The sequence below is a fragment of the Asterias amurensis genome, chromosome 1 (genome assembly GCF_032118995.1).
Source record: "Asterias amurensis chromosome 1, ASM3211899v1".
In the NCBI taxonomy this organism is placed as follows: Eukaryota; Metazoa; Echinodermata; class Asteroidea; order Forcipulatida; family Asteriidae; genus Asterias; species Asterias amurensis.
The window spans coordinates 12,429,541-12,717,898 of NC_092648.1; the positions used below are offsets into that span (position 1 = coordinate 12,429,541).

General features: G+C 38.9%; 12 protein-coding genes and 1 non-coding gene across 18 annotated transcripts in view; 9 read left to right on the plus strand and 4 right to left on the minus strand.

The window, feature by feature from the left end:
• The first annotated feature begins 19,682 nt into the window (after nucleotides 1–19,682).
• Nucleotides 19,683–29,817, plus strand: LOC139945946 (uncharacterized). Its single transcript, XM_071943487.1, has 8 exons — nucleotides 19,683–19,881; nucleotides 21,633–21,732; nucleotides 22,289–22,364; nucleotides 23,729–23,789; nucleotides 24,638–24,681; nucleotides 25,136–25,194; nucleotides 26,994–27,068; nucleotides 28,298–29,817. Exons 1-8 carry the CDS (start codon nucleotides 19,796–19,798, stop codon nucleotides 28,346–28,348), a joined length of 552 nt encoding a protein of 183 aa, XP_071799588.1. The 5' UTR covers nucleotides 19,683–19,795; the 3' UTR covers nucleotides 28,349–29,817.
• Nucleotides 28,884–38,584, minus strand: LOC139945938 (probable inactive tRNA-specific adenosine deaminase-like protein 3). Its single transcript, XM_071943476.1, has 9 exons — nucleotides 38,429–38,584; nucleotides 37,602–37,700; nucleotides 36,269–36,323; nucleotides 35,827–35,915; nucleotides 34,910–35,129; nucleotides 33,878–33,989; nucleotides 32,984–33,143; nucleotides 32,153–32,633; nucleotides 28,884–31,486 (listed from the first exon to the last, which is right to left on the minus strand). The coding sequence occupies exons 1-9, from the start codon at nucleotides 38,469–38,471 to the stop codon at nucleotides 31,303–31,305; spliced, it is 1,443 nt and encodes a 480-aa protein (XP_071799577.1). The 5' UTR covers nucleotides 38,472–38,584; the 3' UTR covers nucleotides 28,884–31,302.
• Nucleotides 37,133–101,385, plus strand: LOC139945917 (lysosomal-trafficking regulator-like). Of its 4 annotated transcripts, none has more exons than XM_071943444.1 (52): nucleotides 37,133–37,260; nucleotides 43,351–43,536; nucleotides 47,277–47,368; nucleotides 49,067–49,256; nucleotides 49,791–49,878; nucleotides 50,623–53,528; nucleotides 54,229–54,393; nucleotides 55,863–56,013; nucleotides 57,021–57,281; nucleotides 57,917–58,026; nucleotides 58,381–58,807; nucleotides 59,442–59,589; nucleotides 60,815–60,953; nucleotides 61,823–62,018; nucleotides 62,857–63,050; nucleotides 64,127–64,381; nucleotides 64,870–65,043; nucleotides 65,490–65,771; nucleotides 66,742–66,940; nucleotides 67,375–67,509; nucleotides 68,091–68,362; nucleotides 68,927–69,096; nucleotides 70,020–70,149; nucleotides 70,765–71,423; nucleotides 72,381–72,460; nucleotides 73,158–73,313; nucleotides 74,035–74,094; nucleotides 75,417–75,548; nucleotides 76,472–76,630; nucleotides 77,248–77,387; nucleotides 78,081–78,293; nucleotides 79,078–79,260; nucleotides 79,639–79,779; nucleotides 81,733–81,857; nucleotides 82,182–82,430; nucleotides 83,553–83,614; nucleotides 84,157–84,212; nucleotides 84,336–84,488; nucleotides 84,931–85,175; nucleotides 85,802–85,868; nucleotides 86,510–86,672; nucleotides 87,234–87,374; nucleotides 87,568–87,785; nucleotides 88,381–88,620; nucleotides 89,268–89,457; nucleotides 90,373–90,656; nucleotides 91,272–91,370; nucleotides 93,270–93,412; nucleotides 93,856–93,968; nucleotides 94,561–94,717; nucleotides 95,921–95,989; nucleotides 96,489–101,385. In XM_071943444.1, the coding sequence occupies exons 2-52, from the start codon at nucleotides 43,411–43,413 to the stop codon at nucleotides 96,655–96,657; spliced, it is 11,676 nt and encodes a 3,891-aa protein (XP_071799545.1). In that variant the 5' UTR covers nucleotides 37,133–37,260; nucleotides 43,351–43,410; the 3' UTR covers nucleotides 96,658–101,385. The 4 variants fall into 4 exon arrangements, with proteins under 4 accessions (XP_071799545.1, XP_071799537.1, XP_071799553.1 ...); XM_071943436.1 differs by lacking the exon at nucleotides 37,133–37,260 and adding an exon at nucleotides 38,802–38,870; XM_071943452.1 differs by lacking the exon at nucleotides 37,133–37,260 and adding an exon at nucleotides 38,802–38,870 and having other exon boundaries at nucleotides 90,520–90,656.
• On the minus strand, nucleotides 100,143–100,215 carry Trnan-auu (transfer RNA asparagine (anticodon AUU)). The gene has a single exon. It is a non-coding gene; the product is annotated as a tRNA-Asn (tRNA).
• A 1,665-nt stretch (nucleotides 101,386–103,050) lies between the features above and the next one.
• Nucleotides 103,051–118,238, minus strand: LOC139945956 (stress-induced-phosphoprotein 1-like). Its single transcript, XM_071943500.1, has 13 exons — nucleotides 118,123–118,238; nucleotides 115,910–116,119; nucleotides 114,778–114,919; nucleotides 114,103–114,256; nucleotides 113,255–113,459; nucleotides 112,222–112,348; nucleotides 111,552–111,654; nucleotides 110,988–111,108; nucleotides 110,620–110,716; nucleotides 109,800–109,961; nucleotides 109,085–109,188; nucleotides 108,123–108,301; nucleotides 103,051–107,438 (listed from the first exon to the last, which is right to left on the minus strand). Exons 1-13 carry the CDS (start codon nucleotides 118,138–118,140, stop codon nucleotides 107,366–107,368), a joined length of 1,695 nt encoding a protein of 564 aa, XP_071799601.1. The 5' UTR covers nucleotides 118,141–118,238; the 3' UTR covers nucleotides 103,051–107,365.
• A 1,069-nt stretch (nucleotides 118,239–119,307) lies between these two features.
• LOC139945965 (2-oxoisovalerate dehydrogenase subunit alpha, mitochondrial-like) lies at nucleotides 119,308–134,352 on the plus strand. The gene is made up of 9 exons (XM_071943512.1): nucleotides 119,308–119,450; nucleotides 122,784–123,047; nucleotides 124,148–124,256; nucleotides 124,958–125,119; nucleotides 126,279–126,423; nucleotides 127,246–127,307; nucleotides 128,048–128,189; nucleotides 128,844–129,015; nucleotides 130,841–134,352. Exons 1-9 carry the CDS (start codon nucleotides 119,337–119,339, stop codon nucleotides 131,012–131,014), a joined length of 1,344 nt encoding a protein of 447 aa, XP_071799613.1. The 5' UTR covers nucleotides 119,308–119,336; the 3' UTR covers nucleotides 131,015–134,352.
• A 959-nt stretch (nucleotides 134,353–135,311) lies between these two features.
• On the plus strand, nucleotides 135,312–147,843 carry LOC139945970 (galectin-4-like). 3 transcript variants are annotated; one of them, XR_011787192.1, is made up of 10 exons: nucleotides 135,312–135,716; nucleotides 137,241–137,282; nucleotides 137,694–137,782; nucleotides 139,802–140,006; nucleotides 140,493–140,654; nucleotides 141,117–141,245; nucleotides 142,108–142,199; nucleotides 144,800–144,980; nucleotides 145,661–145,865; nucleotides 145,900–147,843. XR_011787192.1 is itself a non-coding variant. In XM_071943539.1 (10 exons), exons 2-10 carry the CDS (start codon nucleotides 137,256–137,258, stop codon nucleotides 145,805–145,807), a joined length of 999 nt encoding a protein of 332 aa, XP_071799640.1. In that variant the 5' UTR covers nucleotides 135,315–135,716; nucleotides 137,241–137,255; the 3' UTR covers nucleotides 145,808–147,843. The 3 variants fall into 3 exon arrangements, 2 of the variants coding, with proteins under 2 accessions (XP_071799626.1, XP_071799640.1); XM_071943539.1 differs by having other exon boundaries at nucleotides 135,315–135,716; nucleotides 141,117–141,130; nucleotides 141,164–141,245; nucleotides 145,661–147,843; XM_071943525.1 differs by having other exon boundaries at nucleotides 135,314–135,716; nucleotides 145,661–147,843.
• A 428-nt stretch (nucleotides 147,844–148,271) lies between these two features.
• Nucleotides 148,272–171,440, plus strand: LOC139943993 (uncharacterized). Its single transcript, XM_071940922.1, has 21 exons — nucleotides 148,272–148,361; nucleotides 149,401–149,438; nucleotides 150,528–150,616; nucleotides 151,278–151,500; nucleotides 152,024–152,149; nucleotides 153,018–153,044; nucleotides 153,386–153,412; nucleotides 154,056–154,144; nucleotides 154,350–154,530; nucleotides 155,326–155,468; nucleotides 159,291–159,350; nucleotides 160,118–160,290; nucleotides 160,459–160,496; nucleotides 160,676–160,764; nucleotides 162,678–162,900; nucleotides 163,885–164,010; nucleotides 165,029–165,070; nucleotides 165,901–165,924; nucleotides 166,717–166,805; nucleotides 168,432–168,612; nucleotides 169,037–171,440. The coding sequence occupies exons 2-21, from the start codon at nucleotides 149,415–149,417 to the stop codon at nucleotides 169,181–169,183; spliced, it is 2,121 nt and encodes a 706-aa protein (XP_071797023.1). The 5' UTR covers nucleotides 148,272–148,361; nucleotides 149,401–149,414; the 3' UTR covers nucleotides 169,184–171,440.
• A 17,236-nt stretch (nucleotides 171,441–188,676) lies between these two features.
• Nucleotides 188,677–190,615, plus strand: LOC139944035 (galanin receptor type 1-like). Its single transcript, XM_071940983.1, has 2 exons — nucleotides 188,677–189,355; nucleotides 190,263–190,615. The coding sequence occupies exons 1-2, from the start codon at nucleotides 188,677–188,679 to the stop codon at nucleotides 190,613–190,615; spliced, it is 1,032 nt and encodes a 343-aa protein (XP_071797084.1).
• Nucleotides 190,616–204,698: 14,083 nt separating this feature from the next.
• LOC139945984 (poly [ADP-ribose] polymerase 1-like) lies at nucleotides 204,699–279,570 on the plus strand. The gene is made up of 23 exons (XM_071943552.1): nucleotides 204,699–204,912; nucleotides 208,164–208,254; nucleotides 209,066–209,259; nucleotides 210,579–210,790; nucleotides 211,921–212,008; nucleotides 213,060–213,176; nucleotides 214,712–214,917; nucleotides 216,061–216,135; nucleotides 217,249–217,415; nucleotides 218,866–219,014; nucleotides 219,671–219,749; nucleotides 221,080–221,166; nucleotides 262,825–262,966; nucleotides 266,752–266,953; nucleotides 267,929–268,048; nucleotides 269,364–269,447; nucleotides 270,477–270,602; nucleotides 271,437–271,568; nucleotides 273,049–273,147; nucleotides 273,802–273,954; nucleotides 274,661–274,850; nucleotides 275,537–275,654; nucleotides 276,494–279,570. Exons 1-23 carry the CDS (start codon nucleotides 204,790–204,792, stop codon nucleotides 276,561–276,563), a joined length of 3,024 nt encoding a protein of 1,007 aa, XP_071799653.1. The 5' UTR covers nucleotides 204,699–204,789; the 3' UTR covers nucleotides 276,564–279,570.
• LOC139945988 (melatonin receptor type 1A-A-like) lies at nucleotides 233,305–234,500 on the minus strand. The gene has a single exon (XM_071943564.1). The coding sequence runs from the start codon at nucleotides 234,498–234,500 to the stop codon at nucleotides 233,379–233,381; it is 1,122 nt and encodes a 373-aa protein (XP_071799665.1). The 3' UTR covers nucleotides 233,305–233,378.
• A 1,497-nt stretch (nucleotides 279,571–281,067) lies between the features above and the next one.
• LOC139939479 (sterile alpha motif domain-containing protein 15-like) lies at nucleotides 281,068–282,722 on the plus strand. Its single transcript, XM_071935436.1, has 3 exons — nucleotides 281,068–281,184; nucleotides 281,634–281,732; nucleotides 282,088–282,722. The coding sequence occupies exons 1-3, from the start codon at nucleotides 281,077–281,079 to the stop codon at nucleotides 282,289–282,291; spliced, it is 411 nt and encodes a 136-aa protein (XP_071791537.1). The 5' UTR covers nucleotides 281,068–281,076; the 3' UTR covers nucleotides 282,292–282,722.
• Nucleotides 282,723–284,144: 1,422 nt separating this feature from the next.
• The window catches only part of LOC139946002 (Golgi resident protein GCP60-like), a 33,656-nt gene continuing 29,442 nt past the window's right edge, over nucleotides 284,145–288,358 (plus strand). Inside the window, exon 1 of the mRNA XM_071943586.1 lies at nucleotides 284,145–284,369. Within this exon, the coding sequence (XP_071799687.1) occupies nucleotides 284,204–284,369 (166 nt within the window). The 5' untranslated portion in view covers nucleotides 284,145–284,203. The remainder of the gene's footprint in view (nucleotides 284,370–288,358) is intronic.

Sequence of the window (288,358 nt, forward strand, 5' to 3'; positions counted from 1 at the left end):
TAGCCGCCTACTTTTAATTTTCGGTATCAAGAAGTCTGGAAGACGCTCTAAAACTTTGAAATTTGAATTAAGGGACATGTCAGGATGACGCAGATACAAACTGCGTCTCTCTATCGTTTTTAGTTCCAGAATTATTCAAAAGCATAGCTGAAAGTTTTTATAAGTCCGGGCTTTTTTTCAACGCATAGTATTTGTTTTCTCCAATAATCACCACATGCCGTGTATATCATGCATTAAATGTCCCAAGTTTATGGGGTGTGTCGTGTCTACTCCCTGGCCTCTAGCGTCGCTTTGAAAATCCCCATAGCGCTAATTTTTGTACGAGAGGAAAGCCCTTGAAAGTGTCCATCCAATGGTGCTAAACTTGTCTAGATTGAGCAATGATTTGGGGTCAAAGTGACCCGTTGTACTTTTGATTTTCTCTGTGCACAAAAATCCCGTAGGGAGGCTTGTTGAATTCGTTTCGGAGCATAGCCGCCTACTTTTAATTTTCGGTATCAAGAAGTCTGGAAGCCGCTCTAAGACTTTGAAATTTGAATTTAGGGACATGTCAGGATGACGCAGAAACAAACTGCGTCTCTCTATCGTTTTTAGTTCCAGAATTATTCAAAAGCATAGCTGAAAGTTTTTATAAGTCCGGGCTTTTTTTCAACGCATAGTATTTGTTTTCTCCAATAATCACCACATGCCGTGTATATCATGCAGTAAATGTCTCAAGTTTATGGGGTGTGTCGCGTCTACTCCCTGGCCTCTAGCGTCGCTTTGAAAATCCCCATAGCGCTAATTTTTGTACGAGAGGAAAGCCCTTGAAATTGTCCATCCAATGGTGCTAAACTTGTTCAAATTGAGCAATGATTTTGGGTAAAATTGACCCGTTGTTCTATTGATTTTCTCTGTGCACAAAAATCCCGTAGGGAGGCTTGTTGAGTTCGTTTCGGAGCATAGCCGCCTACTTTTAATTTTCGGTATCAAGAAGTCTGGAAGACGCTTTAAAACTTTGAAATTTGAATTAAGGGACATGTCAGGATGACGCAGATACAAACTGCGTCTCTCTATCGTTTTTAGTTCCAGAATTATTCAAAAGCATAGCTGAAAGTTTTTATAAGTCCGGGCTTTTTTTCAACGCATAGTATTTGTTTTCTCCATTAATCACCACATGCCGTGTATATCATGCATTAAATGTCCCAAGTTTATGGGGTGTGTCGTGTCTACTCCCTGGCCTCTAGCGTCGCTTTGAAAATCCCCATAGCGCTAATTTTTGTACGAGAGGAAAGCCCTTGAAATTGTCCATCCAATGGTGCTAAACTTGTTCAAATTGAGCAATGATTTTGGGTAAAATTGACCCGTTGTTCTATTGATTTTCTCTGTGCACAAAAATCCCGTAGGGAGGCTTGTTGAGTTCGTTTCGGAGCATAGCCGCCTACTTTTAATTTTCGGTATCAAGAAGTCTGGAAGACGCTTTAAAACTTTGAAATTTGAATTAAGGGACATGTCAGGATGACGCAGATACAAACTGCGTCTCTCTATCGTTTTTAGTTCCAGAATTATTCAAAAGCATAGCTGAAAGTTTTTATAAGTCCGGGCTTTTTTTCAACGCATAGTATTTGTTTTCTCCAATAATCACCACATGCCGTGTATATCATGCATTAAATGTCCCAAGTTTATGGGGTGTGTCGTGTCTACTCCCTGGCGTCTAGCGTCGCTTTGAAAATCCCCATAGCGCTAATTTTTGTACGAGAGGAAAGCCCTTGAAATTGTTCATCCAATGGTGCTAAACTTGTTTAGATTGAGCAATGATTTGGGGTCAAAGTGACCCGTTGTACTTTTGATTTTCTCTGTGCACAAAAATCCCGTAGGGGAGGCTTGTTGAGATCGTTTCGGAGCATAGCCGCCTACTTTTAATTTTCGGTATCAAGCAGTCTGGAAGCCGCTCTAAAACTTTGAAATTTGAATTTAGGGACATGTCAGGATGACGCAGATACAAACTGCGTCTCTCTATCGTTTTTAGTTCCAGAATTATTCAAAAGCATATCTGAAAGTTTTTATAAGTCCGGGCTTTTTTTCAACGCATGGTATTTGTTTTCTCCAATAATCACCTATGCCGTGTATATCATGCATTAAATGTCCCAAGTTTATGGGGTGTGTCGCGTCTACTCCCTGGCGTCTAGCGTCGCTTTGAAAATCCCCATAGCGCTAATTTTTGTACGAGAGGAAAGCCCTTGAAATTGTTCATCCAATGGTGCTAAACTTGTTTAGATTGAGCAATGATTTGGGGTCAAAGTGACCCGTTGTACTTTTGATTTTCTCTGTGCACAAAAATCCCGTAGGGAGGCTTGTTGAATTCGTTTCGGAGCACAGCCGCCTACTTTTAATTTTCGGTATCAAGAAGTCTGGAAGCCGCTCTAAATCTTTGAAATTTGAATTTAGGGACATGTCAGGATGACGCAGATACAAACTGCGTTTCTCTATCGTTTTTAGTTCCAGAATTATTCAAAAGCATAGCTGAAAGTTTTTATAAGTCCGGGCTTTTTTTCAACGCATAGTATTTGTTTTCTCCAATAATCACCACATGCCGTGTATATCATGCATTAAATGTCTCAAGTTTATGGGGTGTGTCGCGTCTACTCCCTGGCGTCTAGCGTCGCTTTGAAAATCCCCATAGCGCTAATTTTTGTAAGAGAGGAAAGCCCTTGAAATTGTTCATCCAATGGTGCTAAACTTGTTTAGATTGAGCAATGATTTGGGGTCAAAGTGACCCGTTGTACTTTTGATTTTCTCTGTGCACAAAAATCCCGTAGGGAGGCTTGTTGAATTCGTTTCGGAGCATAGCCGCCTACTTTTAATTTTCGGTATCAAGAAGTCTGGAAGCCGCTCTAAATTTTTGAAATTTGAATTTAGGGACATGTCAGGATGACGCAGTTACAAACTGCGTTTCTCTATCGTTTTTAGTTCCAGAATTATTCAAAAGCATAGCTGAAAGTTTTTATAAGTCCGGGCTTTTTTTCAACGCATAGTATTTGTTTTCTCCAATAATCACCACATGCCGTGTATATCATGCAGTAAATGTCTCAAGTTTATGGGGTGTGTCGCGTCTACTCCCTGGCGTCTAGCGTCGCTTTGAAAATCCCCATAGCGCTAATTTTTGTACGAGAGGAAAGCCCTTGAAATTGTCCATCCAATGGTGCTAAACTTGTTTAAATTGAGCAATGATTTGGGGTAAAATTGACCCGTTGTTCTATTGATTTTCTCTGTGCACAAAAATCCCGTAGGGAGACTTGTTGAGTTCGTTTCGGAGCATAGCCGCCTACTTTTAATTTTCGGTATCAAGAAGTCTGGAAGCCGCTCTAAAACTTTGAAATTTGAATTAAGGGACATGTCAGGATGACGCAGATACAAACTGCGTCTCTCTATCGTTTTTAGTTCCAGAATTATTCAAAAGCATAGCTGAAAGTTTTTATAAGTCCGGGCTTTTTTTCAACGCATAGTATTTGTTTTCTCAAATAATCACCACATGCCGTGTATATCATGCATTAAATGTCCCAAGTTTATGGGGTGTGTCGTGTCTACTCCCTGGCGTCTAGCGTCGCTTTGAAAATCCCCATAGCGCTAATTTTAGTACGAGAGGAAAGCCCTTGAAATTGTCCATCCAATGGTGCTAAACTTGTTTAGATTGAGCAATGATTTGGGGTCAAAGTGACCCGTTGTACTCCCTGACCTCTAGCGTCGCTTTGAAAATCCCCATAGCGCTAATTTATGTACGAGAGGAAAGCCCTTGAAAGTGTCCATCCAATGGTGCTAAACTTGTCTAGATTGAGCAATGATTTGGGGTCAAAGTGACCCGTTGTACTTTTGATTTTCTCTGTGCACAAAAATCCCGTAGGGAGGCTTGTTGAATTCGTTTCGGAGCATAGCCGCCTACTTTTAATTTTCGGTATCAAGAAGTCTGGAAGCCGCTCTAAAACTTTGAAATTTGAATTAAGGGACATGTCAGGATGACACAGATACAAACTGCGTCTCTCTATCCTTTTTAGTTCCAGAATTATTCAAAAGCATAGTTGAAAGTTTTTATAAGTCCGGGCTTTTTTTCAACGCATAGTATTTGTTTTCTCCAATAATCACCACATGCCGTGTATATCATGCATTAAATGTCCCAAGTTTATGGGGTGTGTTGTGTCTACTCCCTGGCGTCTAGCGTCGCTTTGAAAATCCCCATAGCGCTAATTTTTGTACGAGAGGAAAGCCCTTGAAATTGTTCATCCAATGGTGCTAAACTTGTTTAGATTGAGCAATGATTTGGGGTCAAAGTGACCCGTTGTACTTTTGATTTTCTCTGTGCACAAAAATCCCGTAGGGAGGCTTGTTGAGATCGTTTCGGAGCATAGCCGCCTACTTTTAATTTTCGGTATCAAGCAGTCTGGAAGCCGCTCTAAAACTTTGAAATTTGAATTTAGGGACATGTCAGGATGACGCAGATACAAACTGCGTCTCTCTATCGTTTTTAGTTTCAGAATTATTCAAAAGCATATCTGAAAGTTTGTATAAGTCCGGGCTTTTTTTCAACGCATAGTATTTGTTTTCTCCAATAATCACCTATGCCGTGTATATCATGCATTAAATGTCCCAAGTTTATGGGGTGTGTCGTGTCTACTAAAATCTCGTAGGGAGGCTTGTTGAATTCGTTTCGGAGCACAGCCGCCTACTTTTAATTTTCGGTATCAAGAAGTCTGGAAGCCGCTCTAAAACTTTGAAATTTGAATTAAGGGACATGTCAGGATGACATAGATACAAACTGCGTCTCTCTATCCTTTTTAGTTCCAGAATTATTCAAAAGCATAGCTGAAAGTTTTTATAAGTCCGGGCTTTTTTTCAACGCATAGTATTTGTTTTCTCCAATAATCACCACATGCCGTGTATATCATGCAGTAAATGTCTCAAGTTTATGGGGTGTGTCGCGTCTACTCCCTGGCGTCTAGCGTCGCTTTGAAAATCCCCATAGCGCTAATTTTTGTACGAGAGGAAAGCCCTTGAAATTGTCCATCCAATGGTGCTAAACTTGTTCAAATTGAGCAATGATTTTGGGTAAAATTGACCCGTTGTTCTATTGATTTTCTCTGTGCACAAAAATCCCGTAGGGAGGCTTGTTGAGTTCGTTTCTGAGCATAGCCGCCTACTTTTAATTTTCGGTATCAAGAAGTCTGGAAGACGCTCTTAAACTTTGAAATTTGAATTAAGGGACATGTCAGGATGACGCAGATACAAACTGCGTCTCTCTATCGTTTTTAGTTCCAGAATTATTCAAAAGCATAGCTGAAAGTTTTTATAAGTCCGGGCTTTTTTTCAACGCATAGTATTTGTTTTCTCCAATAATCACCACATGCCGTGTATATCATGCAGTAAATGTCTCAAGTTTATGGGGTGTGTCGCGTCTACTCCCTGGCGTCTAGTGTCGCTTTGAAAATCCCCATAGCGCTAATTTTTGTACGAGAGGAAAGCCCTTGAAATTGTTCATCCAATGGTGCTAAACTTGTTTAGATTGAGCAATGATTTGGGGTCAAAGTGACCCGTTGTACTTTTGATTTTCTCTGTGCACAAAAATCCCGTAGGGAGGCTTGTTGAGTTCGTTTAGGAGCATAGCCGCCTACTTTTAATTTTCGGTATCAAGCAGTCTGGAAGCCGCTCTAAAACTTTGAAATTTGAATTTAGGGACATGTCAGGATGACGCAGATACAAACTGCGTCTCTCTATCGTTTTTAGTTCCAGAATTATTCAAAAGCATATCTGAAAGTTTGTATAAGTCCGGGCTTTTTTCAACGCATAGTATTTGTTTTCTCCAATAATCACCTATGCCGTGTATATCATGCATTAAATGTCCCAAGTTTATGGGGTGTGTCGTGTCTACTAAAATCTCGTATGGAGGCTTGTTGAATTCGTTTCGGAGCACAGCCGCCTACTTTTAATTTTCGGTATCAAGAAGTCTGGAAGCCGCTCTAAAACTTTGAAATTTGAATTAAGGGACATGTCAGGATGACACAGATACAAACTGCGTCTCTCTATCGTTTTTAGTTCCAGAATTATTCAAAAGCATATCTGAAAGTTTTTATAAGTCCGGGCTTTTTTTCAACGCATAGTATTTGTTTTCTCCAATAATCACCTATGCCGTGTATATCATGCATTAAATGTCCCAAGTTTATGGGGTGTGTCGTGTCTACTCCCTGGCGTCTAGCGTCGCTTTGAAAATCCCCATAGCGCTAATTTTTGTACGAGAGGAAAGCCCTTGAAATTGTCCATCCAATGGTGCTAAACTTGTTTAAATTGAGCAATGATTTTGGGTAAAATTGACCCGTTGTTCTATTGATTTTCTCTGTGCACAAAAATCCCGTAGGGAGGCTCGCTGAGTTCGTTTCGGAGCATAGCCGCCTACTTTTAATTTTCGGTATCAAGAAGTCTGATAGCCGCTCTAAAACTTTAAAATTTGAATTAAGGGACATGTCAGGATGACGCAGATACAAACTGCGTCTCTCTATCGTTTTTAGTTCCAGAATTATTCAAAAGCATAGCTGAAAGTTTTTATAAGTCCGGGCTTTTTTTCAACGCATAGTATTTGTTTTCTCCAATAATCACCACATGCCGTGTATATCATGCATTAAATGTCTCAAGTTTATGGGGTGTGTCGCGTCTACTCCCTGGCGTCTAGCGTCGCTTTGAAAATCCCCATAGCGCTAATTTTTGTACGAGAGGAAAGCCCTTGAAATTGTCCATCCAATGGTGCTAAACTTGTTTAAATTGAGCAATGATTTGGGGTAAAATTGACCCGTTGTTCTATTGATTTTCTCTGTGCACAAAAATCCCGTAGGGAGGCTTGTTGAGTTCGTTTCGGAGCATAGCCGCCTACTTTTAATTTTCGGTATCAAGAAGTCTGGAAGCCGCTCTAAAACTTTGAAATTTGAATTAAGGGACATGTCAGGATGACGCAGATACAAACTGCGTCTCTCTATCGTTTTTAGTTCCAGAATTATTCAAAAGCATAGCTGAAAGTTTTTATAAGTCCGGGCTTTTTTAACGCATAGTATTTGTTTTCTCCAATAATCACCACATGCCGTGTATATCATGCATTAAATGTCCCAAGTTTATGGGGTGTGTCGTGTCTGCTCCCTGGCGTCTAGCGTCGCTTTGAAAATCCCCATAGCGCTAATTTTTGTACGAGAGGAAAGCCCTTGAAATTGTCCCTACAATGGTGCTAAACTTGTTTAGATTGAGCAATAATTTGGGGTCAAAGTGACCCGTTGTACTTTTGATTTTCTCTGTGCACAAAAATCCCGTATGGAGGCTTGTTGAATTCGTTTCGGAGCACAGCCGCCTACTTTTAATTTTCGGTATCAAGAAGTCTGGAAGCCGCTCTAAAACTTTGAAATTTGAATTAAGGGACATGTCAGGATGACACAGATACAAACTGCGTCTCTCTATCCTTTTTAGTTCCAGAATTATTCAAAAGCATAGCTGAAAGTTTTTATAAGTCCGGGCTTTTTTTCAACGCATAGTATTTGTTTTCTCCAATAATCACCACATGCCGTGTATATCATGCATTAAATGTCCCAAGTTTATGGGGTGTGTCGTGTCTACTCCCTGGCGTCTAGCGTCGCTTTGAAAATCCCCATAGCGCTAATTTTTGTACGAGAGGAAAGCCCTTGAAATTGTCCATCCAATGGTGCTAAACTTGTTTAAATTGAGCAATGATTTGGGGTAAAATTGACCCGTTGTTCTATTGATTTTCTCTGTGCACAAAAATCCCGTAGGGAGGCTCGTTGAGTTAGTTTCGGAGCATAGCCGCCTACTTTTAATTTTCGGTATCAAGAAGTCTGGAAGCCGCTCTAAAACTTTGAAATTTGAATTAAGGGACATGTCAGGATGACGCAGATACAAACTGCGTCTCTCTATCGTTTTTAGTTCCAGAATTATTCAAAAGCATAGCTGAAAGTTTTTATAAGTCCGGGCTTTTTTTCAACGCATAGTATTTGTTTTCTCCAATAATCACCACATGCCGTGTATATCATGCATTAAATGTCCCAAGTTTATGGGGTGTGTCGTGTCTGCTCCCTGGCGTCTAGCGTCGCTTTGAAAATCCCCATAGCGCTAATTTTTGTACGAGAGGAAAGCCCTTGAAATTGTCCCTACAATGGTGCTAAACTTGTTTAGATTGAGCAATAATTTGGGGTCAAAGTGACCCGTTGTACTTTTGATTTTCTCTGTGCACAAAAATCCCGTATGGAGGCTTGTTGAATTCGTTTCGGAGCACAGCCGCCTACTTTTAATTTTCGGTATCAAGAAGTCTGGAAGCCGCTCTAAAACTTTGAAATTTGAATTAAGGGACATGTCAGGATGACACAGATACAAACTGCGTCTCTCTATCGTTTTTAGTTCCAGAATTATTCAAAAGCATATCTGAAAGTTTTTATAAGTCCGGGCTTTTTTTCAACGCATAGTATTTGTTTTCTCCAATAATCACCTATGCCGTGTATATCATGCATTAAATGTCCCAAGTTTATGGGGTGTGTCGCGTCTACTCCCTGGCCTCTAGCGTCGCTTTGAAAATCCCCATAGCGCTAATTTTTGTACGAGAGGAAAGCCCTTGAAATTGTCCCTACAATGGTGCTAAACTTGTTTAGATTGAGCAATAATTTGGGGTCAAAGTGACCCGTTGTACTTTTGATTTTCTCTGTGCACAAAAATCCCGTATGGAGGCTTGTTGAATTCGTTTCGGAGCACAGCCGCCTACTTTTAATTTTCGGTATCAAGAAGTCTGGAAGCCGCTCTAAAACTTTGAAATTTGAATTAAGGGACATGTCAGGATGACACAGATACAAACTGCGTCTCTCTATCGTTTTTAGTTCCAGAATTATTCAAAAGCATATCTGAAAGTTTTTATAAGTCCGGGCTTTTTTTCAACGCATAGTATTTGTTTTCTCCAATAATCACCTATGCTGTGTATATCATGCATTAAATGTCCCAAGTTTATGGGGTGTGTCGCGTCTACTCCCTGGCCTCTAGCGTCGCTTTGAAAATCCCCATAGCGCTAATTTTTGTACGAGAGGAAAGCCCTTGAAATTGTCCATCCAATGGTGCTAAACTTGTTTAAATTGAGCAATGGTTTTGGGTAAAATTGACCCGTTGTTCTATTGATTTTCTCTGTGCACAAAAATCCCGTAGGGAGGCTCGCTGAGTTCGTTTCGGAGCATAGCCGCCTACTTTTAATTTTCGGTATCAAGAAGTCTGATAGCCGCTCTAAAACTTTAAAATTTGAATTAAGGGACATGTCAGGATGACGCAGATACAAACTGCGTCTCTCTATCGTTTTTAGTTCCAGAATTATTCAAAAGCATAGCTGAAAGTTTTTATAAGTCCGGGCTTTTTTTCAACGCATAGTATTTGTTTTCTCCAATAATCACCACATGCCGTGTATATCATGCATTAAATGTCCCAAGTTTATGGGGTGTGTCGTATCTGCTCCCTGGCGTCTAGCGTCGCTTTGAAAATCCCCATAGCGCTAATTTTTGTACGAGAGGAAAGCCCTTGAAATTGTCCCTACAATGGTGCTAAACTTGTTTAGATTGAGCAATAATTTGGGGTCAAAGTGACCCGTTGTACTTTTGATTTTCTCTGTGCACAAAAATCCCATATGGAGGCTTGTTGAATTCGTTTCGGAGCACAGCCGCCTACTTTTAATTTTCGGTATCAAGAAGTCTGGAAGCCGCTCTAAAACTTTGAAATTTGACTTAAGGGACATGTCAGGATGACACAGATACAAACTGCGTCTCTCTATCCTTTTTAGTTCCAGAATTATTCAAAAGCATAGCTGAAAGTTTTTATAAGTCCGGGCTTTTTTTCAACGCATAGTATTTGTTTTCTCCAATAATCACCTATGCCGTGTATATCATGCATTAAATGTCCCAAGTTTATGGGGTGTGTCGTGTCTACTCCCTGGCGTTTAGCGTCGCTTTGAAAATCACCATAGCGCTAATTTTTGTACGAGAGGAAAGCCCTTGAAATTGTTCATCCAATGGTGCTAAACTTGTTTAGATTGAGCAATGATTTGGGGTCAAAGTGACCCGTTGTACTTTTGATTTTCTCTGTGCACAAAAATCCCGTAGGGAGGCTTGTTGAGTTCGTTTCGGAGCATAGCCGCCTACTTTTAATTTTCGGTATCAAGCAGTCTGGAAGCCGCTCTAAAACTTTGAAATTTGAATTTAGGGACATGTCAGGATGACACAGATACAAACTGCGTCTCTCTATCGTTTTTAGTTCCAGAATTATTCAAAAGCATATCTGAAAGTTTTTATAAGTCCGGGCTTTTTTTCAACGCATAGTATTTGTTTTCTCCAATAATCACCTATGCCGTGTATATCATGCATTAAATGTCCCAAGTTTATGGGGTGTGTCGTGTCTACTCCCTGGCGTCTAGCGTCGCTTTGAAAATCACCATAGCGCTAATTTTTGTACGAGAGGAAAGCCCTTGAAATTGTTCATCCAATGGTGCTAAACTTGTTTAGATTGAGCAATGATTTGGGGTCAAAGTGACCCGTTGTACTTTTGATTTTCTCTGTGCACAAAAATCCCGTAGGGAGGCTTGTTGAGTTCGTTTCGGAGCATAGCCGCCTACTTTTAATTTTCGGTATCAAGCAGTCTGGAAGCCGCTCTAAAACTTTGAAATTTGAATTTAGGGACATGTCAGGATGACACAGATACAAACTGCGTCTCTCTATCGTTTTTAGTTCCAGAATTATTCAAAAGCATATCTGAAAGTTTTTATAAGTCCGGGCATTTTTTCAACGCATAGTGTTTGTTTTCTCCAATAATCACCTATGCCGTGTATATCATGCATTAAATGTCCCAAGTTTATGGGGTGTGTCGCGTCTACTCCCTGGCCTCTAGCGTCGCTTTGAAAATCCCCATAGCGCTAATTTTTGTACGAGAGGAAAGCCCTTGAAAGTGTCCATCCAATGGTGCTAAACTTGTCTAGATTGAGCAATGATTTTGGGTCAAAGTGACCCGTTGTACTTTTGATTTTCTCTGTGCACAAAAATCCCGTAGGGAGGCTTGTTGAATTCGTTTCGGAGCACAGCCGCCTACTTTTAATTTTCGGTATCAAGAAGTCTGGAAGCCGCTCTAAAACTTTGCAATTTGAATTAAGGGACATGTCAGGATGACACAGATACAAACTGCGTCTCTCTATCGTTTTTAGTTCCAGAATTATTCAAAAGCATAGCTGAAAGTTTTTATAAGTCCGGGCTTTTTTTCAACGCATAGTATTTGTTTTCTCCAATAATCACCACATGCCGTGTATATCATGCATTAAATGTCCCAAGTTTATGGGGTGTGTCGTGTCTACTCCCTGGCCTCTAGCGTCGCTTTGAAAATCCCCATAGCGCTAATTTTTGTACTAGAGGAAAGCTCTTGAAATTGTCCATCCAATGGTGCTAAACCTGTCTAGATTGAGCAATGATGCGGGGTCCAAGTGACCCGTTGTACTTTTGATTTTCTCTGTGCACAAAAATCCCGTAGGGAGGCTTGTTGAATTCGTTTCGGAGCACAGCCGCCTACTTTTAATTTTTGGTATCAAGAAGTCTGGAAGCCGCTCTAAAACTCTGAAATTTGAGTTTAGGGACATGTCAGGATGACGCAGATACAAACTGCGTCTCTCTATCGTTTTTAGTTCCAGAATTATTCAAAAGCATAGCTGAAAGTTTTTATAAGTCCGGGCTTTTTTTTTCAACGCATACATTTGTTTTCTCCAATAATCACCACATGCCGTGTTTATCATGCATTGAATGTCCCAAATTCATGGGGTGTGTCGGGTCTACTCCCTGGCCTCTAGCGTGTGGTTTTACATTGCCCTCATTGCAATGATTTTGCTGCCAATATTTTCAAAAGAAAATCTCATTTGAAGCTGCAAATCCCTTTATTTTCACCCTCAACATATTTGATTAGAAGGGGTCTGTCAGCTATGAGTCGGACAACTTCCCAGTCTCCCTTATCGCAACCCACACTTCACACCGTGCACAACGCAAAATTCACGGCACGTGAGCTCGTTCAAACCTCAGTAATATTACGTAATCTAACCATATATTCAAAAGAAACCTCCTTTGTAGTAGAATACTGGGGACATCAAACAGCAAATGTAATATAAATCAATGTCACAATATTCAACTTTATAAAAAGGGCTCCGTTTTTAGTTAAAAGTGTTATTTATCGAAAATACAGCCGATTCTGGTCCATCGCTACGAGTATAAGATGTCTTAATACTGTGTAGCTGTGTATTTCTGTACCACTATAGGTCACGTGATCACATGTAAACATTGGTAGCGCAATCGGTCTATTCCACATACCAAGGGGGCGCACCCAACTAAATGGGGAGAAAACGTTCAAAGGCACTGGACACTATTGGTAATCACTCAAAATAGTTGTCAGTACAAAAAATTACTTGGTAATGAACAATGGAGAGCTGATGATAGTATAAAACATTGTGAGAAACGGCTCCCTCTAAAGTAACGTGTTTTTTTCGTGTGTTTTTTAGAAAGAAGTAATTTCTCAGTAAAATATTTGACTTTATTTCGAGACCTCACACGTAAAAACCACATCGAGAATTGTAGAGACTCTTGCAGATTTTCCCAATCTGAGTTTTATTCCCGTCTTCATTAATAAAAAACATTCAAAATTGAAACACAACAAATGTTGGAACATGCATCCAGGTAAAAACAGCGGCCATTTAGTTTTTGGACAAAAAATGCACTTTCTCCGGGTCAAAATTTGATACACCATCTTGATCCATGATCAACATGTCTAACCGCACCTGTTCATGTAAAACTATCCGGATGTGAATTTTTCCCATATATTTTGTTCATTAAAGTTTACTCTAAACTGTGTTTCTGAGCAAATTTGCCGTAAAGGCAGTGGACACTATTGGTAATCACTCAAAATAATTATTAGCACAAAACCTTACTTGGTAAACCTGGTCGACTATTTGCCCTAAAATTAGCAGTAAGACCTACAATTGGCAATAATCTGAAGTTTTACCATTACCAACCTCCAAAGAGATCGTTTCGTCTGAAATACTTTAAAAGAAAAATCACAGCCTTGATATCATTACGCTATTGTGATATGAAAAGCAGCACCTATTATATATCGTTCAAATTAAGCGCTCATGACGCCATACAATATTTAACCTTCATAACCTTCAACGAACACATTCGATTCCTGGCAAAACGTATATAGGTCAACAGTTATGTGTTTTTATAACATCCCTTGCAAGTATTCTGCCTACTCATTGGTTTAGAGCGCGTCACATGACATGTCTTAGTTTTGCTAGACGACGGCCGTGTGATAGTGCGTCGGTTTGCCATGCGCTAGTCCGAAGACTAGCACATGGCGCCGTGCGCTAGTCCGACAGACTAGCACACGGCGTGCAGTACCCAGACGTCCGTTGCGTGTACGAGGATGATAAATTAATAGTCTGTAACCATTTCGGATTGCGCTACACTACATGCAACACAGTAAGTAAAAGTGTTTGCAATCTGTATTCGCGTCGTCCGTGGATTGTAGTATTCAGGTCTGTAACTTAATACTAATAGTACAGTATTTAGAAATGTTTGGGGTGTTATACAACAAATATTGACTGCTTTTTCGTTGTTTTTTGTTCATTTTGTTAAACTATCAACAGCTCTCCAGTGTTCGTTACCAAGTAAGTTTTTGTGCTAACAAATATTTTGAGTAATTACCAATAGCGTCCAGTGCCTTTTAACGTTTTCTCCCCATTTACTTGGGCGCTTCTATACAAATATTGACTGCTTCGAGTGCTATGGTTAAAACTATGACTCCCGAGGTGATCAACGGAGCGTTCTAATTTCCCGAGGCGAAGCCGAGGGAAAATAGAACGCTCCGGGGATCACCAAGGGAGTCATAGTTTGTAACCATTGCACGAGTAAAAGCAGTCAACATTTGTTTTATAACATCCCAAACATTTCTAAATACTGTACTGTTATTGTTAAGTTACAGACCTGAATGCTACAATCCACGGACGACGCGAATACAGATTGCAAACACTTTTACTTACTGTGTTGCATGTAGTGTCGTGCAATCCGAAGTGGTTACAGACTATTAAATTATCATCCCAGTATACGCAACGGACGTCTGGGTACTGCACGGACGTCTGGGTCTGTTGGACTAGCGCATGGCAAACCGATGCTCTATCACACGGCCGTCGTCTGGCAAAACTAAGACATGTCATGTGACGCGCTCTAAACCAATGAGCAGGCAGAAAACTTGCAAGGGGTGTTATAAACCTCAATATGTGGGATAGACCGATTGCGCTATCAATGTTCACATGTGTTCAAGTGACCTATATAGTGGGTATTGAAAATCACAGCTACAAAATAAAGACATGAGAAAACTTGTACTAAAAACGAAGCCCTTTTCTAAAGTTGAATGTTGTTATATTGATTTAAATCCCATTTTGCTGTTTGATATTTTAAGTATTGTACTACAAACAAAAGATTTATTTTGAGAGTATCGTTAGACTACGTAAATGAGGTTTGAGCGAGCTCACGCGCCGTGGATTTTACGCTGTGTGCACGGAGTGAAGTCGGGCTGGGCCTAGTGAGACCGCACTCTAGCTGACAGCTATACCCCTTCTAATCAAACAATTTCAGGGTGAAAATAAATCAAATTTGCAGCTTCTTCAGGAGTTTTATTTTTTAATATGGCAAAAATATCGTCACATTGAGTGCTATTTAAAACCACACTTTCCGTGCACAAACACATGACATCCTGTGAACATTCTCGTGGAATTTCCTAGTTGGTGGACTGTTGGTTTTTATGGAGGACGAAAAGTGGACATCTGCTTTTCGGGTATCACAATCACAGAAAAGCAGATTTTATGGGTTTTTTATATCAACTTTTCTCCTTTCTTCTTTTCTGGTACCTGAAAAGCAGATTGAACGTTTTGTGAAAATGCATTTTCTACTTTCCTACTTCTCTGTTACCAGAAAAGCAGGTTTTACTCTCCATATGCTGGCGGACGAAAAGTGGTCATTTGCTTTTCTGCTATCAGAATAGTAGAAAAGCAGGTTTAACGTTTTGTGAATATGCAATTTTCTATTTCTCTGCTTTTCCGCCACCTAAAAAGCAGATTTTAACTTGGGCGGCCGAAAAGTGGCCATCTCCTTTTCTCCTTCCGGATACCGGAAAATCATACTTTACCTAGGTGGCCGAAAAGTGGCCATTTGCCTTTTTTGCGTTTTTCTGAAGAAGTGTTTTTGTGATGACCGCACATGCGGCGCGGCATCTCAAAGGAAATACGCCAGTGGAGGTTTCAAAAACCGGTGACACGTTTGGACTTGTTCAATAAATCGAAACGTTGCGGGGCGGTCCTTTGAACGCAAAAAAAGGCAAAGGGTCACTTTTCAGCCACCTAGGTAATTAATATGATTTTCCGGTATCTGAAAGCCCGAGTAACATCTGCTTTTCAGGTGGCGGAAAAGCAGAGAAATAGAAAATTGCAGATGTCCACTTGTCGTCCTCCATAGGTCATCACAAAAACACTTCTTCAGAAAAACGCAAAAAAGGCAAATGGCCACTTTTCGGCCACCTAGGTAAAGTATGATTTTCCGGTATCCGGAAGGAGAAAAGGAGATGGCCACTTTTCGGCCGCCCAAGTTAAAATCTGCTTTTTAGGTGGCGGAAAAGCAGAGAAATAGAAAATTGCATATTCACAAAACGTTAAATTTGTTTTTCTACTATTCTAATAGCAGAAAAGCAAACGGCCACCTTTCGTCCGTCAGCATATGGAGAAAAAGTAAAACCTGCTTTTCTGGTAACAGAAAAGTAGAAAAGGCATTTTCACAAATTGTTCAATCTGCTTTGCATGTGGCAGAAAAGAAGAAAAGGAGAAAAATTGATATAAAAAAAAACATAAAATCTGCTTTTCTGTAATTCTGATACCAGAAAAGCAGATGTCCACTTTTCGTCTTCCATAAATTAGAGTAAATAGTTAACAGAAACACAAAGCAACCGCAGCTTAATCATCTTATAACAGTAACCATGTCTTCTTAACGCACGTTTATATGCAGTACGCCGTGTTTGTTTACATTTTACCCACTATAGGTCACGTGAGGCACGGAGTGCAATCGGTCTATTGATTATGACAATGAAAACACCAGTTTTTAAGCACCAACACATTAGCGCAGTGCGTTAAGGGTGCTGGGACTGTCTCAGTAACTCAGATCATCCGGTCCGGGTTCGAATACCGTCTGTCTCTAATATAGATTCAAGGCTTTTTGCTGCCCCTGATGGGACAGTGTGATTGGGATCTGCCTTGCTTTCTCCCCTAAAGGGACAGGGCCCGCGTGGTGGCTAGGGTTCGAGGCAGGGGGGGATGTGCTCTGGGTCGGATGCAAGTCCTGAAGGGTTCTATATGGCAATGGGGAGGGGCCAGTGTGTGCCATTAACTGAACCGGCGCCTGAATGCCTGACACTTCCGGAGCGTAACCTTTTGTGATTTTCCACCAGTTTAAATTTAAAATTGTTTTAATAAATGGCTTCATTTGTCAATTTGTTTGTGTTCAAACTTCTCTTATATCTCGCGGTACCCGCTGCCAAAAGATAGGATTCGAACTGCCTCTAGCTACCGGGCAACCTCGGTAGTCTAGTTGGTAAGACTTTGCTCTAGAATTGCAAGGGTCGTGGGTTCGAATCCAACCCGAGTAACGTGCATGTGGGTTTTTTTTTTTCAGAGGACTCGGGAAAGTACTGAGTATACAGTGCTAACACACATCGGTGTATGGGTAAAAAACAAAATAAATTTGCTCTTTATATTTATTTTTTTATTTATTTATTTATAGTCTAAGCTCCACAGTGCCAAAAATGCTTTCAAACATTTTTTGGTCAAACTGGAAAATGGCCGCCGTTTTTCCCCTGGAACCATATAACAAAACTCCCATTGACATAACTAGAAGATTAAGAGACCGATTAAGCCCAAATCTGGCTGAAAGTTAAAGGTTTGTACATTTTACATTTTAATATTTAAAAATTCAATATGGCCGCCATTTTGCTTAAACAAATTTGGAAAAAAAAGACATTTTTTTTTTGGGGGGGGGGGGAAATTTTAAGGTAAATTTGGTCAGGATCAAAATTAAATATAGTTTTGGTTGAACAAAATAATGTTGTGAAAAATACTCTTCCTAATATTTGTTCATAAAAATGTGTGGTAAGACATGAATCAAGATGGTGTAGAAAACTTTGACTAGGCGAAAGTGCATGTTTGGGTCAAAAAACAAAATGGCCGCCATTTTGCCCCTGAGTTTATTTAAAGCTCCAATATTGTCATGAACTACAAATTTATGGGTCCGATTCAGCCGAAATTTAGCTGAAAGTATTAGGTTTGACCATTTAATCTTTTAAATATTTCAAAATTCAATTGCGTAAATCCGAACATATTGAGTAATGACGTCATACAAACATTCACTTGATGCGAGAGAGCAATTTATGAAGAAGCGTTGCCATGGCCAAACCAGTTGAACAGGAAACCCCAAGGACTTTTTTCTCTTCGCTAATTAACAAAAATTTAAATTAAACCCCTTAAAGGCAGTGGACACTATTGGTAATTACTCAAAATATTTGTTAACATAAAACCTTTCTTGGTGACGAGTAATGGGGAGAGGTTGATAGTATAAAACATTGTGAGAAACGGCTCCCTCTGAAGTGCCATAGTTTTCGAGAAAGAAGTAATTTTCCACGAATTTGATTTCGAGACCTCAGGTTTAGAACTTGAGGTCTCGAAATCAACCATCTAAACGCACACAACTTCGTGTGACAAGGGTTTTTTTCTTTCATTATTATCTCGCAAGTTCGATGACCGATTGAGCTCAAATTTTCAAAGGTTTGTTATTTTATGCACATGTTGAGATACATAAACTGTGAAGGCTAGTCTTTGACAATTACCAATAGTGTCCACTGCCTTTAATGGAGCGAATAATGTCCACACAAAAAGAATAATCACAAGTGCGTTCTAATAAAAGTGTATTAAGACCACCCTACCGATTCATGAACAACATGTCTAACCGCACATTTTCATGTAAAAATCTCGCGGGGAGCAAATAGTGTAAGGTAAAAATGTTTTAAAGCATTTTTTGGCACTGTTGAGCTTAGAATAGTAGTGGTGAAAGGTCAACTAGAATCACTCATGTAATCTCACATAAATAAACAACGTTTCCAAGTGTTGATTAAAACCCATCTTGATAAAACAATTTCACAACTAATTAGTGGGAAGAGAAGTGTGTACATCAAATAAAAAACCACGTCTAGAGTGCGTCTTGCGAGAGCGATCACGAAATCAAGCATCTGAAAGTACATAACTTCGAGTATTTTTATTTTAATTTTTTTGTATTTAGTTGTTATTTAATAACCTTTGTGGGCCAATTTATTTGTTCTCCATAGACTATCGGGTATACTTAATTGCATGTAATAACAAATCTATCATGATGCGTAAAACCTTTACATCAAAACAAATTACCGAAGAAATAACCTCATCGAAATCAGACGGGTGTTTGTACACACCTTAACATGTGCAACATGCGAGGGATCTTAGAACAACAATTTCGTCATCGTCAAACCCTTTTATTTTATAGAAGGGAAAACTATAATTAAATTTGAATAAATTTACTTTACCCTTGATTTCTGCAAACTACCTGCACACCTAACTACGTACCCGAAATACCACCTAGCCAATTTTCGGTAAATGTCAATAATTTTACAACAAAATAATATTGTGACCAACGGCCCAGAGAAAGACACACTGATAAGAAATTGCTGAAAATATATCAGCCCCGGGGAGCCATGAAACATAAAGTGGGTCTGTACAAAAGCTAAAGACAGGTGAACAACTCTGATAACAACATGATGTTACTCTGGAAACGTTGTCTCTTTTGCTTGTCAAGACGCCCGCCTTCATAATAACACAGAAAAAGCATAATGCATAAACGCTTTTTTTTTCCTTTGGTGCTTCACTACAGCAAAACGAAATAATTTTGGAACTTGGGGCACTCGGCAGTAATTGAAGTATATAATTTCCTTCTTTGTATTAAAGTTTAATTGAATTCTGACATGAAACTTCACCGATCATCACTTAATAAGATCACCTCTCATTCAGTCTTGTAAAACGGTCGTTTTGCTCTCCGTTGCACACAGATTATGCCTATAGATCATGAATAAGTCAACAAACGAATTGTGATAATATTGACAGGCGAATATTTATGCGCTTACTGCCAAACATTTTCTCCCAACCAAAGGGATTTATAACAACATTTATGAATAGACCTTCTACCGCAACTTCACAGCCCTAGTTTTGTTTGCAAACACCAGCAGTGTGGAAAGCCAAAAATGCCCAATAACAGATTGCCACTGAATTTGTAACAATGCTATACAAAAATAGTGAGAATTCATTGAAAACAAGGCCACTCATGTGAGCTATCCTAAATAGGTTTGCACAAATTATGTGCAATTTCGTCAGAATATTCTGACAAGTAGCCTTCAGCAGCGTAATACATTCACAGGCCCCACCCATAGGCTAAGCCCCGCCCACCCACATTATTTATGTGGGTTATCAACTCTTGAGGGCGGTACATACGGCTCTTCAAAATCGGTGGTGTTGTTTGAAATTCGTGATGGTGGTTTCGTTGTTTGTTATTAAAACTCATCGTTGTAGAACTGTGTGAACCACCTGGGTAGGGTTAGGCAGAAGATCGAGAAAATGAGTCGATTGGCGAAAGGACCAAGCACAGTGTGCCGAACTAAAACTCTTCCAGGCAGAAATTTTGATAAACCGAAAACTTTGAGGTAAATACCTCCATGATAAAACTCATTCTCCTATCCTAATCCTATCTATTAATTATATTCTACTTTCTAGTGAGATCATGAGATTAAGAATAAAGAATAAAATTGTTCTGTCCTGCTTTTGAAATTAACCATAAACATAACCCTGAGTCTTCCATATGAAAGCTTAATTCCTTGAACTAAAACTTAGTCAAGCTCCCCCGTGCAAACATCTGTATACTAGGTTTGACATGATTGGGTACAAATGTGTATGTAGGTTGTTGATAGGATTTATATCAGAGGCCCCAAGACCGATCCCTGGGGGACATCGCTCACAACATCTGCCTTAGCGGAGGATGAATTTCTGACCAAAACTGTCTGTGTTCTTCCTATAAAGAACCCCTTTATCCAGGCTAGAACTTTCTCTTCACTACCGTTCGTATAGCCTTGATCAAGGCTGTGTAGACAATTACTCTAGCTAAAACCATAGAGCAAGGATAAACCTCAGTCGCCCAAATGCGATACAACCAGTCCCCCGACTGAAAGAATAGCATACTGCACTCTCACGCACACACACAGCGCCTGTACATGCCGTTAGGCTCACGGAACAGGAGTTGCATTGCATTCGGGCGTTGCATTCGTGCAGCTGTGGTTATGCAGATTTTTTTTGTCTTAAAGTCAGCAAACTATTACACAGCCTTGATCAAGGCTACTGTACGCCTTTAGCTTATTGAGGAGTCTCAGGTGTGGGACCAGTCCCAAACAAATTTAAAGTTGGGGTGTCCCAACTACATAATTGAGACAGTCATGACAGTAAGGCAGGGTACCAGCGCGCTGCCATGGAGCCAGTAACGAAGCCTTGTGCGTGTATCTTGTGCTATTTTTGAATCTGCTTGTTGTTACATTTTCATATTTGGTTCATAAAACTTGTGTGAGCAATGCAATTTCTTCTTTTGAAGATCAATAAGGTTTTCTTATGTCTTATGTCTTAAGCTCTATCATCTACGTGATACACCTCTATGGGGAACCAACTTAAACATTCAATCAAGTTGGGACCAGTCCCAACTTTAGTAGGGATGTACAATGTATATATCATTATTATTTTCAGTTGCACAAATCGTAAGGGTTTTCCTGCAGCTATTTGTGAAATGCTTTCAAGATTGAAGCCTTTCATTAAAGGCAGTGGACACTATTGGTAATTGTCAAAAACCAGTCTTCTCACTTGGTTTATCTCAACATATGCATAAAATAAAAAAACTTGTGAAAATTCAAGCTCAATTGGTCATCAAAGTTGCGAGATAACTATGAAAGAAAAAACACCCTTGTCACTTAAAGTTGTGTGCTTTCAGATGCTTGATTTCAAGACCTCAAATTCTAAATCTGAGGTCTTGAAATAAACTTCTTGGAAAGTTACTTCTTTCTCAAAAACTACATTTCTTCAGAGGGAGTCGTTTCTCACAACCTCTCCCCATTACTTTTGAGTAATACCAATAGTGTCCAGTCCACTACCTTTAAAGCCATTATACACTTTCGGCACAGAAAAAGAAACCGTTATTTTCTCCCGACTCCGATGACCGATTGAGCCTAAATTTTCACAGGTTTGTTATTTTATATAGAAGTTGTGATACACGAAGTGTGGGCCTTTGGACAATACTGTTTACCGAAAGTGTCCAATGGCTTTAATTAGTTTATCATGACCATGCCAGACACTGAACAAGAACTAAATTCTCATTTCCTTTCATCATCTTATAATTCTTTTATTTTTTCCCCTATAGTTACACACAGCTGAAAGAAGAAAACTCCTCACTTCAAAAACGAAATTCTGAGCTGGAGCATAAATTCTCCAAGTTGAACAATGCGTTGAATGTATCACAGGTAATTCAGATATCCAGCCTCTTTCCCACATACTGCTATGATTTACCTTAATTTTCTGCAAGGAAATTAACGTGACATCATTAATAATCTTGTTGACCTACCTTGAAGTTCTTACCCTCTGATCAGTAGATCAATAGATTTTTACTCTTCAGATTGTTTTGTACATGTCGTTTGTTCATTTGTTTGGACTCCTGTTTAATTTTCCTGTTGTAATTTTTTATTTTTTGGGGTAATTATTTTGTTATGCACTTATGTACATTTTATGGGATGGGCGCAATATAAATGAATAAGTTATTTATTTATTTATTTACATGTAGATGTGATAACAACAGCTAGAAGGAATTTGCCCCAATGTTTCTGCCATGTTGTTTGACTGCAGATCGGACAACACCACCATTAACAGTTTAAGTTCTGCATACTTGTCTTAAAAATATTTAGTGTTTTTAGAACTCACAGAAGCCTGTCGAATGTGATGACGCACTTTACAAACTGTGTTTTATTATCATTTAAAGTTCAAAATCGGACATGTAGGTTTTTTTTTCATCTATTTCAACAGAGGAATGCTAAGGAGTTTGACAAGGAGAATAAATCCCTTAAAGAAGAGCTTAAAGATGAACAAGAGAAGCATACAGGTGAGTGTGTACTTTGAACACAGTAATGGAACTGTACACTAGATAGAACTGTACACAGCCGTCGACTTCAACCAAACTCTTCCTAACTTAGGAAACAATCTTAAGACTTTAGGACGTGTTGAGTTCCTTATCCATAGATGTTATAACGTGTTGAATCCATCCTAAGTTAGGACGAGTTAGGACGAGTTGCTCGTCCTAACTGGAGAAAGGATTTACTCTAGCGTTTCGTGAAATCAGCTGCTCGACTCTTAAAGACACAAGACACTATTGGTAATTGTCAAAGACCAGTCTTCTCACTTGGTGTATCTCAACATATGCATAAAATAACAAATCTGTGAAAATTTGAACTCAACTGGTGGTCGAGGTTACAAGATAATAATGGAAATAATCGAAACCAAATTTGTGGAAAATTACTTCTTTCTCGAAAACTACGTTACTTCAGAGGAAGCCGTTTCTCACAATGTTTTATACTACCAACCTCTCCCCATTACTCGTCACCAAGTAAGGTTATATGCTAATAATTATTTTGAGTAATTACCAATAGTATCCACTGCCTTTAAGTGGAACTGTACAATAGAACTTTAGCCTACTTGCAGAACTGTAAAACAGCTGTAAACAGAGCTGGTAAACAAATTCTACAAAATAACTGTACAAAATAAACTATTATGACAGAACTGTACAATAGAACTGTAAACAGATCTGTAAACAGATAATTGTAAACAGATCTGTTAACAGTATGAAACCGAACTGTACAACAGATCTGTAAACTTTTAAACTGACGTATACGATAGAAATGTGCAACAGAAATGTACAACAGAAATGTACAACAGAAATGTACAACAGAAATGTACAAAAGAAATGTACAACGGAAATGTACAGCACCACTTTAAACCAAACAGTACAACATAACTGTGGAACAGAACCCAACAGAAATGCCTAACAGAACTGTGCAAAAGAACTGTAAACCAAACAGTATAACAGAACTGAATTACTAAACCATACAAGAGAATTTCACTACACAGACACTGACAGCACTGTGGAAGAGAAATGTGGAACCGAAGTGTACAACAGATATGTGGAACAGAAGTGTACAACCGAACTGTAAACAGAACTGTAAATGGAACTGTAAATAACTGTACAAAAGAACTGTACACTAAACTGTAAAACAGAACTAGACCTGTATGTACTACAACAGAACCGAACAACAGAACTGTTGAACAGAACTGCACAACACACTGTACAACAGAGCAGTGGAACAGAACTTTGGAACAAAATTGCGCTGTTGTACAGTTAGGCCTATATTCCAAAGTTTGTAACTTACTGCCCCATGAAACTTGTGTCAATATTTCATTCTATTGTTACAGATTATGTAGACAGTGTGACCAGAGAGTGGACCTCCGAGAAACAGATGCTAAATGACAAGCTGTAAGTTTATAATTATAAGTTCAATCAATTTGCCACCAGCAGCTCATGAACAGTTTTCACGACTACACTCATAGTTGGCGCTACTCGGTCTGAATGTGGCTCGAGACGTTGTGACCACGGGTTTTTGCAATGTTAGAAAATGTTTGCGCCATCCAGGCCGATCCTGGGCAGCACGGACAGCCTGATCATATTGTAGGCTGATGACGTAAGGTCGTCTATAACCTGTGACATGTAGGTGCTGCGGAGGCTTCCACCTTGTTGAAAGGGTTCAGATGGTCAGTTTTGTGGATTTAAGAAGGCAGTGAGAGGTACCTCGGGACTTTGAACAGCATGGCCAAATTAAACTCACAGCTCAAGTCTCATCTTATAAAAATGGTAACGGACAAAACATTTGCATGGTTCTTCTTTTATTTTTTTGTTCAATTTTGTTGTTGATTGCGAGGCGCTGTTGAACTTTCTAGAGCACCATATAAATGCTCTGTATCATTAAATAAGTCCAGCCTTATTTTATAGACCATGTGAACTTTGTTTACAATAAGTGTGACCCTGAACATTCTTTGGCCAGTCTGGCAGGCAAGATACTGCACCGGTCATATATTGTGAAAATTTACATTTTGTGTCATAATTTCCACATAAATCCAAGAGTTATGAAAGTAAAAGCTGGACAAGTTTTGAGACCTTTCATCATATCAAAAGTTGATAAGAATTGGACAATGCAATCTCATTAAAATACACAAAACAAAAATTGTTTTCTGCCAGTGGCTCTTTTGTAAACATGTAATGTCACAGGTCACATCGTCTATATTCATAAAATGTGTTGCCAATTGCTATTCTTTTTGTTTTCATAGATCACGATGTGAAGTTAAGCTTGAAGATCTAGGGGTAGACCCAGGTAAGCAAAGTTGATTGATTAAATACATACAATCATGTTGTGGTCAATGCCCAAACTAAAGGATAATTTTAGGGGGTACAAGGGGTCTATCTTTTTTTGTTCCACCAGACTTTTCCTGTCTTGAGTTTACTTGCCCTACACTGAAATCACTGGCCTCGAGCCAATGGGCCAGTGTAAAATTAGAGCCCAGTGGTTTTAATGCGCTGTGTACGGTATGCACCTAACAAATTAATGTGGAAGTGTTGTGGCCGAGCGGTTAAGAGCACCGAATTCAAACTCTGGTGTTTCTTATCAGCAGAGTGTGGGTTCTAATCCCCAGCCGTGACACTCAGTGACTTAAGTGCCTTGTTGGTAGGTACGTGCGCTACATAAGATTTCAATATTATTTATTATTATACTACTAAAAAGTATTAGAATAATCTTCATTATGAATCATTGTATATTTATTATTCAGTGGCATTGAATGACTTCCCCATTACTGATTATGATGATGCAACACGGCGAGAGACATTGGTGAGTAGCTAAGTTTGTTTTTATCCATTTAATAACTGCATGAGGCTTTATGCTACCTATAAGGATCTGAACAAGTTTGAGGAATGTTCTAAAAATTGTGAGTACAAAACTAGCAAAAAAAACAACTTTTTGATTGGTGTCACGCTAGGAAAAAACTTAAAAGTTTCACACAGAGTCCCCAAGCTTCTGAGGAATTTAAATAGCACTGTGGGTGGTGTCACACTAAGGACTCAATTCAAACAATTAGACAACGGAGAATGTTCAAACAATTAGACAACGGAGAATGTATAATAGCGATGAAGATAAACCTTTAGTTACCCAGTCTTAAAGGAACACGTTGCCTTGGATCGGCCGAGTTGGTCTTTGAAAAGCGCTTGTAGCCGTTTTTTTTATAAAATGCATGGGTAGAAAGATGTTGTAAAAGTAGATTACAATGATCCACACAAACATGCCTCGAAATTGCACGGTTTTCCTTTTACCTCGTCGACTAACACAATCGGCCATTTATGGGAGTCAAACTTTTGACTCCCATAAATGGCCGATTGTGTTAGTTCGCACAGTAAAAGGAAAACCACGCCATTTTAAGGCAAACTTGTGTGGATCATTGTATTCTATTTTTAAAACATCTTTCCAACCATATGCATTTTATAAAAAACGGTTACAAACGCTTTTTATAGACCAACTCAACCGATCCAAGGCAACGTGTTCCTTTAAGTGTGGTGTAATGGTTTTCTGAGAATTTAGTTCCTTTGCGAATGATGCGGCTAGCTGGCCAGAGATGCGGTTGTACCCTCGGTCACCTCGCTAAACGTGGTTGGATTCAACAGTTGTTTGCTATTTATCAACAAGTAGACACTGTAATCAGCTGAAACTTTACACCATGTGACTGTTAATGTATATCGTTGATCAGCCTTGTATGCTTTGTATTTGAAAGGGCAATGGCACTAAGGCATTTTCTCCTTGGTAAAGGGCACCCTATTGACCCATTTCACCTGACGTCATCGTCAGAAAAATCTTGAATGCGCCATACTTGTGGGCAATTTCACTGTGTGTTTTTATATATAACTCTATGCTGTGCGTTATGCAGTGAAGTGCGCATTTTAGGCGACGCGGCGTTAATACACGTAAACCTAACTTGCCCACCAACATGGTGAGCGTGGCATCAGTCGCCGCGTGTGACCGCGTGCAAGGGGTCAATAGGGAAAATGTAAAATTCTACTGGAGCATTTCAAGGGCACGAAGGCAAAGACTAGGGGGCATGCAAGCATTGCCTTCATTGCCTCTATGAAGTAACAAGCCTGTTTGATAATTCTGCCAATAAATCAGCATTTCTTTGACAAAAACAAATCTATAATCTTACCTTGACACACTAGACCACCAAGCTGGCCTGGCAACAAGACCCTAATTCGAATCTTGCTTTTCTCATATCACGGCCGAGCGGTTAAGAGCACCGGATTCAAGCTCTGCTGTTTAATCAGCAGAGTGTGGGTTCGAATCCCGGTCGTGACACTTGCTACATGAAATTGGGGAGGTAGTGCTTTCTGCTCTACCGGCCAGGCTTCGGATTGATGATACCCAAGCCTACATCCGTATGGACTGTTAAGGGCGTAACCCTGTTTCAGCCCTAGGAGTAGGTGACAACGGCCTCTGGACAAAAATAATTGTAGCCCACACCTTGAAGTGGCCTTCAGGCCTCGTGTGTCTGGCGACTTGCATAAAAAAAATATATATAAAAAATTGCGGATTGGTATTCCAATTGTAATCATGTTGTTTTATTGTCTGTCTTTGTCTTTCTTTAGGCCAGAGTAGAGATTCTGCAGGAGAGGTTAACAGAGAATATTACAACAAATCAGGAGTTCCTAAATAGAATCAAAGTGAGTTTTCATTTATACTTTGACATATCCAGGCCTGGAACTACACAAGTTGCACTGGTCATGGCCCTGGTGCCCCTTTACAAGTGTTCAATAGACTTTAAGATTTTCCTATGGACATGATGGAAGTGCCCTTTGCAAAATTAAAATGGCCTTGCCCTCTCAAAGATAGAATTTCAGGCCTGCACATTCAACAGCACAATAAGTGCCAACAACAGGATGAATAGAAAACAAGAAGTGGCCCCTGTGATTGTATCACAGTGTGTGAATTGAATAGTGGAATATGAAAAGTACGCAAATAGAACTTAAAGTGCTGGAGATGATTGCTTGCGGATTTCCAACACACAAGAGTTGATCATTCACCGCCAGCCACCCAGTAATTGTTGAAATTGAAATTGATTAAAATAAGGCAAATCAAGCAAGTTTCCAAGGCATTTTTCACTTGTAAAAAGCAGGCACGCTTGGAATTTTCCAGCAGGGCCCAATTTCATGGCTCTACTGTAAACAAGGAATTGGTGGTTGCTGAAGCAGGGAATTCTGCATTAACGTCAAGCCTATTTCATGGGTTAGCAGGGAACTTTTGCTTGTGTCCATGTTATATTACAAGGCATTCTTTGCTTACACAGCTAGCACAGAAATTCGGCACTTGCAAAGTAAGCGCAGAATGGTGATCGTAAGTGCAGAATTCGGCAGTTTAGCAGGGCCCAGCTGATTTCCTCATATTGGGTTTCTCAACTGCCATTAAAGATTTACCCATAACAGTTCACCAGGCTATTAATTTTGGTTTTTACCCATACACCGATGTGTGTTAGCACTGTATACTCAGTACTTTCCCGAGCCCTGTGAAAAAATATCACAGGCATGTTACTCGGGTGGGATCCGAACCCAGGACCCTTGCAATTCTAGAGCAGTGTCTTACCAACTAGACTACCGAGGTTGCCCGGTACACCAGGCCTGAATCTTCACATACATGTATGCCCCCTGGTCATTATCTTGGTGCCCTTGAGAAATGCTCCAGTAAAAATTTACAATATCCTCATAGGGCGCCCTTTACCAAGGAGAAAATACCTTGGTGCCCTTTCAAAAACGAAGCATACAGACCCGAGTTCACTGTCGTGCTGTGTGCTTGGCACTTTCCTCTATTTATGACAAACTGCAACTGCATGCCTGGAAACAGGATCAGAAAGTGCAAGGTATCCATTTTACTTATCATGTTTAATCTTTTTCCTCAGGATATCTCATCACAAAGCATACAGGCACTGGAACAGTTGGATGCAGAATGAGTGCCGACGTGTGTATTATAATGGAGGAATGAAACTCATAAGAAGCTCATATCACTGCTCTGGCAGGACCTCACCCCTTCTTCAACATGTGCTTGGATGAAAGACCTGACATAGCTTGCCAAGCATCACTGGTCCCAATGTCATAGAGCTGCTTATAAAAGCACAAAGGTACCGAAGTACAACAAAATTAGGCTTACCAGAATAGGGTTAATATATATTTGGTTTGCGGTAACACTATGTGTGTATCTACTTCCCAGGTAGAGTTTGTTCTTAGAGAACTTTCTTTCTTTATTCTACTACCGGGGAGTAGATTGTTCAAGTGCTCGGGAGACTTAACCGGGCAGATGGTACAGAAAATAGGCTGGGACTACTACTTAAGCTTATAGGATCATAGTTAACTGTATTACCGCGGAGTCAGTGCTTAAATTGGTCTCAACGTATAGGGTTACCATCCAAAATTCAAAATTCCATGTCACGAACAAATTGTGACTAGTATCCTGCTCATCTAAAGTATTTTTTTGCTCCATGAAATTGACTCCAGGTTACACGCAAGGTTTTTTTTCTACCAGAATTTGTACTTAAGGAGGTCCAGACTTGTTGTGGATTGAAATTAGAGCATCCAATTTGCACTTAACTTTTTTTAATGTAAATAAATGACAAACTGATCAGCAATTGAAGTAAGTTTCAAGATTACCTTAATACCTTTAAATTCATTGGACACGTTTGATCATCGTCAAAGACCATTATTCTCACTGACTTGGTGTATCCCAAACAACAAATCTGTGAAAATTTGGACCCAATTGTGGTCATCGAAGTTTCAAGAAAATAGTGAAAGAATAAAAAAAAATTGTTTGCTTTCAGATGCCTGAGAAAAGCTTTCTCATACTCAAATATATCAGTGAGAAATTATCCCTTTTGCAAAAACTATGTTACTTCAGAGGAAGTTGTTTCTCACAATGTTTTATACACTATCAACAGCTTTGCTCTCCATGGCTTGTTACCAAGTTACATGTAGGTTTTTATGCTTATGTATTGTGAGTGATTACCAAATGTGTTCAGTGCCTTTAAAGTTTTTTTAGAACCTAAAAGAGGGGCTCTTTAGTCAAAGTCAATTACACACAGGAATTTTTAGTGAGCCAAAAGATTAAAACCAATGTCAATTACATTTAATATCATTAAAATTCAGATGCTTGAATTCGGGGGACCTCTAAATCTAATTCTGAGGTCTCGAAATCAAGTTCAAATATTTTAGTGGAAAATTACTTCTTTGTCAAAAACTACGTTACTTCAGAGGGAGCCGTTTCTCACAATAATTTATACTATCAACAGCTGTCCAGTGCCTTAAACTCAAATATTTATTTGTGACTTTTGTTTTATTTTAAATTGTAAGGCACTAGCGCTGCCCTAGGCCAGCATACAGTTTAAAGGCATCAATATTAAAAATAATAATAATAACAATAGTCACTTGAGTAATGCTTGTGAACTTGTTTACTTTCTCCAAAACTGTCTCCAGGGATCAGACTGTATGATTGCATAACTCCTGAAATTTGATAACAGTTCCTCTCAGTGTTCTAGGATGGGAAGTTTATAGTGGCTTCTTAAATATGGCACTCATATCCAGGCTCCCATTGGAAGCAGTGACGGCACCATTAGTCAAGGTTTTTCAGACAGTGTCCCCTTCCGGAAGTGAGAGACATGCGCCCCACCACCACCCATCAACAGCTTTAAAGGCAGTGGACACTATTGGTAATTACTCAAAATATTTATTAGCATAAAACCTTTCTTTGTGAAGAGTAATGGGGAGAGGTTGATAATATAAAACATTGTGAAAAACGGCTCCCTCTGAAGTGCCATAGTTTTCGAGAAAGAAGTAATTTTCCACTGATTTGATTTCGAGCCCTCAGGTTTAGAACTTGAGGTCTCGAAATCAACCATCTAAACGCACACAACTTCGTGTGACAAGGGTGTTTTTTTTTCTTTCATTATTATCTCTCAAGTTCGATGACCGATTGAGCTCAAATTTTCACAGGTTAGTTATTTTATGCATATGTTGAGATACACCAACTGTGAAGGATACTCTTTGACAATTACCAATAGTGTCCACTGCCTTTAAGATGATGAGGATGTTTTTACTCGCACCTTGTAAAATACTGCACTTTCACGACCACACAACACGAGCACCCCTATACCACACCTTGGACAAGCAGTTATCTAGGTGGTTATTCATCAAGCCATCAAGCACTCGGTGACGCTCAACGCGCTTCGGTATTCAGTATTTTCCTGCAAGGTATGAGGGACTACAGGTTTGGATTACGAGACCAACTCCTTTTACATACCACCATGTAATGGTTTACAAGGAGCTGTGGTCTAATATGCAGCGAGGAACACAGTGGACCAAAGAATTTGTTACAACACTGAATGAAAATGAGGAGAACATGGTCCCATGTGTTGTGTAACGCATGTTAAAGAACCCAGTGCACTTATCGAAAAGAGAAGGGGTTCGCCCCGGTGTTCCTGGCTGTGGCTGCTGTATGCGCCGTAGCACCTTGTAAACCCTTATAAGGTGCTACATAATTGGGTCTCAGAATCCATCACTGCATCAACCTATCTTTCTGAAAATTTGTATATACTCAGTGCCTTGAGTACCTTGTTTGGTAGATACATGCGCTATATAAGACTTCGATATTATTATTATTATTTTATCTACACAGTTTCACATTTAAGCTGTTTTTGGAACAAGCACTAACTGAAAACTTATCTCATAATCTCTTATGGGTATAACTTACTCAATGGAATTGAAAGATATTTTGTATTTATCAGTTTATTCAACAACACAAGACTACTGGACTTGAACGGTCCTAAGTTTACTGGCCCAACACTAAAATCACTTGAGCCCTGCAAATACACTACTACTGGATTGGTCAATTTGTAGATTAAATGGGAATGATTTGGTGTCAGCTTCGGTCGTCGTTCATTAAAGTTTGGCATTCCTGCTGAAGAACGCCTTTGAATACGTCAAAATGATGATTAAGACCCTTTTGTTCGTGGATCATATACTTGGAACCCAACGCTCCATCTGGGTATGCGGTACCGTAGAATACACGCCGGATCCTACTATGCACCAAGGCCATAGCGCACCTGTAAAAAAAATGTTTGAGAGGAAAAAAACTAGTTGAAAGAGAAATTTTTGCGTTTCAAACAACGGAGTACACACAGAAATTTAAATGGTTATACATTTGTGTAGGTATCAAATAATGTAGTTTTTACACTGTGCTCTAATTTGAATGTAGGTTTTCAAAACAAAATGTAAAATAAAACTGTGATTAGACTTTTATAAAAGTACACACAGTGTTCATGTATGTAGTCAGGATTTTTTCCAAATTTCAAGCCTTCCCTCTCCGCCTCTTAATTTCCATGAAAGAGGTGCAGTTACAACCAAGGTGAGAGACCCTATGGATTGTCAACTTCATCAGTTTGCATTTTGTTATGGAGGCATTATGTAAATGTTAAGTGGGGCAAAATCTAGGTCAAAGGGACACCCAATTTCACAACCAATCTGCAGGACATCAGGCATGGAGTTACCTGCTTCTATTGCCCTGGTCTTGGCCTTGGTGCCCCTTCAAAAGTTTCCCATAGACTTAAAGACTTTCCTATGGAAGTGCCCTTTGCAAAATGAAAATGGCCTCGCCCATTTAAAGTTGAAATTCCAGGCCCTGGGACATTTGTTGTTTAATGGCACCCTTGCATACAGCCTTCCTGATTTGCTAACAATGAGCAGGGGAGCAATTATGGTTATTCACTTACATAACACAGGGTTCCTGGGTGACGTAGAGATCATACCCTGTGCATAGATAAGGCCCCTGTGGCTTCGCCGACCCTCCATCCTGATCGCCAGTCTCCAATGACTTTGATGTTGTAGCGCCGAGTGTGACGTTACTATCCTCTGATGTAACAATGTCACTATCCTTCGATGTAACAATGTCACTATCGTGTGATGCAACAACGTCACACACACTTGACTGATGACACTTATCAGAGCATTGATAGTCCGATTGTTTGCACTCCAGACATCTATCACAATTGGTCCTTGCAGCTTTTAGAGATTCTGAATCTTTATCTGAAGTGTTTGTTGGCAATGGACTTGTTGCGGCTAACCCCTCGGTCCTGAGAGGGTGAGTACATAAATCATTGCTGTCCTTACACAACTCGGAAGATGTCTGTAAGACGCTGTGTTGATCCTCATTATTTGTCTTGGGTTGTGTCCATGCATGCTCAAGATCACTCCCTAAAGTTGATTAATGACATAGGATGAAAATTCTTATATAACGATACGACCAATGATATCTTAACCAAAGATATTAAACAAGATAATAAAAAAATAGGGATATCGCCAACATAGGGCTAGTAGATGGCTCACATGGTAGAGCACCGGCACGATAATCCGGAGGTTGTTTGTTTAAATCCCGCTCTAGCAAATCTGTCTTGGTTCAATCCCAAATCATTAAAAATTCCAGTTCCCGATGGCTTTTATTTACGCTTTACACCAAAGCTAGGAGCTTTGTCAGGTCATTTAAAAAAAATGTTTAAGCACTTTCGTTTTGAAATTTTAGCCATGCAATTTATCAATCTTCTGACCTTTGACCTGCCATGCTCCTCCACCTTGACCTTTGGCTACAAGGTCAATACACACCATGACAGCATGCTGCAGAGGGTTGATTCCAAGATTACGAAGGTCATGACATGATGCCAACACCTTCTCATTTGCAGGATCGATTATCACTGCGCCAATTGGTACCTGAGGGTACATAATAATGAAAGTAATAATTATTATTATAATACAAGCATTTATAATGTGCGTTTTTCCAATGGTTACAGTGCAATGAGGCAGTAATTGCACAGAGGAAACAATTTGACCAGTAAGATACAATTTGAGTTTATGTTTGAATTGATGAATAGAGCTGCAAGTGTGAATGTTGAAAGGTAGAATCTGGGTCCAACTATGAATTATTCAGTAACTCGCCGAGTGGAGGCCACTTCGGGTGGGCATGCTCAGATCAAATGAGTCTGTTATGTCTCCTGACGATGACTAGAGCAAACTTAAGTTGCAATTCCTTCATAGATGTGCCTTTTACCAGCTGAGTCATAGATCTGCCCTTTACCAGGTGGAGGTGTGACTCCCTTTAAATATAACTTCCAATCATAGAAATAGAATCTGGAGAACGCTGAGCTCGGCCGCCCTCTATGTCGTCTGTGGACGCGGCGTATTGTTACCACGTGATAGGCGTGTATGGCCAAATGATCATCGCGTGACACGCGTGTATGGCAAAATGAGCATCATGTGACAAGCGTGTTTGGCAAGATGTCAGCACACATAGACCGTTTCTAGTGTGTTCATTGGTCAATGATGACGTCACTGTAAAAATGGCATACGTGCGTCCATAAAAATGGTCTCACAACGAAACCGCACGCACAATGAGACACTCAGCGTTCTGCGGGTTCTATTTCTATGCTTCCAATAGATTAGCTTACCATTCCTTTCCGATGTCCAGCTCTCGCTGCCTGTACAGCAAGCATCATGTAGCTGGCGATTCTCTCTCGGTCTCTGTCAGTAAAGAGTTGACCACTAGCAACCTGGTTCATTCTGGAGTTAGAGTAACAAGATGATTTGGTTTTTAAAGGCAGTGGACACTATTGGTAATTACTCAAAATAATTCTTAGCATAAAACCTTTTTGGTGACGAGTAATGGGGAGAGGTTGATGGTATAAAACATTGTGAGAAACGACTCCCTCTGAAGTGCCACAGTTTTCCAGAAAGAAGTAATTTTCCATGAATTTGATTTTGAGACCTCAGACCTCAGAAATCAACCATCTAAACGCACACAACTACGTGTGACAAGGGTGTTTTTTTCTTTCATTATTATCTCGCAACTTCGATGACCGATTGAGCTCAAATTTTCACAGGTTTGTTATTTTATGCATACGTTGAGATACACCAAGTGAGAAGACTTGTCTTTGACAATTACCAATAGTGTCCACTGCCTTTAAAGGCAAAGTATACCTTTAGTTTTTTGGAATTGTTTTAAAGACTCTGAACACTATTGGTAATTTTCAAACACCAGTCTTCTCACTTAGTGTATCTCATCATACATGTATGCATAAAATAACAAACCTGTAAAAATTTGAGCTCAATTGGGCATCGAAGTTGCAAGATAATAATAAAAGAAAAAATACCCTTGTCACACAAAGTTGTGTGCTTCCAGATGCTTGATTTCGAGACCTCAAATTCTCAATCTGAGGCCCTGAAATCAAATTCGTGGAAAATTACTTCTTTCTCAAAAACTATGTTACTTCAGAGGAAGCCGTTTCTTACAATGTTTTATCCTATCAACCTCTCCTCATTACTCGTTACCAGGTAAGGTTTTATGCCAATAATTATTTTGAGTAGTTACCAATAGTGTCCACTGCCTTCAACAGAAAGATCATCTTAACAAACAAACGAGCCAAAAATACCCAACATTCCTTCCCTGAACACTAAAAAAAAAACTGATATCGCTTCCTTACTGTATATTTTGATGAAATATCACCGGCCAGTGCTCCATGGCTTTCTCAAACTGTTGTCTGGTGATGGGAGCCATCTTGGATACCATAGCAACAAAGGGCGCCCCCAACATCCCATGGCAGAGGTTGGGTTTGTCCTTGAAGATTTCCAACAACGATGGAGACGAGGACACTGAATTTACCTCCTCATCAACTAGGCACAAGATAATATCAAGGCCACATCCTGAAAAACATGATACAATCAATGAAACTTTTAAGGCAAGGCATACATTTGTTAATCACTGTTAAAGGCACTGGTTATTCTCACTCAAATATTAAAAGACTTCAGACCTGAAGCCTTTTATTAGGCATCTGAATGCACACAAATTTATGCAACAAGGTTGTTTTTTCTTTCATTTTTCTCTTGCAACTTTGATGACCAATTGAGTCCAAGTTTTCACCAATTTTTATTTTATGCATATAAAATGTTGGGATACACCAAGTAAGAAAACTGGTCTTTGACAATTACCAAAAGTGTCTAGCCGTCGATTTCACAAAATTGTTCCTAACTTAAGACTATTCTTAGGACTTAGGACGAGTCCCAACCCTGCGCTGTAGCATGCAGACCTTAAGATTAATCCTAAGTTAGGACGAGACTCGTCCTAACTCGAGATAAGACGAGTCCTAACTCTTTGTGAAATCGACGGCAGTGTCTGCGGTTGGAAGCCTACAGCAGCTTGTGATAGTATAAAGCATTTTGAGATTCATTTCACTTAGAAGTAATGGGGTTAAGTAAAATATGCTTAAATTTGCCGATTCAAAATATCTCATATTAAAAATTATCTTTCTCAGGTGCTCATTGTGCCATCTTTGTTCCCCCCCCCCCAAAAAAAGGAATTGCCAGTTTTACATATTTTTTTCTAAGATTAAGCTGTTGTTACCTCTTTCTTTGTCGTCGATGTTTTTGGTGTTTCTCCGAACACGTTTGACATGTGACAAGGTTGTCAATGGAAGAGCATTCTGAAGTTCTCTTTGTAAAAAACATGAATAAAAGAAACAAGAAAATATTAATTTCAATTTAAAAAAAAAAAAAAAAATCTAAAATAACTTAAAATTTTAGATGCCAACCTGGGCCCAATTTCATAAAGCTGCTTAAGCAAAAAATTCTGCTTAAGCAAAATAATCAATGCTTAGTAAAATCAGAATACCGGCCAAGACTCCACTCAATTGTTATGCTAAGTAAACAATAGCTCAATACCAGTCACAAGCAATGTATATGGCATGACATTTTGGCCAATGACCTGTGTAAAATTAGCAAGCTATTTTCGTGCTTATCCAAGATTTTTGCTTAAGCAGCTCTATGAAATTGGCCCCTGTACTTACTTGATGACTTTAGAGGTAGTCTTTGCATTTAGTATTGGTGCTGCATAAACCTGCACTGGAAACCCAAAATAAAAACAAACAATACATACATTGATGTTACTTTTGATTTCAGAACAATAACAAAAGAAATTGTTAAAATTTGTTGTAATTGAATTATAATTGTTATATTTATTTCTTTTTATTGATTTATTTATGGGTGTCTGCAGGATTTCAGGCCTGTATACGATCCCAGCATAAATGAGCAAACCAATATAAATGTCAATTAGGGCCTAATCATGGAGGTAGAATTATGTACTGATGACAAAATTGATTTACCAAGCAAACAAACATGAAGTGTGTACTGCAATTAACTATCTCTGGTTTGCTCACCTCTATATGCCTAATTGGTTCCCAGAAATAAATACTTCATCCAACAAAACCAATGGGTCAGTTTTTGTTCCCTATTTGTCAACAGATGACATACAATGTAGAATGCATACATAATGGGTCTCACTGCCCTCATGGGCTCACACATTCTTATTGTTGTTCACTTTAGAGGAGTTGAATAGGGGGGGGGGGGGCGCTGCTCCATTCCTTACAAAAAGCACACTTGCTATTTTATCAAAAGAACATTCAAGCTATATGCATATGGAGCACCAGAAAGTATGCAGTGTCTTTATACTGTCACTGTGACATTTACATGTTTAGCAAAGTTATTTAAATGGGAATGAGGGGTACTGTGTATAGTTAGTAAGAAGTGGTTGGAGTGTAAGGCCGAGTTTGGTTTGCACCATTGATCTTCACACACTCATTCTGAACATCAGTGTCATGGATGAGGTTGATTGCATCTGCTCTGATTAGCTGATGACTCTATATTGGGCTAGTAAGACCAGGCCCTCCTAGCATGATGCAAGACTCTTTCACACTGCCAATTTATGGATTCTTAATTTGTCAAGGGACATGACAACTTTATAATTGCTGCTGTGGATGAAGTGCTCATGCAAGAAAATAAGGTATTGTTCTGTTCAGTAACTGTTTCATAAATATCTCCAGATTCATGTAATGTCTTAGAACAAAAATGTAATAAAATTTGTTTAATATTAATTGAATGAGATTTTGTATTTATTTTGCACGCCATACTAGCTTCTGAATATTCAATAAGATACCAACCAATGATAGTGTTGAAAACATATGACATTGCTCAAATGTTGTGCATGCATTAGCTCTTTAAATGGCGGACTATCTCTCGCAACATAGATGAAGTGCAAGTGTCATTGTAAAAAAGTTGGATAGATGCTTTAAAAAAAATCATTTTGCCTGTTATCCTACTGAAAACCCATTGTTTTCTTCATACCCAATTTGACTTCTTTGAGGTCCCTTGATAAAACTGGTACCGGAGAGCACATCATCAGAGGATCATCAAAGCTCGAAGAACCACTCGTAGCTGTAGGATCTGTAGCAGATACGAATTTCACATATTGGATTACAGTTCTGATTATCAATATGTGCTACACTGCCATAATTCAAATCACACCTAATTAGTATTAAAACAATACAAGGCTTTATCAATATTTGTCTTGTTTCACAACAAAAATATATGACTAATATATCTGACTGAGAGATTAAAGGATAATTGTCAATGTCAGGTTAAACAGATTTGGAGGCCAAAATCAAACAAACAATTAATAACAATAAATTGTAATAAAACAAAATTGAAATCTTGTGACACACGAGTAATGAGTTGACATAGGCACAGACCACAGTTTATAATTTTCTTCCTCCATGGTTTGACCCTTTGATTTATTATTTTTATAATGTTTACAATAATGATTTAATTATTAACAGCATGGAAATCAATGTGCGATATCACAACATACAGTTGTCCATGAACTGTAAAAGTTAAGGGTTATGCAATCGATAAATTTCAATGTCAATCAAGCAACTTTTCGGGTCAGCTGATCAGAGCTCGCTGTCATGTCTGGTGGTGCACTAGACCCAGTGACTGGGGCGCTAGAGTCCTTTTTTCGAAATTTTGACATTATCGGTCATCACAAAATTTCGAAAAATTGAATCTAGCGCCCTAAGCCACTGCAGTTTTGCACCAAAGCATGAATTTCATGATGAAAAAATAGCAAACAACATCGCCAAAGGAAGAAGCCCCATATTATTAATAATACTTACAACTTTGATGGTCATCAACTTTGAGCTTTTTAAAAACCTCCATAACGTAGACAAGGAAATTTACAATCCTTTTGTTTTGATCATTTCGTGAATGTGAAAGTATTTTTTGAACGTTTCCTGAGAAACCCCGGAGGAGGAGAAACGGACCCCACGGCACGGGCAGGGGAATTACCTTGGCCACTCAAGCGGAAAACGCAAACAAAGGGGGCATAGCCTGGTGCTCTGTATTAGGGTAGTCTGTAAAATGTGCGTGAAGTCTGGTTTTCAGATACAATCTGGTTCCCAGTTTCTTCCCATTAAAACTAATGTTTTCTTGTTCCTGGTCTGGTAGCTATTGCGGAGCTAGCTATGACGGGTTCATTATTGCATGATCGTGGTGGTGGGAACGGTCGACAGATTTTAGGTCTTCATTTGTGGAGCGAAAAGTCCAGTCAAATTAAGGGTAATGTTCACATTATTTCTTTTTAATGGTACAACACACTTAATGTTTCATTTGTAGTTGTTATTGAGGTCTGAACACTGATGACACACGTGTTTGTGTGCCAAAAAGTGACCACAAAAACTGTTCACCCTTTTTTCTAGTTTTCTGTGTAGAGGGTAGTACAGCGCGTTCCTACACACTAAACACTGTCCCGCTGCTTGGAAGTTGGATACCTCAAAATATGATTAACAGTTTTTAATTAATAATTCAATTATTGTATTTTGTTTTTTAGCTATTGTTTTAAAGAAACACTAACAGTAACACTAACAGCAGTTAAATAAAAACATTTCAAGTAAAATTGTAACTTGAAAGTAAACTTGAATGAATGAATAAACTTAACTATTAAACGAAAGTTCAAACCACATAAAAATTGTTTTAATTATTCACTACTTAATGAAAACTACCATGACAATGAAATTGTATGATGAAGGTGGGCGCAATCTTTCAATTTTTGGGTGGTTTTTTTTTACGACACAAACTTTGTTCCTTTGCCTGATTTTAAATTTGCGCAGGGCAGCTTAGGCGCAAACCTTGAACTCTGTACAATTTTTGTCATTAAATTCAACCATCAATTCACTTACTTATCAATTATACTCTAAAGGAGTTTAACATCCTAGGTTAAAAAGGGTGGTGTTTTGCTGGATCTTAACATTCTGTCTTGGAAGTGATAATTTTGTTTAAAAGCTTTGGAAGAAGAAATAGGTCTGCTCACGAACTGTTTGTGTTTTTAGTTCAAAGCCTGGGACAATCGAGCTGGCAGTTTCCTTTGTGTCAAATAAACTGCGCTACAACTTGTTAATCAGCTTTCTATTAAAATAGAAAAACAAGTTTGCCAAATCTTTTGAAAATACATCCTCTTTTTTCTCCAGTCTGGCGATGACACCAACTTGCCAACAATCTTAAACCGCCTCTGTTTGTCTAAGAAAGTTATGCATGCAATCTGCATAGTTTGTGTAAACTTTGTGCCTCGGCTGCGCAATTTTATATTGTGTGGGCAGACTCCAGTCAATTTTTTTTTTGGGGGGGGTGGGGGGCTTGCACAAATTTAAGAGTTTAAGGGATTCTCCCAATAATCTTTATTATTTTTTTTTTATGATTATGTAAAGGGCGCCTTCAATATTGTTTGATACACTATGACTTTTAAATAAAACTTATTGCCAATGCAGGCATACTTTCAAACTAAAATGGAGTGCAGTTTTAGTGTCTTAAAATTTTTTGGGGAAAGGTTTCCATATGGAGCCACCACTTTTTCATTCTATATGAAATAATATAGTATTTAATTTACCTCAATGAGACGTCCCTTTTTGTAAAAATGAGTGAAAAAGTGGTGGTGCCATACGGAAATTTATCCTTTTTTGGTAGTCGGTAATTAAATGCCTAGAATCTTAAATCGCTACAAATATATCTCTGTTCTGCTGTCTGTTGGGTCAAGACAGCACAGTTGTTTCAAAACAAAAAGCTTATCAAAATCCAAAATGAGAGATAGTCCTACATAAAGTTTTTTTTTTAAGAAGTTCCCAAACAAAACTACTGGTTTGTGCCAAAATTGAAGGATTTAGGAAATTCAACAATCCAATTTTCTTCCAATCAAAGTTAAAAGAGCAGGGATGAACTCAATTAATGGTTTCACACTTTAAATGGCACAATCATCATACAAAGTTTGTTGGGAGGAGGGAGCATCTTTAAGATGCTAAATATTGCAATTTGGTTTGAAGGAAATACATGTAGTTTTCAAAAACTAACCAATTTTCCACCAAAGTCAACAACAGTCTCAAACGAAATCAGTAATTATTATTATTACATGTACATGTACATAGACAGGAAGGCCGTCTCCAATTTAAACTTGGTTTTAATTCGACTGCTCCGTACTATACCTTGCCCAAACTTGAAAGGTTAGTTTCCAAATTAAGGTAATCCAAAATCCTTATTTAAAAAACAAATGTGTTCATATCATTTTTATTTTCTTGAATCAGTTGAATGTTTCAAACTTTGGTTAATATTTAAGTTTACATTTTTAGGGCAAAAAAGGTCATTTATGACTTAACAAATTTGTTTTTTTTTCCACCGGTTTTCTTTTCCACAACAACCCCTACTTAGGCTACATGTAGCTGCACATGGCATGCGCAGCTAGTAGGGGCTGTTAAAAGTTACCCCTGCAAGTATGAACTTTTAATCATTATTGAAATCTAATCAGGTACTTGGAGTCTGTCAAAATTGCTGGCATTCGACACTCCAAATACATGTATTCTACGTTGATTTAGGTGAAAGGCGCCAGCGGTCAATATTGTGCTTGATAACAATGTCAGGTTCGGCCTTGTACGCATGTTGTTCATTTTATAAATAAACTAACTTTATGTAGCCATCACTAATAAAAACATCTGGTCTGAGTTTTAGGCTTTCGAATGATCTACTAATCTGTCGAGTGGGAGGCAGATTTGTTCTTGATCAAGGTTATAATGCTCTGGGTTATCGAATGGTGTTTGTCAACAAAATATTTATAATATTAAGCAAAATTATCAAGAAAGACAATAAAAGTCACATGTGAAAGTTTCATTTGAATACAATTTTTTCAACCATTTACAATGTACTTGTTGAAAAGAAAAAAAAATTGTTGAAATTTTTTTAATGTTTACTACATCATTTTACCATACCATCTTTTCATTATGCTTTAAAAACAACAAGCTTTAAAATAAAAATTATCACAGTTTCTCTTCATGGACATTGCGAAAGTATCACCCTATTGGATCTTTAAAGGAGTACCTCTTTGATAAAAACTTAATTTTCCAAAGGCACTTTTAAAGGACCATGGAGGTAATGACCAGGTCTTTTGTGGTCTCAAAGTACCAGGCCTAAGTGTTTATGTTCTTGCATTTCCATTTTTTTTTTTTTTTTTTTTGACAAAAATATTCATTAATTGCCCCCCTTCATTTCACAGTAAAAAATGTCACTTTAATGCTGATGATCATAACCAATTCAGTATCATACCCTTAGAATGAAAACGCAAACAATTATTCCTAATGTTTGTTCACCATTTTGTACCCATGATGGCTTTTAACATACAGCTTTCCTTTGGTTTGATTTTGTTCTTCTTTTGTTACTGACATCCGATGCTTTGTATCAATAATGTGTGGAGCACAGTGAAATTAATCTGACACATCACGTACACACGTATATTTAATCCCACAGTGTCCACACTTTGCTGGTGGACTGATAATACAGTAAATACTTTTAAAACGATAGGCCTACAGCAGCATTTGTTCATATCTTGTGTACGTTGTACATGCTGTACTATGAACTCTATCTATTACAAAATCTACAACTAGTACAAGAGGTCATGACAAAAAGGCAAACAAACATGATTTGGTGATGATCAAAAGTCAAGGTTTATTTTCAATGTCGGTTAAATTGCGATAATGGGTCATTCATTAAAAGTTTGGGCTCCTGTATTACAAGGTGTGGTACACAGTTCAGATGAAAACCTGCATGGTTTGTGTGTATAGTGTTTCTGGTGTATATTTCATCAAATGTAGCAAAGTATTTCTAACCACAAGATATTTGGGCTGGTAAGCAGTTTGTTACAGATATTTCTTTTCCTTTTTATTTCCTTCTCTATTTCATTTGTAATTTAATATCAGGCATGCAACTGTTCACCTGATTAGTTTAAACTTTGCAGGGTCGCAGCTCTTTTCTTTGCCACTCTAAATTTTGTTAAAATACACATGGTATTTAACTTTGAAGCTTGTTCCAGTTGACTGCACCAAAGCACTGGGATTGTGTGTATGTGTCCGGGGGGGGTGGATTTCACAAGAGTTGGGACCAGTCCTATGAGATAGTAAAAACTTAAGGCTAGTCCTAAGCTCAGGGTTAGACTACTCTTAACTCTTTGTGAAATCCACCCCTGATATAATGTTTAGGTAGATTAATTTTTATTACAGTTCTAGTTTAACAGTCATAAATGTTGTGATTTTAAATTTAAAGAAGCGTTTGGAAGTGTGTGGGAAGTTGTTGATTGAAGAATTTGTACTAGGGCAATTTATTACTAGTTGACAAAAAAGATAGTTGACCAAAAAGATAACTTTTTGGCATTTGTGCGAGTGAGACAAAAGTAACTATTTTATGACTTGAGTCTTTTCCTGTACATTCCAAAGCTGTCTACTTCAAACTGCATGAACCATTTCCCTTACCTTCCAATCCTGTAGTCACGGAAGTTGTATTCACAGACACTACATGTACATTGTTAGTATTTTCTTTACACCTCTGCCTCTTTCAGGAAAATCCCCCTACTGTGTCTCTACCTAACAAAACAGGTTTACATAAATAAAACTGGCACCAAGTGTAGTTCATGAAGGTGTGTCATAGGTGTATGTAACAAAAGTCAATTTGTTATAAATATAAATGTGCATGGAAGTCATGTTTGATATTTTTCATGGTTTTTGTGAAGGTCGTTGGATTCAGATGTGATCGAACTGTTGAGTGGAAGATGTTGCATCACTAGTATTGTATGAAACGCCCTGCGTGTATTGGAGCAGTAATGGAGGAGTGTAGCCAGATGGGGCGGAATCTGCGGGGCAGGTGGGAGGCGTTTATCTGCCTCCCTCAAGGAGAGATGACAGAGGCACTTCAAAGGGTAAGAAATTTTATCCAGTCGTAACACCTCATAATGCATACATGTAGTATGTCCTCAAATTAACCCACGGCACCGCCAGCAATTGCCGTGGTGCCCTATGCTTTTGCTATGGTGCCCTAAGTGCAAGGTTTCAATGCAAATTTACATTTTCCTCATAGAACATGTAGAGGTACCTCACCATAGGAAAATTGCTGTGCCCCCTTCAATAAGTTTAAGGCCTGCATAGTTTTGATTTTCGATGCTGAGAGCAGGTCACGTGATGCATTTGTCCAACCAGCAATTCAGGAAGAGTAAGACTATGGACCTTTCAAAAAACAAGGCTTTGGATTTGGCTCAGGCTAGCGGTTGTTTTGACAACTGAGCGTGCTTTGCGTTTACGCTCTGGGGCTTCAGACGAGAGAACGGAGCCTGAAGCCGAATCCAAAGCCGTGGTTTCAAAAAGGGCCATAAATACTCAAAGTGAATTTACATGTTATGCGCAGGGCCTAATTTCATAGAGCTGCTTCTTAAAGCGCAGAAAGTAGCTCAGCACAAACAGAATAATGTGTACCAGAATAAGGTTACTGGCAAAACTACCATGTCACAAGTACAATATGTGACTTGTACTCTGCTCATGTCTGCTTAGCAGAAAATTGTCTGCCTATCATATTTCTTTGCAAAGTTCTCTGCTTTAAGAGGATGGTGAAATTTGGCTCAGGTCACACGATGCATTGGTCCAACCAGCAATTCTGGCAGAAAAAGACTTTCCTCATAGAAGTTTCTGTAGATTAGCAACTCACAGCTTTTTTTTATTTTGGCATGCATGGAAAACTTAATCATGCAATGCACTACTCTGTGCCTTTGTTAATCTTGTTGGTTTGAGTCATTATAGAGGGGTCATGCATTCAGAGATTTAAGCATACCATGGCAGATTAAAAATGCATTGCCAGTTTTTGTATGAAAGGATTCACAAGTCATTTTCACATAATGCCTAATTAGAAAAGTTACATGTTGGAAAACAAAAATTTGATTTCTTATGGGAGGAATAGACTTGTGTTTAATTAAGTGTTTGTGTTCATACCAGGGTTCTCACTGGCTGGTCGACCAGTAAAATCTGTATCGCAGATACATAGTTTAAATCTTCTCACTTCGTTTCAAGACTTTATCCAGACTATAGACGATGTGACCTATGTTTACATTCAAACCACTCTCTGTTGACAAAACACTGTATACGTCTTGTTCGTCGGGCAAAAATACGTGTAGTCATGGTAAGATTGTGTGTACTTTCTAGCTGGCTGCCAAAACACAAAGTTTTTACCGGCGGTATGCGCGCAAACCATATTATTGTTTTCGATTGATGTCAGAGGTCACATCGTCTATTGTATCTTATCTTCTGCATCTCGTTGTTCTTCTGGCCTTACTGACGCAAACTACAGTTTCCACTAAATTGTATGGTCAACGAGCCTTCATCTTCATTTGCACCTTTAAAGACAGTGGACACTATTGGTAATTGTTAAAGACTAGCCTTTACTGTTGGTGTATCTCAACTTATGCATAAAATAATTAACCTGTGAAAATTTGAACTCAATCGGGCATCGAAGTTGCGAGATAATAACGAAAGAAAAAAACACCCTTGTAACATGCAGTTGTGTGCGTTTACATGTAGATGGTTGATTTCGAAACCTTAATTTCTATATCTGAGGTCTCGAAATCAAATTCGTGGAAAATTTCTTCTTTCTCGAAAACTACGTATGGCACTCAGTGGGAGCCGTTTCTCACAATGTTTTATACCATCAACCTCTCCCCGTTACTCGTCACCAAGAAAGGTTGTATGCTAATAATTATTTTGAGTAATTACCAATAGTGTCCACTGCCTTTAAAGAAACACTAACTAATGAAACCAAAAAGCTTGCAAAGCAATGTTCAAGAAATTGACACTACATGTACAGCACATAGTTTAATAAGTGTCCTTCTGGCCACCTGGCATGTGACCCTGAAGTGAAGGGTAATAATGAGCAGTAGACAGACATGCCAGCAGACACTCCCAGGATCTAATTGACTTTTAATAAAGAGGAGTTGATGGTTCCTCAAAAGCAATATTACATTTGATTCTTTTCGTGACATGCATGTAAGCTACAAGCTTATATAGCCAAGCTGACTCTGTTCTGATTTTCTGTGGACTTCTAAAGACTCACTTGATTAAAATCTACATTGCTTTACAAATTGCTTGGGTCGAAAAATCAGGCTGTTAAAGGAACACGTTGCCTTGGATCGGACGAGTTGGTCTAAATAATGCATTTGTAACCCTTTTTTATAAAATGCATATGGTTGGAAAGATGTTTTAAAAGTAGAATACAACGATCCACACAAGTTTGCCTCGAAATTGCATGGTTTTCCTTTTACTGTGCGAACTAACACGGTCGGCCATTTATGGGAGTCAAAAATTTGGCTCCCATAAATGGCCGACCGTGTTAGTCGACGAGGTGAAAGGAAAACCGTGCAATTTCGAGGCATGTTTGTGTGAATCATTGTATTCTACTTTTACATCATCTTTCTACCCATATGCATTTTATACAAAACGGTTACAAACGCTTTTCAAAGACCAACTTGACCGATCCAAGGCAACGTGTTCCTTTAACTATTACAAATTGTTTCATTATTGTCATTTTTTTATGTTTTTTGTTGCATATTAGGGGCCTATATGTAAATGTATTTTATATATGTTATAGTAAATACACCTTTAGAACCATTGACCCAGTCAGACACAAACCAACCTGTCACCAAGTTGAATGCATTGAATGGGTGGTTTACATTACATATTAAATTGAAAATCACAGGACAAGTCAGTTTTGTATTACCCTGAAACTAATTGCAAAAACAGATGATACATACGTACATTCGTTCATTACTGATGCAGACATTTTACATAATGTATAGCCACCTTGACATAGTGCTTAGAGGCAAAGTTAACTATTGGTTATTGGAACTTTTTGTTGAAAAAAAAATCTTAAATACCAATTTAGATGTCATACAATCAAACTAATACTCGTAATAGAATCACAGAATCAGAGAAGCGTTACTGTTGGGCATAGCAAGTGAGATCTGCTTACATGACCACATAACTTCTAAGTAAAATGTTTTTTCAAAATCCTTTGTACCATCGAAAAGCTGCCGTAGGCTTCTTACCAATGCTTTTATTTGCATTAATTTTAAGAGGTGATTAAACATAAACCATCCCTTTAAAGGGAAAGTGTTTGGATTTGAAAGTGTAAATTAACACGCATCCAGTGGCTTTCAATAACGTCACCATTCCTGCCAGCTACAATATTGGATTCACTTCGTTTGTCGCTGGTGAAAACATTGAAAAGCGGTTAACTGGATTATGTGCAGCACAGTCATATCATATTTAATTGGTTGAGGCAATCTATGTATTAATGGGTTTTTCAGATGCTGTTTCCTTGACTTTATTAAATTTAGAGGCATACATTAAGAAATGTTACTACATGTATGATGTATGATAATCGGTGAGCTGTTGTACTTGGTAAAATAATTTTGGGGAAATTCTTTAACTCGTCTTTCAAAAACTAAAGTACCTCAGTAACTAATGTTTCCAGGGAAACTTTCTACTGTCATTATCTTTACGCCATGGAAGTTAAAATGTAAAGCTGTGGAGGTTTGTGTTTTGTGTCGTACAAAAGGTATGCAAATACTTTAAAGAAGAGAATATCTCTGTAAAGTTTACTCCTTTTTTTCCGATACAGGAAAAACATTTGCTGCTGGAGGATTTTCTTCGCGCCTTTCTAGTCATGTCAGCAAATCCTGCCATCGACAAAGAAGATCTGGTGAACTTCTGGTGAGTCTGGGTTTGTTTTGTTTTCATGAATCAGGAAATGTTATGGAAATACATGTATGTTACCATGGAGTGAAACCAAGCGGAAATCAAACATGGAAAGTGGAGGTTACTAAAGCATGAGTTGTGTAAACTTGAACTGTCCCTTTCCTGTTGACAAATTAGGTTGGTCAAAGGCACGGGACACTATTGGTAAATGCTGAAAAAATTTGTAAAATTAACTTACTTGGTAACGAGCAATGGAGAGCCATTGATACATTGTAATATAAAATGTTTTGTGAGAAACAGCTCCCTCTGAGGTAACATACATTGTAGTTTTTCGGAAAGAGGTCATGTAATTTTTCACTCATTTGAGAGGTATCGCAAAGATATAAAAGGATGCAAAGAAATCAACAGATGTTTTACTTGGAAAATTAATGTTTCTTTTGGCAAAATAAATGCTCTGTATCTATTAAGCAGGAGCTCCAAAATATGCATTAAGCATTTTTATGAAATCCATGTAGAGAAATTAAGCAGAAATCAAACCTGGAAATGGGCAGGAAATAAGCATGAGTTGAACTATCCCTTTCCTGTTGACCAATTAGGTTTGTGAAGGACAAGGGATGTTTTTTTTCCATCATTGATGGGTTTGGCTTCCGAAATATTACAACATTTGTAATAATATTACGCTGCCTATTGAAATCCTTCAGAGACCATAACGGCCACAAGCTGTTGGTACCAAAATGCCTAAAGCGGCCATCAAGCTGGAAGGCGGAGGGTGTATTAATAAGCATGAAATGTGTGAAAGTTGGCTATCCCTTTCTCATTGACAAATCAGGTGTGTGAAGGACAGGGGAAGTGTTTTTTCCATCATTGATAGGCTTGGCTTCCAAAGGGTTACTATTTTACGCCAGCTCAAAGAATTTTGAAAGAAAGAAATCAAAATCAGCAGAATGTTTTATTCGGAAAATGAATGACATGATGCAAAAAAAATTTTCTGAAATCCATGCAAATTACAATCATGACCTTATAGTCCTAAGCAGATGATTTGTAATAAAAAATATTAATAGTGCTTTGTTACTTGCTTCTAAAAGTGCTTATAAATACATGTAGTGTTTACAGACTGTATAGGCCCAAGTCACAAGCGGCTTTTACCGATATGCCTGTACCGATCGCAACAACCGCAAGATTTGACCTACTTTCATTCACACCAAGAGACATGTGGTAGTGTCGTTGCCGAGGGGTGTACAGCACCAAATTCAGACTCTGGTGTTTCCGATCAGCAGAGTGTGGGTTTGAATCCCCAGCCGAAGCAAGACACTTAACCATTTAGTTGGATCTTCATTGATAATATTTCATTGGTTGTGTTTTATGTTTTCTTTAATTGTCAACATGGTGGAAAAAAAACACTTTCGCATATTTGCATGATTCTCAAAACATTTTTTTTTTTGGAAACAATAACCCTCAAACTTTTGGTTGTCTTGTATCGTGTATTGCAGAGTTCATGGTTTTTGTGCTAGGAGTGTCATCATTGGCAGACATGGCGCACTAGATATGTTCATTATTATTATTGTTTGTTGAAGAAAAATAAGAAACTTTTTGCTAAATCAAGACTTGATGACACAATGAATCATATGTAGTTTTGTGTTTTTCACATTTGTTGTCCGTTTTTTGTTAACATTATTTCATTTTCTTTTCTTCCCTTTCCATTTATAATTCCAGCAATGACATTCACAGCGTCTTCAACATACTTGTGCGGCAATTTATGTCGGACGTTCAAGAGCTGGCCCCAAGCCACCAGAACCCTCCTGCCCTCCAGGAGCCACCCCTAGCCAAGAGCCCCTTGATGGAGTTCCTGATGCATGGACGGGGCTGGCTAATCCTTAATGCTTTGTGTAATCTCTCCAGCCAGGTATATCCTTTATTCAGATTAATTAAACTCGATAATGGTTTGTTAAAAAAACAAGACAGGCGGTTAAAAACTGAATTGCACCAGTGAACAAGAATTAGTATTACTGTTTTCGCTCATATACGTCACTCAGTGACACTCAAGGTGCTTCAACATTCAGTATTTTCCTTTAAGGTATTGTGAAACTACGATTTTTGAAGTTTGAGACTTAACATAGCACCATGTAATAATTTACAGTATGCTGCCCATCAAACTAGAAACAAACCAGTGGTCAAGCACATTGGTTTTTCTGATGAGCAGAGTGCAGGTTCGGGCCAAGTCCTGACACTTGTGTCCTTATTAAACGAGACACTTAAAACCACTAACCACATCACTTAAAGTGACGTTTTTCTCATATACATGTCCTGTACTTAGTACTATCAAAAACTAGTGTAGGCTTCTAACCCAAAATTGTTCTTGCCGTTAATTTCGCGAGTGATAACCAAATGTGTACCTTCCCTTACACAACTTTCGACACTTTTTTTGTTTCTTGTACAGGCCCTTGACTTCAGTCCTGACTTTGTGTGCCTCCTTGTCCAGTTCATTGAGGAAGCTCTAAATTTGCCCATCGGTGATAAGGATAAAGGTAAGGTCTCTTTTCATTTTTTTTGCAAAATTGTTTGTGTTTTTTTTAAGCAGACTGCACTCCTGATGTTAATACAATTAGCTTAGAAATTACAAACCGTGCTACCACAAGCTGAATAATACATTGATACCTCATTACGCAAAGCTTTAAAATTCATCCTTCTTATACATGTAGGCCTACTGACCGCATTTAAGGCAGTGGACACTATCGGTAATTACTCAAAATAATTATTAGCATTAAACCTTACTTGATAACAAGTAATGAAAGAGTAATAAGCAGTTTTGAAGCTCAGTATACAATGCGCTACTAAAACTGTAAACTTCAGCGCTTAAGTTTAAAATAATTGCACACAAGCTTCAAACTGAAGGTGGTCAAAATATAAGACCTACTAAATTTAATTAGGCTGTGAAATTATAATGCTGTGTGCTACCATCTGATAGCGCCCTCTTTTGACTAAATTTCTTAGGCTATGTTTAAATACTCTTCACTGCGCCATATGTATATTGCAAGTTTAAACATAGCCACATGATCTCCTCTCAACCAATCAGAGTAGATAAACTATTTCAGTTGTCTATAAATAATACATTAAAAAGATAAAATATTTAATGATGCATTAGAAGTATTGTCCTGTATGTGAGCATTTTATAAAAAGAAATTATCAATTATGAGTAGCAGTTATCTGTAAAACAAATAGTGTTCTTTTCTGTTCAGTTCACTTTCATTTTCCCTCTCCTCTTGATACAGATCGGACTGTCAAGATCCCCAAGCTGGAATCTTGCCTTCAGAAGAAGAAGTTCTCCAAGAAGACCCTGATGTCGATAGGGTTTGCCAATTCCCGCCGGCCCGTTCTGAGGAGTCACCCTGCCTCTAACCCACCTTCACCATCACGGCTCCCCTCCAAGGGAAACAGTCCCCATTTCTGGCGCAAGACCGGTGGCAGTAGAGACCACATGTCTAACCATTCCTCGGATTCCGACACCGGGGAACAGAGATCCTCCAGGAGTTCACTGAAGGAATCCAAGCATGTGTATCCTAGACAAGCCCCTCTGCCGAAAGTAGCTATTCTAGGGGAGGTCCCCATCGTGGACTGGAAACCTAGCGTCGACTACCATCAGTGTAAAGGCCAGGGAGAGGTTGTGGATGCCTTTGATCTTTGCCTGGTTCTGTTGTCCTTGTTGGAAAGACTCTGCGGCAGTGAGGTCATGCAGTCGATCAAGAGGAATGCTCTGGCTCTCTTCCTTGCCCCGAAACTCACCGATGTACTGACCAATTTGAACAATCGGACCGCTGGAATCACAACGTCGAGTGACGAATCCACTTCAGCGCACATCAGCAACCGCTGGACCCTGGATCTGATTGGAACATTGCAGAAGCTTGTATTACGCATAGTCGTCAGCCTGTGTATGTACAGCTGCACTCAGCATTACGAAGCACCCAAACTAGCTTCCAGTGGAATCCTCTTCACATTGTTACAGATTGCCAAGTGTGTTGGACAGAACCTCAACACACAACCAGAAACAGTTTCCTTAGGACACAAAGACACATTAAGCACAGATGCGGTGAACAATAGTAACAAACCAACTGAAGGTGGCGAGGCCAAGCTCCAACAGGAGGTTAAAGAATCCTTTGCTTGTGACTCTTGGAAGGACGTACCACACTGCCATGTGCATTACATCAACGAGATACTCCATGGAGTTATCCTATTACTCATGGGCGTGATGCACAGTTGTTGTGACAACCAGATTGTGGTCACACATGCCATGGCTCTACTGAACGAGTTTGCAATGAACGGCGGCTACACCTTCACAGAGTCTCTCCTGGAGTTCTTGGACCAGGAGATCAGACGTCTAGGGGAGGACTCACCCGAATCGCAGATTCTCAAGGAGTGTATCGTGAACCTTCTAAGTAGTATGTCAAAACTTCTCATCGCAACCAAAAGAGCAAAGCTAGAGTATGTACATAAGTTTCAGTGTCTGAAGCGGACTCACAACACCTGTGATTATACTCATTACACACATCACCACCACAGCATGTTTGGCATTGCGTACAGCACCTATGAGGACTTGAAACAGACACGTGTGAAAAGCCTTCCACTGGAAGGAACCAACAACCCCCTGTTCAGAGCACGGCAATCCAAATGCTGCATTGCCGTCATCATCGAGATGATGTTGGGCCTTCTGATGAAGGTACAGTACAAAGGTTTGACAATAAGAATCCTCTTTGCCCTTGAGCAAGGAGGCATCTGCTGCTGCCTCCCGCCAAAACTCATCGTCTCTGTCTTCTTGAGAAGCCTCCAGAGGCAACCAGCAGCCTTGAGGAGTTACCTTCTCAGCGTCCTCGGCAAGCTGATCCTTGAACAGCTCGGTGGCAGTGAGCGCTCCGAAGGAGCCATCCGTGGAATTTGTGAGGAGTGTGCAAACCTAGAAGTCCAGCATCCACATGTTACAGCAAAGGATATGAAACAAATGGACCATTACATGTCTAGCGATAGTGCGATCTGTAGTGACGGGAGCCAGCATGAGGAAGATGAACGCTCTAGCAGATGGAAGGTGATCGATCTCTACACTCCACTACTAATGAGTGAGGATGACGTTCTAAGCCAACAAATATCAGTCCACTTATTGAACCTTGTCAGACACAGTAACAAGGTTATCAAGGAGGAACTGTACTTCAATGTCTTCTTATCGTGCTTCAGATATGGAAGCTGCGATACCATAGACGGACCCCCCAAGCTCCCTTGTGTTACTTCACCCACAGTGCTTGGACATATCTTCTGTTCGCTGCCTCTGCTTCTGAATACTTTGTCAGCACAGATGCAGTTCCTTGTCGAAGGAGGATTGACGCAGCTGGTGAAACTCTTGGATCTTCCATCGACACGATTGCATGTCCTCAGGGTGTTCGAGGTTCTTATCCTATCCGAGGAGAGCCAGGGTGCCTTAATTAAGAATCATGCTCGATCAGACACTACAGATAGTGGTGGTTCCAAAGACGAGAACAGGGATACATTCAGCGTTGTCCAAGCTTTCCTAGAGGTTCTCTGCAATGTGCTTCCGTGTAAACCGCAAACGCAAAAAAAGATCATAAGCCATCCAAATGAAAAAGAGTCCCATGAAGATTGGTTTTTATCCTGCGAAGTAATTGAGGATCCTGTTGAACCAGACGTATACAGAGCCACACAAAATAGCACCCTTCTTGAAGAAGGTAAAGTTGCCTTTGCTGCAAGTTTAAACACACTGCAGGAAGTTGAGGATGGCAAAGAGATGGAAGACTCCTTTGAGGCGTTGCTGGGGAAGCCAGATCACCTGAGTAAGATGAGCGAGGCGACGCTCTCCAAAGCCGCCGATGTTTGGCGAGTCGCTGGGAACATCCTCCTTCACAGCAGCAGCTTCCAAGACCAGTTCGTCCTCCAAGGAGTTGACGTCTTGGCCAGTGACCTCTTCCTGGAGGCCCTGGTGGGCATGACCAGGATGTGGAAGATGTGCGAAGACCTCCCGGTGACCTGGTCACCATACGTCGCTGATAAAGAAAGGCTGAGGACGATATCGGAGTTTAGACCTGTCCCGCTTAACCTCTTCCAGATTTTACTGGATATCGTCGGATCACTGCTCAGGATCTGCCTGACGCTGCAAGGACATGCAGAAAATGAACAGGTAAGCTTACAGACTTATTTATAAAAATCCATGTAGTAACCCCATTCTGCAGCTTGTTAAATTTTGTTAACTTGTTTACCTTTCTTATGTTTTCTTTTGCTTTTCTTGTTGCACTATTTTTGTATCTTTGAATTTTTGAGTTTTTGTTCCGGTTTTACTACAGTCTTCTAGGACACCAGCACCAATGCGTTTTAGAAACATAGTATCAAGCTCTGTATAAATATATGTTATTATTATTATTAAATTTTGAGTAAGGTCCAATATCCGAAAGTTGTTTTGCAGAAGATACTGTTAAGCAAATTGGCTAAGCAAAATATTAGTGGGGCACCAGTCCCATGAATGTAAACTTATGGAATGTTTTTTTTCAAATAAATATAAACCTTAGTTATTGTTTATGTTTTCAAATGTTGAACTTATCATGCAAGTCTGATGGGTGGGTATTCAAATATATTCAAAACTCAGTTTGCACTTTTTCAATCAAATGCGTTTATCAGTTTATTGCATTGCTGAAAACTGATTGTTAACTGATTGCTTTTTCTTTTGATTGTGACTGGTTTTCATAGTTCAGAGATGCTCTAAATATCCACTTTTTGCTCCCGCTGTTCACTAGATTCACCTGTGTCCTTCCTTGCGCCGTGAGCATCACTTGTTAGTTGTTGTTATTGTTATTATTATTATTATTATTATTATTTTCTTTTAGAAATGGTCACTCCTTCAGGTACTTTCAAACTGCAAGGGAATCTTGAAGCAGTCTAAGGTACTGCATTCAGCCCTTGGCAGACTTGTGGCTGAAATGCTCCTTAAAGTTGCCCAAATGCAGATATACCTCCATCCCGGAACCTTCTGTGGCAGTACAACTGAATGTGTAAGTTGGCCATAAAAAAAACCTAAAAAAACGTGCTGAATAGCTCTGCCCAGTTGATAAATCTGTTTAAATACACATGGCATTATTGGTAATTTTCAAAGACTTGTCATCACAGTTGGTGTATCTCAACGTACGCATAAAATAACAAACCTGTGAAAATTTGAGCTCAATCGGTCGTCAAAGTTGCGAGATATTATTGAAAGAAAAAACTTTCTTGTCGCACCATGGTCACACAAAATTGTGTGCTTTCAGATGCTTGATTTTGAGACCTCAAATTCTAAATCTAAGGTCTCGAAATCTACGTCGATTCAGAAGGATCTATTTTTACACTGTTTATACTATCAACCTCTCCCCATTACTCGTAATCAAGAAAGGTTTTATGATAATAATTATTTGGAGTAATTACCAAAAGTGTCCACTGCCTTTCAAGGTCTGCCCAACTGTTGAAGCTTTTTAAGGAGAAAAAAAATGCCTGAAAGTTTTAATTCTGGCCTTAAATTAGTTGGGTACCAGTTATAAGCGTTGCACAATATTTATCATTTGAGTTAGCCTTGCTCAAGGCAGTCGCATTATTCGCTCCGAAAAGACGCAGCTGTAAACCCACCCGCCGTATACCCTGTGCATGGTGTGTGCGATCACACCGAATGACCAACACGTATACACACTGTCACATCGCACGAATACTGTTCACACGAGTCATCGCACTCGTACACCACTAACCGCATGCGGAGGCCGTCAGGCCGACAGCCTTGTCGGATCTGTATCTTCCCGTTTTAATGTGTTGTATTGAAAAAATTCCAATAGTGGACGAAATTGGGGGGGCTCGAGGATATGCTAGTATGCAGCTCATGAATATGTATATCGTTCGTCAGACCTATCAGACAACACAGGATGCGAGGCAAATGAATTATTCATTTTGACGTCCAATCACGCACTTCCCTTATCACGACCTTTGGACCCTATCATGCGTCTGTGGTGGTGGTGTGTGAGGTAAACATGTCTCGTCTTTCGCGGGCATTATGGTAATGAGCTGACCGTGGGAACTCTTCGCTTATTATAGTAATGAGGTCAGTGGCTTCAACACAGATCCTACAAGGCTGTCGGCCTGACGGCCTCCGCATGCGGATAGTGTACGGGGGCATCGTGTCGTGCGATGTTACGCACAGTGAATACGGGTGGGTTTTACGCACTGTGGATACGGGTGGGTTTATATACAGCGGCGGTCTTTTTTCGGAGTGAATAATTCGACTGCCTTGAGCAAGGCTATATTTGAGTGAGAAATTACCTCTTTCCCCAAAACTTCAGAGGGAGCCAATTCTCACAATGTTTCATACTATCAACCGCTCTCCATTGCTTATTACCAAGTAAGTTTTTTTTACTAACAATTGTTTTTGAGTAATTACCAATAGTGTCCAGTGCCTTTAATTGTGTTCATTGTTTTAATTCCTTATTTCCATTTTTCTAAGCAGGATGTGAATGGGGATGGCATGCTACACTGGGATCTCGATGAATTACAGGAGGCCATATCCAGTGACAGTCAGAGTGACGTCGGGGAATCATTGAGTGCTGAGGAGGGCTATGAAGCTGATAGTGAGAGGGAGAAAGAAGGAACTATCTCAGGTGGGTTGACTTAAAGGCAGTGGAAACTATTGGTAATTTCTCAAAATAATATTAGCATAAAATCTTACTTGGTGTTGAGTAATGGGGAGAGGTTGGTAGTTAAAAAACATTGTGAGAAACGGCTCTCTCTGAAGTGACATAGTTTTCGAGAAAGAAGTAATTTTCCACGAATTTGATTTCGAGACCTCAGATTTAGAACTCGAAATCAACCATCTAAACACACAACTTCGTGTGACAAGGGTGTTTTTTCTTTCATTATTATCTCGCTACTTCGATGACCGATTGAGCTCAAATTTTCACAGGTTTGTTATTTTATGCATATATGTTGAGATACACCGAGTGAGAATACTGGTCTTTGACAATTACCAATAGTGTCTTTAAGAGTTTGTGCTTCCAGTTTCAACTTGAGCAAAAGAAGAGTGTTATTATAGTTTAGGTTAAGGACACAACCTGAACCAGAACCCTAACGCACACTTGTATGTATACAACTCTGTGTTTCATACCCCTCTGTGGACAATCATGCAAATAGGGCTCAAATTTTACACTCTACAACCGGCTGGAGTCCATTGGTTTTAGTGTTGGTTCTCACTGACATATAATTTGACCAGAAAACAAATCATGTTCAAGTGTTGACTTTGAGTCTCATTGGAGAAAAGATACTTAATACCCAAAAAGACGTATGAGATCAATCTTGTCAAATACAGAGGTCTTAGCGTATTACTCCTTTAGCACCATGTAATGGTTTACAAGGTGCTGTGGCACAATATGCTGCCAATTAATCCAGGAACACCTGGTTGAACCCCCTTCTCTTTTTGATAAGTGCACTGGGTTTACATTGGACCACTGGCTTTACGTCCCATCCGACGGACGAAGCATCATGTTTAATTGCTTGCTTAAGGACACGACTGGGACTCGAACCCCCCACTCTGCTGATCAGAAACACCAGAGTTTGCTTTTAACCGCTAGGCCATGACATGACATGATTATGATCAATTTATTTCTCGCAGGAGACTGTCGAGGTGAAGTGAACATGGACAAGGTAGAGGTTGTTCTCAGTCAGCGCACCCTGCTACATCCCCAGGTGTGCCTCCTCCTTCTAGACCTCGTGGAGAGCTCTGAAGGTGTCGTCCTTCCTGCTGAGGTAGCTTGTTATACGATCAAGCAGATTACTGCCATCGCTAGGAGCTGTCAGACCAGCCAGGATAGTCTGTACCAGTCTGGTCTGCCCAAGACTGTCTTACGGAACTATCGGAGTACAACATCGTTAAGTAAGTTTGGTTTTGTATGCATTAAGCCTGGTTCATACTTCTGAGAATGCAATTTGAATTTTGACGTCACAAATTATCAATGACTTATTCGCATCAGTTGACTAGTGCTCATCTCCTGCGAAACATTCACTGCGAAAACAGCCCTGTGACGTAAAAATTCACTTTGCACTCGCATTGGCAGGAAATATTATATGAGATGTTTAACGGGTAAACTGTTTAAAAGCAAAGTACACCTTCGGTTTTCAGAACAGTTTGATTGTTTTCAACTTATATAAATAAGATGTGAACTATGAAAGTAACATGCGCAAATGTCATTTAAAGTGGTGGTTTTTGGTTTTTTTGTATGTTAACCCCTTTCAGGTCAGGTATTCCTTTTAGGGATTATTCTTCCTGCGTGGACATGCTCTGGATTTTTGGCGATATCTGAAAAACGCGACCATTTTCAGATGTTATTTTTTTGTATACATTTACATTTAATAGGATAAAACCATCAAACAGTTCCAAAAACCAAAGGTATACTTTGCCTTCAATGTCAGAATTAATGGTTGCGATCGACAAATCATGCCCCTGTGTGTGATCAGTGTTATTGTGTTCTTATAATTTCTCATCTCAATGTTTATTAATTTTGTTCATAGCTGAACAAGTTTTGCTGTTGGAGCTGTTTGCTGTGCTAGTGCAGCAGAGTTTGTCAACAGAAGAGCTCAGAGACTTCCTGCAACTTTTCCAGACCGACACACAGGTTGTGGTATGTATTTTGTGTTTCCGCATTTCACTTATTTTTGTGTTAGATACGATGATCCATTAATCTTTGAGAAATGCGCACAGATGAAAATGACTGGTTAAATACATACAAATTTTACAAGAAGATTGTGTGTGACAAGGTCGTTGTAAAAACGTATTTCAGAGTTGGCAGTATAAATTTTAGTTTTCCATCGGGGATAAAGAATGTGTGTATTAAGCACTGTGTACTCAGTACTTTCCTAAGTTCAGTAAAAAAAAGCAAGTTTGATGTGAGTGGCTATCAGTAAGGAATTCAAGCCCAGCACTACAGTAGATCAGATTTAAAGTAAATAACTGAAAACTTATCACTTTGTTTCAGAATGAGGCCCTTCTTTCCACGTTACTCACCATCGTTAAGAATACAACCTCTCAGCCTTCCCACGTTCTCAGATTTCCCGCCGTGAAACCATTCTCAGGAACCCCTCTCAGAAGTGGTTCTAATTCAAGCGGTTCTCCTGGCTTTGTTGATATAAACGTCCCCCCTGATGATTCAACCACAGAGGAAACATCCTCGGGGCCGATCCAAATCCAGCAGGGCTTGAATAAATCCCCATGGAACATTGCACCAGTCCAGCTGCCGATAAGTAGCAACTTTCCCTGGCCACCCACTGGAAAGGGATTTTTCATAACGGCTTGGGTGAAAGTGGATGAGCTGCGAATATTGGGTCGGCTCGGTGGTTCGCCTGGGATGAGACGGAAAGTGAAGGTTTTTCGGCAGACATCAGTGAAGTTGAATGAGACTCCAAGTAAGTTTTAAACCCCCTGTAAAGCCATGATTTTGTTTTTAACAGTCTGTTTGTATAAACATCTGGTTTACCTCACCCCAAAGTTTTTTTTTTAAAGACCCCGTCGATTTCACAAAACTCTTCCTAACTTAAGACTAATCTTAAGACTTAGGACGAGTCCCAACCCTACACTGTAGCATGCAGACCTTAAGATTAATCCTAAGTTAAGATGAGTTACTCGTCCTAACTCGAGATAAGACGAGTCCTAACTCTTTGTGAAATCGACGGCTGCCAAATAGCATATAAAAAAGTTTATCCCTTTTTTCTTCAATACTCCATGAATGACCTCCTGTTTACAAATCGTAGAAAATCTTTTAGTATTGGGCTTATGTAATAGCCACTCCTGGTTTTAATCAACCATACCTTTGCCAGATGGCTTTCAGATGGCTTGATAAGTTGGAATTTGTTTTGAGTATATTGGCTCTTATCTGATGTCTTAGACCATTTGAAAAGAATTATGCTCATCCAAAATCAGGAGATGCAATCATAAGACAAAGCACTGACTTTTGGTTGTGATGAAACAACACAGACAATCTTAGGCGTACATTGATCTAGGCATTGCCATCCACTGTGTTTTTGAATTTCTTATTTCCAGCAAGTGAGAAGAGAACCGTCCAACGTAAAGAATCATCCTCTAAAACACCCTCCCTCCTTCGCAATGGGCTTCATTTCTTCTCTGTTGGGAACCAAGACTTGATGGTACAGGTCTGGGTTGAGGCTAGAACGTGCAGACTGACAATAAGGTATGTACACTGTACAATTTTAAATTGATATAATAATTGTAATGGGACAGAGACTTTTTAGTAAGTTTTACCCTTAATGCTATGTCATACATGAGGAAACTTTGACAGGCAACTTGGAGGCAACCAAATGCACTGAATGAACAAGGAACACTTTGGCAGGAAAAGAGACGTTGTATATTTGGTTTGCGGTAACACCATGTGTGTATCTAATTGCCAGGTAGAGTTTGTTCTTAGAGAACTGTCTTGCTATATTCTACTGCCGCGGAGTAGATAATCGGAGGTTCGGGAGACTTCTCAGTTCTGAAAAGAACTGTCCTGCTTTTTAACTTTTACCAGGGCGGATGGTATAGAAAATAGTCTGGACTACTACTTTAGCTTATAGGATGGTAATTATCTACTCTAGAATATAGCAAGACAGTTCTCTAAGAACAAACTCTACCTGGCAAGTAGATACACACATGGTGTTACCGCAAACCAAATATACATTGATACCTCACCATGCAATGCCTCAAATCCTATGAAAGAGACGTTCTTGTAACTTTAATTCACTAAAAACTTATATTGGATTATATTTCCTTATAGACCGTGTTGAATAACCCCTTTGCTGCTATGAAAGTCGCCATCTTGTAGGTCAAATCGTATGCGCGTCTACACGCATACATCAAAGAAACACCCAGCACGCAGCGTTCCCGGTTTGATTTCTACAGCACAAGCACGCACACACACACGCACATGCTCGCAGACGCCATCTTTTAGGGCAAATATAGTAACGGTGACGTCATATTCAATACGGTCTATTGGAGATTGCTTGAATGGTTGCCTGTAAATTTCCTCATGTAAAATGGCCTTTCTTCAGACATGCTGTCACTCTTAAAATTAATGGTAATAGCAACCTTTGGTTAGAAGCCTACATCAGTTTTTGATCAAATAAAGAATTTTGAGAAACATTTCACTTTGAAGTAATTTGGTTATGTAAAAAGATAACAGTTTTTATGCCCCAAAATGTTAATCTGAGACAAATCATGTATTCCTCTTTAGGATTATTCTTCCTGTGTGGACATTTTTTCTCCTGGTTTTTGGCGATATCTCAAAAAGGAGAGCACCTTTTGAAATGATGTTAGTTTTCATTTATAAATTTATATAGGATTAACACAATCGAGTGGTTAAAAAACCGAAGGTATACATTGTCTTCAGTACCTGTTAGTATCTTGTTTTGAATTGACAGACTATCGCGGTTTACATCGCGGGATGACCAAGTCGTCCTTATAGAGAAGTCATGCTCCAACTTGCTGACTCTGAGCACATGGCAGCATCTTGCATTGGGTTATGCAGAGAAAGCTGAAGGACTGACACGCACTGGAACGGTAAGTTTCATTCAATTTAAATCAATTCAATTCAATCATTATTGATTTCCATGTTGGTGGAAAAAGGGTCATAATAAACAAATAAAGTACAATTATTTATTGGTCAAAGACAGGCAAGAACAGGTCAAGAAAATAGTTAATGAAAACTGAAATGATGTATGGGGCAATTCATTGTTGTAGTCTCGTATGGCATCATAAGAATTCATTACAATCCAAGATGCCTCAAAGAGAACCTTAGCTGGTTGCACTGAAGACCAATGGAGACTCTGATCTTCATCAGACATCATTGCCTGATTGAAACATACTCAATACATGATCTCAAATTGCAGGCTGGCATAGCTCATCTCTATTTTCTCAAAATAAGAGTTTTTTTCTCATTTCAAGAATACAATTTTTAGCAGTGCAGTGGATGAGTTTGAACAGTCCGACAGTAGTCCGACTTGTGTCTCTGAGCAAGACACTTAACTATATTTGCTTCTCTCCACCCAGGGGTAAATGGGTACCTGAGAGGGCAGAGGTGGTTCTTGTGATTGATTTAGCCGAGTAGCGCATATTAATGTTGCACAGGCTGCATACTCCCCACCAGGGAGCTGAGATGGTTTAAGGAGTGGTTTAAGGCCCAGTGACCAGGGGTGATAATGTGAAGCGCTTTGGGACGCCCTCCGGGTGTGAAAAGCGCTACATAAAAACGGGTTATTATTATTATTATTATTATTAGTAGGGTTGACCTCGACTGGTTGTTCACCACATGCGATCAGTTTATTACATTTTATATAATTTTGTTTCTATGGCGAGGCGTATTCCTAGAAAAGCACTTTCTAAATGACTTGGATTATAAATATTGTGAATACATATCTTCCCCATTCCAGATTTCTTTGATTATCAACGGTCATATCCAGAGAGAGATCGTAACAGAGTACACCGCATCACCAAGCAGTAACAGTCAGCCCAAGACTGCCCAGCCCCAAGTGCCACACTGCCTGCTTGGACACTGTGTGCAAGAAGGCTCAGAGGATACTTTACCTAATGGGTCGTGGCAGCTCGGGAACGTACTACTGTTCAATGGTGAGAGGTTCTTATTGATTCATAATCTATGAACTAATTTCGTAGATCTCCTTAAGTAGAAAATATTGCTAAAAAATTTCTGCTCAGCGGAAATGAGTAGGATGCCAGTCACAAATTGTACATGTGACATGGTATTTTGGCTGGTAACCTTATTCTGGTAAGCATAAGTTTGTTGTGCTTAGCTACTTTTTGTGCCTAAGCAGCTCTATGAAATTGAGCCCAATCGCATTTCCACTGTAAGCCATGCACACTTCGCACAAAATGGCTCCAACGATTCCCAGAAGCCCATTAGGAAATGTCTTGAGCTAGTCTTTCTTTTGGGGGTTTACATGTTTGTATAAAAACATCGAATTTCCATCTAAATTTTAGGTTTTTTAAATATTGAAGGGCTTTTACCAGAGATTCCATATGGAATATGTTTCTATTTTTTTTTCATCCAGATTGCTTCAATGTTCCACTGGTGTATGGAGAAATTGTTTCTCTAAAAGAGCTTTAAAGTTGCATTGATCTGACTGCTGCCTGTGGGAAGAGCCTGATCATTTTACTCTCACAAAATCCTGAAAAAATGTTTGAATATTATATAAATGAAATAATCTCTGGTCAAGACCTAATTATTGTGTTGACAAAGGAAACACAGCATTCATTTGGCCTTAGGAAAAAGTCTGTACTTCTTCATGTAACTGAAATAACTTTAACTTAGTAATTTTTTCTTTGGTGTTACAGTAAACATTTCCATATCGTATTTCCACCATGCAAAGTTTCAAATCCTACTATTCTTTTCTGTATTCAACCCCAAATCATTTGAAATAACTTTTTATTGGGATATTTTACTCTTCAGATGCGCACGTCTTGACTCAGGAAGTTGCGTTCCACCTGTACACCATGGGCACTGACTGCGTAACGATAAGCTCCTGCGAGGGCAGCAAACAGAGTACACTGTATAGCCAGTACATCTCGCAGGACATTCTCAACTCTGCGCTGAGTGTGGAGATCCTGACGGGGAATAGAGAAGTTGACCTGAAACCGGCAAGGGTAAGTGGCTACAGCTAGACTCTTGCATCACAATTTGCCAGGTCCTGCCTTTCATCTGACAAACACTTTACCCTAAACTAGACAAACAGCATCAGGGCCCAATTTCATAAAGCATGAAAACTTGCTAAGTACAGAGAAGTGTTGCTAAGCAGTTAAGAGCACCGAATTCAAACTCTGGTGTTTCTGATCAGCAGAGTGTGGGTTCGAATCCCCAGCCGTGACACTTGTGTCCTTAAGCAAGACACTTCACCATTGCTTCGTCCTTCGGATGGGATGTAAAGCCGTTGGTCCCATGTGTTACGTAGCGCGTTCAAGAACCCAGTGCACTTATCGAAAAGAGAAGGGGTTTGCCCCGGTGTTCCTGGTCCTATCGGCAGCAAATTGCACCACAGCACCTTGAAAACGTTACATGGTGCTATCAGAATTACTTCTCATAATTCAAACGAAGTCCCGCATCTTGCGGGAAATACTGTATGTTACAGCGCCAGGAGCGTCACTGAGTGACGGATATAAGAAGCCACAATTATTATTATTAAACAGAAACAGGTTACCAGCCAAGATCACATGAAGTTTACAGTGATGTTGGATGTGTAATCAAATTAGGAAACTGCTGTTTGTGGGCTATTCAAGTATTTTTACAAAAGATTTCTTCTCTCCCATTATATGGCATGGCTCTCTTTTAAAGCCAGTCCAGCTCCTATGTCATCAGCCATTTGCTTTAGCCCTGCTAGTTTTTACATATTTCTCCAATAGCTACCCAGTCTGTTTTCTGTAAATGTTTTCTTGTTACCCGTCTGTCTTGTTTCCTTGTTTGTAGTTTGTCTGTCTAGGTTGTCTTCTACAGGCCTTGGGATTAATCTGACAGCCGTTCTCTCTTCATTTGGTTTACAAAGACTAACTTATTGCCCTCTATCCTCTGTTCTTATTATTTTGCTTATCTACATGTACATGTATGTAATATTTTGTACACGATATATCTTTAAAAAAGAGTAGTATGAAATAAGTGTTGCCTTGAATTGAATTGAACAAACAAATTAAATATATGTTTCTTTTGCTTGTTTGAAAATTTCACGTAGGAGTCGTTGGTAGTTAGCTACTCACCAAGCAATACGGACATCTTCAGTCACTACGAGGCAATAACACAGTCCAGTAGTACCCTCGGACGGGTGCTCGGAGGCTCCTTGCGGAGTGTCAGTAATGCCCTCTTGCAGACTCCTTCCTCCATGGAGTCGATTCTACTCTGCCCAGTGACAACCCAAGCACACAGGGGGCTGCAGAATGCGATCTATGAGAGTGGAGGTATAGGGGTTTTTGTCTTCCTGTTTGCAAAGGTAAGTGCTGGACTGAAGATTTGTTGAGCTGACAAATTTATTTACAATCCTTATGCAATGCTTTTCATTCTATATTGACCCAATTCACTGTAGCTGTATGTATACAAAAAAACTAATTTCTGAAAAAATGCATTTTTAGATGTCGCTGATAATCCGGAGCGAATATGCAGGATGAGTAATCCCTAATAGGAATACACAATCTGAATATAAAAACTATTTGTACATAACCGCATTAAGCTTGGTTCATACTTCCTGCGAATGCGAATGCGAATGCGATACGAATGTTGACGTCACAAATTCGCAACGAAAAATTCGCAGCAGCTCAACTCTGCTCAACTCACTTATGAATATCGCTGCGAAAGGATGGTTATGGCGTCAAATTCACGTCAAATTCACTTCGCATTCGCATGAAGTATGAACCGGGCTTTACTTCGAAGTGAAGTATGCTTAATGATTCTTAATCATTTATTCCTTCGTCCCACCACTAGGTCTTTGAGAACTGCAACAGCAAAGCAATGCAAGCCAAAGCACTGAAACTGCTGACAAACCTACAGGGCTGCAGCAGGACTCTAGCAGCAGAGTTCAACGACATGATGGCAGCTTCCATGATCGCTAAGGTCTTAGTTACTGCTAGAAGTATCGTTGGCTTTGAGATGCTCAAGGTATGTACATTTTTTTTTTTTTTTTTTTTTTTTTTTTTTTTTTATAAATATATATAAAATATAAAATAAAATAAAAATGTACAGCAGTTTCTGCGTAACAAATCCTTCTGGAATCAGTGATCTCTTTTGAGTAGTGTTAGTTCCGAAAAGAACCCTTGGTTGACAACTCAAGGCTACGATCAGTTTACTCTGAAGACGATCAGAGCATACAGAGCATACAAAACAATAAGGTGTCAACCACAAGGGCCCAATTTCATAAAGCCTGTAAGCACAAAAATTTGCTTAGCATGGAATTTCTTCCTTAATAAAAACAGAATACCAACCAAATTTCCACGTGATTTTCAGGATAAGCAAACAACAGCTGAATGCCAGTAACAAGCAATATGCAACAAACGGAAACTCCAATCTCATTCCCGTTAAGTGGTAGTATTTTTTTCCCTCAATAGGTGATGTTGGACGCCTGTCTAAGCAAACCCATCATCTACCACTGCTGTCTGTCCAAGCTCTATCGAGTCCACAGTGACACCCATGCCATCATACAAGACACACGTCTGGTATCTGGCCTCCTGCTAGATTGGCGTGTGTGGGAAAAGGCTGAGCCTGGTGTCCTGCAGATGCTGTTCCAGTGCATTGAGACGCTCATTGAGGCCGAGAATCCATTCCAGGCTTTTAACATCACCCAACTGCTGAGTATCCGCTGTGTGAATAGACTGCTGATGATCTGCAAGGTAAACATGCTTATCAGTTCAAATGCAAACATTAAACATTTCCAAAGATACATACAGAGATTATGGCAGTGGACACTATTGGTAATTACTCAAAATAATTATGAGCGTACAACCTTTCTTGGTGACGAGTAATGGGGAGAAGTTGATATTATAAAGCATTGTGAAAAACACCTCTCTCTGAAGTAATGTAGTTTTCGAGAAAGAAGTAGTTTTCCACGAACTTGATTTCGTGACCTGAGATTTAGAATTTGAGGTCTTGAAATCAAGCATGTGAAAGCACACAACTTCGTGTGACAAGGGTGTTTTTTCTTTCATTATTATCTCGCAATTTTGACGACTGATTGGGCTCAAATTTTCACAGGTTAGTTGTTTTATTGATATGTTGAGACACACCAACTGTGAAGACTGGTCTTTGACAATTACCAATAGTGTCCAGTGTCTTTAAAACTTCTGTCACGGGAAAAGCAAACGTGAGCTTGAACTTTTCCGGAACTGACCTCAAATCAAAGGAAGACCTGTTATTGGCTGAAGGGTTTGCGTGGCAAATCTATGTAGGGTGTGTTCGATTAGCTTCTCCGTGTGTATCGGGGGTTTACACTTGTGGTAGCCACAAAACGAGGCTAATTAATACGCTACAGTGTTTTTGCTTGCTAATTTCCGTGTACACAGACTGCTAAATTGGAGAAGGGTTATTTATCATTAAAAATATTTGGGCAAGATCAAGAACACTTGGAAAGAAAATACAAACCAAAGCAGTAAGTACAGTGAAGGTGTCACTTTACTGCACTAAAGAAGCCACAGGTAAGATCCAATAAAATGTAGAAGACATGATCTTCACCTGAATCGTTATATTAAATAAACCATGCACATGTAGATTTGTTTATTTTCAATTGTGTCCAATCGGATTACCCATACATCATCATATGACCTAGACAGCTAATATGATTGGCTCATTCATTATTTTCCTTAGGAGCGTCACCATGAAGACCTGCCCTGTATGGCGCCCCATACCTGCAGCTCCATTGTGTCCATCATTAAGGGTCTGATGGGGCAGCCACCGGACGTAAACCTCTTAGCCGAAGTCTGTGACTTTCTTCTGGCCATCCATCCGGCCGTCAACACTTTTGTCTGTCATGCTCAGTCCAGCTTCTACTTCTCGCACCATTCATGTAAGTGGGAGGTCTTTCATTCCTCTCCTAAACTCACCCCCCCCCCCTCTTTTTGGCGTGTCCTGACCATGTGGTTTACTTCACTGAACCCAAGCTGTGGTGTTGTCAGCGACTGTGGGTCTGAATCTCGTTCAGGACACATGTACCCTTGAGCAAGGCACTCTAACCATAGTTGCTTCATAAAAAGTTGGGAAGGTAGGGCCTTCTGCTCTACCAGCCAGGCTCCTAGTGGAGGATACCCTTGCCCATACCTACATCCTTACAGACTACATTCTTGCAGTAGGTGGCAAGTCGCCTCTGGTGACTGTTGATTTGGTCGACAGCCCAAATAAATTAAGTTAGCACTCACCTCCGGCTTTGTGGTGTTAGGTGATATCTCTTTATTTTATTTTATTGTGTTGTATGTTATGATTCATTCTTTGTTATAAATGCAGTTGTCCAGCAAGACTACAAGCAGGAATTAATAAGGAAAATATCCCGGAGTGTTAGCTCTGATGAATCATTGGAGAGAATGAGAGCTGAATCTGCATTGACGGCACTCTACGTATCAGATGAGGAGTGTAGTACAGGTAAGGTTCATACCCAAAAGAATCTTTAGACCCATTGCATATGGCAAGCCCAAATTGGCAAGCTCAAATATGAAGGTTGGAGTTTTAGGTATTAGTAGACCGACAGAAGTTACCCCAAGTGGGATTTTGACAAACCTGCCTTTGTCTTTATTTATTCTTTCTTGCAATGATGCATTTTTTGTTTGTGTTGTTTTTAACCAAAATAATATTAACAAAATCGTAATTCATTCATTTGCACATCATTTTTCTGTAGGCACTAATATATTTAAAAGTTGTGAATAAGGTGTGCAACAAATTCCCAATTTAACGCACCACCGAGCGCAGCCAAACTACCAGTTAATTTCCACCACAGCAGTACTAAAGCAACATCCAGTAACATAGTCCATCACTCTCGTGAGGACGATCAGAGCATACTGATTGAAACATTGAGTTATCAACCACTGGTTCTTTTCAGAACCACTACTCAAAAGAGGTTTTCACAAAGTGTTACTGCTATCCTCACCTAATTATACTGATGCAAAGTTTCAAACATGTACAATAAAGGGATATTTCAAACTAACATGGTTGTAATTTTCTTACAGACCCTACCCATACTTCGGACACTGATAACTCCTCCAGCCTTTCAAAGTCAGCTAACCCCGTTAAGAGCTCATCTGCTTCCTTAAACACTGAAGAAGCCAAGGTGTTAGACATGAGTGGTCTATGTTCTGGACTTCTCAATCTCCTTGCAGAGGCTTTAGTAGTGCTCCCGGACTCTAGCTTGTCTAAAGTTCTGGGTATCGTACTAAAGCCTGATACCCTAATTGTGCTGTCTCACCATGAGTCACCACTTATCCGTACGAGAGTCATTCAAGTAAGTCATATTTAGTGTTGTGTCGTGGCCGAGCGGTTAAGAGCACCAAATTCAAGCTCTGGTGTTTCTGATCAGCAGAGTGTGGGTTCTAGTCCCGGTCATGACACTTGTGTCCTTAAGCACTTAGCCATGATTACTTTGTAAAGTTGGGGAGGTATTGCTTTCTACTCTACTTCCAGCCAGGCTTCTGATGGATTATACCCAAGCGTTTTACCATATGGACTGTATAGGGGTTTTACTCTGATTCAGCCCCAGGAGTAGGTGGCAATGGCCCCTGGCAAAATAGTTGATTTGTAGCCCACACCTTAAAGTGGCTTTCATGCCTTGTGTGTCTGGCAACTTGCATAATAAAATATGTAATGTAGTGTTGGGAATTTATTTTCTCCACTTGAAGGAACAAATTGAAGGAACAAATTGTAGTACACATTATTAATAACTGCGGTCAGAAATAAATTAAACATTTGTGTGGTTTTCCCTCTGTTGGATTCACTGGTAAGTACATCATCATGTGAAAGGTATATCTGTACCCTTCAATCATACAACTGATTCTTTTTCTACCAACAGCTTTTGGACGTGTTCTTCCACCGAGCCTCAATGTCCCAGGTCGATGCGTTCTTAAAGCGGAAAAGTTTCCACCTGTTGGCCAATCAGCTTCATCAGTACCCAGCAACCAGAGACCTGATGGAAGCGTGTCTTACCATCACTCTGGGCAAGCCAGTTGATATGACTCTCGGGTAACTACTGTCTTTGCTGTCTTATAAAAAAAAGCTAAAGAAATGTGTGTGTGCGGACCAGCAATGACAATGCTCTTTGTAGTTGTAGCTAGTGCACCAACGATGATTATTACTCTTTTAAGCTTAGTGTTTATAATATGTAAAAAATACTGTACAGTGTTTTTTATGTAAGACGCTATATTAAAATTACAAAATAAATAAATAAAAATTATTATTATTATTATTGCAATTTCGGGGGAATAACCACTTTTTCCCAAGCATGCACAGACCGGGTAAGTTCTTCAGTCAAGGTTTTTGAAACTTGTTTTCTTTGCTATCCCATAATTCCACCATTTGACCCCTTGCACGCGCGTCACACGCGGCGACTGATGCCACGCTCACCATATTGGTGGGCAGTTAGGGTTACGTGTATTAACGCCGTGTCGCCCAAAATGCGCACTTCACTGCATAACGCACAGCATACTCTATGCATAGAGTTCTATATGAAAACGCACAGTGAAATTGCCCACCAGTATGGCGCATTCATGATTTTTCTGATGATGACGTCAGGTGAAATGGGTCAATAGAAGGTGTTTACTCCCATGTTGTACTATCGCATTGTTGCAAAACGCCCTCCTTCAATGTTGCTTGCATTTTTTGACGCATACAAAGTAATGAGATAACGAAGACTGCGTTGTGTAGTACTGTGATCGCAATGTCTGGTAAGCATTTGCAACACTTTCTACTAAATTTGTTTGCATTTATCCAAACCGTAAAACTGGAACCGGATGATCACTTCGCTAATCATAAAACTTTGTAACCGTCACAGGCTTGTAGTTCTTGGATAAACTATTGACTCATTTCACTTTTCTGCGAATCCTGGTCTTGACGGCTAGAACAAATAAGTATATAAATAACATTGGTTTTGTTGTTGTTTCTCTTAGGTTGGAGTTAATGCTGCTGCAGGAATCTGACAAGTTCCAGCACATGTCTTCAGTACTTCTGATGTCTCTACTTGAGAACTCGGTGCATGATTTCAGTCTGTGTCATGATGGAATATGCATGGCCAATCAGGTAGGTTTAAAGTTCACTGTCAAAGGATAATGCATTATGGGTTTATGGAAGAGTAAATTTGTTCCAACCCTGTACTAAAAAGAAAAATGCTTAACACTTGAAAACAACCAACCTTGTAAAATTTAATGAATTTAGGTGAATAACGGGAGGTGATGGTACATGTAGCATTTAAAATTTAACTAATTACATACAAAAACTACAAAAGCTTTTGTAGCAACAACTACCTCATCAAGATGCAAGTAGATGAATGAAGTAGTTGTTGCTATGAAGGCTCATGCAGTTTTTTTATGTAGTTAGTTTGTCTCTAAGTGCTAACACTACCTTCCTCGGTTTATCTATCAGACTAACCCAGCTAGCTTTTAGTATTGAAACAAGGTGATAACTTTTAGTGCGATCCGTGAAACAACAGTCCATGTTCTGTCCCCTTTTATTTTATCTGTTTTTTTTATTGTTTATTTCTTTCTGTTGGTCGTTAAATGTTTTGACTTTATCTCTAACGAAAATATTTCTCTGGAGGATTGGCACTGGTTTGAGCTTTAAAATCAGTTAGCTTCCAGATTAAAGGTAAAAGTTGTTGTGCTCACAAACCATGTATCTTATCTTTGATTTTGGCAGTTATTTGAGGGTGTGGATCAGATTGCTGACGTGATGCTTGCCAACGGCCTGGTGGAGACACTGTGTAACGTCCTCTCAGCCATCTGCAGCAACTTGCCCAAGGACGACGACGACGCTCGGACCATGAGTAGGCATTCATCCACATCGTCCAACACCAGCCAGGAACTCAAAGACGATCAGAATAATGATTCGAAGATTGGTGGAACTGAGATTGACGATGAGAAAACTGAAGTGGTCGCCAGGGATATTCCATCTGGCGGGAGTTTACATTTGGAAGCTGAAGTAGAGGGAGCCCTTTGTGAGGACGCTTCGGGAAGCAGCAGGCCTGATGATTCGGAGGAGAAGAATCTTGAAAATGTCAGAACGCTGGATGAGATAAATTCAAACTCACCAAAATTAGACTCGTTACACCCCCTGAGAGCTTCCATCGAACTCAACGGATTGACAGAAGACCAAACTGCAGGACTCAAAACTCACGATGAGGAATCGTCAGTTAGTACAGACTTGAGTGTGTCTGAGAGACAGGAGGCGCAAGAGAAGAGTTCTCCTGGGTCTTCTTTGCACCTGCCAGGGGAAGATACTCGGATCTCGGCTGCTATGCTTATACTCATCAAAGATGTCCAGCATTTTATGGCGTGCATTGCCAATCGAGTCTTCAGGTATAAAAGTTTTCTTTTCCATTGTTAACCAGGGATGAAATTATTCCGCCTTTCGACGGAATTTTGACTTTCCGCCTTTGAAAAGACGTGTTTTTTTTCCAGTTCCGACTTTTTAAAAATCTCTGACTTTGGCAAATTGAGTTCTGAACCTTTCACTTTCCAACATTTAAATTGACAATAAAAAATATAAGTTTTGAAGATTTTGAAATGAAATAAAACAGCTTTGATTACTATTTAAAGCTCTAAGTGTGTTACAGGGTTTGAAATTAGCGGGTCCAAATGCGAGTGAAAATAGCGTCGGGCGAGTCAAAACCCAAATGCGAGTGAAAATAGCGTCGGGCGAGTCTCACTAGCCTGCCGAGCGAGACAAATATTTGTTCCTTTTCACATGTAAATGAGGGTACAGTGGCAGAATTCCAAATAAAACTTTTAAAATAGTGAGTTTAACACTTCTAGAAACTTGCTATACTTATCAGGATCAGGGTCTGATCTTTGCTATCGTTCATTTCAGAATACACGTTGTCGTACAATCATTGAAAACAGTCCATTCTGACCAACATTCCCACGCTATGATTGGCCGTTGATGGCTGTTGTTTAATCCATATTCATGACCTTCTTGACTAGACACTTTGTGACACTTGGAGGGGCAGGACAATGTTGTATTTATTGTAATTTTAATGTTTTTAAACTCGCAAACCAAATTGAATTTCACTGTATACATGTATGTGTATGTGTGTGACAATAAAGCAGACTATTGACAATTGACAAAATTGACAAAACTCTGCCAGCATCCTTTGTGTACAAAATCAATGGTAGATGAGAACAAATGGTTAAAGTTAATTAGTTTTAAAAGAAACAATAAGCCTAATAATTTTTGTTATACCTGGTTCTGAGGTTTGCATGTAACTTTTCAAGCCTGACCAATACTCTCACAATTGTTTTTATCTTTTTGTCCAGTTCCAGTAGTCAGTTTGACTATTTTGAAAGCATGCTGCATTTACTGGGAGATATGGAGGAGAGACACAGAGCAAAATATGGTGAGTTAAAAAGAAATTATTATCCTTCTTCTCTTTGTAACATTTTCCAGTGAGTTGGCCAACCGTTAAAGACCATGTAACTGCATATAATAAGCTGTACGCACAACTGACTATGCTCAGTTTTATTAATTTTGGTTTTACCCTTGCACCGCTGTAAAACCAAAAGTATCATTCCTTATCTCGATGCAAATTTAACATCTATTAAAAGGGCAGTTATGTGCTGTTTGGATAGATGATGTTTACATGGTGTGAAAAAAATCTAATATAGCTGTTGCAAACTGAACAAAATGAGCCATAGACCTTATCGCAAATACCATTGCGCAAGCGCAGACTGTTAAATGAGGTGCATTGTGGGATAGATATGGATCAAATTTGGACACCAGCTAGACCACAATGCACCTAATTTCAAGCTTTACACGCGCGCCCCAGTATTTGCGAAAAGGTCTATGGTATTAATGCAAAAAAAGTTTGAAATTAGGCTCAGTTCATGTGGTCAGATTTTGGTTGCAATGTGAACAAGTGAAACCATAACTTTCATTTTTTAAAGTTTAGTCAAGAAAAACCTTTTGTTTCAATATTTATGACATTTGGAAGTGGATGTTACAAGTTGTTTTGATGGTTTAGTGGTTGTCACAAGCCCCAACCCTATATGAAATCCTGACACTGAACAATCCCACGCATTGTTTTATTTCCGCAGGTCCAGCCTCTGCAGTAACGGATGTAGTGTACGAGACCCAGTCTTATATCATTAAGGAGCTTCTAGATCACTTTAAGGCTACCTCCATGGCCATCGACGCCGCTGCCACTAAAGGAAAGAAATCCTTGAGCTTCCAACGAAGCGCAACCTACTCAGGTAAGCTGTATAGTCCTTGACCAACTCAGGCCTTGCTCTTAAGCTTCTTTGTTAAGTAGCCAACCGGGCTAATAGTTAACTCTGGGTGTAGCTAGCCCCCAGGAAGTTTAACTAGCCCTGATTTTAAGTTGTTGTCATAAATGTATCTCAAAAATAAATTAACACATTTAAAAAACATTATTCTTCACATCTGAATGGAAGAAATATGAGCATGTTAAGCAAGTAGTTTGCACAGTTTTTAGCATTATGTAGGCTTTATTTTTGCATTCCTATGTTTTTTTTTTCCTTTTAAATCTGGTATTAGCTTGGCTGCTGCATCATTTTGCACTGTAGTGATTTATGACCGACTCTGGCAAAACCCTAACTTTTGGTCAAGCAAAGTGGGAAAAAGTTTAGCACCTAAAGACACTGGACACTATTAGTAATTGTCAAAGACCAGTCTTTGTCACTTGGTGTGTCTCAACATATGAATGAGCTTACAAACCTGTGAAAATTTAAGCTTGATTGGTTGCCAGGTTGCGAGATAACAATGAAAGAAAGAAAAAAAACCTGTCACACAAAGTGTTGGCTTTCAGATGTTTCATTTCGAAACCTCAAATTTTAAATCTCTGCTGTTAACGCATTTGCTGCATTTGTGGTAAGTGTTGAGAAGTTTAGGGTTTTGCTAGAGCACGTCTTATTTGAAGACACCTTATTTCTTTAACTTTATTGCGTTTCCCAGAACGGAAGTACGAGGAGCACAAATGGCAGAGAAATGCATCTTATTCCATTGGATCCAAAGGTGACTTTTAAGTATACATGTAGATCTGTTGTAACAAATTCAATAAGAAAATCCTTTCGATATCTCAGATTATTTTTCTTCCTAAATTTCATCATATTACCTTTTGCAATTTTTCTTGCTTAACCGTGTAGAACTTTATGCATGTATTTGGAAGTAGGAATAGCCTTTGATAAGTGGTGGTGGGAGTTCTATGATTTTGGGCGAATTCTAAGAGCTGTTCATGAAGACAAAAGTACTAAACTATTTTATGCAAAGCAAAAAAAGAAGCAGGAAACCAGTGTAAATGTAATGTTATGACAAGGTATTTTGTCTGGTAACCGTTCTCTAATAAATGTGATTGGTTAAGTATATTTATAACTGGTTCCGTGCCAGACTCGGGTCAAGGGTTTTTTTTTTGCAATCAAAGAAAATTGCTTTTTATTTGTAGAGGACGAGGTGCTACTTGTTCTGACAGTAGCATGATGATTTCCTAATCTTTAATTTTAATGGATGTTGACTTAATTCTCAAATTCAACTTGTCATGTTGTTATTGTTTGCATTGGTCACTGTGGTGCAGTTGTAAGACTGCATGACTTGCGAGGTTGTGGGTGTGAATCCTACCAAGCTATTGTCGTCTAGGTACTGATACACAATTTCTTGATTGGTGAAATTTATAGTTAAAGACGTTGAAACAATGTTTATATGAGAGAGATTGGCTAGTGCCAGCTTGGTGTTTATATCCCTTTGTGGGAGGTTGCCGAGTTCCCTTGACGGGAAGATCATCTGAACAAACAAACATCAAAATAGACAAATTTTGTATGCACATGTTTTAATCCTCTGGATTAGTGCTACTTACATGCGCTGGACAACATGCTTTTGAGTAACAATAATTGAGTTTACTTTTGTTGTTCCTGACTCACATAAACTGCTCTTTGTTGGTTTGTCCAGTTGTTTCCCCTCAGTGGATTTGTTCCCATCTTTGCCTGCATGCTCTGCTATTCATTCATTATTTTGCTCATCCAATAGTTGCCCTCCTGATCATGTTCTGTTAGTTGTTTTCGTATGATTATTGTGTGCCATTTTCTTGAATAATAGGAGACTTTCTGGGACGATAGAGGGCAGCAGACTTGCCTGGTAAATCCATTGTTCTCAGAATTATGTGCATGTCAGAACTACATAAACAATGGAAATTTACCCGGTAAGTCTGCTGCCACCTAGCGTTGGAAAGTCTCCCATTATTGTTGTTATTTGATTGGTTTACTGTGCTCTTTGATGTACTTGTGTTTGTTGAGGTCAAATAAATAATACTACCCGACAATACTAATACTAATAATCATCCACAGGTTCAGTATCAAGTTCAAGGAGGATGTTTGCATCAACCAGCAGCTTGTCCAGTGAACTAAGCCCCACCTTAGAGGACTCTGTGTCTATCATCTCAGGAGATCAGATGACAGAGTTTGGTCCTCTAGCAGAAGGTGAGATTGGCAAATAAATAACTAAAACAGCACCTCCAGTTGTCTCCTGGGCCCAAATTCATGGCTCTGCTTACCAGTGAATTCTGCGCTTGTGATCACCATTCTCCAGTTACTGCGCAAGCGCTGAATTTCTGCGCTAGCTGTGTAAGCGGAGAATGCCTAGTAATGTAGATTACGCATCAAAAACTCTGCTAACCTAGGAAATATGCTTAACGTAAGCGTGAAACTTCCTGCTTCCGTAAGCGTCGACTATTTGCTTGCGATAAGCAGAGCCATGAGATTATCCACAGCGACAAACTTAACATGTCAGGAGCCCATTTCATTAAATTGTTGGTCAGGAAAACACTTTTGTTCGCTGAGCAAAAATTCAGCTGGGAACCAATGATCATGTTCTCAAACATTGTATTTTGGCTGGTAACTTGCTTCTGATAACTATACTATAAGTAATCTATAGCATCATTGAAAAAATAGCTATATGCACTCTTCAGGTAATGATATTTGTTGGGAGGATAAATATTAGTACAGAATTTGACATTCAATTGCTTCACATGATGTTAAGACTAAATGCTTTGTCACACAGGCAACTTGGAGACACCAACTGTACTGTGTGCACAAGGAACACTTTGCCAGCACAAGAGACAATCTTCTACCTGTAAATAACCTTTCACACACAGCGCGGCCAACTCACCAACAGCGCCTGCATTGCTTGCAACAGCGCCTGCAGTGCCTGCATTGCTGTAACGAGAAACGTCTTGCACCAAGACTAGCGCGTAGTATTCGAAAACAACTGGTTATAAACAGAGCTCCAGCTGGTCATTATCAGCCGTTTAAACACCCCCATGTGATGTGCTCTCCACCAATATGAATAGCAAAACTGTCTGAGGTATTTTAATGAATGTACATTTAAACTCTTTTTGCCCCAGATCGTCGATACTCCACGGAGCTGGACACCTTACTGAGAATGCAGAGGTCACATTCCATCAAGAAGAAAGTACCGAACAAGAAGCTGGCCGATGAGGAGCTACTCGCCAAACGCTTCCAGAGAATCTGTCTTCTGTCTGTCAATTTAGTGGTTCAGAGAGGTAGGCATGAACATCTTTTTATCAGTTGGGTTATTTCTAACCGATTACTTTCTCAACAAACAGCAGTTTATTTGGACCTGCCTTGGTAGTAGGTAATAAGCAGGGCAAAAAAGTAGTCTCCTGAATTGCGAAATCTACTCCGCAGCCAGAGAATAAATAGCAAGAAAAGTTCAACAAGTTCAGAACACTGTCGCTATCCTCGTCTCACGAACCTCTTGTTCCAACGTATTACACCTATCTTACAGGAACTCAACAGGCTCTTGATCAAATCTCACCACTTTCAAAGTTCTATAATATGGCCTTATCGTTCTGCTGGCAAATCTCTACTGATACAGACTACTTTTTCCACTCAATTGTTTTGTCAAAGAGCCTTCCACTTTATTGCACCTTTGTAATAGACAGTATACCTCTTCAGTTTTGCCAATCTGACTCTCTTCAAATTTTCAAGGAACTTTTATTTAAAGACTCATTTATAAGAATCTTTACTTTTCTAACTATTACTTTATATCTTTCATGTCATTGTTTTATGTTACGTCTTTCCCATAGAGGCTCCTGCGTTATGCACTATGTAAATGTCTCGTATTAATAATAACCCCGTAACCAAAAACTACTTGCAGATCCCAGCCTGACCTGCCAGTCTAAACCAGCTACATCAGTGACTCCTGATGAGAGTTATCTCCCGCCACCAGAATCCACCTACAAGCAACTATGCAAATATCTCTTCCACCTCCTGACTGATGCGTTTCTTGCTACCATGGTGAGCGAGCAAGCATTACAAAAAAAGTGTACACTCAAGATCAAACACTGTCCTCACAGTGTAGAATCGTGCAATGTTTAATGGACACACTTCCCCACAACTTTTTATTGAATCTAAAATTTGGTGATGTTTGCGGTAGAAATCTCTTTTGAATAGTGGTGGTTCTGAAAAAAAAAAGTTTTGATCAGTATGCTCTGATGATCTTCAGGAACCAACACTACTTAAAAGAGATTAACACATGGTGCTATTGCAAAACTAATTGTACTCCCACCATGCTAAGTTGCAAATACTATTTAAAGACAATGGACACTATTGGTAATTGTTAAAGACCAGTCTTCTCACTTGGTGTATCTCAACATGCATAGAATAACAAATCTGTGAATATTTGAGCTCATTTGGTCGTCGAATTTGCGAGATAATAATGAATGAAAAAACGCACCTGTCAAACGAAGTTGTGTGCTTTCAGATGCTTGATCTCGAGACCTCAAATTCTAAATCTGAGGTCTCAAAATCAAATTAGTGGAAAGTTACTTCTTTCTCAAAAACTAAGTTATTTCAGAGGGAGCTGTTTTACAATGTTTTATACTACCAATGTATAAGCTATGGTTTCTAACTGGCTAATTATCCTGCTACTTTAAGTTTTGAGGCAACCTTGATTTCAGATTTCAGTATTGTCATTAATCCTTTTCCCAGGAGAGGAAGCTCGGTCAGCGTAAGCAGTGGGAGACCATCGTCTGGTCATCCCGAGAGACACTCCGCCTCCAGCTTCACCGTCTCCTAGTCCACATGATGTCCCCCAAGCAAGCCACATCGATCAGAGTCTACCTGCTCAGGATAGCACGCATGCCCAGCTCCAATCGGATACTTCAGGCTGTACTCAACTCCAATTTGCAGGTAGGCTCCAAAGTGAGTTCCCTGCTATATTTTGTTTTGGATTATCTAAGCTTAGAAATGTAGGGAGCCCAAGTGTTGAAATGTCCAATCCAACTTTGTGATTTACATATTTATATGTGTGGGGTTGCAACCTTTAGCCTCACTCTCTTTTCCTTTTTAGCTGTTAGCCAAAGAGAGCACATTTATCTACCAGTCCTTCTCTCTAATTTGTAGACACTAGTGGTGACTAATTTTTGATTCCCAAGATGCATTGGGGCATATTGTTTGCCCCAGCGCAATCAATTGTCGCGCCTTCGACACTAGTGGCACTAGTCACCAAGGCTTACTATTTGTTATTATGAAATAATAGAACTAGGATCTACACTACAACCCCTTGCTCACTGAAGGTCTGTAGCCAGCCCCTGTCTGTTTTACAGATATTTCCATGGCAAATGTTCCACCAGTCTATCCAACCTTGTTCCTCCTGTCAGTGTGTGTGAGCGTAAGTCCAGGCTTTCTGCTTGTTCTCATCCTTATACTGTGGCTGTGCGGAGATGTAGAGCAAAGAGCTACTCCACTAGCTTATCATACTGCATCTCTTTGGAACTTCTTGCCTGGTGCATGTTTCCCTTCATCCTATGATCTGCCATCTTTAAAGAGGAATATCAATTCCTACCTTCAGCTCCACTGAGTTTCTGCATTTCTATATGTTTTCTCCCTTGTAGCCCTTTACCTAGAGTGGCTTTTAGCCTTGTTTTGGGCGAACTTGCAAAGACAAAAACAAAATAAACAAAACTATTTGTCCATTGGTATTCAGTCACAGCACCACCTTGGTAAGTTTGAGTTATACCTTTTCGACCTGCTGCATCACCACGCCTCGGAGCTCACAAAAGCAGACAAGAAACTTTGCCAGAAGCTGATGGACATTCTAGAGAAGTGTGGTTTCCATCCACTCTACCCTGAAGATATGGACAATACATCAAGAGACAGGGTTGCAAAGGTGAGTTGCTTTAGCCCGTTTCACACTGCACTATTCCTCGGGGGGAAACCCCAGGAAATAACCGCCGGCCCGTTCACACTGACCCCTGATCCAACCCACCAAATGAGCATACCCTGGGCGCTAGCCACCCCTTCTTTAAAAGTGCATTTTCAATGAAGATGTCTTCTCAACGGCAGATCTCTGATGTCAAAGTTTGATGTCAGATGTTCAGGCAAATGATTTCATTGCACCTGTGATACATCAATTGGGGGCCACATATTGCATTTTTAGCATACATTTCAAGGAGCCTGTTTGTTCGTGATGTGGGGAATACAGAACACTGTGGGTGTGCAGAGGTCTATGTTGTTCTCATTATTATTGACTGTTTGCTGTGCACAGGAACTTGAGAAGTTGGCATCTGATGAGCAGTCTGTACAGGAAACCAACATGAAACAGCGGTTGGATGGGGGTGCCAGTGCTTGGGCTAAGCTCGGCACATTGTCTGGGGAGGTCGCTAATTCAGCCATGGAGGTCACACAGGTAAGCTCAACCCGCCAAATTCCAAAATTATAAAAATATTATTCATGCTATTATTATTATAAATAGAAATGGTACCTTTGTGGAAAGCTCCCACCCTAACCAATATGTTTAACAAGAATCATAGGGTGTGTTCGATTAGCTTCCCCTGGTCAACCCCGATCTGCCCCCGGTACGTTCGAATAGCTTTGACGTCATTCCGGGGGCTCACCCGGGTCAGCCCCAAGTACCCTGCTTGTGGAGCGGGTCACTTGGGGCTGGGCCTAGGTGCATGGCGTTACCATGAGAGGTTGAGTGATTGTTCGATAAGCTCTTGTCAGGGGCTCACCCGAATTAGCACCACGGGGTCGTCACACAGGGAAGTTAATCGAACACACCCGATTGTCGTGGCTGAGCGGGTAAGCACACCAGACTTATGCTCTGGTGATTCTGGTCAACAGAGTGTGGGTTTGAATCTCAGTCGTGACAGCTGTGTCCTTAAAGGAACACGTTGCCTTGGATCGGTCGAGTTGGTCTTTGAAAAGCGTTTGTAACCGTTTTTTATAAAATGCATATGGGTAGAAAGATGTTGTAAAAGTAGAATACAATGATCCACACAAACATGCCTCGAAATTGCGTGGTTTTCCGTTTACCTCGTCGACTAACACGTCGGCCATTTATGGGGGTCAAAATTTTGACTCCCATAAATGGCCGACCGTGTTAGTTCGCACAGTAGAAGGAAAACCACGCAATTTCGAGGCAAACTTGTGTGGATCATTGTATTCTACTTTTACAACATCTTTCTATCCATATGCATTTTATAAAAAACGGTTACAAACGCTTTTGTTTTGACCAACTCGTCCAATCCAAGGCAACGTGTTCCTTTAAGCAAGACCCTTAACCATTATTGCTGCGTCCTTCGGATGGGACACAAAGCCTTTGGTCCTGTGTGTTGTGTAATGCACGTAAAAGAACCCAGTGCACTTATCGAAAAGAGAAGGAGTTTGAGCAGCAGCATATTGCACCACGTAAACCATCACATAGTGCTATGTAAAGGAATTGGTCTTGTACATGTATGTACTCCAAAAATGTAGCTTAACCTTGCAGGGAAATACTAAATGTTGAATCACCTTGATCATAACTGAGTGACAGATGAGCTTTATATGAGAAGCCACTGTTATCATTTATAAGTTTTAGGTGCTCAGCACATAAATTACAAGTTGAGGTTGGGAGATATACTGGTGTAGAATTTAAGGAACGTATATGTATGCACGGCTTGGAGGATGTTAAAACAGAAATTTATTTCATTTGTTTTTGCCCAAATTTTATTTTCCTTATGAGCTCTCAGGATAACACCATTATGAATTGTGTTGCGAAGTACGTATTCTCTGCTTTTATGTTAAAGCCATTGGACACTTTCGGTAAGCAGTATTGTCCATGGCCCACACTTCGTGTATCACTGATATATCACTGATATATAAAATAACATACCTGGGAAATTGGTCATCGGTGTCGGGAGAAAATAAAGGGAAAGCTCAACCTTGTTTCCGAGCGTTTTGCCGTGTCATGACATGTGTTTAAAATAAATCAGTAATTCTCGATATCAATAAATTATATTGTTTTAGCGTTTTCTCAAAAAGTAATGCATTTCATGGAATAATATTTCAAGAGAAGTCTTTCACCATTACCTTCTGTAAACCCTGTAAGTTATTTGTAAATCTGTGAACTTTTAATTTTTTTTTCTGTTCCGAAAGTGTCCAATGGCTTTAAGGAGACCCAAACATAATTTAATATTTTGTTCTTGCTTACATCTCCTTCTTTGTTGTATCATATAAGTTTAAATTTGGTTATTGTTGTAACTTGTTCAATTTTTGGAACAACATTGAACAACATTTGATACAATGAATACAATTAATACACATTTTGAAATGAATATTTGCTTGTTCGATTAGTCAGTCTTGTTTGTATTGGTTACAGTTGGTCGCTGCATATCAGAACGGCCAGAGATTACGATTCTTGGAGTTTCTGAAGAGTACGATAGCCAGCTCCTTAGATGTCCGATCATCATGGCAGGATCTCATACAAAGCTTAACACATGAAAGGTACTTTCTTTTGTACACGTGTTGCCAATGAAAATGGAACCCAGTTTTTGCAATTTAAAATTGTAAAAATAGTTCGATTCATAAACATTTTAATAAAGGTGTAGACAACTGGTCTTACGTCTTTATACCTGTAAAAGAAAAATGTAAGTTTTGAGTGCTTTAAGATGCCTCTCAGGTGTTAAAAGCTGTGTGAGAAAGGCCCTCGTCTTTGGGTTTGTCCTTTATCGCACAGCCACGACCCTGCCGATTTACAGACCTCGTAACTAACTCATTTATTCCCTTAATATTATTATTATTCTTGTTCAACCATAATATCTGTGACAGGGCCATTTGGTACGATGCCAAGTCCTACCCATCCTCCTGGAGCCTAGACCCCACCGAGGGACCAGGGCGTGTTCGTCGACGCCTTCAGAGATCCCATCTTCACATTCCAGCTAAGTTCTTCATTCCCCAACTCCGTGAAGCCCATGAATCGGAGCCCACGCTGCCCTTGAAGTATCTCTTTGAAGACTCGTTGCAGTCCTCGGATTCCTCAGAGTTCAAAAGGAGATTGCAGAAGAATGAGAAAATAAGGTGAGTCAGACAAAAAGTGTTTTTATGAAATAATAAACCTATTATTATTTCATATCTGAAATAAAAAAATTGCATCCCCTGAAGATGATCCCCTCAATCTTGCACCATATCACGCACAACCCTGGCTCCACGAATTTTCACTCTTCATTCTTCCCCTTCTTGGGCTTTTCGGTGTTCCATGTAGAAGGTGCTGTAAATAGTTGTATGGCTTCTGACTGGCAGCCCCAAGCAAACATATTGACAATAAAAAGGAACTCCGCCAACATAGGGCTGGATAGCTCATTTGTTGGAGCGCCGGCATGTTAATCCAGAGTTTGTTGGTACAATTCCAGCTCTAGTAAATTGTTCTTTGGTCCAACCCAAAGTCAATAAGCTTTGTTGTTGTTTCAGAAACTCAGTTCAATCTATTTGCTGAGCCAAAACAGTATCAAAATAGTCTGATTATGAATATGGCGAATTTATGGAACAACACCTGGCTTTAAAGCAAAAATAGCCATGATACAAGTTAAGCAATGCCCATAAAAGGGCAAGTTCCCAAAAGTGTTCAAATGCATGTCAGACCTTTACATTCTTCCGGCCCTCATCAAAAGTTTCTACCCAACAATGTATGCTGGGCTAGCTTTATTGTCCGAGCAAAACTCCAAGAACACATCACACCAGTCCTTCAACCCCTTTACTGGCTTCCCATTAACAAGCGAATCACATTCAAAGTCCTGCTTCTTTTCAAAGTCAGAAATGGTCTCGCTCCTGCCAATCTTCAGAACCTTATTTCCACCAAAGCCAACAGTTCTCGCAATTTTCGTTCTTTGTCTATATCCCATTTGTGCTTGTCTCCTGCACCCCGCACCTACACCCGGTATGGCCAAGGAGCCTTCACAGTCAGCACACCTACATTATGGAACAATCTCCCACTTCACATCCGTCAGGCTTCATTTCTTGAATCCTTCAAAGCCATGTTAAAAACTCATTTACTTTTATGCTAAGCTAAGTTCTTATAATTTGTGTTTATTCGAAGTTACTGTACAACGCTTTGTAACTTTTGTAAAAGGCGCTTCATAAAATTATTATTAAGGTCGAGCCCTGGGTCTATTGTAAATGTTGTATCTGTCTTATTTGTTTTAGTTGTGCCTTCTTCTGTAAGATGGTGTCACCTGCCTTGGAGACCAAGGGAGATTTGCTTCAAGGTAAGGGAATAAACCTAAAGGTCGGTTTATGGTCTTGGTGATAGACATCGTGACGCGCGACACAGTTTATAGTCATTGCTGAGGGCCTAAAAACTGTGTCTTTTTATGATCGCACGTCAAGACTTCCATCGCCCGACCGACTATAAACTGGCCTTTAGAGGAAGCTAGCCAATTTTTTTTGTGGTTCAAGTTGGTAAAGATGTTAAACTTTTTCATCAGGTTTAAAGAATCTACTTTTGTTTTTACGCTTACACTGATATGTATAAAGCACTGTATACTCAGTACTTTCCAGAGTTCTGTAAAAAAAATCCACATGCAAATAGCTCGGTTGGGATTCGAACCCACGACCTTTGCATTGCTAGAGAAGATGTCTTAACGCCAGACCACCCAGCTAGCCTGGTGGCTAGGGGCAGTTTAAATCATTAGCAGCGGGTACCGCAACAATTTTACAGTTAAATTTTGCAATTGGGATCAAGGATAATTTCCACCATTCATGTTTCAAATCCAACTTTATTAACATTTGTGATTGTGTGTTTGTACAGGAGTCAACAGCATGTACTTTGTGAGTGAAGAGCTCCCAGACAACCAATCAATACAGGTAGGATTCCAATACAACTTATGGCCACATTTGTTTTATTTGTATACTTGTTCGTTCTGGTTGTGAAAACAAAGATTCTCAGACAAGGTGAGCGTTATCATTATTGATCCCAATCTATTGCAGGTGAACCCTTTTGACCATGATATGTTGACCATCTCGTGGCTCTATGAAGATATCAAAGAACTTCATCTTCGATGGTATCAACTGAGAGACAACGCACTGGAGATCTTCCTGACAAATGGCCAGACATTGCTCCTGGCGTTTGAGAACACAAAGGTGCAATTTAAGACTCTAATTTTGGCAAATGATATAACCAGTGTTGATTATAGGGGTCTACAAATAATTTTATTTTATAAGTCACTTTCATCGTATTTGAAATGAAGATATTGCTCTGGAGAATTGTTAATAGTTTCAGCTTTATAATCAAAGCCCAATTTCATTGCTCTGCTTACCGGACGCAAAGAAACGGTGCTTGCAGAAACAGGGAATTCTGTGCTTACGGCAAGCGTATTTCAGGGGTTGGCGGCGAATGTTGGCTTCTGCGCATGCATACTCTTCGTTACTAGGCATTCTACGCTTACAAGGCTAACGCAGAAATTTGGCGCTTGCACAGTAAGTAGAGAATGGTGATTGTAAGTTTCAGCGGTAAGCAAAGCCATGAAATTGTTAAGAGTGTGAGTTACCAAAGAGATTGTCTTTTACCCTCGTTTTTATAAAGGAGCGAGACACACTGTACCAGCAGATCAAATCCTGCGACCTTCCCAACCTGGTGGAGGTTGATGACATCTCGGCCATCACCCAGGCGTGGCGTCTGGGCCAGTCGACCAACTACGAGTACCTGACCCAGCTCAACAAACTATCCGGCCGATCATTCAATGATCTCATGCAGTATCCAGTGTTCCCGTTCATACTGTGTGACTACACCAGTAATGTGTTGGATCTAATGGACCCCAAGTCATACAGGTGTGTAACTAGGGTGCTTGAGGAGGGGCGTACTAGGGGGCATGTTTAGGAGAGGGGTGTAGGAATAATGATTGCCCTACCCCAATTGTTCATTCAATGATCTCATGCAGTGTCTAGTGTTCCCGTTCATACTGTGTGACTATACAAGCAATGTGTTGGATCTAATGGATCCCAAGTCATATACATGTAGGTGTGTACCTAGGGTGCTTGGGGAGGGCGTTTTTAGGGGGCATGTTTGGGAGAGGGGTGTATGAATGATCATCCCACGCCAATTGTTCCTGTAACGATGTCATGTAGTATCCAGTGTTCCCGGTCATACTGTGTGACTATACCAGCAATGTGTTGGAACTAATGGACCCCAAGTCATGTACCTTAGGGGCTTTGGGTGGGCTTATTAGGGGAAAGTGGGCATGTTTGGGAGAGGGGTGTAGGAATGCTGATATGAGTAGAGAAGTCTCCCTAATTTCCAAAAAGATCTACTTCACGGTAGTAGAATATAAAGCAAGACAAGTTCTCAAAAGAATACAATCTACCCAGCAAGTAGATATACCCATGATGTTACCGCAAACCAAATACTACAATGATAATGTGTTGTTACAATTTTTGATTTTCCATTTTTGTTGCAGGGACTTGACTAGACCAGTTGCTGTCCAAACACAGGCTATGGAGACAAAGTACAAGGAGAACTACAAGGTAAGTCAAGTTTCATTTCAAACGACATTCTCAAATACTACTGGGCTTGAGTTCTGATCGCTTGGTTTATCAAAATGCTCATTCAAATCCTGGGCCAAGTTTCTAAAGCTGTGTAAGCAGAAAATTTTGCTCAGCAAAGTTCTTTGCCCAATTTCATGAAGCTGTTAAGCGTTATTTTGCTTAGCATTATTCTGCTTAGCAGATATCTGAGCAAGAGTTGAGTGGTGTACCAGTCGCAGCAATGTAAACTGTATGTTTTCTTTGTTCAACACCCAATCGTTTTTGTTGTTTGGGGGGGGGGGGTTTACACTTATGGCCTGAAGGCCACATGAAGTTGTGGGCTACATTTCTTTTTTTAGAGGCCGTCGCCACCTACTCCTAGGGCTGAAACAGGGTTACCCCCTTTACAGTCCATACGGATGTAGGCTTGGGTATCATCAATCCGAAGTCTGGCCGGTAGAGCAGAAAGCAATACCTCCCCAATTTTACGTAGCAAGTGTCATGACCGGGATCCGAACCCACACTCTGCTGATCAAACACCAGAGCTTGAATCCGGTGCTCTTAACCGCTCAGCCGTATACTTATCCCTGTCAGTTTCCCTTGTGGTTTATAAGTTAATATTTTATAATTTTATGATTCAGTTCCTGCATGAAGAGTACCAGAAACTGAGGGGTTTCCGAATGGGCTCGACGATGTTCTGGACCAAGCCCTACCACTATGGTTCCCATTACTCCAACAGTGGCACAGTCCTGCAGTACTTGGTTCGCTTGCCTCCATTCACGAAGATGTTCCTGCAGTATCAAGGTAAGTTTATTCGTTTCATCTTTGACAGCAGCATTACTGGCTTTTTCATTATCCATTTAAATGAATGAAGTCCACTGTCAATTAAAAAGAATGAAGTATTCCTGTCAAATCTTTCTTGGGTGTATATTTGTAAGTATTTTTATACCGAGGACCACGATGGAAATTAGGTTTTTAGGTTGTTGTGTTATCCTCGACAATTCCTCAGATTCCACTGTCTTTTATAATTTGTGTGTATATATTTTACTTGTTCTTGTCCACTTGCTGTCTTATAAAGAATTCTGTTAAGACGGTCGAAAAACAAACAAACAAACAAACAAACAAACTCTGTTTTGAATTACATGAAAATAACAGTGAGTTGGTAAAGAGAAAAAGATGAAATATTCTGGCTTCTTTCATTAATGGAGCACTCCCTTAATGTGATTCAAACAATTATTCCATTGTTTGGGACTACATGGAGATAACAGGTGTGAGTTGGTAAAGAGAAAAAGGATGTATTGTTCTGACCTCTTTCTTTAATGGAGCTTTCCGGTAATGAGATTCAAATAATGATTATTGTTTCAGACAACCATTTTGACCTTCCGGATCGTACTTTCCACTCAGTGGATACCTCTTGGAGACTTTCTTCCTTCCAGTCCTCCACCGATGTCAAGGAACTCATCCCAGAGTTCTTCTTCTTGCCAGAATTCTTCCTCAACAACGAAGGTAAGTTTGGGAGAATGTTTGTTTCTCTCATTCATTCCGTGGAATACAGCCCTGGGACTTTTTTTTTCCACCACGGTTACCCATGTGAACTTTTCATTTTCCTTTCACACAGCGCGGCCAACTCACAAACGGCATGTCGCCCGTATCGAGAAGCGTTTTGGATTTGATGACAGTTTTTCTGTCTTTATTTCAGGATTCCATTTTGGTGTGCGCCAGTCCGGCATGGTTGTCAACCATGTGAGTCTACCCCCTTGGGCTAAGGGAAGCGCCCGCTTATTCACCCAGATCCATCGGCAGGCTCTGGAGTCAGTCTGCGTCTCGGAGTACCTTCACGCTTGGGTGGATCTGGTCTTTGGGGTCAAACAGCAAGGGTCGCTAGCGGTGGAGGCTGTCAACGTCTTTCACCCTGCTGTAAGTTGGATCATCTTTATTTGACACATTTCCCTTTTGTGCTTGTGTATTTTCATGGAGACACAAGTTGCTTTGAAGGGGGGTATATGGGAAGGGGGTATCTGGGTATTTGTGGCCCATATTTGTTTGTTTGTTTGTTTGTTTAGATGATATTCCCATCAAGGGAACTGGGCAAACTCCCACAAGGGGACATAAGCGCCAAGCTTATATGATTATGAAAGCACAAATCAAGACTGTGATTCAGTATTCTAGAAAATATTTATTCTAGTCTTTTACATCCCATCTGAAGGACGAAGCACTGGTTAAGTGTCTTGCTTAAGGACACAAGTGTCACGGCTGGGGATGGGGTATTTGTTGACAGTTTTTTTTTTGGTAGGACAGCCTGGTGAAGGTGCTGGTCAACTGTTCCTCCGTGCAACTCACTGGCATGATATTTCATACAATCTTGGATATTTGTATTTATTTTCTCAGCCTTAGTTCTTTTTTAGGATTATATCTTATAATTTCTTATAATGTTTTTCCGGTGTGAGTGTAATACAATAAAATAAAATAAAAAATATAAAAAAAATAATATTTTCTTGGGATTTCCCTCCAGACATACTTTGGTATCGACACAACGGCCATTCAAGATCCGGTGAAGCAGAGAGCAGTGGAGACAATGATTAAGACCTACGGGCAGACGCCCAAGCAGCTATTCGTCAACTACCATCCGCCCCGTATCGAAGCAGACATCTTCCCTGATAATTTTGGGATGGGGACTGTGGGTATACTAGTCGGTCTCAGCCAGAGACAACAAACGATGAAGGCTAACGCAAGTCCAGATGCAAGAGTATGGGTATGTTAGTTTGGATTTAAACTGAAAAACCTGCTTATTTCTTGAATTATCTAAGATGGAAAAATCTGAAATGTCATATGTTTGCATGATTTCAATCCAATTTATTATGTCTTGTATACTGTTACTTATTTATATGTATTACTCTTATATTCCCCAGCTTCATGAGTGTTTGTACAAATCCTTTCTGTTAAAACAGTTCTTTTATACCTTTAGAGCTGCATGCATTACTTTTTGTTTTCAGCATGGCCTTGTAGCTTCTTATGTATTCTGTATTTTGAAGTGTACATGTATGTGTTTTAGTTTGTTGTTGTTAATGGTATGCCAACTCTGGGTGTGTATGGATTTTATTGATCCTGTTGCATTGTTTCATGTGCATTATTAATATATATTTGTAACTTTTGAACTTTGTTGATATTTGTGGTGCTTTGAAACTTGTGCGAGCAATGTAATTTCTTCTTTTTTGAGAGTATTTAAGTTTCTTGCGTCTTATGTCCATAACTGAAGCTATATAACTATTATGATTCTTTTAATGTTACTTATTCTTTCTGATTTTCTTGCATTTCTTTTCAAAAGTTACGATATTTCTGTAAAATGATTCAATTTTATTTCTGCGGAAGTTGTAAATAAATTCTTGATTGTTATTACAGGGGCCGGTAAACACAGTGAAGGGAATGAAATGGGGTAACTATCTAGGTTCAGCCTCGTCCCAAGATCCCGTTATCCGTTTCCAGAAGCAGTATCCGGTACCCCTGAAGTACCTCAACCCGTTACCCACGGGTGATGTCTGCGCAGTGGCCCAACACCTCTGCCTTCTGATGATGTACAGCAAAGAGAAAGGTAATAATAATAATGATAATAATAATATTGCGCCATCTATCTAGTGTGCAAGACTCTAATCTGAGGCGCAGAATACAAAACAAAACATATACAACAAAAAAGAAATTTAGAATACAGTACAAAATTATACAATGAATAATCAAAGTCAAGACATGTAACGAGCTAATTGTATGAGGATTTGAAAACTTGTTTGTTTGAAGCTGCTTATTTGTAGTCTGCTTATTTGTAATGTATCGTTACTCCTTGTATATTTTGTATTGAGAGCCTTACAAATATCTTTATCATTATTATGCTTAAAGTTATTGCTTTGTTGTTTTGATCTTGTAGAAGTGAGTAGCATGAACGCAGTGGACATCAAATGGTCAGGGATCATCAGTTGGGGTCATGCTGATGGTGTGCTTAGGGCACACACTAAGCAGAAAGCACTCTTATTATTATGCTTAGTGTTATTGCTTTGTTCTTTTGATCTTGTAGGAGTGAGTAGCATGAACGCAGTGGACACCAAATGGTCAGGGATCATCAGTTGGGGTCATGCTGACGGTGTGCTTAGGATACACACTAAGCAGAAAGCACTGTTATTATTATGATTAGTGTTATTGCTTTGTTGTTTTGATCTTGTAGGAGTGAGTAGCATGAACGTAGTGGACATCAAATGGTCAGGGATCATCAGTTGGGGTCATGCTGACGGTGTGCTTAGGGTACACACTAAGCAGAAAGCACTCTTATTATTATGCTTAGTGTTATTGCTTTGTTCTTTTGATCTTGTAGGAGTGAGTAGCATGAATGCAGTGGACACCAAATGGTCAGGGATCATCAGTTGGGGTCATGCTGACGGTGTGCTTAGGATACACACTAAGCAGAAAGCACTGTTATTATTATGATTAGTGTTATTGCTTTGTTGTTTTGATCTTGTAGGAGTGAGTAGCATGAACGCAGTGGACATCAAATGGTTAGGGATCATCAGTTGGGGTCATGCTGATGGTGTGCTTAGGGTACACACTAAGCAGAAAGCACTCTTATTATTATGCTTAGTGTTATTGCTTTGTTCTTTTGATCTTGTAGGAGTGAGTAGCATGAACGCAGTGGACATCAAATGGTCAGGGATCATCAGTTGGGGTCATGCTGACGGTGTGCTTAGGGTACACACTAAGCGTAAAGCACTCCCTATCAATCTCCTACATACCACACCAACAGACAAGGTACTAGTCAAACTAGAGTCCAACACTCACTTCTTTAATACTAAAGCCTGGTTCATACTTCATGTGAATGCCAAAGAATTTTGACAAGCTTTTTTGGCTGTAAATGTTTCACAGGAACAGGAGTTGAACACAAGTCAACTGATTGTAATTATTCGTTGCGAATTTGTGACATCAAAATTCATATCGCATTCACATTCGCAGGAAACGTGAAACGCGCTTTAGTGTGTCATTGCCTATCAGATTCTGCTTGGTCCTTCTATGGCAAAACAGCCCAGCTTGAAAACTTTGTTTTTATTAAAGGATAATTTCTTGGTAAATTGAGGGCGTTTTTCCCATCTCAAAGTTCAAAGGCATACTATGACTATGTATGGATGCTAGTATAACATCTGTTTTTTCTCAAAATTCTATTTTTCGTGCTAGTCTGTTTTGCCATTTTGGTATACACGTATGTTTGCCCTATGCTGTGAAATTGAGCTCTGCAAGACATGGCTTTAAAGACACTGGACACTATTGTTAATTGTCAAAGACCAGTCTTCTAACTTTGTGTATCTCAACATATGCACAAAACAACAATTAATATTATTATTGTTATTATTATTATTATTATTATTACAGATCTCGTGCTGTAGCTCCATCTCCGACTGTAGACTGTTGTTCACTGGATCTGTATCCGGGGTCATAGCGGCTTACCCTACTCGCTACAACCCAGACAAGGTAAGATTCAATCCTGCAGGCCCTTCACATCCCTAGATGTATCGCTTGCCTCCAAATCATACTCATTTTGGTTTGACCCATACACCGATGTGTGTAAGCAATGTAGACTCAGTACTTTCTCAAGTTCTGTGGGGAAAAAAATCGCAGGCATCAAAAATGTTAAGACATCTGCTCTAGAATTGCAAAGGTTGTGGGTTCAAATCCCACCCAAGAAATACACCTGTGTTTTTATCTCATTTTATACAGTGCTTACATATATCGGTGTAAGGTTAAAACCAAAATGAATATTTCTATACTTGATGCAAGAATAACATCTATTAAATACCTGAAATCATATACCCTGTTCTTATCTTTTGCTATCCAGATATGTTCTTCTGTTTTCACATTTTGCATTAATGACTTCTGATTAATATATTTGTAAATGTTGCTTTCCTTTGATTGTGTATTTTGCCTGATACATGTACCCCCTTTCCTCAAATCATACCCCTCTTCCTATCTTTTGCTGTCTAGAAATGTTCTTATATTTTCACATTTTGCGTAAATAACTTCTGATTATTATATTTGACTACCATATATTGTGTCTCTTGCCTTATTTATATTTTGCCATTTTTTTATTTTTTTTTTTGAGTGATCTAAATATTGCTTTATTGTGTGTATTTATATGTTTTTGTCCTCGCTTTGAAGTGCATATAATGCTTATAAATCTGTTTTAAATTGATGTACCCTTGCTTCAAATCACTCCTGTTCTTATCTTTTACTATCCAGAAATTTTCCGATATTTTCACACTTTGCATAAATGACTTCTGATTTGTTTATATTGACTTCTCTTTATTGTGTCTCTTGCCTGATTTATACTTTGCCATTTTAAAAATATTTGAGTGATCTAAATATTGCTTGATTGAGTGCATATATGTTTGTTTGTTTGTCTATAATTAGATGTGCATATACATGTAATGCTGAACCGATTTTAATTGTTGACCATTTGTATGATTCCATTGCATATATTTGATTGTTTGCATCTATATCTGGATGTAAAATTTCAGATTATTTTGTGTGTATATTTTGTTCTCTTTAAATGCTCAAACTAAAATCAGCGATTGTATATTTTTTTTTTGACTGTTTAGCATTTGAATTGTATTTGTGCATGCTGATGCTTTTTCAAAACTAAAATCATTGCATTGTTTATTTTTGGGTTGTGTTAAGAATTTGACTAGAATTTGTGCATTTTCTATTGCTAATGAATTTACACTTTTGAATAACGGTTATTAGGTAGAGCTAGGGACACTTTTCTTGTGACATTATAATAGGCGTAGCGACATTAATGTAGGCCTAGGACATCACTGGACATAAGAACAATCTTTATACTTCTTAATCAGTAATCTTTATACTAGTTTCTTTTTGTAGCTATGTAACATTGAAGTAGTGGGAGCAGCTGTAGGTATTTTCTTGAGACATTATAGGCCTAGGACACCACTCAACATAGGAACAATCATAATACTGCTTATTCAGCAATCTTTATACTGCCATCTTTTTGTAGCAATGTAACATTGAAGTAGTTGGAGCAGCTACAGGTCTTTTCTTGAGACATTATAGGCCTAAGACACCACTCAACATAAGAAGAACAATAGTTTAACCTCTATACCGCTTTCTTTTTGTAGCAATGTAATTGAAGTAGTTAGAGCAGCTGTAGGTCTTTTCTTGTGACATTATAGGCCTAGCATACCACTCAACATAAGAACAATAGTTTAACCTCTATACCGCTTTCTTTTTGCAGCAATGTAACATTGAGGTAGTTGGTGCAGCTGTAGGTCTTTTCTTGAGACATTATTGTAGGCCTAGGACACCACTCAACATAAGAAGAACAATAGTTTTAACCTCTATACCGCTTTCTTTTTGCAGCAATGTAACATTGAGGTAGTTGGAGCAGCTGTACGTCTTTTTGGTCATACAGCACGTATCATTAGTCTGTGCGTGTGTCGTCCGTATAGCATCATGGTTAGTGCTGGGGAGGATGGGCTGTGCATCATATGGGATCTCAACAGGTATAATACTGCCCTGTTTCAACAGGATTTTTTAAATGATTTTGCTCTTGAGTATTTTTAATTCGAAATTTTGCTAAAGGATGCCTATTTTATCTAGTCTCTAGGTGTAATTTTGTAACTATTAAATAATTTTTCTGCTACTGTCTTTGCCTTTAACTGTTTTCCAGTATAAATGTGTTACCCCCTTAAATTGCCTAAATACACAACATCACTCTCGTCCAGCAGAAACTCAAAACGCACTTGTTCTTGCTTGCTTTCCAACATCTTGACAAAACTTGGCAGGCGGGCGCCTTGAATGTTTTTCTTTTTCAGTAAAGTGCGCCTTATAAATACTGTAGTTAATTATATTATTATTATTTTTAATGAGAACTGTCGTACTATATTCTACCGCTGCTGAGGAGATATTCCAGAAATTGAAAGTGCTCTCTTTTTATCTTGAATAGACTGTGCTATGTAAGATCCCTGTGTGATGAAACTGGGACTGGTCACCTGGACAGTATAACTGCAGTGACGGTCAGCGATGTTTCTGGTGATATTGCAACAGCTTCTAACTCAGGTAAAACTCACACTAATGGCACGTTTCAATTGTCATGGACTATAGATGATGTGACCTCTGACCTCAATCGAAAACCATAACATGATGCGCGCGCATACTGCCGGGCAAACCCTTTTTGTTTTGGCAGCCAGCTAGAAAGTGTATGCAATCTTACCATGATTACGCGTCTTTTTGCCTGGGGAAACATGACGTATACAGTGTTTTGTCAACAGAGGGCGGTTTAAATGTAAACATGGGTCACTTCGTCTATACATGTAGTCTTCAATATTGTCAACTATATTTGATGTTTTCTCAAAATTGGTTAGACCTCACTAAGGGTGTCATGGCCGAGTGGTTTAGAGCAACGAATTCAAGTCCTGGTGGTTTAGTCATCAGGGTGTTGGTTCGAATCCCAGTCATGACAATTGTGTTCTTGAGCAATACACTTTATTGTGCTTGCTTCTCTTCACCCAGGGGTATAAATGGGTATCTGCGAGGGTGGATATTGATATTGTGTATGAAAAAGCCACTGGAGCACCAAAACAGCTCGGGGCTGAATACACAGTATACCACAGCTTGAAATAAAATTGTTATATTTGTATTGTTGTTACAGTTGAGCGAGGTAGCGAGGTCCGTTTGTGGACGGTCAACGCCAGCCTGGTAACCAAACGAGTCTGTGATAGCAGTGTACACTGTCTGACATTCTCAAATGCACCAGAAGGGATTGCTGTTAACTCACTGGTAGCCGGCTGTGAAGATGGTGTCATAAGGTATGTACAACGTACTATTTCAACAGGTTCAATTTTCTCTGGACGGGAATGCTATTTAAGCTTGTCTATAATGTGTTTGGTTATCCTTTACATGTAACTTTAATATTTGCATGTAAAAACAAGGTTACATTTAAACTGCCCAGATTCATATGTGCCCAATTTCACAAAGCGGCTTGAACTTCATTTTTGTTGCATCATTTACATGGTTAATGTACATTAGTATTGTGCAGTATGAATGCTAACCTGTTACTATTTGAATAGGCCTAAGACTTGCCCGATGTACACAGCGGTTTCTATATGTTTTAAGTTGTATTTTCCCCTGTGTGATATGATAATTTGGGTGCCATGTCACTTTTGTCATGTAAATTTTGACAACAAATAAGCCCTCCCAAGTGTAGGACTGGGTGATACAGGAATAGTTGCATTCCACTCCATTCCTTGTTGAAACACTCAACAAAATAAGCTCATAATAACGTTAATTAATTTTGTAAGCCTACATGTATGCATTTTTGTCCTATCTCTTTTCCTTGTTCTTTTGTATACTGTGCTAGCTTAACAATTTGTTATGTTTGGTCATTGGCCCAAGTGAATATACTTAATTATTTGTTCAATAATATATTAATTAATATTTAATTGTAGTTATATTATAATTGTATTTTGTTCTTCTTATCAACTGTTTTTGTTTATTTAAAGGCAGTGGACACTATTGGTAATTACTCAAAATAATGATTTTAATCATGTTAAAACATATAACCTTACTTGGTAACGAGTAATGGGGAGCTGTTGATATTATAAAACATTGTGAGAAATGGCTCCCTCCGAAGTAGCGTAGTTTTCGAGAAAGATGTATTTTTCAACAAATTTTATGTTGGGTTAGAATTTGAGGTCTTGAAATCAAGCATCTGAAAGCATAAAACTTTGTGTAACAAGGGTGATTTTTCTGTCATTATTATCTTGCAATTTTGATGACCGATTGAGCTCAAATTTTCACAGGTTTGTTATTTTATGCATATGTTGAGATACACCAAGTGAGAAGACTGGTCTTTGACAATTACCAATAGTGTCCAGTGTCTTTTATAAAAGTCTGATTGTATTTCAAACAGCCTTATGGCTGCGATGTTTCAATGATTATAATAAATCAATAACAGTAAATTAATAGCTTTTATTAATAATCGAACTTGACATTTGCTCATCTGTTTGTAGGTTTTGGAGCAGCATTGATCTAACCCCAGTGAGAGTCATCGTTACTAAGTCACACACTCCCATTATCAGGTAAATAGCACAATTTATATGTTAAAGGGAAGGTACACGTTTGGTAATTACTCAAAACAAATATTAACTTAAAAACTGACTTGGTAACGTGCATTGGAGAGCTGTTGTTAGCGACTCCCTCTGGAGTAACATAGTTTTGAGTGAGAGGTAATTTCTCACTAAAATTTTCAAAAACTTCTAGCGAGAAGTCTTTTATTCCTATCTGGTCATGTTCCTTGTATCGAATTACCATTACAAGTAGGAACCAGACTATTTTGTTCTTCCAGCCTCGGTTTGGTAACATTGATATCAATGGGAGAAATTCAAGATGGCCGCACCATGATAAAGGTCTATAAGGCCATCTATGTTTTTACAGTCCTACATTTTTTTTTTTACAAAAGCGTACTGATGGGATAAACCCCTTCCCTCCCAGCTTACAGTTTGTACACTTGCAAAAAATTTATTGTTGTGAATGTTTCTTCATGTGCGATCATTTTTTTTTTATCCGTCTCATCTGCAGCCTCTCCTTCACCAATGACTCCCAGTTCCTTGCAGCGAGTGATGAAAATGGTCTGCTGACGATGTGGGGGAACAAGGAGACCAACCGAAAAGTACCCAAAGTAGAAGCCTTTCTGGGTATCGGAAACATCTCAAAAGGTTCCAAAGGTCGACTAGGGTCAAGCTCGTAATCCACAACGACAAAGGGGTATACATTTTAATCCCCTGCCCCAACATCTTCCCTCACACCACGAATCGAGTTTGGGCGGGATATTCTTGAATGGTAAAGAACACGTAGCATTGCTATTCATGTATCTTCCAGCTGGACGATGATGAGGGCGCACTGGGGATGTTGCTTGCACAAACGCGACAGGACCGAAGGAGACACACATGCCATTCTGTACGCACATTGAATAAGAAGTACACGTTGGAGATTGTGTTTATTGAACGCAACGCGATGCTTTTTTGTCAACTTACAAAATGGCCACACAAACACATGCTGCGTGATGCCGTTTTGTCAAAATGATGCGCATGCCAGACTGCGTTTATAGGCCAGTGGCACTTTAGTTCTTATATATAACTCTATGTTCTCCACTGATCCCTGCTGAAATGTGGTGTGTGATCTTGTTCCGACTGTATTGTTCTCGGGGCGTGTTCTCATTGTTCGGGCGTGCGAACAGTTCACAAGGGCCAAGAACACATGGCCAAGAGTCTAGCCAGGAGGTAGTCGAATACCTCATTTTGAATCAACACTTTATTTGTCAAACTATTAACAAAATATTTTGCCAATTTGTACAGCAACTTTTGAAAGAAATGCTACCTCTGAACTTGTTTGTCCTAAGATCCTAGCCATAGGTAAAATTAATTATAACATCCCATACAAATATTCTGCATTTTCATTGGTTGAGAGCGCTTCACATGATATGTCTTAGTTTTACTAGACGGCGGCCGTGTGATAGTGCATTGTTTGCCATATGATAGTCCATCGACTATCACACGGCGTGCTGTACCCCGACGTGTTTTTACCCACCTCGAACCCAATCAGTTGTGCATCTGTGTATCTGAAACGAGCGTACGAACGTTACGTGTACGAAGATGATAAATAGTCTGTTGGAGTGTTAAAAAATAAACATTGACTGCTTTAACTCGTGCTATGGTTAAAACTGTGACTCCCTCAGTGATCCCTGGATGTGCCGTTTTAGAAATAGAACGCTCCGAGGATCACCTCTGGAGTCGTAGTTTTAACCATACATGTAGCACTCGAAGCAGTCAATATTTGTATACTACCACGCAGAGCGTTTGTTGTGCAGTAGTAGTGTGTCAAACAAAAATCAGGATCACTTACAAGATGGTGACCAAATAATCAGTGCAGTGAGTACATGTAGCCCTAACTGTCTTCTAAAGATTGCAAAACTGGTTTAAGAAGTAACCTTAGAATGTGGTGCTCAAACAGATCACAACCGTTCCCGAAAACGTTTGTGATCCTTGAAACAATTAGTTCCGCACATTGTGATGTCAATATGGCAGCACTCTGTTATGAAGGTGGTGAAACCGTAAATGTTCATGTTGTGAGGATGCTGTATTTTTAGGTATGTTTTAGTTCTTATTTTTACACGTGACATCAGCTTTGTTAAGTTGTTATTTCAACTCCACCTGATTGCCTTATCGACCAACGAAAACACTAAAATTATTTTCGTGGCGAGAAGATAATATCGTCTGAATGTTTGCAACAAATTCGCAACAAATAATTCTCAGCAGTTGAGTTGTGCTCAACTCTCTTGCGAATATCGCAGCAAACTAGAGTTGTGACGGCAAATTCACGTCAAATTTTGCAACGCATTCGCAGAAAGTATGAACCGGGCTTAACACCTCAGAGTGACCTCTATGGTTGCTAACGTTCGACAACGCTGGAGGCGCACAACTCGTCCAATTGAAATTGTTGGCAATATTGCACGAGTGGATTGCACCCCAGATGCTGCTTCTTGCAAGATGCAAGACATTTGTTTCCTGGGAAAGACAGCTCTGTAGGTGAAACGTAAGCTTCCGTTTGAACCTATCACCTAAGGCTTGAGAGAACCTAAGGGAAAAACACCACAGCTATCGCCATATGTACTCTGATCCATTCCCACCCGAGTAATATGTGATTTTTTTATTTCCACACAACTTGGGAAAGTACTGAGTATACAGTGCTTACACACGTTGGTGTAAGGATAAACCAAATAATGATCTCATTTATATAGAAAGGTTTGCGGTAACACCATGTAATGACTCTCTCTAATGAGTTGGGGTGGTGCTGAAAAGAACTGTTGGTTTCAACTCTTGAAACCAACTCTTGAAACCAACGGTGAGAGTTGAAACCAACGGTGAGAGTTGAAACCAACAGTTCTTTTCTGAACCACCCCAACTCATTAGAGATAGTCATTACATGGTGTTACCGCAAACCTCTCTATATCGTATTTCCACCATGCAAAGTTTCAAACCTACTGGTCTCATTTATGTTTTTTTAGTAAATTTAGTACTTACGGATTTATAAATCCACTGACGAGACCAAACAATGCATTATTAACGAACTTGTTTGTTGTCTGACATTGTCTGATAGAAAACAAAAGGTTTAAGTTTAAAGAGGTAATTTATAATAAATTACCATAAATCAATTAAGTTGCAGTTGTATAGTTTCATGACCATTGATATGTCAACAGCTGAATTGTTCGTAACAGCCTTTAGCCTTGCACTGTACGAATAAGTATATTTATAAATACATAAATTGCCAAATTTGTACACACCAAAAGCATTTGTACATTTTATAAGTGGCTCTAGAAAAGTTATGTTTATATTTTTTAGTTCTACCCTTCCCATCTTCGGCGCCCAAATGTGACAAGCTCACACAAATTTAATGGCATTTCACAATGCTATTTCCTTTTAACAAAGTTTTGGGCACTATGTTTATGTGGAATTTACCTCACGCAAACTTAAGATGCGCGTGAAAGCAGAAACTTTGATTAACATTTTTCTGCTAAGCAGAAATGAGCAAGATACCTGTCACTGCTGGTACGTTTGACATAGTAATTTCGGAGAGCTGTTGATAGTATAAAACACTGTGAGAAATGACTCCCTCTGAAGTAAAGTAGTTTTTTAGAAAGGAACAACTTTTTGAATCTGAGAAAGACGTTATGCCCGAAGCCTTTCTCAGGCATCTGAAAGCACACAAACTTGTGCAACAAGGGTGGGTTTTTTTTCATTATTCTCTCGCAACTTAGATGACCAATTGAGCCCAAATTTTCACAGGTGTACTATTTTACGCATATGTTGATATTCACCAAGTGAGAATACAAGTCTACCGTCTTTGACATTTACCAAACATGTCCATGGTGCCTTATGTAAAACAACAACTTGCCCTCCACCTTATGACATAACCACGCAGGATTTTGTCTGAGCAATTCGCCTAGAGCAATCACCTTTGACCAAACAAGAAATGTTAACCCCACATGACTCTATTATTCGTTTAGACTTGGTTCCAAGTCTTTGAATGTCAGTACTGATTGTGGCTTTTAGTAAACCTGGTAGCCATTACATTATTGCCTAAAATAGCGCCCTCTTGTGGGTTAATCTCAATATAAACCACAAGGGAAACTGACTGGGTAAATTTTGAAATGATTTTTGGGGTTGAACAAAGAATTGACTAGAGTGGGATTCGAACCAACGACCTCCGGATTAATGTGCCGGCACTCTACCAACTGAGCTATCTAGCCCTATATTGGCGGTGTCCAATTAATCTCCATAATTATTTGAGATTAAGTGTTAGGGCGTTCGATAGCTAATCTTTGGGAGTTTTTAACCCCAATCTCAGACTTGAAATCAAGTGTATCATTCACTTAAACAAAAAACTCACAAATAACATTCATTCATCGAAATCATCAGGTATAGTGATTCCCACCAGCATTTTTCTAGCATAACCAACATTTGTATTCAAAGGAGTGTATGCCACTCTACATAGCCCCAGGGTTTGATACACCAGGTTTGGGTTCCACAAAGAGTTAAGACTAGTCTTATCTCAAGTAGGGACGAGTGACTCGTCCTAACTTGGGTAGCCTTAAGTTTTTAATATCTCTTAACTCTTTGTAAAATCGACCTTTAGTTATAGACAATGTGACCTCTGACGTCACTCAAAAACCATAACATGATTCGCGTGCATACCGTTTGGCAAAACCTAGCGTTTTGGCAGTCAGCTTAAAAGTACAAGCAATCTTACCATGACGACGCGTCTTTTTGCCCGGCGAAACATGACGTGTACAGTGTTTTGTCAACAGAGGGCGGTTTGAAACATAGGTCACATCGTCTATTTGATAGCATTTTCAATTCTGAAATATGTTCTTTTATTTTATGTTCTGTCACTTATGAATGTACCTTAACAGCATTGAAAACTATGCCAAGTAAAAAATATAGACAATGAATTTTGTTAACGGAAAAAAAAGTAATTGCTAAAAAGTATATTAATAATGTTTGTTCATTTTTCTTTGTCCAGTCCATTTAGTTTGTAAATGTTTGTTTAACGAATGGTACAAATAACAGTTACTGTAAATATAAATAATGCCTATCCGAATTTCATTAGATTGCAATTTGTAATTTTATGAAGTATTTTTTGTAATTTATATATGGAAGCAGTACGTACATCAGAATTTATATATTTTTTATTGTTGTTTGATATTCAACAGAATTGCAACTTGTAATAAGTGATGAAAGAATTTGTAATGAAAATATGCAATGTAAGCAAGCACATAAACGTATTGCTATTTCAAAGAAAGTTTTATTTTATGATTTGGGATTAGATTGGAAAAGAAAGGTACATGTCTGTATTATTTTGTTCTTAGTTTTTAATTTTGTTGTTTTGTACTGAAAAAAATAAAAATAGAATTAATCTACACTGATGGTGTCAAATCTTTTTGTTTCCGTAAGTAAGCAGTAACAATTAACTTTACACTTGTGCAGTTGCGTGGCAAGGAGTTTGCGCGTGACCTATGCAGTCAGTGGCAAGGCAAGGAGTGCGCAAATGGCTTGTGCAGTCGGTGGCGAGGCAAGGAGTGCGCATCTGACTTGTGAAGGCAAGGAGTGGGTGCATGAATTTTGCAGTGGCAAGGAATTAATTTTCCTTTTGTGCAGTAGCATGGCAAGGAGTGCGCATGTGTATTGTGCTGTAGCATGGCAAGGAGTGCGCGCATGACTTGTGCATTATTGGCGTGGCAAGGTGAGTGCCTGCGTGACTTGTGCTGTGGCCAGGCAAGGAGTGCATTTGTGACAAGTGCAGCGGTCTGGCAAGGAATTAACTTTGTCTTTTGTGCAGTGGGGAGGCAAGGAGTGCGCATGTGACTTGTGCAGTGGTGTGGAAAGGAGCTGGCCCCTGACTTGTGCAGTCAGTAGCGAGACAAAGAGTGCCCATGTGACTTGTGCAGGTGCGAGGCAAGGAGTGTGCGCATGTATTGTGCAGTGGCAAGGAGTACACACATGACTTATCTAGTGGCTTGGCAAGGAGTTCGAGTGTGACTTGTGCGTTTGCGAGGCAAAGAGGGCGTACACGCTCATAACCGTTAACCAGAGTGAAAAATGTTCTTTATCCCCAATGCAAATTGCAGTGGCGATATTGGTAATTACTCAAAATTATTATTTGCATAAAACCTTCCTTGGTAATGAGTAATGGGGAGCTGTTAGTGGTATAAACCATTGTGAGAAACGGCTCCCTCTGAAGTAACGTAGTTTTCGAGAAAGAATTCGAATTTAGAATTTTGAGGTCACGTAATCAAGCATCTGAAAGCCCACAACTTTGTTTGACAAGGGTGTTTTTCTTTCATTCTTATCTTGCAACTCCGACGACCAATTTGAGCTCAAATTTTCACTGGTTAGTCATTTCATGCATATGTTGAGATACACCAAGTGAGAAGACTGGTCTTTGACAATTACCAATAGTGTCCAGTGTCTTTAACATCTATTATATCGCTGCGGTACCCGCTGCCAAAACATAGGATTCGAACTGCCTCTAGCTACCGGGCAACCTCGGTAGTCTAGTTGGTAAGACACTGCTCTAGAATTGCAAGGGTCGTGGGTTCGAATCCCACCCGAGTAACATGCATGTGATATTTTTTCACAGGACTTTGGAAAGTACTGAGTACAAAGTACAATGTACTTATGTAACACACATCGGTGTATGGGTAAAAACCAAAATTAATATTCTTTATCCCAGTGCAAATTTAACATCTATGATATCGTTGCGGAACCCGCTATCAAAACATTGGATTCGAACTGCCTCTAGCTTCCGGGCCTCGGTAGTCTAGTTGGTAAGACACTGCTCTAGAATTGCAAGGGTCGTGGGTTCGAATCCCAACTGAGTAATATGCCTGTGATATTTTTTCACAGGACTCGGGAAAGTACTGAGTAAACAGTGCTTACACACATCGGTGTATGGGTAAAAACCAAAATTAATATTCTTAATCCCCGTTGCAAATTTAACATATATTAAACCACAGTACAGTTCTCTACTTAAATCAATGCGTTACAAGACCAAGACGGCAAATTAATGAGAAACACACAATCAATTTATATTTTCTTCAAAATATTAATACAGCTTTCCAGGACATAACAACGGGAAGCAAATAATAGAAATTAATGTACAAGAAAAACCACCAGCTATAATAGTAACCCAGCTGGATTGATACATTCAGTCAATAATACTACAATTCTAGTCACTACTACCGTTAAAGAATGTTTTACTCTTTGCTTTATAAAAGCACTCACATTAGGTTTAGTTTTACGTCAAATCCATTGAATGTTTTTGTTTTGTATTAATTTATCTGCAAAAGTCGTTACATATTTGTACTTGTCATTGTTTCAGCCAAATGATTTGCACCACGTACATGTCACGATAACACACAATCCATCCGAGGCACAAGTTAATGCAAGATTTAAGAATAGTTAGAATGCCTTCTTTAAGTAAAGCAGCTGTTGAGCAACACAGCAGAAAAAAGTTCCTTGTGAACTGTAAAAAGTCTGTACACTTGAACTCCAAGAACATACAAACTTGAAAATATTGTGTAAACATGTACAAGCTAGAATCTGTGTACCAGAGTATTAAAGCCAGTGGACACGATTGATAATTGCCAAAGACCAGTCTTCTCAATTGGTGTATCTCAACATATGCATGAAATAACAAACCTGTGGAAATTTGAGCTCAATTGGTCATCGAAGTTGCGAGATAATAATGAAAGAAAAAACACCCTTGTCACACGAAGTTGTGTGTGTTTAGATGGTTGATTTCAAGACCTCAAGTTCTAAACTTGAGGTCTCGAAATCAAATTCGTGGAAAATTACATCTTTCTCAAACTACGTCACTTCAGAGGGAGCCGTTTCTCACAATGTTTAATACTATCAACCTCTCCCCATTACTCGTTACCAAGTGAGGTTTTATGCTGATAGTTATTTTGAGTAATTACCAATAGTGTCCACTGCCTTTAAACATCTATTATAGCATTGCGGTACCCGCTGCCAAAACAGTATTCGAACTGCCTCTAGCTACCGGGCAATCTCGGTAGTCTAGTTGGGAAGACACTGCTCTAGAATTGCAAGGGTCTTGGGTTCGAATCCCAATCGAGTAATATGCCTGTGATATTTTTTCACAGGACTTTGGAAAGTACTGAGTACACAGTACAATGTACTTATGTAACACACATCGGTGTATGGGTAAAAACCAAAATTAATATTCTTTATCCCGGTGCAAATTTAACATCTATGATATCGTTGCGGAACCCGCTGTCAAAACATTGAATTCGAACTGCCTCTAGCTTCCGGGCCTCGGTAGTCTAGTTGGTAAGACACTGCTCTAGAATTGCAAGGGTCGTGGGTTCGAATCCCAACTGAGTAATATGCCTGTGATATTTTTTCACAGGACTTGGGAAAGTACTGAGTATACAGTGCTTACACACATCGGTGTATGGGTAAAAACCGAAATTAATATTCTTTATCCCCGATGCAAATTTAACATCTATTATAGCATTGCGGTACCTGCTGCCAAAATAGTATTCGAACTGCCTCTAGCTACCGGGCAACCTCGGTAGTCTAGTTGGTAAGACACTGCTCTAGAATTGTAAGGGTCTTGGGTTCGAATCCCAATCGAGTAACATGCCTGTGATATTTTTTCACAGGACTTTGGAAAGTACCGAGTACAAAGTACAATGTACTTATGTAACACACATCGGTGTATGGGTAAAAACCAAAATTAATATTCTTTATCCCGGTGCAAATTTAACATCTATGATATCGTTGCAGAACCCGCTGTCAAAACATTGGATTCGAACTGCCTCTAGCTTCCGGGCCTCGGTAGTCTAGTTGGTAAGACACTGCTCTAGAATTGCAAGGGTCGTGGATTCGAATCCCAACTGAGTAATATGCCTGTGATATTTTTTCACAGGACTCGGGAAAGTACTGAGTAAACAGTGCTTACACACATCGTTGATGGGTAAAAACCAAAATTAATATTCTTAATCCCCGTTGCAAGTTTAACATATATTAAACCACAGTACAGTTCTCTACTTAAATCAATGCGTTACAAGACCAAGACGGCAAATTAATGAGAAACACACAATCAATTTATATTTTCTTCAAAATATTAATACAGCTTTCCAGGACATAACAACGGGAAGCAAATAATAGAAATTAATGTACAAGAAAAACCACCAACTATAATAGTAGCCCAGCTGGATTGATACATTCAGTCAATAATACTACAATTCTAGTCACTACTACCGTTAAAGAATGTTTTACTCTTTGCTTTATAAATGCACTCACATTAGGTTTAGTTTTACGTCAAATCCATTGAATCTTTTTGTTTTGTATTAATTTATCTGCAAAAGTCGTTACATATTTGTACTTGTCATTGTTTCAGCCAAATGATTTGCACCACGTACATGTCACGATAACACACAATCCATCCGAGGCACAAGTTAATGCAAGATTTAAGAATAGTTAGAATGCCTTCTTTAAGTAAAGCAGCCGTTGAGCAACACAGGAGAAAAAAGTTCCTTGTGAACTGTAAAAAGTCTGTACATTTGAACTCCAAGAACATACAAACTTGAAAATATTGTGTAAACGTGTACAAGCTAGAATCTGTGTACCTCTATTAAAGCCAGTGGACACTATTGGTAATGTCAAAGACCAGTCTTCTCAATTGGTGTATCTCAAGATATGCATGAAATAACAAACCTGTGGAAATTTGAGCTCACTTGGTCGTCGAAGTTGCGAGATAATAATAAACTTGAGGTCTCGAAATCAAATTCGTGGAAAACTACATCTTTCTCGAAAACTACGTCACTTCAGAGGGAGCCGTTTCTCACAATGTTTAATACTATCAACCTCTCCCCATTACTCGTTACCAAGTGAGGTTTTATGCTGATAATTATTTTGAATAATTACCAATAGTGTCCACTGCCTTTAAACTTGAACAAATGAGAACAAATATTATATTTATTCAAAATACAGTAACAAGTACACGGCAAAACCAAAACTTTCAATTTCTGCATGCTGGTATAGTGCACACTCATCATAATTTGCATTCATTATGTTAAAGACACTAGACACCTTTAGTAATTGTCAAATACCAGTCTTCTCGCAAATTATGCACAAAATAAGAAACCTGTGAAAATTTGAACTCAATTGGTCGTCGAAGTTGCGAGATAATTATGGAAGAAAAAACGCCCTTGTCACATGAAGTTGTGTGCTTTCATGCTTGATTTCGAGCGCGCAAGGTCTCAAAATCAATTCCAATAATTTACTGAGAAATTGAGTTTAGTTTTTTCCTTTAACATCCAACATGCATTTTGTCCGGACCGTTAAACGATTTGCTCTTCTATTTTTAGACAACTTTCCTGAGTTGGGTATTTGAGCACGGATAAAATAACAGTACGCTTAAGAACATTTAAGACAGGTGGTTAAGTAAGTGAACGATAGACAAAGGATATTAATTATTTAATCTTAGGGTCTTGTAAATCTCAAGACAATTGTTTACAGGCAACTAAACTCAACCAACTGTAATGCACATAAAATTTTGGTTGCACACAAAACAGTGTTTTAATATCCCCAAAAAAATTCTTTTGTAAGTTGAAATGTTAAGGTTTTTTCCTTTCTTCCAGAACTGGGGCCAATTTCATGGCTCTGCTTACCGCTAAATTCTGCGCTTACGATCATCATTCTCTGCAAGGCAAGCGCCCAATTTCTGCGCTAACTGTGTAAGCATAGAATGCCTAGTAACGTGGAGTTCGCAAACACACACAAACCAAACTTCCCTGCTAACAGTGACATATGCTTGGCGTACGCGCAGAATTCCCTGCTTCTGGTAAGCAGAGCTATGATGATATGGGCCTCAAGCTAAACCAAACTTCCCTGCTAACAGTGAAATATGCTTGGCGTATGTGCACAATTCCTTGCTTCTGGTAAGCAGAGCCATGATAATATTGGGCCTCAAGCTGTAGCTCTTGGTCTTTAGTTACATTATAAACAATGATTTCTTTACCATTAAGAGACAACACCTTGTCGTAGGAAAGTCATAACAACAACAAATAAACACACATATGTAGAACCATCGTCAAAATTTACATCACTGATTTACGTCCACGATCGGATGATAGTTAGGTTGAATTTGATGATTTGGTTTTTAAGGGTTGGTTTGTTTGAACATGACCACTGGGTGCTGATTTCTTGACATGTCAAGTAAACACACATAGGATCGTCATCAAATTATCACCACATGATCAGGTTGACGTGTCGATAGTTTCGTTGAACTTGATGATTTGGTGTAAGGTGGTTGGTGTGGTTGAACATGATCACTGGTTGCTGGTTTCTTGACATGTCTTGTCGTTGTCTTCAGCGGTAAGCGATGAGTCCTGCTTGGTGAAGTATGTCCAGCTTGGCTTTGATATGAGGATTCTTCATATGCCTGGATTGGTGGGAAAAAAAGATACACATTTTATTAAGTCGCAAGATCATTTGTGTTTTAAGTTTCAATCACCTCACAGGGAAGCAGCAGAACAAATGATTATATACTGGACTGTGTTGATAGTGGACTAAAGAGTGACTTTTTGTCACACTTCTGCACGGACTCATTACCATCCTTCCACTTGTTTTCCCTCAAAAACTTGACAACTTATGAGGCTGAAACTTCTACATGTAATTTATATTACAAACATCTTCATGCCCAGTGAGTAGGGACTCATGTCATGGCCACCAACTTTATCTACAAAAGGTATCAAAACCCTTGAACACTTGCTGCTAAGCGGCTCAAAGTTAGTAAGGATTCCCAGAGATTTGAATAGAATGTATTGAATAACCCCTTTGTTGCCATGAAAGTCATGAAAGTTGCCATCTTGTAGGGCAAACTGTATGTGCGTATAAATGCGTACATCAATGAAGCACGCAGCATTCCCGGTCTGATTTCTACGGCATATGCACGCACACACACACACGCACACGCTCACAGATGCCATGATGTTGTAGGGCAGATATTTGAATAGTGACGTCACATTTAATACGGTCTATAAATTTGATGATATGCAGGGTAAACAGTGTTGTGCGATGCCTGAATCTACATGAACCCTGTCGTATAGTATTGAACCAGACTTACTCTTGTAGCGCTCCAGGATTGGTCTGCATCTGCTCCAGTATAAGTCTCATAGCTGGATCCTTAAGGATGCCCTGGACCTCAGGGTCGGCCATGGCTCTCTGTTTAACTTCCTCGGCATCGTCATTGTTAATATTAGATCTAGCCGCCATCATACACTTAGTCATCTGCTCCCTTGCCTCCTGTTTTGGGGAGATAAACAAAATCATCATTTGTTATTGCCAGACCTGATACTTCATATTGCCTTCATGCCCCTTGAAATGTTCAAGTAGAATTTTACAATTTCCTAGTAGGGTGCCCTTTACCAAGGAGAAAATGCCTTGGTGCCCTTGCCCTTTCATAAACGAAGCATACAGGCCTGTTTTGCCTTTGCACCTTATTTTTTGCATTGCATTCTCCCTAGCGCTTTGTATCCTTTGGAAAAAGCGCTCTATAAATACGGTTATTATTATTAATTGTGCACAATTTGTTTTTAGGGAATAGTGGCGTGTGTGACACTTGGAACTTCTTCATGTATCATGCCACGGATTTGTTGTTGCCGTTTTCCATTAATTTTACCATTGACTGATGCAATATATTATAAGTCAATTACCAAATCAACTGTTTCCATTTACCAAGGCAAAAGCAGTCAATTACAGAACTAACTTTCCATTTACCATTGACTGAAGCAATAATATTAGTCAATTCCCACATCAGCCGTTTTCATTTACTATTGACTAAAGTGATCAATATCAGTCAAATCCGTTTACTATTGACTGAGGCAACATCAGTCAATTGCCACTTCAACTGTTTACTATTGACCAACTATATACTCCATTTACCCACATCAGCCGTTTTCATTTACTATTGACCAAAGCGATCAATATCAGTCAAATCTATTACTATTGACTGAGGCAACATCAGTCAATTGTCACTTCAACTGTTTACAACTGTCAACTATATACTCCATTTACCCCCTGACTTACCACATTGGTTGGATCAAGTTCTGATGCCTTTTGGAATGCCACTCTGGCTTCACTGTATCTGTGCATTCCATACAGAATGTGTCCTTTTCTCAGATAACCTTTCACTGTAAGAAATATTGAAATATTTGTACTTATTTTTGCTGCAGCGATTGAATCATTTTAGTGATTAGTAATCACCAAAATCAAATATTAGTTAAATTCAAATTTGAAAGCACTCTCTCATTATCAAGTTCATTCCAGTACCAATCCTCTGGAGAAATATTTCCATAAGCCTATTTGTTGCATGCCTGGTCTCTTCAACGTTTTGGCATTACAGCCTTCCACAGACAGCCATCAAACCTTTGTATTCAGGAAATAAGACTACAAAAGGAAAACTCGTTGCCGCATTTGAAACAAGCCTGACATGGACATGCTCAAAATCCCACACAAAACGTAGTCTGTTTTATGCCTTGTTTTCTCTAAAATGTTACCACCAAATATGATGAAATGTACACAGGTTATTGAAACCCAGACGAATCAGACCCCTAACTATACGATGGACATGGCCTCGGTTGCCCCTGGTCTTGGCCTTCGAAAGTTCCCCATATACTTTAAGATTATCCAATGGAAGTGCCCTATCCAAAATAAAAGTGGCCTTGCCCTTTCAAAGATGAGATTCCAGGCCTGCAGTTTGGAATTACCTTATTCCCAATTTTACTCATGTTAAAGTACTTACAGAACAATGGGTCCAACTTGATGCATGTTTCACAGTCTTGGAGCCCGAGTTTAAACTCGGCCAGTTTGGTGTACGCTGCGGCGCGATTGCTGTACAGTTTGGCATCATCTGGGTTACGCTTGATCGCTTCGCTGTAGTGCTTCACTGCATCAGCGTATTGTCCTGTGGGGGAAAAAGGTTATGAAGTTCAGTCAAGTTTTAGTTTAGCCTGAACATCTAGATTCACACTTTGAGGCTCATGAATTCTGCCAGAGATCTGTCTTTTAGCCCACGTCCGTAATCACCTTTGACCTTCAATTCATTTCAAATGGCCCTGGATATTTGCGGTTAAATCCAACGTGCATGTGTATACATATAAAGTGAATACCTGTCTTTATCCTTGCTGTTGAGCCTTGTCAAGTTTCAGGAGCAATGTAATATTGTCTTAAAGCTGTAATACTGAATTTCATCCAAATTTTGTACATGCCATGTTGTTCATGTGCACAGCCACAATCATGGTACACTTTTTGTTACAAAGACACCAAACGAACAACAGATAAATATTGAGTAACTCTTTGCAGATCTTGTATTTCATAAACTCAAGATTTTTTTTCACAATTAACACAGCGCTTGGGCCAAATTCATGGCACTGTAAGCGTAGAATCTCACAGTAAGCAATAATTTCAAGCACATGAAAGCCTTTGGGTAGATATCTGCTCAACATAAAATGTTCAGTTATTATATTGCTATCACTTTAACAATCAGAAGCTGAGGAGTAAATGAAAATGAAAAAGAAATTGAACCCAAATTCGACAGAACTACATGAGAAGCTATTTTTCACCTTTCTGGAAGCATGCGTTGCCAGCCTCCTTTGCCTCTGCAGATTTTTCTGGATCCACATAGGCTAACTTCGCCTCCTCCTTCATGAGTTTTATTACCTGAAAATATAAACAGATTTTCAACAAAATCAAACAAAATAGTATTATAAGTCCACATAATTATTACCAACACTTTTCAAAGTAAATATTTGGTTTGCGATAACACCGTTTGTGTATCTACTTGCCAGATAGATTTTGTTCTTTGAAGGGAACTATCTTGCTTTATATTCTACTACCGCGGGGGAGATCTTTCTGAAAAGAACTGTGCTGGGCAGAAGTTAGAAAACCTTTGTGCAAAGGAGACAAGTTGGAGGAAGTTGTAAGAGCCTACCTCTTGCTTTTTCTTGAGGGTGTCCGGTAACCGGTGCTCTGCCAGAGATTTGTCAAAGAAATCAATCGCCTTCTTGTAGTCCTTCTCCTTGACGTACGATGTTGCTATGCGACAAAAAGCCCTGGTGGAAATCAACAAGAAAAGCTAACGTTAAGAAATCCTGCTTTTTATTGAGCGGCACATGTTTTATGGAATAACTTGTCGTCAAATATTCATGAATGGCTCTAACAAAATTCTTTTTAAATCCCACCTTAAAATTGTTGGGTTTTTTTTAGAAAGCATTTCCGTGATGTGCAGTGTTTTTTGAATCTTTCGGTTTTATAATGGTTTATAATGAAAAATACAACAAGAGTAGGTGTTTATGCACCTTTATTTTGTCACAGGGCTTTGATTTAAATTTTACTTGTGTAATTTTTCTTACTGGTATTTTTTACTGTTATGGGACTTCGAACAGGCTGGTCCGTGTATGGAGAGAGCACATTATTAAACTCAATAAATTATTATTAATATTTCCATACATTCTTAGTTTCTCAGCTGAAGTTAAAGGCCGGTGGAATAACTTACTTAGAGATCATTTTGTAGCCGCAGCGGTTTTCTCTGCCGATGTCAACCGCATTGTTGCAGTCTGCACGGCAGGATTCATAATCCCCCTGCTCAAAGTATGCAGCTGTTGATAGAAAATACAAGGAATTCATCCATTAATTCCTCTCACAACCCGTCAAAAATTGTCAGGTAATATTCGATTGCACGAATTGCATGAACTACTTAACCTAACTCGCATTATTCACATGATGTATGAAAGATCTGGCTTACGACAGGGGTAACAAAGTTCATGTGCTATGAGTGCATACTAGTTGGCAACTATCGACAAGAGCCCAATTTCAACAAATTTTCTGCTAAGCAGAACTGAGCAGGATACAAGTCAAAAATATAGTAGTTTAGATGGTTACATAACTCTGATAAATAAAAAACTGTGTATGACAGGCTTGAAATGACACGGAGGCCTCCGTCTCCCCTGTTGCGTTGCCCCTGGTGGGTCGCCTCTGGCCTTGGTGCCCCATCAAAAGTTTCCCATTGACCAAGTTCTTCCAATGGAAGTGCCCTTTGCAAAACTGAAAATGGCCTTGCCCTCTCACAAATGAAACTCCAGGCCTGTTTGTTATTACTATCATGATTATAACAAGGTCTACAATATAATAGTAGTGTTGATATTACGATGAAAGTGAGTCCTTACCCGCTCTATTAGTAAGGAATGCTATATTTTTGGGATCAAGCTCTATGGCCTGTGTGTATAAATCAATGGCTTCAGTCAGTTCTCGCTTCTTGTAGGCAGCGTTCCCGGCTTCCTTCAGCTCATTTGCCTACAAGTTAGAAAGAAAAAAACAAGAGGTTGAATCATTAAGTGCAGGCCTCGACAAAAAAACTCACTGTATCCTGCAGCCGATTTCACGAAAGGCTACCGATTAATCCCATCTCGGGTTAGGACGAGTAACCCGTCTTAACTTAGGATGGGTTCATTGCGTCTTCCTACGTCTTCAGATAGGGAACTTGCATGTAACTCGTCTTAAGTCCTAAGATTAATCCTAAGTTAGGATGAGTTTGGTGAAATCGACAGCAGGACTTGCAATCACAAGGTTGTCGGTTCGAATCCTCCCAACCAGCCACTGAACTCACAATGACTAGATTATAATGATTGTTGTCTTGTTACTGATTCACAACTTGTTTGTGCTGTTAATATCTGAAAGATTGGCTGGGGCCAGCTTGGCGTTTATTTCCCCATTATTGGATTTTGCTGTAATCCCTTTAACGGGAAGATCATCTAAAACAAATAATCTGTATTGTCTGCTGTGTTGTTTCGTAGTCTTGGAACCTAAGGATTTGATACCCTGCCAATACAAATAGACTAACTTATTATAGACAGCTCAGTTGTTAGATCACTGGTACGTTAATCCAGAGGCCATTGGTTCAAGTTTCGCTCCATTCAATTTTTCTTTGTTCAAAACCTAACTATTTCAAACTAAAGGCCGAGTCACACTACAGCGGTAACGAAAATGATCACGACGCGAAGAGAACGCGTTCTGTTGGTTGAATCGCTAAACGCAGAATACGCACACTCAACAAATAGAATGCGTTATCTTTCCGTCATTATCATTATCATTATCGCTGCAGTGGGACCGGGCCTTTAGCCAGTTAGTATCCCTTGCGGTTTATTACTTGATTATTTGAGACAATTACACAAAAAAAGAAACTTCATAAAGAGGACTGACCTTAGTTACATTTGGATCTACTTCCATTGGTTCCTCTTCTTGTTGTTTGGCTTTCTTTGCGGCTTCTGCAGCGGCTGCTTGGCTGGCTTTCTTAGCCTCTGCACCAGCCTGTTTGGCTTGTTCCGGCGTGTCCTCACCAGCCATGTGGAGATCCACACCCAGGAGAACACTCAGGGTTGTCATGATGCGGGGATCATGGAGCCCACTGCAAATTCAAGCGAGATGTGAATGAATAATTCCCCCTACACTCTCTCGGTTAACATTCTCCAGCAGTATATTTATTTGGTTTGCGGTAACGCAATGTTTTTATCTACTTGCTGGGTAGATTGTGTTCTTTTGAGAGCTTGTCTATATATTCTACTACAACCAAGTAGATTTTTTGGATTTTGAGAGACTCTCCAGGGAGTCAAAAAACCCTTCCACATGTTGTGTATGACAGTAGCAATACAGCAGTCTTATATACTCATTTGAGAGAACTTTACACGTGTTGCCAATCCCATCCAACTACTAGCTTAGTGAGCCAGGCCCCTTCACAATTGACTAGCCATCATAAATTTTGACATGCATGTGTAAAGTTTACGCCTGTAAAATAAATAGATTCTAGCACTATTAGGGAAGCAGGGGATTACGCGCTTATGTCAAGCATATTCCACAGCCGGGAATTTTTGCTTGTACACTTGCATACTTTACCTTACCAGGCATTCTTCGCTTACACAGCTAGCACAGAAATTCGGCGTTTGCAAAGTAAGCGAAGAATGGAGCCACGAAATTGGGCCCTTTTTTATTTTATTTCTTTTTTTGTAAAGTGTCCTCAGAACTCAAGGACAGAGAACAGCAGTACACATTACCTGCTCAGAGCATTGGGGTCGGTCTGTAACCTCTTCAACAAGGCCATGTATGATGGATCCTTGAGGAATTCCCTCGTCCGGTGGTCGTTGGCCAACTTTTGCATCACTGCTGGCCCAGTGAAGGGGTTCCCTAATGGCTGACTCCCTGCCGGCCCTTCATGATATAAAACCAAAGAGAGAATGTTTTATTAGGGAGATAACAATAGTATATATGGAATTTATGAAGGACATAGTGAACTATTTACCATGCAGAACAAAGATGATTGATTGAAGAGGTGCGTTTGTTTAGATTATTTGTTTAAGTCAAGATGGATTCTTAGGAGTTGTGGCAGGATGAAGATGCAGCAAAAATGTGGTAATAATTTTCCATATCAGAAATTAAGATGAAGAAACTTAATTTCACTGCCTCATTCACTGAATGATAAAACTAAGTGAATACATCACAGAATTAGTAAAGCAATTTTTCATGTAATGTTTCATTCTTTAGTGCCCATGCGTAATTCACTAATAAAACTAACAGTGCTATAACAACTAAAACAGTTCGGCACTAAACTAGAAACTAAACACTTTTTGCAGTATTGTGGCTCTATGAATAGCAGTATCTTACTTTATAAGATACAGCAAGAAAATTACAGAAATTATTTCCCCAAATACTATTTTCATAGTCACAATTACCTGACAGGTTTTTCTGACATTCCCCTAGGCCGTCTTTCAGCTGTTGGTTGTTGGGATCATGATCCAGTCCTTCTTTGTAGGTCACTTCAGCTTCTGCGTAACGATCCAAAAAGGCCAAAGCGGCTCCTTTACGAGAATATCCCTGAAAGATGAAGAAGAAAAGTAGCATTTATGGTTTGAAAATAATGACATGAGAAAGCTTTCCTTCAAGTATTACTTATGAGGTGCTGTAGTTTTTGAGAAGTAAGTAATACAATGTCACATAATTTTCTTCCCAGGAGACAAACATTGTTTTAGCATGTACAACGTTATTACCAGTACTGTTATTTATGCGACTCTCCTGAAAACATCGCTCTGTGATTTTCACTTTTTCTCAAATTTTGACGACTAATGAGGCTGAAACTTAGTAAATTATCTTCATTCATAGGGAGTAGGGATTCATGTCACTGCCAAAAACTTGCTCTAGAAAAGTTATCAAAACCCTTAAAGGAACACGTTGCCTTGGATCGGTCAAGTTGGTCTTTGAAAAGCGTTTGTAACCGTTTTTTATAAAATGCATATGGGTAGAAAGATGTTGTAAAAGTAGAATACAATGATCCACACAAACATGCTTTGAAATTACGTGGTTTTCCTTTTACCTCGTCGACTAACACGCCAGCCATTTATGGGGGTCAAAATTTTGAATCCCATAAATGGCCGACGGTGTTAGTTCGCACAGTAGAAGGAAAGCCAAGCAATTTTGAGGCAAACTTGTGTGGATCATTGTATTCTACTTTTAAAACATCTTTCCAACCATATGCATCATATAAAAAACGGTTTCAAACGCTTTTGTTTTGACCAACTCGTCCGATCCAAGGCAACGTGTTCCTTTAAAAGGCAAGGCCTGGGCTCAATTTCTTAAAGCCTGTAAGCACAAAAATTTGCTTAGCATGAAATTTCTTCCTTGATAAAAACAGGATTACCGTCCAAATTTCCATTGATACTGGTAATCAGCTGTTGTTTGTTTATGCTGAAAATTACGCGGAAATTTGGTTGGTAATCCTGTTTTTATCAAGCAAGAAATTTCATGCTAAGCAAATTTTCGTGCTTACAGGTTTTATGAAATTGGGCCCTGTAACGTTCCTCCCATTACCTTAGCCCAGTCGGGTTTGATCTCCACAGTCTTGCATCCATCAACGAGCGCATTCTCATAATCACCCATCTTGGCGTACGCTGCCGAGCGATTACTGTAGAGTACATGGTTGGTTGGATTGAGTGCGATGGCCTGGGTGTAGAGCTCAACAGCCTTCTTGGCATCACCAGACTGTAGGGCTGAATTACCCTGTGCTTTAAGATCGTCCACCTAGCATCAAATAGAAATAATCAATCAATGTTAAACAGTTACCAGCAAATCAGTAGCCCTGTTTCAGCCCTAGGAGTAGGTGGCAACGGCCTCTGGGAAAAAACAAGTGTAGCCCATGTAGCCCACACCTTGAAGTGGCCTTCAGGCATATTTTTTTTTTTTTGTAACTACATCTTTTGCTACTTCTTCTTTTATTTTTTTGGGGGGCTTGGATTTGGAAAGAGCAGTTCCACCTTTTCTAACATTACTGACTACAGGTTCCAGACATGTGTCTTTCTGAATATTTGAATGTATTTTTAGATGTTGAACTTTGTTGCTGTATCAAAAGCTATTTCAACACATAAATTTCCTGCTGGGTACAACCATTGTAAAATCAATCAGATTTTATATTCTTGTGGTGAAGTACTTTTCAGTGTAGTAAAATATTATTTAATATATTATTACAATTTAGTATATAAATTGCAAGATGGACAGTCAATAAGTTGTTGATTCTAACCATTTATTTTGAAGTACGCAGAGTACACAGTTGCATGCACAGTGTGGTTCCCTTGTTTTGTAAAAGTCTTTGTCCTTTGGTGATTAACTCTTAAAGGGACACATTGCCTTGGATCAGTCGAGTTGGTCTTTGAAAAGCATTTGTAACCGTTTTTTATAAAATGCATATGGGTAGAAAGATTTTGTACAAGTAGAATACAATGATCCACACAAACATGCCTCGAAATTGCGTGGTTTTCCTTTTACCTCGACGACTAACATGTCGGCCATTTATGGGAGTCAAAATTTTGACTCCCATAAATGGCTGAGCATGTTAGTTCGCACAGTAGAAGAAAAACCACGCAATTTCGAGGCAAACTTGTGTGGATCATTGTATTCTACTTTTAAAACATCTTTCCAACCAGATGCATTATATGAAAAACGGTTACAAACGCTTTTGTTTTGACCAACTCGTCCGTTCCAAGGCAACGTGTTCCTTTAAGGTTTTGGGGTAGGGTAACTTTTGACATAGGGGTTTTTTGTTTTCATTCCAGTTAACATAACAGTCTGAATATTATTGAGGAACCATGGTAAGTTTAATTAATAACAATGTTTGCATTTAGTAAATAAAAAATCACCAGAGCACTCAAGTTGTTTTGTGAAACAATACATTTCCTTTTTAAAATTAAAATGGTTCCTTGCATGAAGAAGCATCCTACCTAAATGTCAATACAATTAACAGAACAAATAAACAGAGGAAAGGGCGATAATATCAATATTTATAATTGTTATTGTTTGAAACAATGAAATAGACCTGACTTATTATTATACTATACTTTATATCAAACCCGTCTAAAAAAAGAAAGAAAAAACAACTAGAACCTTGGAAAAATCCAGAGGGAAAAATTTCAATATGCAACAATTATATACCAACATCAATGAGCCATGTTGGCTCAGTGGGTTCTATCTCTGCCTTTCGCCCAAGTGACCCCGGTTCGAGCCCCGACGGAGCCGCCACCAACCACTTCGGTTTCGTGGGAGACGGCAGCGGACGAAACCGAAATAGTTGTAGCTTACTCTACGTGATGGGGATTTGGTTTTTCACCACGTCTAAATCTAAAACCACATAGGGATGCTTAAGCGATTAGATCGGTTTCAAAATCTACATAATCAATCAAGTCAAAATGCTGCGTGTTTTGTCAAATGCTGCTTGTTTTGTTGAAATTAAAATTTCGAAGGACGTTCATTTTCAAAAGTGCGCGAAGTGTTGATGAATTTGCGCGTACAATTCACGCACACTCCATGAGACTAAAATCGACACTGCGCTTAAAAAAGTTGCTCATTACACAGCGTGTTTGAAATTGCGAATACGGAAGGCATATTCTTTGAAATCAGATTAAATAATTGGTTAGTCCGATTGCTAAACTGACTTCACTCTACGGAATTTGCAATCTGTTCTCTCAGCTACGATCTACTCAATGTGATTACAAATCGTAAGATCTCAAGGAAAAGGAACAAAAAAAGTTTACCTGCGTGTTGTCGCCCATTCTTCCTGCGGTAGAGATTTGCTATACTGATGACTGTATGTCGATCGTGGATAACTCGAGAAACTCACGTGTCTAGAAGTTTCTACGGATTTGCTCGTGCTCAAACCGTACCCACTACTTTGACGTCAGAATTGATGAGATCGCAGACCACTGAATACGAGGTTGGTTAGGTAGATAATCGGTCCTTTTGGCACCCGGCCCGCGAACTCCGCATCAAATTCAAATGTATTAATATTAATTTTGTCCAATTATTATTTTAATTTGTTAATGTGGAAATTGCCCATCCTTCACTGATATTTCAAACTCAGGTGTTTCCGACTGATCGTCAGCAGTGGGTTCGAGTTCGTGACCTTTAACTTATTAATTCCTTAGTCCTTCGGATTGGACGTAAAGCCGTTGATCCCGTGTGATGTGAACGCACCGTCGTACAAGCAAGAGAATGGGATGTCCCCCTGTGTTGTTATTTGATTGGTAGCTTATTGCGCCGACCTTGTAAACCATTAGTACAACTGTAAAAAGGGCGAGTAGGGGTCTCATATGATATTATATAATTCAAATTAATTGACCATCGCTCAGCCAGTCATACAAAATCCGGCAATCTGCCATTGCAAAATTACTGTAAACAAACTTACATGAAAAAAAATAATTGAGTTAAACAAAAACGTAATTTTACAAATAAATATAGGAACTTTTTAATTATTTTAAACAGTGAAATCAAACAATCAATCAATCAATCAATCAATCAACCCTTATACAAAAAGGATCGAAACATCCATGTTGTTTACCTACTGATGGAGTTTTGCTTCAGGTGTTTTGTACAATTTTACCGTAATGATTTAAATTTTTTAGAGAAATGTAAATTACTGCAAGAGGGTAAAGGGGGTATACCTATAGGCAATGACCAGAGACATGGAAAGCCTCCTTCCTTCCAAGGTATCAGACCTAGTTTGAGATGTACCTATGAAGGTATACATTCTTGTATCTCATGTATACCCCCCCCCCCCCCCCCCCCCCCCCCCGCTTCCCCGGCCCGCCCAACCACATGGAAATTCCTCAACAACACCGAATGGTGTGAAAATAGTATCGACACGACAAGACTGGTACCCTGGTACCAAAATATGGAGTCATTCTGCATTTTTCTCTTTCGATTTGGGTATGGTAGTCAGGGTTTATTTCTCCAATACAGATGTAACAAAATGGCATCAATTCGTCCCGTTTTGTCGTCGGTTTCACGGCGCTGTTTACAGCGTTTCTGTATCTCGGAGAGAAATGTGAAAGTGTTGTCAATAGTCAGAAACCTTTCTGTATCGGTAGGTTGTATGGTTTAACAGTTATGGAATTAGGAATTTTGTACAATTACACTTCAAACTGTGCATTACATTTCTACCTTCATTCATCATTGTTCAGCATTTACGTATTGAAATTGAGTAGGGCCTATACGTTGAACGTATGCTGGCCGCCCAGTTGAACAAATAAATAAAATTTAAGTGTAGATTCTCCTCTTTGGGCTGTAGATACAGAGTGGTTTATTATCACTGTATTGCTTTAGAAAGATGAGTAGGCCTACCAGTCAAGAAGTAGCAGGAAAGGAAGAAAACACTGGATCGGGCCACAGTGCGAGATTTTGCACTGGGAGGAGGGTCTGTCTAAGTACAGAATAGGGAAGAATCTAAAGATGGAACATAGGGGCATTTTATGCTTAGGAAAAGTTTCCGTATGGCGCCACCACTTTTTCGTTTGATATGAAATAATATAGGAACTTATTTATCTGATTGATATATCCCTTTTTCTAAAAATGAGTGAAAAAGTGGTGGCGCCATGCGAAAAGTTATCCTATGTTTAAAGCCATTGGACCCTTTCCGTAAACAGTGTTGTCCAAGGCCCACTCTTTGTGTACCACAACTTCTATATCAAATAACAAACCTATGAAAATTTAGGCTCAATCGGGAGAAAACACAAAAGACCCCACCCTTGTTTCCGCGCGTTTCGCCGTGTCATGACATGTGCTAAAAATAAATCCGTAATTCTCGTTAACGAGCATTTATATTGTTTTGCTGTTTTCTCAAGCATTTCATGGACTAATATTTCAAGAGAAGTCTTTCACCATTGCCTTCTGTAAACCCTGTAAGTTATTTGTAAATCTGTGAACTTTTTTTTTTTTTCTGAACCGAAAGGGTCCAATGGCTTTAAGTTGTGGGGACAGATTAGGTGGTCATAAAGGTTGTAAATTTGTCAAGTCCCAGAAAACCAGTCTACAATCATTCTTTGGTCACTTCTCGCCTTGACAATGGTAATTCCCTATTATACGGAGTTACCGAACACCAGCTCCACAAACTACAACTTTTACAAAATGCTGCCGCTCGTGTTTTAACAAAATCTAAAAAAACATGATCATATTACACCTATATTGCAGGAACTTCACTGGCTACCCATTCGACAACGAATTCAATTCAAAATTCTACTTATTGCATTTAAATCTCAGTTCGGCTTGACTCCGTCTAACATTTCAAATCTCCTTGTACCTTATGCCCCCTCTCGCACTCTTCGTTATTCTGCCAAGTCCCTTTTAACTATTCCTATGACTTCCTCATATGGCGATCGTGCCTTTTCCGCTTGTGCTCCTAAACTTTGGAACGCTTTACCTAATAACATTAGATGCTGTAGTTCTCTTCCATTGTTTAAAAACTTGCTTAAAACTCACTTATTTAAATCCTCGTACACTTAACTCATAACATGTTTTGACAGTAGATTATTCATTGTATAATTTTGTACTATGTTCTACATTTCTTTTTTGTTGTATGTATTGTTTTTTGTTCTGCACCTCGGAATAGGGTCTTGTACACTAGATAGATGGCGCATTATAAAAGCATTATTATTATTATTATTATTATTATTACTGGTGTCTGGGTGGGTCATAGATTTATTTAGGATGGATGCTTGTGAGATTGGGGGAAGTGCATGGGGTAAAAACCAAATTACCAGCTTACAATACTACTAATATGATTTCCAGCATTTTTGGCAAGATTCTCATAAAATCAACAAACAAAATTAAAGGAACACGTTGCCTTGGATCGGACGAGTTGGTAAAAACAAAAGCGTTTGTAACCGGTTTTTATAAAAGCATTATGGTTGGAAAGATGTTTTAAAAGTAGAATACAATGATCCACACAAGTTTGCCTCGAAATTGCGTGGTTTTCCTTCTACTGTGCGAACTAACATGGTCGGCCATTTATGGGAGTCAAAATTTTGACCCCCATAAATGGCCGACGTGTTAGTCGAAGAGGTAAAAGGAAAACCACGCAATTTCGAGGCATGTTTGTGTGGATCATTGTATTCTACTTTTACAACATCTTTCTACCCATATGCATTTTATAAAAAACGGTTACAAACGCTTTTCAAAGACCAACTCGACCGATCCAAGGCAACGTGTTCCTTTAAACTGAGCTCACTTAGTTAGATAGTAGCAGAAGAACAAATAGAATACTAATACAGCCATGGTGCCATTGTTGGTGGTATTTTTTCCTTGCAAAAATAGGCTTATATATGGCGGCCATGGAATGGCAGACTTTGTGATTTTTATGTTAACTAGATTTTATAATAACCAGTCCTTGCAAGTAGCCTTTCTTTTACCTCTTAGATGAGTTCAAACTTTTATATTGAAATAAAAGACAAAAGCTACATAAATTCCCAAGGAGACAAGAAGAATAGTTTCAACCTTATAATAATATAATAGATGTTAAATTTGCATCGGGGATAAAGAATATTAATTTTTTTTTTTTGGTTTTTTACCCATATACACCGATGTGTGTAGCACTGTATACTCAGTACTTTCCCGAGTCCTGTGAAAAAAAATCACAGGCATTTTTACTCGGGTGGGATTCGAACCCACGACCTTTGCATCTAGAGCAGTGTCATACCAACTAGACCACCGAGATTGCCCGGCAGCTAGAGGCAGTCCGAATCCTATGTTTAGCAGCGGGTACTGCAAACGATTTAATAGATGTTAAATTTGCATCGGGGATAAAGAATATTAATTTTTGGTTTTTACCCATATACACCAATGTGTGTAGCACTGTATACTCAGTACTTTCCCGAGTCCTGTGAAAAAAAATCACAGGCATTTTTACTCGGGTGGGATTCGAACCCACGACCTTTGCATCTAGAGCAGTGTCATACCAACTAGACCACCGAGATTGCCCGGCAGCTAGAGGCAGTCCGAATCCTATGTTTAGCAGCGGGTACTGCAAACGATTTAATAGATGTTAAATTTGCATCGGGGATAAAGAATATTAATTTTTGGTTTTTTACCCATTTTTTCACAGGACTCGGGAAAGTACTGAGTATACAGTGCTACACACATCGGTGTATATGGGTAAAAACCAAAAATTAATATTCTTATAATAATAATTGAATTTTGATTCTGTAGTTTGACTTCAGCTACATTTTGTTATTATTTTTTTTGTAGCTGCATCCTCTCCTGACTATGACTAGAGCAAGCTAGTCGAAACAATGAGCCCAATCCAAGAACTGAAACCAAAAGACAGTACTCTTAGACAGGCTCTACCTGGCAAGTAGATACACAAATGGTGTTACCACAAACCAAATATATATATTTTTTCTGATTACTCCAAAATGTACAACAGCATGGAGTTCGTCAGGAGATACCGTCCGTCAATGACGACAAGCCCCAGTTCCCAGGCGCCCGTTCCAGCTTCACAGAGAAACTTAAGTTTCTTGATGGCACCGTATACGACCCCATCCCAATCTACAGGGTGATGAACAAGATGGGAAAGATCATTGATGCAGATGAAGACCCAGGGCTAGATCAGACAGTTGTTGAGAAGATGTATAAGTGCATGACCAAACTCAACGGGATAGATAAGATCTTGTATGAGTCTCAGCGTCAGGTAAGCAAGTTTTGTATAACAGAATTTCATTATTGTGACAGGTGTAAAGTAATACCCCTAATACCACTACCCTCCACTACTACAATCCACGTTGCTTTGAAGAAGAATAGATGCTCTGTGCAAGCCTGCAATTTGGTGAATGTCTGCAATTTAATGAATGTCTGCAATTTGGTGAATGTTGACACGGTACACTATGGTGTGTCGTTGCCTAGCGGTTAATAGCACCTGACTCAAGCTCTGGTGTTTCTGATTAGCAGAGTTTGGCTTCGAGTCCAAGTCTTGAAACCTGTGTCCTTAACTGAGACACTTAACCATGATGCTTCATCCTTCAGATGGGGCGTAAAGCTGTTCGTCCCGTGTGTTTGTATAACGCATTTTTAAAACCCAGTGCACTTATGGTAAACGGCAGGAGTTTGTCCCAGTGTTTCTGGTTTGATAGGCTACAGATTGTGCCAAAGCACCTTGTAAAGTAATACCACTACTCTCTGGCCATTGTACATAATCCACATTGTTTTGAAGAATTAATGCTTGGTGAATGTCTACACGTTACACAGTGGTCTGTCATGGCTTAGCGGTTAAGAGCACCTGACTGAAGCTCTGGTGTTTCTGATCAGCAGAGTTTGGGTTCGAGTGCCTTGACACCTGTGTCCTTTGGATTGGACGTATTAAGCTGTTGGTTCTGTGTAATGCACATTAAAGAACCCAGTGCACTTATCTATCAGGCACTTATCGTAAAGAGAAGGGATTCGCCTCTGTGTTCATTGTTTGATAGGCTGCATATTGCGCCAAAGCACCTTGTAAAGATTACATGGTGCTATGAAAAAGGAGTAGGTCTAATGAAAAGGAGTAGGTCTGAATTACCCTTTTTGGGATCTAATAAAGATTATTGTATTGTATTGTATTGTATTGTATTGTAAAACTTAGTCCCACATACCTTGCAGTAAAGTACTGATTGTTGAAGAGCCTTGAGCATCACTGAGTGATGGATATGCGCGCTATAAGGAGCAACTATTATTATTATTACACAAATATTTCCGAACTATGTAAAACCTTCACTGCGTGCCATTGTTTTAAGTTTGTTTTGTTTGTTTTTTTCTCAGGGGAGAATTTCTTTCTACATGACATCCTATGGTGAGGAAGGGACGCATATAGGCAGTGCAGCAGCACTCGATCCCAGAGACATGGTTTACGGCCAGTACAGAGAAGGAGGTGGGTCAGAGAATAATGCTTTTAAAGATATTTATTACACACCTCTTGCTTTTTCTGTATTCTGGTTGGCTGAAACACAGTCACGTGGGATGAAGTAATATAGTCTAGTGATCGCGCGCGCTATTTTGCTGGAACTTGTTCCCGAGCAGGCACTAGTCTTTTAAAATAGTGCCCGGTTACAGCGCCCTCGCTTGACTTGAACCGTGAACAGCAAATACAAAACTTCCTTTCTTTTCCAGATTTCTGTTCTTATTTCACATTTAAGACCGAGGTGTGTTATAAAACACATGAACTGGCATAATTCGGTAACTTCTGCCTCGGGGGAAATAGGTCGCTCTTCTGGTCACTCAAAGTCCCTCGGGGGAATAGATAGATGTACATGTACACTAGTTACCTCATTGCTAGACAATATGTGTATATTATTGTTCAGGCCTGTGATTTGTCTGGGTGTTTAACCCTGCGTTAAATTAAGCTTGGCAGTGGCAGGCACATTTTTGGGTGGCTTTTGACTGGCACCCCAAACAAAGATATTGACAAAATAGGGAGACCGCCAACATAGGGCTAAGTGGCTCAGTTACATGTACATGTAGTGGAGCGCGGGCACGTTAATCCGGAGGTCGTTTGTTCGAGTCCCGCTCTAGTAAATTTTCTTTGTTCAACCCCAAATCATTTAATGTTATTTGCCTCAACATTAACTCCAGGTGTTTTGATATGGCGTGGCTTCCCAATGGATAAGATAATGAACCAGTGCTATGGCAACAATGCGGATATTGGGTTTGGGAGGCAGATGCCGGTACATTATGGCTCAAAAGAGCACAACTTTGCAGCTATATCGTCCCCGCTTGCAACCCAGATGCCGCATGGTAAGGTTCTGTTTTATTTACTAAGGTATATCATGTTTAAAGGCACTGGACACTGTTGGTAATTACTCAAAATATTTGTTAGCATAAAAACTAACTTGTTAACAAGCAACTTCGATGACCAATTGGGTCAAAACTTTCTTAGGTTTGTTATTGTATGCATTTGTTGGGATACACCAATTGAGAATACTGGTCTTTGATAATTAACAAAAATGTCCAGGGGTCCATTTCACAAAGAGTTAGGTTAGGACTATTCCTAGGAGATATAAAAAACTTGAGGCTAGTCCTAAGTTATGACTCAAGATAAGGCTAGTCTTAACTCTATGTGACATCCACCCCAGTGCCTTGGCCCTAAATCCTTAACTCCACACAAATCCTATTGAAATTGTCTTGACTTTGTAGTATTTGTGACTACAGGTCTAAATAACAAACTGCTTTTCAATAAGCCTCTTTGAGATATGGTTTGGATAAATTTGTGTGTTTACACCCAAACCAAACAGTACACTCCTATCACGTCCAACACACCTCAAATAGGCTTATGGAGCTGTATCCAAGCCCAAACATTTGGATGTAGAGTAACGAGAGTGAAGAACTCTTGAGTATTATGTTTTTGAAGTCTTTTTGGAATAGGTGCTGGTTCTGAAATGAGCTTGTTAGTTCGTGAACATTACAGTCAACAGTTGACTATAAAGTCACCATTTGACTTTATGACACACCTCTTGTGTGTTCTGTATTCTGGTTAGATGAAACACGGTCACCTGGATTGAACTATTATAGTCTAGTGATTGCGTGCGCGTGTTTGCGGGAACTAGTTCCCGAGCACGAAAATAGCGCCTGGTTACAGCGTCCTCTCTTGACTTGAATCGTGAACAGCAGCTACAAAACTTTCTTTTATTTTCCAGATTTCTGTTCTTATTTCACATTTTAAGACCGAGCTGTGTGTTATAAAACACATATTGACTGGCATAATTTGGTAACTAGTGTACGTCTACTCCCCCTTGGGCCTTCGGCCTCTGGCCTCTGGAAATAGGTCGCTCCTCTGGTCACTCAAAGTCCCTCGGGGGAATAGACATACACTAGTTACCTCATTGCCTGTCAATATGTGTATAATAGTCACCACTTGGGGCTGAAAGGATTGACCCAATTGCTCTTTGTGTTCCAGCTGCTGGTGCTGCTTTTGCCCTGAAGCGAGCTGGTTTGGATGTTTGTACAGTATGCTACTTTGGTGATGGGGCAGCCAGTGAAGGAGACGCCCATGCTGCCCTCAACTTTGCTGCTACTTTGGATGCACCGTGCATATTTTTCTGGTAAGCACATTGCCCCTCCTACTTGACATGTACAGTAACCTTGTCCAGTGAGTTAACCGAATGTGGGACAAGTGTGCACAGAACTATCCCTATGCAAGTGGTTCTGTGGAGATGCATTCACCACATGGTGGCGTGGTCAAGTGGATAAGAGCGCCCGACTCGAGCTCTGGTGTTTCTGATCAGTAGAGTGTGGGTTTGAGTCCCAGTCGTGACACTTGCTTAAAGCAAGACTCGGATGGGATGTAAAGCCCCTCAACCGGTGTGTTGTGTAAAAGCCAAGACACACTGCAGCGTTAACAAGAACGATAAAGATAATGTCGCAAAGAGAAGGCATTATGTTGGTTGAATTGCTACGCACAGAATACTCCCACGCTCGTTCAACCAATCCAGGGCGTGCATTTTTTTTATCATTCTTTTTTATCGTTCTCTTTATCGAGGCCTGTGTGACCGGGCCTTAATGCATGTAAAAGCACCCTGTGCACTTATTGTAGAGAGAATGAGTTCACCCGGTGTTCCTGGTGTAGCATTGTAAACTATTACACAGTACTATAAAAGGATAGGTATCATACATAAAAAAAAACACGTAGCTCTAAAAAAGTTATCAAATGTTTTTGTAACTTGATATATTCCTTTTTGCAAACGGTTTGGGTTTGAACCAAGACAAGTTGACTGGAGCAGGACTTGAACCAACAGCTTTGGGATTAACGAACATGCGCTCATTTTTTTATTTGTTCAGACCCAAACTATTTCAAACCTACCCAGTCAGTTTCCCTTGTTACTTAAAATTGATTATTCCAAACAAACAATGTTCATACTTTTCAGCCGAAACAACGGTTATGCTATATCGACACCAACAAGCGAGCAGTATAGAGGGGATGGAATTGGTGAGTAAAGTTTGTAGATAGTGGCATGTCGTGGTTGAGCGATTAGTGCATCGGACTCAAGTTCTGATGGCTAAACTCATCAGGATGTGGGTTTGAATCCTGGTGATGACACTTGTGTCCTTGAGCAAGACATTTGACTATAAATGCTTCTCATCACCAAGGTGTAATGGGGTACTTGTGGGGGCACAGATGGTTCTTGTTTGATTTAGCTTGGTGCTTTGCAAACTTGGTAGCTCAGGTCATTTACTCGGTGAGTGAGCCATCCACTGTTATTATTTTGTTATTTTGAAAGTAAAGCTTTACTTAGCAATGAATTAGTGGACGAGATTAAGGATTTCATTTGTGTAACTATTAATGGTCTTTACGTAGTTATATTGATCCAAACTTATTAACCAGAGTGAATGTGTGCTGTCAAATGATAGTCAGGTTGGTGAAGTGGTGTCCTGCTCGCCTTCCACCTCTGGGACCCACGGTTCGAATCCCACCAAGGACACTATGTGTGGATAGGGTTTTCAGTCCCTACTTGACTGCTTGGGTTTTCTCTGGAATAATTCTGTGTGGTTTTCCTCCCACATCTTTAACTGATATTTCTTCATCATCTCCTCTTCTCATTTGGCTCTAATTAGAGCTTTGAGAATATTTATACAGATCCAGGAAGCTTAACAGATAGTTAAAGATAATTATGAAATGTTTGGTCACCAATAAACAATTAAAGATATCACCATACCTTTTGTCCCCAGCTTGTCGTGGTCCAGCGTACGGCATGAGCAGTGTACGTGTGGATGGCAATGATGTCTTCGCCGTCTACAATGCTACCAAAGCAGCTAGAGAAATGGCAGTAAACGAGAGTAAACCAGTTCTTATTGAAGCAATGACGTACAGGTATATTGAATAACTTCCCTTTTAGGCTCAAGGTTAAAGATCATAGATCTTTTTGGAAGAGCTGCTTAAGCCTGGTTCACACTTCCTGCGAATTTGATGTCACCAATTTGTAAGGAATAAGTCGCAACAATTGAACTCTGTTCAACTCCTGTGAAGTTGAAATTCACATCGCATTAAGCAATTTGGCAATTTGAAGGCTACATCACAACTGTGCTGCTTCTACGTCAAAATCAGTGCTGACTCGCTGCCACTACGATTACACCTTGACCAATGCCGGCCAAGCCATTGTTTTTACTTCAAAATAGTTGCCGACGGTGTTGTGTTTTTGTTTTGACCACAAAGATCTCACCACAATGCTACCACGCTGCTGTTATGATGAACGCATTCTCACTACGACTTTGCCCGGCCTATTGTTGGCCAAGACCCGGCTACACTTATTTTGAGCACATTCAAAATAAATATGGAGAGATAATGTAGCTTCCTAACATAGGCCATCCAACCCCGACCAAACCATGTTCATAGAGATGCTCCCAAGTTTGGCCGCGATTGGCCAAGTTCTCGGCCACTTTTCCATTCGTCTATGTGTGAATGGAGTATTATAATATAAGTTTTAATCCCAAGTTCTTCCTTTGAACTTTTCCCTTTGTGATTCAGGACCGGTCATCATAGTACAAGTGATGATTCGTCAGCGTATCGCTCAGTTGATGAGGTCCGATACTGGGATAAGGAAGATCATCCGATTGGACGCCTCCGTAACTACATGGTGGAAAAGAACTGGTGGAGTGTGGAGAAAGAGAAGGCGTGGATGGCTGAGGTCAAGAAAGAGGTATTAAAAACAGATTAATTCAATTTATTATGACGATTATTTTTGGAAAGTAGTACAAGAGAGGCGAGAGAGCATGAGCCTGTTAGAGAAAGCCGAGGCTTGTAGAAAACAGCCTATACATAGACAAACAAACAAACAGCAAATCAGAAAACAAGGACAAGACTGACAATACAAACAATTACATTACAAAATGCCAACAACAACAAAAAGAATTAAAGGGGGTCCACTTCATTTCTCTTGTTTCAGCAGCCAGGATATTCTTCCTGTTTCAGTCTGTTTTCCGATTTTGGGGGCCCTTGGAAAAATCAGAAAAACTTTGATTAAATAGCATGAAATGTCTTGTGAGCTTTCGTCATGTGAAATGAAAGTACAGTCCTTCGTCTCAATAAAATATCCCATTTATTTTAGGACTAAAGATTATGCCTGTTTCAGAGTACTACAGGATTTCACAATAACTAGAATAAGTATTGTCGTCTAGTTACTGAATCACAATTTCTTGATTTGTACAATTCATAACAACGGACGTTAAACCAATGTTTGTATGAAAAAGATTGCCTGTAGCCAGCTTGGTGTTTATACCCCCTTGTGGGAGTTTGCCGAGTTCCCTTGATTCAATTCAATTCAATTCAATTCAATTCAATTTTTATTTGTCCCACCATGTAGGAAACTCTGTTTGAATACATGCAATACAGAAAGAAAAATAAATAACACACAATCATAAATAAACTACTGGAAATATTATTTAAACAGAAAACAACATTACTAATAAACCACAATTTAATTATACTGAAGACTACATCTAAGCAGAAAGTAAACAAAGTAGTTAAACACGGTTGAGGAGACGGACGGAGTATGGGATGAAGGAGTTGAGGTACCTGTTTGTTTTGCACCTAAGTGACTGCCATCTCCTACCACTTCTAAGTTTGATGAAGAATTTGTTTAATGGATGGTTGGTGTTACATACAATTACAACTGCCTCTGCTTTAGATAGAACCTTATCTTTGCAAGTTTCATCAAGATCGATGTCTATCCCTAGGATTTTTGATGCTTGTTTCACAACCCGTTTCATTTTACCAGTATCTTGTTTTCTTGCTCCATTGTACCAAACCACACAATCATGAGTAATAGCACTTTCAATAACAGATGAGTAAAACAGAATCATAATTTCCTTGTCTACATGAAAATAATTCAATTTACGCAAAAAATACATTAACCGACAGCCCTTTGTGATGAGCGCTGAGCAATGGTTACTCCAATTCAATTGATTGTCGATTATTGTACCCAGGTATTTGTAATTTTGCACAATGTCAATATCCTGTCCAATGAGGCTAATACTATTTGCTGAAGGTTCACCTCTCTTAATTTGAAGATCATCTTAACAAACAAGGCCCTATTCATTATATTATTTATAGTATTTTGTATCTTTATATGTTCCCATCTCAAGTTTTGATTGACAGTTCATGTCACAGTGTTTAACTACACTTTTGTTGATCCTGGCCAGCTTGAACTGGGTCGTCTTTGTCCCTTGTTCCCTGCTCTTCCCTCTCCCACCCTATTTACTGTCCTTACCCAATCTACCCTCATCTCTCAACTATTCTTATCATGTTCCTTGTTGTATCCTAACCTTCTGTCAGTCGTCTTCTTTCAGGACCAGTGTTTTAGTTACTATTTAGCCTGTAGGCCTACAGGTAATTCTGTTAAACATTTTAAAAACAATTCTGTAGCTAAACTTTTGTTTGCAAGTATTGTTACTGTACTTTGTGAAATGTCCCTAATAAAATATAATAATAATTTGCTTTTGATACTTTCAACCCTCCTCCCCCAGATAATGCAAGAGTTTGAGAAAGCAGAAAAGTTAAAGAAACCCTCACCCAAGTACATGATGTCAGACGTGTTCGACAAACCCTCAAAGCGACTTATCCAGCAAGAGCAAGAACTGAGGCAACATCTGAAGCAGTACAAGGAACACTACCCAATCGATAAGTTTGATGACCTCTGATGAGGAAATTATGCACCACTGGGCCCCTTTTCAATTCACTGCTTTGATTTGGGGTAAAAGCTTCAAATCCATGGTCAAAACCATTTTCATATAAACAATTTCTTGTGAAGTCACAAGTGACTCCACAACACTAAACAATACCAATCAAGAGAGGGCGCTATACAGAATAGAGCCTTTGCAGGTTACTACAGGTAGGCCTATGTCAGGTGTTGAGCCGGAACTAGTTGAACCTACATGCATGAAAGCTCAACCTTGGTTTTCACACACAGTTAAAACAGAGTTGCTTTTACCAAGTCCTTTATTAAGGCAAGCAGCTTTATCCCGTTGGTAAGTGTAGCGTATTTGCACTTCCACGCTGTCTTCCCACAAATTTGCACGGATCCATAGGAAATATATGTTGCTAACTTTTCTTTGAGTATTATTCATCCCCCAAAAAATTTGAGACTTGTCTTTCCCACCTTTTCTGCAAAGACTTAAAGGTCTTCACAGAATTGTCAGTTTTTGTCTTCAGAAATGCCTTTGAGCCATTTTAAGATGGGTGACTTTTGGTCAAGTTACTCACAAAGGTATCGTTATAGCCAGTCGTGGAACTAATTATTCATTGAACTCAACTAACTTTATCTGTACGTGACTGAACGCAACAGCAGCTATTCTGTAACCACAACACTAAACAATACCAATCAAGAGAGGGCGCTATACAGGTACTACAGGTAGGCCTATGTCAGGTGTTGAGCTGGAACTAGTTGAACCTACATGCATGCAGCAGATGTGCCTGCACTGGTATTGTAATTAGACTCTTCTAACAGGATAGTGACTTCAAGATCAGCAAAGCATGGTATCCATGTTTATGCAATAATTGGAAATGCTGTAGTGATGTTTCCTGGTCAACAGCTTCTCGTTGAGGAAACCAGTGTCTGTTGCAGGTGCGCGCAGCATTCAAACCATGAAATATAAAAATCCAAATCCTCTGACATTCCAACATTATATTTGGTGTGAAAAGCTCAAACTTGAGTGTCACTATAAGTTTTAGTCAGAACCAATTCAAATTAGGCTCTAAAATCACTTCTTTGATGCCTCGTTTCAACCAGAGCTGAGCCCAAACCCATTGGTCAAGGGAAAGGGCATCTTACAAATTTAGTGTGATATTATTATTGAGTCAATGCTCCAATTCCCCTAAATCATGAATGTCAATTGTGACAAAATTTCAGAAGCTGAATTTATTTGTGGATGACTGGTGTCGTCCCGTTGTAATAAGTATTTATGTTTAAAGAAGTTCATATGAAATATGAACAGGGTAGAAGATGTCCATGTTTATTGTTCACTGGTTTTGAGGGATGGATAAACTATGCCAGTCTGCAATATGATATGTGTTGAATGTATCTACACAGTACACAGTCAACCCTCCTACTCTTACCACCATCATCCAGTGTGGTTTTGAATTCTTCAAAACAACATGTCGTAGCCAAGCGGTCTGTCGCTTCAAAGTCAGGTTCTGATCGCTGAATTACTGTAGGATGGGTTCGATTCCAGGTCAAGACACTTATGTTCTTGGCATTTAACCATAAATACTTCTCTTCACACAGGTGTGCTATTGGGAGCATGAGAGGGGCTGTCGCAGTATTGTTTTGGATTTTACTCCTTAGCTTTAATATTAAATTATTGAGATTGTATGCACTATGCACCCTAGGGAGTTAAGAAAGTTTGAGGAATGGTCCAAGTATGTTTGATGAACAGAGATAATGTTATAAACCGCCTTGATCTAGCTTTAAAAATGTGTGTGCTGTAAGAACCAAGTGTTCTAATAAACTGTGCCAGCATGCAATATGACGCCATTGGTCTACACAATACATGTACATGTACACAGTTAACCCTCCTGCTGTTTGACCATTCGTTACCATCCACTGTGGTTCTTAATGATAAGTAAACTAAGCCAACCCACAGTTAGACCTTTCACTCTCTGTGTACAGCACAGAGGAAGAGACATATATAGAGCTAGCCTGCAGTCTGATAGTTTATTGACAAAAGGATCTACACAGTACACAGAAAAGTCTGTGCACAGTTGTGCCATTAAGTCCGGGTTTAAAATCACATTATATTTTTTAATTTGTTTCGACTGCATGGAAGCTTTAGTTTGGCATTTGACACGCTGCATGCTGCAGAACTTGGACCGGCCAATCATAAACTATGGTCAATCATAAACGATGGCCAATCATAAATTATGGCCAATCATAAACTGTAACACATGGACTTTCTACTCTGTGTCTATTGCTCAACAAGCTTTGCTGAAATGGGATTATTTATTTTTAAAGGGTGTGGTCTTTAGTCTGTAAATAAACCACTTTTTCTTGGGTGTTTGTTTGTTTGTTTGTTTGTTTGTTTGTTTGTTTGTTTGTTTGTTTGTTTGTTTGTTTGTTTGTTTGTTTGTTTGTTTGTTTGTTTGTTTGTTTGTTTGTTTGTTTGTTTGTTTGTTTGTTTGTGTACTTGTTTGTTTGTCTGTCTGTCTGTCTGTCTGTCTGTCTGTCTTTCTCTCTGTCTGTCTGTCTGTCTGTCTGTCTGTCTGTCTGTCTGTCTGTCTGTCTGTCTGTCTGTCTGTCTGTCTGTCTGTCTGTCTGTCTGTTATTTTGTTTTTGTTTTGTTTTTTTGTGGGTTTTTTTGTTAGGGGAGGGCCTATGGGGTTTCTTTTCTTGTTTCGTTTAGGGGAGGTTAGGGGGTGGAGGCAGTAAAAGGTTTAGGTTAAAGAGGGGCTCCAAGGTCAAATGACGTTTTGTGATGCACCAATTTTCCGAATAGATAGAATCATCATGAAAGTGGGGAAAATTACAAGTCTCTAAAATCGGGTTAAATCGATAACAAAATGTCATTGTATATGACGTCATCAGATACCAAAACAAATAGGTCTGTTAATAACAAAGAGGACACTTTGCACCACTCAAATTTTGCTTTTGGTATTTTGATTAAATATCATCTAAATTTAATGTCGAGCTGAAAATTCTTTTTGTGGAAAAATGTACAAACCATATTATTATTATTTGCAATGTGACGTCATAAAACTCGTTGGGGGATTTCAACAAAAGTTGCGCTTGCATTTTAAACTATTTTAGTGTAAGATTAGAGGCTTGTAATTTCTTCCCGTTTTCAATGGGTGCATCACAAAATAAAATTATACCCTTGATTCCCTCTGTTTTTTGCAATTGAAATAAAGAGTGTTTACTAGTATTTTGCATATAGTATGCAAACCAAATAGGCATATAGCATACATACAATATACTTTATCCATTATATTCCAGGAAAAGATGTTATATACATGTACTGTCTGAAAAATAAAATATAAAGAAACAGACTTTATTTTACTTCAGGCGAGATTAATTTAAACAGAAAAAAAACTTCCAGTATGACATGGAATTAATATCTGACAAAAGTTAAACCCCAAAGCGTCTAAAAGTTACTCAGTCCCTTTCCCTTGTTGTTTTTTATTTAAATACAAATAACAGAAGTATATTGGGGGGGGGGTCTATTAAATAACAGAAGTGTTTACGGGAGGAGGGGTGCATCATATGTCCTCTCCTTTTCTTCGAAAAAGAAAGTTGTGGCATGTAAAGTACGTTATATAAAAGTTTCAGACATCCGGAAAACACTGGTCGTAGGCTGTCAACTGGTACAAATTGATTTAACCGTCTTGCTAGATCGTCTTTTAAAAATGAGGCAATGCATATAGACGTATACCCTATATTATATAAGCGGTACGCGCGGAACGCAGTAGGCCTATGTTCTTTATGGAAACTATTGTACAGAAATAAGACGGAGCAAAGTCTTGGCCTTTTCCCTCACACCTTCACAACTAAAAAGGGGGAAAGGGAAAACACTCCCCTGAAAGTTATTTGGGGTACTGCCCCCCCCCCCCAATACATTTTTTATTTCGATTAACAGAGTGAGCTTGTATGCGTTTCGGTGTCTCTCCCCGCTTCCCCGCCCCTGATGAGGTTTGCTTAAAGGGCCCCGCTGCGCCGAGCCATGCGTTCTCGATCTTTATTATAGTGTTATAATTGTGGGGGAGTAAAAAGACTAAATCATTATACTTTACAAGAAGGTCGTCATCAAAGTATGAACAGGAGAGGGGAGGGGAGGGCTGCGTTGCGATACGCCTGTGTTAAATTATGGAATTCAAATCTCATATCAATGACTATAGCAATACATGTACATCGACGCCTCTGTATATAAGAAAGTAATTGGATCTAGGCTGTTATACTGTGTGGTGCAATCGAACAAAAACGACACAATGCCAAACTGCACACAACATTTTTCACAGTCTGGTTGATCAATAAAATGAAACCATTGGTAAATATGATCTTTGCTCTTGACTCTATGCTACGAACGAGTTCTATCGTCACATAGGCTGTTCAAGGTCAGCTACCTCGAGAGAGAGGCATTGTAAATAAGAATATCTCGTGACACGAGTACCGTGGTACGTCATATAGTTTCGTTTTAGCACGTATGCCCGCGAACTGCATTTTTCTCTGAGCCAGAAGTACAGACCCAGCATTTTAAAGGGGAGTGGCAGGTGGAGTGTAAATACCGCATTACGCAATACCTGGATTCCTATCGGTAATCAGCTGGACAATAAATAAACCCTGTACGTGGATGTAAGGACACCGGACAACTGACTACACACTATTAGTACAAGGATTCTTACACAGTGTGTTCCGTAAGTACAACATGTTTAGTCCTCCATTTTGTGTTCAGTGTGTTTATATTAATGCAATTTGTTCCGTGTGTACATGCTAGGTTTTCATTCAGAGTTGCACAGGGCGTAAAGACATGACTGGCTAGTTTTACCATGGTGGAAGGAAAGGAAACTAACCAACAGTAGGCCTACTACTACTATTAAACGTACCTTTGTACAGTATAGCTAGATTCGTGAACCGAATTGGGAAAAGTTACCGTATGGCGCCACCACTTTTTCATTCGATATGAAATAATAAAGTATCTAATTTACCTCGATGAGATATCCTTTTTTGTAAAAATTTGTGAAAAAGTGGTGGCGCCATACGGAATCTTATCCCCGAATTGCCCTACTTAATTATAAAACTCAAAGGTGGCGAAGGGGTGGTGGTATTTTATTGGTGAGAATGGCTATGTATTTTAAAAACATTTAGCCACCATGTCAGTAGAGTGTCGTCTCACTCTCCTCCATAAAGGCGTAGAGAAAGGGGAAATGTACGTCAAAGAGAATGACAAGTATGCCGTGCTGGTAGGCCTAGTGTACGAATGTATTTATATTAGGTAGAATTACAGCAGAGTCGCCAAAAGCTTAAAGAGTTGGAATACTTCACTTTCCAATAATCACACCATATCACATGTGACAGTGACTTGGAGGGGGCGTGTGCAAGTGAGGGGGTGTAATAATAATGTATTGAACCTTACCCTCCCCTACCCAAAAACTTGACTCCACAAATTGGCGTGCGTGTTACTTCACGACGTAAAAGGGAACCATGCAGTTTACAGGCATATTTGTGTTGGTCGTTTTACTCTTTCTAACCAAATGATGCATAACAAACGATAAGCTTTTCCTAGACCAACTCGCACTCCGTGTCCCTTTAATAAGGGGCCCATATTTCGTCATTGAACGTAGCTTCATTCACACACGTTCATTTGATTTGACATCAAAATAAAAAACAGATTGAAACATGCGAAACTTAACGATATTAACGTATATCAATTAATGATAACTTATTTAATGTTGGTTTTTTTTAGTGTGAGTTTTATTAATCACCACTTTAAGGGTTGGGGCTTGCGTGATCTTGATCACTAATGGATAATTACCGGTACAAAACAGAAATGTTGTTTATCTTAATTTTACATCAAGGACTTCAAGCAGAAATTATGAGGTTGTCAAATTTTTAGCTATAGGCCTAACTAGATAATATGATACCCTTGTATTTAAGTGCATCACGTGACATTTGCAGGTTTATACTTTTCGTAAAGTTCGTGACCCCACGAACAGGCACACCGATTATTTATATACTTTTGTTTCAACGGTATCACGTGGCATTTGCAGGTTTATACTTTTCGTATAGTTGACCCCACGAACAGGCACACCCATTATTTATATACTTTTGTTTCAACGGTATCATTTGGCATTTGCTGGTTTATACATTTCGTATTGATGACCCACCCCACATATTAACTTTTGTTTTAAAGATTCTTGTTTTTTTTTTCTCAATTGCAGAAAACAGCGATCACTATGTCAACAGTAATTGCATCAAACCCAGTAAGTGGCTATCAGTCTTAAATTTGACAATTGAGCAGATTCTTCAAAAGAATAAGCTAACATTATTTTTATAATAATTATTAATGACATTTAAACCAGTCACTATAAAAAAGAAAAAAGGGGGAAAAAAAGAGAACAAAAACATCTTAAATTGTTACAAGCCTGCTATGAAAACGGTATATAGGTCATGGTTTTGAACCCTGATGAGCCCTATATGTGACACGTGTGTCAAATTTGAAGAATCTCTAAAATATTATGGGGAAAATAAGTACATTTTTCACAAGTTAGTTTTATTATATACAACTACATTTTTAAGGATTAATACAATCAATCGGTTTCAAAAGAAGGTAAACATTACTTTTAAATCAAATACAACAACTTTGTATATAATGTGCTATTTTGTTGTTGCAGATGATTCCGTACTCGGGGGTTATCCCTGGTAAGATGTGCCCGGGGAAGACGCTCTTTATCCAGGGCTACGTGGAGCCTCATGCTTCAAGGTAAAAATATCACTTCAACATTCAATCAAATTATGTACTTCGGTCAGGGTTGGAATTTATCTTTAATGCTTTACTGATAATGAGTTCTATATCAGGAAACTACGAGCAGAGTACTGGCCTAACCGTCAGCAAGCACATTGGCTCTTTTCATAGCACCCACTCGCACACAAGATAATGGATACATGATTGTGTACCCGCAAGTTTACTATAGGCCTATTTATTTGTACTATTTCTTAAAGACACTGGACACTATTGGTAGTTTTTAAAGACCAGTCTTCTCACTTGGTGTATCTCAAGATATGCATAAAATAACGAACATGTGAAAATTTGAACTCAATTGATCGTCGAAGTTGCGAGATAATAATGCAAGAAAAAACACCCCTGTCACACAAAGTTGTGTGCTTTCAGATACTTGATTTCGAGACCTCAAAATCTAATTCTGAGGACTCGAAATCAAATTCGTGGAAAATTACTTTTTTCACGAAAATTACGTTACTTCATCAGAGGGAGCCGTTTCTCACAATGTTTCTCCCCATTACTCGTTACCAAGTAAGGTTTTATGCCAATAATTATTTTGACTAATTACCTATAGTGTCCACTGCCTTTTAATACTTGCCATACCATGCAAAGTTTAACGCACTTGCTTGATTCATGTTTTGGCCTATACATTATTTGAATTTAATAATGACGTAATTGTTTAGAAGTGATGATAACTAACAGTTATTTTACATTGACCAGGTGTTTCAGCACTAGCGTGATGAACTTCTCTGTAAACAAAAAAACAATATAGGGAGTAATAAATCCATCAATTAGTTATGTTGATTTGCAAGGCTTTCGTTTTTTTTAATGCACCGTTTTAAATCAAGTGTAAATTATTTTACACTATTTCTTTAACTGGGAAACGCATAACATTACCGTTTATGTGGACGGTCCCTGTAAATTTTACGGCACGCTTGTTGCCATGGTATATACATGTATATCACCGTAAAATACCTTTTACAGTGCAGCGGCAATGGACAGCATTTTTTAATCAGGCACCGATAACTCACTCACTCATTATTTACACATTGGCGTAATAAATGTCATTGGGTGTAACTGAATGAGTTTCTTATCTTTCCGTGACCTGTAGACTGATCTGCCATCGAAAAATTAACATAAGACTGAATGGGGTTTGTTCAAAAGAGGGCGCTGTCCTTTTGCACTGTTCGCCGTAATTGTGTTTTGTATGTTTAGAGAGGTTTTTTTTAAACGTTGTGTTTCATACGTCATTAAAAAGTGATGTCCCCATATTCATTGTTCTCAAATGTGTTTAAAGGGAAAGTATACGTCAGCATAAATCTTTAGATTGGAGGCAATACAATTTTACTTAGTTAGAAGTGCTAGAAGTACGGCTTTCAATGATATAGGCATTTTGAGAAACATTTCACATCTAAGTAGGTTGGTTATGGAAAAATACCTCCAAAAACTTGAAATCAATCCACATCGGAACTTTGGCGATATCTCAATATCGCTTTCACCTTTTGAAACAAATTTTGAAACAAATTTTGAATGAAAAAACACCCTTGTTGGAAAACAGACACCCAAAAAGTTGGAAATACCTTCAGAGGAAGTCGTTTCTCTCAGCATCAACATCTCTCCATTGCTCGTCCAAGTCGGTTTTTAAGTGTCCACCGACCGTTAAAGACACTGGACACTATCGGTGATTGCCACAGACCAGTCTTCTCACTTGCTGTATCTCAACATATGCATAAAATAACAAACCTGTGAAAATTTGAGCTCAATCGGTCATCGAAGTTGCGAGATTAATTAAAAAACAGCCTAGAAATCAAATTCGTGGAAAATTACCTCTTTCTCAAAAACTACTCCACTTCAGAGGGAACCGTTTCTCACAATGTTTTATACCATCAACAGCTCCCCATAACTCGCCACCAAGTAAGGTTTTATGCTAATATATTGTGAGTAATTACCAACAGTGTCCACTGCACCGTTAAAGGAAATTGTTTCTGTCGGTCATTTCAGATTCACCGTGAATCTGACCTGTGGTCTGAACCAGGCCCCAATGGATGACATCGCCCTGGCTTTCAGCCCATCCTACCAGCAAGGTTTGGTCATTGTCAACCACTTAAAGAAACAAGTCTGGGGCCAGCCTCTGCAAGTCCAGAACGTTATTCAGAAGGGGCAGAACTTTGAGATGATCATTCTGTGTGAGGCTCATCAGTTTAAGGTGACGGTGTGAGAAGTTTATATTATGCATTACGGTCAATTTGTTTGATCTATATTATGTACATATCAAATAATAAACCACAAGTTAAACTGACTGGGTAAACGGTAATCCTTATGTAACTATTCACCCATTCGTTCTTGTTCTTAATGTGAGTTTTTCTTTAGCATCATTAGTCATTTTATTTGCAACAAAACCCACCCAAAATAGCAACAACAACAGCAGCAAAACAAAGAGGGAAGACAAAAAGTGAAATGAAAATAATTTTGCGTGATTCACAACGTTTTTCCCAAGGCCCCTCTTAATTTATTATAGATGTGCTTAGATAAAGGTTATCTGCAACAATGTGACAAGTTTTGAACAAACAATTAATATTTTAGTCAGGGGATCTTTGTTATGTCAATCATAATCTCATAATAAAAGATATTTACGCTTCAAGGTCAAGTGAAAGTAAACAGAAAACAACTTTGGCTTTCTTCGTGTTTTCAGATCGCTGTGAACGGAGTGCATTTTATCAGCTCTCCTCACTACATCAAAAGGCTCCCCCGTATCTCCCATATCATGATTAATGGTGAGCTGCGTGTTTATAACATACGCATGGAAGGACCGGCAGCTCCCGCTGCTGCGATGCCACCACAACCTGGGTTCGCTGTAAGTTTAACAATTTGACTCCCATAAATGGCCGACCATGTTAGTCGACGAGGTAAAACGAAAACCACGCAATTTCGAGGCATATTTGTGTAGATCATTGTATTCTACTTTTACAACATCTTTCTACCCATATGCATTTTATAACAAACGGTTACAGAACGCTTTTCAAAGACCAACTCGACCGATCCAAGGCAACGTGTTCCTTTAATCTTTTAGAGTGACAACCAATACCTTCTCTTTGTACAGTGACACCCTACTGTAGCTGACGGCACACAATCAGTAATAAATTATATTTTTACATGTTTATAATTTGTGTAATTCTCCTGTGTCGATGTTTTACAATGGATTTGCAAGAATAATGTTTCCAATAATAGCCTACAAACTAAAAAAGAAATGAGATTCAAACACAACGAAATTTTTGCTGTAACTGTAACTGTTTTCCCTCTATGTTTTTCTCTACAGTATCCCCCTGCGCAGCCGCAGCCGCACTATCCTCCTGCTGCGCAGCCGCCGCACTATCCTCCTGCGCAGCCGCAGTACCCTCCTGCGCAGCCGCAGTACCCAAGCCAACCGCAGCCAGTCAACAATCCGGTAATTATTAACTCTAAAGTAATGTTATTTTTCTCGAGAAGACAACTCCGAGGTTAAAATTAGCAAACAAATAAAACATCTAGTAGGACCCCCCCCCCCCCATCTCAAAAAAGTTTTATGTGAGCATACCATTTGTTTTTATTAATTTTCAATAAACTTTTTTTGTTTCCAATAAATAATCTTCAAACAATAATAATCAAATTTCCTGGCTGAAAGTACAACTAGTAAGACCAACGGATTGGACACCTTGCATATTACGCCACAAGCTCAAATACCATGTGAAAATCTCTTTTGAGTGGTGTTGGTTCTGACAAAAATAGTGGTTGACAAATAAAAGTTTCGATTAGTATGCTCTGATCGCCTTCAATATTTTTCAACATTAAAGACACTTGACACTTTTGGTAATTGTCAAAGACCAGTCTTCTCACTTGGTGTATCTCAAGATATGCATAATAATAACAAACCTGTGAAAATTTGAGCTCAATTGGTCGTCAAAGTTGCGAGATAACTATGAAAGAAAAAATACACCCTTGTCACACGATGTTGTGTGCTTTCAGATGCTTGATTTCGAGACCTCAAAATCTAATTATGAGGTCTCGAGATCAAATTCGTGGAAAATTACTTCTTTCTCGAAAACTACGTTACTTCAAAGGGAGCTGTTTCTCACAATGTTTTAACTCATTAACAAATAAGTTTTTTTGCTAATAATTTTTTTGAGTAATTACCAATAGTGTCCACTGCCTTTTCAAACCGCTGAGAATAAATGTCACTGTTTTTGTTTTTGGCGTAGTTTTCTGTTGAGACATTTTGTATGTTGCCCTGCCACTAAAGCTATCATTGTCCTTTATGTTTCTGTTTCTAGCCAGTGCCTTACTTAGCCATGATCCCAGGTGGTATGAAAGACGGCAAGATTATTGTAGTCAAAGTCACCGTCAAACCAAATCCACTGACAAGGTTAGTAAAAGTACATGTATACATGTTTTTAAACTTGCACTGTGGATATTAGAAAGAATGTATACTGTGTACTTTCCCGAATACTGTGGAAAAGATCGCAGGTCTCGAAATCAAATTCGTGGAAAATTACTTTTCTCGAAAACTACGTTACTTCAATGGGAGCTGTTTCTCACAATGTTTAATACTCGGTGGGATTCGAATCCACGACCTTTGCATATAGAGAAGTGCCTTACCAACTAGTCCACCGAGATTTTCCGGTAGCTAGAGGCAGTTCGAATCCTATATTTTAGCAGTGGTTACCGCAAATATTTAGTAGATGGTAAAATTTGCATCGGGGATAAAGAATATAATATTTTTGTTTATATCCGTTCACCTGTGTGTGCTAGCACTTTACCCTCAACACTTTCCCGAATTCTGTGGGGGTGGGGGGTATAAGTAGATGACGTCACTCGCCGCAAACACAGGATTTGGAGAGTTGATTTTTATATTAGAGGCAGTGTATACTATCGCTTATTGTCAAAGACAAGTATCCTCACTTTGTGTATTCTTGGAACATATATGCATAAATACAATAAAATACTAGGGAAATTTGGGCTCAATCAATTGGTCATCGAAGGTGCAAGCAAATTAAAAACACTCTACTTGCAAAATATTGAGGCTTTCAGATGCCTATTTTAGGCTCACGTTTTGTGATAAAAAATACCTCTTTCTCTGTGCTATCATTACTTCAATATTGTCGCTTCTAATAATGTTTTATAAGATCAATAGATTGCCAGTGCTCTTTACGAAGTTATTAACTTGTTATCATGGAGTAAATACCAAAAGTAAACACTCACTGTTATAAAATATATTAGAAATTACCTTGGAAGTCCCCTTTCTGGAGGTGCGATTAGGCAGTAGTCTGGTTAAAGTTCAAGACTTCCCTTCCACGGAATGCTATGTCAACACTTAAGATTTCATAACAATGTGGAAGAGTTAAATTTTAATTTTAAAATGAGAAACATTTCGTAAATTGCAAAAGTATTGTTAAAACATGTTCAGAGTCCTCGTTCGGAGATGTCAGGCATGTCTGGTTTTGATAAGAAATCCAAGAAATGCTTTCACAAAATGTTTTGCACAAACACTCGAGATTACATATCAAAGTGGAACATGTAAGCTTTGAACCTGTGTATACACTGTGTTGTGCTAATTACAGATTCAGTAGAAACCCCTGGGGCTATGTAGAATTGGTTGTATAGCTGAAGGTCCGGACGTGCTACTCGTTCGGTGGGCGTGCACGACGACTCATGAAACTGTAGATTTATCTCAAAAACTTACCGTGTACTCTCTTGAAGGCAGTGGACACTATTGGTAATTTCTCAAACTAATTATTAGCATAAAACCTTACTTGGTGACCAGAAATTGGGAGAGGTTGGTGGTATAAAACATTGTGAGAAACGGCTCCCTCTGAAGTGACGTAGTTTTCGAGGAAGAAGTAATTTTCCACGAATTTGATTTCGAGACCTCAGATTTAGAACTTGAGGTCTCGAAATCAACCATCTAAACGCACACAACTTCGTGTGACAAGGGTGTTTTTTCTTTCATTATAATCTCGCAACTTTGATGACCAATTGAGCTGAAATTTTCACAGGTTTGTTATTTTATGCATATGTTGAGATACATCAAGTGAGAAGACTGGTCTTTGACAACTACCAATAGTGCCCACTGTCTTTAATGTAAAGGAGTTAAAATTTCACTCTCTTGTCCGAGTGGTGTAATTTTCGCTATTTTGAGAGTGAAAGTCAATCTGTGTCACTCTTTTTGGGCGAACTCAAAATACTCATTGGCATAAAACTTACTTTGTAATGAGAAACGGAGAGCTTATTATTATTATTGGTTTATTAAAAATGCAAACATGGTGGCCAAAAAGTCAGAAACAACTCCCTCTCAAGAATTTGATAAAGGGAAATTTCTCACCAAATATTTGAGCTAATATCTGAGAAAGACTTTAGACCTGAAGCCTTCCTCCGTCATCTGAAAGCGCACAAATTTGTGCAACAAAGATTGTTTATTTCATTAACTTCTTCCAACTTGAATGACCAATTGGGTCTAAATTTTCACAAATTTGTTATTTGATGCATTATGTTGGGATACACCAAGTAAGTATACAGCTGGTCTTTTACAATACTAAACGTGTCCAGGGCTCGATTGCACACAGCACTAAGGTTAATCGAAGATGATTTGTCAGTATTACCATAGTGATTTGTAAATTGTATTACACTTTACAAAGCAACTTCGATTGACTTGCAGTTAAGATTGGTCTCAGCGTCGGTTGTTTTTTATCCTTACCAATCCTACACATTTCGACACTTCCTTTTTGATAATGTTTTTTGTGTATCATCTTTTAAATCCTAGATTTCATGTAATATTGCAATGCGGCATGTCATTCCGACAACCAGAGAATGTTGTATTACACTTTACTAATAAGCAACTACGATTGATTTGCAGTTAAGATCGGCCCCAGTGTCTACAATTATGTTTGTATCCTTACCAACCCTATATAATACCGTCGACTCTTCCTTTTTGATAATGTATTTTGTGTATCATGTTTTAAATCCTAGATTTCATGTAAATTTGCAATGCGGTATGTCAACCAACCCCAGAAGTGACGTGGCCCTGCAGTTTAACCCTCGTTTCCGTGAGCAGTACATCAACTTGAACACACTGCGCAACACAAGATGGGACGGAAATGAAATCAAACACCGGGGACACTTCCCCTTCCATCCAAATGGAACTTATGAAGTAAGCATTAGATATTTATATGTATTTGTATTTATTGACCATATAGCCTATAGGCCTATAATATGCATGTACATAGTTAATAAAATACATACATCAATAAAATAAATAAAAACGTCTTTGGAAAGAAAATTAAAGCAAACATTACAAATTATATAAATTGTGATATGATATCATGGGTAATGAAGTTTATCATTCAGCCAATATTTTTAAAAAGGAAAGCTCATTTGATTTGATTTGAATTGGTTTAACATTCAATTCAATATAATATTTATACCATTCTGAACAGTATACATAACAGAATGCAGTAGAGGCTTATCCCAATAAGCCAAGGCTTGTTGTTGTGGAGTGCCTTTAGAAGAAGAAAAAGAAAACAGAAATACTAGTAAATTAATGAAATAACTAACTTTGATAATTCATTATTATAAGTCAAATGATCTGACAAGAAAGATGAGATAAGTTATGACTATAAAAAAAACTGCTGGGCCTGCAACTTCGCAGAATACACCAAAGGAAACATTCCATTGCTTCCAAAGGTCGAATCAGGAAATCTTTAACAATTATTATGAAAAACAGATTATTAACAAACGGCAAATACAAAGTCAAATACAAGACTGCAAGTCAACCCCTTTAATGTGACCGGTAATCGTTTCTCATGATGTTTTGTCTTGTCTTCGTTCCAGATCATGTTCATGTGTACCAAGCAATCGTTCAAGGTAGCTTTGAATGGCAGTCACCTACTGGAATACCAGCACCGTTTGCCGTTTCAGAACATCAGTGCACTGGGCATAGATGGAGATGTGAGAATTACACAAATCACGTTCAACTGAAACTCGTTTGGTTATCTGTGACTCGAGGGTGGGCCTGTGGTCGATTTCACAAAGATTTAGGACTAGTCCTAGCTCAGGACTAGTCCTAGCTCAGGACTAGTCCTAGCTCAGGACTAGTCCTAGGAGATATTAAAAACTAAAGGGTAGTCCTATATATAAGTTAGGTCGAGTAACTCATTTTAACTCGAGATAAAACAGGTTTAACTCTTTGTAAAATCCACCACTGGCGGCCTAGCCTTTGTAAGGGTATAAGGGTATGTGTATATGTGGGGAAACTTTTCACCGACCTTTCTCCCGACATGTCTGACTTTTATGTTTACGTACTAATTGCCACAGGCATGATATTCTTACTATACTGTAGTCTGATTTCAAATTTATTTTTTTTCCTTAGAAAAATCTGTGAATAAATAGTGTGGAAGTGTCTACTAGAGCCTATACACACCATGTGTAAATAAAGATCAGCCCTTCTAATCGATAAAATAGATTTTTTTCTTTTTTAAATATTCTTATCCTATTTTTATTTCTTTTGTCAACCCATGGGAATACCAATTTCCCTACTCCTACAAAAAAAGGACCCCCCCCAACGCACACCCACAACTGTCAACCGGTTCGAAGATTTTTCTTCTTTCTCGTTTTTTTTTCCCTCAGTTGTTTAAAACGTACCTTGTTCACAAATGTTTTAAATCAAAGACGTAATCTGTTTAGTTTATCTCGTAACTCTGTTGTTAAAAATTACGGGACGCGCTCAAACGCTCATCTCAATTAATATTTTGTTATGGCTCTGTGGACAACATGGCGACCACTTTACTTTGTATTTTGTTGCATCCTATACATAACACTTGCAAAGGAATAATGACTATGAACGGCCAAGTCACACGAGGCAATTTACAGGCAACCAGTTCCAGGCAATCTCCAGGAAGAGAAGGCATTCACAATTAAATGTTCACACATTTCTCCTGGGGATCGTATAAGACACTGGACACCATTGGTGTTTGTCAAAGACCAGTCTTGGTCTATCTCAACATTATGCATGAAATAACAAACCTGTGAAAACTTGAGCTCAATCGGTCGTCGAAGTTGCGAGTTAATAATGAAAGAAAAAAACAACCGTGTCACACGAAGTTGTGTGCTTTCAGATGCTTCGAAATCAAATTCGTGGAAAATAACTTCTTTCTCAAAAACTATGTTACTCAGAGGGAGCCGTTTCTCACAATGTTTTATACTAACAACAGCTCTCCAATGCTTGTTACCAAGTAAGTTTTTATGCTAACCATTATTTTGAGTAATTACCAATATTGATGTCCAATGACATTTTCTGACTCAAGTGGCTATAACAAAGTGGTCCTGTAGCATGCACTGCAGTTGGTTGCCTCCAAGTTGCCTGCAAAAGTTGCCGTGCGTGACAAGGTCCTAAGAATGTAACTATAAATAGTCGGCATTCATTAAAATATATAAAGCCAAACCGAGACTGGCAGTAGAAATGTTAATAGTCTGGCCCCTTTCCAAATATGGCATTATGCGATACTTGTTTGAATTGGGTATATAGCCCATAGATGAAATGGGTCCATTGTTTCAGCACTCGGTCAACACCATTCATCCCGCGCCGTTGACTGTGAGGAACCGTACGGCGTGTCTTTATTTCTCAACATTTGAATTGCCGAAAAGTAAGGCCCAGTTTTAAGTTGTTTTTACAAAATATAATTTTTAAAACTGTTTATGGCCATTTTGGCAAGTTGTCTATCTCTGCTAAGCATTATTCTATATTTGTTTCATGGTTGGCCAATGGTAGAAATCCCGCCAGCGGTCACTCATCGAGTTGCTTAACTTTATTCAAAAACCTTTATTATTATCTGCATAATTACGTAGGCTTGTAGTGTGCATATAAAATAGTCAGAAACAGCTTAAGTTTTGTGAATGATATAAAATCATTCCGTACTACACAGTTTTGATCACGAAGCCTTTATTACTCTGTACATCGTGGAATGTTTGTTTCTATTAAAATGTTTTTCAATTGAGATGCATATCTCTGTATTTGATGCACTTTCGCAATGTTACTTGTGTTTGGAAATGTAACATTTGTGATTCATAATCAAAGCTCTGAATGTACGAAGTTTCGGTTTCGAGGCGCAGTGTGGCAGAGAATCTAGTTCAAATAAGTTCATAAATTTTATCGGTACTCTTTTGTCGTAGTCTCATGCTAACACGGTATTTTATGTCTTACAGTGTTATCGAAAATCTATATTATTCTCAATCTGCATCGCTCATTTCGTTGTATTGTTTAATTTTCCAATAAGGCAGTACTATGGTGCAACTCCCGCGTTGTATTCAAACGTTGGGACCCGTTAAAGTTCGCAAATGTTTTTCCCTTTCAAACCGTGCACATTTGGGATCCAGGGTTCGGAAACAAATAATGCGCGCGAAACTTCGACACGCCTAGTCTGTCATGGTCACGTCCATCAAACACCAGACGGGCAGGGTCCGACCAGAATAGTTTAGTGGCCCTGCTGTCGTGTCCTGGTGGAAACTGCCACAAGAGCTTCCGACTGAGGCTAAGGTAGGTGTGCTTTACGTTTATTCCTGTTAGAAAGTATAAAACTACCAATAAGTTGATCTTTGTTTTTACAGAAAGAAAAAAAAAGTGTCTTGAAATTTCTCTAAAGGCATTGGGCACCTTTAGTAACTGTCATAGACCAGTCTGCACACTTTGTATATCCCAAAATAATAATATAATAACAAATCTATGAAACGTTTGACTTAATTGTCGTTGAATGATAATAAAAACACCACTGCAGAAATGTGTGTGCTTCCAGATGCATAAAAAGGCCTGGGGTGGATTTCACAAAGGTAGTCCTAACTTGGGACTAGTCCTAGGCAATGCAAAGAGATAGGACTGGTCCTAAGTTAAGACCAGTAACTCATCCTAACTTGGGACTGGTCCTATCTCTTAACATTGCCTAGGACTAGTCCTAAGTTAGGACTACATTTGTGAAATCCACCCCTGAAGTCTTTGACATTTGAGGGAGAAAATTAATTGTCTTTATCTCAAAAACTACGTAACATTAGAGGAAGCCGTTTCTCATAATATTGTATATTATCAACAGCTCTCCATTGCTCGTTACCAAGTAGGTTTTTATGCTAACAATGAGTTTTAGTAAATACAAATAGTGTTCATTGCTTTAATATATTATTACATTGCATTTTAACATGAAAGCTTTATATAGGACCGGAAAAGAGAAGAGGAAGTACATTCAAGTTTATACAAACCGAGTCTGTGTCACGAGCGACCCAAAAGGTTGTGATAGTATTGAAAGGAATCTTTATAGTGGCGTGTTTACGAAATACTATACGTTATTGTTTTTATTTTCATAGATAACACATACACTTTCAATAGGCATAATATAGTAAAGGTTTGATGCAGACCCGACTTCAGGCATATTCAAAATGCAAGGAACATGCCCTATAAGTTCTTTCGGCAAAAGCTGCTTCATTCGGGGTTTTCAAATAAACTGAATCCGTAGTTTCTAAAAGGTTTCTACAACCAATATAAACTAGATACCAAATGCTTTATATATTTATTTATTTTTGACAACCAGGAAACGCTGACAAGATGGCTGATATCGTCACTAACCCTGTAAGTTTCCTTAAAGGCACTGTACACGTTTGCTATGTTGTCTGAAACCAGTATTCTCACTTGGTGTATCCCAACATTATATGCATAAAGTAACAAACCTGTGAAAATTTGGACTTAATTGGTTGCTAGAGAATAACGAAAGAAAAAACTACCCTTGTTGCAAGATTTGTGTTCAGATGCCTAATAAAAGGCTTCAGGCATGAATTATGAATTATTTGAGTAAGAAATTACCTCTTTCTCAAAAAATAAGTAACTTCAGAGGACGCCGTTTCTCACAATGTTTTAAACTACTCTCTAAATGTAAAAGAGTGAAAAACACCACTCTTTACATTTCGAGCTGTCCCTCATATGGCTCTTCAAAAAGATTGGTGGTTATTTCACTCTTTTAGAGGGGTTTCACTCCACGACAGAGTAAAAAATCACTCAAAAAGAAAACAAACTTCAATCTAAAAAGAGTGGAAGATCACTCGAAAAAGAGTCGTCCTTCATACTCTTTTACATTAAAAGAGTATCAACAGCTCTATTGCTCGTTATTAAGTAAGTTTTTATGCTATCAATTATTTTTAGTAATTACCAATTAGTTTCCAGAGCCTTTAACCCTAAAGTGCGCAATAGTCCTCTTTACTTTGGGAAGTTATAACATACTGGCAGGTTAAACGGCATGAATGATTTTCTCACTACTCATTATACCAAGGCATTGCAAGGAACAATTCCACAGCCTTCCAGGTAGTCTAACGATTGCATTTCGCCAGTCCAGGGGCAGATTTTTTGGCAAGTGTTTACAATGGTGGGCTCCTATTGAGGGTCGGGCACCCTGGGCCGGCATTTGTCTTCTTCTGCACGTTAGAATTGCCATCCTCAGAAAGGTTACTGTTTTTAAAGGATTCCCTTTCTTTTTATTCGATTAAAAAAAAAAAACTAAATTCCCCATTGAAAAACACAACGACAGTGGAAAAATTTGTTTAGAAAAAAGATTTGCGGCCCGGACAAGGGTTAGCCACAAGGCTCTAGTATTGGCCCTTTCGATATTTTAACACCAATTTCTCAATATATATACTTTTCAATCTCTGTGTGTTTATTACTCTATAGGAGATTCCATACGGTGGATGTATTCCTGCTGGACTTTCCCCGTACAAGACCATATTCATACAAGGACATGTGCCACAACAAAGCGAAAGGTAAGGGTTATGTGTAGAATGCAATTCTCGTGCGTTTGACGCTTGAATTTTGCGCACCATCAGAGAGCGGTCCGTGGACAAAAGCGCCCTCTAGCGGGGGAAATTGTGAGAAATCAAAACGTGGTATCACACCAAGACTAGGGGCTCTCGTGGTTTCGTTTTAAATTTAAATTTTTCAAACATGATATAGAGGGCAAACCATGATTACACTTATCAGAAATTAGTATCCACTTTAAAACGCGTTTGAACAATAGCTTTGGATGGACATAAAAAAAGGCATTAGACATGTTTGGTAATTGTCAAAGACCAATAATTATTTATCACTTGGTGTAAAATCCCAACATAAGCATACAATAACAAATCTGTGAAAAACTGTTCAATTGTTTATCGAAGTTGCAAGAGAATGATAAAAACACCCTTGTTACACAACTTTGTGTGCTTTCAGATGAATAACAAAGGGCTTAGCGAAGTAGTGAATTTATTACCTCTTTCTAAAAAACGACGTTACTTCAGAGGGAGCCGTTTCTCACCATTTTTATACTACCACAAACAGCTCTCCATTGCTAGTTACCAAGTAAGTTTTGAGTGTCCAGTGCCTTTTTAAAACAAACAATGTAATTTCTTCATGTCTGCAATTACATTTGAAATCCTTGCCTCACAGATTCCACATAAACCTCCAGTGTGGTCTTGAAAGCCAGCCACGGTCGGACATCGCGCTCCACTTCAATCCACGTTTCGTTTTCAAGAAACAGAAGGCAGAGTACGTGGTTTGTAACGCTCTGAAGTCCCAGCAGTGGGGACCCGAGGAACGTGGAGGGACTTTCCCGTTTGTGAGGGGACAAAACTTTGAGGTCATTATACTGTGTGAGGTGAACGAATATAAGGTAAGTTAGAAAAAGATCAATAATCAAGTTCAATCAATTTATCGGTTTACCTTTTAGACAGAGTGACGTCAGGCGCCACCCCACCCCGGCCACCCACTCCCATCTATGGGTCCTCCATCAAAAGTCGGAGTAATCACCTTTTATCTGCATTCATTTCACCAACATTTATTTCACTAGACGAGCAAAAGACAAACATCACCTCGGATCAATACAGACACACAGTATGAAAAGCTTACGTCACTGCCGGTTTATCCAATAAAATCATTGTATCCAATGACATCACTGGTTCTGTAAAACATTGCATGATTTGTTCTTGTCATCAATTGTTTTCTTAAATAATGATGTATTTTGTTGTCTTAATGTCTTTATCTCCTCGATCAAATGAACAAGAGCAACTGGTCTGGTCCCTTTTTATACAATACTGACTCGCATTCGCAACTGGTGTTGCACACGGGGAACATGACCAAGATGGCTATCGTTCATGAAATTATTTGATTTTACATGTCTTGTTAATAACACTCAGGTCGCAGTGAATGGTGCTCACTTCATAACCTTCAGACATCGCATAACCGATCTTGAGAGAGTAACCTGCGTTCACATTGATGGAGAAGTGAAGATCTTCAACATCCGTTTCGATCCACCATCAGTGGTAAGCGGCGTGTGTTTTGGTGTTTTGTTTTGAAAGTCTGTCTTTCCTTTTTGCTTTGTTATAAATTTAGCAAGAAACGGCACAGAAACCAACATGTGTGAAGAAACTTTGAACCAACCCTCTTCGTAACGTAAACGCATAACGTTCCTGGTAAAGCTTGCATGAACAATCCATATGGGGCGTTATTCAGCAACTCTGGAAAAGTCTTTTTAAATGTTCTTTACTGATTTTTTTCGAGAAAACAAAACTAGATAAATTAAACAAATGCAACCATGTATTTAAAGTCACCTGGAAATAGAATTTTTTTTTCTTTCAAACATAAGAGTATATGCTAACGAACGATAAAAAAAATTGTAATTGTTTGTCTCGATTTATATGTTTAAAAAATATATAAAGTTGTTTGGGGGGCTGACTCGATCCGCTTACCCCTTTTGTGACGTCAGTCGAGGCAGACTTTGCCTGCAATGTGTATAGTAAACACACGTGCAAAGTACATGATCGTCCAAGTCGTGAGTTGGTACATTTCAAAAAGTGTTTTTCTGCATTCAGCAGCAATACACCTGGTCGGCATTGCCGGGAAAAAAAATTATGTGTAAATAACATAAGAACTGATTTTGTTTAACCTTAGTTAACTGTTTATTCACATTCCACTCATCAAAATACATATATTAGTGACAAAAGCTTTATTTTGAAAAAATACCACTTCCAGGTGACTTTAACTGCAGTTTTTCCATGGAGGCCGTCTTGTTTGTCGGCGTTTGAATTTTGTTGTTTGACGCAGTCCAAGTGTCATGATATAAGAATAATGCGGAAATACATTTTTGTGAAAACTTTTTTCTTCTTCTTGTTTCTTTTATCTTTTCCGCAGGTGATCCCACCGCCAGCTGCCCTTACGGTAACCGACTTCAAATATGTTGTTTATATATTATTATATGTTTACTCCGAAGTAACACTCATATTGTTGAATTAACCCTTTTTGCGTTGGATCAAAAATTTAAAATGCTAGATTTAACCAACAAAGCGCTGGATCCATCACTTTGAAAGTGTTGTCACGCACCGAGCTATTCCAAGTGTTGGATTCAACTCTATATTTTTTGGAGTGTACTTAGTTAGGAGCATTGTTGTGTTTTCATTGTAAGTGCAAGCGATTGAACAGCAAATATTTTGTACACACATTTTTTCGTGTCTGATTTCCTTATTTTCTCCTTATTTTCTCAAATGTGTTTAAACCACCAGGAGCACGAGATGACAGTCAGGAATCCGGTAAGTTTAATTCCATTTCTAAAGGTGGTCGCGAAGAATATTCTTGATAGGAATGCATAATCTGAGATGCGTTAGTGCATTGTCATATTCAGATTTGGGGGCATGAAAACTGATTATTTTCAAAGACCAACTCGTCCTACGATATGGAATAGTCAAGTTATCCCCAGGTAGACCAAGTTCACGTTTCCCTATACTTTTAAGAATGCTTAAGTATAAAGGTGAAAGGTCGATTCGCAAACTGACCTCCATCGATTTTGTGGGTGTTCATATTTGGCTCAGTTTGACATGTCAGACAACAATCTTCCTCGTGAGGCTTGGTATTGACACGAAAATAGTTTAATAGAACTCCCATATTGAAACTGTTCTTGTTTTCTATTCTTTGTTAACATTAGGCCTACCTACTCTCTTCCAATCATGTGCATATATTTGATTGGAAGAGAGTAGGTAGGCCTACTGTTAAAAAGAAAGAAAACAGGTTCAATATGGGAGTTCTATAAAAACTTACTTCGTGTCAATACCAAGCCTCACGAAAAAAGATTGCGTATATTTGATCAAAAATGCATTCATTTCAATAAACCTTTGAAGACACTGTTATAGAACTGCAAAGTTTCACGATTATTATTGTTTTTATTCCACCCATAAGCCTACTCCCTATGTTGGGGCGTTGAGTGGCAGTCTACAAAATGGGGCCATGATCAAAGTGAAGCTGACGGTCAAACAAAACCCCAAAAGGTAAACACTGAAATAAGTACCGACCCAGTGATTAAACACAGTAGTGTAGGCCTACATTTTATTTATCATCGATAATTGATTGCAAAGATGGGTTGTATTTTCGTAGTGAATCCTGCCCGTACGTTTGCCAAACCTGTTAGCAAAGCTCTTAGGGAAGCTCTGACGTCACCAAAGAAATGTCCAACTTTGGTTTATCTTTGTTCAGGTTTGACATCAACTTGCAGAGTTCCATGCGAGAGGACCCAAGACCTAACATCGCGTTCCACTTCAATCCACGTTTCAATGACTCCACCATCCGTCGTAACTCACTAAGAGATGGACGCTGGGATCATGGCGAAGAGATTGATGCACCCTCCTTCCCGTTCGTAGCTGGAGGCACCTTTGAGGTTAGTACTTAATCCAGTGTTTTCATAGATTGGTGAGCACAGATCTCTTGCATCAGCTGCTGAAAAAAATTATCTTTATACGCCCCTAAACTTTGGAATAGCCCCCCCCCCCCCCACCATCTCTGCGCTCTGCTGATTCACTTCAAGAAGCATCTGAAATCAAACCTGTTCCTGCAACGTTTGTTTGGTTGTTTATGGTTTTGATTTGCAATTGTGCTATTATCGTTGTCAAGTTTGTGTAGCTGTGTATCATCACAAACCACTGTGATTGTGATGAAATCGCGGTACATAAACCATCTGTATTGTAATGTATTGAGCATGTTTCATTCTGATCGAGAAAAGTGCTGATGGTACCGCACTTATGGTGGTGTTCCATCAAACTTTTTTTTTTGGCAACATAAAATGGCGATTGCTTTCTTGTGGTTGAAGCCAGTTTGTGGGCGTGGTCTTGGTTTATTGATTTAGCAGCATGGAGCAAGTTCGAGTGTGCACCATGGTTAACTAAAGGTTGAACATTTTAAACCGAACCCAAGCTGGTCGACCATTGGTCGACTACCGTGTTCGACCATTTGGAACCAGCCTTATGACTACGGTCCCAATGGCCTGTTCCATGCTAACACGCTTTAAGCGCAGAGGGGAACCAGTGACACTACGCAGAAGGCAATGGGGTGTTGAATTCCGTCGTAACGATGGTTGACTAGACTTCCAAACGAGTCGTTCGAGTGAATGCGTCAACTAAAACAATGGGCGCACTCGAACTTTAATGTCATAATGTGATGATTGTTAACATTGCAGATAACCATACTGTGCATGAAGAAATGCTACAAGGTATTGGTAGACGGGAACCAAGTGGCGGAATACAACCATCGTCAAGGCGTGCACACTGTCAATGCTTTGTCAGTGCATGGAGATGTTAGCATCCAAGAAATCTCCATGATGCAATAGAGCTGTGATCCAGATTGCACGATTTCGCAAACGCCTTCCAGCACGAATGTTGATTGTTCTACTACCCCCAAACACACTGAGCAGAAGGGTTTAAATTTTGTTAACATTAAAGGGAAGGTACCATGTGGTAATTGTCAAAGACTTGTCTTCACTTGTCCCAACATAAGCAGAAAAAACAAGCCTGTGAAAATTTGAGCTAAATTGGTCATCGAAGTTGCGTGAAAATTACGAGAGAAAAATCACCCTTGTTGGACGAATTTGTGTGCTTTCAGATAGGAATAAAAGACTTCTAGCTAGAAGTCTTTTATTATTTTTTTGAGAAATTACCTCTTTCTCAAAATCTATGCTACTTCAGATGGAGTCGTTTTTCACAATGTTTTATACTATCAACAGCTCTCCAATGCTCGTTACCAAGTCAGTTTTTAAGTTAATATTTGTTTTGAGTAATTACCAAACGTGTACCTTCCCTTTAATGGACTCTTTTTCTCTTTGGACACTACAATACTTAGCTACTATAAATCTACCATCTTGAAAGAAAGCCTAATAACCGAGCCACAAATCTGTTTGCTTATAGGATACGGCTTTGAATCAACAAAATTATGCTCTAGTTGAATAAAATAAACAAGCTAAAATACCATATTGGTAATTTCATTTTTGCTTATTAAATTTGTTGAACATTGTTTCTGCACTGGAAACCTTTGGTAATTGTCAAAGACCGGTATTCACGTGCTGTATCCCAACAGCATAACATAACAAATCTGTGAAAATTTTGACTCAATTTGTCATCAAAGTTGCAAGGGAATAATGAAAGAAAGAAAAAACACTTGTTGCACAAATTTGTGTGCTTTCAGATGCCTAATGAAAGGCTTCAAGCCTGAAGTATTTTGTTATTTGAGTAAGAAATGGCCTGAAGTCTTTTATTATTTGAGTGAGAAATGACGTCTTTCCCAAAAGATTCGTTATTTCAAAGGGACCCGTTTCTCACAATGTGGTTTACTATCAACAGCTTTCCATTAGCCGTTGCCAAGTAGGTTTTTATGGTAACAATTATGTTTAGTAATTACCAATAGTGTCCAGTGCCATTAGCTCACTGCATCAAAATTGAACAACAAAATTGAAAAGAGAAATCAAGGCTTGTAGTAACTATCTGAAGTAGATTGTGAAAATGGCTCATGTAGATCATGAGCTTTAATCTTAGTGACATTTTTTACCCAGTGGCCATAAGCCAAGTACATACTTACTAAAATAGTACCTGCTAAAATACCATTCTGTTATTTTCATTTCCACTTACCAGAAATTTGTTAAACAATGTTTTCTGCTTATCTTTGCGAAAAAAAGGCACGCACAGAACGCCGACATAGTCGCATTCTTCAACGGTGTCACTGCTGCTTTTACAACCAAACCCGTAGCCCAAGTGCTTTGGACTTTTATTCTGTGCTATCGCACTTCTGATTATTTGCATTTTGTTTTTTATTTTACCCTCCGGCACACATCGGTCATTTATACCTACCATGTATAGACGATGTGACCTGTGACATCACATACGTTTACAAAAGAGCCTCAGAGCCATTGACATCCTGTAGACAAGGTTTGTACACAGCCTAGTGGAAGACAACATAACATTTTACATTTTATTCTTATCAACTTTTGATATGATGATTCTACTTTCATAGTTCTTGGATTTATGTGGAAATTATGACACAAAATGTCAACTTTCCCATATGACCTGTGCAGCATTGTGCCTGCCAGAATACTCAAAGAATGTACAAGGTCACACTTATTGTAAACATGGTCTATACCTACCAAGTATAGCCATAATAAATTCACTTATTCTAATCTTGTTTACATCATTATATGCTACCAACCTATGCCCCACCTTACTATTGTATATGTGGATCCGTATGGCGATATAAACAATCATCAGCAATTAATGAATGATAGAAAAACGATTCCGTACTTACACGAAGCCATTATTGTACTCTACATCGTGGAACGTTTGTTTTTATTATAAACCATTTTTTTTTTTTTTTTTTTTTTTTCATTTAAAGACAATGGACACTATTGGTAATTGTCAAAGACCAGTCTTCTCACTTGGTGTATCTCAACATATGCATCAAATAACAAACCTGTAAAAATTTTAGCTCAATTGGTCGTCGGAGTTGCGAGACAACTATGAAAGAAAAAATAAACCCTGTCACACGAAGTTGTGTGCTTTCAAGATGCTTGATTTCGAGACCTAAAATTCTAAACTTGAGGTCTCGAAATCAAACTCGTGGAAAATTACTTCTTCCTCGAAAACTACGTCACTTCAGAGGGAGCCGTTTCTCACAATGTTTTATACTATCATCCTCTCCCCCATTACTCGTTACCAAGTAAGGTTTTATGCTGATGATTATTTTCAGTAATTACCGATAGTGTCCAGTGCCTTTAAGGTTTATGCCTTTGCTTTATTTGGGTGTCCTCGCCATGCTTGCTTATGCCTGGAAATGTTGCAATGTAGCCCTTGTGATCCCTACAATCAAAGTTCTGATTGTAGCGATAGCCTTTGTGCTATAGGGTTTGTTTGTGGGCGCGGGTTTGAAGGTTAGTGTGAGGAACATATTCCCAAAATTTCACACATTTCTCTGCACGTATTTCTGTTTAGGTATTTCCCATTGATAATATTTTAGGTAAATTACATTGTATCGAACATTTGCACCGTTCATTTCGTTTCATTATGTGTGATCATTATATGTGATCATAATGCATGTGTACACGGTGCAACTCTTGCGTGTGCTCAAACATTATGTCCCGTTCAAGTTCACAATTGATTTTATTTTACAAAGCAATATACCTGAGGATTCAAAGATCCCTTAAAAAAACTTGTGCTATAGACATGCCTGGAATAATGTCACGGTCATGCCCCGATTGTTATCGCTCCCATGAGTTAACACCGTGGGTTTTGTTTTGGTTACTCGTAATGACATTTTTTAGGCACAATACATCATTGGTAAATATTAAAATTATTACTGCAACAAAATGTCCGTTGGATTCCATAAAGAGTTAAGACTAGTCTTATCTTGAGAAAGGACGAGGTTTGTAACTCCCCTTTAAAGACAGTGGGCACTATTGGTAAATGTCAAAGACCAGTGTTCTCACTTGGTGTGTCTCAACATATGCAAAAAATAACAAACCTGTGAAAATTTGAGCTCAATCGGTCGTCGAAGTTGCGAGATAATAATGAAAGAAAAAGCACACTTGCCACACGAAGTTGTGTGCTTTCTGATGCTTGATTTCGAGACCTCAAATTCTAAACTTGAGGTCTCGAAATCAAATTCGTGGAAAATTACTTCTTCCTCGAAAACTACGTCACTTCTGTAGGAGCTGTTCCTCACAATGTTTTATACTATCAACCTCTCCCCATTACTCGTAATCAAGAAAGGTTTTATGATGAGAATTATTTTGAGTAATTACCAATAGTGTCCACTGCCTTTAAGGCTGGCTCAAATAGTAGCGGCAAAGACCCGACAGAGGGTGACGAACGTGAAAATCCCAAAATGTTGGCGGCAAAGCGACAGCGTTCCCACTCTTTACAATGTTCTGGTCGTCCACACAGGCAACAACTACCAACGAAATTGTGACGATCTCGAAACGACTAGAGACGGAATCGCACGGCATGGAAACGTCAAGCGACTGACGATTGCAGCCGTCTGCGTCAAGGAAATGAGGGTTGCGTTCTCCAACGAATTCTGAGCGGAATCACAACGATTTTTGTTGCCGTCACAACATTTTCAACATGTTGAAAACTTGCCGACGGACGCAACTGATTTTTACAGCCGTCTGCGGTCGCTAGCGGATTCGTCAGCGACATTGACGGCAACGCACGATGATCGGCGGTAAATTCAAAATTGCAATTCGCAGCTTAAGGTAGCTTGCCGTATTCGTCATAGTGTCAGCCAGCCTATATGACTAGTTCTTAGTTATATACTTCAAAACGTAGCTCCCCACACATACCATGCAGGAGAAAAATACTGAGTGCTTTGATATACGCTCCTTAGGGATGCGATTTTTATCAATATTGTTCTCTTGTAATGCCACATTATTCAGCTTCGTGCTGCCAGTTGGTTTTTTAATAAAAATGAATGAATGAATGAATGAATAAAGCGCTACGTAGGCCTATATAAACAACATATTCTTATAAACAGCAGTATTTCGAGAGATATTTTAAAGCAATGTGCCCCTTTAATTAGCATAAAACCTTACTTTGTAACGAGTAATTGGGAGAGGTTGATATTACAAAACATTGCGAGAAACTGCTCCCTCTGAAGTGGAGTAGTTTTCGAGAAAGAAGTAATTTTCATCGGATTTGATTTTGAGACCTCAAGTTTAGAATTTGAGGTCTCGAAATCAAGCATATGAAAGCATACAACTTCGTGTGACAAGGGTGATTTTTTCTTTCATAGTTATCTCGCAACTCCAATGACCAATCGAGCTCAAATTTTCACAGGTTTGTTATTTTATGCCTATGTTGAGTTACAGCAAGTAAGAAGACTGGTCTTTGACAATTACCAATAGTGTCCACTGGCTTTAAGGTCATAGTCTCTTCGATTGTCCAACGGTTAGAGTCTGTGCTTTGATACGCCCCTTGATAAAGCGCTATATAATTAACTTTTTTACAAACAGCGATATATTTTGAGAGATACTCTAAGGCAACGTGCCCCTTTAAGGCCGCCGTCTCTGCAAGCGTCCAATGGTTAGGGTCCAACCTGAATAATGAAGTGGCACTATTGTGTACACGGCGAATGCCATACGTACCTCCGACTGCAGTTGAGGTAGGTAGGTTTTTATATGAATCCATTCAAAAAGCAACCATACCTAAATAACCTATGTATTTGTATCGCATAAAATTAAAACAGCCATTTCATTTTCAGTTAGAAACTCTACTTTAACATGAAAGCTGTATGTGTATACTAAAGCTGTTTAATACCCTTTTTTGACAACCAGGAAACGCTGACAAGATGGCAGATATCATCAATAATCCTGTAAGTTTTCATATAATTTTAAGTTAATATAATTTATGATGGGCTCGTAGAGGTGGGTTGTGCGTATGAAAGGGTCGGCCACAAAGCTCATATAAGTATTATAATTATTTTACACCCATTTCTCAATACATATAAATGATTTCTGTGTGTTTTTGTTTGTTTGTTTGCTGCTATAATAGGTGATTCCCTATGATGGAAACATTCCTGCTGGACTTTTCCCGTCCAAGACTATTTTCATACAAGGATATGTGCCACCACAAAGTGAAAAGTAAGGACATCTAATAATGTGTATTTGTTTTACTTGAGGTCATAAACATATTGAAAGAGTTTTTTTTTTTTTGAGAAGTTATTCCACACCGCTTTACCTGATGGGTCTTGTCACACGAGGCAACTTTAAAGGCAGTTGACACTATTGGTAATTACTCAAATTAGTTATTAGCATAAAACCTTACTTGGTAACGAGTAATGGGGAGCTGTTGATATTATAAAACATTGGCGATATCACATTGGGGGGGGGGAAATGGAAAGTCCCGTAGTGAGAAATGTATTCATAAGTCTCGGTGAAAGGTCAAAGGTCAGCGAAGTACGTGATTCGCAACGATAGATTGATGATACAATATAGGGGTGCCCACCACTACATTAACTCCTATAGCATACAGTGCAAAATGCTAAGCATTTAAAAAATACACTCAATTTAATATGGGAACTCCCTGGGCCCGTCGGGTTTTTCCCCATTCCTAAACCGAAACACCCCTACACCATAGTGTAATTTGTCCAACCCGTCCGAGCATCAATCTTCAAAAATGTCAGTACATCTAGGCATTATTGCGTGCGAGAAATCACATTTGGGGAGAAAATGAAAAGTCCCGTGGTGAGAAATGCTTTCATAGGTATCGGTAAAAGGTTAAAGGTGAGCGAGGTACGTGATTCGCAACAATAGATGGATGTGTACGAGTGAAAAACCACTCGTGTTGTCCCCCATAACACTATTGCAAAGAGCACGGTGTACAACTCTTTTTAGAGTGAGACGGGTATATTCAGCTCATTAAGAGCGACATTCGTTCCAATTTCACTGAAAAAGAGTGACACAGATTGACTCTCACTCTCAAAAGAGCGAAACTGACACCACTCGGACAAGAAAGTGAAACTCGTCCAACACGGGTGTTTTTTCTCTCATCATTTTCTCGCAACTTCGATGACCAATTAAGCTCAAATTTGCAAAGGCTTGTTATTTTATGCTTATGTTAAGATACACCAGGTGAGAACACTGGTCTTTGACAATTACCAAACGTGTACCTTCCCTTTAAATTAAAAGAGGAGTCATACAGTGCAAAATGCTAAATAAAAATAAAATAAAAAAACGAACAAAATACCCTGAAGTCTCACAGCGTTTTACAGTAAAGGGACAATTATTAATGGACTCTTGAACATAAAATATCTGCTCAATTTAATATGGGGGGAGGGGTCCGTCGAGTTATTCCTCCTCCAAGCCAAAACACCCCTCCCCTACACCAGTGTAATTTTTATCCAAACGTCCGAGCATCAATCTTGCGAATTGTCCCTAAATACACCTCTCGGCAAATAGTACCAATTTGTTTGGGCCCAATGTCATATAAAGTACCTCAAGTTGGAAGCCAACAGCACCAGGTCACAATATTGAGCAACACGTTCACACTGAGACCCTTGTTGGGGCTCTCAATTTGGTCTAATATCGAGTATTTTGTGGGTATACAACAAATTGCAATGAGCCGCGACGCTATGTGTTCTCCTAACTGAGTGGGGTGCACCCTTAGACATTTCCAGCGTCACAGCCCGAGTTTTTGCCACAGTTTGTAATAATCTTACACAATTATTCAAAAGAAGTGTTGACTTGTTGGAAACAAACCAACCAATCGTGTGTTTTTTTGTGTGTTTTTTAATTGTTCGGACAATACAATTATAACAAGCAGAGGCCGTCCAGGGATGAGCAAAAGTACAAATTTAAAAAACTGTCATCAAAAAAGTTGTGCCCTCCAAGACCTTGCTCATAAAAATAGTAAACACTCATAACACACTCTGAAATAGTAATAAAAATCATGAGAGATATAAAATTTAAAAAAATGCATTTGGTCAGAAAATCTGTGGCAATTTTTGTCTGCAAATCAATTTAAAATGTTTCAATCCACGATTTTATTGTCACAGATTCCACATAAACCTCCAGTGTGGTGTTCAGAGCCAGCCACGGTCAGACATCGCGCTCCACTTCAATCCACGTTTCGTTTTCAAGCAACAGAACGCCCAGTATGTGGTGTTAAACGCTCTGAAGTCCCAGCAGTGGGGACCCGAGGAGCGTGGAGGGACTTTCCCGTTTGTGAGGGGACAAAACTTTGAGGTCATTATACTGTGTGAGGTGAACGAATATAAGGTAAGTTAGGAAAACATCCTCCCAAAATCATTTATACTGTTGGTAATTACTAAAAATAATTACATGTATTAGCATAAAACCTTACTTGGTAATGGGGAGCTGTTGGTAGTGTAAAACGGCTCCCTCAATGAAGTAACGTAGTTTTCGAGAAAGAAGTCATTTTCCACGAATTTGATTTCGAGACCTCAGAATTAGATTTTGAAGTCTCAAAATTCGAAATCAAGCATCTGAAAGCAAACCACTTAGTGTGACAAGGGTGTTTTTTCTGTCGTTATAATCTCGCAACTTCGACGATCAAATTTTCACAAGTTTGTTATTTTATGCATATGTTGAGATGCACCAAGTGAGACGACTGGTTTGACAATTACCAATAGTAGCCAGTGTCTTTAAGACAATGTGAAGTCGGGTGAGGCAATGATGCAGTGCCCATATCACCCCACCCCAACCCCCAAATGACGGGAGCTATCTTTCACCAATTCCAATAAACTTTACCCAAACATTGCATGTTATTTAGTATTGGTGTTTTCATGTTCTTCCCCCATTAGATCAATTTTTAAAGAGCAGTTGATCTGGGGTCGATTTCTTCGGAATAGTCTTTACTTAGGACTAGTCCTATACATGTAGGAGATATTAAAAACGTAAGGCTAGTCCCAAGTTAGGATGAGTAACTCGAGGTAAAACGAGTCCTAACTCTTTGTGAAACACAGCCCAGGGGTCGATTTCACAAAGAACTTAGGACTAATCCTAACTTAGGACTAGTCCTAGAAGCTGTTAAAAACTTAAGGCTAATTGTAAGCTAGGAGGAGTAACTCGTCCCTAAATCGAGATAAGAATAGTCTTAACTCTTTGTGAAATCCACCCACTCCCTTTTTATCTGATACGTTTTAACAACTGCTGTAGCACACGGGGAACATGACCAAGATGGCTGTAGTTCATGAAACTTTTTGGTTTTATGATTTTATTTTATTTTTTTAACACTTACAGGTTGCAGTGAATGGTGTTCACTTTGCCTCCTTCAGACATCGTATCCCCGATCTTCAGAGAGTGAGCTCCATTTCAATTGGTGGAGGAGTGAAGATCTATAACATCCGTTTCGATCCACCCTCAGTGGTAAGCGTGCAGTCTTAAGTCAAGGCGCACGCGGCGAAGGCACCCACATTATGTCACGCACGCAACAAAGACCAGGGGCCAAAATCATAGAGTTGCTTAAGCAAAAAAATTGCTTAAGCATAAAAAAAGCTTGCTTGTTTTTCACATGTTACTGGCAAAAATTTCATGCCATATACATTGCTTGTGACTGGTATTTTAGCTGTTGTTTACTTAGCATAACAATTTAATGGAGTCTTGGCCGGTAATCTGATTTTACTAAGCAAGGATTTTTTTGCTTAAGCAAAGTTTTGTGCTTAAGCAGCTCTATGAAATTGGGCCCAAATCCGATTACCGGCCAAGACTCCACTCAATTGTTATGCAAAGTAAACAACAGCTAAAAACAAGTCACAAGCAATGTATAGGCCTATGGCATGACATTTTTGCCAGTAACATTTGAAATATAAGCGAGTTGTTTTCTTGCTTTTGCTTAAGCAACTTTTTTGCTTAAGCAGCTCTATGAAATTGGCCCATGCTTGAGCGGCGACGGTTTTTTTGCGTGACATCTGGGAGTGCCTTGTGCGCCTTGACTAAAAGGCTATGGAAAGAAGCGCGTGTGTGTACAAAACACGTGTCTCGCAAGTCTTGCTTGTTCGCTGTTTGAGTTGCTTTATATTAATCGGGAAAAGTTGTTAAAATGTAATGTGACACTTTGGTGCGGTGTAGACATTTCTGCTAGTGTACATGTATATATTGAACCCCCCCCCCCCCCATATCAAACCGTGACACTGCTCTACAATTGCAAAGGTCGTGGGTTCGAATCCCACCCGAGTAATATGCCTGTGATTTTTTTTCCACATAACTCGGGCAAAGTACTCAGTATACAGCGCTAACCCACATCGGTGTACGGGTAAAACCAAAATTTAACATCTATTACATTTCCACGAAGTTACAGAAATGTAGTTTGAGAACAATGGATGTATTTGTCAAACGCGTTTCGTGAAAACTGTTACTCTCTTTATTTTATTTTATCTTTACGCAGGTGATCCCACCAGCGGCTGCGTATCCTCCAGCTGCCCTTACGGTAACCGAACCTTATCTATCGTTAACATATTTATCTTAGTAGCTGCTAGGAAATTCCTGCACGAGGAGTTTATACCCGCCGTATATAGTTACACGATTGTTACAGTGATTGTTACACACGTTTGTTATTACAGTAGCAAATTTGCAGGTAACAATATAGAACTCTTTTGGGGAAAGTCATAACCATGAACAGTCTCCCTGTAAACCTTCGTAATGCCCCTAGTGTAAAAATGTTTAAGAAGTTTAAAAAAACTTTCCTCTTTCCAAAGGAATTTTAATGTTGCTGGTTTGTTTTATTTTTTCTTTGCAAAGCTTTTCCCGTAGGTTTTTATATGTTGCAAATTTTTAATACTCTTCCAATGTGCTGTTTCTTGTGCTTTTTATGTGTGTGCATAAATTGGCTTTCTATTGTATTTAATTTCAATTTTTTATTGTAAAGCGCATTGGTCTATTTTGGAAATGCGCTATAATTAGATCTTTTTAATAATAATAATAATAATAAAAATAATAATGATCATGGTTCTAAGAAGAACCGGCGTGTAAGCTTATTTAGTTCGAAACGTTGAGACCCACGGATCCTTCTCACACTTATCCCTAATAATTATACCAAAACTTGTATTCCTACCGAGTTTTATATGGGTAAAATAACATGGTTGTACCTGCAAGTTTTCAAGGAGTAAGCGTTAAAAAATATAGAATTAGTCCGGATGAGTGTTTTCTCACTGTACTTGCAAGCATTTGAACAGCATATATTTTCACAATATTATCGTGTCTGATTTAATTCCCTGATTTTCTTTTCCCTTTTCCAAACGTGCCTTCAACCACCAACAGAACGAGATGACAATCATGAATCCGGTAAGTTGAGTTCAATTAACATATTTATATCCATATTGGTCAAAAAGGAGACCAATAAACAAATTAAGTAAAATTATTTCAGTCAAAGACAGTCAAGGACAGAAAATGCGAGATTTATGAAGTCAGCAACGATTTGGCTTTTGAAAAATCTCGTGGGATCGAGGTTTTTAATTTTACTTCATTCAATGTGTATACCTTGTTCATTACATGTCACTACCAGGGATCAATTTCATCCGTAAGCACACATAATTGCTAAGCAAAGAAAAGTATTGCTTAGCAGAAAGAGGTTACTAGCCATAATTACAATAAGTTTACATTGTTGTGAATGGTGCCCCACTAAATTTTCTTAAGCAAGGAATTTTGTTAATCAGTATTTTCTGCCTAACAGCTTTATGAAATTGACACTGGTAATTACTTTGTAACGAGCGAAGAAGGGCTGGCGAAAGTAACTCATTGTGAGAAACGGCTCCCTCTGAAGTAAGGTAGATTTTGAGGAGGTAAATTCTCAATACATCTTAAGCCTTTTAAGTCATCTGAAAACACACAAATAATTGTGCAACAAGGGTGTTTGTTCTTTCATTATTCTCTTGCAACTTTGATGACCAATATTGACAAATTTTTACAGATGTGTTAGTGTATGCATAGGGATACAACGAGGATATTGGTCTTTGACAATTACTGAAGCCGCCAGTGCCTTTAATAACACTGTAGGGGTCTATAGCCAAAAACATGCATTCATTTCCATGAACTGCAAAGTTTCACGATTATTATTGTCTTTATTCCATCCATAAGCCTACTCCGTATGTTGGGGCGTTGAGTGGGAGTTTGCAGAGTGGCGCCATGATCAAAGTGAAGCTGACGGTCAAACCAAACCCAAACAGGTATGGTACTGATATAATGGGGGACTTTTGGGTAAGTGACAGCAGACTCACCAGGTAGTGGTAAGTCTGCTGCCACCAAGCGTTTCAAGTGTCCCAGGACCGAGGGTTCACGCAATCATGGCTAGTTTTATTTGTTCAACAACATTATACTACAAACGTAAAAAGTATAATTCCATTGGGCAATGGTGGGCTTTTTTGGACGCTAGTGTGGCAGCCGACTTATCAGGTATAAATCGATTGTTTTTGGTAATGTGCGTGTCAAAGCTAGACCCATGGAAGTTGTTTTAATTTTGTATGTTCCTTGTACACTAAATTGAAGGGCCATGATTTTCTTCTGTAAATAAATGCTATAATGCAAGTTGCTTTACTGTGTAATTGCAACTGCAAGCACTACTGTGAAGCAACTGCTTTGTTGGAAATAGTTTTGGCAGGTGAGCAAGTGCTACTGTGCAGCAGCAGTACTTGTAGTGTAAGTACAAAGGCATTGCTAGGGTCGCTCTCTTTTGTTTACTGGGACGTAGTCCCTCAGGAATGTCTTGGGAATGTCACTGGTGTACAGGAGTGAACGCTGTGGTAGTTTGGGTACGAAGTGGAGTAAGTGTAACTAGGTGCACAGTACCAGTTTGGAAGTCAGTGGGGATGAGGTGTGTGAAGGTAGTGCTAGGCAGTCAGAGTTCTCGCTTGCCTGCTATACGGCACGGATGTATTAGATCATGGTCAGGCACGATGCGAGCTGAGCTCGGCATGATCATGGCCCTACCCTATGATCATGGCCCTACCCTATACCTGAACATCAAAGTCTACAGGTAAAGGGAGGTGGTTTGACATTCCTGATGTGAGAGTGGTGGGAAATCAACTGAGAAGCTGATTTGAGCCGTTCATTTGGAACCAAGAGCCCCCAATGGGTTGGTTGTGACAGCGTGCATGCTCAGATCTACGTAAACAATGGACATTTACCTGGTGAGTCTGCTGCCACCTAACGTTCAAAAGTCTCCCATTGGGGTGTACAAGTTGGGCCGTTCACTGCTCCCGACAACATTAAATTTGACATTAAAAACGTCACACTATTGGTGTGTAATGGTCGCACTATTCCAATGACAAGGATTGAACAATTTACGATATTAAACAAATATTAAATGCCCCAAACTCATAAAATCTTCTTTTTTTATTTTATGGAAAGGTAAAATCAACCCAGTAAGCCAAACCTAGCGTCTTGTTGTTTATTACAATTGTAAAATTCCCTTTTGTTTCCAAACGCGGACAACCACATTGCATGGTGGGTCTTAAATACCAGATAATGTAACTGGGTTGGCAAATAGTCATTATTAAAACATTATTTTAACCCCCTTTGATAAAAACATGTTTTTTTGTTTTTGTTTTGTTTTTTTTGTTTTTTTGTTTTTTTTATTTTTTTTTTTATAGAAGTTTTAATATATTAACCATTCATATGGGTATTAAACTTTGATAACAGTATTGTGTCGTATCTTGTGTGACGTCACCAAAGAAGGAGACATAATACAAACAAGTTTGAAAAATTGGTTTATCTTCGTAGTTTACAATTGATTTAGCATTGATATGGGTAGTTTTGATTGCAATATTGTAGTGTGTTTTATCCTCGTTATTAAGGTTCGACATCAACTTGCAGAGTTCCATGCAACAGAACCCAAGACCTAACATCGCGTTCCACTTCAATCCGCGTTTCAATGACTCCACAATCCGTCGTAACTCACTCAAAGGTGGACGCTGGGATCATGGCGAAGAGAAGGATGCGCCCTTCTTCCCGTTCTTAGCTGGAGGCACCTTTATGGTAAGTACTTAATCCAGTGGTTGTTTTCCCCAAGTTATTATATTTTCAATGAGAGCAAAACATGTTTTGTTTTTTGAGAAAACTGGGCTCAGTTTCATAGGGCTGCTTATGAAGTAGGCCTAGGCCTACGGTTTTAAATTTCGAAATTTTGAAAACCAGTCGATGTCATCTTTGCCGTGTTCTTAAAAGTCAAATTGTTTGTGCTGCGCTCGTTTTGTTTGCTGTCTGAGCAGCTCGGTAGGACTATGTAATCAATGGAAAATATACCTTGTAAGTATGCTGCCACCTAGAGTTCGAAAGTCTCTTATTGCTTTCCGATGGTTGAAGGCAGTATGTGGGCGTGGTCTTGGATTACCGATGTCGCATCATGATAGCCAATTTAAGGCATTATATTACTGCTAAGTGATGATTGTTAACATTGCAGATAACCATACTGTGCATGAATAAATGCTACGTCGTCCTGGTAGATGGAAACAAAATGGTGGAATACAACCATCGTCAAGGCGTGAACACTGTCAATGCTTTGGCAGTGCAGGGGGACGTTATCGTACGTGAAATCACCATGCAATAAGAACTGCTAGCTTACACATCTGACGTCACACTTCGAGACTCTGAATATAACGCCAGAGAGTGGCCTCATAGCTTGGGCCAATCTCCGTCCATCAGCACCTTTCACCCCATTCATTTCACACACGGTCGAATCCTATCAACATCACAACATGTCATGGAAGTATACATGTACATGTACATGTACATGTACGTTTTATATGTACATAATACACATCTGGACGCTGCACGCAGACGACCGAAATGAAGTTGTGTTTTGATTGGTCCGAGGTGATGTTTGTCAGCACTCACATCACCCCAGACCAATCAAAATACAGATATGTAAAGCAACGTCACTGCACGTTTATCCAATGAAATCACTGGTTCTGAATAGCAGGGATAAAGACAGGGGCCCAGTCCCGTGATGCGTAAGCCCACCATGCCCTCGACGAAGGCTAATTGGTTGACAACACGAAGTGTTGTAATTTTCTTCACAGTACTGTAATCTTTTTCTTTAATTATTCAGATATTATATTTTATTGTAGCGTTGCCAGTTTGAAAGAAAGGCTAACCGAGCAAAAAACAAACGGTTTTCATTTCAATGTGACAACTATACCTTGACGTACGACATTACACAAAAACTGGAGAGAAACTTTAAACAAAAATGGAGATTGTGCCTTTCAGAAAAAAATCATTTTCCGGTGATTTTAGCATTTGCGACTAAATGATTTTAACGCATCTATTTTAATTTTAATAGTCAAAGAGTGTTTGTGTGTATTAATTTTATTTTTTGTTTTTACCCACACATTGTCTGTGAGTTTTTGTTTTTTAAATTAATTTTAGTATTTCGTTTAGAATATAACCCTTGTGTCAGTTTATTGACTATCAAGATTTATTGGAGTTTCTTTTTTTTGGAAGGGCGCAGGGTTGTGTTTAGGCCTATACATCAAAATTGAGCTTCGCAAAATTACATTATAGAAAATATAGCAATATGCAGTGAGAATTGAGAATTCCGTATATTATTTTTAAAAAAAAGTGTAGATTCGTTGATAGGGGCCTACTAGCCGATGGCAGGTATATTGTAGTGACAAATATACATCTTAGAGTATATTTTTTTTACTTTTTGTGACCCGCTCTGAAAACGAGTCAGATGTAGGAAATTTTAGAAATTAAGTTATATGCATGGCTGGAAAGGACACATCAGCAGCAGTAATTTGGTATGTGTCTAAGCTTTGGGGTGTATCGCGTTGCTGAGTTACTCCCGTTTGAAATTAGCCACTATTTTTGTGAAAAACGAATTACAAGTAAAATGATATTTTAAACTACCATTGTGTGCAAATGGATACAAATTAGACATAAGTATGATCACAAAATTGTTGTATACATAGCTTTATTGCCTTAAAGTAAATGTTCTAAAGGTTAACCATGCAACTAAAGATCTTGTCCACATTAAACTGCCCATAACTTAATATTGCATTGGGCGACATGTGACTCACTTTCACAGAGTGGGTCACATTTTTCTAAGTCGTTTTACCCAGTGAAACGACGTTTGGTCACATTTATAACTATTAATTTTTTAACAACATTTTATAGCAATATTATATAGTGCTTGCATCATTATCCTGTACAATGTTTTGTTTACAATTCTGTTATTACAAAAGTAAATTGTTTAATTGGAAAATGTTTGACACATCCTGTAAACAGTCTGTACACACAACTGTACGAATCTACAGTGTAGATTCGTAGAAATAATGAATAATAGAGTGAAGTTACAGAATTAGATTAAACTGATCTAATCCATCTGACGTATAATTCACCCATGATAAATATTGCAAGGTTGCGCCACTTTTATTCCCCAATTCCCAGTAACGGCTTATTCGGAGATTGCCCCATCGTTTCACAAATTTCCCAGTTTTGCCCTATATTTAGTATTTTGTTTTGACACAAATCCATCTTACTTATCATTTTACCCAGAATTGTGAAGTGGAAATAAATGTTAATCGATTTGGGAAATATGGCCGTGTGATGTGAATGTGCATTTGGGCACGTAGGCGATGCGGCACGCAGTTTAAAGTCACCTGGAAATATATTTGTTTTCTTTTAAACTTAAGAGTATATGCTTACGAACAATAAAACAATTTTTTAGTAATTGTTTGTCACGATTTATATGTTTAAAAAATATATAAAGTTGTTTGGGGGCTGACTCCGCCTACCCCTTTTGTGACGTCAATCGAGGCAGACTTTGCCTGCAATGCGTATAGTAAACACACGTGCAAAGTACATGTACGTCCAAGTCGTGAGTTGGTACATTTCAAAAAGTGTTTTTCTGCATTCAGCAGCAATACACCTGGTCGGCATTGCCGGAAAAAAACACATTTATTTTTTTGAAACTTACAAACTCACGACTTGGTCCGTACATGTACTTTGCAATTGTGTTTACTCAACGCATTACAGGCAAAGTCTGCCTCGATTGACGTCACGAACAGCGCCCTCTCGGGTCGGGGTCTACTCTTAAATTTGTAAATAACATAAGAACTGATGTTTTTAAAACCTTAGTTAACTGTTTTTTCACATTCCACTCATCAAAACACAAAAGCTTTATTTTGAAAAAATACCACTTCCAGGTGACTTTAAGGTGCGTACCGTAATCTTTCCATGCAATTTGACTCCCAAGGTGGCTTTATACCATTGGCCTCAGATTTAGCAGCGTGTAACGAGTGCAGGGATCCTGTGGAGGAAAATACATATCTTGCTTAAAGGCACTGGGCACCTTTAATAATTGCCAAATACCATTCTCACTGGGTGATATGCATACAATCTGTGAAAATTTTGACACAAAATTGGTCAGCAAATTTGCAAGAGAGCAATGACTGAAAAAAACCTTTGTGCACAAATTTGTGTGCTTTAAGATGAAGTCTTTTAATATTATTAACTGAGGGAGAAGTTACCCCTTTCTCAAAAACTATGTTACTTCTGAGGGAGCAATACAGAGTTTTCTTCAACAGCTCTCCATTGCTCGTTACCAAGGAAGTTTTTAGTCTAACAATTATTTTGAGTAACTACCACTGAGTGTCAATGCCTTTAACAAAATCTCCTTGAAAAATACAGAACTGTCATTCAAATAACGGAAACCACGATTCGTTTCTGCAGCCGAACCTTTTACTCCGTATCTCACAATACCCAAAAAGGTTCATCAAAACAAAACTTGGCGGTCTTTCTGAGTAAAGGAATATTGACCACAACCTCAATCCTTGATATTGTGACATTTCTTTTCAACCACTTCCTTATTAAATAATTTCAAACCTTGGCGGTTTTTATTGACTGTTTTCCACCAAGTTAAATTCCGTATCTGCGTATAAAGAGTCTTTATGAGCGTGGTGGACGTTGCAGAACCGTTACTTAATTGAGTTCTAAACAAAACTTGAAGGTTATTGTGAGAAATAACTTTCCTGGCATGCAGTTATGTGTGACATTTCTTTCTCAACCAAATTCTATTATTAAATAACTTCGAACCAAGGAGACAATCATAATTGAGTTTGGCATAAAATTTCAAGGATCCATCGTTATGAATGTATCATTCTTCTTCAAAACACCGTTCCTGCTTAAATTAATGTTATACAATACCCTTTCCCATCAGCCGAGAGACAGTTTCGTCATCCATGTTATAATTGTTTTTTTGATGTAGATGGAGTCCCTGTTTTTGCTTTAGATTGAGTCGCCCGTTGCTGATTCCTAGCCCCCATCAAAAAAAAGATGTATAAAAAAACTTCCCCCTGTACAGATCACATCATTCATTGCCAGAACACAGGCACACACAGTTTATCCATAGTCGAAGACACTAAGATGCCGGTATCACCGTCCAACGTTTCATAATTCAACACGCCGCACCACTGGACGACCGTACCCGCCGGCACGCAGCGCGCGAGAAAAAAACCCGCATCTCGAAACAGTGTTTTCGCTGTGTACATCAGCTTGCACAAACATCGAACACGGGGTGTCAGGGGGAGTAACTCTTCCCACTTCATACTTCCTGTGTTTTGTACTTCAATCAAACTCACTCGAATTGCTTGATCAGGGCTTTATGTTTGAGGCCCTTAGGTCCGAAAGTAGGGTACCGTAGGGTACCGTAGGGTACCGTTGACTTTTACTGACTATTCAATCTCACAAAGACCAACAAGCCTTATTTGCGAAGAACGTAAGAACTTGGAGCTCCATTCTTGCTGTATGATTAAAGTACTACTGACGTTCAACCCCTAAGTCTGCTGTTTCACTGGACAACAGGTGAGTTACCCATCCTCGGTTTAAGTTTAAATCTATGCATTGTTTTTGTCCCTTCTTATTGCATTTATTAAAATGAGAACTGCATTTTGTAGATATCTCGTAAGTTTTCAATGATACTTATAGAATAATATCATTCAGTCAACTGTAAATAATTAAACAGTCAATTATAAATAATTTAACATGTTATGTATTTGATATACTTTATAAAGCGCCTATTGATAACTATATATAAGGGATATATAAATCGAATTTAGTATTATTTTATTGTTAAAGCCAGTGGACACTTTCGGTAAACAGTATTGTCCAAGGCTCACACTTCGTGTATCACAACTTATATATAAAATAACAAACTTGTGAAAAATTTAGACTCAATCGGTCATCGGAGTCGGGAGAAAATAACGGGAAAACCCACCCTTGTTTCCGCACGTTTTGCCGTGTCATTACAAGTGTTTACTATAAATCCGTAATTCTCGATGTCGAGAATAGATAATTGTTTTAATGTTTTCTCAAAAAGTAAAGCATTTCATGGAGAAATATTTCAAGAGAAGTCTTTCACCATTACCTTTTGTAAACACTGTAAGTTATTTGTAAATCTGTGAACTTTAATTTGTTTATGTTCCGAAAGTGTTTAATGGCTTTAAATGCTGTAAAATTATCACGTAGAAATTACAAATTCGGTTGTCACATTAACGAGAAAACAATGAATAATGGAAGTTCGTGATCACGTTCGTGTTGTCCTTCGTTTCGTATCAGATCCATCTCTTTTATTGGGAAGGATTTGAACTGCATATTGGAGATGAAGTTATCACACCCACTAAAACTGTTCGGAACCTTGGCATTGTCTTTGACAATGTTATGTCTATGTCTTCACAAATAACATCATTGTCTAGGTCTGTGTCATACCATCTGCGTAACATTACACGTATAAGAAGGTTTCTAGACGTTGACACATGTAGCAGTGTTACAAGGTCTCTTGTTCTTTCACGATTGGACTATGGCAACGCACTTTTACTTGGAGCGAACACAACTCAAATTAATAGACTTCAACATCTTCAGAATTGGGCTGCCAAACTAATATTTTGTGCTTCTAAACATGATCATGCAACTCCTTTTCTCAAAAAGCTACATTGGCTCCCGGTGAAAGAGCGCATTCAATTCAAAATATTGGTGCATGTGTATAAATGCTTAAATGGACTTGCACCGGCATATCTTTCATCTTGTTTTTCTTTTCACATTCAAACTAGGGCTGGGCTTCGCTCAGCATCAGACAAAACCCGTCTTGCTGAAAATAAACCGAGCAGCAAATCTCTTCAATCCGCTGCATCTAAATCATTTTCCTTAGCCGCTCCAGGACTGTGGAACCATCTTCCCATCACAATACGCACCTCAATTTCACTGCCTATTTTCAAGAAAGCACTAAAAAAACATCTTTTTCCTTAGTGTCTGTTTATTGCTTTATTGTTCATTTGTTGTATTATCTGCAATGCTATTGTTCGTTTAAAGCGCTGTGGTCTAAATGAAATGGCGCTATATAAAAACCCATTGTATTGTATTGTATTGTATATAATGTTTTACCACCTGATAAATATACACAGACACAAGGATTTGTTGTTGTAGTGAACTCTGCCAAGAGTTAATTTATTCCGTACTCTGAATTCGGTGGTAAAACGCCCATTCATAATAATATAAGGGATTTCCCTTTATTTAATTCCATCCAGTGATATCCACACTCATAAAGAAGTATACCAGTTCCCATTATGATACACTTTGCGACCAATTCGCAAAGGGTCCCAATCCCTCACTTTGCGAACGGTAAATTTCCAATCCGCAAAGGTTCCCACTTCTCGGCGATTTGCCAAAGAAGGTACCAGACTAATTACAATTATTATAATTATAAATGCACTCATTGACTGGAGAAAACTCCGGGTCAATGAGGTTCCCACTTCCAGCGAGTTGCCAAGAAGGTACCAAATTAATCTACTTCTTTATATACAATCACATCATTTTATTACCACCATATTTATCCATATCAATTCACATAAATGAATTTACCACTTCCTCACAGGCTACAATGCCTATTAGCTTCTTGTTTATAGGAACAACCTAAACTTACCGCTTTAAGTGTAAGTTGTAAGATTATCAGTCATATCAATCTGTACCACGTATTCCGTAATACCCTGACCCTTCCATTAACCCCAGGGAGGGAGGGAGGGAATTTTGCGAAACTATACAATCTATCTTAACTCCTCGGTGGCAGAATATTCAATGACGGTTCCCAGAAAGACAAGCACCCTTTCCCCAAATGCATTGCTTTGGTTGGTTGAAAAGAACAATGGAACCACGTCTGAATGCGCCCTGACAATCCCAATCGCTTATAGCCCCGACTGTGCAACCTGACTATAATTATGCATATTTCCTGGTGTTAAATCGGTTTACTGCGTTACGCATTAAACCCTATTACCACCTGATAAATATACACAGACACAAGGATTTGTTGTTGTAGTGAACTCTGCCAAGAGTTAATTTATTCCGTACTCTGAATTCGGTGGTAAAACGCCCATTCATAATAATATAAGGGATTTCCCTTTATTTAATTCCATCCAGTGATATCCACACTCATAAAGAAGTATACCAGTTCCCATTATGATACACTTTGCGACCAATTCGCAAAGGGTCCCAATCCCTCACTTTGCGAACGGTAAATTTCCAATCCGCAAAGGTTCCCACTTCTCGGCGATTTGCCAAAGAAGGTACCAGACTAATTACAATTATTATAATTATAAATGCACTCATTGACTGGAGAAAACTCCGGGTCAATGAGGTTCCCACTTCCAGCGAGTTGCCAAGAAGGTACCAAATTAATCTACTTCTTTATATACAATCACATCATTTTATTACCACCATATTTATCCATATCAATTCACATAAATGAATTTACCACTTCCTCACAGGCTACAATGCCTATTAGCTTCTTGTTTATAGGAACAACCTAAACTTACCGCCAAAGCAAATTTTGATATAAAAATTTGCCCAAACACCCCCCCCCCCTTTTTTTTTTTTTTTTTTTTTTTTTTTTTAATTTTTTTTATTTTTTTTTTACAAAACTTTCTCCGAGTGTCAACCCGTCTGATAAATTTTGATGGAACCAAATGAATCATGTCTTGCCAGTACGCACCTTCCGGGAAGGGTTAATGAGATGGGGGTGTTTTATAACAGGTGCGTTTTGCATCTCCCGAAGTATCTTCTTTGCATACATATTTAAATCCCAAGTGCAGCGTTTTTCTGCCCTCCTTTAACTTTACCTTGATACTTCACCCTTAACAAAATGTCTGACCAAATTAACCGTGTGTTGGGTAGGATATTCCTAATTACCTTTAGGCTCTCTTTACCCAATGTCTACTCTGTCCCGAACTTTCCTTCAAGATATCTTTGGTCCTTAGATATAACACTATTGTCGTCGGGACCTCGCCTTTTGCTAGGTATCTCCTGAGCCTAGTACCAGCCGTCCAGGCGTGCCCCAGACACGTCTTTCCATGTCACTTGTACCACCACTGTGTCGCTGCTGTGGCAAATTATACTGTCCCGGTATCCACGTTCTTGCTTCGGATTGATGAACATCTTTAGGCTCCCTGTTACCCTATGTCTTATCTGTCCCGAATTTTCCTTCACGATATCTTTGGTCCTTATATGTAACACTATTGTCGTCGGGACCTCGCCTTTTGCCAGGAGTCTCCTGAGCCTAGTCCCAGCCGTCCAGGCGTGCCCCAGACACGCCTTTCCATGTCACTGTACCTCCACCGTGCCGCTGCTGTGGCGAATGATACTGTCCTGGTACCCACGTTCTTGCATCGGATTGATGAACATCTTTAGGCTCCCTTTTACCCTATGTGTTATCTGTCCCGAATTTTCCTTCAAGATATCTTTGGTCCTTAGATGTAACACTATTGCCGTCGGGACCTCACCTTTTGCCGTATCTCCTGAGCCTAGTCCCAGCCGTCCAGGCGTGCCCCAGACAGGCCTTTCCATTTCACTGTACCACCACTGTGCCGCTGCTGTGGCGAATGATACTGTCCCCGATAAACATCTGTATAAAAACAAATTCAAAGAAAAACAGCCTGGGTAATCTGTTCTGACCAATATTTTATCTTGTCAAAGTCTTGTATGTAGTTGAAAATGTTGTACACAATTTGTTAACAACCAACTCAACATTCACCAATCTTGTAAATGATTATTTATCTTAAACGGCAATATGCTAATTAAAGAAGCGGTTGTCTACACTGCTTATTTATGACCTTGCTTCAAGCTACCCCCTTTTAGACAATTGAAAACATTAAGTCTGGCCTAATGTAGGATTCAAGTGCTCCAGACTTCCATCTCCCCATACTTTTGATTTGTTCCTCCCGAACCCCAAACATATCCTGCAACTATGAAATGAAAAGGGTGTGGGGTTTACCTGAAGGCCTTAATCCCTACTTTAAGATGTGATTAACTTGTCTGGCTGACATAGGGTCCCCCCTCAATGTACAAACGGTGAAGTATTGGCATTCCTGTCAATAGAAATGATTGAACTTTACCCACTTGATCCGTTTTTGAATATCTTAGAACTACTTGCAAATTCCCTTCCTGATTAAAGGAAATATCACCAATACGCAACGCCCGGGAATTTGCCATCGTGAGTTGTAAACTCACTCACCCTCAGAATAACCGAAAATGGCAACCAAGAATGCTGCTTTTAACAGCAGAGCTTCATATGCTGATTATACTTTAAACATTAACTATGCTACTTTAATAAAGGTCATATAAGTCAAATATGGTATGTCTGCAAGCTATGCTGCAACCGGATGAAGATGTCTGCAAGCTATGCTGCAACCGGAGCAACTGATTCCTTTTTAATCATTCATCTTCTCTTTTCATCTTCACCCTCTTCTACGTTTGCATCGAACATTTTTGTCTTCACTGTAAAAATTACACCCTGTAATTGAACCTATTTTTAATCATGCATCTTGTCATTTCATGTGTATGCTCTGTTACATTTTAATCCAACATTATAATGGGGTACTTTTTGTAACCACTTTACGAATTGTTATCTTCACTGCCAATAATTACACCCTGTAACTTGAATAACCGGATCACTCGATCATTTTTAATCATGCGTCTTCTCATCTCATGTACATACTCTGTACGTTTAGTCCCACATTATAATGTTTGTTACTTTTTGTAACGACCATATTTTCGTCTTCACTGACAATAATTACACCCTGTAACTTGAATAACCGGATCAACTGATAATTTTTAATCATGCGCCTTTGTTGTTCAAATACGTAAGCTTTACGGTTTAGCCCGCCTCCATTGTTCGTTACATTTTGTACCGACATTTTTACGACACAACGTGTCATTGCCATGGAACATCAGTGCTGTGTTGACCGCCAGATACGAAAAACCAACCGATATTGGAAACGTACACCTGATCTATGCAAATCAACGCTTTCAGGTTCAAGCTAGTACTGACCTCCCTGCTAAGCTATGGTGGCTGCTACTGTTACCGATGATACTTAAACTATATAACGACTAAAAAAAGACTAAATTAACAAAGCTTTAATGTGTTTATTGATAGCATAGCCAGATAAGCCTTACCCTGGGTACCGCACCCAGTCCTATTCAATGTTCCCGCCAAACCATTGAACCGTGTAACTCTTTATACTTAACAAGTATAAAGCAGATTTATTCTAATTCGCCTCAGGACCCAACCGAATAATTCAATATTTTGCAGACTGGCGGTAAAAACTAACCAGACTGCTCAGCACTGGAAATGTAATGGAACATCTTGAATCTTGCCGAGGGTCCAAGCGTCTACAATCCTCTTTCATCTTAGAAACAATGAAACTACCTTTGGGATCCTCCCATTTGTGCAATTTATGAACATATGAAATATAACTGCAAGCATAGAGAATCACACTGGATTCACCAACTCAAGACAGTCAAGTCCTTTGGACTAAACATAAACACTGGTGTTAAATAAATTTCCGTTACCCCCACTTCACTTCTGCTTGAGAACTATAAATTTGTTTATATTCTGTAACTCAAGTATAAATTAATTTTTTAAAGTTGTTCCTATATATTTGTTACTATAACTATCTCATGTAAGTAACCCCCCTTTTTTTTCACAGGTCCCTCACACCTTTTTTTTTTTTTTTTTTTTTTTTTAATACCATCGTACTTTTGATCTTGCTTTTCTCTATTAATTGACCATTGTTAATTGCATCATGATGCAACTTGTTCTCTAATTCTACCCTTTCATGTTTCCCTGCATTGTTAACGAACGATGCATTTACCACTTTTATGGTCCAGTAATCCATCCTTTCATATGAAACCTCCTTTGTCCTCGCCACTCTACTCGTATTGGTTCATAGCCACCAATTGTTTCTGAAATAGAAACTTTGATTGGCTGTTATTTTCCCGCTTCTTTCTTTCCCGCTTCTTTCTTCCTTTAATCCATTTCCCCTCTCTTTTTCTATGAATGGATATGTATTTGTTTGTACTTGTTTTATGCCTCTGAACTAGGTCCGGTTTGGATCGAAAGCTAAGGCCATCTATACCACCCTATTCATTAAACATATGAAATACCAGATACGTATGTACAAATGGAAGAAGATGCAAAGGTCTTTAATTTTAATATTATGCAATAGGCTACCCCTTGATTTATGGAAGCTGGCCATTTAGTGCCTAATAATGATCAATCATTCCGAAAGGTCATAATGAAACTTGGTATTGCCCTTCTATTCTTTATGTACACTTTGTTCTAGAGCTTGATTAACACATGGTGCTGTGACGTGCAATGCCCATAATTCATCGTCAATTATGCCCATGATCTAACTGGTGTTAATTGCTGCCTCATTCTAAAAGTGCGCCATCCCCCCTTATTGGACGAGCTGCTGCTCTCTGTGCGTACGATCTGACACTATTTCAATAATTCTATGTGTTCTATGGAGATGAGCTCGCAAATACACTGCTACATAATCTAAAAATGCAGAGGTCCATGTAATGTATAGAAGTAATTGGACGCCTGTGTTTATTATCTTTCCATATTATAAAACCCCCTTCGTTTACAGCCAGCAAGAATTATTGTGTCTTGACCGCTATTTGTACTAATATAGAGTCACTCTGCTTTATAAGATCACAGCGAAATCCACAAACTCGCTATGAATAATCTTAAAAATTTTAAGGTTAGCGGTAGGCTATTTGTACTACTATAGGGTCACTCTTCTTTGTAAGATCACAGCAAAATCCACAAACTCGCTATGAATAATCTTAAAAATTTTAAGGTTAGCGGTAGGCCCTCGCCCAATTCGCTACAAACCGATATCAATGGATTAAAGGGAGTTGATGGTTAATTCATATGCTGCATGTTATCCGCCATCGGTATGCTTCAAGAGCCCGCTGTGCAATCAATGGACCCCCACATGCAACTGCTCCCTACTGTACTTATTTTGCACCCTGCATTTGAAAGTTGGGCACCACCCAGTTCTATTGAAGATGATGTCCCTCCTAACCTACTCAATGCCCCATCCCTGTTATGTATGGAATACCCTGAATATTGACTAGAGTTTGCCAAGTTGTACACTAAACTACTAGGCTTACTTATTCCTGATTGGCCTGACTGACACAATCTCTGACTAACTTTCATATTAAACAGCAAGCTGCCAGAAAAATTATGATTGTCCGCCCTTTCTTGTCCTTGTGTACCTGTAATCATGCTTTGAGAATGTTGGTCCGTTATACCCCGAGTTACGTGTAAAGGCCATGAAATATCCTGACTATTAATCTGTGGGATGTTCGCAATTATTGGCCCTTTATACATACTAGATGTTTGAAACCTTTCCGTATTCACGGTACTCGTGTTACCTACTAGCGTTACTGTTGGGGCTGTACTTGCCCCAGCATTAGGTCTGAAAATGTAGCGACTCACCCGATTTGCCCGGCTAGTAAGCCATCGGCTTCACCACTCTCTGTAGCCGCCCATCTTCGCCCTCCTCATCAGGTATCACTTGGATTTCTTCAATGCGGTTCCCACTTCCAGCGAGTTGCCAAGAAGGTACCGAATTTTGCGAAACTATACAATCTATCTTAACTCCTCGGTGGCAGAATATTCAATGACGGTTCCCAGAAAGACAAGCACCCTTTCCCCAAATGCATTGCTTTGGTTGGTTGAAAAGAACAATGGAACCACGTCTGAATGCGCCCTGACAATCCCAATCGCTTATAGCCCCGACTGTGCAACCTGACTATAATTATGCATATTTCCTGGTGTTAAATCGGTTTACTGCGTTACGCATTAAACCCTAAAAGGAACACGTTGCCTTGGATCGGTCGAGTTGGTCTTTGAAAAGCGTTTGTAACCGTTTTTAATAAAATGCATATGGGTAGAAAGATGTTGTAAAAGTAGAATACAATGATCCACACAAACATGCCTCGAAATTGCACGGTTTTCCTTTTACCTCGTCGACTAACACAATCGGCCATTTATGGGAGTCACATTTTTGACTCCCATAAATGGCCGACCGTGTTAGTTCGCACAGTAAAAGGAAAACCGCGCAATTTCGAAGCAAACTTGTGTGGATCATTGTATTCTACTTTTACAACATCTTTCCAACCATATGCATTCTATAAACAAAAACGTTACAAACGCTTTTTATAGACCAACTCGACCGATCTAAGGCAACGTGTTCCTTTAATCGTTGATTTATCTTCAACGCTCAAACTACACTATATATTTTTGTTTTTCATATGGAAAAGGGTTACTTTGTTCACATTAATGTATTCTGAACCTAGGTTTGATAAAATAACCTAAACTAATGCGTGCAATCTTACTAAAAGAAAATTCTCGGAATGTCGTGTCGGGTTGTAAAGAGAATCAAACACAAAGACCTTTTTTATTTGAAAGCTCCCTGGCTCCTCTTTTTAAAAATCTTTTAAAAAAAATTGTAAATTGGGATTTAAATGCTGTCAAGGTGGAATAAATTCTATAAAGAAGTCACCATTGCTTGTTTGCACAAATTTCCACACAATATGTGGTCGTGTTAATTAAAGACACTTGACACTGGACACAACGTTCTTACTTCTTTCTCGAAAACTTCGTTACTTCAGAGCGAGCTTTTTCTCACAATGTTGTATACTACCAATTTCTCCCAATTAGTCGTTACTAAGTAAGGTTTCAAGCTAATAATTATTTTGAGTAATTACCAATAGTGTCCACTGCCTTTAAGACAAACATTCCATAATCCAACAACCATGATATGTTCTTTCTGTTTTGTTTACCGAGTGTGAGTGTGTGAACATCTCTTTGAATCATCTATTCGTGTTATTTATGTGCAATTCATCACTTCATTTCAAACTGTAACCTTGATTACTCGATGCGGGTGTGATTGCAAATGGCCTGTGGGTACATTCAGTCTAATCAAGCATTTTATAGTTGGCGTGATTCCTACGGAAACCTTGTTTTATTTGGACAATTTAAGTGACGCTTGAGTTGAAAGAAAAAGCTCTTGGATTAAATACATTTTAGATATATAAATACCAAACGACTAGTTTTTTCCCCACACTCAAATTTACAATTAGATTGAGCTTTGAACATCGTCGTTGATTCAAACATCCTTTCATCATTGTCATGTATTTTAGGCTATGTTCATCTAGTGTAGGATGTAGCCCTCCTCATAGCGACGCCGTCCGTTTCCATTTCTTGCATTTATTGTCCATGTTGCTCCTGAATAAACCATCTCTCCATCTTCTTCTCTGTCTACCTCTTTTCCTTTCCCTATTCTTGTTGCCCATCTGTTGTCATTTCTTCGGGCAGTGTGTCCAGCCCATCTCCATTTTCCCTATTCTTGTTGCCCATCTGTTTGAATTGAATTGAATTGAATGGTTTATTCGTCAAGTATATAAAAATACATGAAATTTACAATCCTATTGTACAGCAACATATAAAATATTAAAATGTAAAATTGCACAAGAATTACCACAATACTACATAAAACAATAACCTTAATATAAGTAAAAATCATTAAAGTTTATATAAACAAACAAACAAACAAACAAACAAACAGTCAAACGCTAAAGCATGGTTGGGTAGTGGACCCCCTCCCCAAATTAAAAGAGGCCAAATTGCACAGGAGATGCCAGAAAATCAAATAAAACAATAATAAACAATTAAGGCAGTACAAAGGGCTGGATGCATTGCAGTTATCTAATAAAATCACAGTTAAAATTATGGATAGCAATAGGTAAAAATGAGTTCTTGAACCTGTTAGTCTTAAGGCTTAGTTGACGGATCCTACCAGATTTACTGTGAACAATCAGTGGGTAAAGGGGATGTGTGTTGTCAGACAAAATACAGTGGAACTTACTCATAAGTCTATTCTTAACTAATTCCTGAAGACCGTCATTATCTGAACCAATAATCCTACTAGCTTGTTTGGTAATGCGAACTAGTTTTTGCCTATTAAAAACTGAAAGTGAATTAAACCAAGTGATTGCACAAAAAATCAACAAGGATAAAATAGTACTCTGATAAAATAGATTAAGAATCCGGGTGTTAACATTAAAATACTTCAGCTTCCTGACAAAGTACAACCGTTGATTAGCCTTCTTATAGATTTTCGTGGTGTTAGAGTTCCAGTTCAGCTGATCATCAATTACAGTTCCCAGATACTTGTATTCCTTTACCACTTCAACAGACATGTCATTAATTTTAACAGGTTGTACAGGTTGAATGTTTTTTTGAAAGTTAAAAACCATTTCTTTTGTTTTATTTACGTTAAGAACTAAGTTATTTCTTTCACACCAATCAACAAACTGATTAACTCCTGTCCTATACTCCGATTCATCATTGCCAGAAATTAATCCAGTCAAGGCTGTGTCATCTGCATATTTAATCACAATACAAGAACTACTTTGGACATTAAAGTCACTTGTGAGCAATGAAAACAAAAGAGGTGATAACACACACCCCTGTGGAACTCCAGTGCTTAAGTGTGCAACATCAGCGCTAACACCTGAAAATCTGACCTTTTGTGGTCGCTGCAGTAAAAAATCATTAATCCAGAGGGCAAGGTGTGGGTTAACTTTCAAATGCTGTAATTTATACAAAAGAGACTGTGGCCTTATTGTGTTAAAGGCAGAGGAAAAGTCAATAAATAATGTTCATACATAGCTTTTACAATTGTCAATGTGCCCGTAAATGTTATGCAATAATGTCATAATTGCATCATCCACACCACGATGCGCACGACAGGCAAACTGAAAAGGATCCGCTGCATTTCTTGTTTCGTTGAGCAGAATACCTTTGATGACCCGTTCAAAGCATTTCATCACAATAGGTGTGAGGGCAACCGGTCTATAGCCATTGAGAACAGCTGGCTTCGTTATCTTGGGAATTGGAATTACTGTTGAGGATTTGTATAAAGTGTCTAAAGACCATTGGAATAATCGTTAAGATACTCCTGCAAGCTCTTTGTGACACACTTTTAAAATCTTACCGCGGATCCCATCTGGTCCTGCAGATTTGTTCCTCCTAATCGATTTGAGGGACTTTTCAACTTGACCGGTAGTAAGGACGATTCGCTCGGATGCATTTCCCTGTGAGCCCAACTCCATGCACAGCTTGGTGTGGTTTTCATCTCCATTTGTACTGTTATTGCGATCAAACCGGCCATAAAATTGGTTGAGGTCGTTAACAAATAAATTCAGATCACCTTGTGGTATCTCCGATTTATTGCGGACGCCAAATCCTGTGACGACTTTCAATCCCTCCCAAGCACTCTTATGGTCGCCTTTTCCGAATTTATGTTCGATTTTCCGGGCATAATTTTTCTTGCATTGTTTGACGAGATGGTTGATTTCTTTTTGTAGTTTGCGTTTGTCTTGAAGATTGTTATTTATGTGCGCCATATGTTTCCTGTTGATGAGTTCTTTTATGTCTTTTGTCATCCATGGTTTGTTGTTTGGAAAAGTCTTGATAACTTTTTCTGGTACAATACAGTCCTCACAAAACTTGATGTACTCGGTGATTACATCAGTAGATTCTTCAATTGAGTTGGAAGAAAACAAAACATCACAGTCTGTGCAATCAAAACAGCTGCGTAGAGTTTCCGTGTTGTCTTGATTAAAGCTCCTGATCGTTTTTATAGCAGGTTTGTTTTGCTTCAGTTTTTGTTTATATTTTGGGAGAAGATATATCATGTCGTGATCCGACTTTCCGAGCGGTGCTCTACTGTATGGTTTATAAGCATCGGGTATGTTCCCATAACATTTGTCCAGGGTACGATGTCCCCTAGTAGGAATATTGACATACTGGTGGTAGTGAGGCATCACATGCTTTAAATCACATTCGTTAAAGTCACCCATAATGAGTTTGACAGCATCTGGGGATTTCTTTTCCAGTTCTTGAACATGTTGAGCAAGGATAGAAGATGCAGTAGCACTGTCTGCTTTTGGCTGTATATACCTGTTGTCATTTCTTCGGGCAGTGTGTCCACCCCATCTCCATTGAACTTGTTCTATTGTCCGTATGATGTATCTTACTCCAGTTTTCTTTCGTATTTCTGTGAATTTTTAAATTCAGAATTAAAATCCTGTCTCTAATTCAGATATGTAGCAGTCTTTACTTCTTCAATAAAGCCTATAAAAAAATGTTGGTTTGAAAGGACGTTTGTAGCGCAACGTTACTGTTTTAAATGCGTCTTTACTTTTGTTTTTTTATAGCGATTGCGATGTTAATTTTCAAAGATCTGTATTCTCAGTTTGTGTATCCCAACATTACGCATGAAAAACAAATCCTTGAAAAATTTGACTCACTTAATTGGTCATCTTGAAGTTGCAGAAGAACAATGGAAGACAAAACTAACCCTTGTTGCACAAATGTGTGTGCTGTAAGATGCTGAATAAAAAGCATCAGGCCTGATGTCTTAGATTCAAAATATCTAAGTGATAAATTAGATTCAAATATTTAAGTGGGAAATTACCTCTTAGTCAAAAACAACGTTACTTCAGACGGAATGGTTTCTCACAATGTTGAATAACGGGTCTCCGTTGCTCGTTACCAAATTAGTTTTTATGGTGGTAATAATTATTTTGAGTAAATAGCAAAAGGGTCCATCGGTGCCTTAAACCGGATGTTTTGAAATAATCAAGCTAAATGTTGGAATCCTTAAGAAATGTCCCCACGTGATCGTGACGTAGTCCATAAAACCTTTTCGTAAACTACGTTTTGACATTCTATGTAACATTGTCTTACTTTTGTATGTTTGTTTAGATGATCTTCCCTTTAAAGACACTGGACACTATTGGTAATTGTCAAAGACCAGTCCTCACTTGGTGTATCTCAAGACATGCACAAAATAACAAACATGTGAAAATTTGAGCTCAATTGGTCGTCGAAGTTGCGCGATAATAAAGAAAGAAAGAAACACCCTTGTCACACGAAGTTGTGTACTTTCATTTCGAGACCTCAAATTCTAAATCTGAGGTCTCGAAGTCAAATTCGTGGAAAATCACTTCGTTCTTGAAAACTGCGTTACTTCAGGGGGAGCCGTTTCTCACAATGTTTTATATTATCAACAGCTCCTCATTACTCTAAACCAAGTAAGGTTTTCGGTTAATAATGCTTGCTTGCTTGCTTACTTGTTTAAGTCGAGTGGTGTCCTCGAATCACGATGGTTCACCAAGCCTTCCTGTCCCCCATTGCCGACTTGAAATCTGCTGATTCAAGTCCCGTGTCCATTTTGAGAATGTCAGTACAAGTTATTGCCGGTCTGCCAGATTTCCTCCTCCCATGCTTATAGGGGTCCACAAAGTAATCACCAATAGTGTCCACTGCCTTAAAGGGAACTCGGCAAACTCCCACAAGGGATTTATAAACAACCGCTAGTAATGTTCTCTTCATCCACAGTGTTCCTGTTTAGTCTAATAGTAATAGACCTTTATCACGGTGTGGTCATCTTGATTTAACTCCATTCCAACTCACTGTAACCAAACTGAGGCTGGACGAAATAATAGTCTGGTGTCATGCGCATTGAATGTTAGCATTCATTACTGTTACTTGAAACAGGGAACATGTCCAAGATGGTGACAGCATGGTAGTAACACTTCTGTCGTGGTTAGAGTAGATCTAAAGACATGATATACGTCATTAGTTTTGCATGGGTCAGTATAGGCTCTATAGTACTCTATGTGTTTTTTTAACTGTTGTTTTTATATTTAGTAATTTACAATAATGTATTTTTATTTCGTTTTAAAGGAACACATTGCCTTGGATCGGACGAGTTGGTCTATAAAAAAAGCGTTTGTAACCGTTTGTTATAAAATGCATATGGTTAGAAAGATAATTTAAAAGTAGAATACAATGATCCACACAAGTTTGCCTCGAAATTTCGTGGTTTTCCTTTTACCTCCCATAAATGGCCGACCGTGTTAGTCGACGAGGTAAAAGGAAAACCGTGCAATTTCGAGGCATGTTTGTGTGGATCATTGTATTCTACTTTTACAGCATCTTTCTACCCATATGCATATTATAACAAACGCTTTTCAAGGACCAAATCGACCGATCCAAGGCAACGTGTTCCTTTAAGCGCCTTGAGGCCTGGCATAAGGCGCTATAAATAAATACATTTTTATTAGTTACAGTATTAAAGTTGTTAGTGGTAGTCATGGAATGAGATGCATTTTAATCACAGTTTAATTCAAAATAACCCAGGGCAAGTGACTTCTCATCCCCGGTTGTTCTAACCATTCACAATGAAGCATTGGAGAAAAAATATCAATAAACAAAACCACTATTGGCACAACCTTCAGACTTGATGTAATTCATGAAGTGAATTGCACTAGGAAAATAAATCAGATCTTTTGAAAATAGTTCCTCTTTTTGTTAAAACTCCTCCGAGTCCTTCTGCTAAATTGCGTGGTTTCCTGAAAGAACCGGGGTATACTGACTCGATTTTGTCATAACCAGAGCGGGCATAAAATTGGATTAAGAATTCTGTACTTCAATTTCAGTGCGAAGGATGATGTTCTAACTGCATCAAGTAAATTGACATGCAGACAACAGCGATGTAATTTCGCGCCTGAATTGGCAAACTCCACGGCAATTTTGGCGGGAGAAAGAGAGTCTATCCTTCAAACTGTAACAGCATCTTTGGTGTCATGGATCAAATGAACGTGAGCAATATAACTTTGATTGTTGAAACTATGGACAATTCTACGGAAACAAGTTTAAATGAAACGGATACGAAGGAAACGGATGGCTTTAATAAATTCGTCTTAGCTCTTTACGGCATAATCTGCGTGGTTGGAGTTATTGGTAACTTACTGGTTGCTATCGTACTCCTCCGCGTGCCGTCCCTACGCTCCAACACCAGTGATTTCTTAGTGCACCTCTCCATTGTCGACTTCATGGTGTGTGTTCTGGTCATCCCAACGTATCTCACACCAGCAGGGTCCAAAACACCAGCAAATCCCGGAGGCTTTGCAGAGTTTTGGTGTCGCTTTTACACCTCCAAGTTCCTCTACTGGAGCTTCGCGATCACTTCTGTGTTCAGTTTGATCACAGTCAACATGGAGCGGTACGTAGCCATCGTCTACCCACACAAGTACAAGAAAGTTTTCTCCAGACGCAACAAGTACCTGATGATTGCTACTTGTTGGGTCTTGGCCGCAATAACCAAGCTTTATAAGCCTTGCTTGTTTGAGGTGGACAGAGAAAAGGGTTGCCGATCTGTGCCGTGGCCTAGCAAGGGAGCTCAGGCGGCATTTGGTGTTTACAATTTCACAGTCAACTTCTTTGCTCCGTTTGTTCTGATGGGTTTCGCGCAGTGGAGGGTGATTTCTTCACTTAACAGGCAGGTTAAGGTACTCAACCGAAGAGCAGGTAAGCAGGGCTATGTAGGGTATACCACTTGATGAATTTAATATAGGACGTACATGTGCCCAATTGACCCAATTCATCTAACATACTAATTGCAACTGCCTTGGTTGCGCGCCATTTGAAGTCATTGTCCCTTTTCGAAACCACGGCATCAGCTCTAGATTTGACTCGGGCTATTTAGCTTAGCTTCGCGGTTGTTTTGACAATTGCAGGTGCTTTGTTAACGAAATCATGGTTTCAGGCTACAGAACGGAGCCTGAAGCCGAATCCGAAGCCGAAGCCGTGGATTCGAAAATGATCATAGTCTTCGGGGTGATATTTTAGTTGGCGAGCGTTAACACAAACTGTCGTGGTGTTCACGACTGCTCACAAGCTCAAATGGCTGTTCATGAGCCCAAACGGCTAATCACGAGCCAAAGTGACTGCTCACGAGCCAAAGTGGTTGCTCACGAGCCAAAGTGGCTGCTCACGAGCCAAAGTGGCTGCTCACGAGCCAAAGTGGCTTCTCACGAGCCAAAGTGACTGCTCACGAGCCAAAGTGGTTGCTCGCAAGCCAAAGTGGTTGCTCACGAGCCAAAGTGATTGCTCACGAGCCAAACTGGTTGCTCGCAAGCCAAAGTGGTTGCTCAGGAGCCAAAGTGATTGCTCACGAGCCAAAATGGCTGCTCACGAGCCAAAGTGGTTTCTCACGAGCCAAAGTGACTGCTCACGCACCAAAGTGGCTGCTCGCGAGCCCAGGTGCCTGCTCACGAGCCAGGTGGTTGATTTGTCCACGTTGTTGCTCACGAGGCCAAGTGGCTGCTCACGAGTGCAAATGGCTGCTAAAATGACCAAGTGGCTGCTAACTTGATTCTATAGACGTTAAATGAACATTATTATTTAGTTTTCTCTTCCGATATTTTTCCCCAAGATTCTTCGGTCCTTAACCCCAGAGATCAGCGTGAAATGTGGCAGCTCCGAGCCTCACAGACCCTAGTCAAGACCCTCCTGGTCTGCGTGATTTCCTTCGTGGTCTGCTGGGCTCCAAACCAGGTCAGGTTCCTTCTGCTGAACTTGGGTGCCCCGCTCCAGCAGGGATCGCATTTTCAGTTCATCAGCGTTATCTTATCCGTGGGTAACTCCTGCGTGAATCCTGTCATCTATACCTTGACGAACAAGCCGTTCCGTAAAGGGATCAGAGATGTGTTTTGTAAGAAGCGGGATTCGAACCAGGTGGGAAACAGTACCAGTGGTACCGTAGCCACCGTATCTCAGACCCTGTAAATCTGTTTGACTTGAAAAACCAAAACATGTAAACACATCACAACGGAGTAAAACTTGGTTTTGTTGTTCTGTCTTCTGTTCATTGTTGGTTTTTGCCACGAGTTTTATCATTGTTTGACATAACATTTAAGATTAAGCAACTTAACTCATCCACATATGAATGTATGAATGAAATATTTACACTAGCATCGAACGGTTTTTAGACATTGAAATAATTTGGCGGTTTGGTCAATTTTGACGCCAAATGGGCCTGTTGAAAGTTGATCAGTATAATGGAAATCAGAACTAACACAAAATGTACATAGAAACTACTTATTTAAACTCTTAAAACAAGGCACATCGCTCATTGTCTATGTAAACGCGAGGGAAGGATATGTGTAAGCATAGCATGCACTAATAACATGCACCAGGCCTGTCTCGTAATTAAAGTTCACCTTTTGTGCAGCTGGCACAGCTGAAGCCCTGGGCCAAACTCAAACAGTTGCTTAAGCGGAAGGTATTGTCTGCTAAGCAGAAATGAGCAGGATACCAGTCACAAGTTGTAAACGTGAGATGATAGTTTGGTTGGTAACCGTATTCTGGTAAGCATTGTTTTAAGCTACTTTGTGCGAAATAGAAATCTCTGTGAAACACGGCCATGGGCTTGCCATTGGGCTCCTCAGAATGCACATGGACATCACATTATGTACGGGACATGGTGTGCATGACACTTGCTGACTATTGTAAAATAATGAGGAATATATTATGCTCGACCGGTAGTTAAAGGCAGTGACAATCTTGGTAATTACTCAAAATAACTGTTACAGCAAACGCTTACTTGGTAACGAGCAATGGGGAGCTGTTGATATAGATAGAAACGGTCCCCTCTGAATTAACGTAGTTGTTGAGAAAGAGGTAATTTCTCACCCAAATATTAAAATACTTAGGCGTCTGAAAGCACACAAATTTGTGCGACAAGAGTGTTTTTTCTTTCATTATTCTCTCGAACTTCGATGACCAAAGTCCAATTTTTCACAGGTTTTTTACACCAAGTGAGAATACTGGTCTTTGAAAATTGTCAAAGGTGTTCAGTGCCTTGAATGTTTAGAACTATAACATATGCTTCAGTTTAATTTTTCAGGGGTGGATTTCACAAAGGTAGTCCTAACGTAGGACTAGTCTTAGGCAATGCTAAGAGATAGGACTAGTCCTAAGTTAGGACCAGTATTAAACTCATCCTAACTTAGGACTGGTCCTATCTCCTAGCATTGCCTCGGACTAGTCCTAAGTTAGGACTACCTTTGTGAAATCCACCCCTATTCACTCGATAGTTCTTTCGAGTTTTAGCACGACAAAAGTGAATTATCGTTCATTGTCTTTTTACACAAATTGAAGCTGCCCGCGAGAAGGAAACTGTGGCTTTGCTCGATTTAGTTCCAGTTTTTACTTTGAATTCATGTTTTAATTTATGTTGTTCTTGTTAAAGGCAGTGGACACTATTGGTATTTACTCAAAATATTTATTGGCATAAAACCTTACTTGGTAACGAGTAATGGGGAGAGGATGGTTTTATAAAACATTATGAGAAACGGATCCCTCTGAAGTGGAGTAGTTTTCGAGAAAGAAGTAATTTTCCACGAGTTTTGATTTCGAGACCTCAGATTTAGAATTTGAGGTCTCGAAATCAAACATCTGAACGACACAACTTCGTGTGACAAGGGTGTTTTTTCTTTCATTATTATCTCGCAACTTCGACGGCCGATTGAGCTCAAATTTTCACAGATTTGTTATTTTATGCAAATGTTGAGATACAGCGAGTGAAAAGTCTGGTCTTTGACAACTACCAATAGTGTCCAGTGTCTTTAAATATATTGCACTTAAGTTTACGTCTGCTTGATTTCAGTCGAAACAAGCCATTTGTGAACGTTAGCATCACTATAATGTGTCTCGCTGAATAATTCACGAGTATATGGGGAAACAAACAGCACTCTTGTCATAACAATTTTAGGAAATTGACAAATTATTTGCTCGAAAAGGTCATTGAATCTTAAAGAGCATGCTTTATCAAATTATGGAGACTTCATCTGCTGTCAATAATGGCTTATAGTGCGCATTACGTCTTCGCACAGTGTGCATTTGAAGCGATGGTAATTACTCAATTGTAAGCATACACAACTCACTTGTTACGAGCAATGGGAAGATTTTAGTATACAACTGTGTGAGAAACTGCTCCCTCTGAAGTAACGTGTTTTTTTTTTTAGAAAGATGTAATTTCTCACTCATATAATAAAAGACCTCAGGCCTGAAACCTTTTCTCACTCATATACTAAAAGACTTCAGGCCTGAAACCTTTTCGTAGGCATCTGACAGAATACAAATGTGTGCTACAGGGGTGTTTTTCCTTCACTATTCTCTTGCAACTTCGATGACCAATGTTGAGTCAAAATGTTCAAGATTTTCTGCTTAAGCAGCTCTATGAAATTGGGCCGTGTTATTTCAATAATAGCCCAGTACGCAGTATATAGTCAGGCTTCGCACAGTACGCCTTTAAGAGGCGTGCCGACGACCGTGTTCTGACGAAGAAGAGCAACCGACGGAAATTGTATTTAGACGGGGGAAGGGAGTAGGGTATGGACGGTCAGTTTTCCGATTGACATCGGGGAGCGGGGTGTTATATTAGTACATGTTTGTTGACTGACATTTTCTTTTCGATTGGAACGGAGGTTGTTGTAAAAGAAATTCTGACTGACACTTTTTTCTTGTTTTCTGCACACCGTTAATGACTGACTAGATTAGTACGTGCACTCGACACCTGGGGTCCACTTTGGAGGGGTGTGCCAACGAACTTTATGCTGGAGCACAGGTTGGTGCACTTTGCTGATGCGGGTGGAGGCGGGGAACGTCTGACCTTTTAATAATCTCGATCTCTCATTGTTTATTTTATTGTTCTCTTTATGCGCTTAGAGGCTTTTTGCATTAGGCGCTTTACAAATGTCTTATTATTATTATTATTATTATTATTATTATTATTCAGGCATGGAGGTAAAACCAACCACGGAAGTGATCATTGTCTGTTTTCGTGAAAGCTTATATGAAACGTTGATTAGTTTCAAATACCAAAGTGCAGAGACATCAGTTGTAGGGGTCACGTGCCCCCATTTCTGACATTTTAAGAGTCTTGACCAACTACGCAATGGTATGTAGAGGCCTATGCCCCTGTTCGGCTAGTCTTGGTCCCAAGACCATTGGTGTTGCGCGGTCACACACAACCAACGTTCCGATTATGCACGGCAAAAACTGTCCACGCTTGTAATGAACGAACGCTAGCGGGCGCTCTGTTTCTCTGATTTAGATCTCACCATGGTCTTGAATATTTGCAGCGACGGGTCTTAACTTTTTTATTGTTTTTCGGCAAATCTCCCCCGACTTTCCGGTGGAGCCAATCAGAGGCTGCGTTGCGGTTGGCTCATGAATAATTCATCAGTGTCGTGCATGTAGTGTACAATGCATGCAGTAATTCCGTTGCATGACTTTTGCTTTACTCTGTGTGTGGGTATATATGTTTTTATCGGAGTATAATAATGTCCAGATCAGTAGGATTTGAAACTTTGACACAGGGTGGAAATACGATAAAGAAAGGTTTGTGGTACCAGCACAAACATTTCTATGTATAATGTCCAGATCCAGACTACTGCACTGCCATGATATGCAGCTTGAAATGCGATCGTGGCGTTATGCTCCCGACGTGCCAGAGCCCACACTGATGAAGCCTGTATTGGCTAAACAATTTGCTTATAGTTAGCACAAACTAGTATTGCTTAGCAGAAACTGGTTGCCAGCCAATTTTTAATTAAATTTGAAATTTTGTAGTGCCAAAGTAAATTTTTGGATAGTAAAGAAATTTTGTACAGTATTTTCTGCCAAACGGGTATTAACTGGTGGGCCCTGTAGTGTTATTCACAGTGAAAGTTTTTTAATCTTGGGGGAAGGAAATCTTGAGGGATTCAAAAGCGTCTCTGTGAGAACGTATTTTGAAACGTAACCGTAGCTGCATATCTTGGAACGTAAGCGTAGCTTGACTCGGGATTGAAAGCGTACTTTTTGATATTGTAGCGTAACCTATTAGTATCTTGGAGTGTGTAAGCGTAGCTGAGTAGCTGCGTAGCTTGGAACGTAACAGTATCTTTTGGTGGAGCGTAAGCATATCTTGAAACGTAATTCGTAGCTGCGTATCTTGGAACGTAAGCGTAACTTGACATAGGATTGATAGCGTACCTTTTGATATTATAGCGTAACTTGAAGGAACGTAGAGCTAAGCGTATCTTGGAACGTAAACGTAGCTGCGTATCTTGGAATGTAAGCGTAGCTTGACTCGGGCTTGAAAACATACCTTTTGATATTATAGTGTAACTTGAAGGAACGTAGACCTAAGCGTATCTTGGAACGTAAACGTAGCCAAGTAGCTGCGTAGCTTGGAACGTAACCATATAACATTTTTTTGGAATGTAGTCGTAACAATATCTTTTGGAATAACTCATGAGAAATTTCGAATTTTGATTGCTTGTCCAGCGGCGATTACTGCTATTCAACTCCCAGTTATTTGAGGCGAATAGTCGGGTCATTAAATTCCACTAGTTGCCCAGTTTAATCATTACCTCAAAAATAACTCTTCATTCACAGAATTAAAAAATAATACTTTGTTTGACAAAATTATGCTTTGAGGGAATTTTGTTTTGGCATTATTTTTATTTAAACCTTTTAAAAAAAATGCTCATAATTTTTTTAAGCTACTCACACAATAACACTGTCAATATAACAATATGCGATATTCCTACGTTTTAACATCATCAAAATTACCTGAAAACTCATAACAAAAAGAAATTAGGGGGCCATGAATCAAAATGGAGCATATTGGAACGTTGCGATCATAAGAAACAACGGATTCGACACCCGCAAGCTGGGAGTTCATAGCGCCTGGGATTTAACACCTCCGACCCCCACGAGACACGGCATGGGCGGTACGTGATATTCCACAAGGCTTATTTCACGTTCCGATTGCTCCACGCCGTGGGGCCATACAGCGTCCGATACACGGACTCTCTGAATGCTAATTTTACGTTCGATTTTTGACCATTATTTACGATTTCAAATCGTCACGTATCCATAATCTGAATAGGTACCTATACTTAAAATTTCACTGTTTTCCTTTTAATAGGCCTATAATGACCACGGAATCACTCTTTGAGCAAAGATTATTAAAAATAGACCGCCGATCATATTGACCTTTGACTCGATCTAGTTTGAATAGTCATCTTCAATTCGTCACGTGATATGAATATTGCATACATTAAAAGTAATTTACATAGTCTGGCCACGCCTTCAATTCGCAAATATCCAAGACCATGGTGAGCACAGGACATGGTGAGATCCGTAAATCAGAGAAACAGAGCGCCCGCTAGCGTTCGTTCATTACAAGCGTGGACAGTTTTTGCTGTGCATAATCGGAACGTTGGTTGTGTGTGACCGCGCAACACCAATGGTCTTGGGACCAAGACTACTGTTCGGCACTCTTTTTATACAGTTTATCCATATGTAGTAAACACTTAAAGAGCAGAGCAGGTGCTGTGATCATTCCTGGGTTCATGAAAGCTTATAAATGAAACGTCGACTGATCTCAATTAATATCAAATGAGGGACATCGGTTGTAGGGGTCATGTGGTCCCATTATACAATTTTGTAATATCAAAGCTCAATAGATTTCAATTTTGGACTCGGGGCAAGGACATCAATATTTTGCGAGGCCACTGCGTACAGTGATCAGAGTCTCGTAAAATATAACCCATTCCATGGACGAATCGCTTTAATTTGGGAGCACTTACATCTGCTGAAAGTGGATTGGTTGTTGATTAAAGAGGGGGAAGGTCGCTAGTTTCCTCGGCCCATCCATGGGAATTGGCAAAGGGGGGAAACGTCAAAACAAGAGAATTGTCACCGTTATTTGTTTCAGATCACGTAAGGTCTCCACTCCAAGTTACACAGATAACCTTCATATCATTTGAATTGGAAAAGTTGACTACGTTGGCTCTATGTCTGAACAATGTCTGAGCGAAGCTATTCGTGTCAATCCTTGTTTGAGCTTCACAGTACTAATTTGAAAGAAATTGAGACAAATAGTCGAACTGATGTTTGGGTATAGGCTATGAGAGGTAGGGAGCCATCGTAATGCATAAACTGTGGCAGACCAACGTCAGATATACAAAAGGGCCATTATGGTAATCTAACAGTAAAATAAAAAGGTCCTAATTAAAGGCACTGGACACCTTTGATAATTGTCAAAGACCAGTCTTCTCATTTGGTCTATCTCAACATATGCATAAAATAACAAACCTGTGAACATTTACACTAAATTGTTCGTCGAGGTTGCGAGGAAATATTGGAAGAAATAGCACTCATGTCGCACAAGTTGTGTGCTTTCAGATGTTGAATTCGAGACCTCAGCTGAGGTCTCGAAATCAACTCAAATATTTTAGTGAGAAATTACTTCTTTCTCAAAAACTACAGTACAGATGCTTGATTTCGAGACTTCAAAACCGAATTCTGAGGTCTCGAAATCAAATGCGTGGAAAGTTACTTCTTTCTCGAAAACTACGTTACTTCAGAGGAAGCCGTTTTCCACAATGGTTTATTCTATCGACATTTCTCCATTGCTCGTTACCAAGTCAGTTTGTATGCTAACAATTGTTTTGAGTAATTACCAAAAGTGTCCAGTGCCTTTAAAGGCAAAGTAGGCTACACGTTTGATTTGAACCCTATATAAATGTAGACAAATTCATAAAACTAACATCTGATAATTTCATTTCAAAAGGTGGTCGCGTTTTTGAGATATCGCCGAGAATCCGGAGCGAATTATGCCCACGCATGAAGATAAATCCCTATATATAGGAAAACACAATCAGATTAAATTTTGGGAGCATATCCAAATTGATATATCTTTAACATTCCCACATTACATCGAAGTGAAATGTTTCTCAAAATGATCGATACTGTCGAAAGCTGCTGAAGGCTTCAACATGTTCAACTTTAACAGTGATAACCTAACCTATACCTTCCCTTTAAAGGCAGTGGACACCATTGGTAATTACTAAAAAATAATTATTAGCATAAAACCTTACTTCGTGTGACGAGGTTATTTTTTCTGTCATAGTTATCTCCCAACTTCGACGACCAATTGAGTTGAAATTCACAGGTTGGTTATTTGATGCATATGTTGAGATGCACCAAGTGAGAAGACTGGTCTGTGACAATTACAAAAGTGTCCAGTGTCTTTAACGAGAGCAGAAAAGCTTAATATTTATAGCATTTGAAACTAAACAGGTCTGTTGAATGGTTGGAATTTAATTAAACCACGAATCCAACTTACATCTAGGGAGGGAAGAAATGAGAAGAATTGTTGGTGCAAGTGCGTTGCAAGTACAGGGGACAATTTCACATAGAGCTGCCTAAAGACACTATTGGTAAATGTCAAAGACGTTCTCACTTGGTGTATCTCAACATAATTATGCACAAAATAACAAACCTGTGAAAATTCTGGCTCAATTGGTCATCGAAGTTGCGAGAAAATGATGGGAAAAAACATCCTTGTTGGACGAATTTGTATGTTTTCAGATAGGAATAAAAGACTTCTAGCATAGAAGTCTTTTAATATTTTAGTTAGAAATTACCTCTTTCTCAAAAACTACGTTACTTCAGAGGGAGTCGTTTCCCACAATGTTTTATACTATCAACAGCTCTCCAATAATCGTTACTAAGTCAATTTTTACGTTAATATTTGTTTTGAGTAATTACCAAACGTGTACCTTCCCTTTAAGCACAAAATTTGCTTAAGCACGAAAGTAGCTTGCTTGTTTTTATGCCATGCTACTGGCCAAAATTTCATGCCATATACATTGCTTGTTACCGGTATTTAGCTGTTATTTCCTTAGTGCAACAATTGAGTGGGGGTCGTGGCCGGTAGTCTGATTTTACTTTGCAAGGACTTTTTAGCTTAAGCAAATTGTGTGCTTAAGCAGCTCTCTCCAGGCATTGTTATTTTGGCCAGCTGGACCATGTGTCATACAGCTGCTAAAAAAGTCGCTAAGCAAGATTAAATTATATGCTTAGGGCATTTACCAGAATAAGGTTACCAGCCACATATTTCACTGGTATCTTTCCAATACTATAAATATAATATATGCCTCCATATTTGCCTCTATTTCACTGTGTGTTATATTATAGTTGATATTCTTGAAGTTCTTTGTATATCTTGTTCAGTATACCTTCTTTATAACTATACTTGCATCTGTGTACATGTATATAACTGTCTAGTTGAATTGAATTTAATTGAAACTTATTATTATTATCATTACCATTTGTGTTGCAAATCTGACGGTTGTCTTAATTTAAAATTGTGCTAAACACAAAGTATGTCATTTTTCCCTTGGGGGTGTAGGTCACTGGGCCTATTATTTTTTATTATCTTGCCTATCAGACCATGGGACGCATATTCAGGTAATTTTGTGCAAATAATGTATCGTGTTCAGTAATATCCTGAAAGACGATAGCAGTTTCAATCGCTAAATAGCGGCCATTAATCATTACCCATCACCAGATTACGAATCTGTGTTCAAGGCAACCAATTATTAAAAGGGACAGTTGTAGATCGTCAAAGACCAGTATCAAAGTCTCACTTTACTTGGTATAATAATTCCAACATATGCATAAAAAAACAAATCTGTGACAATTTGGCTTCAATTGGTCATCAAAGTTGCAATAGACACATGAAAGACAAAACACCATTGATGCACAAGTTAGTGTGCTTTCAGATGCCTAGAAAAAGGCATCCGGCCTGATGAAGTCTGTAAATATTTGAGTGAGAAATGACCTCTTTTCTCAGAAACAACGTCACTTCAGAGGGGCCCGATTCCCACACTGTGTTATACAATGGAGGTCAACATATGCATAAAAAACAAATCTGTGACAATTTGGCTTCAATTGGTCATCAAAGTTGCAATAGACACATGAAAGACAAAACACCATTGATGCACAAGTTAGTGTGCTTTCAGATGCCTAGAAAAAGGCATCCGGCCTGATGAAGTCTGTAAATATTTGAGTGAGAAATGACCTCTTTTCTCAGAAACAACGTCACTTCAGAGGGGCCCGATTCCCATACTGTGTTATACCATGGAGGTAGACTACCTCCATGTTATACTATCAACAGCTCTCCATTGCTCGTTACAAAGTACGTTTTATGGCAACAATTATTTTGAGTAATTACCAATAGTGTCCAGTGCCTTTAACAAAACCAGCGAGAAGAGTCATCTTCTTTGAACATGTTTTCATTAACTAAGCTTGGTCACGTTTATAGAGACGAAAACAGGCGGAAAACTGTCGGTTTATTTGATAAGGCCTTTACCAAATTGCTCCTAATTGAAATACGATCTGAAAAATCAATGTGACAAATTGAATTAAAACCAAGGATTGTATATGGACCGCCTAAGGAAGGGCTTCAGGAAGTCGAAAAGTTTGTTTCTTGTAATTATTTAATTTATTTCATCCAGCACTCCTCGGGTCTATGAACTTTAATAACCCATCAGATTGGCCGAGTTTCATAAAGCCTGTAAGCAACAAAACTTGCTAAGCACAAAATAATATTGCTTAGTAGAAACAGGTAACCAGCCAAACTTACTTGTTTGGATAATGGTGGCTGGTGCCCCACACAAATATTTTTTAGCAAATAAATTTTCCATCAGTACTCAGTACAAGCATTTGGGTGAATTCAGAAGAGAGTACCCTGATTACTGTTTATCTAAATGTCTTGCCATTAAAAGAAGTCCTTAAAGTTCACTTAAAAGCGTTAGCTCTCAGACAGACGTAAAAAAAAAGATGCCTAACTCAATTTGCTAAAAACATGCCCACTTGCAGACTCCGCCACATCATTTTACCGCCAATTTTGGCAATCTGCACCAAAGCGTAAATATTGAATCTTATAATCAATTTATCAGGCCTTGACGTATACACAAAACATTACAACAACAATATCCACTGTCCCCGCAATGATCTATAACAAAATATTGCAAGTTACCCTTTTCAATGTTTGCCTTACACTTTTATATAGATGTTAAATTTGCATCGGGGATAAAGAATATTCATTTTGCTTTTACACATACTTTCCCGAGTTCTGAGGAACAAAATCACAGACATACGCTCGGGTGGGATTCGAACCCACGACCTTTGCAGTTCTAGAACAGTGTATTACTTAATTACCGAAATGCTTTGTGCTGATTTTTTTTCTTCTTTCTATAGTGATTGTTGGCTGCCTTATTAACCGATTGGACTTTTTTGTTTGGTACAAATAACCCGAAATGAAATGCAATTTAATGTAATGGGAACCCAAGACTTTACAACAATTTCGATTTGTCTAGTTGGTTAGACAATGCTCTTGAATTACAACGGTCTTGGGTTCGAATTCCGACTGAGTTATATGCCTGTGATTTTTTTTTTCACAGAACTCGGGGGCACTGAGTATACAGTGCTAAGACACATCGGTGTATGTTGGTAACAAACAAAAATGAGTAGCACAGTTGTTATGTGAGGCTTGACATGACATTTCGGCATTTGGTAGTCTTGGTGCAAGACGTTTCTCGTTTCCTTTTCACGCACACCGCGGCCAATTCACCGACAGCGCGCGCAACGACTCACCTGACTTATAAGTCCACTCACCGGCTGGATAATCAAGTTACCCCATCAAGCGACTTGACGTCGTCGAAAAAGGGTTCTATTTTGAACCTTAAACTGATTGGTGATTAAAGTTCACGTGATCAAGTTTCACATCAATTTCCCTCAAAAGTGCGTCTGCCGGGTCGATAGTAATATACCCCACATCGTTGCATTTTAAAGCTGTAAGCGGTCTTCTAAATGCAAATTGCATTAATGGCACTGGACACGTTTGGTAATTCTCAAGGACCGGTGATGATAATTTTATTAACAGTGAAAATTTGGGCTCAGTTGGTCATCGTATTTGCAAGAGAATAATGAAAGAAAAAATACACTTGTTGCATTGCTTTGTGTGCTTTCAGATTCATAATAAAAGGCTTATATATATAATGAGTAAGAAAACCTCTTTCTCAAAAACTATATAAACGTTACTTCAGAGGTAGCCGTTTCTCACAATGTTTTACATTATCAAAAGCTCTCCCTTGTTCGTTACCGAGTTAGTCACTGTTAATGCTAACCATTATTCTGAGGTAGTTTATAGTGTCCATATGTGCCTTTAATAAGTGATCGTTTTAGCTCTGTTGTTTTTTGTTGGAGAGTTCACTATGCTTTTAGAAGTTCAGATGAAACCAAATCACACAATATTTCTCGGGTCACCTTTTGAGTGGGCTGATTATAGCACATGTTAATGCGCAAGCTCTCTCATTTTGTGTTGGATATACTAATGGTTCCCATGAACTGAAGTGCTATGATTGTGTGTGTGCTTAGAAGTAAGGAAGAAACAAAATCACATCCACACTTTCACGGGTTCATTTTAAAGAGCATTTTCAAAGGCACTGGACACTATTGGTAATTGTCAAAGACAAGTCTTCTCATTTGGTGTATCTCAACATAATCATAAAATAACTAACCTGTGAAAACTTGAACTAAATATGTCGTCGAAGTTCCTCTGTGTAGGATTATAGTTCACATTAATGATGTGCTAATGAAACAAAATCACATACTTTCACGGCTCACTTTTCGGTAAACGCATAATTTATTATAAGGAGACTTAAACTGTCCAGTGAGATGTCTCGAATATTGTATACAAAATGACATAAAAGCTGTAAGCACATCACGTATTCAAAATGTAAATTGCTGTGATTATTTACAATAAAGCATGTTTTAATGCTCTAGCTCTTTTTATTGAACAGACGGCCCTCTAAACAGAAAACTTTCCTTCCGTTTTGTCCGCCATATACCACTCTTGCAAAGGAGCCATTCTCTTTTCAGAGTGAATGACGGGTAGGCTACTTTCAAGTCGATTTAGAGTGAAGTTCGTTCAAATTTCACTCGAAAAGAGTGACACAGATTGTTTTTCACTCTCAAAAGAGCGAAACTGACACCACTCAGACAAGAGAGTGAAAGTCACCCTTTTACATTAAGAGAGTGGACACTGTTCGAGTGCGCATAATTGGAGGCTTGAACTGACCATTGGGATATAAATAATCATGTATATAAAGATGCCAGTGCACATTATTTGTTAATTTTCATTCCACTTTAATGCATCAGAATAAACACATTACACAGCAAGAAGCCACCTCGTCATGTTTTCATTAGCCTCTCGTCAATATTATTGTCACAGGTCTATACTGGTAAGAAATTGCACGGGTCTTTGTGTTCACATCAATATTGGTTTTATCTTGAGGGACGGGCATCTTTTTTTATTATTGTAAACCATCAACGCCCAAAGCTGAGTTTGCTGACGATAAGATGTGGAAGGGAAAAGGAGAGAAAATACAAAAAGAATATCAAATCAAACTGGCACTGGATTACTTTTTTGGTAGCAAGGCACCGCTGTGTTACGCCACCAACGTGGATGCAACCAATTTAAGGCACAAAATAATAAACAAAGGGGGTTCCCCTGAATATTAGACTTGTCCTAACACTCTTTGCGTTCATCGACTTTAATAGCTCATGACTGCAGAATTATAGTATTTAATTGTTTGTTTATAGGCCGAGATTATCTTTTCAAGTTCTTTAAATACATTTCTTTCTGTCTTTCTTGTCCTGTTGATTTCTTCTGGCCCAGCTACAGCACGTGACAAATTTGCCAAAAATATTTGGGCAAAATAAGCGTTCTTCCACTAAGCTCGCATTAGTGCTGAATCACAATATTGGTTTACTGTTTCTTTAGGCCGAGATTATTGTCCCATTTGTCAAATATCCCTTTTCTCTCCTTCTTGTCTGCCCCCCCCCCTTTTTCATTAGAAGTCCAGCTACACTACGAGAAATTCCTCTAAAAATAAGGGTTGGGTAATTTTAGAAAAACGTTGACATAGCCTCAACAGCCAATGCTAATTATATCCTAACCGTGAACCATGACATTGAAGCTGTGCTTTGAGTCATGGTTCACAGGTTGAATCATTCGTTTATAACGGATATAATGATAAGCATGCAGTCAAGTCATATCGGGCCAGAATAATCATCCTCCATAAGGCTGCATGCCATGACTTTAAAATATTAGTCAGTTGTTAGAAACATGGCAGAGGCCGAGTCCAAGCGTGATCTGCCGTTTTTGGCAGAGTACGCAAAGAGCGGCAAAGCGAAATGCAGACAGTGCCAGAATAACATATACAAGGACGAGCTACGATTGGCAGAAATGGTGCAGGTTTGTTTTTCGGATGTTTATGTTGACTTCTAAGGATGAGCAATGACTTACAAGTGTGGCTGTTGTGAGATTTTGTTTTCTGTATTTTTTTCCCAGTCGCCGATAATGAAACCACAGCTCTGTATAAGTAGCTGGAGCTCGGCGATACAGGAGCAGGGTCCAATTTTATATAGCTGCTAAGCACACAAATTTGCTTAGCATGAAATTTCTTCCCTGATAAAAAAAAGGATTACCAATCAAATTTCCATTTTTTGCATATTGCTTGTTACTTGTATTCAGCTGTTGTTTGCTTAGCCTTAAAATCATGTGGAAATTTGGTTGGTAATCCTGTTTTTATCAAGGATGAAAATTTCATGCTGAGCAAATTTTTGTTCGTAGCAGCTCTATGAAATTGGGCCTTGATCAGTAATTAAATCAAGATCAAGATCAAAAATCGTCCCTTAATTCCTATTATTCTTCAATCACGACATTAGCTTACTCATCTCTTGGAGGAAGACATTTTTAATATTTCTTCCTCTATGCTCATCTCTAGACATACCATATAAATATAACAATTTGGGAGCACAACATATGATTCCCCGGGTGTGAATTTTTGTAAATAAACACCATCTACACGGTAAGAAACAAAATGGTCACCGGGCTTACTGCACCAAGTACACGTTTTATACACAGCACACACCACATGTCAACTCGACCGCGCGATCCAAACAACACAGTGTTATGGTTGAACCAAACTGACCGACAAAAAACCCAACATTTTGCTCATTTTTACGTCTGTCACTTGGTGGCAATCATGGCAGAAGAACGGAGAGATTTTAATTTCCGGGCAGAGTACGCCAAGAGCAACAGGGCCTCCTGCAGAGGGTGTAGAGGTATTATCCCAAAAGACGGCCTACGTCTGGCCAAAATGGTGCAGGTAAGTTGGTTGCATTTGCATGATGAAGAATTAAACTGTAAAGATAAGTTTTGTTTAATAATATGGCTTGGCCTACACAGGATTGGAAAGGATTGTTTAAACACCTCACACTCACAGTCTTAAATTTTAGTGAAAAAGTGGTGGCGCCATGCGGAAAGTTATCCAATGTTTGACAATGAATTGTAGAATGAATTGCAGTAACCTTTCACAGTCAGGTTACTGCAATTCATTCTACAATTCATTGTCAAACATTTTTCGCCTGTGACGTATTTCCCTCAGGAAATGAAGTGATAAAAAAACATGACATGACAGTATGACAGCTTTTTTTCTTTACTGGTATTACGCTGTCGGCCTTTTACATAACCGGAATTATGAAGAACATGAGTGAATGTGTTTATGTTGGGCGCGATCGGTCAATCTGCGTGATCAACCGATCGCGCTGTGCTATCGACCGATCGCGCTGCGCTATTGAAATATCTATTGGTCGTGCAGCAATCGGTCGATCGCGCAACAATCGGTCGATCGCGCAACATTCGGCAACGAACATGCGCGATCAACCGATCGTGCGGGAATGGCTCGGCGCGATCGGCCGATTGTGCAGGAATGATTTTGCACGATCGGCCGATTGTGCAGGAATGGTTATGAGTGATCGGCCGATTGTGCAGGAATGGTTTTGCGCGATCGGCCGATTGTGCAGGAATTGTTTTGCGCGATCGGCTGATGTTCAGGGGCCGAATTCACAAAGATGTAACATTGATTGTAACTGCAAATCAATCGTAGTGTGACGTCACTATATAAATCACTATGGTGATACTGAAAATTTGTCCTGGGGCCTTTCTCAAAGCTCGGCTTAGGCTCCAGCTCAGGCTCCGGCTCAGGCTCCGCAGTCTGATATCCGTGCAATACGCGCTGCTCCAAAACGCAGGTTAAATGCAAGCTGCATACACAGAACGCGGAGCCTAAGCCTGAGCCGGAGCCCAAGCCGTGGTTTGAGAAAGGCCCCTGCTATGAATTTTATTGCTTTGAGAAATCGCCCTAAGGAATAGTTTACCTGCACGATCGGTCGAACGCGCGAAACCATTCCTGCACGATCGGTCGATCGCGCAAACCCATTCCTGCACGATCGGTAGATCGCGCAAAACTTTTCCTGCACGATCGGTTGATCGCGCAAAACTTTTCCTGCACTATCGGTCGATCGCGCAAACCCATTCCTGCACGATCGGTAGATCGCGCAAAGCCTTTCCTGCACGATCCGCTGATAACGGGAAAAAATACTCGTAGCGCAATCGGTCAATCGCGCAAAGATGTCATTGCGCGATCGACCGATTGTTGCGCGATCGACCGATTGTTGCGCGATCGACCGATTGCTGCGCGACCAATTGGTCTTAATTTGATCGTTCAATAGCGCAGCGCGATGTGTTGATCGCGCAGATTGACCGATCGCGCCCAACATTTACATGCTGAAAACTGCATGGGGAAAAATTTCGGTATTGCGCCACCACTTTTTCATTCGATATGAAATAATATAGTGAGATATCCCTTTTTTTTCTCTTTTTCTTTTTTTATAAGTGAAGAAGTGGTGGCGCCGTACGGAAAGTTCCCTGCATGGTTTCATTAATTTTCTCCCGAGTCGCACGTAAAAAAATGATTGAGCTCAATATTTCAAAATAAGATTTGTTATTTCATGGTTGATAAGAAAGAAACATGCACACTGTCATGACTGTGTGTGACAACACTACAGTCACCTCTTTACCAAACCAATCCTGTAGGCTAATTGAAAATATAATCATCATTTAAATTCATGGTTTAGTGGACTTTAGACATTTATTCCAATATTGGCAACTACAACAAACAGAAGCATCAAATGCAATTCAAGCATTATACAGGCTACAGCATCAATTGAAACATAATTATAACATGGCTAAAATTTGAAGCATAGTGCTTTTCAAAATGTACCCTGAGTATAAGACTAGAGGACTAGGCAAGGACAGACTGACGGACGAGACCAGCCAGTTAAGTAAACAGATACATTGTTTTAAGTGAAACAAGATTAGTACAATGACATTTTAACAGTTATCACTATTGGCCTTGTGAAAACACATTTAAGAAATACATTTTAAGTTTCCTTGAGAAACTTTCAAGCGTGAGGGATTGAACATGAACCTACAATTTTACTGATTTTGAAGTACCATCATTTGGTGGCAACTAATCATAGCAGAAGCAGCTTAGAGAGATTTTAATTTCCGGGCAGCCTACATTTAAAGCAAAAGGGCCTCCTGAGGTTGTATCTCAAAAGACGGTCTCCTTCTAGCCGAAATGGATTTGAAAAATGACTCTTGTTCTTGGATTTTAATATGCAATAATCATCTCACTTGAACATAAACGTCACATTTTGCTGTTGCCGATGCACAGTCATTAGGTGGCAATCATAGCAGAGGAACTAGAGATTAACTTTCCTAGCAGAGTCTGCTTAAAAAAGCAATAGGGCCTCATGTGTATAGAGGTTGTATCTCACAAGACAGTCTCCATCTAGCCAAAATGGTATCCCAGGAGACGGTTTAATTCAACATAAACATAACGTTTTCTTTTTTTCCCATTTTTTTTTAAGCCGCCATTCAGTGGCAATCATCATCATGATCATGTCATAAGCACAGAGAGATTAATTTCAGGGCAAAGTACACTAAAGAGTTGAAGAGACTGTATCTGACTTTGTTAAGTTTAACACAGACTCTGTCTTGCCAAGTTTCTATTTAATAATAATAATGATAATAATATTTAATAATAATAATAATAATATTTAATAATAATATTAATGATAGTGGTTTCTTACAACGCACATCCATCACTCAGTGACACTCCCTGGCGCTGTAACAAACAGTATTTCCTGCAGGGTATGTGAGACTACGTTTGAATTATGAGACCTTTTACATAGCGCCATTGGTTTATAAGGTGCTGTTTGGCGCAACATGCTGCCATCAAACAAGAAGCGAATCTGTTCTCTTTTCGATAAGTGTACTGGGTTCTTAATCGCCATCATTGCCTCCATGAAGTAACAGGCCTGATGCTATGTAAAGGAGTGGTCTTAAACATACACTTCAAAATGTACTTTCCACACTAAGCTCTTTGAGACGCCCATTGGATAGGCCTATGACATGAAAATGTTATTTTATAGGCCTACCTAATTATACATTCCTGTACACACATGTTTTGTATTTAGTTTTAGTCTGTTGATTGTCTATTTTATTCAACAGTCGCCCTTTTTTGACGGGAAACAGCCAAACTGGTATCACTACAGGTGTTTCTGGATGTACGTCAAGAAAGTTGAATCAACCAGTGATATCGGTAAGACAAGATCTTTGCAATACAATCCTGACTACTTTGGGCATATATGGTATAGGATAATACTTGAGTTGTGCGCCCTTCGTGTGCACAAATTTGCCCGATGATCATTTGTATCCAACGAATGGTGCGTACACCGAGGGCATTATGCAACTCAACCTCCAACTGTGATGTCATGCTATCGTTCCTGCGCTCCATTATTTTGCACAAATTGCGCATAACCTTGTTGCACCAAGACGACTAGGCTGCTCTAGTCATCGTCAGGAGACTGACGATTACTAGAGTGCAAGCTAGTTGAAATATTGAGTCCAATTAAGAACTCACTCCGCGGTAGTGAAGTTAACAAGAACAGTCCCTTTGATCCATTAAGTTTAGTCCAGCAGCTGATTTCACGAGTTAGGACGAGTAACTCGTCCAAACTTAGGATGGGTTCAATGCGTCCTAACGTCTATTAACTCATCCTAAGTCCTCAGTTAATCCTAACCAATTCCTAACTTAGGAAGAGTTTGATGAAATCGACGACAGGCCTATTTGCCACCTTCTGCCCAGGTAGTAATTTTATAAAACAGGACAGTTCTTTTCAGAACTGAGAAGTCTCCCGAAATTCCAAAAAATTACTCCATGGTAGTAGAATATAAAGTAAAACAAGTTCTGAAAAGAACATAAAATACCAAGCAAGTACATGTAGATAAACACAATGTGTTACCATTCTCAAAAGAACAGAGTATACACATGGTGTTACTGCAAACCAAATATACATTGATACCTCACCAAGAAATGCCTCAAATCCAATACCATTAAATGCCTTACACAGGTCACTTTGATGCACTACGCTGGGAGGACCAAGAGAGGATCAGAGAGCAAATCAACGGAGGTGGAAGTGGAAGCAGCAAGGCAGCTGCAGCATCCAAGAGTAGCAAGAAAACAGAGACATCTGAGGATTATGGAGTGGAGTATGCAAAGTCCAATAGGAGCTCCTGTAAGGCGTGTGGCGATAAGATTGACAAGGTAGACAAGGCTGAGCTAGTTCGCTGTATAGACCTTTATCATGGTGGGGTCATCTTGATTTTACTCTATTCGGTGCCATGCGCAATGAATGTTAGCATTCATTACTGTTATGTGAAACAGGGACTATGACCAAGATGGTGACAGCGTGATAAAGGTCTATATTTGATTATAACACACCTCTTGTTCGTTCTGAATTCTGATTGGCTGAAACACGGTCACGTGGGATGAACTAATATAGGCTAGTGATCGCGCGTGCGTGTTTTGCGGGAATAGTACCAGAGCGGGCACTAGTCTTTGCAAATAGTGCCCGCGGTAACAGCGCCCTTTCTTGACTTGAACCGTGAAAAAACTACAAAATTCCTTTTTCTGTTCTTATTTGACATTTTAAGACCGAGCTGTGTTATAAAACACATATTGACTGGCATAATTTGGTAACTAGTGTACGTCTATTCCCCTTGGGCCTGTGAGTGACCAGAAGAGGGGCCTATTTCCCTCGGCCTTCGGCCTCTGGAAATAGGTCGCTCTTCTGGTCACTCAAAGTCCCTCATGGGAATAGGCGTATACTAGTTACCTCGTTGCCAGTCAATATGTGTATACTATCCTGTACAAATTTTAACAAGCCTACATGTGTTGGACACAGTTAATAGATTCTGACAAGCCAGCTAGACTATTTCCTGTAAGAAGCAAGTTTAACATAATGTAGCTCAGTGCCACACCCACCTCTTTGATCTGCTTGTTGCGCTCATCTGATTACCACTGAACATGTTGGATGACTCCAGCAGCCGATTTCACAAAGCGCTAGGATTAATCCTCACTCAAGTTAGGACGAGTAACCCATCCTAACTTAGGATGGGTTCAGTGCTTCCTACGTATTTGGATTCGGAACTCAACTCGTCCTAAGTCCTAAATTAATCCTAAGTTATGAAGAGTTTGGTGAAACCGACAGCTGAGCAGTTCTGTAAGAAAAAAACCTAGAAACACTTTACTTAAATTTTCTAAATTTGGGGGGGAAATTTAAATGCCAAAATATTTTCTATTTTTTATTGCCAAATTCCTTCCCGATATAAATAACATCAAAAAGAGGTTAAACTGAGCATTGAAATAAAATGTGCCGATTTTTTTTTGCATTTCTTGGTGTTTCTGTTACACTTCTTATGAATCAAAGGTGGTATCAACATGGGGTTTTAACAGAATTAATAAAGCACAGATTATGCCCTTTTCAAATGAATAAACCAAAATAAAAAATTACCTGGGTCAACAAATGACCAATTTTGCTTGATTGCATCTCAAATATCTTTCTGTGAATTTTTCAAAAACAGGATGAGCTGCGTATTAAATACCGAAGTGCAGAAGCAGCTGCTGTGAAGGGCATCCCAGGTACCCTAGACACGTGGCATCATCTAGACTGCTTCGTCAAGCCAGACTGCTTAGCGGCCGTACAGTGGCCAGACACGCTCTCTGTTAAGCACCTGGAGGGGTTTAAGAAGCTGGACGCGGATGATCAAAAACTCCTGGAGAAGAAATTCCCCTTGTAAGAGGTTTTCAGAATCATCCTTGTTTTAAAGCTTGATTGATAGCAAAGATTAATTCTAAATGTAGAATCTTTGATGGGTTTTTGTCAACGTAATGCTGATTTATAGGCAAAATTATAGAGAAAGACACAATAAAAGTCTCGGTCGACTTTCGTTAATATGAGGACCGTTTTCCTCGTTGTGTGAGGCTTGTACTATCTGATTGCGGTAATATTAATGCACTCATGCACAAAGTGCATGACATACATGACGTGCATGCAATACAGTGGATTACTATGTACATAATGTGGGCATGTACCGCACAAACTAACATGATATATCGATATTACTCAAATACTCAATCCCATTTTGACATTGATAACGCACATGCCACTTTTTTAGTCGTATCAAAATATCAAAAATGTATGATGTTCCTAAATGGTATCAAAAACACCTGTTAAAGGCATTGTACACATTTCGTAATTACTCAAAATATACATATGCATAAACTTTTCTCGGTAACGAGCAACGGAGAGCTGTTGAAATTATAAAACATTTTGAGAATCGAATCCCTCTGTTGTAACTTAGTTTTTGAGAAAGAGGTAATTTCTCACTAAAATAATAAAAGACTTCTAGCTAGAAGCCTTTTTTTATTCATATCTGAAAGCACACTAATTTGTTTAACAAGGGTGTTTTTCTTTCATCATTTTCTCGCAACTTCAATGACCAATTGAGTCAAAAATTTCATAGGCTTGTTATTTTATGCATATGTTGGGATACACCAAATGAGAATACTGGTCTTTGACAATATTGCCAAACGTGTTCAGTGTCTTTAATCCAGGGGTCAATGGTTCAAACCCTGTTCTAGTCAATTGTTCTTTGTTCAACCGAAAATTATTTTGTAAACAAAATTAGGACAGTGTGCAATGTTCTGTATAGACCGTGTTGAATAACCCCTTTTTTGCTATAAAAGTCGCCATCATGTAGGTCAAACCGTATGCGCTCCCAAATGCGAACATCAATGAAGTATGCATCACACACTATTCCCGGTTTGATTTCTACGGCACATGCACGCACACAGTAGCCATGTTGTAGGGCAGATTGAATGGTGATGCATATTCAATCGGGTCTATTGGTTTTTTTTTTGTAGGAAGCGGAAATCTAAAGCCAGCACTGATGAGCCAGACTGTAAGAAACCCAAAGCACAAGTAGTGGATAAAGAGAAGGAAAAACTGAAGGTGAAGTGTATATTTGTTAAAAGGCAGTGGACACTATTGGTAATTACTCTAAATAATTATTAGCATAAAACCTTATTTGGTAACGAGTAATGGGGAGAGGTTGATGGTATAAAACATTGTGAGAAAAGGCTCCCTCTGAAGTAACATAGTTTTTTGAGAAAGAAGTAATTTTCCACGAACTTGATTTCGTGACCTCAAAATTAAATTTTGAGTTCTCGAAATCAAGCATCTGAAAGCACACAACTTCATGTGACAAGGGTGTTTTTTCTTTCATTATTATCTTGCAACTCCGACGACAAATTGAGTTCGAATTTTCACAGGTTTGTCATTTAATGCATATGTTGAGATACACCAAGTGAGATGACTGGTCTTTGACAATTACCAATAGTGTCCAGTGTCTTTAAATCATGATTTGCATCAGACTTTAGATCTGGGGTTAGTTCCACTCTAGTGACCGAAAATTGGCCAGCTTACACTGTAGACGCACATTTTCAAACTAGAAATGAGAGATCGCCTTACATCACAAGGTTAAGATTGATACACTTAACTGATTTGGGCCTACACCCCAAACCAACTGTCACCATGACCACATTGCCACCTACTCATGGGGCTGAAACACGGTTACCCCCTTCACAGTCTGTAAGCATGTTAGCATTGGTATCATACATACACTAGGAGCCTGGCTGGTAGAGCAGAATGCACTACCGTCCCAGCATTTTTTCACAAAGCAATTGTGGTCAAGTGCCTTGCTCAAGGGCACGAATCGAATATTGAAGTCTTATATAGCACACGTATCTTTCAAACAAGGTACTCAAGGTGCTGAGTATATACAAACTTTCAGAAAGATCCATTTATTTAGCCTTATAAGGGTTTACCAGGTCACGTGCTACAAATACCACAAGTGTCACTACCATGTGTCAAACCCAGAGCTTGGGTCCGATGAACTTGACCACTCGGCCATGACATGCCACGCTTAGGGAAAATAGACTTGGATGCACCAATCTTAAAGCGCTGCATAAGAACTGCAAATGTTTTTTTTTACACATCACAGGCACAGAGTGAAAAAGTCTGGAAAATCCGAGATGCGTTGAGGACAAATCTGACAACAACTGAGATGAAGGAGCTCCTTGAGATTAATGACCAAGAGATTCCCTCTGGGGAGAGCAAGGTATGGCTGCTTCACACACTTAGAGGGTCTATGTACTTTTTCCTAAGACAAAATGTCACAATGACACAATGTCCACAGATTTACATTAAACTTACACAGTTTGAAGATTATGATAGTAGAAAGCTTCCCTTTAAATTTTACTTACTGAGGTGCTGTATTATTTGAGAAATGAGTAAAACAAGTAATTTTCGTCTCAGTTTTAGCATGTAAAATCGTATTAACCAGTTTTGCTATGTTTATGGTACAATACCATATTTGATTAATGCGATTTTACCGGCTAAAATAATTATTAAAAAAAAAAAAAAAAAACATCTTACACAGTGCTAGTAGCTCCTGTTAGCAAGTAGCCAAACAACAGCAGTACTATATTTAAAGGCAGTGGACACTATTGGTAATTACTCAAAATAATTATTAGCATAAAACCTTTCTTGGTGACAAGTAATGGGGAGAGGTTGATGGTATAAAACAGTGTGAGAAACAGCTCCCTCTGAAGTGCCATACGTTAGTTTTGGAGAAAGAAGTAATTTTCCATGAATTTGATTTCGAGACCTCAAGTTTAGAACTTGAGGTCTCAAAATCAACCATCTAAACGCACACAACTTCGTGTGACAAGGGTGTTTTCTTCATTCATTGTTATCTCGCAACTTTGATGACCGATTGAGCTCAAATTTTCACAGGTTAGTTATTTTATGCATATGTTGAGATACACCAACTGTGAAGACTAGTCTTTAACAATTACCAATAGTGTCCACTGCCTTTAAAGCTTTAACCAAGGTTTGTACACACACATGGATGCAGCCCCAAAAGTTAATTTATTGCCAATATAACAGGCCTTGAGTTTTGCTATTGAATGGGCACAGCAATTTTTCCACTGGTAAGGGGATTGCACTACCTTTCCAACTATGAGGAAAATTGAAATTTGTATTGGAACTTTGCAAATGGGACCGCAGCAAAAACACAGGGCACCTTGGCGAATGCTGTGGGTTCTATAGTTTATTTCAAGGCCTGGTAATAATATTTACACAAGTATAGCTTTCTTAGTTACAATACACTTGCCAATAAACTCACAAATTAAAGGCAGGTGACACTATTGGTAATTACTCAAAATAATTATTAGCATAAAACCTTAATTGGCAACGAGTAATGGGGAGCTGTTGATAGTATAAAACATTCTGAGAAATGGCTCCCTCTGAAGTAACGTAGTTTTCGAGAAAGAAGTAATTTGAAAGTAATTTGAAAGCATCTGAAAGCACACAACTTTATGTGACAAGGGTGTTTTTCTTTCATTATTATCTTGCAACTTCGATGACCAATTGAGTTCAAACTTTCACAGGTTTGTTATTTTATGCATATGTTGAGATATGTTGAGACTGGTCTTTGACAATTACCAATAGTGTTCAGTGTCTTTAAAATGAATCTACCTTTTTTTCCTGCAAAAAAACCTACTCCTCTTTATACTTTAAAGCTGCAGTAATTGTATTGTGTTCCCTCAACTGCACCAATAAACATGTTCCCAATATTCTGTTTCATCAAAGCTGTTGGATCGCCTGAGTGACATCATGACCTTTGGCCCCCTGGAGCCGTGCAGCGAATGTGACCAGGGCCAACTGGTCTTGACAACTGGTGGCTACCGTTGCCAAGGCAACATATCATCATGGACGAAGTGCACCGTATTCACCCAAGATGTAAAGAGGAGGAAGAAAGTCATCATTCCTGACGACTACGAAGTCGGCACCTACCTGTAAGATTCTTTTGTGCTTTAAACTTCTTCATTTTGCTTTTAAATGGTTTATAAACAATTTGGTGTGATTGTAAAATTGACCATGACGATGGCTAGAGCCAACTAGTAAAAAATTGAGACCAATTAAGAACTCACTCCACGGAAGTAAAGTTTGTAATGAGAAGTCACCTTGCTCCACTAAGCGATAGTAGTAGCCCTGGCCAACTACGCACCTTCGACACAGGTAGTAGTGTATTTATAAGCAGGACAGTTCTTTTCAGAACTGAGAAGTCTCCTAAATTCTGAAAATCTACCTTGGAGTATTGGAGAATTTTCCAGAATTCCGAAAATTTTACTCCACGGTAGTACATAGAATATAAAACAAAACGAGTTCTCAAAAGAACATGATCTACGTGGCAAGTACATGTACATGTAGATACACACATGGCGTTACCGCATACCAAATATACACGTACATTGATACCTCACCACGCAATGCCTCAAATTCCTTATTGTAAAAATTTGCATTTCTTTTAAAGTGACACAATTTATGTAGAGAATCTAGAGTCTAAATGTTATATGGCGTGTCCTGGCCGAGCGGATAAGAGCACCGGACCCAAGCTCTGGTGTTTGTGGTCAGCAGAGTGTGGGTTCGAGTCCATGTTGTGACGCTTGTGTTAGCAGGACACCTAACCACTATTGCTGCATCCTTCGGATGGGACGTAAAGCCATAGGTCCTGTGTGTTGTCTAATGCACTTAAAAGAATCCAGCGCACTTATCATAAAGTGAAGGGGTTCGCCCTGGTGTTCCTTGTTTCAGATGGCAGCATATTGCACCACAGCACCTTGTAAACCATCACATAGTGCTATGTAGAGGAATAGGTCTCACACTTCAAAACGTTGCTCCACATACCATGCAGGAAAAATACTGATTGCTGAAGCACCATGAGTGCATTTTAGCCCTATGGATTTTATTAATAGTATTATCTGAGTATTATTAATAGTTAATGTTATGTTATTTTTTGTTAGTAACTAAGCCAGTAGACTTGTGTGTTTGCAATGCCTAATCCTTTTCACTCTTTTATCAAACTTAAGTTTTGCAAGATTGATTCTGTTGATTCAAACCAAATTAAGAAATTGTATGTACTGTTACTCCCAAATCAGCGAGTCCTTCAAGTTTAAAGCCTACAATGGTGGCAAGCGGTTGTTCCCAAAAGAGGAGGCTGGACCATCAAAAAGGTTGGCAATGTTTTACTTTCTTTTTCCCTTCAGAATGCTGTTTTAATTGAATGAGAAATTAGTATTTTCTGAATGTATTATTTGGTTTGCAGTAGCACTACTACCACGGAGTAGAATATAAAGCAAGACAAGTTCTCAATGGAACATAATCTACCCAGCAAATGGTGTTACCACAAACCAAACTTGCATTGATACCACATAATGCAATGCCTTAAATGCCATGCACAATGTTATGGTTCTGCCATTTTGCTTTTCCTCCATTCAAATCAATGTGTAACTAAAACGAGGCTGTAAAGTAAAATAGTATGTCTCGTTTTTACAAAAGAGTATTGCTTAATGTTAGGGAATACTGGGAACTAACATCACTGCTGCACCATGAAAGACGTGTTGTTTAAAGACCAGTACAAAAAAGAGTGACTTTGTGCATTTGAATTCGACACAGCAGGACCCAAAAGCAGAGAGTTATGCTTAACAATATCTGCTAAGCAACAACAAGCAGGATACCATTTGCAGATTCTACATGTGATATGGTATTTTAGCTGGTAACCTTATTCTGGTTAGCATAATTTGTTTTCTTAGTTTATTTTTTGTGCTTAGGCAGCTATATGAAGTTGGGCCCAAAAGTGCAATGTTTGGAACAGGACGTGGTCTTGAGTGTGTCATGGCCTAGCTGCTAAGAGTACCTGATTTAAACTCTGGTAGTTCTACATAGTAACACTTTCTATCTGGTGTTTCTGATCAACTGAGTGTGGGTTCGAGTCCCAGTCGTGACATCTGTGTCCTTAAGCAAGACACTTAACCATGATGCTTTGTCCTTCGGATGGAATGTTAAGCCGTTGGTCATGTGTGTTGTGTAATGCACGTAAAAGAACCCAGTGCACTTATCGAAAAGAGAAGGGGTTCGCCCCTTGTTCCTGGTTTGATTGCCAGCATATTGCACCTTGTAAACCATTACATTTTGCAATATAATAGGTCTCATAATCCAAACGTAGTCCCACATACATTGCAGGGAAAAAACCTGTATGCTTAAAGCGCCTTGAGTGCCACTGAGTGATGGATATGCGCGCTTTATAAGACGCCACTAATATTGTTACTTTGTCCTTATGAATATAGTACAGCACCGGTACGAGGATCCACAAACCCATTGCTTAATGTTGCAGTAACATCAGCTGGGAAGCTGAGCCTGTCCATCAGTGTGATCAAGGAGATCGTAGCTCAGCTTGGCGGGAAATACTCTACGTCTGTCACCTCATCAACTGCGTGTGTTGTCAGCTCAGAAGGTAAGACAAAGTTCCTATTGTCCTTAGGACAATAGGAACCAGACTATTTTGTTCTTCCAGCCTCGGTTTGGTAACATTGATACCAATGGGAGAAAGTCAATATGGCCGAACCATGATAAAGGTCTATAGTCCTTATGCGCATATCATATCATATCAGTAGGGCGCCCTCACCTAGAGGTCAAAAAGTGGTCGTTTATTTGCCAAACCTGTACCCCGCTTAGAAATCTGTGTATTTCGATTGTTTAATCATCGTTTTACCTCTAAGAATACTCTCACCACCCTTCTACTTATTTGTGTATTTTTGGGGGCTGATCAACCCATGCCCGATGTGGCATTTGAGGTACAAACATGCTTTTGTGTAATAATAATAATAATAATAATAATAATAATAATAATAATAATAATAATAATAATAATAATAATAATAATAATAATAATAATAATAATAATAATAATAATAATAATAATAATAATAATAATAATAATAATAATAATAATAATAATAATAATAATAATAATAATAATAATAATAATAATAATAATAATAATATCGAAGTCTTGTATAGCGCACGTATCTACCAAACAAGGTACTCAAGGCGCTTAGTATATACAAACTTTCAGAAAGATAGGTTGTTGCAGTGATGAATTCTGAGACCCAATTATTTAGCACCTTATAAGGGTTTACAAGGTGCTACGGCGCATTAAGCAGCCACAACCAGGAACACTGGGGCGAACCCCTTCTCTTTTCGATAAGTGCACTGGGTTCTTTTACATGCCTTACACAACACATGGGACCAACGGCTTTACGTCCCATCCGAAGGACGAAGCAATGGTTAAGTGTCTTGCTCAAGGACACAGTGTCACGGCTGGGGATTCGAACCCACACTCTGCTGATCAGAAACACCAGAGTTTGAATTCGGTGTTCTTAACCGCTCGGCCACGACACTTCCACACTGTGATGAGTAGAGCCATTGTCCAAGGTGCTTCATTGCAAGAATTGCAAGAGTTGTGGATTCACATCCCACCTGAGTAATATGCCTGTGATATTTTTTTCACAGAGCTTGAGAAAGTACTGAGTATACAGTGCTATTAACACACATCGGTGTATATGGGTAAAAAACAAAGTTAATATTCTTTATCCCCGATGCAAATTTAACATCTTATATATATCGTTGCGGTACCCGCTGCCAAAACTTAGGATTCGAACTGCCTCTTGCTACCGGGCAACCTCGGTAGTCTAGTTAGTAAGACACTGCTCTAGAATTGCAAGAGTTGTGGGTTCGAATCCCACTCGAGTAACTTGCCTGTGACATTTGTTCACAGAGCTCGGGGAATGTACTGAGTATACAGTGCTTACACACATCGGTGTACATGAGTAGTTATTGTATTGTAAATAATGTAACTAAGGCAGTGCTGATTTATTTCTCCCCAATCTCATTCATATCTCCAGGTGAGGTGAACAAAAGGTCACCAAAGATAACCAAGGCTGAAGACCTCGATGTTCATGTAGTTTCTGTTGAGTTCCTGAATGAGGTTGAAAAAGGCGGCGATATACTCAAGCTGATCCCACAACACAGCATAGCTCCCTGGGGCTCAGATGTAAGTACAACCTATAGACCAATTCGACACGCACCGCGCACCATTTGCTGCAGTGTCTTCAATGCCTAGATTGTGCACAAAGACACCGCAGTTGCTAATTATTTTCAATAGAGGGCGCTACAAATTTTGTTTCGTCGGATTGGTCTATAGACCTTGATCATGCTGCCACCATATTGGTCATGTTCCTTGTATCGAGTAACAATCATGCATGCTAATAATCACCTTGCAATAAGGAACCAGACTATTTTGTTCTACCAGCCTCGGTTTGGTATCATTGATGTGAATGAGAGAAATTCAAGATGGCTGCACCATGATAAAGGTTATAGACCTTGATCATGCTGCCACCATATTGGTCATGTTCCTTGTATCGAGTAACAATCATGCATGCTAATAATCACCTTGCAATAAGGAACCAGACTATTTTGTTCTACCAGCCCGGTTTGGTATCATTGATATCAATGAGAGAAATTCAAGATGGCTGCACCATGATAAAGGTTATAGACCTTGATCATGCTGCCACCATATTGGTCATGTTCCCTGTATCTAACAATAGTAATCAAGCATGACATTCATTGTACAAAAAGGAACAAATTTATAATGAGAGTAGAATGGTGAAAAGATCCAATTGACATGTTATTATTTTCATTTAATTGTAGGTTGCAGACAGGATTAGTAAAGATGAAACAGACAGTAGAGGGTCGTCTACTAGCTACAGAGGCCAAGATTATGCAATAGGTGAGCATTAATGTTCTTGAAATTACTCCACAGACAGAGCTTTGTGCAGGCACAATGTGTACACAGCTCCAAGAAAGAAAACTTAAACCTGGTTCATACTTCCTGCAAATGCGAAGGCGAAGCGCATGTTGACGTCACAAATTTGCAACGAGTAATTCGCAGCAGTTCAACTTCACTTGCGAATATCGCTGCAAAAGGAAGGCTGTAACGTCAAATTCACATCAAATTCGCATCGCCTTCGCATTCACAGGAAGTATGAACTGGGCTTTAAGGGGATGCAATTTTATATTTCCGACAATAATCCACAAGGGAAACTGACTGGCTAAATTTTGGATGATTTGGGGTAGAAAAAAAGAAAATTTGACTAGTCACATCCCGTGGCTGCCACTTCCCAGGTTGTGTCACAACTTGGGTGTGATCCCTGGCTACATTGCAAATAATGGTTGTATGTCTTCAGACTGGCACCCCCGAACAAAGATATTGGCAAAATAGGGAGATTTACATTTATATATAGGGCTAGATAGCTCAATTGGTGAAGCGCCGGTACATTAATCCAGAGTTCAAAATCTCATTCTAGTCAATATTTATTTGTTTAACCACAACTTATTTAATATAGCATATTATGGACTATTAAAAAAGCTGAAATACTAGTGAAATAAAAAGCTAGCTGGTCCTGCTGGCTAGTCAATGAACAAGTTAAGGGCAAACCCAAACCAGTTGTTTCTATGTTTTGTCAGGGAGTTGGTGCAAACAAAACATATTACTTTACAATTTGCTTAAAGGCACTGTACACGTTTGGTAATTGTCAAAGACCAGTGTTCTCACTTGGTGTATCTCATCATAAGCATAAATTAACAAGCCTGTGAAAATTTGGGCTAAGTTGGCCATCAAAGTTGCGAGAAAATTATGGGGGAAAAACGCCCTTGTTGGACGAATTTGTGTGCTTTCAGATCAGAATAAAAGACTTCTAGTTAGTGAGAAATTACCCCTCTCAAAAACTATGTTACTTCAGAGGGAGCCGTTTCTCACAATGTTTTATACTATCAACAGCTCTCCATTAATCATTACCAAGTTAGTTTCTAAGTTAATATTTGTTTTGAGTAATAACCAAATGTGTACCTTCCCTTTAACAATATTACATAACAATTTGCTGCTAAAATGTAAGCAAAATGGAGCAGGATACCAGTCACAAATTGTGCGTGTGACGTGGTATTTTAGCTTGTTACCTTAATCTAGTAAGCGAAACGTTATTGTACTTGGGTTCTTTTTGTGGTCAGCTGTTCTGTACCGTTAGAATTAACATGAAATCTTCCCTTACATTTCTAAACAGATTATGGGCGTTTCAACAACAAGAGTGCGTCGAGTGGAGTGAAGAAAGTTCAGCTTAAGGGTGGGGCAGCAGTGGATGAAGAGTCAGGTCAGTCATTTTATCCATTTACAGAGATACCAACATACACGATTTGGGCGTAGCAAATACGATTTCGAGCCGTGACTACGACGCTACGATAATACTCAATAAAACACGCTAAACAAGCCGCCCAATATAATTTGATTAAATAGTACAATACATGCAAACAACGAATGAACTATTAAGTGGAAATAAAAATTAAGAAAAATATCCAAATAATTGTAACAGAAAAGAAAAAACACTTTTATTTTTAGAACGCAGTGTTGAATAATAGCGGCGAATTCACTCGAACAATGTACGTGTCTCGACGTAGTGATTGTTGCGTGCCCTCTGATCCCCCGCTGGCTGGCCGGACGAGTATTTTTACGCTAGTGCATTGCTGCAAGATCGTACCCATTGATTCTATTACACCATGGGGAATAGTGCACACGTGCGTGGGGAATGAGGAGTTTTGGTTTTTTTTTCATTTTTTTTTTTCATTTTTTTTTTCACATTATAAACATTTGTAGCTGTTCTGGTGGTGCATACAGAGGTAATTGTTATTTCAGGACAATGCCTGAAAATGAGCTAATTAGCATTGTAGAGAGTAATAGAAAGATCGGTTTAGGGAGCCCAAGCCACGCTCGCCCTTAACTTTTGGGAGATGCTACTCTTTTTTTAAATTCAATGTTGGCATCTCTGCATTTATAAACAAGATTTTTGAGAGTTTTTATGACAGTTCATCAGCTCCGACCAGATGATCCTTATTGCCATTTGAACCAGCCGGTTCTACCCTGTCGACAAATCCAACAATAGACCCCATTTACGTCATGAGCGCAAACAGCGCCCCACACTGAGTTCAAAGGAATACCTCTCACTAGTTGATAGTTGGTATAGACTACGCAAATCTTGTACATATTGGAAACGCTGGAGATGTTTTTTTTTATTTCCCTAAACACAATAAAGCAACACTTTTTTTGAACCTCTCGTTTCCATAATTATGATTGAGACTTGCACAGTCTCTATTAGTAAAGTCTGTCTCTACTGCAGGGGACAGTGTACTTTGTACACACTTTAACATTGCATTATCTTTGTATATGATCTGATCGTGAGATTAAAAAAAAGGTGGTCCGTGGAGGCGTGTACTTCAACAGTGGCAGAGAGTGACCTCTCTCCCATAACCAGTTAAGTAGGTGTACACATTCAAACCGAGGACCTATAACAAAAGAGGACACTAGAATCCACGGTTCGGGAAAGATCCACAGTTGGAAAACCAATAAACAAAAGAGTATAAACAAAAGAGGGACAATGGGAGGTCCGCGGTTGCAGTCGTATACACACTTGTTTGGGTTGGCGATGTGGTACAAAAAGAAGCATCGACCAAAAGGCTCAATGCACTGTTATTGTTCCTGGAGACATGGGTCATGTTCATTGCTGCTGGTGGCACCCTGTTAAACTTGATTGCATGATTGTAAACTAAGATCAGTTTATGATCTACTCGATATCGACCTGGATTCCCCCCCCACACACACCTGCTTCTGTTGGCTGTGGTGCCTTTGGTTGGGACAATCTCCCCAGCAATACCTGCTCTTCAACTTTATCAGGTCTACAGTTAACAAAATTGCAAAAAATAGTTTTTTATGTCTCAGTGCCTTGATCGAGTACCTTGGATTTGTGAGCTATTTAATAATAATAGTATCATGTAACAAATGTTGACTTGGCTGTTGACCACCTTTAAACCTACACTGATCCCCCTGTCTTTATCCACAAAGATAAAGACGGACACCAGTCTTACAGGCCCAATGATTTCATTGGATATACTTGCAGTGATGAAAGCTTTTAAACAAAGTGATGTAGTTTGTCAAATACGCCAGCAGCAGTTTACTGTACTTTTGATCATCTGCTGCTGTGTCTGTGTTTTAATAGTTGTATGTAATGTTGTTTTATGCATCATCTAATGTGTATACAAGTGTGTGTATTTATGCACAGCCGGCAAGGGCGGTGTGTGGCCTTATTCACAAGCCTCAAAGTTTGGCGTCAGATGTTCAGTTACTCAAGTTAGAACGAGTAACCCGTCCTAACTTAGGATGGGTTCAATGCGTCCTATGTATTCGGATACGGAACTGAACCCGTCTTAAGTCCTAAGATTAAATCCTAACTTTGGAAGAGTTTTGTGAAAGCGACGGCAGGCTACTTAAAACCAATCCTTGCATCATTACCAAGGACAGTTCAGGCGCTGTCCATGCCATTGCCATCGGTATAGGGCAATGTTGTAGTCAAGCACTTTTCAAAATGTATCAAATGTTGGCAAGTACAAGGCGGGCTGAGTAGTACTCGAATACAAGTTGCATGCTGTGGCCTAGCCCTCTGGTGTTGTCATCAGCATGGTGTGTGTTCGAATCCTGGCCATGACACTTGGTCTCTTGAGGAGACACTTAACCATAATCAATTCATAAAAGTTAGGGAGGGTATTGCATTCTGCTCTGTCAGCCAAGCTCCTATGGTACCCATGCCTACATCCTTACAGACTGTCAATGGGGTAACCCTTTTGTCAGCCCCAAGAGTGCCTTGAACACCCAGCGCCTTGAACACCCAGCAGGGTGGATACGTGCGCATTACAAGTCTCATTACTATTATTATTATTATTAGAGTGGGTTTCAAAACGCCCCTGGTGATGGATGATTTAGGTCAACAACCCAAATCAGTTATTAAGTGTGAATAGCCATCACCGTGAAGTGGCTGTCTGGCCCTGTGATACATGTGTTAGGCGATTTCTCATTAAAATGAAAACAAGATAAAAAACGTGGGCCATTAATGACCAAAACGTGGGCCATTAATGACCAAATCTTCTGATATCTGATAACCGAGTCCATTAGTACCGAGTCCATCATCCTTCATCCTTAGACGGAATAGTAGAAGCAGATTTGATGAAGTGGTGCCAGGTTGCTTTGTCCCTCATGAGTTGTTGGGTCTCGATTTGATTGAGATTTGTGTCCCTGGTAATGGTGTCTGTGTAGCTCATTTTCCTCCTGCCGCGATTTGGATGTCCGCCAGGAGGATTCCAGAAGACCAGATGCGATATAGGTTGATCAGCTGTACACAAGCAGTGGCCACCTTGTACTTTGATTTCAAGTACACAGGTATGAGAATGAGAACTTTATTTATAAAGCAAAGTACTGCAACATCAAGTATAAAATCATTACTCTTTTTTTGTATACTAATTTTTTGACAATTAATGTATGTTTGTTATCTTTTGAAATATACATTATCAAAAGCAACTATGAGTTAGGACTTACCTTTGTGAAATGGACTCCACTGCATGATAAAACGTCTTGTTTTTATTGTTATCACGATGTTATCATGTGTTCCTTAAAAAGGAATTTTAAATGTGTTTTTTTTTTTAAGGGCAGATTTGTGCCAACCTACATGTAAATAGGTGTATATTTTGTATTACCCAATGGTAGTCGGTATTTGTTATCAAAAGACAAGCCATACCACTTATAGTACTACATGCAGACTGAGTCTAATATAGTACTATTAGTGTTGTTGCTATTCTCTTAGACATATTCATGCAGGCCAGATTTCCTCCATGGCATATCATATTGTCATATAAAATTGTATTCGTTTGAAGACTAGAGTTTTAAAGGTTGGATACTGGATAGAAAACTATTGATAAGTTTGGATCTCATCTTGAAACTAAGTCAATTCAGAAAACTTCATTGATCCTAAAGTCTACTCAAATACCTATATTCTCCAGACAGGTATTTTGATCTGAAATGCTGTAAAAGTTTAGAATATTTGACAGCCAGGGTCTGAAAATAACATTTGGAAACATGTGCATTAACCTTCAAAACAAATACTACTGTTCTTTTTTTCCCCTTTCTTCTTTGTAAGCGTGACTGCAGCCTGGTTGGTTGTACTTTGTGTTTATTGATAAACTAGAGGAAGGGAATGACTCTACTCCTCCAAACCACACTGAACATGTCAAAGTGAAGCGTACTTTATTAATGACTTTTCTACATGTATAATCGATTTTTGGAAGCAGTCTGTCTCTGTTGGTCCACTAGACAGCCAGGAGAGAAATTTCACTAGTTTCTAGCTTCCAGCTGTTGGAATGTTTGCTTGGCCGGCCGACCACTGTTAAAGCAAAATTGAGTGCTGTTAAAGGCAGTGGACACTATTGGTAATTAATCAAAATAATTACTATCATAAAACCTTATTTGGTAACGAGTAATGGAGAGAGGTTGACAGTATAAAACATTGTGAGAAATGACTCCCTCTAAAGTGATGCGGTTTTTGAGAAAGAAGTAATTTTCCACGAATTTGATTTCAAGAACTCATAATTAGATTTTGGGGTATCAAAATCAAGCATCTGAAGCACACAACTTCGTGTGACAAGGGTGTTTTTTACTTCCATAATTGTCTCGCAACTTAGACGACTGATTGAGCTCAAAGTTTCACAGGTTTGTTATTTTTATGCATATGTTGAGATACACCAACTGTGAAGACTGGTCTGTGTCCATGATCGTCTTTCAAGCAAAAATTGAATGCTTTTCAAAAGCAACTCTATGAAAATCCAATGAAACTAGCCTATCACACATTGGTGTCAGGGTATGCGGTAAAATCATACTATTCTTTATCCCTATGCACTTATTACGTCCATTCAAAAATCCTGTTGCTAACTTTGTTTATTGTGCATACGTAAAAAGCACATCACTTATTACATATTTTAAAATCTTGTTGAGTGGCATTCTGTGCGTACGTAAGAAGAACATCACCAAGCAATTCTGAAGAGCCTTCACTCAAATGCATGTCAGTGCAGAGACCCATGTGGTTCTCTTCACATAGTTTGAAGCAATAAGCCCATGGTTGTGTGTCCAGGCTGGCTACTTGATTAAAGTGTTGATATGAATAAGGATTTGCAGTGGATGGAAACAAAAACATTCTGGATTTTTAATTTTTTAATATTACAAGCCACAGTCATTGCCTTGGTCTTCCTTGACATTTTTGCAGTGCAGTAAAAACTACATATACATGTAAATAGCTTGCGGGTACAATCGTCTTTTGTGGGAGTGTTGGCTCTGAAAAGAGCTGCTGTGGTCTTGACGTTTCAAACAGTATACTCTACCCATCTTCAAGAGAATACTGTTCTAGTGGGAATTCAATTGACATACCTTTTTTGGGGTGTCGTGGCCGAGCGGTTAAGAGCTCCGAATTCAAGCTCTGCTGATTCTGTTCAACAAAGTGTGAGTTTGAATCCCAGTCGTGACACTTGTGTCCCTGAGCAAGACACTTAACTATTATTGCTTCTCTCCACCCAGGGGTAAATGGGTACCTGTGAGGGCAGAGATGGTTCTTGTGATTGATTTAGCCGAGTAGCCAATTTGTTGCACGAGGCTGTATACTCCCCAGGGAGCTGAGTGAACTAAGGCCCAGTGACCAGGGGTAATATCTTGAAGCGCTTTGAGACACCCGTAGGAAGTGAAAAAGCGCTATATAAAAACTCACTATTATTATTATTATTAACATGGGAACACTGTCTTGCCTTAACAAGAACAAAGTATCCAGACTGAAACTGTATAAATGTGAGGAGAATAACATGTATGGGATTTGAGGCAGTCTCCTGTCGATGACTAGAGCAAGCTAATTAGACATTCAGACCAATTAAGAAAAAAAACCAACCTTGCAAGTAGACACACACATGGTGTTACCGTCAACCAAAAATATTTAGAAGAACACGTCATGGTCAAAAGTCTTTCAGTTGTGTTTTTTTTTTTCCTCGTCTTGCGATGCCTCCTTAGATACATCTTGCAGCCCACAAGGTTGTCTGTCTACTAGCGAAGTTTAATCGTCCAATTAGTGCTTAATTCAGTCATAATATTTGCATCAATCATTTACCAAGGGCTCCAGGAAATTAAGTATGAATCATTCAGAGACTTGCTCAAATGCTGCAAGGTATCCCACAAAGATAAAGAGAGAGAGAGGGAGGCAGGGATCAAAAGGCCATAAATTGTTAATGTGGGCATTTCCAGCAGTTGTTGTAATGAAGGCAAAGTATACCTTTGGTTTTTTTGGAACCGTTTGATGGTTTTAATCCTATATCAATGTAGATAGTTTAAATGCTTTATTTAAAAACACTCTCAAAATTTGCAGTCCAAGGACCGAATTGCATTTTGAGTTTACAATTTAAAGACCTGCTTGAACGAAAATGTCAAGGCGTGAACTTTGCTGAATTCCACTTAAAATGTTTTCAATGAATAAGGAAATCGAGTCATATGATTATAAATAGGTTTCAATTGTGTAAAAAAACTATCATTTTGTATGCCCTTGTCCAGAGCTTTTCTGCGAGATTTGCGAAAAAGCCCTGTTACGTAATCACTCTCAAAACGTCATAAGTAGATAAAGCCGCTTTGTTGCAGCATGGATGTATAACAAAGCAAACTCCCACGTCAGCGGCATTGTCTTTTGACGCCCGCTCTCAACGGCAGAAGTGTTTTTAGTTTTTCAAAAAAACCTTTAGGTAGTGGCCTGATTTTTTAATCGATAATTACGAAAAGTTCAGAAGTGTACACATATCAAAATTACATTAAAATGGTGAACAAGTGCATTAAAAACAAGTAAAAATACAATTGCTGTTGAAAACATTCCGCTCAGGTAGCTGTTTAAAAAACATTCAAAAGCACACACAAAATTAAAATATTTTAAAGAGTTTTATCCTTTTCGTATGAATTATTTGTAATTTTGTATTTTTATGTGAATTGCCAAATAAATAAAAATAAAAAACAATAATAAAACAAACTAAAAGAACAAAGATGAAAAAAACAACTCAAGCATTTATCATAAAAGGTAAAAAGTAGCATGTGGGCATCAAAGTAAGACTTTAAAGTTTCAAATGGAAATGCTACTTCTACTAAAACAGCCAATTTGTTGATGAACTTAAAAAAACTAGAGAGAGAGATAGAGAGATCTAGAGCGTTACACAAAAATCAACTGCTCAGAAGTCAAGTATGAAAGGGGGTACCGTTATTGCACTTGGTTTGTTTTCCCTAATTTCATGGCCGACCGTGTTAGTTCGCAGAGTAAAAGGAAAACCACGCAATTTCAAGGCAAATTTGTGGGGATCATTGTATTCTACTTTTAAAAGATCTCTCTATCCATATGCATTTTATAACAAACGGTTACAAACGCTTTTTATAGACCAACTCGTCCGATCCAAGGCAACGTGTTCCTTTAACTCTGTTTAGCTTTGCCATTACAACAAAACACACAACACACGCCATTCAGGCTGCTTGTAAACTAATTAATGTGGTATTTTTGATGCAACTGTATGACAGAGGTGGTATACACTCAATAAAGTATGGACAAAATATACATCAATAATAAATTTAAATAAATATTAAAGGAATATTACAGAATTATTTTTTGCTTAAAAAAACAGTTGCTGGCAGTGTAAACACTTTATGTAATCAACCATATACATAAACCGACAAACCTGTAGATGTTTGAGATCGATTGGCCATCTGGGTCATGAGAAAATGGTGAAAAACCCGATTACACATTTTGCATGAAATAAAACGCTCACTGAGCGATAAACTCCAAACGGGAAACAAATTTTATTTATTTCTCATCAAATATGACATTTCAGACAGAAATATTTCAAGGGATGTTTTCTACTATCATCATCTTTAGACTGTAAGTTTTTGTGTAAATCTAACCCTTTAATGCCCATCTTGTAAATCTGTGGTCGATTTCTTTTTAAAGTCAAATAATCTGAAAAATCACTAATAAGTTATCTTCACAACAACAGAGGGGAAATCGTGCCTCTGTCAACATGGAAATAGTAGTCTCAATTACAATGCTGTCTGTCCAATATCCGTTAGGGTCGGCATTAATTTTATTCATGGGATGACATTTACCGTAGGTGTCTTATTTCCCTAGGATAATTGGAGACTCCCCTGGCCATAGGGGATTGTGATTAAGCTTCTTGATGTCTAGTCCGATATCTTTTAACAACGACAAATAAAAATGAGGGAAATAGTATTCCGCTGGCGATTCATTCGGAATTCAGATCTATTATCTCATGTTTACAAGATCACAGGTCTCATCTCTCGGCTAGAATTAAACAAATTCCAAAGCGTCATGTTTTAAAAAAAATGTTTTATTTTCTTTTTTTCAGGGGGGGGGGGGATAATTTCTGTAAGTTTGTTGACTTTTTGGTATTAACTTTACACTGAGCTATCGTGCAGTCAGCGGATGTACCTTGGTAAACAAATTTTGTCTACTCATTTAAAATCTATATTTAAGATCCCTAATGGAACATAGCTGGATAACACTATTACCAGTAGATTTAGCTCGGGGTGAGTGTTCGACCTATATGTAGATACAGTCACCATCAACTTCAAAGCCCCATATATACATTTGACACATTGACAACTAATACACCCCATGTTCTTAGATCTTAGCCGCAAGTTGGATTTTGGGGTATTTTATTTTTATACTTTGCCTTGCATCGTTCATTCTTTGTTGACGAAGAGCTTGACAGAATTCTTGTAGATACATCGAATGTGGAACGATTAGAAAATCAGTGGCATCCGTTCATAATGGAGCGTTGTTAAAAGATATACCATACAGGCAAGCACCATGAACACACGTCTCGCTTTACAAGTCTTTTTCATCTTCATCTATCATCAGGGCCCCTAAGTACAGACGAGACTCCATCAATTTTTTATTATTAGGCCAATCACCACAGAACAAGTCCTGCAGTCTAGAGTTTTTCAAAAACACACTTCTGAAGATACCAATGTATTTTTAAAAGCTTTTCAATTCCGAGAAGTTCAGCAAACAATTTTTTTTTTTTTTGGGGGGGGGGGGTTGAATAAAAGACAATGGACACTATTGATAATGGTCAAAGACCAGTCTTCTCACTTGTTGTATCTCAATATATGCATAAAATAACAAACCTGTGAAACTTTGAGCTGAATCGGTCATCCAAGTTGCAAGATAATGGAAAGAAAAAAAAAACCTGTTGTGTGGTTTCAGATGCCTGACTTTAAGACCTCAAAATCTAATTCTGAGGTCTCAAAATAAAATTCGTGGAAAATTACTTCTTCCTTGAAAACTGCGTTACTTCAGAGGGAGCCGTTTCCCACAATGTTTTATACTATCAAAAGCTCTCCATTGCTCGTTACCAAATAAGGTTTTATGCTAATAATTATTTCGAGTAATTACCAATAGTGTACACTGCCTTTAAGATGATTAAAACTTCAATTGCAGACATTTTTTTTTTGGGGGGGGGGATTAAGTCTCAACAATAAGTATTTCATTTATGCGGGTAACAATAATAAGAAATGGAATGGAGAAAAACATCTGCAACATCAAAGTCTACTGCAGCAATTTTTACCATTTGAAATAGAAGTGTTTGACAGACAGTAGATTCACTTGATTTCAGCGATTTTATTTGATATTCATAAAATACATTAGCCAGTCTGTAAAACTGGGTCTGAGAAAGTGAGAATGGAGTGAAATTAGATTATGGCAGACAACCATGTCACGAATAAATCTCTTTTTGAGATGGATTTGAGAGAAATCATGAATTTTAGAGAACACCTTTATTCTTGTTTGTTAATGGATGCTCCCACTTGCATACATTTACAAATTGTTGAAGGTTTTTTAAAGTATGGTGCATAACTTTTAAAGGCACTGGACACTATTGGTAAATACTCAAACTAATTGTTACCACTAGTTAGCAAGCAGTGGAGAGTGATATAAATACAAAACATTGTGAGAAACGGCTCCCTCTGAAAGAACAAAGTTTTGTAGAAAGAGGTTTCTCTCAATCAAATAATAAATGACTTTAGCTGGAGCCTTTTATTATGCATTTGAAAGCACAACAAATTGTGTAACAAGGGTGTTTTTTCTTTCATTATTCTCTTGCAACTTTGACGACCAATTGAGCTCAAATTTTCACAGAGTTGTAATTTTATGCAATTTGTATGGATACACCAGAGAAGAATACTGGTCTTTGACAATTACTAACTGTGTCCAGTGCTTGTAAGTCAGTTTGATCAAATGATAATTGCAAAAATGAGAATATGTTATTGTTAAGTAGATACTTCCCCCAAAAAGATTTAAGAAACAAAGAATATAATCCCATTAGCAAATGCATGGTAAAGATAAAACAAAAACTACCCAACACTTTTAGAAAGTCTTTCATTCCAAAACAATAGTGAAGTCTCTTTATTCCCGATGAAAAATTAACATCTATTTAACCATTGCAGTACCTGCTGCTAAAACATAGGTTTCAAACTGCCACTAGCCACCAGGCTAGCTTGGTGGTCTAGTGGTAAGACAACTCCTCTACCAATGCAAAGATTGCAGGTTCAAAGCTCACCAAGTGATTTGCCTGTGGATTTCTTTCAAAGAAAGTAATGCAGGCCTGATACATCACGGAGGCAACAAGGGCAGTTGCCTCCAGGCCCCTTGGTCATTGCCTTGGTGCCCTTGAAGTGCTCCAATAGAAGTATACAATTTCCTCATAGGGTCCCCTTTGCTAAGGAGAAAATGCCTTGGTGCCCTGTCCCTTTCAAAAACGAAGAATACAGGCTTAAAGGCAGTGAATACTATTAGTAATTGTCAAAGACTAGCCTTCACAGTTGGTGTATCTCAACATATGCATAAAATAACAAACCTGTGAAAATTTTAGCTCAATCCGTCATCGAACTTGCGAGATAATAATGAAAGAAATAAACACCCTTGTCACAAGAAGTTGTGTGCGTTTAGATGGTTGATTTCGAGACCTCAAGTTCTAAATCTGAGGTCTCAAAATCAAATTCGTGGAAAATTACTTCTTTCTCGAAAACTACATTACTTCAGAGGGAGCCGTTTCTCACAATGTTTATGCCATCAACCTCTCCCCATTACTCGTCACCAAGTAAGGTTTTATGCTAATAATTATTTAGAGTATTACCAATAGTGTACGTCCACTGCCTTTTTAACTGAGTATACAGTGCCTGATACAGTACACATCGGTGTAAGGGTAAAAACAAATAGTGCATTCCAATGTGCTAATGTGTTTTGCTTCAAAACTCTTTTTTTGTTATACATCCATGTTGACCCGTGACATTACTCATTTACAAGAGGGCCACAACACCTAGACTTCCTGCAGGCACAATTTGTACATAATCAATTGAAGAAAACATAAAACCCATACGTTTTATGGTGATAACACTGCTATTTTTTATAAACTTTTGATTGTATGAAGAAAAGAGGACGCATCTCAAAAACTGGACCAGCTTGCTTTGGACTGTTGCAGGCCTGGAATTTCATATTCTTTTTTTGGAAACAGATGTTAAAGGGTCTCTAGATAGACGTTGCTTCCTCCATCTTTGTTTAGTCCCCTGTGTGCATTATTAATTATGTATACTGATTCAAATCTATACCCAAAAGGGACCAGATCATTTGCCCTCTCAGCCTCACTTAATAGGTAAGGCCGTGTCCGAAACGGCGACTTCGGCTACAGCTACGGCTAGATCGCGCGCGTCTGCTATTCTTCAACACTGACAGACGCACTGATCTAGCCGTAGCTGTAGCCGAAGTCGTCGTTTCGGACACGGCCTAATACTGAATTAACAGGAAGACCAAGGAGCCGATTTTACAAAGAGTTAGGACTAGTCTTAACGTAGGACTAGTCCTAGGAGATATTAAAAACGCATGGCTAGTCCTAAGTGAGGACAAGTAACTCGTCCTAAGACTAGTCTTAACTCTTTGTGAAATCCACCCCATGGGTGATGTCACTAAGATGGTCTTAACTTAGGACTAGTCCTAGGACTCTTTAGGAGTTATTAAAACCTTAAGGCTAGTCCTAAGCTAGAAAGCCTCAAGATGAGACTTGTCTTATCTCTTTGTGAAATCCACCCCTGATACCCAATGATAAAGGTCTATTGAGTTTTAAGATTTGAAGCTTTGACTTAAAGTTTACGAGTTAAATCTACCATTTTGCATTGTGATCTTGTGTTTAGCTAGAATTTTATTTGAATGACACTATCTGTCTAAAACTAAGAAGGGATGTGGATCTTTTTTGGGGACAGTATAGTGTTGCATATTACATTGTAATAAAGTGAATCCAAATTTATCTGAAGAGGTTCCCTGAAACCACAGCCTGTATTTCTAGAATGTACCACAGAACCATTAACCAACTTTTTTTATTTATGATACCAAGTATTTGAACCGTATTAGCAAGGCCCTTAGTGGTATAACGCACTACTACTTCTACAAGTATACTTAGCTGCAGCTGCAGGCATGGGCACAAAGTACCCAAAACAGCTCAGCAGAATTCTCCGACATCCGTGACGGAATTTTGGGTTGATCAACGAGTACAATATAGGATTCAGTATAGAGTTAAAGTAAGGCACAATAGTCTGACAAATGTATAGTGTTTGTGTTATCTGTGTTTGCTCCCCCTCTAACGAGGCAGTGTAGATCTCGGCTATCATCCTCGGCAACCAGCATAAGACAAAGGCACCAATGACCAGTAAGAGTCGCTTCGCGACAATATACCGTGTGTTGTGCATAATTTTCTGCCGATGGCTTGCGTTGTATGTTTCGTTGTTCCGTTTGGAGATCACCCAGAAGATTTTAGCATAAGCAATCGTAATGATGAGTAGCGGGATGATCAGACTCACTAGACTCTCAGCCAGGGCAATGCCGAGCCGCGCTGACCTCGTAATGAACTTTAACCTCTGACATTGGTCGTCGTAAAAGAAGGAGGTCGGGATCGAGATGATGACGGTAGAAGCCCAAATGATCAGAATGGTACGCGTGACGTGTCTCGCTTGAGTCCTCAAGATAAACGGACGGCAGAGGCAGTAGTACCGATCGATCGAGATACCGACTAACATCCACGCTGAGCCGAACATCACCACATGCCAAATATACGCGAAAAGTGCGCATTCTAAGGCAAAAATAGGGCGGTTGAATGCCGAATACTCTAAATGAAGATGAACTGGAATTGCGATTAAACAAACAATTAGATCCACTATGGCGAGGCTGCAGAGAAAATAATTTGCGGTTGACTGACGCTTCCGTCGATTCTGTAAGTACACGGCAACGATGAGGACATTACCCAGAATGCCTGTCACCATTAAGAATCCCATCATTAAGAAATTGAGCGTCATTGACCACTGGAAGACTTCAGGACTCTCGGTTGCATTAACTATCCCTCCATTCTGAAAGAACGTGGTGTTCCATAACTTCGCGAAGACTGCTTTAGTATGGTTTCCAGACTTCTGGAGTATGTTGGGTGTGATACCTGTATCACTTGAGTTCATAAAGGGCGAAGAGTCTGTTCTCATTGCATCAAGGGCCATTCTATAAATAAATCATCACCCTGTCGCCATCCGTGTAATTTCAAACTATTAGGCAATCCTGCATAAAACAGAACCAGGCTTTTTTAAACTCCGAGCCTCACTATTACGTGTGCACCATCATTTGTGAGCTTGTCTCCCGACGATGACTAGAGCAAGCTAGTCGAAACATTGAGACCAATTAAGAACTCTCTCCTCGGTAGTGAAATTAATATCGATCCTCTATAAGCTATAGCAAGACAGTTTTGTTAAGAACAGAAATCTATCTGGCAAGAAGATACACACGTGGTGTTACCGCAAACCAAGTATATATGATTGAGTCCCTTACAATTCGTTTGAAGATATATAATCCTTGCAAGTATGAAGCTACATGTTCCCTTGGAGTATGCAGTGACGTGTTCCTTGCAAGTATGCAACTACGTGTTCCTTGCGAGTATGCAGCTACGTGTTCCTTTGGAGTATGCAGCTACATGTTCCTTGGTAGTATGCAGCTACGTGTTCCTTGGGAGTATGCAGCTACGTGTTCCTTGGGAGTATGCAGCTACGTGTTCCTCGGTGGTATGCAGCTACGTGTTCCTTGGTAGTATGCAGCTACGTGTTCCTTGGGAGTATGCAGCTACGTGTTCCTTGGGAGTATGCAGCTACTTGTTCCTGTGTGTGTGTGTGTGTATATATACTGAGCTTGATCTCTTATAAAGGATACCAGCTAAGCACAGTACCGACTTTCGTGTGTGTGTGTGTATCAACGAGCTGTTCCTGGAAAACAACCCAACCTTCTTTGCCATGAATATTACATCGGCTCCTGATTGTGTACGTCATTCAGTGGGCGAGACCAGACTGTGGCTGCATTCTGTGATTGAAATTGTAGCAGCTCCTGTAAATAAACATTAAAAAACAGATCTTTAGTTTCTTGTGTCACATTTGAATTTTTAAAGATTGAATATTGGAATTTGATGAGTAAAGCAGACATTTTGGCTACTTCCTCCAATATGATTCTAAGAATTGAAGAAAAATAGAGGGGCAAAAAAAACCTGTTTTAAAGTTTATTTCCTTGTGATGTAAAGATCAAATTTCAGTACTCCAGACACAAACAACATGTGGACAAATGTGATACAGGAAAAGTAGTAAGCAATACCTTAATTACTGCCACTACTACTACCCGTTCCAGTGCTATGTATTCAATTTGTGTAATACTACCAGGACTTTTTTTTTTAAATTGCAATAAAATGTAAGAAACAATGATGGCATTCAAGGCATAGACACAAGTTGAAAGCTTACTTCATTTTGTGTCAAAATTGGACCTACTTTCACTCATTCAAAAGGTCAATGTTAAAAGGCTATGCCTTGAGTTGACCTCATCCAGTATTTTGTATGTTTTGCCTGCATTTCTAGAGCAAAATAATTGTTTCTTTTGCATATTGTTTGCCAGACATTTGAGCTGAAAACATTTTGCAAAAACCCTCCAGTGTTATCATGTAATGGCACGTATTGAGCAAGTTGGCGTCTTCACCATGGTTAACTATTTTGACTCAACCCATGCTAGTCCATCATTGGTTGACTACAGCAATTTGGCCAGCCTCATGAGCATGGTTTCTTCACTGGTCCCAATGGCCTGTTCCATGCTAACATGTGCAAAGCGCAGAGGGGAACCAGTGACATTATCAAAAACTCAGAAGGTCATGATGGAATGTTGAATACTGTGGTACTGATGGTTGACAAGACTTCCAAGTGTGTCACTGCGCATAGACCTTTTCGCAAATACCATTGCGCAAGCGCAAACTGTTGAATGAGGTGCATTGTGGGATAGCTATGGATCAAATTTGATCACCTGCTAGACCACAATGCACCTCTTTCCAAGCTTCACACCATCGCGCCCGAGTATATGCGAAAAGGACTATGTATGTTGCTGGTCAGTAGTGGTCGACTGTTTGCACACTCAAACATGTTCTTAGTGTCGGTTTTAGGAAATTTATGGTCTCTGAGGGAATATGAATATGATGGGTGGCTCCGTTATTATTGTTGATCATGTACAATATGTAAAATGTATATTGCAGGTGTTTTTATGGTAGATGAAAAGTCTGTGGGTAGGAGGGGACGGGGACATTGTTAATTGTAACGTCTGGCATTTAATAAACTTCATTTTGCCGTTGGGTAAGAGATGTCAACTATACAAGAAAATCCTGTCTATGAAGAGATGCTGATTAGCAACTTATTGCCAGAAATACATTTGGCAAATCAAAAGTGATTGTTCTTTTGCAGGAAAATTGATAATGGTGGGGAAAATGAGGGATATTTATTGTGTGGGTCCTCAGCTTGAGTTTATGTAGCTATGAATTTTATGACATGATTGGTTTTCGGAACTGTGTAAGATGTTGAAAAGTCAATACATCATTGCGTGCTCAGTTGCTATACTCTTAAAGATTGCAGGTTTTGAACTTGCTCATAAATTTTTCTTTTCTTTTTTCTTGTTGCTGTGATTGGTATAAAATATATGTAGAAGTTTTTTTGAAAGCACAAGTTTTTATATAATTTCTAAATTTAAAGACATAACTTCAGTCTTTGTAGGTCTTGAACCTTAAAAAAAAAACAGCTTTACAGACAATGGACACTATTGGTAATTGTCAAAGACCAGTCTTCTTACTTGGTGCATCTCCATCTCCATGCGCCATGCAAACTTTCAAATCCTACTAACTGTGTAAGATCTTTCTTCATTTGACATGGACAAACGAAGTATGTACCTCTAGATTTAGCTTGAAATTTGTACTGTCTTTTTGATAACCAATGGTTTTATGCCCACCAAAAAACCTGAAAAATTGTAACAATTTGTTACCTCAGGGATGAGAAACATTTGGATGGAAACATTTTTATATCTGCTCGGTGTAAAAGTGGCTGTTATTTTGTTTTCACACTTACACCATTGTGAATTAAGCACTGTATACTCAGTACTTCCCGAGTTCAGTTCTGTAGTTAAGTGTAAAAGAACAATTCATTTCAACATACTTCCTAAAACTTGTACCAAAGTTTCCGACCCTTTTTGTCAGTGATGGCATTCATTCCTGGAACCTATATGTACAAAACTGGCTTTCCATTGAAGTAGCTGTTCCTTAAAGTCAATGGTTAAAGGGACATTACAGAATTGGGGAAAATTTGTTTTCTAAGATCACAGATTTACATATAACTAACACTGTCAAATGATGATGATAGTAGAAAACACCCCTTTAAATATTTCTGTCTGAAATGTCATATTTGATGAGAAATAAATTAAGCTTATTTCCAGTTTGGAGTACAATCGCTCAGTGAGCATTTTATTTGTTTTTTGTTTGAATTGTTTTCATGCAAAATGTGTACTCATTGTCCCCCCCCCCCCCCACTATTTTCTTGTGACTCAGATGGCTGATCAATCTCTAACTTCTCCAGGTTAGTCAGTTTATGTATATGGTGAATTTCATAAAGTGCCTACACTGCCAGCAACTGTTTTGTTAGCAAAAAAACACATCTGTAATGTTCCTTTAACTGAGAATGTGCAATAGTATGGAACTACTTACACCCTGTTTGTACAGGGTAAACATGATGGACTTTTATTCAATAAACCTTGATTGATGGTTCGCCGAAAGAAAACACTGTGTGAGTTTGTTTCTGTTAACAGGCTGCACGTACACTAGAAAGGGAAAACGAAAACATGTTAAAACAAAGACGGGGCATGGTTAGCAATTCCTGAAATTTACCTTTAAAATCAAGTTTGTATAGATCTTGAGAGGTTGTCGTTCAGGGGGTTGACATTGATCTGTTTATGCGTACAAGTCTTTATTTCATTTTCGAGGAACAACAAATATCTTAGAAATGGCTCCCTCTGAAGTGACATAGTTTTTGAGAAAAAAGTAGATTTCCATGAATTTGATTACGAGACCTCAGATTTAGAATTTGAAGTCTTGAAATTAACGCGCACAACTTCGTGTGACAAGGGTGTTTTTTCCCCCATTATTATCTCGCAACTTCGCCGACCAATTGAGCTCAAATTTTCACAGGTTTGTTATTTTATGCATATGTTGAGATACACCTAGTGAGAAGACTGGTCTTTGACAATTACCAATAGTTTCCAGTGTCTTTAAAGGCTCTACCTGTTTTACTTGTTTCTTTCTTAACTACTGTAAAATGGCTGACATTTTGTTGTGCATGGCTGGACAAAAAAGAAAATAAACGGCATAGTTTTGTCAGGTGTTTTTGATTAGCAGAATGTGGAATCGAGTCCAGGTTTGATACTTGAAGTTGTTGGTTTCATGTGTTGTGAAACGCATGTAAAAGAACCCAGTACACTTATCATTAAGAGAAGGGTTCGCCCCACAGTTTACTAGTGTGGTTGCCTGCAGATTGCTGCACTTCACTATGTAAACAGTGACATGGTTCTTTATAATTAAATCAGACTTATTTCGTCCACTGCTCTGCAAAGCTCCGCTAAGAAGAAAATGTGTGCTACATAAAATGAAAAGGGGGAAATATTTGTATTTTTTTGCTCTGTCATCATCAGCAATTCTTGAGGCATAGTTATAATGACATGGCTCTTTACACAGTCTGTTACACATTCATCCCAAAAGTACTAGCTAGAAATTTGTTGGAAATTTGTGAGAATTCGTGATTTGAATCTGAAATTGTATTCACCAAGAACAGAAGGTCTGGCTACAATCAAAGAACCTCATGCTCGATGTCAAATCTTTGACAATGCCCAATTAAATGATAAATGTACAATTTTTTGCGGATGTAAATGTCTTTATAGTAAATTCTTGTCAAGTGTTGTCTTGATAAAAATGTAATAAATTACCCTAATGTTACCCTATGTTTTGAAACATTTTGGTGCCGCGCACAGAGTGCCTTGTGGTAAAATCTCAGCCTGTCTTTTTGTTAAGGAGAACAGTGTTGCGGGTGTGATAGTCTTTATACAAAATATTGACTGAAGCATTAAAGGTATTGGACACTATTTGTAATTACTCAAAATAATTTTTATCATAAAACCTTTCTTGGTGACGAGTAATGGGGAGAGGTCGCTGGTATAAAACATTGTGAGAAACGGCTCCCTCTGAAGTGCCATAGTTTTCGAGAAAGAAGTAATTTTCCCTGAGTTTGATTTCGAGACCTCAGATTTAGAACTTGAGGTCTCGAAATCAAGCATCTGAAAGCACACAACTTCATGAGACAATGGTGATTTTTCTTTCTTAGTTATCTCGCAACTCCAACGATCAATCAAGCTCAAATTTTCACAGGTTTGTTATTTTATGCATTATGCTGAGATACAGCAAGTTAGGAGACTGGTCTTTGACAATTACCAATAGTGTCCACTGCTTTTAAGAGTAAATTCTTGGCAAGTGTTGTCTTGATAACACCATAGTAATTATCTTGTTATCTATCTTTTGAAACATTGTGACTTTGTCGTGCGCAGAGTGCCTGGTTTAAAAATCTCATCCTGGCCAGATACATTGTTGTAATTTCAGAGAACAGTTTATCAATGGCAGTCTGCCACATTCAGTGTGGGCTTGTAATGATTGAGAGGGGTCTGAGAATACCATGGAGGGTTTAATTGAGGGAAACAGAGATTTATCACGGCTTGCTGTGATTAGGGACTGCATGAGGTACAGTTAGAGAGTGACTTGGGGGGATGATTAAACAGGGAACAGAACCCATGTGAGTTGATTGGCTCATATATATAATATTACTTTAAAACGTTTAATACATGGCCTTTTGATTTGGTTTGTGTTAAGAGTTAGGTTGAAAATAAGTAATGCAGGTTCTTGAAGGGCACAGCATTATCCCGCTTTTAAGGGGCACTTCTATGAGAACCTTGCACATGGCCCCTCTGCAAAAGCACAGGGCACCACGGCAAAAGCACAGGGCGATTTCTGTGGTTGCTGTGGGTTATAACGTTAATGATAATGGGCATTTATAACACATTGGTATCTTAAGATGCTCACGGTGCAGATGTACATCGATAGAGTTGCGCGTAAAAGTATAGGCCCTATTGCTGGTTGTTCACTGCACTCACCCTGTTCTGTTGAAACATAGTAAATCACTGAAATAAATAATTGATGGGGCAGGGGTGGGTTTCACAAAGAGTTAGGACTAGTCTTATCTCGAGTTAGGACCAGTTACTCGTCCTAACTTAGGACTATCCATGCAATTTGTATATCTCCTAGGACTAGTCCTAAGTTAGGACTAGTCCTAACTCTTTGTGAAATCGACCCCTTGTCTCTTCTCTCTAAATGCATGTAGGCATGAAAGTTTGATTGTTTCTCAGGTATTGAGAAGTCTATAAAGGAATTCAGTGTTCAAATGCTATTCCCTTCAAGGCAGTGGACACTATTGGTAATTACTAAAAATAATTATTCTCATAAAACCTTTCTCTTGGTAACGAGTGATGGGGAGAGGATGATAGTATAAAGCATTGTGAGAAACGGCTCCCGCTGAAGTAGTGTAGTTTTCGAGAAAGAAGTAATTTTCCACAAATTTGACTTCGAGATGAGGTCTCGAAAGCAAGCATCTGAAAGCAAACAACTTTGTGTGACAGGGGTGTTTTTCTCTTTCATTATTATCTCGCAACTTTGACGACCGATTGAGCTCAAATTTTCACAGGTTTGTTATTTTGTGTATAAGTTGAGATACACCAACTGTGAAGACTAGACTTTGACAATTACCAAAAGTGTCCAATGTCTTTAACTATGACAGTATCAGATGTAAATATTTCGCTGGAGCAAAGCACTAGTATGAACTTGATAAATCAGCAAGATTTCAAAATTAGTGTTTGTTCTTTATAATTGCCAATTATTTTCTGCCAATTATTATTACCTTGTATTAACATCCCCATCAAAATTCAATTTATAATTCTAATCTCATCACACGCACTTTTCTTCTTAACCTTTGGGTTAATCAAATTTTAATCAAATTTCCACCTGTGCCAGCCAAAACTTGTCACTGGAGCAGTTTTAAAAATGTCAATCATCACAAGGGCTGTGACATTGATGCGTGCTGAAAATACTGGAGGGTACTCTACCATGGTACAACGCAATAAAGATGGAAATATAAACTAGTTGTAGATGTTTTTGGGTGAGAATTTATTGCTAAATCTCACGGCATTTATTAATATCGGTTCCTTGTGTGTGTTTTAGAAACCTTTGGGGATTTTTTTTCCAATCTTGGCTTAGGTATCGGCTTCGTTTATGGCTTCGTTTGATGTTGGAAACATTGTAGAAAATGTTTTCTGCTCAATTTTGTTTTGCCCGAGGCAAAGCTGGAGCCCGAAATTCAAGGCAAGGTTTTAGAACAAGCCCAGCTGAATGTAACATTTGCAGATAAACAAGTCATCTGAGACCAAATGGTTAAACTGACTCAAAGACACTGGACACTATTGGTAATTGTCACAGACCAGTCATCTCACTTGATGTTGCTCAACATTTGCATAAAATAACAAACCTGTGGAAATTTTAGCTTAATTGGTCGCCGAAGTCGCGAGATAATAATGAAAGAAAAAACCTTTTCACATAAAGTTGTCTGCTTTCAGATGCTTGATCAAATCTGAGGTCTCAAAATCAAATTTGAGGAAAATTTCGCTGTTTCTCACTTTTTTTTTATACTATCAACCTCTCCCTATTACTCGTTACTAAGTTAGGTTTCATGCTAATAACTATTTTGAGTAATTACCACTGCCTTTAAAAAGATCAATAAGCTATAAATTCCTACATTGTTGAGAAAGTTAGTACAGTTGCCAACAAATAAACCCTTTTCATTCAAGAACCAAAAATAAACCACAGCGACCATCGTTTTGGGTGCCAGTTTTCTGTTCCAAAGGTTGCATGGGATTTTATGACAATCAGTCACACAATCCAACGCATCACGTTTTTTCAGATCGCACTTTTCAGTTTGCTGGTGCTCTGTCAGTTTCCCCGTTTAGTGTAATGTAATCGGTTACCATCAATTGCTTTCTCTGCGCACCATTTGTTTTTTTTGTGGTTTTTGTTAATGCTTCAAGGAATGAGTATTGATGTTGATCCATAGTTTGAAATAGTCTCTTTTGTCAAATGTATGTATGTGTTGTCCCTGTACAAAGAGAGAGTAGGGCATCTCTAAAATTAATTTGGTTGCCAACGTGACAAATACTTCCTTTTCCAAGGAATGTTGAAGTTCACATGATGTTTACATGATTCCTACAAGAACTACGACAAAATGTGGACCAGAGAATTTATTAACCTATCAACTTACTGAAACTACATCACTAAAGCATCGGCAGTGCACGGACTGAAAAGAATTCCACACATACTGTAGGTAAAACCCCAAGAAAGTTCAAACTGAAATGGAAAGCTGGAACACTACAAATCATCTCTTTTCCCCTTTATTCCTAGTTCCTTCATTGTCAAAGTGCCTTGGACGAGATTGTTGTATGCTGGCTAGCCGAAACCGTTTCTGTTTTTTTCGTTATCGCAATCAATGTGGACGTCAGAAAAACTGTGGAGGTGCTAAATGTCTGTTTATGACCATGGTTTCAGGTTGCTGTGTAATCGGAACCATCTGTAGACAATTATTAAACACTTCTGATTGTCACGCATACCTCTACCTAGAGAAATGTTATTGATCCGCCCTTTCGACTGGAATTACTACGGGCAGACATCTTTCAATTTTTCAATTTTCCAGGTTGAGTTCTACCATAAAAGACGAAGCACTGAGTCTTTCCATAAAGCTAATCTGTGGAGTGTTTTCAATAAAATAAATCAAAGAGAAAACTGTAACTTTAAGTATGCAAAGTGATTGAGCGTCGTGTGCATTTTGGCGCTTTGCTAAATGGACAAGAACTGGAAATTTACAACAATCTTTAGATTGCTTTCCAACATTTTTCTATTTACTTATTTATACAGAAAAGGGCATTTTTGAATAGGAATAAAAGAGTAGTGACTTGGTCTTGAGTGTTGGTTTAAAACCTTTCTGGGTCTTGGCTTTTCTGTTTTTCAGTTTAATATTATGTTCAAAACTTACACTTCATCAATGGATTACTTGGCTTGGGTTACTCGAACCTCACCCGCATGTTTAAAAGAATCTCTATCCCTGGTTACCTCAAAGGAATGTGAAACAAGCCGTCCTTCAAAAATCAATTTCAAGCAGACTCATAAGATTGTTTCAAATCCCGAACATAAATCACTCTAACTATTAACATGTACAAGTAAACAACCCTTCTTGAATCCACGTCCATACCCGACAGAGAGTTATATCTAGTATTCGATTCATCTTCATCTTACCCAGTTGGCATGAATTGGAATCGAAGGCCAAGAATGAGGCCATCAGCGTCCCCTAATTCATCAAGTTTCCCCACAAAAGAAATTTGAGTGCTCGGCTTAAGGAGTGTATTTCCATTAACCTTGTTTCAGGATGATTGCTATTGATCAGACGTGGTTGAGCGCAATGGGAAACGTGTAATTAGGCCCTATTCAGCTGACGCTTTGCAGTGTAGAGTAGCCCCTTTCATACTTAACTGCGAATGCGAATGCGTTACGAATGTTGACGTCACAAATTCAACACAAATAATCCACATCAGTTGACTTGTGCTCATTTCCTGTGACGTCAAAGTTCATAGAAATTATGAACCAGGTTTTAGGGGAAAGCTAAGCTTGTTAAATTTCTCAAGAGGATTGATATACTGGTGTTTGCACATTGTTGAGTTGTGGGTTAGAGCGCAGTGGCGCAGGGCAATACAAAACTTGTATTTAGGCCCTTATTCAGGCGACGCTTTGCAGTGTATACACGTTTGTGATAAGCTAAGCTAGTTAAATTTCTCAAGGGGGTTTGAACCTGATGTTTGCACAACCTTAATGTGGTGTTTATAACTGTTCCAAAAACTGAAAAAATTCTTGGATAGGTCTATATAAATCAAACATGACAAACCAGGACAGTCACATTTGCACGGTAACCACTTCGGTTCTGTTGTCAAAACATCTATAGACAAAAAAATGTTCTGTGCCTCTGCGCAGTATTTTTTTAGGGCTCTTTTGGAGCTTCTGGATAATCTTTTACTTTGAAAAAACCTTTGTCACTAAATATGAGACTTGTCAAAGGAAAGAGACCACAAGTTCCCATCATTAGCACAAGGATTTGTTCTCTCATGAGGAAGTATGATTATTAGTTTTCCCTGTCCCTCTTTGTACAAGGGAGGTTAGAAATTTCCCTTGTTTGAGATCATCTAACAAACAACAAAAGCAGTATTTTGGCAGACTCAAAGGCAGTGGACACTATTGGTAATTACTCGAAATAACTATTAGCATAAAACCTTACTTGGTAACGAGTAATGGGGAGCTGTTGATAGTATAAAACATTGTGAGAAACGGCTCCCTTTGAAGTAACGTAGTTTTCGAGAAAGAAGTAGTTTTCCACGAATTTGAATTCAAGACCTCAGAATTAGATTTTGAGGTCTCGATAGCGAGCGTCTGAAAGCACACAACTTCGTGTGACACAGTGTTTCTTCTTTCATTATTATCTCGCAACTTCGACGACCAATTGAGTTCAAATGTTCACAGGTTTGTTATTTCATGTATATGTTGAGAAACACCAAGTGAGAAGACTGGTCTTTGACAATTACCAATAGTGTCCACTGTCTTTAAGCTCTAAAGCTGGGGCCTACATTTATCTATCACTGCACATGAAACGGTCGGAAAAAAAATTCTTCTGGGATTGATATGTATACACTAGGATGCTGATATTTGTGTTGGTGCTCAGGGAAAAATGTATAATCTTTCCCCCAAAGGGTAGTGGAGTAAGCTTGGGTTAAATTCCCCGTTCTCCAATTTGTTTGTCTAAGCCCATACCAAGCATCTTTGGGGATCATGAAATTTTATATGTCAAGTATTTTGCCCTTTTTCCCACTAACACTTGAATCTATATGAGCATTTACATTTGATGGCTTTGTACTTTTGTAGATTATTTCCTGTTCTACTTCTATACAATTTATGCATCAGGAGATCAAAAAAACTCGTCTTAGATCCCAGATTTACATAAAACTACGGTCTAATGATAATGATAGTAGGAAACATCCCTTGAAATATTTCTGTCTGAAATGTCACATTTTATGATAAATAATAATCTAATTTCCCATTAGAATGTTATCGCTCAGTGAGCGTTTCATTCCTTTTTTTAAATCAATGTCATGCCAAATGTGTAATCGGTTTTTAAACAATTTTCTTTGACCCAGATGGCTAATCGATCTCAAACTTGTACAGGTATGTCAGTTTATGTAGATGGTGGATTACATAAAGTGCTATACTGTCAGCAACTGTTTTGTTAGCAAAACCCAATTCTCTAATGTTCCTTTAATTTCATTGTAGAAGCCCCAACTAATGTAAGGGCTTTTACATCTTGATCTTAATTTGATCTTGTGTAGGAAATGAAGACGGTCGTTCTTTGTAAAGGGCACCTCTTCTGAGTTTGACTCTCTACTGGAATAATCCCTAAAGGAGACCGAGGCAAGAAACTGTGGCACAGAGATAATCTCTTCTTTGGTGTTGTGTATCAGGCCCGTATTTTCATTGAAAAAGTACTATATTCTTAGTATAGGAAGTAATAATATCATACAAGAACATGTTAAAAGGGTTGTGAAAAGGCAATATGTGGGGGGGGGGGGTAAACCAGTTTAAGAACACCATTTTCATATTGTTTAATCAGCCTTGTACATGTACATGTATGTGACATTTTGAAGTCAAAATCAGAGTGTCCCCCCCCCCCCCTTCGTCATAACTATTTTTTTAGCCACTTGCTTCCCCTCCTGAATTTTTGAGTACAGTGCTGCCACTGTCCTTAATCTGGATTTCTTCATGTTTGATTTACGGGAAGTGTTGTCACAAGCAGGAAATAGGGGGGCCTACATGTATGTGAAATAATCCTGAGGATGAAATGGTTCAGCTACTGTAACCAAGAGGTTTGAATTCACAGTTTACCAGCGCCATGATATCAGGCCGTGATTTGTTGCACCAATCTAAATGAATCAAACTTCCCGGGTATGTTTAAATTTCAGTTTATATTTAGGGGTGTGTTTCTGCAGCTGTTTGGCGGTAAACCTCGCAGACTCAAGCAGTGTTATGGTCCAGCTGCATGTCTAAAATCGACCAGTTTACCCCATTGACATTCAAACATTTACAGTTGTCGGTTTTTTGTCATTTTTTCCCCTCCTTTTTCCCCAAGTACACACTGAATGTCCTGTTAGATGACAAACGGTGTGAGGGAACACGGTTTGATCAATGGTAGCAAACAAGCAAGTGATAATTTAGTTTAAGGCACTGTACATGTTTGTTAATTGTCAAAGACCAGTGTTCTCACTTGGTGTATCCCATCATAAGCATTACATAGTAAGCCTGTAACAATTTGGGCTCAATTGGTCATCGAAGTTGCGAGAAAATGATGAAAGAAAAAACACCTTTGTTGGACAAATTTGTGTGCCTTCAGATGGGAATAAAAGACTTCTAGCTAGTGTCTTTTAATATTTTAGTGAGAAATTGCCTCTTTCTCAAAAACTACGTTACTTCAGAGGGAGTCGTTTCCCACAATGTTTTATACTATCAACAGCTCTCCATTGCTCGTTACCAAGTCAGTTTTTAAGTTAATATTTGTTTTGAGTAATTACCAATCGTGTACCTTCCCTTTAACATCAGGCAGGGCTTGAATTTTAAACTGGGTCACTGTCGGGCCAGTAAGCTCAAGACAGGACAAGTTCTCAAAGAATGTTGTTCAAAATGTTGAGTTTGAGTCTCACAAATATCTTTTGATTGATCCTGCTGAGTATCACCCATAAAACAGAAGATATAAAATCTTCTCTTAGTGTTTGTTCTGTCATCTAAAACAGTTTAGATGATTAAACTGTGTTTTTAAGAAGACAGCCATTACTGCATAAGCGACATCCATGTATTAACAATCTCAAAAATACATCAACTTTCAATATCCAAACTCGGAAAAAAACACATAACATTAGCAGCAAATGTAAATAGTCGTAGGACAGCAAGGTTCTTTTTGCAAAATTGACTGTGTATAATTGTTGTTTGAACACCTTCCTTCATCAAACTTTGCCCTGGCAGTTGCCTCGCGATTGCGCATCTTCCGTGTCTGTTCATATTTGTTGTACAATGTATGTATACATACAGGCAATGTATTTGTGTACATATTTCTGTCCAGAAACCATCACCTTGGCTTCAACATGATAAGTCAATATGTTCAACAGTAGAAAGTGTAGTAATCAGCAATATTCACATACAAATGAGTTATAAGATGATGCAGTTTTAGAACTTCCCGTTTTTGAGCATGAGCAGAAGCGTTTAGGCAAATGTTATAGATAAGCTGGGGTTACATTCTGCCATATAAACCCCCTCCCTCCTTTCGACCCCCAACCCCCATTGACTTTTATCATACTTAAATAATCAGCCGTCGATTTCACAAAGAGTTAGGACTTGTCTTATCTCGAGTTAGGACAAGTAACTCGTCCTAACTTAGGATTAATCTTAAGTTCTGCATGCTACCGTGCAGGGTTGGGACTCGTCCTACGTCCTAAGATTAGTCTGAAGTAAGGAAGAGTTTTGTGAAATCGACGGCAGGTACACAACTTTTGATGAACACAGGCAAAATTCTTCCATGAATGAACACAAACAAAATTACCCCCAAAAATCATTTGCTCTACTGTGAACATTTGCTCACCCTGTACAACCCATCACTTTACACTTTAATCTCCATAATGAGCTACAAATGTACACTTTATGAAAACGTGCAGATGTTTGTGTCAGACAACCTTAAAGACACTGGACACTTTTGGTAATTGTCAAAGCAGTCTTCTCACTTGGTGTATCTCAACATAAGCATGAAATAACAAACCTGAGAAAATTTCAGCTCAATTAGTCATCAAGGTTGCAGGCAACTATGAAAGAAAAAAACACTCTTGTCACACAAAGTTGTGTGCTTTCAGGTGCTTGATTTTGAGACCTCAAGTTCTAACTCTGAGGTCTCGAAATCAAATTCGTGGAAAATTACTTCTTTCTCGAAAACTACGGCACTTCAGAGGGAGCAGTTTCTCACAATGTTTTATACTATCATCCTCTCCCCATTACTTGTTACCAAGAAAGGTTTTATGCTAATAATTATTTTGAGTAATTACCAATAGTATCCACTGCCTTAATTGTTCTAATATTACCTAGAATGACATATATATGAACCTGGGTTAGCCAGGGTCGATTGTTTTGTTGTCAGAAATTTCAGCCCTTTTTTATTCAAGCTTGCTATGTATCTGTGGCAATCAATAATCAATATTTCTATTTAAAGAACATTCTAGTGTAAGTCGACTTGGAAAAGTGCCAATCAGTTCAGGTACTCAATGAAAAAAATAAAAGAATTGTAATTATCTCAAAATGCAAGACGTAGTACCTCTCAAATGTAACACACAGGAGGTTTAAGGGGGTTCATTTTCAATGCCAAAGGGATACCCAAACCCACTACTCCTATTTGTTATTCTATAAGAGAGTCTGTAAGTTCTCCAAACCGTAACACCCCTAAAATTCGTGAGACATTTTAATGTCTTCCGAATTCTAGGGGTGACTTAAAAATGATAAATTTAGCAAACAGATTTTTGTCAAAGAATTTTTTTTTTTTTTTTTTACAGCAACAGTTTTAAACCACCTTTCCTAATAGTCGTTATTAGACCACTGTACGCACTGAATATTATTTTAACCCATGGCGATTGAGTTATTCTGTTGACTCAGTTCAATTGGATTATAACAAGACCGGGACGTGCTGCAATCTGGGCTGCAGGAATTATACGACCCAGAATTGTCCGTTCTCTGCTTCAGTGATAAGATGGTATTTAGTTTATGATGTTCTATTTTGATAATGCGAAAGATGATTGCAATCTTGGTCTCGGTGAGGGTTTATTTTAGCTGGAGTCTGGCGTCCTCAAGAAGGATGGACACTCACAGTTAAGATTTGGACAGAGGGATGCTTCATTTGAAAATGACAAATATTTGTGAGTGAACACATGCAATTATTAAAAGAAGTGTATACACATGTTTTTTGATTGAGTTTAATAATAATAATATTAATAATAGTGGTTTCATATATAGCACGCTTATTCGTCACTCAGTGACGCTCAAAGCGCTTTAACGTACAGTATTTTCCTGCTTTAAGGTACAGTATTTTCCTGCTTTAACGTACAGTATTTTCCTGCAAGGTATGTGGTTTACAAGGTGCTCTCGCCCAATATGCTGCCAATCAAACCAGGAACACCAGGGCAAACCCGTTCCCTTTTCGATAAAAGCACTGGGTTCTTTTATGTGCGTTACATAACCGAAGGACCAACGGCTTTACGTCCCATCCGAAGGACGAAGCAATGGTTAAGTGTCTTGCTTTAGGAACACAAGTGTTACGACCAGGACTTGAACCCACACTCTGCTGAGTTTTAACGCCAGAGTTTGAATTTGGTGCTCTTAACTGCTCGGCCACAACGCCTCCAAATAAATAGTTCTACAGAATTCCACAATATAAAAGCAATTTAACTGTAAAGGTGGTGTGAAGTATCTTAGATATTTACATAAGTCTGATTTCCGATTGATTTTTTTGCCACAGCAAAATCAGTAAAACTGTTACTAAGTAGCCAGAAAAGTCTACAGAAGACTTAAGCACTTGTATATATAGGTATTACCACTAGATAACATGAGCCACTCCACCTTGTAAACTGTTACAAGGTGCAGCATGTTTAAATACACACGTAAAATGGGTCTTATTATCTTTTCTGCTTCATAGCTGTGTTTACAAGAACACTATGGTACAACACCCTTCGACTGTACCCGCAAGTTTACTATTTATTTATAGTTTCTTCTTATTTCTCCATACCATGCGAAGCATTAAACAATACTAACCTTTGACTGTTAAAAGTGCTATAAGAACTGCATATTATTATAAATGTTGTTATGACATGAGTTTCATAAACAAATCATTGATAATCCATTTTTGATTAAATTGCAGCAAATGGCCTTTTTTCAGAAGAGATGAGAAAAATTTAAGATGAGTTTTGCTTAATGACTAACCACTAGCTAAGGGAGATTAAATTCTTTAGTGATACTACTTGTAGGGCCATAGCGAAAAGGTCACTGGTCATTATGGATTTAAAACCCTCTGGCCAGTTACAGGTGTGTGCAAGCTTTGAATTGGATTAAATTTGGTTGCTGGACAGTTTTTTTTTTTAATAGTTTAGAACCTAATCTCATTTCCAGGGGGAATTGATGTTGCCGCGCTGTTTTTGTTTTTTGTTTGTCAGCTCACCTATAACCTCTGGTATTGGTTAACTAAAATGTGCCACTATATTTGATGGCCGTGGCCGTGGCGTGGTTGACCCACTTCTGGGGCACACTACTCAATTGTGGTCCTTTGCATACACAGTACAGGTTACATGCATTGTTATTCGTTTATGAAAAATAGACTGCAAGCATTGCTTGAGAAAGAATGTCAAATGAAGACTTTATTTTTGTAATGAAATCAAATCTTCTTAACGACCTCAGGACTTGTTTTGGCTGTGATTTATTTCACTGGCCCAATGCAATAATCACTGGCCTCGGGTCTGCCAGTGCTTAAATTTCAAGCCATGACAGGGCTTAGTTCCAATATACAATGCAGTTTTTCTTTGAGGATTTTTTTTAAGATGGCGATAAGATGGCGATTTTTCTCATGAGACGAATGGGCTTATCAAAAGTATACACTTCTTTTATAATAACAGTTCTTAGTTCTTATACAGCGCATTTTAACCATATCAATGCATTTTACATTTGGTGCCCAGTGCCTAACTTAAAGGCTCTGCTTACCGTAAGGACAGATTCGGCGCTTACGGAAGCAGGGAATCCTGTGCTTACGGCAAGCGTATTTCAAAGGTTAGCTGCGAATTTTGGCTTGTGCGCGTGCGTACTCCACGTTTCTAGGCATTCTACGCTTACAAGGCTAGCGCAGAAATTGGGCGGTAAGCAGATCCATGAAATTGACCCCTGGTCATTGGGCTAATAACATTTCTTTCTTCTTTCTCAGCTCCCTGGGATGTTATATGAAACAAATAATGAATGTTTTTCATTCGTGCAAAAAGTTTTTTTCAACTCGGCTCCGCCTCGTTGAATAGAACATTCCATCTTTCAACTCATGAAAATATTTGCACCATTGCACTCATAAACATTCATTATTATTTTGTATAATAACTAGTCCAATAGTTCACCATGAATATAGTTCATACAGGACCTCCTGCAGATGCCAGTAATTGAATTGAAACGGTGGTATTTCAAAGACCATACGATGGCTGTCAAGAATGATCTGATTGAGCTTGCTGTTTATTGTTTTTATAATGATGTATGATGACAGTGGTCTATATGAAGAGATAACAAACCTGTCAATGAAAAGTACATTTTGAAAAAGATGCAGTACTGGTAGCTATAGGCCCAATTTTTTTTAGAGCTGCTTAGCACAAAAAGCAGTTAAGCACAATAAATTTATGCTTACCAGAACAAGATAACCAGACAAAATGCAATGTCACATGTACGATCTGTGACTGGTATCATACTTTAATTTGCTTAGCAGAAAAGCTTCAAGCATTCTTTATCTGCTTAAAGGATTTGGGTACTTTTTGTACTTTTTTGTCTCTTCCTCTAGAGGTACACAATCTGTCTCATGTTAAAATTTGGGGGCATAAAATCAGTTATCTCTTTACACAATCACATTTCTTCGTTCATGAAATGTTTCTCAAAACGCTTTATACTATCAAACGCTGCTGTAGGGTTTCTAACCAAAGGATTTGATCTCCATAAAAGGAGTTATTTTGTTCACAAGATCAGGCTTATAATTGTGGCCATTTTGTTTCTTTCAAATAGCTATCAAGTAAGTTTTGTGCACACTGAAAGCCAGTAGCCAATTGATGCACAAAGTGTAATTTTGAAGTAGCATCTGATACATTTTGTGTGGATTTTGGCGATACTTTACAAACAGTCCAGTGTACATACAATCGAACTGGATGCTTTAGTGTCAAGCATTGTGGCTCATCGTTGAATTGGGGGGGGGGGGTTGATTATGGCTGCAGTGATTGTTGATTCAGAAATTGAACCCAATGCAAAGCTGTGACAGGAGTGTGCATTGATAGGCTCAGCCCCGCCAGCCCTCCACCCCCTTCAAGAAATTTGTTTCATTGATTGAAGCATTGAAGGGAAGTATCTCCGCAATAGCAACCACTCGTCCCTAATACTTAAGGATATGCTGATCATCGACCATCCACTTTTAGAAAACTATGAAACAAATGCATTATTCGGTCAGAAATAGAAGCATTTCTTGTACAGTGTATTTTTACATAGGTGCGTAGTTAAGAATTAGGTGTATATAGGTACGTAGGATTGGTGAATATAAAAAAAAGGAAAGCTGACTTGTTGTAAACAGGCCTCTCCCCTTTCATTGGTCAGGGATGAGAAATTTCAGTTTTTCTTCTGAAGAATTGTACTAGGCCCCTCCCCCTCCCCCCTCTTTCATTGGTCAGGGATGAGAAGTTTCAGTTTTTCTTCTGAAGACAGAAATTTTGTCTACCCGGTGAAACAATAAACATGTAGCTAAAATTTCACTATTTTATTTAGATATAAAGGATTACTGTATTTTTTTCTAGAAGGTACAAGCCTTTTTTAGATTTTGCCAAGTGGTTATGTGAAATACACAATCTGAAAAACGTTAAAGTAATACTTTTCACATTCAACATTTCATAGATAAAAAGTTTTATCTTTTTCCATTACCGTACTTCGAAAGGAACAGTTTCTCCAACTTTGCTTCCAAGCAAGTAAAAAGTTTTTATTGCCGTGTTTAGAGTCGTTACAGACCGTTTACTGACCCTTTAGTACTGAGGATAACGTATTCTGTGTCCCTCTGCATTTTAAATCAACGCGCATTTGTAGGTCTATGATGTGAGTATATTGTATCTAAACGAAAATAAATAGAAGCAGTGTAGTGTTCAGGGTTGAACCTCTTCTATTGTAATTCAGTGGCCTTACTACTTATAGCTGTATTTAAACGGTCCCAGTATTGATTTTACCGTTGCCAGCTGGATTTTAACAGACACTTTGTTTTATTGACACTGCATTTGTGAAAACTGATTTTTCAAGGAGAGAGTTTGTACTTGCATTGAATACAATGGGTGTTCTTGGATGACTAGCTGGTTTAACATCTGGCCCTTAGTTTCATGACTCACCTTACTGTGGAATTCTGTGTTATGGCCTGTAGACTCAGTGCGCTTTACAGTGTGCTTGGTAAGCAGAGAGTTTTGTGGTAAGCAGAGTCATGAAATTGGGCTAAGTCCTAGAATGTGAGAGGTCATGGGGGGGGGTTTGTTTTATGATATCTACAACAAACAGTTGGGTCCAATCACCAATCTTACTCAATCCTTTTGAAGGCAGTGGACACTATTGGTAATTACTCTAACTATTTGCATAAAACCTTACTTTGAATCGTGTAATGGAGAGCTATTGATAGTGTACATTGTGAGAAACGGCTCACCGTGAGATACACTAAGCGACAAGACTGGTCGTTTCTCACAATGTTTTATACTTTAAGGGAGAACGCTGGAAAAACAAGTTTTGTCATGTACTAAACAAACAGGCCTAATACCCGGTGATCTACAAATCCTTCAAAGCAAGTCACCATTATTGAACTTGACAGAATAATAAACTAATGATCAAACAAAATTTGTATCAACTCATCAAAGCAGAGAAATAAAGCATTTCATTGGCACGATTTGACCTTCACTTGACCACCTGGGGCCAACTTTGCAAAGCTGCTTTCAAACGCTAACCATGAAACGGTTGCCAGTCGGGGGCCCGATTTCCTTGCTCTGCTTACCGTAAGCAAAGAATTAGCACTTAAGGAAATAGGGAATTCTGCGCTTTCGTCAAGCATATTTTATGGGTTATCTTACCTTGTTTATACAATCCCTTTATTGCTTGCTTACCCTTTAAAAGTGCCTAGGAATATTTTCTGTTTGTCCGAGTATTACAATGCCATTTCTTTTGCATGTTTGCTGAGGTTGATAAGATACTTCTTAGTTTGTAGTTTTGTCTCTGGCTCGATCTGGCAGCAACATCTTGCCTCACCTCGCCTTGTAACCCTCTTTCCAGGTGTTTTAAGTTTGCTTTATCTCATAAATATTTCCTTAACATGCTGCCACCTGAATTGATAAGTCACTGCCAAGACTGAGTGTCATGTATGATAGATGTATTACATTATAAATAATACACTTATGATAATTAAGGAATGAAAGAGTGGCGATGAGGTGTTAAAAGGCTGATTAAACTGCAGGGTCATTAATTTACAATGATGGACCGAGGGGAAGGTGAGGTCCTTTATCGTACGGTCACGGCCCTTCATGGTTGTAAACATCCGTTTACATGTATGACTGAGTCACAGTAATTCCTGTTGCTACAAAGAACTTTAAAACAAAGGAAAAACTGTAATTTATTTAGTTATTTATTGAGGGGTTTTTTTTTTTTGTTTTTTTTTTAATCCTCTGGCTCTTTTTCCAGAGATCAAATTGTAAGCCCTTTTTCTGCCCCTTATTACAACCTCGGGACTCTACCATAACACTATCCACACCAAAAGTAGAAAAAACAATCAAACTAACCCCTGGTCATGTTTTTGAGATACTCCGTAAATCCAGAGTGAATATGTCCGCGCAGGAAGAATAATTCCTAGCTATACACATAATCTTAGAAGCTTCTTATATTCAAATTCTTTGTGATTAAATTGTTCTTGAATGGCCTGGAAAGTCTGATACAAAAACCTACACCATGTGTACATGTAGGTCAGCCCATGTTCTCAATAAAATGTGCCTACTTTTTTTTTTCCCCAAGGGCCAAGCATCATGCCTGATTTAGCAAGAATTTTAGATGGTGTGCCCAAAGTGTGCAAATTAAAATCATATATCTAGGGCACTGCTCACTGACTTAAATGAAAAATGAAGCAATTAAATCTTGACATCAAGTGCCTCGTATCTTAACACAAACTAAAAAGAAATATTAAGTGCAGATGATTGTAAATAATATTTGTGACATGTATTAAGCATGCCCTCGAAAATGTACGGGGGCATATTATACACCTGTCATATAAAGCCCCTTTCACACAAGAGCAATTTAGCAAGGGTACCTTGTTAAATTGTAGCAAGGTTGTAAATTTGTACAAAATGTACCTCATGTGAAAATACAGCCATAATATTAGAGTGTCCAGGGTCCCTTGTAAAATCTTTTTAAACACATTTTGTCAGAGGTCCGGACCAACAACAAAAGCGAACCCACATCAAAATCCTTAGAAGTTTTTACCATTGATGTGCCTGAAATCATTTTGTGAATGGAACCTAAGACATGTTTAGAGTAGTTATTAACTTACATGTGGTTTTTTAAGATGTCCACTCACACTTGATAATTTCCCACTCGTTGATTGAGAGACCAAAGTGAGATTCCAGATCCCATCACATGTCAAAGATATACTCCTTAAAAGTTGTCAATCCAACCGTGACCTAACAGTCCTTCCGGTCAATTTGTGTAATTTGTAGCAATATCACTCTGTGTGAAGTGACCATCCGTTAGTTATAGATCCTCGTTTCCAAATCAGTGATGAAGTGAATCTGTAACACCCAGTTATAATATTCCTCTCTTGAACAGTTGAATAAGCCAAGTACATCTGGTCAGCTCTCACCATGTTACCATCACTTGCCTCTCCAGCTAGCCAGCGCTGTGGGTTTACTAATCATACACAGACCACTAGAAACATAGAGTTAAGATACCGCCCCCACTCTAAAATGTATGAGCCCTTGTCAATTTGCATAAGATCCAAGGAGTTTAGTCCATATTGATTGTAACAAACTGGAATGATTGGTTGAGCTTGGGTAGATTTGTTATTTTATACTCATTAAAAGTTGTCTATCCAACCTAACGGTCCTTCCGACCTATTTGTGTAATTTGTAGCAATATCGTTCTGTGTGAAGTGACCATCCGTCAGAAAATAAATCCTCGTTTTCAAATCGGTGCTGGAGTCAATTTGAAACACCCAGTTATAATATTCTTCTTTTGAACAGTTGAATAAGCCAAGTTCATCTGGTTAACTCTCACAATGTACCCCATCACTCGCTTCGCCAGCCAGCACTGTGGGTTTGCAAATCATTACACACATTACACACACCCCCAGAAACAGGGAAATAAGATACTCCCCCCACCTACATTTAAATGGATTAACCCCCTGGATAATTTGCATAGTATCCAATGAGTTTTGCCCACATTGGTTGTTTGATTATCCTGACGATTGGAAGTGACCGACTTTGGTTTGCCTGAAGCAAGGCTAGCTATATTGCATGATGCATGTACTTGATGCATGTATTTATAAATGCATAGCTTTATGTTGAATCAGTGATTGGTTATTTTGTTTTACCAGGGACACTCGGATCCAGTTAATGCTTTAAACCCTACTTCATGACAGAAAGTCATTATCCCATGAAATATTGAAAAACTGTACACATAATATCAACTGACGAGAAACCAGTCCTGTACATGTATGGGCAAGAGCACCAAGGCATTTTCTCCTTGGTAAAGGACACCTTATGACTTTTATGAGGAAATTGTAAGTTTCTATTGGAGCATTTCAAGGGCACCAAGGCAATGACCAGGGGGCATGGAGGCAATCACCTTCATTGCCTCCATTAAGTATCAGGCTTGAGAAGGATAGTGTTAACCAGCTGTGTGTCTTTTGGACAAGCTGCTTTAAGAGCAACTATAAATATAAATATTAATAATAAATTTGCGGGTACAACCATGGGTAAAAACTCTTTTGAAGGAGTGGTGGCTCTGAAAAAAAAAAGAGTTTTTACCCATGGTTGTACCCGCAAGTTCACTATTAATATTTATATTTATAGTTGCTCTTATTCTCTACACCATGCAAAGCTTCAAACACCATTTAAGCTGCTTTAAATTTGGACACCCTGGCCCAATTTCATAAAGCCTGTAGGATTTCCAACCAAATTTTCATGTGATTTTCAGGATAGGCAAACAACAGCTGAATGCCAGTAACAAGCAATATTCAAACAAATAAAATTTTGTTGGTAGTCTTGTCTTTTATCAAAGAAGAAATTTCATGCTAAGCAAATTTGTGTGCTTACATGCTTTATGAAATTGGGCCCCTGTTTCATCTGTCATTTACATTTAAATGTATTGAGAACAATTTTGACACCCAGGTTATAAGTTTCAAGCAATTTGTGGATATCTTTTTTTCACCAAATCCTTGGCTAGAACTTTGAAGAGAAGTGTCTTAATGGTCACTATGGTGTAGAAGCAGTAGATATTTCAACTCTTGTTTGCCGACACTGTTTTAGTGTTTTGTGCCGACAGTCAAGTAACTTTTATAGGGGACAGAGGGTATAGCCCGTATTGAATATGACGTCACCGTTCAAATATCTGCCCTACAAGATGGCGTCAGTGCGCGTGTGCATGCGTGTGCCGTAGAAATCAAACCAGGAATGCTGCGTGCTGTGTGCTTCATTGATGTACGCATTTAGACGCGCATACGGTTTGCCCTACAAGATAGCGACTTTTTATAGCAACAAAGAGGTTATTCAATACGGTCTATATTGGAGAGGGGTGCTGTTTTACCAACACCATAAAGCCCGGTTCATGCTTCCTGCGAATGCGCATGCTTATCAAATTTGACATGAATTTGACAACACAACTATCCTTTCGCAGCGATATTCGCAAATGAGTTGAGCACAGCTGAACTGCTGCGAATATTCATTGCGAAATTTTGTGACGTCAGCATTTGCTTCACATTCGCATTCGAGTATGAATGGGGCTTTAGCCTTATGAAGATATGGCTGACACAATGCTACAAGTTACACAACACTATAAGGTTTGGGTTAACTTGTGTGTATACACCCAAACCAAACGGTGCACTCCTATCCTGTCCGCCATACCTCAGAAAGGCTTATGGTATGTAATAGCACTGCGGGGTGTTTTGTTTTTGGTAGATTTATCTGACCTTCAGTTTTCTCACAGCCTCCACTCTCTCAATGACATATTAATACATGGTTGTCATCATTAAAACTATTATCTTCTTCAATTTAGCTCACTTCAAAGACGTCCTTGTATTGGATGGATTGCTTGTCCCCCCTAAATTTGTTTAAATGCTTAAATGCTTTCTATGCTTCATTGTCTTTTTCACAGTTGATCTGTGTGAATAAGTCATTAAACAATAATAATATTTAATAATGCATGGTAACTAGTAAGTTCATCCATCAATCTGTAATATTCAGGGTTTTCGAACACCAGTGAAACAGAAAGGGTACTTCAGAGACCAAATGAATGTGTCATTATTTTCCACCTGAATAGATTTACAGACAGTGATCCATCACCTTATTAATATGACCCTAACAGGGATGAGATGTTCAGACTTTTGGCTGAATTCAGACTTTTTATGTCGGCCTGGTGAAGAAAATCAGGCAATTTTTTGTTTCCACAAATAAAGAAATCCTGCTCATTGGTCTACTTCTCTAGTGCTTTGGATACTGTTTCCAAAAGCTCCTTGGAATCTATAACCACAGGGGTAACCAAATGGTAGAAATGGCATCATTTTTAAATACCTTTGAATTTGTATCCAAGTTTCAGACTTCTTTGTTAGTAATGACTCTCACCCCTGCACTAATCTCGCTATAGATCTGAATTCAATACTCTATCCTATTTTATGGTTCCTTTTTGGGGGGTTGTTGTTTTTGTTTGTTTGTATGTTTGTTTGTTTGTTTGTTTGTTTGTTTGTTTGTTTGTTTGTTTGTTTGTTTGTTTGTTTGTTTGTTTGTTTGTTTGTTTGTTTGTTTGTTTGTTTGTTTGTTTGTTTGTTTGTTTGTTTGTTTGTTTGTTTGTTTGTTTGTTTGTTTGTTTGTTTGTTTGTTTGTTTGTTTGTTTGTTTGTTTGTTTGTTTGTTTGTTTGTTTGTTTGTTTTTTGTTTTTATGACCCCTTTCTTGTAACATTCATGGATCAGCATGTTGCATCTTATTCAATTTGTAAAAAGTAAATGATGATTTAAACAACAGTATATTGGAGTTTGAGGGGTTTACGGAGTGGGTTGGGGATACGAATATATTTATTTCCTGTCACTAAACCATCTCATCAAGCTGTGAAAATACGATCCAATTATCAATTATCCAATTATCCAGTTACATGAAGGTACATGTATTAACTTTCTTGTAGTGAAAACACAAAAGCCGATAATAAGTTGTCAGTGGATTTTACGTGCACTTTCACATTGGCTTATGTTGATTTTAACAATTGAAATATAACAACTGGTAATTGTAGGATTTTGTTAACAATATTTCCTTGACTTTGACAGTACTTCACACAGACACACTATTCCAGTGGATTTGTACCAATACAAATAATTTTATCAAGCGAGCTTTCAGATTTAAACTCCTCATGCTTTTCTCTTTTGATGAAATTTAATATCCTGCTTGTTGTCGCTATAACAAAAGTCTTTATAACACCCCTTACAAGTATTCTGCCTGCTCATTGGTTTAGAGCACGTCACATGACATGTCTTAGTTTTGCTAGACGACAGCCATGTGATAGTGCGTCGCTTTGCCGTGCGCTAGTCCGAAGACTAGCACACTGAGTGCAGTACCCAGACGTCCGTTGCGTGTACGAGGATGATACATTAATAGTCTGTAACCATTTCGGATTGCACGACACTACATGCAGCACAGTAAAATTTTGCAATCTGTATTCGCGTCGTCCGTGGATTGTAGCATTCAGGTCTGTAACTTAATAATAATAGTACAGTATTTAGAAATGTTTGGGGTGTTATAAAACAAATATTGACTGCTTTTACTCGTGCAATGGTTAAAACTATGACTCCCGAGGTGATCCCGGAGCATTCTATTTTCCCGAGGCGAAGCACTCGAAGCAGTCAATATTTGTATACTAGATGTAATCAATGATACTAGACAAATTATGAGATGGACACCATGAGCCGCACGATCAGCTAGTCCATGGAATCAGATCTTCCTTTCAATCAGTTGTTGCCCGGATTATGTTTGAAAGCTCAAAGATTGATGTTCGCTCTGCAAGTATCGGCGCCAGATGAGAAAAAAGTACAATGTACTTTGATACATAATTGTGATCTCATTCATGGCTATAACTCGGTGGTTGTCTGGATGGTGATCCGAACTGCACATAGAGGGCAGTATTCACTGTCAAAAGCAGCCAATGGGGTAGACTGGTTCCCTGTCTTCTCTAGCCACAAGGATATAGACGGGTGTTGGTTTGACAGACCCAGCGTTTTCATTGGATAAACTGTTAGTGACGTAAGCTTTCCATATCTGTATATCTGTATTTTGATTGGTTCGAGGTGATGTGAGTCAGCAGCTACATTTTACTATCAAACAAAAGCAGCCACTGGAGTAGACTGGTTCCCTGTCTTCTCTATACATTAGGGTAAAAACGGGTGTGGGTTTTACAGACCCAGCGATTTCATTGGATAAACTGGCAGTGACGTAAGCTTTCCATATCTGAATTTTGATTGGTCCAAGGTGATATGTGTCAGCAGCTACATTTTACTTTCAAACAAAAGCAGCCACTGGAGTAGACTGGTCCCTTGTCTCTATTCACAAGGATATAGACGGGTATTGGTTTTACAGACCCAGCGATTTCATTGGATAAACTGGCAGTGACGTAAGCTTTCTATAGGCTGTACTTTGATTGGTCCTCTACATGTTACCTGGGGCTAAGCTTGGGCGATATGTCAATATTATCGAAAATCGCGATTACATTTCTATTTTGTGGTGCAACTAGACGAGTAGTAATTTCACTTGTTGCCTAGGCTTAACTATTAGAGTATAGTTTGTGCATTGCACGGCTGTACGGTGAAGCAATGCTTTCTGACTCCTGCTGAGAATGAAAAAACAACACATACCGGGCAGGAAGCAGTTGACATTTCTGTGAATAAACAAGACTCGGGAACCCCCGCAGTTATCTGAAATAAACAAGCCCACAAACCAATCATGACATTTGTACAAGAGGTAGCTGTTCCACTCTACAAACTCATTTTTCATGCCTGCATGAGGGGGGGAGGGGGTTCAGTTTTCCAATAAATTGACTGTTTTGTTATCCGGACTTGATCCATTAGACTGCTACGAAAGCAGATGCCGGGTCACTGACATGTTTTTCTGTACATCTTCTTTTTTGAAACACTCAAATTATTCTGACAGTTTCTTAAACGAGAACGCAAAGCGGTGACTTCCGGATACTGGAATTATTTTCCTGTTTTTCCTAAAGAGATGAGAGGACTTCAACTGATATGATTTCTTGGAACAATTGATGGAAAATCAATTGTAAAACAAAAAATATTGGGATTTCATTTTTAATGATACTTTCTCTGTTTTGGTTGTTTTTAGTTGGGTGGAGTATTTTGCCTCATGAACCATGCCCTGTTGTGCATGGATAGATAGCTGTTGATAATATAAAACATTGTGAGAAATTACTCCCTCTGAACTTAAGTAGTTTTATGGAAAGAGGTAATTTCTCAAACAAAATTTGAATCAGAGAAAGACTTCAGGCATGAAGCCTTTTTAAACAGCTACCTGAGCGGAATGTTTTCAACAGAAATTGTATTTTTACTTGTTTATAATGCACTTGTTCGCCATTTTAATGTAATTTTGATAGGTGTACACTTCTGAACTTTTCGTAATTATCGATTAAAAAATCAGGCTCCTACCTAAAGGTTTTTTGAAAAACTAAAAACACTTCTGCCGTTGAGAGCGGGCGTCAAAGGGAGTTTGCTTTGTTATACATCCACGCTGCAACAAAGCGGCTTTATCTACTTATGACGTTTTGAGAGTGATTACGTAACGGGGCTTTTCGCAAATCTCGCAGAAAAGCTCTGGACAAGGGCATACAAAATTATTGTTTTTTTACACAATTGAAACCTATTTATAATCATATGACTCGATTTCCTTATTCATCGAAAACATTTTAAGTGGAATTCAGCAAAGTTCACGACTTGACATTTTCGTTCAAGCAGGTCTTTAAGCATCTGCAAGCACACAAATTTGTGCAAAAAGTGTGTTTTTTTTCTTTCAATTTTTGTCTTGCAACTTCGATGACTAATGATTCCAAATTTTCACAGATGTTTTATTTGATGCATATGTTGTGATTCACCAAGTGAGAACACTGAACGGTCTTTGACAAGTGTTGTACTAAACTCACAGCATACGTGATTAACGTCAAATTCCTTTGATTAATTTTGTTTTTGCAGGACTTGAAGACACCACCCACGTCTTGAGGGAAAGTGGCGTCTTATTCAGTGCCACCCTCGGTATGGTGGATGCTTCAAGGGGTACCAACTCGTACTACAAGCTGCAATTGCTGGAAAGTGACTCCAAGTGCAAGTTCATCAGGTGAGTCCCAATGCTCATGCTCACTCCAAGAGCTGTTCTATTGTTAGCCCGGTTTCATAGAGCTGCTTTGAAAAGGTTTAGGATACTTTCTTTGTATGACACAAAACACAATGTCCACAGATTTACATTTAACCTAGACATTTTAAGATAATGATAGAAAAAAGGCTTCCCTTAAAATATTACTTGCTAGGATGAGGTGCTGTAGTTTATGAAAAGTGAATAAAACTATGTCATAAAAGCAATTTTCATCTTAGGAGACAAACATGTAAGCATGTACAATGTATTTTTACGCGACTCTCCTGAAAACATCACGCGATGACTTTCACTTTTTTTACCCTATAAAAACTTAACAACTAATGAAGCTGAAACTTCTACGTAAATGATTTTACATGCATCTTCATGCACAGTAAGTAGGGGTTCATGTCATGGCCAGAAACTTGATCTACAAAAGGTACCAAACCCTTAAATCAAAAACATCTGGTTCAATTGAGCAATTACTTTGTTCTCCAGTGTGAAGATTAAAATGTGAAGCCATTCAACATTTAAAACAATCAAAATTTGGGGTAGGTTGGTAATAACAATTTCAATAAAAAATAGACCATTTGAATAGTATTATGAACTTGGGACTATTCTGAATGGTCCCATACACTGTAAAAGGTGTATTGTGATGACCAAGCAGGCAAGGGCCCCGGACTCAACGTCTGGTGTTTCCTTGTCAGCCGAGTGTGGGTTGGAGTCTTGGTCTTGACACCAGCAGCCGATTTCACGAAACGCTAGGATTAATCCTATCTCGAGATAGGACGAGTAACCTGTCCTTGCTTAGGATGGGTTCAATGCGTCCTACGTCTTTGGATGCGCAACTTTACTCGTCCTAAGTCCTAAGATAAATCCTAAGTTAGGAAAAGTTTGGTGAAATCGACGGCTGTGTCCTTAGGCAAGACACTTAGCTATTATGCCTCGTCATTGGAATGGGACATTTATTGTAAAAGAGAAGGGGTTTGCCCTGATGTTTCTTGCATAGTCTTGCAGCAATAGGCACCACCTCATCTTGTATCGCTTTTCAGGGTGTTTGTTCATTGTGCACCAGACTTTCATTTCATTTCATTTCATTTCAAAATGGTTTATTAAAAAGAACATGAATTGCAGCCAAAAGCTAAATCACTCATGACTTGATACATTGGCGCCACAGTTCCGATACAAATTGACATTTATTTTCCTCATGGAAGTGCCCTTAACCAGAGGGGAATTGCTGTGCCCCTACTTTGGCGCCAGGAGTGTCATTTTCCTGAAAGACATGGTGCCTGATACGAAACATGTCAACTTTTATTATAGTTATTAAAATTGCAAAAGAATTTAATTGAAATTGTCAATATTTGTGGTACATAATGTACATGGCTTGACTTGATTATTATTTTTTTAAATTTTTTTTTTTGGGGGGCAGGGCTTGTGGCTCGAAATGTTTACTTGATCATTCCTCAACTTTGTGGAAAAATGTTGACTGTAAATGTGATAATCATCTGTTAATTCTCTTTCAAGGATAGGGAAGTATAAAATCAAATGAGATCTTCTCTGAGTGCTTGTTGAACTCATTTTGATTTGAGTTGAACAAGTACCCAGAGAATATCTCATTTGATTTTATACTTCACTATCCTTAAAGGCAGCGGACACTATTGGTAATTACTCAAAATAATTGAATAATTAAAAATGAAAAACACTTATGGTGAATGCGAGCGCACTCAAGTGAAACATACCTCTAGTTTGCGAAACCAAATCAAACAGGCGGCTGACATGAATGGATACAGTTATGGTATCTGTATCTGTATCTGTATCTGTATCCGCACGCTTGCGAAACCTCTCTATTAAACTGCTTGGTGCCCTTCAAAGCAGAGAAAACTCTTGCAGTTACCATTGCTGTGACTGGTACATCATCATATGTAACCCCCACTCATGTCTTGCTAAGCAAAGACATTTGCTTAGCAGAACAGCTTTGAGCCCAGGTCACTTCCTTTTCTTTGTATATTTTCCTTGTAATTTGTTTTAAACACAAAACAAATCATCGGGCAAAGATCACTTCATTTACTCTTTTCAAGTTTTGCTCAGATGATCACTTCCAGGTGATTAATATCTCTTTTCGGTAATTTCCCACATTTTGGTTAATTTTCCAGGGTCCACTTGTAGCAAGTGACCTATCAAAACCAATCAGGCATGTCCTATTCTCTGGACCAGTGGGTTTCGTAATTGTACAAAAAAATGTTGAAGGTCTGAGTCAATCATGAGGAAGGAGAGACCTTTTGGGGCCACTAGGTGGCAGCAGACTTACCAGGTAAAATCATTAATCTTGAGAATGTGCGCAGAACAGTGAACTACATGAACAGTGAAATTTAACCTGATAAGTTTGCTACCACCAAGCATTCAAAAGTCTCCCATTGAAATGGTGAATCCTGTTGGAGTATGGGACATAATTCAACCATAAACCTCACCATTTTTATTTACTAATAAAACAATACTATTAATACCAAGTTCTTCTGATCAGTGCTTTATCTTTGCCTGACAGGCATCTGTCACTCATGAAAAAGGGTAACGTAATGGACTCCTAAGCACAAAAAAAACTAAATGTTTTATCACGTATTTTGTGCATATTGGGCAAACAATAGAGCTATGGTCTTCTAGTTTCTTGACTTTGACGGTAAACAATGACAGTAATATTTCTCTGCAAGTTCGGTATTTTGTGCAAACTTAATCATCATTTTGCATTTCAGAGATTAAAACTAATTAATTTGTGTGATAATTGCCAATCCTATATAAGTAATAACCTGAGAGGCTAGTCATCCTTTACTCGCATGTAAGAAGCTGAATTGCCAAGGATGGGGTTACAACGTGTTTGAGGCGTGCAAAGGCGCTATTAGCAGCCTGCCACAGTTACATGTACCTATCCATATTGACCCATATTGAAAATTGACCACATAAACCCATTTGAGCATGGAGCACTGCCAGAGACCAAAAGTGTTTGATTTGTCATGGAGGAAACTGGAGGGCCTGGACAAAAACCCTTGTGGCATAGGAGGGAACTCTACTCACATACAATTATAGTAACCCGTTTTTATATAGCGCTTTTCACACCCGGAGGGCGTCCCAAAGCGCTTCACATTAAGTCACTGGGCCTTAAACCACTCCTTAAACCATCTCAGCTCCCTGGTGGGGAGTATGCAGCCTGTGCAAAATCAATCACAAGAACCATCTCTGCCCTCACAGGTACCAATTTACCCCTGGGTGGAGAGAAGCAATTATAGTTAAGTGTCTTGCTCAAGGACACAAGTGTCACCACCAGGATTCGAACCAATAATCTGCTGAACAGAAGCACCAGAGCTTGAGTTCGGTGCTCTTATCCACTCGGCCACAACACCCGATAAATATGTTATGGCCTCAGCTGGGAATCAAACCAGGGCCCAATTCCATAAAGCTGCTAAGCAGAAAATACTGCTTAGCAAGTTTCTCTGCTAAGCCAAAAATGAGTGGCGCACCAGTTATATCAATGTAAATTTTATGGAACTTTGGCTGGTAACCAGTTTCTGTTAGTTAAGATTTTCTGTGCTTAGTCATTTTATTTGCTTATAGGCTTCATGAAATACGGTCGCGTGCTTAGAAACAAGCATTTTGCGCTTGAACCACCCATACCACAGTAATAAAGGAGGAATATTGCAAAAAAGCACTTTGCTTCAGTTGTTTCTTGACTATAAAAGCCCCAAATAAATATTGACTTCAAGCTCATTTTTTCCTTCCTTTAGATATTGGATCTTCAGATCATGGGGTCGAGTCGGCACTAGCGTTGGAGGGACCAAGGTTGAAGAGTTCTTTGGGGACAAAGCCTGCGCCAAGCGTAAATTTGTTGAGCTTTACCAGGAGAAGACGGGAAATTCTTTTGGCACCAAGAATTTTGAGAAGATTCCCAACCGCTTTTACCCGCTGGACATCGACTACGGGAATGATGTAAGGTTTTATACAGTGGTTGGTCTGTGATTTGCCAGGACCAGTGTGCCTTTTTTGGGGTGGATTATGTCAATCCTTTAAAAGTCTTATTGTTCGTAATGGATTAGACGTCTGTGATGGTAATGTGTTCCAATCATTTATATTGTTTTGGGTATGAATGAATATACCCCGGAAGTGATTGAGAGCGCCCTCAAGCGGTCAAAACTTTGGCCCATTACATGGCTCTGCGTACTGCTAAATTCTGCACTTGTGTCCCATATGTGCTTTACAGGGCGACGTGCGCAAAATTCTGCCAGAACAAGACTTTAGCCAAGATATGGTAAAAGGGTTCGAAATTTGCTGGAAATTTATAGACTGGGGGTCAAAATTGTTCACTTACAATATATTTACATCTACATGTAAATTACAAATAAAATAGGGTGTTCAAATTTGAAAGAGGGTGTGTCAAAAAGATACCTAGACACCCCTCTAGCTGGCTGACACTATGAGCGGTAAGCAGAGCTGTGAATTTTGACCCAGATATTTCCCACTGCAAATCCCCAGAACATGCTTGAACAAATGAAAAGAAATTTGAAAAGCTTATTGATTATGAACACTTTTCTCAGTATGTTGAATGCTATTATAAATATCTTCCTGATTGTTGTACTAAATCTCCCTCATTGTTTATTTATTTCTTTATTTATTTCTTCTTTACCCTGGGGAAACCTCTCAGTGAAACACTGTTTTTCAGAGGTGCCCAGCAACTACATACACATGAAAAAATTTAAATGGTTTTAACATAAAAATATATTTATAATAACGTATTGATTAATATTAAAAAATAGAAAGACAGCCAAATTTGAACATAAAGACTACAGGTAAACGACAACAGCACAAAAACTTTACAACAAGCAAAATATATAATATATTAAAAAGATGCAAATGTTTGCAGCTGTGGGATTGACACCACTGTTTCTCTATGTGTTTATTTTCTAGGAGGTAGCTAAACTGGGCAATGAGCCTGACGTCAAGTCTAAGCTCCATCCACAGCTCCAAGGGCTAATGCAACTAATCTTTGACATCGACACACTCAAGAAGACCATGGTAGAATTTGAGGTGAGAGCAGAGGAAGGGAAGAGATTGGTCCGAGGTTCGACCTTAATCTTTAGTCTATGTAATCTTTGCAGTTCTGTACTCCCTATTATATCCCTCATATATAGAATCCTCTAATCTGATTGGTTAAAAACGGAGTCATGGTAATAGCTATGGCCGCTTTATCTATCAAGATGACGGCATAGTTGACTATGCCCGCCCTGAAAATAACTGTCACAAATAGGTCGCTCGTCTGTACTGTGTGATATGTACTTGTACGACTAGCGTTCTGTGATACGGCGCGACTTTTCTTCGCAGATGACCTTTCACTGTAGTCAGTGTTGTTGATTAGAAGAATCTTTATTTGGTATATAAAAGAAATATTGACTGCTTAATAATTGGGGCACAGTTAAAATTATAGGCCCTCAGTTGTCAAAACCATGGCTATGCCCTCAGCTTTGCTTCGGGCATAGTCATGGTTTTGACATCACCTTGGGCCTATAATTTTAACTGTGCCCCTCATAGCAGTCAATATTTTCATACTACGGCCCTTCCACGGCAAAACAGTAAATTGACTCTTTCAAAAAAAGCAAGTACAGAGATGAGTGGTTTGCCATAAAACGGGATGAACCTGTATAGCGAAGTGAGTTTGAACATCTTATTTTCACATCCATACATAGTATGCCCTTGAAACTTTGAAATGGGAAAAACGCCCTCAATTTACCCAGAAATGATCTTAGATAAGAAATAAAAAAGTTTGCATAATGCTGTTTTGTCATGAAAGGTCCACCTAGTAAGTCGTGTTATAACTTGTATTGAAACAATGACCTTTCGAAGAGAACAATTCATCATTATTATTTTTATCTAAAACATCTGAGTAAACTTCTTTGGATCATCTAGTTTTTAATAAACACACTCTACTGCCTTATTGTTTTGATTGACTAAGTATTGACCATGTGACCTGTGACATCACATGTTTACAAAAGAGCCACAGAGCCTGGACTTCCTGCAGGCACAATTTGTACACAGCTCAATGGAAGAAAACAAAATGTTATATTTTATAGAGATTGCACTGTCTAATTCGTATCAACTTTTGATATGATGAAAGGGGGCACATCTCAAGTTATGACACAAAATGTCAACTTTCCCTTATGACCAGTGCAGTATCTTACCTGCCAGAATACCCAAATAGTTTACAAGGTCACACTTATTGTAAACAGAGTTCACATGGTCTATAGGAAAATAAAATGACAATAGTCTGTGTTTTTGTCATTTAAATGTAGTTATTGGGTTGTATTTTAATGATTTGTTCTTTTCTGTTTGTTTCTGTTTGTTTCAGATTGACCTGGATAGGATGCCTTTGGGAAAGTTATCCCGCTCTCAGATTCAAAATGCATATTCGGTTCTGACAGAGCTCCAGACGGTATGTAATGCTAAATACTTTGCACTTTTATGTGGATGGCCTAATGCTATAGATCTTTTACTGTTACTTGGACATCATATCAACTTCATGCACCCTTTCTGTTGACTTCAACAAGGTTTTGAAAACACAGCTGTTCTTATAATTGTATTTAGTAGGATTTGAAACTTTGCATGGCGGGAGTATAATCAGGTTAGGTTTGCGGCAGCAGCATGTGTAAATCTCATTTGAGTAGCGGTTCTGAGAAGAAACAATGCTAACAACTCACCGTTTCAGTCAGATATAAGAGATTTACACATGGTGCTAGTGAAAACCTCACCTGGCTATAATTGTATTGCCTTATTTGTTATCAACTACGCTAACATTGATGACAAATATCTGGCTTTGATGTTTTGGTTTTCCCCATTGTTTCTGGCCTTTATGCACAATTGCCCTCTAAAAAATATACTGCAATACATCTTGGGTTACCGAGTACAGTTCCAAAATAAATCAAGCTGCTAACATGCTATGCTTGTGGTTAAACGTTCATTCATAAATACCTCAGACAGTTTCATGTGGGTATGTATAAACCTTTGTTTATGACCGGTAAAAAGTGTTAATTCATGGGCGTGACACTTCATTCCTATTGGTCGGGAGCAACGGCTGAACAGTTGTGCCACATCACGCGACACGCGTAACGCGCACAGCATTCCCTTATAAGGAGTTGTTTACCCGAGGGCGGCGGAGGCTTTACCATTTCATAGCTGAGGGGTGTTGTGTTGAAAGAAATCATTTAACAATTATAATTTTTGCATTTATTTTACTTTAAAAAGAAAGGTATTTATGAATGGGAATCAAAGTGTGTTGAATCGGTTTTCAACTAGTGGTTTAAACCCGCCGAGGCCTGGTTGTTTTATAATTTACCTCGACTTTGTCTCGGTAAAATTATCCAGAACCAGGCCTTGTTGGGATTAACCACTAGTTGAAAACCTCTTCACCACACATTGATTCCCTTATTATTTGTATACTTTATTCATCCTTTTTCCCCCACAGTTGATTGAGGCTGGCAATGCCAGCAGAAACACCATGTTGGATGCCTCTAACAGGTTCTACACACTGATTCCACATAACTTTGGCTTGAGTTCAATCCCTCTACTTGAAAAGCTTGAAGTCATCCAGGTTCGTTTATTATATTGTTTGGATTGGACACACTGCTCGGGATTCGTTTAGCAATTTGTTCAGCAGAGTGTGGGTTCGACTCCCGGACTCAAGCTCTGGTGTTTCTGTTCAGCAGGAGTGTGGGTTCGAGTCCCGGTCGTGACACTTCAGTCCTTAAGCAAGACACTTGACCCTTACTGCTGCATCCTTCAGATGGGATGTAAAGCAGTTGGTCCCTTGTGTTGTGTAATGCATGTAAAAGAGCCCAGTGCACTTATCGTAAAGAGAAGGGGTTCACCCTGTTGTTCCTGGTTTTATTTTTATTTTTTTATTTTAATTTTATTTTATGCAAGTCGCCAGACACACAAGGCCTGAAGGCCACTTCAAGGTATGGGCTACAATTATTTTTGCCCAGAGGTTGTTGCCACCTACTCCTAGGGCTGAAACAGGGTTACCCCTTTCACAGTCCATACGAATGTAGGCTTGGGTATCATCAGTCAGAAGCCTGGCCAGTAGAGCAGAAAGCACTACCTCCCCAATTTTACGTAGCAAGTGTCATGACCGGGATTCAAACCCACACTCTGCTGATCAAACACCAGAGCTTGAATCTGGTGCTCTTAACCGCTCGGCCATGATTGGCTGCCTATTGCGCCATAGCACAAGTTGTGATTCACTATTAACTGGAAGGCAATACTTATTTTAGTTATTGTAAAATCATCGTTTAGCCTGGTAGGTTTGAACCCACAACCTTGTGATTGCAAGTCCCCTGCAGTCTAACCACTTAACCACAGTGAAGGATATGACCTCTATATAATAAGCCACTATTTATTTGTATCCTGAAATCTTTTTCTACAGCAAAAAACCAAGATGTTGGATAGCCTGTTGGAGATTGAGGTTGCTTACAGTCTACTGAAGGGAAGCAAGAACCAAGAGTCAACCAAGAGTCAGATTGATATCAACTATGAGAAACTCAAGTGCCAGATGGAGGTATAAACAAAGTCAACCACTTGTGTCAAGTGTATTGTATGTTGGACATGTAACATGTGTCACTTGTTACTTTATCCTGCCATTCACAAATCTGAAAAATGGATGAAAACAACCACTTAGAGGGAGGGTACACGTTTGGTAATTGTCAAAGACCAGTCTTCTCACTTGGTGTATCCCATCATAACCATAAAATAACAAGCCTGTGAAAATTTGGCCTCAAATGGTCATCGAAGTTGCGAGAAAATGATGAAAGAAAAAACACCCTTGTTGGACGAAATTGTGTGCTTTCAGATATGAATAAAAGACTTCTAGCTAGAAGTCTTTTATTATTTTTGTGAGAAATTACCTCTTTCTCAAAAACTAGGTTACTTCAGAGGGAGTCGTTTCCCACAATGTTTTATACTATCAACAGCTCTCCAATGCTCGTTACCAAGTCAGTTTTTAAGTTAATATTTGTTTTGAGTACCAAACGTGTACCTTCCCTTTAAGTGAATTGATAACACTTAAGTATGAGCTCACCCACTAGCACTCTTCCAGTATGATATTCCTTGCTGTCCATGAGGGAACACCAATTTGGTTCTTATAAAAACCACTTATGCTTCTGTGAAAACACGCCAAGTACCAGTACCATTGGTAACAGTGCCGCAGGCACCATTGCTTGCAGCATCTAACGATCCCATGGCATCCCTGGTGCTGGAAGCTGTGTCAGAGCTGGATTTGTTATCCTTCTTTGGCGGCATTATGGGTAACAATAATGGCAGAACAAAAAGTTAAGTAGATTCAGCAGTTAGTTGAAAACTCCCTGAAGTGTAGATTAAGCCGCAAACTCAGACGAAGATGGACAGTTGTGATGGTAAACCGAAGTGGTTGCGAAATGAAAGACATCTTACATCTTAAAAGGGCACCCTCAGCTGTTTGGACAACTGTTCATGTATGTTTTGTTGTGTTGTCAAATGGCCTTCTAGAGAGACTCTGCTAGTGTTGAAACCTCAGGCTAACTTACTTTCTTTGTGCAAAAACCACATCGGATAACAGTTCCTGTATATAAACGATCAAATAAATCCCACTCAGAGATAGTGAGATTACATATATGGTGTTCTCTAACCTGAATAACATATCATATCATACCGCCATCATACGAAGCTTCAACTCTCCCACTGATAGATCGCCGAATGATTCCTGAAATATCTGTAGAGCCCTGGTTAAGTAGGAGAATTTCCCACCCCCATTTAATCAAAAGCCAGTTGGTCTTCACTACACTTTGAAAAGTCTGCTATTGTCTTCGTCAGGCAAACCAACTTGTTAAATTTTTATTTCATGATTTCAAAAATTCTCAAAACATTTTTTTCTTGAAACATCGCTTTTGAACTTTGGTTGTCTTTATGTATATAGCAGAGTTTTTGTTTTTTTGCGCCAGGAGTGTCATCATTGACAGACATGGCACTAGAAATGTTCATTTTGTCACTTTTTGTTATGGCAGGTCATTCCGAAAGACAGCGAGGAGTTCAAGATGATAAAGACATACACTAAGAACACCCACGGAGCCACCCACAGCTCATATAAACTTAAAGTAGAGGAGGTGAGTATTACTGCTTGCAAATTTGATAAGTATGGAAAATATTACTAGTCACAACTAAGCCTCAGGGCGACCAGTAAAATTTACTACGCGACTAGTGACACTAATTGCGACTAATCATGATTCCCAATATGCACTGCAACATATTGTTTGCTGCAGGCGTACTATAGTCACATTCATACTAAAAGGGCTAAAAGATTGTGTCACTGATGTCTGATTGTGTTTCGTAAGTAAATTATGTTGTCGTAAATAGTCATGAGCAACACAATAGATCGATCCAGTAAGCCCCCTCCCATTACATATTGACCAATCACAACCCATTACGTAACCAAAAGTCCGACAAATTAAGGTCTGACATGCTTTCGCGTATGCTTGGCGCACATGGCAGAGTTGTGCAGAAAAGCATTGGAGCGGCTCACGTGTTCTTGCACACACGTGCACCGTGGGCAGAGCCTAATGGAACGGTCTTTTGGTTCACCGAGCAGGAAGTCTTTCCTTCTTTGAATTTCTTCATTCCAATCATCTATAAATCTTGCATTCTTCTTTCATTTTTTTTTCTTTTCACCCTTTCTTACTTCCTCTACCTTCACTGTCCTCCATCGATCATTTCTTCATATACAAAGCTTCAATAATATTTCTTGTGGTTCCATGCTAAAGGTGTACCTTCTGGATCGCGAAGGCGAGAAGTCAAGGAACAAGCCCTTCAGTCAGCTCCACAACCGCATGCTCCTCTGGCATGGCTCCCGTCTATCTAACTTCTGTGGTATATTGTCGCAAGGACTCCGGATTGCTCCACCAGAGGCACCAGCAGTAAGTAGGATATTTTATTTTTGTTCTTAAAAATCAAAGTCAACTTTGTCTCTGGTATTTTACTTTGTTTCTAGTGGTAAGACATCTGCTGCTCTAGCATGGCAAAGGTCATGGGTTCGAATCTCACTTGACTGTTTTTTGTTCGCGGAACTTTTTCATTGGAAAGTACTGAATAGATACAGTGCTTAAAACAAATCAGTAAGCCAATTTTTCAATTTTCTATGTGATAACCTATTTTTGTTTGCCTGGTTTGATTTTCTTGTACTAGGTTGACCTTCAAAATGGTGTATGTGCAAGTCTAGTGTGAGTTTAGGAAACAACTACGTCAAGCAATTTTAGAAAACGATTACGTAGTCTGAAAAAAATTTGTGCACACTAAGTGCTATTATTGAGTAGCAAACTATGATTTTTTATTTGTAACTTATACATTTTAACTATACGAGTTAAGATGTTCAGTGTGTCACATACTTTTATGGTTTAAAAACCACAAGGAAATGGTACCCCTGAACAGAGAAATTGACAAATTACGGAGACTGCCAACATCGGGCTAGATAACTCACTTGGTAGAGCGTCTACATGCTAATCTGGAGATCATTGGTTCAAATCCTGCACTCATTAATGTAAAAAAAAAAAATGATTTAACCCTAAATCATTTATATTTAGCACCAGTTTATCAGTATTTTTTCATTTCTCATTCGACAAACAGACAGGTTACATGTTTGGCAAGGGAGTTTACTTTGCAGACATGGTGTCCAAGAGTGCCAACTACTGCTTCACAACTCGCAGTAACTCCACAGGGCTGATGCTACTCTGTGAGGTAGCTATCGGCAACATGCACACCCTGCAACACTCGGACTATGTAACCAAGCTACCAAAAGGGAAACACAGCACAAAAGGTAGGGTACCAGACACATCCCTGTTGAGACAGTTTTTGTTCTTCCCTTTGTCCCTGTAGCTAACACCATCCTGTAGACTTATACACACCATTCCTTGTGGAGTACCCCAGACTTTATAGTCCCCTATGGAGACCCTTGTTCTCACACAAAAAAAATATCGGGCACTGTAAAGGTCGTTTTAATCTCGGTCGTGCAATGGTCAAACAATGGAAGTCTTGACGCGCAATCCTTACAGTCGTCGCCGAGGCCTATAACAAGTGTTTTTATGATCGCGCGTCAAGACTTACATCACGATGACCATCGGGCGACCACCGACTATAAACCGGCCTTAAAGGAACATTACAGAATTGGTTTTGCTAACAAAACAGTTTCTGGCAGTGTAAGCTGTATCTGGGTCACGAGAGAATAGTGAAAAAACGATTACAAATTTTGCATTGCATCGATGCCAAAACAAAAAAGAATAAAACGCTCACTGAGCGATAAACTCCAAACGCGAAATTAGATTATTTATTTCTCATCAAGTATGACATTTCAGACAGAAATATTTCAAGGGATGTTTTCAACTATCAACATCATCATTAGGCCGTGTAAGCTTTATGTAAATCTGTGATTATCATGATTTTTGTTTCTGTAACGTTCCTTTAAGAGTTAATTCTGACTGTAATTTTGTGGGTTTTTTTCTCAAGGTGAGGGGCGCTCGTATCCAGACCCAGCTGGCCAGGTGGTCCTAGATGATGGAATGATTGTACCTACTGGAAAGGCAGTCCAGTCTGATTTGTCTAACACCAGTCTTTTGTACAATGAGTATCCTTTTAGAATTTACCGTCTGTGGTTGTTTTATTGTCTCTGTGTTTTTTTTTATATTAAAGGCAGTGGACACTATTGGTAATTACTCAAAATAATTATGAGCATAAAACATAACTAGGTAACGAGTGATGGGGAGAGGTTGGTAGAATAAACATTGTGAGAAACAGCTCCCTCTGAAGTGGAGTAGTTTTCGAGAAAGAAGTGATTTTCCACGAGTTTGATTTCGAGACCTTAGATTTAGAATTTGGATTGGTCAATGAACAAACTCCATTTGACCTGTAGGTGAGGGCGCCCCACTTAAATGACTTCATTGCGGAAGGTCTATTTAGAAGAAAGTACTACCAAATGGTTTGACCCATATATCATTTTTTTGAGGTAGCCATGTTTTTATGCATGTGTAATCTCGTAAACTGGAGCACAAGTTAATCAAAAAAAAAAAAATGAACACTGGGGGGGGGGGGGGACTCGGAGCACGACTAGACTTATCTAAGGATCTTTGGTTCAAGACATGGTTGGGCTTTAGCAGTCAGTCGTGATGACGTGGCAAAGCTGCCATTCCAGGCCTAGAACTACACAGAGACCTCTGTTGCCCCTCGTCTTGACCATTCCCTGTGTATACTTCAAGACTTTCCAATGAAATTTCCCTATTTGCAAAATAAAAATGGCCTTGCCTTCTCAAAGATTTTGACAATCTCTCTGATTATGGAAAATTCAAAATATCTCTTTGATTGTTGTACGGAACAAAAAAATAGTCTGTGCTTACAAATTAATGTTTCATGGGAGGAGCTGTGACAAAGTTCTGCGAGTGATGTTCCCTTAACCGAACCTTTTTCTAGATTCATCGTGTACGATATCGCCCAGATTCGCATGAAATACCTGGTCAAGATGAACTTCAAGTACAACTAAACAACCAGACAAAGTCTTCATCCAACAGCTACTGATGTCCCTCAATGTTTCGTAATTTATCTTCTCCACATTCTCAGGTCAACCTGTGAGATTTATAGACGATGTGACCTATGTTTACATTTAAACCTCCCTCTGTTGACAAAACACTGTACATGTCATGTTTCGTCGGCCAAAAAGACACGTAGTCATCAGACCTACCAAGTCTCACGCATTAGGCGTGAGACTCACGCTCACACGCACAGCAACTATTTTCTCACGCATTGGGGCCAGACCGGGAAAAGCTTTGAAATAATCTCACTCATAGCTGGCCTCTGGACTTGGCATCTCTGAGTCATGGTAAGTGTGCGTGTACTCTCTAGCTGGCTGCCAAAACATAAAGGTTTTGCCTGATAGTATTCGCGCCAATCATGTTATGGTTTTCGAGTGATGTCAGAGGTCACATCGACTATAGGATATTTAAATTGTTTTATTGCAGTGGATCGATATAAACAGCATGACTTAATCTAAAACCTGACCAAATTTGACAAACAATGTTTTCTGTTAACCATCGGAAATCATGGAGAATTTTCCCCTAATAATGGTAACTAAATAAAACAGTTTGATAAATCATAAAATCACATGCGTAGGTTAGCATGCATGCTTTTCACTTTTCAGACTCCAAAGCTGGCATACATTTGAACCCTTCAAAACAACACTTCTTGCACCATTCAAAAGTGATTTTTAAGACAAAAGGTCGTTTTGAGATTGAGAAGTCCTAAGACCTGTTTTAGCTCTTGTGGAAATCTTTAGTGAAATTTTAAATCTCAGCAAGGTTTAACTTGTTTATTAGTGACAACTATGTGCAAAGAGTTACTTCGTGGAAGATATGATAGTTCTAAAAAAGAACCAGTAGTAAGTTGTATAAACTGTTCAAAAAGTATAGATAGTTTCTCCGACTTGACGTCACACCACGTAAAGTCAGCCATTTTTTTTACAGGCAAATCAATTATTTTTTTAAAGCACAACTACTGGTAAGCGCTTTTCATTAATACTGGAAAGATCCAAAAGACAACAAATGCTTTTGATTTGGACCACCATTTGTTTAAAAGTGTGGAGTTTTCAGATGACTCTGATGAGGAAGTAAAATAGAGAACTTGGCATAGTAGCAGCAGCATATCATTGGTTGTTGTATTATTATGAAAGAGAATTCAAAAAGTCAGAAGATTTTTTTGGTTTTGCTGTCAAAGTGAAATCCACAGGGTGAAAAAGAGTTTGTTATGTTGGCCTCTGAACGCATTATGAACAGCTGTGTGAGAATGGGTGTTTTATTGTCAAACAATTTGGTCGCCAGAGCAGTTGTTTGTCATAACAAGAGGGGGTTGATGGTTAATGACATGTTTTTCAAATTAAATGTATGCATATTTTTTAAAGCATAATCACTTTTTCAAGGTGCCGTTTGTGGAAAAACTGCAGACTGATTTTATGCGCAGTTATTTGTGCTGACAGTTTACCAATTTTATAAACTTACGCAGAACATTCTTTCTTGGACTTGAGGCTATGCAAGTAAGGTTTGTGGTGACACCATGTAAAATTCTCTTTATGAGAAGTAGTGGTTCTGAGATGAGCCGGTGAGTACTGATAAACTTTTCCGTCAGTGTGCTCTGACCATCTACTGGACAAAGAGATTTAACATGGTGTCATCGCAAACCCTACTTACTCTTACTTGGCTTGAATAGATAGCAGAATGCAATGTGTTGGTTATGTTTTTCAAGTATTAAGCTGATTGAATTGGGTTCCATGTTTGTGATGGCATTAATTATTGCGTGCTTCTGCTCACATCTCCTCTTCAGCATCTTGAAGACGGCAATCCCGTTATTCAGTGCCTGCACCATCTTCAAGGAAATAAGACAATTATGCCTTTCACAGTGAAGTTTTTTTCTTCTTCAAAGTTCAAAGTTTATACTCGATGTTAAAAATTACATACATTTTCTGAGGGATGTATGATAGTCACGATTTGGGTGATCAAAGAAATTATTGGAAATCATTCAAGTTTTTTTATTTTGAGAATAGAGGTTAAATATCTGTCTTTTTAAATGTACATGATCTTGATGATTTTTAATGGAAGCAAACCTGAAATTTTCCCAGGATTACTTCATCGGTGAAGAGAAAGTCAAATGATTAACATTATACCTTCACCTGGCGATGACTAGAGCAAGCTAGTCGAAACGTTGAGACCAATTTCAGAACTGACTCCGCGGCAGTACAGTTATTACGATCCTATAAGCTAAAGTAGTAGTCCAGTCTAATTTCTATACCATCCGCCCTGGTAATAGTTAAAAAGCAGGACAGTTCTTTTCAGAACTGAGAAGTCTCCCGAACCTCCGATTATCTACTCCACGGCAGTAGAATAAAGCAAGACAGTTCCCTAAGAACAACTCTACCTGGCAAGTAGATACACACATGGTGTTACCGCAAACCAAATATACATTATACCTTCACACTTTTCATTACCAAAGTGCAGCTGTAGTGTAAAAATTGTGTAATGGTTTTTCAAGTTCAGTTTTGTGTAAAGTTCAAATGTTATTGGTGGGGAAGTTAACTTGAAACACTTAAAGGAAAGGTCCAGCGTAACCAGTTTGGGAATCACTTTATGTCTGTCCTTTCAATTATATTTTAGCCAGTGAGTTTTTTTGCTGATAAAAAGTTGCATGCTTACATTTATACGTGACAACCTCCAATAAAAGGAGAGGGCTCAGTTGTTTTTATTGTCACCTTTTATAACTTTCCATCTCATCAATATGGATTTCCAAAAAAAAAAAGGGGTAGAAGTAGAAATCAGAGTTTTCCAAATATTTGCTCTTAACTTTTAAAAATGAAATAGCAAGGATGCCAAGTTTTGTATGCCAACTTTTATGAGTTTACAGATGATGCCAAAATTACTTTCAATGGTTCCATACAATAATATGCAATCGTGAATAAGCTTTACATTTATTTTTGAAAATAACCTGTTGAACACCTGCTTTTCATGTTTATTCTCGTACTGTTCTTGAAGTACTCAGAATTGTTCTGAATAAACCACACAGAAGTGCCATTTTTAGACAGTTTGTTACAGTTGATTTTCTTCATAGGTTGACTATATATACATCTCTACTGTAACCATCTTTGTGACATTCCTAAATGCAGTAAAGAAATCAGTCAAAATTTTATCATGGTATTAAAATGAGCCCGGCTGTTTTCTGTTGCCTCAGTTAGAGGATTAAAGTCCTTCCTTTTGCAATGTCACAGCCGGGAGATTTGCCAATCTTGGTTAGCACATGGAGGAAAAGTTAGTAGAAGTCTTCACTGTAAACAGAAACCACAATTTATCTTTTAATACGAATGCCACCAAGTTACAGAATACTGATAAAGCAACTGCTCCGGAAAACAAGTACAACTAGTCTTCTTTCTTTAACAAAACATCCTTAAAGGCAGTGGACACTATTGGTAATTACCCAAAATAATGTTTAGAATGAAAACTTACAGTGGAGAGCTATTAATAGTATACTATGAAAACATTGCGTGAGAAACGACTCCCTCTAAAGTAACGTAGTTTTTGAGAGAAGTAATTTTCCACTACTTTGGTTTTGAGACCTCAGGATTAGATTTTGAGGTCCCAAAATCAAGCATCTGAAAGCACACAACTTTGTGTGACAATGGTGTTTTTTCTTCCATTATTATCTCGCAACTTCGAAGACCAATTGGGTTCAAATTTTCACAGGTTTGTTATTTTGTGCATATATGTTGAGATACACCAAGTGAGAAGACTTTTGTCTTTGACAATAACCAAAAGGTGTCCAGTGTCTTTAAAAGGGCAGATTAATATTTCAACCCAGTTATACATTTGTGATACTTATGGTTGCCCATACAAAATGTTTGGTTGGTTTAGTTTTGGTAAATGAAAGACATGTCTAGAGAACAAAGAAAATTGTTACACCATGATAAATTTCTTGTGCTTTATTCACCATCAATTTTTTAACCAACGCAATGGCTACTATTTGAACATTTTCTTATTCAGCACTGTGTTTGCCTTTAGTTGGTCATGTTATTGGATTTTCTGTTTTTAAAAACAGTGAAAATGTGTTGTATAATTGGGTACAAATTTAGTTAACATTTACAACAAATGAGTTTTATCAACTTAAGTATAAGCCTTTAAAAATAAATTGGTGTCACCATACTGCCTTTAAGGTTTTTTTTAACTCAGTTTAAGTTCTTAAAAACTTTTTTTCAGACCAGTTAGGGCCTATTATGTTTGACATATAAGTTACATGTTGTTATCCTTGTCTTTATTTTTTTACGATTTAAGTGAAGTTTGAGATGAGGTTTGATGCCCCAAACATTCCGTCTATTTCACGGAAAGACAAACTTTTCCACGAAACAAAACAAAAAGAGTTCTAAGGGACACCTGTCACCCGCACCTGTTCGGCAACTTATTATGTGAACAAAAGAGGGCGTGCTTCAACACGTCTCAAACCAAACCTTAGCAACGATCAACAATATGGCGGACGCAACTATTCGAGCTGAGGCAATGGAACCGAGTTGTTTGAGATGGTCCAGTGATCAAGTGGCAGACTGGATGGCAGATCTCGGATATCCACAATACAGGGTTTGTAGGAGTCATTTATATATTTTCAGTTAACTCGACTGGGTGGTTATTTGGGGGGATCGGCAGCGGACCCAAAAAGTCTCTCAATCAAAAATTAGCAATAGCCCCACTTGTAGCTCCTTGGCCACACAAGTGGGGCTAAATTAGCAAGTGACTGTACTGGAACTATCTGCATATCATATGGAGCAATACTGAACAATTTGCTCTGTTGACCAGTTGACCATGTTGGCTGGCTCTCACTCTATGTAGTCACCAGTCTAGTGTAATGATACCACACTGAATGATACGTTGGCATTGACTTTATTTTAATGTAGCCAATGGCCTTAAAAAAATATTAAAAGGCTTCTGATCTGAGTCACAGTTATAATTATTTTTGTTTGTTAGTTCTATTTTAAATACATGTACCTACCAGCAATTTAAATAAATGTTTTTGTGCTTTGCTTTTTCAGGAATGCTTTACTACAAACGGAATTGATGGGCGTAAACTCATTCTAGTGGATGCGTCACATCTACCTTCTCTTGGAATCACAGATTTCGAGCATATAAAGGTGAATTACTAGCGATAGGGACTCCTTCCTCTGTCCTTCTAGATAAATTCTTCCGTTTAGTTTGTGCTAAACTTTTACCAGACTACATGTGTACAACTAGAAGTAAAGTGAAGTGAAGTGCGCATTTTAGGCGACGCGGCATTTACACGTAAACCTATTGACCATCAAAATGCAAGGGGTCATTTAGTAACAAACCTGTGAAAATTGTATGGTCAAAGGAAAACAATGGGGAAAAATCCCATACCTTTCGGCATGTCCATTCATCATCCTTAACTTTTTACTTCTTTTTATTTTCATGGAGAAAATATTTACTCACGTTTTTTTTTTTAATTTGTTTCCTCTTATGACTTCACAGCACATTTCCAAAAGTGTAAGGGACCTCCTAGATATTGAAGAGCCTTACTGGAACCGTAGTATATCCCTCCCTCATCGCGAGAAGATGGGGATGTACTTAGAGAGGAAGAGCATCACCGGTCCAATCGCTGATAACTTCACCTACAACAAATATATGAAGGAACTCAAGAAAGAAGAGTTAGCTAAGAATGGAACCAAGAGGTAGACTTGGGAGAAATGAGGAAGGAGGGTGCAGAATTAGGGTAGCCATGATGGTATTTTATATTTTAAAGATTAATTCAGAAATGGAAAACAAAATGGGCCCAAATTTCATAAAAATGTACAATGCAACAAATTGGCTGAGCTCAGTCAAGTCTTGCTTTACAGGTTTTAAAACAAGTGCATTGTAAAACAGGAGAATTGGGGAGGGAGGGTGCAGAATTAGGTAGCCATGATGGTATTTTATATTTTAAAGATTAATTCAGAAATGAAAAAATGGGCCCAAATTTCATAAAAATGTGACGCAACAAATTGAATGAGCTCAGTCAAGTCTTGCTTTACAGGTTTTAAAACAAGTACATTGTAAAACGTGTATTGCTTTAAGGGGTGCAAAAGTTAGTCTTCATGGCATAATATGCCATAAAGAAAATACTACAATATGCCATAAAGACTAACTTTAAAACCCTTTCAAACTGGATTTTTATTGTATTTTAAGAATGTTGCATCATGTGCTCAGGTTATTGATTGTAAAGACTGGCTTACTTCTCATAAACTGGTTAACATTATACACCAATATAAAGCTTACAAATAGGGCTACATTGATATCTTATTTTTAACCTCCCAAAATATTTTGAGAAAAAGTTATGGCAATTTATAGATTTCGTATTGATTCATGTACGATTGATTTTACATAGGGTCAAGTTGAATAGATACAATGGTTTTGGGCCTTCCCTAAAGGAGGAGCAACTATGGGAACATTTAGGGGAGTGAAGACGATGTCAAACACATTTGCAAAACTTCTTACAAGATTTGATGTAAAATTATGTTTTAATAACCCATAACAACATGTTATAGTAAAGTAACCAGTGATTTATATTGAAGAAAAAAAATTGTAGGGGGATTGAATGGAGCTACATCCAGATACCTCAAAGTTGGTATACATGTAATTATGCTCAATGAATCACCACCTAAAATGGCTCTGATAAATGAAATGCTCTAAGTTTAAAAATAATGTTAAGGACTGATAAAGTGGATGAACAGAGGGCACATTTAGACCTCTGACAAAATTCAATCTATTTGATAAAAATTGGGTAAACAATCTTTAAAACATCAACAAGAAAAACCTTCAATCAATCAAGAATATCATAAGAAATTGTCTTTATTGCGACTATAATTATAATATCTTTTGCAATGAATTTTTAAAGATGTACTTGATTTGATGTATTTATCGTGATGCCTTTTTTTAATTCTTTCTTGAGCTGAATTATGTATGGAAGATTTGGGAAGAAAGTGTATATAAATTATTGTATTTTTTTGTATATAATGTGTGTAAACAAATAAAATAAAGCACCTTGTAAGACAAAATAAATGTTTACCTGAATGTAAAGTAATATTGTGTTTAGCTGTTTGTGTATATATTCAGTTATATTAATTGAATTGTTCAAATAGTTCAATGTTTTCTTCGAACCTTTTCAAACTTTAACTTTAAATCTCATTTGACTGCAAGCAAAATTTTGTTGATATTCTTTTAATAAATTGCTGTTTCTGCCAAAATTAAGACAACAAAAGATAAACATCAGGAAACTAAGAAAATTGCATCCCAATGCTCCAAAGGATATTATGATACTTTTCTAGAAAACATGATACAAATTTTACACTTTTCATAAAAAAACATCTACAAATCTTGATGAGTAATAAATCGGTTTACTGTCGTCTGCTAAAAGTGAAGCATTTTCTTTATAGAGGGCGCTGTAAAACATAAAAACCAAAAATAGCCCGAGTCAGGTGCTCTCCACAAAGACAATTTACGTGTAACGGGCATTCAAAGAAACAGGAAACCGTACTGCTCTAGACGCCGTGTAATAATCGGATACGTGGCTGGAGATCTGCGAAATCCGGACGATAAACCGGTGTTTGCTATGGCTGATTTCAGAGTTTCTCCAGACGGCTTAACACCGACAGTCGACGAGGAGTCTCCAGCGACATTGAACGGCAGTGTGGAGGTGGAAGATACTGAAGATATTGAGGCGAAGTGGGGATTTCCACTGCCTGCTTTGTACAAACTTTCGCTAACTTTTTACAGAGGTAAGGGCAGATGACGTGTTTTGTGTACGTGATATAATGTGTGTTGTAGGCCTAATATTGAGCTATGTTTAGTAGGGATAACGATAAAGTATGTTAATTCCGACACCAGTGGGCGGCGGTTCATGACCCGCCCCCCCCCCCACGCCCATGGGTAAGTTGGGTTGGTTCTACTCCTAGAACTATAACTATCCTATGACTATGTGGTTCGTTCAACTTCAACTACTGCGGTCCTACTAAAAGCCGACAACAAGCTGTCAACGCCGACAACAAGTCCAGAGCGCCGACAACACGCCGCCAACACGTTTTAAATACCTCAAAAATGGCAAATAAACCATATACATTTTAGAACTATATGTGTTCTGTAATATAAACATAAAGTTAATGTAAAAACTTCACAAAAAGTGTGAATTTTTAACCAGAAAAAAACTTCACTTGCACGGAAAGCGGTCGGACGCCATCTTGGCTTAAAAAACGTGTTTGGACCAGACTATTATGATACGGGTAGATTTAGCACTTGTCAACAACAGAGGGCGGGCTTTATGTGAAGACCTTCACTGCGATAGACCTTATCGCAAATACCAATGCGCAAGCGCAGACTGTTGAATGAGGTGCATTGTGGGATAGATATGAATCAAATTTTGCTACCAGCAAGACCACAATGCACCTAATTCCAAGCTTTACGCGCGCGCCCCAGTAGTTGCGAAAAGGTCTAGTGTGCACAGTGCATGACGCCCGCCCTCTATTGCTAAGTCTGACTCACCCGCATCATAATGGACTGGTCCAAACACGATTTTAAGCCAAGATGGCGTCCGACCGTTCTCCGTGAACGTTAAGTTTTTTTTCTGGTTAAAAATTCACACTTTTCGTGAAGTTTTTCCATTAAATTTATGTTTATATTACAAAACACACATAGTTCTAAAATGTATATGGTTTATTTGCCATTTTTGAGGTATTTAAAACTTGTTGGCGGCGTGTTGGCGGTGCTATAGACTTGTTGTAGGCGTTGTCGGCTTGTTGTCGGCTTTTAGTAGGACCCCAACTACTGTCTCGAGACGATAGCGTCTCGAGCCGAGACGATAGTGAAATGAACCTCAGTCATACTCATTTATTAGTCACTCATTATAGTTCTAGTTAGTTAGTTGCACCAACGTTACCCTCCTCCTGACGGCCGCACAGGCCGGAGGGTTACGAAGCATCCGCAATCTGTGCAGGGCGAAATGGTTAAAAACGTACAATTTCGACAGCTAGTCAGCAGATTTGCTCCATTTGCACCACTGAGGGGGGCGGAGCTTTGGCTGTGTGTGCACGTCACCAGGGTCAACATCTCAGCGCTGCGTGTGGTACATTGTGTATCCCGGTAACTGTGCAGCCGTAGTCTTGGTTCCAAGACCATTGGTGTTCCGCGGTCACACACAACCAAATAAACGTTCCGATCTATGCACGGCAAAAACTTTACACGCGGTGAGATGTGGAAATCAGAGAAACAGAGCGCCTGCTAACGTTCGATTATTACAAGCATTTTTTACCACACCCAACCACTACTGAATTGTACCTTTTTGGTTTTTATTAGAGTGTATGTGTAACACTATAATCTGAAAACATAAAAGAGGTTAAATCCAAGATTATTAGCAAATATGTTGTTATTTTATTTTTTGTGGTTGCCAACTTATACCTAGACCCTCTGAAAGGTGTTGTGCTTGAAAAAATGCTTTATTTACCCCGGCTAATTAAGATTTTCCTGAACGTAGTAAACTACAGTGGGTCTCATGCAGGGAGATGAAGTTTTTTGTCAAACGCATCTAAGGGTTAAATAAAGTGATCGTTAATCGTTAACTATATGTTAACTTAAAATTTACAAAAGAATGAAGTTTAAAACACTACCCTATGTCTACAAAGCTCTGAATGATCTGTCGCCGGTCTATCTGACAGATTGCATTGCAAACAGTCAAGGGAAGGCCTGCCTGACATTGGAACAGCCCTAGACATTGTTTGTCTTGCCATCCCAAAGAGAAAAAAGCCAATAGGCGATGCATCATTTGTTTCGGGCTAACTCTCTGGAACCTATTTACCATAGATCATTTATAAGATCCTCACCAAGGGACCCTTGCTAAATTGCTCTCATGTGAAAGGGGCTTTAGTCACACTGTACCTGTTTATGTGTGTTGTGTTGTCATTCAGCCCTCAAAAAGACTCTAGTTATAGTCAGTCGCGGGATGGTCGGGCGTCGGAAATCTAGACGCGCGATCATAAAAAGACACTGTTTGTAGGCCTCAGTCTAAAGATTGCGCGCAAGATTTACGTCGCGCGACCATCGTGCGACCGACTATAAACCGGCCTTTATAAGCACAGGTGCAAGCGCGCGTGTCACGCCCATGTTATAACACTTTTTACTGGTGTTATATCATCCATCCAAACACCCCCACGTGATGCCATCTCGACCAATCAGAATGGATAAACTGTCTTAGGTATATATGAACAAATATTGTAAGCCTAGTAAGGTTGTAGTAGCAATTAATATCCGGCATAATTTTTTTCACTTTATCGTTGCAGCACCACTCTTTTGATAATCGATTAATTTGAAATCCATATTTGAGACTTTTAAGTTCTTAAAATCCCGCAAATATTAAGTCTCAGGCTCTCTCCTACTTAATTTTTTTTTTTTATAAGATAATAAAACAGGCTCAGAATTCTCTTTTTGAAAAAAGCCGGGAGGATCAACTGGTATTTGGCCTCAAGTTCTGTTTTTCCCGTCTTTGTCTTTAGGGCCGGTCGAGTTTTTGAATTTTTTATTATTTTTGAAGAAAGTCGATGTAGAGGCCGTACTCGTAGTACACATAGTATAGAACAATTACTACTGTGTCTAAATAAGGCAAATCACATTATTCATATTACACATTAGACCATGCTTACAACAATACTTTTAAATTAAAAACAACCCATTTGTGGAACAACTCTTAACTGTATTCAAGAAACAGATGAGGGGCAGTTGGAGGGAAGCTGTCTTTCATTTCTTTTTGTGAGAATAAGAATGAGTGATTTTTTTTTTTTTTTTTTCCGCTCTTTTTTTGTTGGAGGGTGGGAAACGATTTGTTGATGATGCATTTTTATGTTTAATGGTTTAATCCACATTTGCCTACTGGGCCATCAAACCAGAATAATTCATAGCCCTTGCCTTCTGTCATGTCTGTCAAAGTCCACTAGTCTCAGATGGTCTCAGTCAATCCGGCTAGCAGTGGTACATTTTTTAACCCCTAGTGGTGTATATCTATAGAAGTTAGGGAATTAAGTAAGATCGTAAAACCGCTGCTTATTTTTCATCATATTAAGGGAAAAATTTGTTAGTTTGCGACTTGTTTGGTTGCAGTGAAGTAGGGGAAAAAATCCAGCTACTGAAATTTATTCGGCCGGCTGGTAACATTTCAAAATGACTAGCCCTGTGGACTACCTTGAAGTATGTAGTTAATTTCGATCCCTGTGGTTGGCTTTCGTAGGCAATTATTTTTGGGCAGTAGGAGATGCTTGTTATTATGAACTCATTGAATTGAAACACCACATGCTTATTAGCTTTTATGTCATGAATAAATAAGATGTTGAGGAAAACAAACAATACTCCATACTGTGGTTTATTGTCTTGTCTACTCCGGTAATTATGTCATTACTATTGCAAGGCCAGGTGATGTGTGTGTGACATATAATCTCACTGTGTAGGCCTACATAATGTACAGTATGTCAAGCCCATTTCACACAAACTGGCTTCACTGAAAACCAAAAGCATGGATTTTGAGCTAGTACTTTGATTATTATTTTTGTATTACACTCGGCTAAATTGCGTACCTCTCCAATACTGTACTCTTAACAATAGAAGTTTCTGTCACAAGAAATACTTCCAAGCGATAAAGTGGGACATTTTATGAGTAAAGCCTGAACTTAGTAGCGAAAACTTTTGGCATGCAGCAGACCCCTAACACATGTGATGCAATAAATTTCTA

Bases quoted from the DNA above. Each gene is read 5' to 3' on its own strand.
- LOC139945917 (XM_071943444.1), top strand. From the start codon at position 43,411: ATGAAACGCCCTGCGTGTATTGGAGCAGTAATGGAGGAGTGTAGCCAG. The intron at 47,369-49,066 runs GTGAGTCTGGGT...TTATAATTCCAG, and splicing joins GAAGATCTGGTGAACTTCTG to CAATGACATTCACAGCGTCT. The intron at 62,019-62,856 runs GTGAGAGGTTCT...TTTACTCTTCAG, and splicing joins GAACGTACTACTGTTCAATG to ATGCGCACGTCTTGACTCAG.
- LOC139945984 (XM_071943552.1), top strand. From the start codon at position 204,790: ATGGCAGAAGAACGGAGAGATTTTAATTTCCGGGCAGAGTACGCCAAG. The intron at 270,603-271,436 runs GTTCGTTTATTA...CTTTTTCTACAG, and splicing joins AAAAGCTTGAAGTCATCCAG to CAAAAAACCAAGATGTTGGA. The intron at 275,655-276,493 runs GTATCCTTTTAG...ACCTTTTTCTAG, and splicing joins ACCAGTCTTTTGTACAATGA to ATTCATCGTGTACGATATCG.
- LOC139945938 (XM_071943476.1), bottom strand. From the start codon at position 38,471: ATGGAGGTTTTTAAAAAGCTCAAAGTTGATGACCATCAAAGTT. The intron at 33,144-33,877 runs GTAAGCTAATCT...ATGTACCCTCAG, and splicing joins CTGGACATCGGAAAGGAATG to GTACCAATTGGCGCAGTGAT. The intron at 31,487-32,152 runs GTAAGTGAATAA...TTTTTTTTACAG, and splicing joins ACCCAGGAACCCTGTGTTAT to GTGCGCTATGGCCTTGGTGC.
- LOC139943993 (XM_071940922.1), top strand. From the start codon at position 149,415: ATGGCTGATATCGTCACTAACCCT. The intron at 149,439-150,527 runs GTAAGTTTCCTT...ATTACTCTATAG, and splicing joins CTGATATCGTCACTAACCCT to GAGATTCCATACGGTGGATG. The intron at 160,291-160,458 runs GTAGGTTTTTAT...TTTGACAACCAG, and splicing joins TCCGACTGCAGTTGAGGTAG to GAAACGCTGACAAGATGGCA.
- LOC139944035 (XM_071940983.1), top strand. From the start codon at position 188,677: ATGGACAATTCTACGGAAACAAGTTTAAATGAAACGGATACGAAGGAA. The intron at 189,356-190,262 runs GTAAGCAGGGCT...TTTTTCCCCAAG, and splicing joins GGTACTCAACCGAAGAGCAG to ATTCTTCGGTCCTTAACCCC.
- LOC139945988 (XM_071943564.1), bottom strand. From the start codon at position 234,500: ATGGCCCTTGATGCAATGAGAACAGACTCTTCGCCCTTTATGAACTCA.
- LOC139939479 (XM_071935436.1), top strand. From the start codon at position 281,077: ATGGCGGACGCAACTATTCGAGCTGAGGCAATGGAACCGAGTTGTTTG. The intron at 281,185-281,633 runs GTTTGTAGGAGT...TTGCTTTTTCAG, and splicing joins TCGGATATCCACAATACAGG to GAATGCTTTACTACAAACGG. The intron at 281,733-282,087 runs GTGAATTACTAG...ATGACTTCACAG, and splicing joins CAGATTTCGAGCATATAAAG to CACATTTCCAAAAGTGTAAG.
- LOC139945965 (XM_071943512.1), top strand. From the start codon at position 119,337: ATGGCATCAATTCGTCCCGTTTTGTCGTCGGTTTCACGGCGCTGTTTA. The intron at 123,048-124,147 runs GTAAGCAAGTTT...TTTTTTTCTCAG, and splicing joins TGTATGAGTCTCAGCGTCAG to GGGAGAATTTCTTTCTACAT. The intron at 129,016-130,840 runs GTATTAAAAACA...CTCCTCCCCCAG, and splicing joins TGGCTGAGGTCAAGAAAGAG to ATAATGCAAGAGTTTGAGAA.
- LOC139945970 (XM_071943525.1), top strand. From the start codon at position 137,256: ATGTCAACAGTAATTGCATCAAACCCA. The intron at 141,246-142,107 runs GTAATTATTAAC...TTCTGTTTCTAG, and splicing joins CGCAGCCAGTCAACAATCCG to CCAGTGCCTTACTTAGCCAT. The intron at 144,981-145,660 runs GTAAGCATTAGA...TCTTCGTTCCAG, and splicing joins ATCCAAATGGAACTTATGAA to ATCATGTTCATGTGTACCAA.
- LOC139945946 (XM_071943487.1), top strand. From the start codon at position 19,796: ATGAGTCGATTGGCGAAAGGACCAAGCACAGTGTGCCGAACTAAAACT. The intron at 22,365-23,728 runs GTGAGTGTGTAC...CTATTGTTACAG, and splicing joins TGAACAAGAGAAGCATACAG to ATTATGTAGACAGTGTGACC. The intron at 25,195-26,993 runs GTGAGTAGCTAA...GTCTTTCTTTAG, and splicing joins CAACACGGCGAGAGACATTG to GCCAGAGTAGAGATTCTGCA.
- LOC139945956 (XM_071943500.1), bottom strand. The intron at 110,717-110,987 runs GTAGGCTCTTAC...TTATATTTTCAG, and splicing joins CCCTCAAGAAAAAGCAAGAG to GTAATAAAACTCATGAAGGA. The intron at 109,189-109,799 runs GTAAGTACTTTA...TATTTCTTACAG, and splicing joins CAAGTTGGACCCATTGTTCT to TGAAAGGTTATCTGAGAAAA.